The sequence below is a fragment of the Anser brachyrhynchus genome (genome assembly GCF_964034855.1).
Source record: "Anser brachyrhynchus genome assembly, contig: SCAFFOLD_62, whole genome shotgun sequence".
Taxonomy (NCBI): Eukaryota; Metazoa; Chordata; class Aves; order Anseriformes; family Anatidae; genus Anser; species Anser brachyrhynchus.
This window is the reverse complement of record NW_027663681.1, coordinates 27,514-315,871: the sequence shown is the minus strand read 5'-3', so window position 1 is coordinate 315,871 and position 288,358 is coordinate 27,514.

Genomic DNA, 288,358 nt, shown 5'->3' with positions numbered 1-288,358 from the left:
GACTGCATCCCCAGTGGTGCCACTGCACTCTCTGGACTCACTGCACTGCATCCCCAGTGTTGCCAGTGCACTCTCTGCACTCACGGCAGTGCATCCCCAGTGCTGACAGTGCACTCTCTGGACTCACTGCACTGCATCCCCAGTGGTGCCAGTGAACACTCTGGACTCACTGCAGTGCATCCCCAGTGGTGCCAGTGCACTCTCTGGACTCACTGCACTGCATCCCCAGTGGTGCCACTGCACTCTCTGGACTCACGGCAGTGCATCCCCAGTGGTCCAGTGCACTCTCTGGACTCACTGCAGTGCATCCCCAGTGGTGCCAGTGCAATCTCAGGACTCACAGCAGTGCAGCTCCAGTTGGTGCCAGTGCACTCTCTGGACTCACTGCACTGCATCCCCAGTGCTAACAGTGCACTCTCTGGACTCACTGCACTGCATCCCCAGTGGTGCCAGTGTACTCTCTGGACTCAGTGGACTGCATCCCCAGTGGTGCCACTGCACTCTCTGGACTCACTGCAGTGCATCGCCAGTGGTGCCAGTGCACTCTCTTTACTCACTGCACTGCATCCCCAGTGTTGCCAGTGCACTCTCTGCACTCACTGCACTGCATCCCCAGTGCTGACAGTGCACTCTCTGGACTCACTGCACTGCATCCCCAGTGGTGCCAGTGCACACTCTGGACTCACTGCACTGCATCCCCAGTGGTGCCAGTGCACTCTCTGGACTCACTGCAGTGCATCCCCAGTGGTGTCAGTGCACTCTCTGGACTCACGGCAGTGCATCCCCAGTGGTGCCAGTGCACTCTCTGGACTCACTGCAGTGCATCCCCAGTGCTGCCAGTGCACACTCTGGACTCACTGCAGTGCATCCCCACTGGTGCCAGTGCACTCTCTGGACTCACTGCAGTGCATCCCCAGTGGTGCCAGTGCACTCTCTGGACTCACTGCACTGCATCCCCAGTGGTGCCAGTGCACTCTCTGGACTCACTGCACTGCATCCCCAGTGGTGCCAGTGCACTCTCTGGACTCACTGCACTGCATTTCCAGTGGTGCCAGTGCACTCTCTGGACTCACTGCAGTGCATCCCCAGTGGTGCCAGTGCACTCTCTGGACTCACTGCAGTTCATCCCCAGTGGTGCCAGTGCACTCTCTGGACTCACGGCAGTGCATCCCCAGTGGTGCCAGTGCACTCTCTGGACTCACTGCACTGCATCCCCAGTGGTGCCAGTGCACTCTCTGGACTCACTGCACTGCATCCCCAGTGGTGCCAGTGCACTCTCTGGACTCACTGCAGTGCATCCCCAGTGGTGCCAGTGCACTCTCTGGACTCACGGCAGTGCATCCCCAGTGGTGCCAGTGCACTCTCTGGACTCACTGCACTGCATCCCCACTGGTGCCAGTGCACTCTCTGGACTCACTGCACTGCATCCCCAGTGGTGCCAGTGCACTCTCTGGACTCACTGCACTGCATCCCCAGTGGTGCCAGTGCACTCTCTGGACTCACTGCACTGCATCCCCATTGCTGACAGTGCACTCTCTGGACTTGCCGTGGTGCATCCCCTATGGTGCCAGTGCACTCTCTGGAGTCACCGGGGTGCATCCCCAGAGGTTCCAGTGCACTCTCTGGACTCACTGCACTACATCCCCTTTGGTGCCAGTTCACTCTCTGGACTCACTGAACTGAATCCCCAGTGGTGCCAGTGCACTCTCTGGACTCACTGCAGTGCATCCCCAGTGCTGACAGTGCACTCTCTGGACTCACTGCACTGCATCCCCAGTGGTGCCAGTGTACTCTCTGGACTCAGTGGACTGCATCTCCAGTGGTGCCACTGCACTCTCTGGACTCACTGCAGTGCATCCCCAGTGGTGCCAGTGCACTCTCTTTACTCACTGCACTGCATCCCCAGTGGTGCCAGTGCACTCTCTGCACTCACTGCACTGCATCAACAGTGGTGCCAGTGCACTCTCTGGACTCACTGCACTGCATCCCCAGTGGTGCCAGTGCACACTCTGGACTCACTGCACTGCATCCCCAGTGGTGCCAGTGCACTCTCTGGACTCACTGCAGTGCATCCCCAATGGTGCCAGTGCACTCTCTGGACTCACGGCAGTGCATCCCCAGTGGTGCCAGTGCACTCTCTGGACTCACTGCACTGCATCCCCAGTGGTGCCAGTGCACTCTCTGGACTCACTGCACTGCATCCCCAGTGGTGCCAGTGCACTCTCTGGACTTGCCGGGGTGCATCCCCAGTGGAGCCAGTGCAGTCTCTGTGTTAGTGTTGGGGAGAATCGAATGGATGTTTTACTAATGTCTCTTAGGTAATGGGACCTACAGTATAATTAAGTATTGCCAAATGTACTTACATTATCAATTAATCTATGTATACTGGATACTTAGGGAGTACATTGAACAATCAAAAGAATCATTGAAGGGGAACCTTGGGAGGGAACAGGTACAACCTGACCTTGGATAAGGGCCTGGAAATGATGAAATGAGTTGAAGCAGAACCAAGAAGCGGAGGGAGCATGTGTCGAGTAAGAAAGGTGAAAAGTTTAGCGGAGAGGAAGACTCCTTACTTCATCTGCACGACCACCTGGACGACCACCAGAGTGCGCCACGCATGTGCAAAGGGGAGGGGAGCTAATTAGAATGAAAAGCGAGGCTGCTGTTGCAACCTGTAATGAATATGTATACCTGACGCAATATTGTATGTATAAATAATGGCTGGGAAGTAACGGGACTTGAAGCCAGATTTGGGCACCTGCCCCGGCTTCCAGCGCTGAATAAAGCACCTTCATATAATCACTTGGTGATTATGTGGTTGCTAGGCTAACATCTGGACTCACTGCAGTGCATCCCCAGTGGTGCCAGTGCACTCTCTGGAGTCACTGCAGTGCATCCCCAGTGGTGCCAGTGCACTCTCTGGACTCACTGCATTGCATCCCCAGTGGTGCCAGTGCACTCTCTGGACTCACTGCAGTGCATACCCAGTGGTGCCAGTGCACTCTCTGGACTCACTGCAGTGCATCCCCAATCGTACCAGTGCACTCTCTGGACTCACTGCACTGCATCCCCAGTGGTACCAGTGCACTCTCTGGACTCACTGCACTTCATCCCCATTGGTGCCAGTGCACTCTCTGGACTCACTGCACTGCATCCCCAGTGGTGACAGTGCACTCTCTGGACTTGCCGTGGTGCATCCCCAGTGGTGCCAGTGCACTCTCTGGAGTCACCGGGGTGCATCCCCAGAGGTGCCAGTGCACTCTCTGGACTCACTGCACTACATCCCCAGTGGTGCCAGTTCACTCTCTGGACTCACTGAACTGAATCCCCAGTGGTGCCAGTGCACTCTCTGGACTAACTGTACTGCATCCCCAGTGGTGCCTGTGAAGTCTCTGGACTCACTGCAGTGCATCCCCAGTGGTGCCAGTGCAATCTCAGGACTCACAGCAGTGCAGCTCCAGTTGGTGCCAGTGCACTCTCTGGACTCACTGCACTGCATCCCCAGTGCTGACAGTGCACTCTCTGGACTCACTGCACTGCATCCCCAGTGGTGCCAGTGTACTCTCTGGACTCAGTGGACTGCATCCCCAGTGGTGCCACTGCACTCTCTGGACTCACTGCAGTGCATCCCCAGTGGTGCCAGTGCACTCTCTTTACTCACTGCACTGCATCCCCAGTGTTGCCAGTGCACTCTCTGCACTCACGGCAGTGCATCCCCAGTGGTGCCAGTGCACTCTCTGGACTCACTGCAGTGCATCCCCAGTGGTGCCAGTGAACACTCTGGACTCACTGCAGTGCATCCCCAGTGGTGCCAGTGCACTCTCTGGACTCACTGCACTGCATCCCCAGTGGTGCCACTGCACTCTCTGGACTCACGGCAGTGCATCCCCAGTGGTCCAGTGCACTCACTGCAGTGCATCCCCAGTGGTGCCAGTGCAATCTCAGGACTCACAGCAGTGCAGCTCCAGTTGGTGCCAGTGCACTCTCTGGACTCACTGCACTGCATCCCCAGTGCTAACAGTGCACTCTCTGGACTCACTGCACTGCATCCCCAGTGGTGCCAGTGTACTCTCTGGACTCAGTGGACTGCATCCCCAGTGGTGCCACTGCACTCTCTGGACTCACTGCAGTGCATCGCCAGTGGTGCCAGTGCACTCTCTTTGCTCACTGCACTGCATCCCCAGTGTTGCCAGTGCACTCTGTGCACTCACTGCACTGCATCCCCAGTGCTGACAGTGCACTCTCTGGACTCACTGCACTGCATCCCCAGTGGTGCCAGTGCACACTCTGGACTCACTGCACTGCATCCCCAGTGGTGCCAGTGCACTCTCTGGACTCACTGCCGTGCATCCCCAGTGGTGTCAGTGCACTCTCTGGACTCACGGCAGTGCATCCCCAGTGGTGCCAGTGCACTCTCTGGACTCACTGCAGTGCATCCCCAGTGGTGCCAGTGCACTCTCTGGACTCACTGCAGTGCATCCCCAGTGGTGCCAGTGCACTCTCTGGACTCACTGCACTGCATCCCCAGTGGTGCCAGTGCACTCTCTGGACTCACTGCACTGCATCCCCAGTGGTGCCAGTGCACTCTCTGGACTCACTGCACTGCATTTCCAGTGGTGCCAGTGCACTCTCTGGACTCACGGCAGTGCATCCCCAGTGGTGCCAGTGCACTCTCTGGACTCACGGCAGTGCATCCCCAGTGGTGCCAGTGCACTCTCTGGACTCACGGCACTGCATCCCCAGTGGTGCCAGTGCACTCTCTGGACTCACTGCACTGCATCCCCAGTGGTGCCAGTGCACTCTCTGGACTCACTGCAGTGCATCCCCAGTGGTGCCAGTGCACTCTCTGGACTCACGGCAGTGCATCCCCAGTGGTGCCAGTGCACTCTCTGGACTCACTGCACTGCATCCCCAGTGGTGCCAGTGCACTCTCTGGACTCACTGCACTGCATCCCCAGTGGTGCCAGTGCACTCTCTGGACTCACTGCAGTGCATCCCCAGTGGTGCCAGTGCACTCTCTGGACTCACTGCACTGCATCCCCATTGCTGACAGTGCACTCTCTGGACTTGCCGTGGTGCATCCCCTATGGTGCCAGTGCACTCTCTGGAGTCACCGGGGTGCATCCCCAGAGGTTCCAGTGCACTCTCTGGACTCACTGCACTACATCCCCAGTGGTGCCAGTTCACTCTCTGGACTCACTGAACTGAATCCCCAGTGGTGCCAGTGCACTCTCTGGACTCACTGTACTGCATCCCCAGTGCTGACAGTGCACTCTCTGGACTCACTGCACTGCATCCCCAGTGGTGCCAGTGCACTCTCTGGACTCAGTGGACTGCATCTCCAGTGGTGCCACTGCACTCTCTGGACTCACTGCAGTGCATCCCCAGTGGTGCCAGTGCACTCTCTTTACTCACTGCACTGCATCCCCAGTGGTGCCAGTGCACTCTCTGCACTCACTGCACTGCATCAACAGTGGTGCCAGTGCACTCTCTGGACTCACTGCACTGCATCCCCAGTGGTGCCAGTGCACACTCTGGACTCACTGCACTGCATCCCCAGTGGTGCCAGTGCACTCTCTGGACTCACTGCAGTGCATCCCCAATGGTGCCAGTGCACTCTCTGGACTCACGGCAGTGCATCCCCAGTGGTGCCAGTGCACTCTCTGGACTCACTGCACTGCATCCCCAGTGGTGCCAGTGCACTCTCTGGACTCACTGCACTGCATCCCCAGTGGTGCCAGTGCACTCTCTGGACTTGCCGGGGTGCATCCCCAGTGGAGCCAGTGCAGTCTCTGTGTTAGTGTTGGGGAGAATCGAATGGATGTTTTACTAATGTCTCTTAGGTAATGGGACCTACAGTATAATTAAGCATTGCCAAATGTACTTACATTATCAATTAATCTATGTATACTGGATACTTAGGGAGTACATTGAACAATCAAAAGAATCATTGAAGGGGAACCTTGGGAGGGAACAGGTACAACCTGACCTTGGATAAGGGCCTGGAAATGATGAAATGAGTTGAAGCAGAACCAAGAAGCGGAGGGAGCATGTGTCGAGTAAGAAAGGTGAAAAGTTTAGCGGAGAGGAAGACTCCTTACTTCATCTGCACGACCACCTGGACGACCACCAGAGTGCGCCACGCATGTGCAAAGGGGAGGGGAGCTAATTAGAATGAAAAGCGAGGCTGCTGTTGCAACCTGTAATGAATATGTATACCTGACGCAATATTGTATGTATAAATAATGGCTGGGAAGTAACGGGACTTGAAGCCAGATTTGGGCACCTGCCCCGGCTTCCAGCGCTGAATAAAGCACCTTCATATAATCACTTGGTGATTATGTGGTTGCTAGGCTAACATCTGGACTCACTGCAGTGCATCCCCAGTGGTGCCAGTGCACTCTCTGGAGTCACTGCAGTGCATCCCCAGTGGTGCCAGTGCACTCTCTGGACTCACTGCATTGCATCCCCAGTGGTGCCAGTGCACTCTCTGGACTCACTGCAGTGCATACCCAGTGGTGCCAGTGCACTCTCTGGACTCACTGCAGTGCATCCCCAATCGTACCAGTGCACTCTCTGGACTCACTGCACTGCATCCCCAGTGGTACCAGTGCACTCTCTGGACTCACTGCACTTCATCCCCATTGGTGCCAGTGCACTCTCTGGACTCACTGCACTGCATCCCCAGTGGTGACAGTGCACTCTCTGGACTTGCCGTGGTGCATCCGCAGTGGTGCCAGTGCACTCTCTGGAGTCACCGGGGTGCATCCCCAGAGGTGCCAGTGCACTCTCTGGACTCACTGCACTACATCCCCAGTGGTGCCAGTTCACTCTCTGGACTCACTGAACTGAATCCCCAGTGGTGCCAGTGCACTCTCTGGACTAACTGTACTGCATCCCCAGTGGTGCCTGTGAAGTCTCTGGACTCACTGCAGTGCATCTCCAGTGGTGCCAGTGCAATCTCAGGACTCACAGCAGTGCAGCTCCAGTTGGTGCCAGTGCACTCTCTGGACTCACTGCACTGCATCCCCAGTGCTGACAGTGCACTCTCTGGACTCACTGCACTGCATCCCCAGTGGTGCCAGTGTACTCTCTGGACTCAGTGGACTGCATCCCCAGTGGTGCCAGTGCACTCTCTGGACTCACTGCAGTGCATCCCCAGTGGTGCCAGTGCACTCTCTGGACTCACTGCAGTGCATCCCCAGTGGTGCCAGTGCACTCTCTGGACTCACTGCAGTGCATTCCCTTTTGTGCCAGTGCACTCTCTGCACTCACTGCACTGCATCCCCACTGGTGCCAGTGCACTCTCTGGACTCACTGCACTGCATCCCCAGTGGTGCCTGTGAAGTCTCTGGTCTCACTGCACTGCATCCCCAGTGGTGTCAGTGCACTCTCTGGACTCACTGCACTGCATCCCCATTGCTGACAGTGCCCTCTCTGGACTCAGTGCACTGCATCCCCAGTGGTGCCAGTGCACTCTCTGGACTCACTGCACTGCATCCCCAGTGGTGCCTGTGAAGTCTCTGGTCTCACTGCACTGCATCCCCAGTGGTGTCAGTGCACTCTCTGGACTCACTGCACTGCATCCCCATTGCTGACAGTGCCCTCTCTGGACTCAGTGCACAGCATCCCCAGTGGTGCCAGTGCACTCTCTGGACTCACTGTACTGCATCCCCAGTGGTGCCAGTTGACTCTCTGGACTCACTGCACTGCTCCAGCCGCGGCATCCGCTCCAGCCGCGGCAGCCGCTCCAGCCTCGGCAGCCGCGGCAGCCGCTCCAGCCGCGGCAGCCGCTAAAGCCGCTACCGAGTGGAGCGGCTGCCACGGCTGGAGCGGCTGCCGCGTCTGCCGTGGCTGGAGCGGCTGCCGCGGCTGGAGCGGCTGCCGCGGCTGGAGCGCCTGCCGCGGTTGGAGCGGCTGCCGCGGCTGGAGCGGCTACCGCGGCTGGAGCGGTTGCCGCGGCTCGAGCAGTACAGTGAGTCCAGAGAGTGCACTGTCACCTTTGGGGATGCACTGCATTTTCTGCAGAGAGTGCCCTGGCACCACTGGGGATGCACTGCAGTGAGCCCAGAGAGTGCAGTGGCACCACTGGGGATGGACTGCAGTGAGTCCAGAGAGTGCACTGGCACCTTGGGGATGCAGTGCAGTGAGTCCAGAGAGTGCACTGGCACCACTGGGGATGCAGTGCAGTGAGTCCAGAGAGTGCAGTGGCCCCACTGGGGATGGAGTGCAGTGAGTCCAGAGAGTGCACTGGCACCACTGGGATGCAGTGCAGTGAGTCCAGAGAGTGCAATGGCGCCACTGGGGATGCACTGCAGTGAGTCCAGAGAGTGCACTGGCACCACTGGGATGCAGTGCAGTTAGTCCAGAGAGTGCACTGGCACCACTGGGGATGCACTGCAGTGAGTCCAGAGAGTGCACTGGCACCACTGGGATGCAGTGCAGTGAGTCCAGAGAGTGCACTGGCGCCACTGGGGATGCACTGCAGTGAGTCCAGAGAGTGCACTGGCACCACTGGGGATGCACTGCAGTGAGTTCAGAGAGTGCACTGGCACCTTGGGGATGCAGTGCAGTGAGTCCAGAGAGTGCACTGGCACCACTGGGGATGCAGTGCAGTGAGTCCACAGAGAGCACTGGCTCCACTGGGGATGCACTTCAGTGAGTCCAGAGAGTGCACTGGCACCACTGGGGATGCAGTTCAGTGAGTCCAGAGAGTGCACTGGCACCATTGGGATGCACTGCAGTGAGTCCAGAGAGTGAGATGGCACCACTGGGGATGCAGTGCAGTGAGTGCAGAGAGTGCACTGGCACCACTGGGGATGCTGTGCACTGAGTCCAGAGAGGGCACTGTCAGCAATGGGGATGCAGTGCAGTGAGTCCAGAGAGTGCACTGGCACCAGTGGGGATGCACTGCAGTGAGTCCAGAGAGTGAACTGGCACCACTGGGGATGCAGTGCACTGAGTCCAGAGACGGCACTGTCAGCAATGGGGATGCAGTGCAGTGAGTCCAGAGAGTGCACTGGCACTACTGGGGATCTCACTGCAGTGAGAATGTATCTGAATCCCTGGTGGTGCCAGTGCACTCTGTGGACTCACTGCACTGCTCCAACCGCGGCATCCGCTCCAGCCGCCTCAGCCGCTCCAGCCGCGGTAGCCCCTCCAGCCGCGGCAGACGCTCTAGACGCTCCAGCCGCCGCAGCCGCTCCAGCCGCGGCAGCCGCTCCAGCCGCGGCAGCCGCGAAAGCCGCTACCGAGTGGAGCGGCTGCCGCGGCTGGAGCGGCTACCGCGGTTGGTGCGGCTCCGCGGCTGGAGCGGCTGACGCGTATGCCGCGGATGGAGCGGTTGCCGAGGCTGGAGGGGCTAACGCGGCTGGAGCGGCTGCCGCGGCTCGAACAGTACAGTGAAGCCAGAGAGTGCACTGTCACCTTTGGGGATGCACTGCATTGTCTGCAGAGAGTGCCCTGGCACCACTGGGGATGCACTGCAGTGAGTCCAGAGAGTGCACTGGCACCACTGGGGATGCAGTGCAGTGAGTCCAGAGAGTGCACTGGCACCACTGGGGATGCAGTTCAGTGAGTCCAGAGACTACACTGGCACCACTGGGGATGCAGTGCAGTGACACCAGAGACTGCACTGGCACCACAGGTGATGCAGTGCCGTGAGTCCAGAGAGTATACTGGCATCACTGGGGATGCACTGCAGTGTCTCCAGAGAGCGCACTGGCACCACTGGGGATGCACTGCAGTGAGTCCAGAGAGTGCACTGGCACCACTGGGGATGCACTGCCGTGAGTCCAGAGAGTGCACTGGCACCACTGGGGATGCAGTGCAGTGAGTCCAGAGAGTGCACTGGCACCACTGGGGATGCAGTGCAGTGAGTCCACAGAGAGCAATGGCTCCACTGGGGATGCACTTCAGTGAGTCCAGAGAGTGCACTGGCACCACTGGGGATGCAGTGCAGTGAGTCCAGAGAGTGCACTGGCACCACTGGGGATGCACTGCAGTGAGTCCAGAGAGTGAGATGGCACCACTGGGGATGCAGTGCAGTGAGTGCAGAGAGTGCACTGGCACCACTGGGGATGCTGTGCACTGAGTCCAGAGAGGGCACTGTCAGCAATGGGGATGCAGTGCAGTGAGTCCAGAGAGTGCACTGGCACCTTGGGGATGCAGTGCAGTGAGTTCAGAGAGTGCACTGGCACCACTGGGGATGCACTGCAGTGAGTCCAGAGAGTGCACTGGCACCTTGGGGATGCAGTTCAGTGAGTCCAGAGACTACACTGGCACCACTGGGGATGCAGTGCAGTGAGTCCACAGAGAGCACTGGCTCCACTGGGGATGCACTTCAGTGAGTCCAGAGAGTGCACTGGCACCACTGGGGATGCAGTTCAGTGAGTCCAGAGAGTGAGATGGCACCACTGGGGATGCAGTGCAGTGAGTGCAGAGAGTGCACTGGCACCACTGGGGATGCTGTGCACTGAGTCCAGAGAGGGCACTGTCAGCAATGGGGATGCAGTGCAGTGAGTCCAGAGAGTGCACTGGCACTTTTGGGGATGCACTGCAGTGAGTCCACAGAGTGAACTGGCACCACTGGGGATGCAGTGCACTGAGTCCAGAGACGGCACTGTCAGCAATGGGGATGCAGTGCAGTGAGTCCAGAGAGTGCACTGGCACTACTGGGGATCTCACTGCAGTGAGAATGTATCTGAATCCCTGGTGGTGCCAGTGCACTCTGTGGACTCACTGCACTGCTCCAACCGCGGCATCCGCTCCAGCCGCCTCAGCCGCTCCAGCCGCGGTAGCCCCTCCAGCCGCGGCAGACGCTCTAGACGCTCCATCCGCCGCAGCCGCTCCAGCCGAGGCAGCCGCTCCAGCCGCGGCAGCCGCGAAAGCCGCTACCGAGTGGAGCGGCTGCCGCGGCTGGAGCGGCTACCGCGGTTGGTGCGGCACCGCGGCTGGAGCGGCTGACGCGTATGCCGCGGATGGAGCGGTTGCCGAGGCTGGAGGGGCTAACGCGGCTGGAGCGGCTGCCGCGGCTCGAACAGTACAGTGAAGCCAGAGAGTGCATTGTCACCTTTGGGGATGCACTGCATTGTCTGCAGAGAGTGCCCTGGCACCACTGGGGATGCAGTGCAGTGAGTCCAGAGAGTGCACTGGCACCACTGGGGATGCAGTGCAGTGAGTCCAGAGAGTGCACTGGCACCACTGGGGATGCAGTTCAGTGAGTCCAGAGACTACACTGGCACCACTGGGGATGCAGTGCAGTGACACCAGAGACTGCACTGGCACCACAGGTGATGCAGTGCCGTGAGTCCAGAGAGTATACTGGCATCACTGGGGATGCACTGCAGTGTCTCCAGAGAGCGCACTGGCACCACTGGGGATGCAGTGCAGTGAGTGCAGAGAGTGCACTGGCACCACTGGGGATGCTGTGCACTGAGTCCAGAGAGGGCACTGTCAGCAATGGGGATGCAGTGCAGTGAGTCCAGAGAGTGCACTGGCACTTTTGGGGATGCACTGCAGTGAGTCCAGAGAGTGAACTGGCACCACTGGGGATGCAGTGCACTGAGTCCAGAGACGGCACTGTCAGCAATGGGGATGCAGTGCAGTGAGTCCAGAGAGTGCACTGGCACTACTGGGGATCTCACTGCAGTGAGAATGTATCTGAATCCCTGGTGGTGCCAGTGCACTCTGTGGACTCACTGCACTGCTCCAACCGCGGCATCCGCTCCAGCCGCCTCAGCCGCTCCAGCCGCGGTAGCCCCTCCAGCCGCGGCAGACGCTCTAGACGCTCCAGCCGCCGCAGCCGCTCCAGCCGCGGCAGCCGCTCCAGCCGCGGCAGCCGCGAAAGCCGCTACCGAGTGGAGCGGCTGCCGCGGCTGGAGCGGCTACCGCGGTTGGTGCGGCTCCGCGGCTGGAGCGGCTGACGCGTATGCCGCGGATGGAGCGGTTGCCGAGGCTGGAGGGGCTAACGCGGCTGGAGCGGCTGCCGCGGCTCGAACAGTACAGTGAAGCCAGAGAGTGCACTGTCACCTTTGGGGATGCACTGCATTGTCTGCAGAGAGTGCCCTGGCACCACTGGGGATGCACTGCAGTGAGTCCAGAGAGTGCACTGGCACCACTGGGGATGCAGTGCAGTGAGTCCAGAGAGTGCACTGGCACCACTGGGGATGCAGTTCAGTGAGTCCAGAGACTACACTGGCACCACTGGGGATGCAGTGCAGTGACACCAGAGACTGCACTGGCACCACAGGTGATGCAGTGCCGTGAGTCAGAGAGTATACTGGCATCACTGGGGATGCACTGCAGTGTCTCCAGAGAGCGCACTGGCACCACTGGGGATGCAGTGCAGTGAGTCCAGAGAGTGCACTGGCACCAATGTGGATGCATTGCAGTGAGTCCAGAGAGTGCACTGGCACCACTGGGGGTGTACTGCAGTGGGTCCAGAGAGTGCACTGGCACCACTGGAGATGCACTGCACTGAGTCCAGAGACTGCACAGGCACCACTGGGGTTGCAGTGCAGTGAGTCCAGAGAGTACACTGGCACCACTGGTGTTGCACTGCAGTGAGTCCTGATTGTGCACTGGCACTTCTGGGGATGCAGTGCAGTGACTCCAGAGAGTGCACTGGCACCACTGGGGATGCACTGCAGTGAGTCCAGAGAGTGCACTGGCACCAGTGGGGATGCACTGCAGTGGGTCCAGAGAGTGCACTGGCACCACTGGGGATGCAGTGCAGTGAGTCCAGAGAGCGCACTGGCACCACTGGCGATGCAGTGCAGTGAGTCCAGAGAGTGCACTGGCACCACTGGGGATGCAGTGCAGTGAGTCCAGAGAGTGCACTGGCACCACTGCGGATGCAGTGCAGTGAGTCCAGAGAGTGCACTGGCACCACTGGGGATGCAGTGCAGTGCGTCCAGAGAGTGCACTGGCACCACCTGTGATGCAGTACAGTGAGTCCAGTGAGTGCACTGGCACCACTGGGGATGCACTGCAGTGAGTCCAGGGAGTGCACTGGCACCACTGGGAATGCAGTGCAGTGAGTCCAGAGAGTGCAATGGCACCACTGGGGATGCACGTCAGTGAGTCCAGAGAGTGCACTGGCACCACTGGGGATGCAGTGCAGTGAGTCCAGAGAGTGCACTGGCACCTTGGGGATGCAGTGCAGTGAGTTCAGAGAGTGCACTGGCACCACTGGGGATGCACTGCAGTGAGTCCAGAGAGTGCACTGGCACCTTGGGGATGCAGTGCAGTGAGTCCAGAGAGTGCACTGGCACCACTGGGGATGCAGTGCAGTGAGTCCACAGAGAGCACTGGCTCCACTGGGGATGCACTTCAGTGAGTCCAGAGAGTGCACTGGCACCACTGGGGATGCAGTTCAGTGAGTCCAGAGAGTGCACTGGCACCATTGGGATGCACTGCAGTGAGTCCAGAGAGTGAGATGGCACCACTGGGGATGCAGTGCAGTGAGTGCAGAGAGTGCACTGGCACCACTGGGGATGCTGTGCACTGAGTCCAGAGAGGGCACTGTCAGCAATGGGGATGCAGTGCAGTGAGTCCAGAGAGTGCACTGGCACCTTGGGGATGCAGTGCAGTGAGTTCAGAGAGTGCACTGGCACCACTGGGGATGCACTGCAGTGAGTCCAGAGAGTGCACTGGCACCTTGGGGATGCAGTGCAGTGAGTCCAGAGAGTGCACTGGCACCACTGGGGATGCAGTGCAGTGAGTCCACAGAGAGCACTGGCTCCACTGGGGATGCACTTCAGTGAGTCCAGAGAGTGCACTGGCACCACTGGGGATGCAGTTCAGTGAGTCCAGAGAGTGAGATGGCACCACTGGGGATGCAGTGCAGTGAGTGCAGAGAGTGCACTGGCACCACTGGGGATGCTGTGCACTGAGTCCAGAGAGGTCACTGTCAGCAATGGGGATGCAGTGCAGTGAGTCCAGAGAGTGCACTGGCACCAGTGGGGATGCACTGCAGTGAGTCCAGAGAGTGAACTGGCACCACTGGGGATGCAGTGCACTGAGTCCAGAGACGGCACTGTCAGCAATGGGGATGCAGTGCAGTGAGTCCAGAGAGTGCACTGGCACTACTGGGGATCTCACTGCAGTGAGAATGTATCTGAATCCCTGGTGGTGCCAGTGCACTCTGTGGACTCACTGCACTGCTCCAACCGCGGCATCCGCTCCAGCCGCCTCAGCCGCTCCAGCCGCGGTAGCCCCTCCAGCCGCGGCAGACGCTCTAGACGCTCCAGCCGCCGCAGCCGCTCCAGCCGCGGCAGCCGCTCCAGCCGCGGCAGCCGCGAAAGCCGCTACCGAGTGGAGCGGCTGCCGCGGCTGGAGCGGCTACCGCGGTTGGTGCGGCACCGCGGCTGGAGCGGCTGACGCATATGCCGCGGATGGAGCGGTTGCCGAGGCTGGAGGGGCTAACGCGGCTGGAGCGGCTGCCGCGGCTCGAACAGTACAGTGAAGCCAGAGAGTGCACTGTCACCTTTGGGGATGCACTGCATTGTCTGCAGAGAGTGCCCTGGCACCACTGGGGATGCACTGCAGTGAGTCCAGAGAGTGCACTGGCACCACTGGGGATGCAGTGCAGTGAGTCCAGAGAGTGCACTGGCACCACTGGGGATGCAGTTCAGTGAGTCCAGAGACTACACTGGCACCACTGGGGATGCAGTGCAGTGACACCAGAGACTGCACTGGCACCACAGGTGATGCAGTGCCGTGAGTCCAGAGAGTATACTGGCATCACTGGGGATGCACTGCAGTGTCTCCAGAGAGCGCACTGGCACCACTGGGGATGCAGTGCAGTGAGTGCAGAGAGTGCACTGGCACCACTGGGGATGCTGTGCACTGAGTCCAGAGAGGGCACTGTCAGCAATGGGGATGCAGTGCAGTGAGTCCAGAGAGTGCACTGGCACTTTTGGGGATGCACTGCAGTGAGTCCAGAGAGTGAACTGGCACCACTGGGGATGCAGTGCACTGAGTCCAGAGACGGCACTGTCAGCAATGGGGATGCAGTGCAGTGAGTCCAGAGAGTGCACTGGCACTACTGGGGATCTCACTGCAGTGAGAATGTATCTGAATCCCTGGTGGTGCCAGTGCACTCTGTGGACTCACTGCACTGCTCCAACCGCGGCATCCGCTCCAGCCGCCTCAGCCGCTCCAGCCGCGGTAGCCCCTCCAGCCGCGGCAGACGCTCTAGACGCTCCAGCCGCCGCAGCCGCTCCAGCCGCGGCAGCCGCTCCAGCCGCGGCAGCCGCGAAAGCCGCTACCGAGTGGAGCGGCTGCCGCGGCTGGAGCGGCTACCGCGGTTGGTGCGGCTCCGCGGCTGGAGCGGCTGACGCGTATGCCGCGGATGGAGCGGTTGCCGAGGCTGGAGGGGCTAACGCGGCTGGAGCGGCTGCCGCGGCTCGAACAGTACAGTGAAGCCAGAGAGTGCACTGTCACCTTTGGGGATGCACTGCATTGTCTGCAGAGAGTGCCCTGGCACCACTGGGGATGCACTGCAGTGAGTCCAGAGAGTGCACTGGCACCACTGGGGATGCAGTGCAGTGAGTCCAGAGAGTGCACTGGCACCACTGGGGATGCAGTTCAGTGAGTCCAGAGACTACACTGGCACCACTGGGGATGCAGTGCAGTGACACCAGAGACTGCACTGGCACCACAGGTGATGCAGTGCCGTGAGTCAGAGAGTATACTGGCATCACTGGGGATGCACTGCAGTGTCTCCAGAGAGCGCACTGGCACCACTGGGGATGCAGTGCAGTGAGTCCAGAGAGTGCACTGGCACCAATGTGGATGCATTGCAGTGAGTCCAGAGAGTGCACTGGCACCACTGGGGGTGTACTGCAGTGGGTCCAGAGAGTGCACTGGCACCACTGGAGATGCACTGCACTGAGTCCAGAGACTGCACAGGCACCACTGGGGTTGCAGTGCAGTGAGTCCAGAGAGTACACTGGCACCACTGGTGTTGCACTGCAGTGAGTCCTGATTGTGCACTGGCACTTCTGGGGATGCAGTGCAGTGACTCCAGAGAGTGCACTGGCACCACTGGGGATGCACTGCAGTGAGTCCAGAGAGTGCACTGGCACCAGTGGGGATGCACTGCAGTGGGTCCAGAGAGTGCACTGGCACCACTGGGGATGCAGTGCAGTGAGTACAGAGAGCGCACTGGCACCACTGGCGATGCAGTGCAGTGAGTCCAGAGAGTGCACTGGCACCACTGGGGATGCAGTGCAGTGAGTCCAGAGAGTGCACTGGCACCACTGCGGATGCAGTGCAGTGAGTCCAGAGAGTGCACTGGCACCACTGGGGATGCAGTGCAGTGAGTCCAGAGAGTGCACTGGCACCACCTGTGATGCAGTACAGTGAGTCCAGTGAGTGCACTGGCACCACTGGGGATGCACTGCAGTGAGTCCAGGGAGTGCACTGGCACCACTGGGAATGCAGTGCAGTGAGTCCAGAGAGTGCAATGGCACCACTGGGGATGCACGTCAGTGAGTCCAGAGAGTGCACTGGCACCACTGGGGATGCAGTGCAGTGAGTCCAGAGAGTGCACTGGCACCTTGGGGATGCAGTGCAGTGAGTTCAGAGAGTGCACTGGCACCACTGGGGGATGCACTGCAGTGAGTCCAGAGAGTGCACTGGCACCTTGGGGATGCAGTGCAGTGAGTCCAGAGAGTGCACTGGCACCACTGGGGATGCAGTGCAGTGAGTCCACAGAGAGCACTGGCTCCACTGGGGATGCACTTCAGTGAGTCCAGAGAGTGCACTGGCACCACTGGGGATGCAGTTCAGTGAGTCCAGAGAGTGCACTGGCACCATTGGGATGCACTGCAGTGAGTCCAGAGAGTGAGATGGCACCACTGGGGATGCAGTGCAGTGAGTGCAGAGAGTGCACTGGCACCACTGGGGATGCTGTGCACTGAGTCCAGAGAGGGCACTGTCAGCAATGGGGATGCAGTGCAGTGAGTCCAGAGAGTGCACTGGCACCTTGGGGATGCAGTGCAGTGAGTTCAGAGAGTGCACTGGCACCACTGGGGATGCACTGCAGTGAGTCCAGAGAGTGCACTGGCACCTTGGGGATGCAGTGCAGTGAGTCCAGAGAGTGCACTGGCACCACTGGGGATGCAGTGCAGTGAGTCCACAGAGAGCACTGGCTCCACTGGGGATGCACTTCAGTGAGTCCAGAGAGTGCACTGGCACTACTGGGGATGCAGTTCAGTGAGTCCAGAGAGTGAGATGGCACCACTGGGGATGCAGTGCAGTGAGTGCAGAGAGTGCACTGGCACCACTGGGGATGCTGTGCACTGAGTCCAGAGAGGGCACTGTCAGCAATGGGGATGCAGTGCAGTGAGTCCAGAGAGTGCACTGGCACTTTTGGGGATGCACTGCAGTGAGTCCAGAGAGTGAACTGGCACCACTGGGGATGCAGTGCACTGAGTCCAGAGACGGCACTGTCAGCAATGGGGATGCAGTGCAGTGAGTCCAGAGAGTGCACTGGCACTACTGGGGATCTCACTGCAGTGAGAATGTATCTGAATCCCTGGTGGTGCCAGTGCACTCTGTGGACTCACTGCACTGCTCCAACCGCGGCATCCGCTCCAGCCGCCTCAGCCGCTCCAGCCGCGGTAGCCCCTCCAGCCGCGGCAGACGCTCTAGACGCTCCAGCCGCCGCAGCCGCTCCAGCCGAGGCAGCCGCTCCAGCCGCGGCAGCCGCGAAAGCCGCTACCGAGTGGAGCGGCTGCCGCGGCTGGAGCGGCTACCTCGGTTGGTGCGGCACCGCGGCTGGAGCGGCTGACGCGTATGCCGCGGATGGAGCGGTTGCCGAGGCTGGAGGGGCTAACGCGGCTGGAGCGGCTGCCGCGGCTCGAACAGTACAGTGAAGCCAGAGAGTGCACTGTCACCTTTGGGGATGCACTGCATTGTCTGCAGAGAGTGCCCTGGCACCACTGGGGATGCACTGCAGTGAGTCCAGAGAGTGCACTGGCACCACTGGGGATGCAGTGCAGTGAGTCCAGAGAGTGCACTGGCACCACTGGGGATGCAGTTCAGTGAGTCCAGAGACTACACTGGCACCACTGGGGATGCAGTGCAGTGACACCAGAGACTGCACTGGCACCACAGGTGATGCAGTGCCGTGAGTCCAGAGAGTATACTGGCATCACTGGGGATGCACTGCAGTGTCTCCAGAGAGCGCACTGGCACCACTGGGGATGCAGTGCAGTGAGTGCAGAGAGTGCACTGGCACCACTGGGGATGCTGTGCACTGAGTCCAGAGAGGGCACTGTCAGCAATGGGGATGCAGTGCACTGAGTCCAGAGACGGCACTGTCAGCAATGGGGATGCAGTGCAGTGAGTCCAGAGAGTGCACTGGCACTACTGGGGATCTCACTGCAGTGAGAATGTATCTGAATCCCTGGTGGTGCCAGTGCACTCTGTGGACTCACTGCACTGCTCCAACCGCGGCATCCGCTCCAGCCGCCTCAGCCGCTCCAGCCGCGGTAGCTCCTCCAGCCGCGGCAGACGCTCTAGACGCTCCAGCCGCCACAGCCGCTCCAGCCGCGGCAGCCGCTCCAGCCGCGGCAGCCGCGAAAGCCGCTACCGAGTGGAGCGGCTGCCGCGGCTGGAGCGGCTACCGCGGTTGGTGCGGCTCCGCGGCTGGAGCGGCTGACGCGTATGCCGCGGATGGAGCGGTTGCCGAGGCTGGAGGGGCTAACGCGGCTGGAGCGGTTGCCGCGGCTCGAACAGTACAGTGAAGCCAGAGAGTGCACTGTCACCTTTGGGGATGCACTGCATTGTCTGCAGAGAGTGCCCTGGCACCACTGGGGATGCAGTGCAGTGAGTCCACAGAGAGCACTGGCTCCACTGGGGATGCACTTCAGTGAGTCCAGAGAGTGCACTGGCACCACTGGGGATGCAGTTCAGTGAGTCCAGAGAGTGAGATGGCACCACTGGGGATGCAGTGCAGTGAGTGCAGAGAGTGCACTGGCACCACTGGGGATGCAGTTCAGTGAGTCCAGAGACTACACTGGCACCACTGGGGATGCAGTGCAGTGACACCAGAGACTGCACTGGCACCACAGGTGATGCAGTGCCGTGAGTCCAGAGAGTATACTGGCATCACTGGGGATGCACTGCAGTGTCTCCAGAGAGCGCACTGGCACCACTGGGGATGCAGTGCAGTGAGTGCAGAGAGTGCACTGGCACCACTGGGGATGCTGTGCACTGAGTCCAGAGAGGGCACTGTCAGCAATGGGGATGCAGTGCAGTGAGTCCAGAGAGTGCACTGGCACTTTTGGGGATGCACTGCAGTGAGTCCAGAGAGTGAACTGGCACCACTGGGGATGCAGTGCACTGAGTCCAGAGACGGCACTGTCAGCAATGGGGATGCAGTGCAGTGAGTCCAGAGAGTGCACTGGCACTACTGGGGATCTCACTGCAGTGAGAATGTATCTGAATCCCTGGTGGTGCCAGTGCACTCTGTGGACTCACTGCACTGCTCCAACCGCGGCATCCGCTCCAGCCCCCTCAGCCGCTCCAGCCGCGGTAGCCCCTCCAGCCGCGGCAGACGCTCTAGACGCTCCAGCCGCCGCAGCCGCTCCAGCCGCGGCAGCCGCTCCAGCCGCGGCAGCCGCGAAAGCCGCTACCGAGTGGAGCGGCTGCCGCGGCTGGAGCGGCTACCGCGGTTGGTGCGGCTCCGCGGCTGGAGCGGCTGACGCGTATGCCGCGGATGGAGCGGTTGCCGAGGCTGGAGGGGCTAACGCGGCTGGAGCGGCTGCCGCGGCTCGAACAGTACAGTGAAGCCAGAGAGTGCACTGTCACCTTTGGGGATGCACTGCATTGTCTGCAGAGAGTGCCCTGGCACCACTGGGGATGCACTGCAGTGAGTCCAGAGAGTGCACTGGCACCACTGGGGATGCAGTGCAGTGAGTCCAGAGAGTGCACTGGCACCACTGGGGATGCAGTTCAGTGAGTCCAGAGACTACACTGGCACCACTGGGGATGCAGTGCAGTGACACCAGAGACTGCACTGGCACCACAGGTGATGCAGTGCCGTGAGTCAGAGAGTATACTGGCATCACTGGGGATGCACTGCAGTGTCTCCAGAGAGCGCACTGGCACCACTGGGGATGCAGTGCAGTGAGTCCAGAGAGTGCACTGGCACCAATGTGGATGCATTGCAGTGAGTCCAGAGAGTGCACTGGCACCACTGGGGGTGTACTGCAGTGGGTCCAGAGAGTGCACTGGCACCACTGGAGATGCACTGCACTGAGTCCAGAGACTGCACAGGCACCACTGGGGTTGCAGTGCAGTGAGTCCAGAGAGTACACTGGCACCACTGGTGTTGCACTGCAGTGAGTCCTGATTGTGCACTGGCACTTCTGGGGATGCAGTGCAGTGACTCCAGAGAGTGCACTGGCACCACTGGGGATGCACTGCAGTGAGTCCAGAGAGTGCACTGGCACCAGTGGGGATGCACTGCAGTGGGTCCAGAGAGTGCACTGGCACCACTGGGGATGCAGTGCAGTGAGTCCAGAGAGCGCACTGGCACCACTGGCGATGCAGTGCAGTGAGTCCAGAGAGTGCACTGGCACCACTGGGGATGCAGTGCAGTGAGTCCAGAGAGTGCACTGGCACCACTGCGGATGCAGTGCAGTGAGTCCAGAGAGTGCACTGGCACCACTGGGGATGCAGTGCAGTGCGTCCAGAGAGTGCACTGGCACCACCTGTGATGCAGTACAGTGAGTCCAGTGAGTGCACTGGCACCACTGGGGATGCAGTGCAGTGAGTCCAGGGAGTGCACTGGCACCACTGGGAATGCAGTGCAGTGAGTCCAGAGAGTGCAATGGCACCACTGGGGATGCACGTCAGTGAGTCCAGAGAGTGCACTGGCACCACTGGGGATGCAGTGCAGTGAGTCCAGAGAGTGCACTGGCACCTTGGGGATGCAGTGCAGTGAGTTCAGAGAGTGCACTGGCACCACTGGGGATGCACTGCAGTGAGTCCAGAGAGTGCACTGGCACCTTGGGGATGCAGTGCAGTGAGTCCAGAGAGTGCACTGGCACCACTGGGGATGCAGTGCAGTGAGTCCACAGAGAGCACTGGCTCCACTGGGGATGCACTTCAGTGAGTCCAGAGAGTGCACTGGCACCACTGGGGATGCAGTTCAGTGAGTCCAGAGAGTGCACTGGCACCATTGGGATGCACTGCAGTGAGTCCAGAGAGTGAGATGGCACCACTGGGGATGCAGTGCAGTGAGTGCAGAGAGTGCACTGGCACCACTGGGGATGCTGTGCACTGAGTCCAGAGAGGGCACTGTCAGCAATGGGGATGCAGTGCAGTGAGTCCAGAGAGTGCACTGGCACCTTGGGGATGCAGTGCAGTGAGTTCAGAGAGTGCACTGGCACCACTGGGGATGCACTGCAGTGAGTCCAGAGAGTGCACTGGCACCTTGGGGATGCAGTGCAGTGAGTCCAGAGAGTGCACTGTCAGCACTGGGGATGCAGTGCAGTGAGTCCACAGAGAGCACTGGCTCCACTGGGGATGCACTTCAGTGAGTCCAGAGAGTGCACTGGCACCACTGGGGATGCAGTTCAGTGAGTCCAGAGAGTGAGATGGCACCACTGGGGATGCAGTGCAGTGAGTGCAGAGAGTGCACTGGCACCACTGGGGATGCTGTGCACTGAGTCCAGAGAGGGCACTGTCAGCAATGGGGATGCAGTGCAGTGAGTCCAGAGAGTGCACTGGCACCAGTGGGGATGCACTGCAGTGAGTCCAGAGAGTGAACTGGCACCACTGGGGATGCAGTGCACTGAGTCCAGAGACGGCACTGTCAGCAATGGGGATGCAGTGCAGTGAGTCCAGAGAGTGCACTGGCACTACTGGGGATCTCACTGCAGTGAGAATGTATCTGAATCCCTGGTGGTGCCAGTGCACTCTGTGGACTCACTGCACTGCTCCAACCGCGGCATCCGCTCCAGCCGCCTCAGCCGCTCCAGCCGCGGTAGCCCCTCCAGCCGCGGCAGACGCTCTAGACGCTCCAGCCGCCGCAGCCGCTCCAGCCGCGGCAGCCGCTCCAGCCGCGGCAGCCGCGAAAGCCGCTACCGAGTGGAGCGGCTGCCGCGGCTGGAGCGGCTACCGCGGTTGGTGCGGCACCGCGGCTGGAGCGGCTGACGCATATGCCGCGGATGGAGCGGTTGCCGAGGCTGGAGGGGCTAACGCGGCTGGAGCGGCTGCCGCGGCTCGAACAGTACAGTGAAGCCAGAGAGTGCACTGTCACCTTTGGGGATGCACTGCATTGTCTGCAGAGAGTGCCCTGGCACCACTGGGGATGCACTGCAGTGAGTCCAGAGAGTGCACTGGCACCACTGGGGATGCAGTGCAGTGAGTCCAGAGAGTGCACTGGCACCACTGGGGATGCAGTTCAGTGAGTCCAGAGACTACACTGGCACCACTGGGGATGCAGTGCAGTGACACCAGAGACTGCACTGGCACCACAGGTGATGCAGTGCCGTGAGTCCAGAGAGTATACTGGCATCACTGGGGATGCACTGCAGTGTCTCCAGAGAGCGCACTGGCACCACTGGGGATGCAGTGCAGTGAGTGCAGAGAGTGCACTGGCACCACTGGGGATGCTGTGCACTGAGTCCAGAGAGGGCACTGTCAGCAATGGGGATGCAGTGCAGTGAGTCCAGAGAGTGCACTGGCACTTTTGGGGATGCACTGCAGTGAGTCCAGAGAGTGAACTGGCACCACTGGGGATGCAGTGCACTGAGTCCAGAGACGGCACTGTCAGCAATGGGGATGCAGTGCAGTGAGTCCAGAGAGTGCACTGGCACTACTGGGGATCTCACTGCAGTGAGAATGTATCTGAATCCCTGGTGGTGCCAGTGCACTCTGTGGACTCACTGCACTGCTCCAACCGCGGCATCCGCTCCAGCCGCCTCAGCCGCTCCAGCCGCGGTAGCCCCTCCAGCCGCGGCAGACGCTCTAGACGCTCCAGCCGCCGCAGCCGCTCCAGCCGAGGCAGCCGCTCCAGCCGCGGCAGCCGCGAAAGCCGCTACCGAGTGGAGCGGCTGCCGCGGCTGGAGCGGCTACCGCGGTTGGTGCGGCACCGCGGCTGGAGCGGCTGACGCGTATGCCGCGGATGGAGCGGTTGCCGAGGCTGGAGGGGCTAACGCGGCTGGAGCGGCTGCCGCGGCTCGAACAGTACAGTGAAGCCAGAGAGTGCACTGTCACCTTTGGGGATGCACTGCATTGTCTGCAGAGAGTGCCCTGGCACCACTGGGGATGCACTGCAGTGAGTCCAGAGAGTGCACTGGCACCACTGGGGATGCAGTGCAGTGAGTCCAGAGAGTGCACTGGCACCACTGGGGATGCAGTTCAGTGAGTCCAGAGACTACACTGGCACCACTGGGGATGCAGTGCAGTGACACCAGAGACTGCACTGGCACCACAGGTGATGCAGTGCCGTGAGTCCAGAGAGTATACTGGCATCACTGGGGATGCACTGCAGTGTCTCCAGAGAGCGCACTGGCACCACTGGGGATGCAGTGCAGTGAGTCCAGAGAGTGCACTGGCACCAATGTGGATGCATTGCAGTGAGTCCAGAGAGTGCACTGGCACCAATGGGGGTGTTCTGCAGTGGGTCCAGAGAGTGCACTGGCACCACTGGTGTTGCACTGCAGTGAGTCCTGATTGTGCACTGGCACTTCTGGGGATGCAGTGCAGTGACTCCAGAGAGTGCACTGGCACCACTGGGGATGCAATGTACTGAGTCCATAGACTGCACAGGCACCACTGGGGTTGCAGTGCAGTGAGTCCAGAGAGTGCACTGGCACCACTGGGGGTGTACTGCAGTGGGTCCAGAGAGTGCACTGGCACCACTGGAGATGCACTGCACTGAGTGCAGAGACTGCACTTGCACCACTGGGGATGCAATGTACTGAGTCCAGAGACTGCACAGGCACCACTGGGGTTGCAGTGCAGTGAGTCCAGAGAGTACACTGGCACCACTGATGTTGCACTGCAGTGAGTCCTGATTGTGCACTGGCACCACTGGGGATGCAGTTCAGTGAGTCCAGAGACTACACTGGCACCACTGGGGATGCAGTGCAGAGAGTCCAAAGAGTGCCCTGGCACCACTGGGGATGCACTGCAGTGAGTCCAGAGACTACACTGGCACCACTGGGGATGCAGTGCAGTGAGTCCAAAGAGTGCCCTGGCACCACTGGGGATGCAGTGCAGTGAGTGCAGAGAGTGCACTGGCACCACTGGGGATGCACTGCAGTGAGTCCAGAGAGTGCACTGGCAGCACTGGGGCTGCACTGCAGTGAGTCCAGAGAGTGCACGGGCACCACTGGGATGCAATGCACTGAGTCCAGAGAGTGCACTGGCACCACTGGGGATACACTGCAGTGACTGCAGATTGTGCACTGGCACCACTGGGGATGCAGTGCAGTGAGTCCAGAGAGTGCACTGGCACCTTGGGGATGCACTGCAGTGAGTCCAGAAAGTGCACTAGCACCTTGGGGATGCAGTGCAGTGACTCGAAATAGTGCACTGGCATCACTGCTGATGCACTGCAGTGAGTCCGGAGAGTGCCCTAGCACCACTGGGTATGCACTGCAGTGAGCCCAGAGAGTGCACTGGCACCACTGGGGATGCAATGCAGTTAGTCCAGAGTGTGCACTGGCTTCAATGGGGATGCACTGCAGTGAGTGCAGAGAGTGCAATGGCACCACATGTGATGCACTGCAGTGATTCCAGAGAGTGCACTGGCACCACTGGGGATGCAGTGCAGTGTGTCCAGAGAGTGCACTGGCACAAGTGGGGATGCACTGCAGTGAGTCCAGAGAGTGCACTGGCACCACTGGAGATGCACTGCAGTGAGTCCAGGGAGTGCACTGTCACCACTGGGGATGCAGCGCAGTGACTACAGAGAGTGCACTGGCACCACTGGGGATGGACTGCAGTGAGTCCAGAGAGTGCACTGGCACACTGGGGATGCTCTGCAGTGAGTCCAGAGAGTGCACTGGCAACACTGGGGATGCAGTGCAGTGAGTCCAGAGAGTGCACTGGCACCTTGGGGATGCACCGCAGTGAGTCCAGAAAGTGCACTAGCACCTTGGGGATGCAGTGCAGTGACTCGAAATAGTGCACTGGCATCACTGCTGATGCACTGCAGTGAGTCCGGAGAGTGCCCTAGCCCCACTGGGTATGCACTGCAGTGAGCCCAGAGAGTGCACTGGCACCACTGGGGATGCAATGCAGTGAGTCCAGAGAGTGCACTGGCTCCACTGGGGATGCACTGCAGTGAGTCCAGAGAGTGCAATGGCACCACATGGGATGCACTGCAGTGATTCCAGAGAGTGCACTGGCACCACTGGGGATGCAGTGCAGTGTGTCCAGAGAGTGCACTGGCACCAGTGGGGATGCATGCAGTGAGTCCAGAGAGTGCACTGGCACCAGTGGGGATGCACTGCAGTGAGTCCAGAGAGTGCAATGGCACCACTAGGGATGCACTGCAGTGAGTCCAGAGAGTGCACTGGCACCAGTGGGGATGCAGTGCAGTGAGTCCAGAGAGTGCACTGGCACCACTGGGGATGCACTGCAGTGAGTCCTGAGAGTGCACTGGCACCATTGGGGATGCAGTGCACTGACTCCAGAGAGTGCACTGGCACCCTGGGTATGCAGTGCAGTGACTCGAAAGAGTGCAGTGGCACCACTGCGGATGCACTGCAGTGAGTCCGGAGAGTGCCCTGGCACCACTGGGGATGCAGTGCAATTAGTCCAGAGAGTGCTCTGGCACCACTGGGGCTTTAGTGCAGTGAGTCCAGAAAGTGCACTGGCACCACTGGGGATGCACTGCAGTGAGTCCAGAGAGTGCACTGGCACCTTGGGGATGCAGTGCAGTGACTCGAAAGAGTGCAGTGGCACCACTGCGGATGCACTGCAGTAGGTCCGGAGAGTGCCCTGGCACCACTGGGGATGCAGTGCAATTAGTCCAGAGAGTGCTCTGGCACCACTGGGGCTTTAGTGCAGTGAGTCCAGAGAGTGCACTGGCACCACTGGGGATGCACTGCAGTGAGTCCAGAGAGTGCACTGGCACCAGTGGGGATGCAATGCAGTTAGTCCAGAGAGTGCACTGGCACCACTGGTGATGCGATGCAGTTAGTCCAGAGAGTGCACTGGCTCCACTGGGGATGCAGTGCAGTGAGTCCAGAGAGTGCACTGGCACCACTGGGGATGCAGTTCAGTGAGTCCAGAGAGTGCACTGGCAACACTAGGGATGCACTGCAGTGAGTCCAGAGAGTGCACTGGCACCACTGGGGATGCACTGCAGTGAGTCCAGAGAGTGCACTGGCACCTCAGGAGCTGCACTGCAGTGACTCCAGAGACTGCACTGGCACCACTGGGGATGCAGTGCCGTGAGTCCAGAGAGTACACTGGCACCACTGGGGATGCACTGCAGTGAGTCCAGAGAGTGCACTGGCACCAGAGGAGATGCACTGCAGTGTCTCCAGAGAGCGCACTGGCACCACTGGTAATGCAGTGCAGTGAGTCCAGAGAGTGCACTGGCGCCACTGGTGATGCAGTGCAGTGTGTCCAGAGAGTGCACTGGCACCACTGGGGATGCACTGCAGTGAGTCCAGAGAGTGCAATGGCACCACAGGGGATGCACTGCAGTGATTCCAGAGAGTGCACTGGCACCACTGGGGATGCAATGCAGTTAGTCCAGAGAGTGCACTGGCTCCACTGGGGATGCAGTGCAGTGAGTCCAGAGAGTGCACTGGCACCACTGGGGATGCAGTGCAGTGAGTCCAGAGAGTGCACTGGCACCACTGGATATGCACTGCAGTGAGTACAAAGAGGGCACTGGCACCTCAGGGGCTGCACTGCAGTGAGTCCAGACAGTGCAGTGGCACCAGTGGGGATGCAGTGCAGTGAGTCCAGACAGTGCACTGGCACCTTGGGGATGCACTGCAGTGAGTCCAGAAAGTGCACTGGCACCTTGGGGATGCAGTGCAGTGACTCGAAAGAGTGCAGTGGCACCACTGCGGATGCACTGCAGTGAGTCCGGAGAGGGCCCTGGCACCACTGGGGATGCACTGCAGTGAGTCCAGAGAGTGCACTGGCACCACTGGGGATGCACTGCAGTGAGTCCAGAGAGTGCACTGGCACCACTGGGGATGCAGTGCAGTGAGTCCAGAGAGTGCACTGGCACCACCGGGGATTCACTGCAGTGAGTCCAGAGAGTGCACTGGCACCACTGGGGATGCAGTGCAGTGAGTCCAGAGAGTGCACTGGCAACACTGGGGATGCACTACAGTGACTCCCGAGACTGCACTGGCACCACTGGGGATGCAGTGCCGTGATTCCAGAGAGTACACTGGCACCACTGGGGATGCACTGCAGTGAGTCCAGAGAGTGCACTGGCACCAGAGGAGATGCACTGCAGTGTCTCCAGAGAGCGCACTGGCACCACTGGTAATGCAGTGCAGTGAGTCCAGAGAGTGCACTGGCACCACTGGGGATGCTGTGCACTGAGTCCAGAGAGGGCACTGTCAGCAATGGGGATGCAGTGCAGTGAGTCCAGAGAGTGCACTGGCACCTTGGGGATGCAGTGCCGTGAGTTCAGAGAGTGCACTGGCACCACTGGGGATGCACTGCAGTGAGTCCAGAGAGTGCACTGGCACCTTGGGGATGCAGTGCAGTGAGTCCAGAGAGTGCACTGGCACCACTGGGGATGCAGTGCAGTGAGTCCACAGAGAGCACTGGCTCCACTGGGGATGCACTTCAGTGAGTCCAGAGAGTGCACTGGCACCACTGGGGATGCAGTTCAGTGAGTCCAGAGAGTGAGATGGCACCACTGGGGATGCAGTGCAGTGAGTGCAGAGAGTGCACTGGCACCACTGGGGATGCTGTGCACTGAGTCCAGAGAGGGCACTGTCAGCAATGGGGATGCAGTGCAGTGAGTCCAGAGAGTGCACTGGCACCAGTGGGGATGCACTGCAGTGAGTCCAGAGAGTGAACTGGCACCACTGGGGATGCAGTGCACTGAGTCCAGAGACGGCACTGTCAGCAATGGGGATGCAGTGCAGTGAGTCCAGAGAGTGCACTGGCACTACTGGGGATCTCACTGCAGTGAGAATGTATCTGAATCCCTGGTGGTGCCAGTGCACTCTGTGGACTCACTGCACTGCTCCAACCGCGGCATCCGCTCCAGCCGCCTCAGCCGCTCCAGCCGCGGTAGCCCCTCCAGCCGCGGCAGACGCTCTAGACGCTCCAGCCGCCGCAGCCGCTCCAGCCGCGGCAGCCGCTCCAGCCGCGGCAGCCGCGAAAGCCGCTACCGAGTGGAGCGGCTGCCGCGGCTGGAGCGGCTACCGCGGTTGGTGCGGCACCGCGGCTGGAGCGGCTGACGCATATGCCGCGGATGGAGCGGTTGCCGAGGCTGGAGGGGCTAACGCGGCTGGAGCGGCTGCCGCGGCTCGAACAGTACAGTGAAGCCAGAGAGTGCACTGTCACCTTTGGGGATGCACTGCATTGTCTGCAGAGAGTGCCCTGGCACCACTGGGGATGCAGTGCCGTGAGTCAGAGAGTATACTGGCATCACTGGGGATGCACTGCAGTGTCTCCAGAGAGCGCACTGGCACCACTGGGGATGCAGTGCAGTGAGTCCAGAGAGTGCACTGGCACCAATGTGGATGCATTGCAGTGAGTCCAGAGAGTGCACTGGCACCACTGGGGGTGTACTGCAGTGGGTCCAGAGAGTGCACTGGCACCACTGGAGATGCACTGCACTGAGTCCAGAGACTGCACAGGCACCACTGGGGTTGCAGTGCAGTGAGTCCAGAGAGTACACTGGCACCACTGGTGTTGCACTGCAGTGAGTCCTGATTGTGCACTGGCACTTCTGGGGATGCAGTGCAGTGACTCCAGAGAGTGCACTGGCACCACTGGGGATGCAGTGCAGTGAGTCCAGAGAGTGCACTGGCACCAGTGGGGATGCACTGCAGTGGGTCCAGAGAGTGCACTGGCACCACTGGGGATGCAGTGCAGTGAGTACAGAGAGCGCACTGGCACCACTGGCGATGCAGTGCAGTGAGTCCAGAGAGTGCACTGGCACCACTGGGGATGCAGTGCAGTGAGTCCAGAGAGTGCACTGGCACCACTGCGGATGCAGTGCAGTGAGTCCAGAGAGTGCACTGGCACCACTGGGGATGCAGTGCAGTGAGTCCAGAGAGTGCACTGGCACCACCTGTGATGCAGTACAGTGAGTCCAGTGAGTGCACTGGCACCACTGGGGATGCACTGCAGTGAGTCCAGGGAGTGCACTGGCACCACTGGGAATGCAGTGCAGTGAGTCCAGAGAGTGCAATGGCACCACTGGGGATGCACGTCAGTGAGTCCAGAGAGTGCACTGGCACCACTGGGGATGCAGTGCAGTGAGTCCAGAGAGTGCACTGGCACCTTGGGGATGCAGTGCAGTGAGTTCAGAGAGTGCACTGGCACCACTGGGGGATGCACTGCAGTGAGTCCAGAGAGTGCACTGGCACCTTGGGGATGCAGTGCAGTGAGTCCAGAGAGTGCACTGGCACCACTGGGGATGCAGTGCAGTGAGTCCACAGAGAGCACTGGCTCCACTGGGGATGCACTTCAGTGAGTCCAGAGAGTGCACTGGCACCACTGGGGATGCAGTTCAGTGAGTCCAGAGAGTGCACTGGCACCATTGGGATGCACTGCAGTGAGTCCAGAGAGTGAGATGGCACCACTGGGGATGCAGTGCAGTGAGTGCAGAGAGTGCACTGGCACCACTGGGGATGCTGTGCACTGAGTCCAGAGAGGGCACTGTCAGCAATGGGGATGCAGTGCAGTGAGTCCAGAGAGTGCACTGGCACCTTGGGGATGCAGTGCAGTGAGTTCAGAGAGTGCACTGCCACCACTGGGGATGCAGTGCAGTGAGTCCAGAGAGTGCACTGGCACCTTGGGGATGCAGTGCAGTGAGTCCAGAGAGTGCACTGGCACCACTGGGGATGCAGTGCAGTGAGTCCACAGAGAGCACTGGCTCCACTGGGGATGCACTTCAGTGAGTCCAGAGAGTGCACTGGCACTACTGGGGATGCAGTTCAGTGAGTCCAGAGAGTGAGATGGCACCACTGGGGATGCAGTGCAGTGAGTGCAGAGAGTGCACTGGCACCACTGGGGATGCTGTGCACTGAGTCCAGAGAGGGCACTGTCAGCAATGGGGATGCAGTGCAGTGAGTCCAGAGAGTGCACTGGCACTTTTGGGGATGCACTGCAGTGAGTCCAGAGAGTGAACTGGCACCACTGGGGATGCAGTGCACTGAGTCCAGAGACGGCACTGTCAGCAATGGGGATGCAGTGCAGTGAGTCCAGAGAGTGCACTGGCACTACTGGGGATCTCACTGCAGTGAGAATGTATCTGAATCCCTGGTGGTGCCAGTGCACTCTGTGGACTCACTGCACTGCTCCAACCGCGGCATCCGCTCCAGCCGCCTCAGCCGCTCCAGCCGCGGTAGCCCCTCCAGCCGCGGCAGACGCTCTAGACGCTCCAGCCGCCGCAGCCGCTCCAGCCGAGGCAGCCGCTCCAGCCGCGGCAGCCGCGAAAGCCGCTACCGAGTGGAGCGGCTGCCGCGGCTGGAGCGGCTACCTCGGTTGGTGCGGCACCGCGGCTGGAGCGGCTGACGCGTATGCCGCGGATGGAGCGGTTGCCGAGGCTGGAGGGGCTAACGCGGCTGGAGCGGCTGCCGCGGCTCGAACAGTACAGTGAAGCCAGAGAGTGCACTGTCACCTTTGGGGATGCACTGCATTGTCTGCAGAGAGTGCCCTGGCACCACTGGGGATGCACTGCAGTGAGTCCAGAGAGTGCACTGGCACCACTGGGGATGCAGTGCAGTGAGTCCAGAGAGTGCACTGGCACCACTGGGGATGCAGTTCAGTGAGTCCAGAGACTACACTGGCACCACTGGGGATGCAGTGCAGTGACACCAGAGACTGCACTGGCACCACAGGTGATGCAGTGCCGTGAGTCCAGAGAGTATACTGGCATCACTGGGGATGCACTGCAGTGTCTCCAGAGAGCGCACTGGCACCACTGGGGATGCAGTGCAGTGAGTGCAGAGAGTGCACTGGCACCACTGGGGATGCTGTGCACTGAGTCCAGAGAGGGCACTGTCAGCAATGGGGATGCAGTGCAGTGAGTCCAGAGAGTGCACTGGCACTTTTGGGGATGCACTGCAGTGAGTCCAGAGAGTGAACTGGCACCACTGGGGATGCAGTGCACTGAGTCCAGAGACGGCACTGTCAGCAATGGGGATGCAGTGCAGTGAGTCCAGAGAGTGCACTGGCACTACTGGGGATCTCACTGCAGTGAGAATGTATCTGAATCCCTGGTGGTGCCAGTGCACTCTGTGGACTCACTGCACTGCTCCAACCGCGGCATCCGCTCCAGCCGCCTCAGCCGCTCCAGCCGCGGTAGCCCCTCCAGCCGCGGCAGACGCTCTAGACGCTCCAGCCGCCGCAGCCGCTCCAGCCGAGGCAGCCGCTCCAGCCGCGGCAGCCGCGAAAGCCGCTACCGAGTGGAGCGGCTGCCGCGGCTGGAGCGGCTACCTCGGTTGGTGCGGCACCGCGGCTGGAGCGGCTGACGCGTATGCCGCGGATGGAGCGGTTGCCGAGGCTGGAGGGGCTAACGCGGCTGGAGCGGCTGCCGCGGCTCGAACAGTACAGTGAAGCCAGAGAGTGCACTGTCACCTTTGGGGATGCACTGCATTGTCTGCAGAGAGTGCCCTGGCACCACTGGGGATGCACTGCAGTGAGTCCAGAGAGTGCACTGGCACCACTGGGGATGCAGTGCAGTGAGTCCAGAGAGTGCACTGGCACCACTGGGGATGCAGTTCAGTGAGTCCAGAGACTACACTGGCACCACTGGGGATGCAGTGCAGTGACACCAGAGACTGCACTGGCACCACAGGTGATGCAGTGCCGTGAGTCCAGAGAGTATACTGGCATCACTGGGGATGCACTGCAGTGTCTCCAGAGAGCGCACTGGCACCACTGGGGATGCAGTGCAGTGAGTGCAGAGAGTGCACTGGCACCACTGGGGATGCTGTGCACTGAGTCCAGAGAGGGCACTGTCAGCAATGGGGATGCAGTGCAGTGAGTCCAGAGAGTGCACTGGCACTTTTGGGGATGCACTGCAGTGAGTCCAGAGAGTGAACTGGCACCACTGGGGATGCAGTGCACTGAGTCCAGAGACGGCACTGTCAGCAATGGGGATGCAGTGCAGTGAGTCCAGAGAGTGCACTGGCACTACTGGGGATCTCACTGCAGTGAGAATGTATCTGAATCCCTGGTGGTGCCAGTGCACTCTGTGGACTCACTGCACTGCTCCAACCGCGGCATCCGCTCCAGCCGCCTCAGCCGCTCCAGCCGCGGTAGCTCCTCCAGCCGCGGCAGACGCTCTAGACGCTCCAGCCGCCGCAGCCGCTCCAGCCGCGGCAGCCGCTCCAGCCGCGGCAGCCGCGAAAGCCGCTACCGAGTGGAGCGGCTGCCGCGGCTGGAGCGGCTACCGCGGTTGGTGCGGCTCCGCGGCTGGAGCGGCTGACGCGTATGCCGCGGATGGAGCGGTTGCCGAGGCTGGAGGGGCTAACGCGGCTGGAGCGGCTGCCGCGGCTCGAACAGTACAGTGAAGCCAGAGAGTGCACTGTCACCTTTGGGGATGCACTGCATTGTCTGCAGAGAGTGCCCTGGCACCACTGGGGATGCACTGCAGTGAGTCCAGAGAGTGCACTGGCACCACTGGGGATGCAGTGCAGTGAGTCCAGAGAGTGCACTGGCACCACTGGGGATGCAGTTCAGTGAGTCCAGAGACTACACTGGCACCACTGGGGATGCAGTGCAGTGACACCAGAGACTGCACTGGCACCACAGGTGATGCAGTGCCGTGAGTCAGAGAGTATACTGGCATCACTGGGGATGCACTGCAGTGTCTCCAGAGAGCGCACTGGCACCACTGGGGATGCAGTGCAGTGAGTCCAGAGAGTGCACTGGCACCAATGTGGATGCATTGCAGTGAGTCCAGAGAGTGCACTGGCACCACTGGGGGTGTACTGCAGTGGGTCCAGAGAGTGCACTGGCACCACTGGAGATGCACTGCACTGAGTCCAGAGACTGCACAGGCACCACTGGGGTTGCAGTGCAGTGAGTCCAGAGAGTACACTGGCACCACTGGTGTTGCACTGCAGTGAGTCCTGATTGTGCACTGGCACTTCTGGTGATGCAGTGCTGTGACTCCAGAGAGTGCACTGGCACCACTGGGGATGCACTGCAGTGAGTCCAGAGAGTGCACTGGCACCAGTGGGGATGCACTGCAGTGGGTCCAGAGAGTGCACTGGCACCACTGGGGATGCAGTGCAGTGAGTCCAGAGAGCGCACTGGCACCACTGGCGATGCAGTGCAGTGAGTCCAGAGAGTGCACTGGCACCACTGGGGATGCAGTGCAGTGAGTCCAGAGAGTGCACTGGCAACACTGCGGATGCAGTGCAGTGAGTCCAGAGAGTGCACTGGCACCACTGGGGATGCAGTGCAGTGAGTCCAGAGAGTGCACTGGCACCACCTGTGATGCAGTGCAGTGAGTCCAGAGAGTGCACTGGCACCTTGGGGATGCAGTGCAGTGAGTTCAGAGAGTGCACTGGCACCACTGGGGATGCACTGCAGTGAGTCCAGAGAGTGCACTGGCACCTTGGGGATGCAGTGCAGTGAGTCCAGAGAGTGCACTGGCACCACTGGGGATGCAGTGCAGTGAGTCCACAGAGAGCACTGGCTCCACTGGGGATGCACTTCAGTGAGTCCAGAGAGTGCACTGGCACCACTGGGGATGCAGTTCAGTGAGTCCAGAGAGTGCACTGGCACCATTGGGATGCACTGCAGTGAGTCCAGAGAGTGCACTGCCACCACTGGGGATGCAGTGCAGTGAGTGCAGAGAGTGCACTGGCACCACTGGGGATGCTGTGCACTGAGTCCAGAGAGGGCACTGTCAGCAATGGGGATGCAGTGCAGTGAGTCCAGAGAGTGCACTGGCACCTTGGGGATGCAGTGCAGTGAGTTCAGAGAGTGCACTGGCACCACTGGGGATGCACTGCAGTGAGTCCAGAGAGTGCACTGGCACCTTGGGGATGCAGTGCAGTGAGTCCAGAGAGTGCACTGGCACCACTGGGGATGCAGTGCAGTGAGTCCACAGAGAGCACTGGCTCCACTGGGGATGCACTTCAGTGAGTCCAGAGAGTGCACTGGCACCACTGGGGATGCAGTTCAGTGAGTCCAGAGAGTGAGATGGCACCACTGGGGATGCAGTGCAGTGAGTGCAGAGAGTGCACTGGCACCACTGGGGATGCTGTGCACTGAGTCCAGAGAGGGCACTGTCAGCAATGGGGATGCAGTGCAGTGAGTCCAGAGAGTGCACTGGCACTTTTGGGGATGCACTGCAGTGAGTCCAGAGAGTGAACTGGCACCACTGGGAATGCAGTGCACTGAGTCCAGAGACGGCACTGTCAGCAATGGGGATGCAGTGCAGTGAGTCCAGAGAGTGCACTGGCACTACTGGGGATCTCACTGCAGTGAGAATGTATCTGAATCCCTGGTGGTGCCAGTGCACTCTGTGGACTCACTGCACTGCTCCAACCGCGGCATCCGCTCCAGCCGCCTCAGCCGCTCCAGCCGCGGTAGCTCCTCCAGCCGCGGCAGACGCTCTAGACGCTCCAGCCGCCGCAGCCGCTCCAGCCGCGGCAGCCGCTCCAGCCGCGGCAGCCGCGAAAGCCGCTACCGAGTGGAGCGGCTGCCGCGGCTGGAGCGGCTACCGCGGTTGGTGCGGCTCCGCGGCTGGAGCGGCTGACGCGTATGCCGCGGATGGAGCGGTTGCCGAGGCTGGAGGGGCTAACGCGGCTGGAGCGGCTGCCGCGGCTCGAACAGTACAGTGAAGCCAGAGAGTGCACTGTCACCTTTGGGGATGCACTGCATTGTCTGCAGAGAGTGCCCTGGCACCACTGGGGATGCAGTGCAGTGAGTCCACAGAGAGCACTGGCTCCACTGGGGATGCACTTCAGTGAGTCCAGAGAGTGCACTGGCACCACTGGGGATGCAGTTCAGTGAGTCCAGAGAGTGAGATGGCACCACTGGGGATGCAGTGCAGTGAGTGCAGAGAGTGCACTGGCACCACTGGGGATGCTGTGCACTGAGTCCAGAGAGGGCACTGTCAGCAATGGGGATGCAGTGCAGTGAGTCCAGAGAGTGCACTGGCACTTTTGGGGATGCACTGCAGTGAGTCCACAGAGTGAACTGGCACCACTGGGGATGCAGTGCACTGAGTCCAGAGACGGCACTGTCAGCAATGGGGATGCAGTGCAGTGAGTCCAGAGAGTGCACTGGCACTACTGGGGATCTCACTGCAGTGAGAATGTATCTGAATCCCTGGTGGTGCCAGTGCACTCTGTGGACTCACTGCACTGCTCCAACCGCGGCATCCGCTCCAGCCGCCTCAGCCGCTCCAGCCGCGGTAGCCCCTCCAGCCGCGGCAGACGCTCTAGACGCTCCAGCCGCCGCAGCCGCTCCAGCCGAGGCAGCCGCTCCAGCCGCGGCAGCCGCGAAAGCCGCTACCGAGTGGAGCGGCTGCCGCGGCTGGAGCGGCTACCGCGGTTGGTGCGGCACCGCAGCTGGAGCGGCTGACGCGTATGCCGCGGATGGAGCGGTTGCCGAGGCTGGAGGGGCTAACGCGGCTGGAGCGGCTGCCGCGGCTCGAACAGTACAGTGAAGCCAGAGAGTGCACTGTCACCTTTGGGGATGCACTGCATTGTCTGCAGAGAGTGCCCTGGCACCACTGGGGATGCAGTGCAGTGAGTCCAGAGAGTGCACTGGCACCACTGGGGATGCAGTGCAGTGAGTCCAGAGAGTGCACTGGCACCACTGGGGATGCAGTTCAGTGAGTCCAGAGACTACACTGGCACCACTGGGGATGCAGTGCAGTGACACCAGAGACTGCACTGGCACCACAGGTGATGCAGTGCCGTGAGTCCAGAGAGTATACTGGCATCACTGGGGATGCACTGCAGTGTCTCCAGAGAGCGCACTGGCACCACTGGGGATGCAGTGCAGTGAGTGCAGAGAGTGCACTGGCACCACTGGGGATGCTGTGCACTGAGTCCAGAGAGGGCACTGTCAGCAATGGGGATGCAGTGCAGTGAGTCCAGAGAGTGCACTGGCACTTTTGGGGATGCACTGCAGTGAGTCCAGAGAGTGAACTGGCACCACTGGGGATGCAGTGCACTGAGTCCAGAGACGGCACTGTCAGCAATGGGGATGCAGTGCAGTGAGTCCAGAGAGTGCACTGGCACTACTGGGGATCTCACTGCAGTGAGAATGTATCTGAATCCCTGGTGGTGCCAGTGCACTCTGTGGACTCACTGCACTGCTCCAACCGCGGCATCCGCTCCAGCCGCCTCAGCCGCTCCAGCCGCGGTAGCCCCTCCAGCCGCGGCAGACGCTCTAGACGCTCCAGCCGCCGCAGCCGCTCCAGCCGCGGCAGCCGCTCCAGCCGCGGCAGCCGCGAAAGCCGCTACCGAGTGGAGCGGCTGCCGCGGCTGGAGCGGCTACCGCGGTTGGTGCGGCTCCGCGGCTGGAGCGGCTGACGCGTATGCCGCGGATGGAGCGGTTGCCGAGGCTGGAGGGGCTAACGCGGCTGGAGCGGCTGCCGCGGCTCGAACAGTACAGTGAAGCCAGAGAGTGCACTGTCACCTTTGGGGATGCACTGCATTGTCTGCAGAGAGTGCCCTGGCACCACTGGGGATGCACTGCAGTGAGTCCAGAGAGTGCACTGGCACCACTGGGGATGCAGTGCAGTGAGTCCAGAGAGTGCACTGGCACCACTGGGGATGCAGTTCAGTGAGTCCAGAGACTACACTGGCACCACTGGGGATGCAGTGCAGTGACACCAGAGACTGCACTGGCACCACAGGTGATGCAGTGCCGTGAGTCAGAGAGTATACTGGCATCACTGGGGATGCACTGCAGTGTCTCCAGAGAGCGCACTGGCACCACTGGGGATGCAGTGCAGTGAGTCCAGAGAGTGCACTGGCACCAATGTGGATGCATTGCAGTGAGTCCAGAGAGTGCACTGGCACCACTGGGGGTGTACTGCAGTGGGTCCAGAGAGTGCACTGGCACCACTGGAGATGCACTGCACTGAGTCCAGAGACTGCACAGGCACCACTGGGGTTGCAGTGCAGTGAGTCCAGAGAGTACACTGGCACCACTGGTGTTGCACTGCAGTGAGTCCTGATTGTGCACTGGCACTTCTGGGGATGCAGTGCAGTGACTCCAGAGAGTGCACTGGCACCACTGGGGATGCACTGCAGTGAGTCCAGAGAGTGCACTGGCACCAGTGGGGATGCACTGCAGTGGGTCCAGAGAGTGCACTGGCACCACTGGGGATGCAGTGAAGTGAGTCCAGAGAGCGCACTGGCACCACTGGCGATGCAGTGCAGTGAGTCCAGAGAGTGCACTGGCACCACTGGGGATGCAGTGCAGTGAGTCCAGAGAGTGCACTGGCACCACTGCGGATGCAGTGCAGTGAGTCCAGAGAGTGCACTGGCAACACTGGGGATGCACTACAGTGACTCCCGAGACTGCACTGGCACCACTGGGGATGCAGTGCCGTGATTCCAGAGAGTACACTGGCACCACTGGGGATGCACTGCAGTGAGTCCAGAGAGTGCACTGGCACCAGAGGAGATGCACTGCAGTGTCTCCAGAGAGCGCACTGGCACCACTGGTAATGCAGTGCAGTGAGTCCAGAGAGTGCACTGGCACCACTGGGGATGCTGTGCACTGAGTCCAGAGAGGGCACTGTCAGCAATGGGGATGCAGTGCAGTGAGTCCAGAGAGTGCACTGGCACCTTGGGGATGCAGTGCAGTGAGTTCAGAGAGTGCACTGGCACCACTGGGGATGCACTGCAGTGAGTCCAGAGAGTGCACTGGCACCTTGGGGATGCAGTGCAGTGAGTCCAGAGAGTGCACTGGCACCACTGGGGATGCAGTGCAGTGAGTCCACAGAGAGCACTGGCTCCACTGGGGATGCACTTCAGTGAGTCCAGAGAGTGCACTGGCACCACTGGGGATGCAGTTCAGTGAGTCCAGAGAGTGAGATGGCACCACTGGGGATGCAGTGCAGTGAGTGCAGAGAGTGCACTGGCACCACTGGGGATGCTGTGCACTGAGTCCAGAGAGGGCACTGTCAGCAATGGGGATGCAGTGCAGTGAGTCCAGAGAGTGCACTGGCACCAGTGGGGATGCACTGCAGTGAGTCCAGAGAGTGAACTGGCACCACTGGGGATGCAGTGCACTGAGTCCAGAGACGGCACTGTCAGCAATGGGGATGCAGTGCAGTGAGTCCAGAGAGTGCACTGGCACTACTGGGGATCTCACTGCAGTGAGAATGTATCTGAATCCCTGGTGGTGCCAGTGCACTCTGTGGACTCACTGCACTGCTCCAACCGCGGCATCCGCTCCAGCCGCCTCAGCCGCTCCAGCCGCGGTAGCCCCTCCAGCCGCGGCAGACGCTCTAGACGCTCCAGCCGCCGCAGCCGCTCCAGCCGCGGCAGCCGCTCCAGCCGCGGCAGCCGCGAAAGCCGCTACCGAGTGGAGCGGCTGCCGCGGCTGGAGCGGCTACCGCGGTTGGTGCGGCACCGCGGCTGGAGCGGCTGACGCATATGCCGCGGATGGAGCGGTTGCCGAGGCTGGAGGGGCTAACGCGGCTGGAGCGGCTGCCGCGGCTCGAACAGTACAGTGAAGCCAGAGAGTGCACTGTCACCTTTGGGGATGCACTGCATTGTCTGCAGAGAGTGCCCTGGCACCACTGGGGATGCAGTGCCGTGAGTCAGAGAGTATACTGGCATCACTGGGGATGCACTGCAGTGTCTCCAGAGAGCGCACTGGCACCACTGGGGATGCAGTGCAGTGAGTCCAGAGAGTGCACTGGCACCAATGTGGATGCATTGCAGTGAGTCCAGAGAGTGCACTGGCACCACTGGGGGTGTACTGCAGTGGGTCCAGAGAGTGCACTGGCACCACTGGAGATGCACTGCACTGAGTCCAGAGACTGCACAGGCACCACTGGGGTTGCAGTGCACTGAGTCCAGAGAGTACACTGGCACCACTGGTGTTGCACTGCAGTGAGTCCTGATTGTGCACTGGCACTTCTGGGGATGCAGTGCAGTGACTCCAGAGAGTGCACTGGCACCACTGGGGATGCAGTGCAGTGAGTCCAGAGAGTGCACTGGCACCAGTGGGGATGCACTGCAGTGGGTCCAGAGAGTGCACTGGCACCACTGGGGATGCAGTGCAGTGAGTACAGAGAGCGCACTGGCACCACTGGCGATGCAGTGCAGTGAGTCCAGAGAGTGCACTGGCACCACTGGGGATGCAGTGCAGTGAGTCCAGAGAGTGCACTGGCACCACTGCGGATGCAGTGCAGTGAGTCCAGAGAGTGCACTGGCACCACTGGGGATGCAGTGCAGTGAGTCCAGAGAGTGCACTGGCACCACCTGTGATGCAGTACAGTGAGTCCAGTGAGTGCACTGGCACCACTGGGGATGCACTGCAGTGAGTCCAGGGAGTGCACTGGCACCACTGGGAATGCAGTGCAGTGAGTCCAGAGAGTGCAATGGCACCACTGGGGATGCACGTCAGTGAGTCCAGAGAGTGCACTGGCACCACTGGGGATGCAGTGCAGTGAGTCCAGAGAGTGCACTGGCACCTTGGGGATGCAGTGCAGTGAGTTCAGAGAGTGCACTGGCACCACTGGGGGATGCACTGCAGTGAGTCCAGAGAGTGCACTGGCACCTTGGGGATGCAGTGCAGTGAGTCCAGAGAGTGCACTGGCACCACTGGGGATGCAGTGCAGTGAGTCCACAGAGAGCACTGGCTCCACTGGGGATGCACTTCAGTGAGTCCAGAGAGTGCACTGGCACCACTGGGGATGCAGTTCAGTGAGTCCAGAGAGTGCACTGGCACCATTGGGATGCACTGCAGTGAGTCCAGAGAGTGAGATGGCACCACTGGGGATGCAGTGCAGTGAGTGCAGAGAGTGCACTGGCACCACTGGGGATGCTGTGCACTGAGTCCAGAGAGGGCACTGTCAGCAATGGGGATGCAGTGCAGTGAGTCCAGAGAGTGCACTGGCACCTTGGGGATGCAGTGCAGTGAGTTCAGAGAGTGCACTGCCACCACTGGGGATGCAGTGCAGTGAGTCCAGAGAGTGCACTGGCACCTTGGGGATGCAGTGCAGTGAGTCCAGAGAGTGCACTGGCACCACTGGGGATGCAGTGCAGTGAGTCCACAGAGAGCACTGGCTCCACTGGGGATGCACTTCAGTGAGTCCAGAGAGTGCACTGGCACTACTGGGGATGCAGTTCAGTGAGTCCAGAGAGTGAGATGGCACCACTGGGGATGCAGTGCAGTGAGTGCAGAGAGTGCACTGGCACCACTGGGGATGCTGTGCACTGAGTCCAGAGAGGGCACTGTCAGCAATGGGGATGCAGTGCAGTGAGTCCAGAGAGTGCACTGGCACTTTTGGGGATGCACTGCAGTGAGTCCAGAGAGTGAACTGGCACCACTGGGGATGCAGTGCACTGAGTCCAGAGACGGCACTGTCAGCAATGGGGATGCAGTGCAGTGAGTCCAGAGAGTGCACTGGCACTACTGGGGATCTCACTGCAGTGAGAATGTATCTGAATCCCTGGTGGTGCCAGTGCACTCTGTGGACTCACTGCACTGCTCCAACCGCGGCATCCGCTCCAGCCGCCTCAGCCGCTCCAGCCGCGGTAGCCCCTCCAGCCGCGGCAGACGCTCTAGACGCTCCAGCCGCCGCAGCCGCTCCAGCCGAGGCAGCCGCTCCAGCCGCGGCAGCCGCGAAAGCCGCTACCGAGTGGAGCGGCTGCCGAGGCTGGAGCGGCTACCTCGGTTGGTGCGGCACCGCGGCTGGAGCGGCTGACGCGTATGCCGCGGATGGAGCGGTTGCCGAGGCTGGAGGGGCTAACGCGGCTGGAGCGGCTGCCGCGGCTCGAACAGTACAGTGAAGCCAGAGAGTGCACTGTCACCTTTGGGGATGCACTGCATTGTCTGCAGAGAGTGCCCTGGCACCACTGGGGATGCACTGCAGTGAGTCCAGAGAGTGCACTGGCACCACTGGGGATGCAGTGCAGTGAGTCCAGAGAGTGCACTGGCACCACTGGGGATGCAGTTCAGTGAGTCCAGAGACTACACTGGCACCACTGGGGATGCAGTGCAGTGACACCAGAGACTGCACTGGCACCACAGGTGATGCAGTGCCGTGAGTCCAGAGAGTATACTGGCATCACTGGGGATGCACTGCAGTGTCTCCAGAGAGCGCACTGGCACCACTGGGGATGCAGTGCAGTGAGTGCAGAGAGTGCACTGGCACCACTGGGGATGCTGTGCACTGAGTCCAGAGAGGGCACTGTCAGCAATGGGGATGCAGTGCAGTGAGTCCAGAGAGTGCACTGGCACTTTTGGGGATGCACTGCAGTGAGTCCAGAGAGTGAACTGGCACCACTGGGGATGCAGTGCACTGAGTCCAGAGACGGCACTGTCAGCAATGGGGATGCAGTGCAGTGAGTCCAGAGAGTGCACTGGCACTACTGGGGATCTCACTGCAGTGAGAATGTATCTGAATCCCTGGTGGTGCCAGTGCACTCTGTGGACTCACTGCACTGCTCCAACCGCGGCATCCGCTCCAGCCGCCTCAGCCGCTCCAGCCGCGGTAGCCCCTCCAGCCGCGGCAGACGCTCTAGACGCTCCAGCCGCCGCAGCCGCTCCAGCCGAGGCAGCCGCTCCAGCCGCGGCAGCCGCGAAAGCCGCTACCGAGTGGAGCGGCTGCCGCGGCTGGAGCGGCTACCTCGGTTGGTGCGGCACCGCGGCTGGAGCGGCTGACGCGTATGCCGCGGATGGAGCGGTTGCCGAGGCTGGAGGGGCTAACGCGGCTGGAGCGGCTGCCGCGGCTCGAACAGTACAGTGAAGCCAGAGAGTGCACTGTCACCTTTGGGGATGCACTGCATTGTCTGCAGAGAGTGCCCTGGCACCACTGGGGATGCACTGCAGTGAGTCCAGAGAGTGCACTGGCACCACTGGGGATGCAGTGCAGTGAGTCCAGAGAGTGCACTGGCACCACTGGGGATGCAGTTCAGTGAGTCCAGAGACTACACTGGCACCACTGGGGATGCAGTGCAGTGACACCAGAGACTGCACTGGCACCACAGGTGATGCAGTGCCGTGAGTCCAGAGAGTATACTGGCATCACTGGGGATGCACTGCAGTGTCTCCAGAGAGCGCACTGGCACCACTGGGGATGCAGTGCAGTGAGTGCAGAGAGTGCACTGGCACCACTGGGGATGCTGTGCACTGAGTCCAGAGAGGGCACTGTCAGCAATGGGGATGCAGTGCAGTGAGTCCAGAGAGTGCACTGGCACTTTTGGGGATGCACTGCAGTGAGTCCAGAGAGTGAACTGGCACCACTGGGGATGCAGTGCACTGAGTCCAGAGACGGCACTGTCAGCAATGGGGATGCAGTGCAGTGAGTCCAGAGAGTGCACTGGCACTACTGGGGATCTCACTGCAGTGAGAATGTATCTGAATCCCTGGTGGTGCCAGTGCACTCTGTGGACTCACTGCACTGCTCCAACCGCGGCATCCGCTCCAGCCGCCTCAGCCGCTCCAGCCGCGGTAGCTCCTCCAGCCGCGGCAGACGCTCTAGACGCTCCAGCCGCCGCAGCCGCTCCAGCCGCGGCAGCCGCTCCAGCCGCGGCAGCCGCGAAAGCCGCTACCGAGTGGAGCGGCTGCCGCGGCTGGAGCGGCTACCGCGGTTGGTGCGGCTCCGCGGCTGGAGCGGCTGACGCGTATGCCGCGGATGGAGCGGTTGCCGAGGCTGGAGGGGCTAACGCGGCTGGAGCGGCTGCCGCGGCTCGAACAGTACACTGAAGCCAGAGAGTGCACTGTCACCTTTGGGGATGCACTGCATTGTCTGCAGAGAGTGCCCTGGCACCACTGGGGATGCACTGCAGTGAGTCCAGAGAGTGCACTGGCACCACTGGGGATGCAGTGCAGTGAGTCCAGAGAGTGCACTGGCACCACTGGGGATGCAGTTCAGTGAGTCCAGAGACTACACTGGCACCACTGGGGATGCAGTGCAGTGACACCAGAGACTGCACTGGCACCACAGGTGATGCAGTGCCGTGAGTCAGAGAGTATACTGGCATCACTGGGGATGCACTGCAGTGTCTCCAGAGAGCGCACTGGCACCACTGGGGATGCAGTGCAGTGAGTCCAGAGAGTGCACTGGCACCAATGTGGATGCATTGCAGTGAGTCCAGAGAGTGCACTGGCACCACTGGGGGTGTACTGCAGTGGGTCCAGAGAGTGCACTGGCACCACTGGAGATGCACTGCACTGAGTCCAGAGACTGCACAGGCACCACTGGGGTTGCAGTGCAGTGAGTCCAGAGAGTACACTGGCACCACTGGTGTTGCACTGCAGTGAGTCCTGATTGTGCACTGGCACTTCTGGTGATGCAGTGCTGTGACTCCAGAGAGTGCACTGGCACCACTGGGGATGCACTGCAGTGAGTCCAGAGAGTGCACTGGCACCAGTGGGGATGCACTGCAGTGGGTCCAGAGAGTGCACTGGCACCACTGGGGATGCAGTGCAGTGAGTCCAGAGAGCGCACTGGCACCACTGGCGATGCAGTGCAGTGAGTCCAGAGAGTGCACTGGCACCACTGGGGATGCAGTGCAGTGAGTCCAGAGAGTGCACTGGCAACACTGCGGATGCAGTGCAGTGAGTCCAGAGAGTGCACTGGCACCACTGGGGATGCAGTGCAGTGAGTCCAGAGAGTGCACTGGCACCACCTGTGATGCAGTACAGTGAGTCCAGTGAGTGCACTGGCACCACTGGGGATGCACTGCAGTGAGTCCAGGGAGTGCACTGGCACCACTGGGAATGCAGTGCAGTGAGTCCAGAGAGTGCAATGGCACCACTGGGGATGCACGTCAGTGAGTCCAGAGAGTGCACTGGCACCACTGGGGATGCAGTGCAGTGAGTCCAGAGAGTGCACTGGCACCTTGGGGATGCAGTGCAGTGAGTTCAGAGAGTGCACTGGCACCACTGGGGATGCACTGCAGTGAGTCCAGAGAGTGCACTGGCACCTTGGGGATGCAGTGCAGTGAGTCCAGAGAGTGCACTGGCACCACTGGGGATGCAGTGCAGTGAGTCCACAGAGAGCACTGGCTCCACTGGGGATGCACTTCAGTGAGTCCAGAGAGTGCACTGGCACCACTGGGGATGCAGTTCAGTGAGTCCAGAGAGTGCACTGGCACCATTGGGATGCACTGCAGTGAGTCCAGAGAGTGCACTGCCACCACTGGGGATGCAGTGCAGTGAGTGCAGAGAGTGCACTGGCACCACTGGGGATGCTGTGCACTGAGTCCAGAGAGGGCACTGTCAGCAATGGGGATGCAGTGCAGTGAGTCCAGAGAGTGCACTGGCACCTTGGGGATGCAGTGCAGTGAGTTCAGAGAGTGCACTGGCACCACTGGGGATGCACTGCAGTGAGTCCAGAGAGTGCACTGGCACCTTGGGGATGCAGTGCAGTGAGTCCAGAGAGTGCACTGGCACCACTGGGGATGCAGTGCAGTGAGTCCACAGAGAGCACTGGCTCCACTGGGGATGCACTTCAGTGAGTCCAGAGAGTGCACTGGCACCACTGGGGATGCAGTTCAGTGAGTCCAGAGAGTGAGATGGCACCACTGGGGATGCAGTGCAGTGAGTGCAGAGAGTGCACTGGCACCACTGGGGATGCTGTGCACTGAGTCCAGAGAGGGCACTGTCAGCAATGGGGATGCAGTGCAGTGAGTCCAGAGAGTGCACTGGCACTTTTGGGGATGCACTGCAGTGAGTCCAGAGAGTGAACTGGCACCACTGGGGATGCAGTGCACTGAGTCCAGAGACGGCACTGTCAGCAATGGGGATGCAGTGCAGTGAGTCCAGAGAGTGCACTGGCACTACTGGGGATCTCACTGCAGTGAGAATGTATCTGAATCCCTGGTGGTGCCAGTGCACTCTGTGGACTCACTGCACTGCTCCAACCGCGGCATCCGCTCCAGCCGCCTCAGCCGCTCCAGCCGCGGTAGCTCCTCCAGCCGCGGCAGACGCTCTAGACGCTCCAGCCGCCGCAGCCGCTCCAGCCGCGGCAGCCGCTCCAGCCGCGGCAGCCGCGAAAGCCGCTACCGAGTGGAGCGGCTGCCGCGGCTGGAGCGGCTACCGCGGTTGGTGCGGCTCCGCGGCTGGAGCGGCTGACGCGTATGCCGCGGATGGAGCGGTTGCCGAGGCTGGAGGGGCTAACGCGGCTGGAGCGGCTGCCGCGGCTCGAACAGTACAGTGAAGCCAGAGAGTGCACTGTCACCTTTGGGGATGCACTGCATTGTCTGCAGAGAGTGCCCTGGCACCACTGGGGATGCAGTGCAGTGAGTCCACAGAGAGCACTGGCTCCACTGGGGATGCACTTCAGTGAGTCCAGAGAGTGCACTGGCACCACTGGGGATGCAGTTCAGTGAGTCCAGAGAGTGAGATGGCACCACTGGGGATGCAGTGCAGTGAGTGCAGAGAGTGCACTGGCACCACTGGGGATGCTGTGCACTGAGTCCAGAGAGGGCACTGTCAGCAATGGGGATGCAGTGCAGTGAGTCCAGAGAGTGCACTGGCACTTTTGGGGATGCACTGCAGTGAGTCCACAGAGTGAACTGGCACCACTGGGGATGCAGTGCACTGAGTCCAGAGACGGCACTGTCAGCAATGGGGATGCAGTGCAGTGAGTCCAGAGAGTGCACTGGCACTACTGGGGATCTCACTGCAGTGAGAATGTATCTGAATCCCTGGTGGTGCCAGTGCACTCTGTGGACTCACTGCACTGCTCCAACCGCGGCATCCGCTCCAGCCGCCTCAGCCGCTCCAGCCGCGGTAGCCCCTCCAGCCGCGGCAGACGCTCTAGACGCTCCAGCCGCCGCAGCCGCTCCAGCCGAGGCAGCCGCTCCAGCCGCGGCAGCCGCGAAAGCCGCTACCGAGTGGAGCGGCTGCCGCGGCTGGAGCGGCTACCGCGGTTGGTGCGGCACCGCGGCTGGAGCGGCTGACGCGTATGCCGCGGATGGAGCGGTTGCCGAGGCTGGAGGGGCTAACGCGGCTGGAGCGGCTGCCGCGGCTCGAACAGTACAGTGAAGCCAGAGAGTGCACTGTCACCTTTGGGGATGCACTGCATTGTCTGCAGAGAGTGCCCTGGCACCACTGGGGATGCAGTGCAGTGAGTCCAGAGAGTGCACTGGCACCACTGGGGATGCAGTGCAGTGAGTCCAGAGAGTGCACTGGCACCACTGGGGATGCAGTTCAGTGAGTCCAGAGACTACACTGGCACCACTGGGGATGCAGTGCAGTGACACCAGAGACTGCACTGGCACCACAGGTGATGCAGTGCCGTGAGTCCAGAGAGTATACTGGCATCACTGGGGATGCACTGCAGTGTCTCCAGAGAGCGCACTGGCACCACTGGGGATGCAGTGCAGTGAGTGCAGAGAGTGCACTGGCACCACTGGGGATGCTGTGCACTGAGTCCAGAGAGGGCACTGTCAGCAATGGGGATGCAGTGCAGTGAGTCCAGAGAGTGCACTGGCACTTTTGGGGATGCACTGCAGTGAGTCCAGAGAGTGAACTGGCACCACTGGGGATGCAGTGCACTGAGTCCAGAGACGGCACTGTCAGCAATGGGGATGCAGTGCAGTGAGTCCAGAGAGTGCACTGGCACTACTGGGGATCTCACTGCAGTGAGAATGTATCTGAATCCCTGGTGGTGCCAGTGCACTCTGTGGACTCACTGCACTGCTCCAACCGCGGCATCCGCTCCAGCCCCCTCAGCCGCTCCAGCCGCGGTAGCCCCTCCAGCCGCGGCAGACGCTCTAGACGCTCCAGCCGCCGCAGCCGCTCCAGCCGCGGCAGCCGCTCCAGCCGCGGCAGCCGCGAAAGCCGCTACCGAGTGGAGCGGCTGCCGCGGCTGGAGCGGCTACCGCGGTTGGTGCGGCTCCGCGGCTGGAGCGGCTGACGCGTATGCCGCGGATGGAGCGGTTGCCGAGGCTGGAGGGGCTAACGCGGCTGGAGCGGCTGCCGCGGCTCGAACAGTACAGTGAAGCCAGAGAGTGCACTGTCACCTTTGGGGATGCACTGCATTGTCTGCAGAGAGTGCCCTGGCACCACTGGGGATGCACTGCAGTGAGTCCAGAGAGTGCACTGGCACCACTGGGGATGCAGTGCAGTGAGTCCAGAGAGTGCACTGGCACCACTGGGGATGCAGTTCAGTGAGTCCAGAGACTACACTGGCACCACTGGGGATGCAGTGCAGTGACACCAGAGACTGCACTGGCACCACAGGTGATGCAGTGCCGTGAGTCAGAGAGTATACTGGCATCACTGGGGATGCACTGCAGTGTCTCCAGAGAGCGCACTGGCACCACTGGGGATGCAGTGCAGTGAGTCCAGAGAGTGCACTGGCACCAATGTGGATGCATTGCAGTGAGTCCAGAGAGTGCACTGGCACCACTGGGGGTGTACTGCAGTGGGTCCAGAGAGTGCACTGGCACCACTGGAGATGCACTGCACTGAGTCCAGAGACTGCACAGGCACCACTGGGGTTGCAGTGCAGTGAGTCCAGAGAGTACACTGGCACCACTGGTGTTGCACTGCAGTGAGTCCTGATTGTGCACTGGCACTTCTGGGGATGCAGTGCAGTGACTCCAGAGAGTGCACTGGCACCACTGGGGATGCACTGCAGTGAGTCCAGAGAGTGCACTGGCACCAGTGGGGATGCACTGCAGTGGGTCCAGAGAGTGCACTGGCACCACTGGGGATGCAGTGCAGTGAGTCCAGAGAGCGCACTGGCACCACTGGCGATGCAGTGCAGTGAGTCCAGAGAGTGCACTGGCACCACTGGGGATGCAGTGCAGTGAGTCCAGAGAGTGCACTGGCACCACTGCGGATGCAGTGCAGTGAGTCCAGAGAGTGCACTGGCACCACTGGGGATGCAGTGCAGTGCGTCCAGAGAGTGCACTGGCACCACTGGGGATGCAGTACAGTGAGTCCAGTGAGTGCACTGGCACCACTGGGGATGCACTGCAGTGAGTCCAGGGAGTGCACTGGCACCACTGGGAATGCAGTGCAGTGAGTCCAGAGAGTGCAATGGCACCACTGGGGATGCACGTCAGTGAGTCCAGAGAGTGCACTGGCACCACTGGGGATGCAGTGCAGTGAGTCCAGAGAGTGCACTGGCACCTTGGGGATGCAGTGCAGTGAGTTCAGAGAGTGCACTGGCACCACTGGGGATGCACTGCAGTGAGTCCAGAGAGTGCACTGGCACCTTGGGGATGCAGTGCAGTGAGTCCAGAGAGTGCACTGGCACCACTGGGGATGCAGTGCAGTGAGTCCACAGAGAGCACTGGCTCCACTGGGGATGCACTTCAGTGAGTCCAGAGAGTGCACTGGCACCACTGGGGATGCAGTTCAGTGAGTCCAGAGAGTGCACTGGCACCATTGGGATGCACTGCAGTGAGTCCAGAGAGTGAGATGGCACCACTGGGGATGCAGTGCAGTGAGTGCAGAGAGTGCACTGGCACCACTGGGGATGCTGTGCACTGAGTCCAGAGAGGGCACTGTCAGCAATGGGGATGCAGTGCAGTGAGTCCAGAGAGTGCACTGGCACCTTGGGGATGCAGTGCAGTGAGTTCAGAGAGTGCACTGGCACCACTGGGGATGCACTGCAGTGAGTCCAGAGAGTGCACTGGCACCTTGGGGATGCAGTGCAGTGAGTCCAGAGAGTGCACTGGCACCACTGGGGATGCAGTGCAGTGAGTCCACAGAGAGCACTGGCTCCACTGGGGATGCACTTCAGTGAGTCCAGAGAGTGCACTGGCACCACTGGGGATGCAGTTCAGTGAGTCCAGAGAGTGAGATGGCACCACTGGGGATGCAGTGCAGTGAGTGCAGAGAGTGCACTGGCACCACTGCGGATGCTGTGCACTGAGTCCAGAGAGGGCACTGTCAGCAATGGGGATGCAGTGCAGTGAGTCCAGAGAGTGCACTGGCACCAGTGGGGATGCACTGCAGTGAGTCCAGAGAGTGAACTGGCACCACTGGGGATGCAGTGCACTGAGTCCAGAGACGGCACTGTCAGCAATGGGGATGCAGTGCAGTGAGTCCAGAGAGTGCACTGGCACTACTGGGGATCTCACTGCAGTGAGAATGTATCTGAATCCCTGGTGGTGCCAGTGCACTCTGTGGACTCACTGCACTGCTCCAACCGCGGCATCCGCTCCAGCCGCCTCAGCCGCTCCAGCCGCGGTAGCCCCTCCAGCCGCGGCAGACGCTCTAGACGCTCCAGCCGCCGCAGCCGCTCCAGCCGCGGCAGCCGCTCCAGCCGCGGCAGCCGCGAAAGCCGCTACCGAGTGGAGCGGCTGCCGCGGCTGGAGCGGCTACCGCGGTTGGTGCGGCACCGCGGCTGGAGCGGCTGACGCATATGCCGCGGATGGAGCGGTTGCCGAGGCTGGAGGGGCTAACGCGGCTGGAGCGGCTGCCGCGGCTCGAACAGTACAGTGAAGCCAGAGAGTGCACTGTCACCTTTGGGGATGCACTGCATTGTCTGCAGAGAGTGCCCTGGCACCACTGGGGATGCACTGCAGTGAGTCCAGAGAGTGCACTGGCACCACTGGGGATGCAGTGCAGTGAGTCCAGAGAGTGCACTGGCACCACTGGGGATGCAGTTCAGTGAGTCCAGAGACTACACTGGCACCACTGGGGATGCAGTGCAGTGACACCAGGGACTGCACTGGCACCACAGGTGATGCAGTGCCGTGAGTCCAGAGAGTATACTGGCATCACTGGGGATGCACTGCAGTGTCTCCAGAGAGCGCACTGGCACCACTGGGGATGCAGTGCAGTGAGTGCAGAGAGTGCACTGGCACCACTGGGGATGCTGTGCACTGAGTCCAGAGAGGGCACTGTCAGCAATGGGGATGCAGTGCAGTGAGTCCAGAGAGTGCACTGGCACTTTTGGGGATGCACTGCAGTGAGTCCAGAGAGTGAACTGGCACCACTGGGGATGCAGTGCACTGAGTCCAGAGACGGCACTGTCAGCAATGGGGATGCAGTGCAGTGAGTCCAGAGAGTGCACTGGCACTACTGGGGATCTCACTGCAGTGAGAATGTATCTGAATCCCTGGTGGTGCCAGTGCACTCTGTGGACTCACTGCACTGCTCCAACCGCGGCATCCGCTCCAGCCGCCTCAGCCGCTCCAGCCGCGGTAGCCCCTCCAGCCGCGGCAGACGCTCTAGACGCTCCAGCCGCCGCAGCCGCTCCAGCCGCGGCAGCCGCTCCAGCCGCGGCAGCCGCGAAAGCCGCTACCGAGTGGAGCGGCTGCCGCGGCTGGAGCGGCTACCGCGGTTGGTGCGGCTCCGCGGCTGGAGCGGCTGACGCGTATGCCGCGGATGGAGCGGTTGCCGAGGCTGGAGGGGCTAACGCGGCTGGAGCGGCTGCCGCGGCTCGAACAGTACAGTGAAGCCAGAGAGTGCACTGTCACCTTTGGGGATGCACTGCATTGTCTGCAGAGAGTGCCCTGGCACCACTGGGGATGCACTGCAGTGAGTCCAGAGAGTGCACTGGCACCACTGGGGATGCAGTGCAGTGAGTCCAGAGAGTGCACTGGCACCACTGGGGATGCAGTTCAGTGAGTCCAGAGACTACACTGGCACCACTGGGGATGCAGTGCAGTGACACCAGAGACTGCACTGGCACCACAGGTGATGCAGTGCCGTGAGTCAGAGAGTATACTGGCATCACTGGGGATGCACTGCAGTGTCTCCAGAGAGCGCACTGGCACCACTGGGGATGCAGTGCAGTGAGTCCAGAGAGTGCACTGGCACCAATGTGGATGCATTGCAGTGAGTCCAGAGAGTGCACTGGCACCACTGGGGGTGTACTGCAGTGGGTCCAGAGAGTGCACTGGCACCACTGGAGATGCACTGCACTGAGTCCAGAGACTGCACAGGCACCACTGGGGTTGCAGTGCAGTGAGTCCAGAGAGTACACTGGCACCACTGGTGTTGCACTGCAGTGAGTCCTGATTGTGCACTGGCACTTCTGGTGATGCAGTGCTGTGACTCCAGAGAGTGCACTGGCACCACTGGGGATGCACTGCAGTGAGTCCAGAGAGTGCACTGGCACCAGTGGGGATGCACTGCAGTGGGTCCAGAGAGTGCACTGGCACCACTGGGGATGCAGTGCAGTGAGTCCAGAGAGCGCACTGGCACCACTGGCGATGCAGTGCAGTGAGTCCAGAGAGTGCACTGGCACCACTGGGGATGCAGTGCAGTGAGTCCAGAGAGTGCACTGGCAACACTGCGGATGCAGTGCAGTGAGTCCAGAGAGTGCACTGGCACCACTGGGGATGCAGTGCAGTGAGTCCAGAGAGTGCACTGGCACCACTGGGGATGCACTGCAGTGAGTCCAGGGAGTGCACTGGCACCACTGGGAATGCAGTGCAGTGAGTCCAGAGAGTGCAATGGCACCACTGGGGATGCACGTCAGTGAGTCCAGAGAGTGCACTGGCACCACTGGGGATGCAGTGCAGTGAGTCCAGAGAGTGCACTGGCACCTTGGGGATGCAGTGCAGTGAGTTCAGAGAGTGCACTGGCACCACTGGGGGATGCACTGCAGTGAGTCCAGAGAGTGCACTGGCACCTTGGGGATGCAGTGCAGTGAGTCCAGAGAGTGCACTGGCACCACTGGGGATGCAGTGCAGTGAGTCCACAGAGAGCACTGGCTCCACTGGGGATGCACTTCAGTGAGTCCAGAGAGTGCACTGGCACCACTGGGGATGCAGTTCAGTGAGTCCAGAGAGTGCACTGGCACCATTGGGATGCACTGCAGTGAGTCCAGAGAGTGAGATGGCACCACTGGGGATGCAGTGCAGTGAGTGCAGAGAGTGCACTGGCACCACTGGGGATGCTGTGCACTGAGTCCAGAGAGGGCACTGTCAGCACTGGGGATGCAGTGCAGTGAGTCCAGAGAGTGCACTGGCACCTTGGGGATGCAGTGCAGTGAGTTCAGAGAGTGCACTGGCACCACTGGGGATGCACTGCAGTGAGTCCAGAGAGTGCACTGGCACCTTGGGGATGCAGTGCAGTGAGTCCAGAGAGTGCACTGGCACCACTGGGGATGCAGTGCAGTGAGTCCACAGAGAGCACTGGCTCCACTGGGGATGCACTTCAGTGAGTCCAGAGAGTGCACTGGCACTACTGGGGATGCAGTTCAGTGAGTCCAGAGAGTGAGATGGCACCACTGGGGATGCAGTGCAGTGAGTGCAGAGAGTGCACTGGCACCACTGGGGATGCTGTGCACTGAGTCCAGAGAGGGCACTGTCAGCAATGGGGATGCAGTGCAGTGAGTCCAGAGAGTGCACTGGCACTTTTGGGGATGCACTGCAGTGAGTCCAGAGAGTGAACTGGCACCACTGGGGATGCAGTGCACTGAGTCCAGAGACGGCACTGTCAGCAATGGGGATGCAGTGCAGTGAGTCCAGAGAGTGCACTGGCACTACTGGGGATCTCACTGCAGTGAGAATGTATCTGAATCCCTGGTGGTGCCAGTGCACTCTGTGGACTCACTGCACTGCTCCAACCGCGGCATCCGCTCCAGCCGCCTCAGCCGCTCCAGCCGCGGTAGCCCCTCCAGCCGCGGCAGACGCTCTAGACGCTCCAGCCGCCGCAGCCGCTCCAGCCGAGGCAGCCGCTCCAGCCGCGGCAGCCGCGAAAGCCGCTACCGAGTGGAGCGGCTGCCGCGGCTGGAGCGGCTACCGCGGTTGGTGCGGCACCGCGGCTGGAGCGGCTGACGCGTATGCCGCGGATGGAGCGGTTGCCGAGGCTGGAGGGGCTAACGCGGCTGGAGCGGCTGCCGCGGCTCGAACAGTACAGTGAAGCCAGAGAGTGCACTGTCACCTTTGGGGATGCACTGCATTGTCTGCAGAGAGTGCCCTGGCACCACTGGGGATGCAGTGCAGTGAGTCCAGAGAGTGCACTGGCACCACTGGGGATGCAGTGCAGTGAGTCCAGAGAGTGCACTGGCACCACTGGGGATGCAGTTCAGTGAGTCCAGAGACTACACTGGCACCACTGGGGATGCAGTGCAGTGACACCAGAGACTGCACTGGCACCACAGGTGATGCAGTGCCGTGAGTCCAGAGAGTATACTGGCATCACTGGGGATGCACTGCAGTGTCTCCAGAGAGCGCACTGGCACCACTGGGGATGCAGTGCAGTGAGTCCAGAGAGTGCACTGGCACCAATGTGGATGCATTGCAGTGAGTCCAGAGAGTGCACTGGCACCAATGGGGGTGTTCTGCAGTGGGTCCAGAGAGTGCACTGGCACCACTGGTGTTGCACTGCAGTGAGTCCTGATTGTGCACTGGCACTTCTGGGGATGCAGTGCAGTGACTCCAGAGAGTGCACTGGCACCACTGGGGATGCAATGTACTGAGTCCATAGACTGCACAGGCACCACTGGGGTTGCAGTGCAGTGAGTCCAGAGAGTGCACTGGCACCACTGGGGGTGTACTGCAGTGGGTCCAGAGAGTGCACTGGCACCACTGGAGATGCACTGCACTGAGTGCAGAGACTGCACTTGCACCACTGGGGATGCAATGTACTGAGTCCAGAGACTGCACAGGCACCACTGGGGTTGCAGTGCAGTGAGTCCAGAGAGTACACTGGCACCACTGATGTTGCACTGCAGTGAGTCCTGATTGTGCACTGGCACCACTGGGGATGCAGTTCAGTGAGTCCAGAGACTACACTGGCACCACTGGGGATGCAGTGCAGAGAGTCCAAAGAGTGCCCTGGCACCACTGGGGATGCACTGCAGTGAGTCCAGAGACTACACTGGCACCACTGGGGATGCAGTGCAGTGAGTCCAAAGAGTGCCCTGGCACCACTGGGGATGCAGTGCAGTGAGTGCAGAGAGTGCACTGGCACCACTGGGGATGCACTGCAGTGAGTCCAGAGAGTGCACTGGCAGCACTGGGGCTGCACTGCAGTGAGTCCAGAGAGTGCACGGGCACCACTGGGATGCAATGCACTGAGTCCAGAGAGTGCACTGGCACCACTGGGGATACACTGCAGTGACTGCAGATTGTGCACTGGCACCACTGGGGATGCAGTGCAGTGAGTCCAGAGAGTGCACTGGCACCTTGGGGATGCACTGCAGTGAGTCCAGAAAGTGCACTAGCACCTTGGGGATGCAGTGCAGTGACTCGAAATAGTGCACTGGCATCACTGCTGATGCACTGCAGTGAGTCCGGAGAGTGCCCTAGCACCACTGGGTATGCACTGCAGTGAGCCCAGAGAGTGCACTGGCACCACTGGGGATGCAATGCAGTTAGTCCAGAGTGTGCACTGGCTTCAATGGGGATGCACTGCAGTGAGTGCAGAGAGTGCAATGGCACCACATGTGATGCACTGCAGTGATTCCAGAGAGTGCACTGGCACCACTGGGGATGCAGTGCAGTGTGTCCAGAGAGTGCACTGGCACAAGTGGGGATGCACTGCAGTGAGTCCAGAGAGTGCACTGGCACCACTGGAGATGCACTGCAGTGAGTCCAGGGAGTGCACTGTCACCACTGGGGATGCAGCGCAGTGACTACAGAGAGTGCACTGGCACCACTGGGGATGGACTGCAGTGAGTCCAGAGAGTGCACTGGCACACTGGGGATGCTCTGCAGTGAGTCCAGAGAGTGCACTGGCAACACTGGGGATGCAGTGCAGTGAGTCCAGAGAGTGCACTGGCACCTTGGGGATGCACCGCAGTGAGTCCAGAAAGTGCACTAGCACCTTGGGGATGCAGTGCAGTGACTCGAAATAGTGCACTGGCATCACTGCTGATGCACTGCAGTGAGTCCGGAGAGTGCCCTAGCCCCACTGGGTATGCACTGCAGTGAGCCCAGAGAGTGCACTGGCACCACTGGGGATGCAATGCAGTGAGTCCAGAGAGTGCACTGGCTCCACTGGGGATGCACTGCAGTGAGTCCAGAGAGTGCAATGGCACCACATGGGATGCACTGCAGTGATTCCAGAGAGTGCACTGGCACCACTGGGGATGCAGTGCAGTGTGTCCAGAGAGTGCACTGGCACCAGTGGGGATGCATGCAGTGAGTCCAGAGAGTGCACTGGCACCAGTGGGGATGCACTGCAGTGAGTCCAGAGAGTGCAATGGCACCACTAGGGATGCACTGCAGTGAGTCCAGAGAGTGCACTGGCACCAGTGGGGATGCAGTGCAGTGAGTCCAGAGAGTGCACTGGCACCACTGGGGATGCACTGCAGTGAGTCCTGAGAGTGCACTGGCACCATTGGGGATGCAGTGCACTGACTCCAGAGAGTGCACTGGCACCCTGGGTATGCAGTGCAGTGACTCGAAAGAGTGCAGTGGCACCACTGCGGATGCACTGCAGTGAGTCCGGAGAGTGCCCTGGCACCACTGGGGATGCAGTGCAATTAGTCCAGAGAGTGCTCTGGCACCACTGGGGCTTTAGTGCAGTGAGTCCAGAAAGTGCACTGGCACCACTGGGGATGCACTGCAGTGAGTCCAGAGAGTGCACTGGCACCTTGGGGATGCAGTGCAGTGACTCGAAAGAGTGCAGTGGCACCACTGCGGATGCACTGCAGTAGGTCCGGAGAGTGCCCTGGCACCACTGGGGATGCAGTGCAATTAGTCCAGAGAGTGCTCTGGCACCACTGGGGCTTTAGTGCAGTGAGTCCAGAGAGTGCACTGGCACCACTGGGGATGCACTGCAGTGAGTCCAGAGAGTGCACTGGCACCAGTGGGGATGCAATGCAGTTAGTCCAGAGAGTGCACTGGCACCACTGGTGATGCGATGCAGTTAGTCCAGAGAGTGCACTGGCTCCACTGGGGATGCAGTGCAGTGAGTCCAGAGAGTGCACTGGCACCACTGGGGATGCAGTTCAGTGAGTCCAGAGAGTGCACTGGCAACACTAGGGATGCACTGCAGTGAGTCCAGAGAGTGCACTGGCACCACTGGGGATGCACTGCAGTGAGTCCAGAGAGTGCACTGGCACCTCAGGAGCTGCACTGCAGTGACTCCAGAGACTGCACTGGCACCACTGGGGATGCAGTGCCGTGAGTCCAGAGAGTACACTGGCACCACTGGGGATGCACTGCAGTGAGTCCAGAGAGTGCACTGGCACCAGAGGAGATGCACTGCAGTGTCTCCAGAGAGCGCACTGGCACCACTGGTAATGCAGTGCAGTGAGTCCAGAGAGTGCACTGGCGCCACTGGTGATGCAGTGCAGTGTGTCCAGAGAGTGCACTGGCACCACTGGGGATGCACTGCAGTGAGTCCAGAGAGTGCAATGGCACCACAGGGGATGCACTGCAGTGATTCCAGAGAGTGCACTGGCACCACTGGGGATGCAATGCAGTTAGTCCAGAGAGTGCACTGGCTCCACTGGGGATGCAGTGCAGTGAGTCCAGAGAGTGCACTGGCACCACTGGGGATGCAGTGCAGTGAGTCCAGAGAGTGCACTGGCACCACTGGATATGCACTGCAGTGAGTACAAAGAGGGCACTGGCACCTCAGGGGCTGCACTGCAGTGAGTCCAGACAGTGCAGTGGCACCAGTGGGGATGCAGTGCAGTGAGTCCAGACAGTGCACTGGCACCTTGGGGATGCACTGCAGTGAGTCCAGAAAGTGCACTAGCACCTTGGGGATGCAGTGCAGTGACTCGAAAGAGTGCAGTGGCACCACTGCGGATGCACTGCAGTGAGTCCGGAGAGGGCCCTGGCACCACTGGGGATGCACTGCAGTGAGTCCAGAGAGTGCACTGGCACCACTGGGGATGCACTGCAGTGAGTCCAGAGAGTGCACTGGCACCACTGGGGATGCAGTGCAGTGAGTCCAGAGAGTGCACTGGCACCACCGGGGATTCACTGCAGTGAGTCCAGAGAGTGCACTGGCACCACTGGGGATGCAGTGCAGTGAGTCCAGAGAGTGCACTGGCAACACTGGGGATGCACTACAGTGACTCCCGAGACTGCACTGGCACCACTGGGGATGCAGTGCCGTGATTCCAGAGAGTACACTGGCACCACTGGGGATGCACTGCAGTGAGTCCAGAGAGTGCACTGGCACCAGAGGAGATGCACTGCAGTGTCTCCAGAGAGCGCACTGGCACCACTGGTAATGCAGTGCAGTGAGTCCAGAGAGTGCACTGGCACCACTGGGGATGCTGTGCACTGAGTCCAGAGAGGGCACTGTCAGCAATGGGGATGCAGTGCAGTGAGTCCAGAGAGTGCACTGGCACCTTGGGGATGCAGTGCAGTGAGTTCAGAGAGTGCACTGGCACCACTGGGGATGCACTGCAGTGAGTCCAGAGAGTGCACTGGCACCTTGGGGATGCAGTGCAGTGAGTCCAGAGAGTGCACTGGCACCACTGGGGATGCAGTGCAGTGAGTCCACAGAGAGCACTGGCTCCACTGGGGATGCACTTCAGTGAGTCCAGAGAGTGCACTGGCACCACTGGGGATGCAGTTCAGTGAGTCCAGAGAGTGAGATGGCACCACTGGGGATGCAGTGCAGTGAGTGCAGAGAGTGCACTGGCACCACTGGGGATGCTGTGCACTGAGTCCAGAGACGGCACTGTCAGCAATGGGGATGCAGTGCAGTGAGTCCAGAGAGTGCACTGGCACTACTGGGGATCTCACTGCAGTGAGAATGTATCTGAATCCCTGGTGGTGCCAGTGCACTCTGTGGACTCACTGCACTGCTCCAACCGCGGCATCCGCTCCAGCCGCCTCAGCCGCTCCAGCCGCGGTAGCCCCTCCAGCCGCGGCAGACGCTCTAGACGCTCCAGCCGCCGCAGCCGCTCCAGCCGCGGCAGCCGCTCCAGCCGCGGCAGCCGCGAAAGCCGCTACCGAGTGGAGCGGCTGCCGCGGCTGGAGCGGCTACCGCGGTTGGTGCGGCACCGCGGCTGGAGCGGCTGACGCATATGCCGCGGATGGAGCGGTTGCCGAGGCTGGAGGGGCTAACGCGGCTGGAGCGGCTGCCGCGGCTCGAACAGTACAGTGAAGCCAGAGAGTGCACTGTCACCTTTGGGGATGCACTGCATTGTCTGCAGAGAGTGCCCTGGCACCACTGGGGATGCAGTGCCGTGAGTCAGAGAGTATACTGGCATCACTGGGGATGCACTGCAGTGTCTCCAGAGAGCGCACTGGCACCACTGGGGATGCAGTGCAGTGAGTCCAGAGAGTGCACTGGCACCAATGTGGATGCATTGCAGTGAGTCCAGAGAGTGCACTGGCACCACTGGGGGTGTACTGCAGTGGGTCCAGAGAGTGCACTGGCACCACTGGAGATGCACTGCACTGAGTCCAGAGACTGCACAGGCACCACTGGGGTTGCAGTGCAGTGAGTCCAGAGAGTACACTGGCACCACTGGTGTTGCACTGCAGTGAGTCCTGATTGTGCACTGGCACTTCTGGGGATGCAGTGCAGTGACTCCAGAGAGTGCACTGGCACCACTGGGGATGCAGTGCAGTGAGTCCAGAGAGTGCACTGGCACCAGTGGGGATGCACTGCAGTGGGTCCAGAGAGTGCACTGGCACCACTGGGGATGCAGTGCAGTGAGTACAGAGAGCGCACTGGCACCACTGGCGATGCAGTGCAGTGAGTCCAGAGAGTGCACTGGCACCACTGGGGATGCAGTGCAGTGAGTCCAGAGAGTGCACTGGCACCACTGCGGATGCAGTGCAGTGAGTCCAGAGAGTGCACTGGCACCACTGGGGATGCAGTGCAGTGAGTCCAGAGAGTGCACTGGCACCACCTGTGATGCAGTACAGTGAGTCCAGTGAGTGCACTGGCACCACTGGGGATGCACTGCAGTGAGTCCAGGGAGTGCACTGGCACCACTGGGAATGCAGTGCAGTGAGTCCAGAGAGTGCAATGGCACCACTGGGGATGCACGTCAGTGAGTCCAGAGAGTGCACTGGCACCACTGGGGATGCAGTGCAGTGAGTCCAGAGAGTGCACTGGCACCTTGGGGATGCAGTGCAGTGAGTTCAGAGAGTGCACTGGCACCACTGGGGGATGCACTGCAGTGAGTCCAGAGAGTGCACTGGCACCTTGGGGATGCAGTGCAGTGAGTCCAGAGAGTGCACTGGCACCACTGGGGATGCAGTGCAGTGAGTCCACAGAGAGCACTGGCTCCACTGGGGATGCACTTCAGTGAGTCCAGAGAGTGCACTGGCACCACTGGGGATGCAGTTCAGTGAGTCCAGAGAGTGCACTGGCACCATTGGGATGCACTGCAGTGAGTCCAGAGAGTGAGATGGCACCACTGGGGATGCAGTGCAGTGAGTGCAGAGAGTGCACTGGCACCACTGGGGATGCTGTGCACTGAGTCCAGAGAGGGCACTGTCAGCAATGGGGATGCAGCGCAGTGAGTCCAGAGAGTGCACTGGCACCTTGGGGATGCAGTGCAGTGAGTTCAGAGAGTGCACTGCCACCACTGGGGATGCAGTGCAGTGAGTCCAGAGAGTGCACTGGCACCTTGGGGATGCAGTGCAGTGAGTCCAGAGAGTGCACTGGCACCACTGGGGATGCAGTGCAGTGAGTCCACAGAGAGCACTGGCTCCACTGGGGATGCACTTCAGTGAGTCCAGAGAGTGCACTGGCACTACTGGGGATGCAGTTCAGTGAGTCCAGAGAGTGAGATGGCACCACTGGGGATGCAGTGCAGTGAGTGCAGAGAGTGCACTGGCACCACTGGGGATGCTGTGCACTGAGTCCAGAGAGGGCACTGTCAGCAATGGGGATGCAGTGCAGTGAGTCCAGAGAGTGCACTGGCACTTTTGGGGATGCACTGCAGTGAGTCCAGAGAGTGAACTGGCACCACTGGGGATGCAGTGCACTGAGTCCAGAGACGGCACTGTCAGCAATGGGGATGCAGTGCAGTGAGTCCAGAGAGTGCACTGGCACTACTGGGGATCTCACTGCAGTGAGAATGTATCTGAATCCCTGGTGGTGCCAGTGCACTCTGTGGACTCACTGCACTGCTCCAACCGCGGCATCCGCTCCAGCCGCCTCAGCCGCTCCAGCCGCGGTAGCCCCTCCAGCCGCGGCAGACGCTCTAGACGCTCCAGCCGCCGCAGCCGCTCCAGCCGAGGCAGCCGCTCCAGCCGCGGCAGCCGCGAAAGCCGCTACCGAGTGGAGCGGCTGCCGCGGCTGGAGCGGCTACCTCGGTTGGTGCGGCACCGCGGCTGGAGCGGCTGACGCGTATGCCGCGGATGGAGCGGTTGCCGAGGCTGGAGGGGCTAACGCGGCTGGAGCGGCTGCCGCGGCTCGAACAGTACAGTGAAGCCAGAGAGTGCACTGTCACCTTTGGGGATGCACTGCATTGTCTGCAGAGAGTGCCCTGGCACCACTGGGGATGCACTGCAGTGAGTCCAGAGAGTGCACTGGCACCACTGGGGATGCAGTGCAGTGAGTCCAGAGAGTGCACTGGCACCACTGGGGATGCAGTTCAGTGAGTCCAGAGACTACACTGGCACCACTGGGGATGCAGTGCAGTGACACCAGAGACTGCACTGGCACCACAGGTGATGCAGTGCCGTGAGTCCAGAGAGTATACTGGCATCACTGGGGATGCACTGCAGTGTCTCCAGAGAGCGCACTGGCACCACTGGGGATGCAGTGCAGTGAGTGCAGAGAGTGCACTGGCACCACTGGGGATGCTGTGCACTGAGTCCAGAGAGGGCACTGTCAGCAATGGGGATGCAGTGCAGTGAGTCCAGAGAGTGCACTGGCACTTTTGGGGATGCACTGCAGTGAGTCCAGAGAGTGAACTGGCACCACTGGGGATGCAGTGCACTGAGTCCAGAGACGGCACTGTCAGCAATGGGGATGCAGTGCAGTGAGTCCAGAGAGTGCACTGGCACTACTGGGGATCTCACTGCAGTGAGAATGTATCTGAATCCCTGGTGGTGCCAGTGCACTCTGTGGACTCACTGCACTGCTCCAACCGCGGCATCCGCTCCAGCCGCCTCAGCCGCTCCAGCCGCGGTAGCCCCTCCAGCCGCGGCAGACGCTCTAGACGCTCCAGCCGCCGCAGCCGCTCCAGCCGCGGCAGCCGCTCCAGCCGCGGCAGCCGCGAAAGCCGCTACCGAGTGGAGCGGCTGCCGCGGCTGGAGCGGCTACCGCGGTTGGTGCGGCTCCGCGGCTGGAGCGGCTGACGCGTATGCCGCGGATGGAGCGGTTGCCGAGGCTGGAGGGGCTAACGCGGCTGGAGCGGCTGCCGCGGCTCGAACAGTACAGTGAAGCCAGAGAGTGCACTGTCACCTTTGGGGATGCACTGCATTGTCTGCAGAGAGTGCCCTGGCACCACTGGGGATGCACTGCAGTGAGTCCAGAGAGTGCACTGGCACCACTGGGGATGCAGTGCAGTGAGTCCAGAGAGTGCACTGGCACCACTGGGGATGCAGTTCAGTGAGTCCAGAGACTACACTGGCACCACTGGGGATGCAGTGCAGTGACACCAGAGACTGCACTGGCACCACAGGTGATGCAGTGCCGTGAGTCAGAGAGTATACTGGCATCACTGGGGATGCACTGCAGTGTCTCCAGAGAGCGCACTGGCACCACTGGGGATGCAGTGCAGTGAGTCCAGAGAGTGCACTGGCACCAATGTGGATGCATTGCAGTGAGTCCAGAGAGTGCACTGGCACCACTGGGGGTGTACTGCAGTGGGTCCAGAGAGTGCACTGGCACCACTGGAGATGCACTGCACTGAGTCCAGAGACTGCACAGGCACCACTGGGGTTGCAGTGCAGTGAGTCCAGAGAGTACACTGGCACCACTGGTGTTGCACTGCAGTGAGTCCTGATTGTGCACTGGCACTTCTGGTGATGCAGTGCTGTGACTCCAGAGAGTGCACTGGCACCACTGGGGATGCACTGCAGTGAGTCCAGAGAGTGCACTGGCACCAGTGGGGATGCACTGCAGTGGGTCCAGAGAGTGCACTGGCACCACTGGGGATGCAGTGCAGTGAGTCCAGAGAGCGCACTGGCACCACTGGCGATGCAGTGCAGTGAGTCCAGAGAGTGCACTGGCACCACTGGGGATGCAGTGCAGTGAGTCCAGAGAGTGCACTGGCAACACTGCGGATGCAGTGCAGTGAGTCCAGAGAGTGCACTGGCTCCACTGGGGATGCAGTGCAGTGAGTCCAGAGAGTGCACTGGCACCACCTGTGATGCAGTACAGTGAGTCCAGTGAGTGCACTGGCACCACTGGGGATGCACTGCAGTGAGTCCAGGGAGTGCACTGGCACCACTGGGAATGCAGTGCAGTGAGTCCAGAGAGTGCAATGGCACCACTGGGGATGCACGTCAGTGAGTCCAGAGAGTGCACTGGCACCACTGGGGATGCAGTGCAGTGAGTCCAGAGAGTGCACTGGCACCTTGGGGATGCAGTGCAGTGAGTTCAGAGAGTGCACTGGCACCACTGGGGATGCACTGCAGTGAGTCCAGAGAGTGCACTGGCACCTTGGGGATGCAGTGCAGTGAGTCCAGAGAGTGCACTGGCACCACTGGGGATGCAGTGCAGTGAGTCCACAGAGAGCACTGGCTCCACTGGGGATGCACTTCAGTGAGTCCAGAGAGTGCACTGGCACCACTGGGGATGCAGTTCAGTGAGTCCAGAGAGTGCACTGGCACCATTGGGATGCACTGCAGTGAGTCCAGAGAGTGCACTGCCACCACTGGGGATGCAGTGCAGTGAGTGCAGAGAGTGCACTGGCACCACTGGGGATGCTGTGCACTGAGTCCAGAGAGGGCACTGTCAGCAATGGGGATGCAGTGCAGTGAGTCCAGAGAGTGCACTGGCACCTTGGGGATGCAGTGCAGTGAGTTCAGAGAGTGCACTGGCACCACTGGGGATGCACTGCAGTGAGTCCAGAGAGTGCACTGGCACCTTGGGGATGCAGTGCAGTGAGTCCAGAGAGTGCACTGGCACCACTGGGGATGCAGTGCAGTGAGTCCACAGAGAGCACTGGCTCCACTGGGGATGCACTTCAGTGAGTCCAGAGAGTGCACTGGCACCACTGGGGATGCAGTTCAGTGAGTCCAGAGAGTGAGATGGCACCACTGGGGATGCAGTGCAGTGAGTGCAGAGAGTGCACTGGCACCACTGGGGATGCTGTGCACTGAGTCCAGAGAGGGCACTGTCAGCAATGGGGATGCAGTGCAGTGAGTCCAGAGAGTGCACTGGCACTTTTGGGGATGCACTGCAGTGAGTCCAGAGAGTGAACTGGCACCACTGGGGATGCAGTGCACTGAGTCCAGAGACGGCACTGTCAGCAATGGGGATGCAGTGCAGTGAGTCCAGAGAGTGCACTGGCACTACTGGGGATCTCACTGCAGTGAGAATGTATCTGAATCCCTGGTGGTGCCAGTGCACTCTGTGGACTCACTGCACTGCTCCAACCGCGGCATCCGCTCCAGCCGCCTCAGCCGCTCCAGCCGCGGTAGCCCCTCCAGCCGCGGCAGACGCTCTAGACGCTCCAGCCGCCGCAGCCGCTCCAGCCGACGCAGCCGCTCCAGCCGCGGCAGCCGCGAAAGCCGCTACCGAGTGGAGCGGCTGCCGCGGCTGGAGCGGCTACCGCGGTTGGTGCGGCACCGCGGCTGGAGCGGCTGACGCGTATGCCGCGGATGGAGCGGTTGCCGAGGCTGGAGGGGCTAACGCGGCTGGAGCGGCTGCCGCGGCTCGAACAGTACAGTGAAGCCAGAGAGTGCACTGTCACCTTTGGGGATGCACTGCATTGTCTGCAGAGAGTGCCCTGGCACCACTGGGGATGCACTGCAGTGAGTCCAGAGAGTGCACTGGCACCACTGGGGATGCAGTGCAGTGAGTCCAGAGAGTGCACTGGCACCACTGGGGATGCAGTTCAGTGAGTCCAGAGACTACACTGGCACCACTGGGGATGCAGTGCAGTGACACCAGAGACTGCACTGGCACCACAGGTGATGCAGTGCCGTGAGTCCAGAGAGTATACTGGCATCACTGGGGATGCACTGCAGTGTCTCCAGAGAGCGCACTGGCACCACTGGGGATGCAGTGCAGTGAGTCCAGAGAGTGCACTGGCACCAATGTGGATGCATTGCAGTGAGTCCAGAGAGTGCACTGGCACCAATGGGGGTGTTCTGCAGTGGGTCCAGAGAGTGCACTGGCACCACTGGTGTTGCACTGCAGTGAGTCCTGATTGTGCACTGGCACTTCTGGGGATGCAGTGCAGTGACTCCAGAGAGTGCACTGGCACCACTGGGGATGCAATGTACTGAGTCCATAGACTGCACAGGCACCACTGGGGTTGCAGTGCAGTGAGTCCAGAGAGTGCACTGGCACCACTGGGGGTGTACTGCAGTGGGTCCAGAGAGTGCACTGGCACCACTGGAGATGCACTGCACTGAGTGCAGAGACTGCACTTGCACCACTGGGGATGCAATGTACTGAGTCCAGAGACTGCACAGGCACCACTGGGGTTGCAGTGCAGTGAGTCCAGAGAGTACACTGGCACCACTGATGTTGCACTGCAGTGAGTCCTGATTGTGCACTGGCACCACTGGGGATGCAGTTCAGTGAGTCCAGAGACTACACTGGCACCACTGGGGATGCAGTGCAGAGAGTCCAAAGAGTGCCCTGGCACCACTGGGGATGCACTGCAGTGAGTCCAGAGACTACACTGGCACCACTGGGGATGCAGTGCAGTGAGTCCAAAGAGTGCCCTGGCACCACTGGGGATGCAGTGCAGTGAGTGCAGAGAGTGCACTGGCACCACTGGGGATGCACTGCAGTGAGTCCAGAGAGTGCACTGGCAGCACTGGGGCTGCACTGCAGTGAGTCCAGAGAGTGCACGGGCACCACTGGGATGCAATGCACTGAGTCCAGAGAGTGCACTGGCACCACTGGGGATACACTGCAGTGACTGCAGATTGTGCACTGGCACCACTGGGGATGCAGTGCAGTGAGTCCAGAGAGTGCACTGGCACCTTGGGGATGCACTGCAGTGAGTCCAGAAAGTGCACTAGCACCTTGGGGATGCAGTGCAGTGACTCGAAATAGTGCACTGGCATCACTGCTGATGCACTGCAGTGAGTCCGGAGAGTGCCCTAGCACCACTGGGTATGCACTGCAGTGAGCCCAGAGAGTGCACTGGCACCACTGGGGATGCAATGCAGTTAGTCCAGAGTGTGCACTGGCTTCAATGGGGATGCACTGCAGTGAGTGCAGAGAGTGCAATGGCACCACATGTGATGCACTGCAGTGATTCCAGAGAGTGCACTGGCACCACTGGGGATGCAGTGCAGTGTGTCCAGAGAGTGCACTGGCACAAGTGGGGATGCACTGCAGTGAGTCCAGAGAGTGCACTGGCACCACTGGAGATGCACTGCAGTGAGTCCAGGGAGTGCACTGTCACCACTGGGGATGCAGCGCAGTGACTACAGAGAGTGCACTGGCACCACTGGGGATGGACTGCAGTGAGTCCAGAGAGTGCACTGGCACACTGGGGATGCTCTGCAGTGAGTCCAGAGAGTGCACTGGCAACACTGGGGATGCAGTGCAGTGAGTCCAGAGAGTGCACTGGCACCTTGGGGATGCACCGCAGTGAGTCCAGAAAGTGCACTAGCACCTTGGGGATGCAGTGCAGTGACTCGAAATAGTGCACTGGCATCACTGCTGATGCACTGCAGTGAGTCCGGAGAGTGCCCTAGCCCCACTGGGTATGCACTGCAGTGAGCCCAGAGAGTGCACTGGCACCACTGGGGATGCAATGCAGTGAGTCCAGAGAGTGCACTGGCTCCACTGGGGATGCACTGCAGTGAGTCCAGAGAGTGCAATGGCACCACATGGGATGCACTGCAGTGATTCCAGAGAGTGCACTGGCACCACTGGGGATGCAGTGCAGTGTGTCCAGAGAGTGCACTGGCACCAGTGGGGATGCATGCAGTGAGTCCAGAGAGTGCACTGGCACCAGTGGGGATGCACTGCAGTGAGTCCAGAGAGTGCAATGGCACCACTAGGGATGCACTGCAGTGAGTCCAGAGAGTGCACTGGCACCAGTGGGGATGCAGTGCAGTGAGTCCAGAGAGTGCACTGGCACCACTGGGGATGCACTGCAGTGAGTCCTGAGAGTGCACTGGCACCATTGGGGATGCAGTGCACTGACTCCAGAGAGTGCACTGGCACCCTGGGTATGCAGTGCAGTGACTCGAAAGAGTGCAGTGGCACCACTGCGGATGCACTGCAGTGAGTCCGGAGAGTGCCCTGGCACCACTGGGGATGCAGTGCAATTAGTCCAGAGAGTGCTCTGGCACCACTGGGGCTTTAGTGCAGTGAGTCCAGAAAGTGCACTGGCACCACTGGGGACGCACTGCAGTGAGTCCAGAGAGTGCACTGGCACCTTGGGAATGCAGTGCAGTGACTCGAAAGAGTGCAGTGGCACCACTGCGGATGCACTGCAGTAGGTCCGGAGAGTGCCCTGGCACCACTGGGGATGCAGTGCAATTAGTCCAGAGAGTGCTCTGGCACCACTGGGGCTTTAGTGCAGTGAGTCCAGAGAGTGCACTGGCACCACTGGGGATGCACTGCAGTGAGTCCAGAGAGTGCACTGGCACCAGTGGGGATGCAATGCAGTTAGTCCAGAGAGTGCACTGGCACCACTGGTGATGCGATGCAGTTAGTCCAGAGAGTGCACTGGCTCCACTGGGGATGCAGTGCAGTGAGTCCAGAGAGTGCACTGGCACCACTGGGGATGCAGTTCAGTGAGTCCAGAGAGTGCACTGGCAACACTAGGGATGCACTGCAGTGAGTCCAGAGAGTGCACTGGCACCACTGGGGATGCACTGCAGTGAGTCCAGAGAGTGCACTGGCACCTCAGGAGCTGCACTGCAGTGACTCCAGAGACTGCACTGGCACCACTGGGGATGCAGTGCCGTGAGTCCAGAGAGTACACTGGCACCACTGGGGATGCACTGCAGTGAGTCCAGAGAGTGCACTGGCACCAGAGGAGATGCACTGCAGTGTCTCCAGAGAGCGCACTGGCACCACTGGTAATGCAGTGCAGTGAGTCCAGAGAGTGCACTGGCGCCACTGGTGATGCAGTGCAGTGTGTCCAGAGAGTGCACTGGCACCACTGGGGATGCACTGCAGTGAGTCCAGAGAGTGCAATGGCACCACAGGGGATGCACTGCAGTGATTCCAGAGAGTGCACTGGCACCACTGGGGATGCAATGCAGTTAGTCCAGAGAGTGCACTGGCTCCACTGGGGATGCAGTGCAGTGAGTCCAGAGAGTGCACTGGCACCACTGGGGATGCAGTGCAGTGAGTTCAGAGAGTGCACTGGCACCACTGGATATGCACTGCAGTGAGTACAAAGAGGGCACTGGCACCTCAGGGGCTGCACTGCAGTGAGTCCAGACAGTGCAGTGGCACCAGTGGGGATGCAGTGCAGTGAGTCCAGACAGTGCACTGGCACCTTGGGGATGCACTGCAGTGAGTCCAGAAAGTGCACTGGCACCTTGGGGATGCAGTGCAGTGACTCGAAAGAGTGCAGTGGCACCACTGCGGATGCACTGCAGTGAGTCCGGAGAGGGCCCTGGCACCACTGGGGATGCACTGCAGTGAGTCCAGAGAGTGCACTGGCACCACTGGGGATGCACTGCAGTGAGTCCAGAGAGTGCACTGGCACCACTGGGGATGCAGTGCAGTGAGTCCAGAGAGTGCACTGGCACCACCGGGGATTCACTGCAGTGAGTCCAGAGAGTGCACTGGCACCACTGGGGATGCAGTGCAGTGAGTCCAGAGAGTGCACTGGCAACACTGGGGATGCACTACAGTGACTCCCGAGACTGCACTGGCACCACTGGGGATGCAGTGCCGTGATTCCAGAGAGTACACTGGCACCACTGGGGATGCACTGCAGTGAGTCCAGAGAGTGCACTGGCACCAGAGGAGATGCACTGCAGTGTCTCCAGAGAGCGCACTGGCACCACTGGTAATGCAGTGCAGTGAGTCCAGAGAGTGCACTGGCACCACTGGGGATGCAGTGCAGTGAGTCCAGAGAGTGCACTGGCACCACTGGGGATGCACTGCAGTGAGTCCAGAGAGTGCACTGGCACCACTGGGAATGCAGTGCAGTGAGTCCAGAGAGTGCAATGGCACCACAGGGGATGCAATGCAGTGATTCGAGAGAGTTCACTGGCACCACTGGGGATGCAGTGCAGTGAGTCCAGAGAGTGCACTGGCACCACTGGGGATGCAGTGCAGTGAGTCCAGAGAGTGCACTGGCACCACTGGATATGCACTGCAGTGAGTACAAAGAGGGCACTGGCACCTCAGGGGCTGCACTGCAGTGAGTCCAGACAGTGCAGTGGCACCAGTGGGGATGCAGTGCAGTGAGTCCAGAGAGTGCACTGACACCACTGGGGATGCACTTCAGTGAGTCCAGAGAGTGCACTGGCACCACTAGGGATGCACTGCAGTGAGTCCAGAGAGTGCACTGGCACCACTGGGGATGCACTGCAGTGAGTCCAGAGAGTGCACTGGCTCCTCAGGGGCTGCAGTGCAGTGAGTCCAGAGAGTGCACTGGCACCACTGGGGATGCAGTGCAGTGAGTCCAGAGAGTGCACTGGCACCACTGGGGATGCAGTGCAGTGAGTCCAGAGAGTGCACTGGCACCACTGGGGATGCACTGCAGTGAGTACAGAGAGTGCCCTGGCAACACTGGGGATGCACTACAGTGACTCCAGAGACTGCACTGGCACCACTGGGGATGCAGTGCCGTGAGTCCAGAGAGTACACTGGCACCACTGGGGATGCACTGCAGTGAGTCCAGAGAGTGCACTGGCACCAGAGGAGATGCACTGCAGTGTCTCCAGAGAGCGCACTGGCACCACTGGTAATGCAGTGCAGTGAGTCCAGAGAGTGCACTGGCACCACTGGTGATGCAGTGCAGTGTGTCCAGAGAGTGCACTGGCACCACTGGCGATGCACTGCAGTGAGTCCAGAGAGTGCACTGGCAGCACTGGGGATGCAGTGCAGTGACTCCAGAGAGAGCAGAGGCACCACTGTTGATGCAGTGCTGCGACTCCAGAGAGTGCACTGGCACCACTGGGGATGCAGTGCAGTGAGTCCAGAGAGTGCATTGGCACCACTGGGGATGCACTGCAGTGAGTCCAGAGAGTGCACTGGCACCACTGGGGATGCACTGCAGTGAGTCCAGAGAGTGCACTGGCACCACTGGGGATGCACTGCAGTGAGTCCAGAGAGTGCACTGGCACCACTGGGGATGCACTGCAGTGACTCAAAAGAGTGCACTGGCACCACTGGGGATGCACTGCAGTGAGTCCGGAGAGTGCACTGGCACCAATGGTGATGCAGTGCAGTGAGTCCAGAGAGTGCTCTGGCACCACTGGGGATGCAGTGCAATGAGTCCAGAGAGTGCACTGGCACCACTGGGGATGCACTGCAGTGATTCCAGAGAGTGCACTGGCACCACTGGGGATGCAGTGCAGTGAGTCCAGAGAGTGCACTGGCACCACTGGGGATGCACTGCAGTGACTCGAAAGAGTGCACTGGCACCACTGGGGATGCAGTGCAGTGAGTCCGGAGAGTGCACTGGCAGCAATGGTGATGCAGTGCAGTGAGTCCAGAGAGTGCAGTGACACCACTGGGGATGCAGTGCAGTGAGTCCAGAGAGTGCACTGGCACCACTGGGGATGCACTGCAGTGAGTCCAGAGAGTGCACTGGCACCACTGGGGATGAAGTGCAGTGAGTCCAGAGAGTGCACTGGCACCACTTAGGATGGAGTGCAGTGAGTCCAGAGAGTGCACTGGCACCACTTGGGATGCAGTTCAGTGAGTGCAGAGAGTGCACTGGCAGCACTGGGGATGCAGTGCAGTTGAGTCCAGAGAGTGCACTGGCACCTTGGGGATGCAGTGCAGTGAGTCCAGAGAGTGCCCTGGCACCACTGGGGATGCAGTGCAGTGAGTCCAGAGAGTGCACTGGCACCAGTGGGGGAGCACTTCAGTGATTCCAGAGAGTGCACTGACACCACTGGGGATGCAGTGCAGTGAGTCCAGAGAGTGCACTGGCACCACTGGGGATGCACTGCAGTGAGTCCAGAGAGTGCACTGGCACCACTGGGGATGAAGTGCAGTGAGTCCAGAGAGTGCACTGGCACCACTTGGGATGCAGTGCAGTGAGTCCAGAGAGTGCACTGGCACCACTTGGGATGCAGTTCAGTGAGTGCAGAGAGTGCACTGGCAGCACTGGGGATGCAGTGCAGTTGAGTCCAGAGAGTGCACTGGCACCTTGGGGATGCAGTGCAGTGAGTCCAGAGAGTGCCCTGGCACCACTGGGGATGCAGTGCAGTGAGTCCAGAGAGTGCACTGGCACCAGTGGGGGTGCACTGCAGTGATTCCAGAGAGTGCACTGGCACCACTGGGGATGCACTGCAGTGACTCGAAAGAGTGCACTGGCACCACTGGGGATGCACTGCAGTGATTCCGGAGAGTGCACTGGCACCACTGGGGATTAAGTGCAGTGAGTCCAGAGAGTGCACTGGCACCACTGGGGATGCACTGCAGTGAGTCCAGAGAGTGCACTGGCACCACTGGGGATGGAGTTCAGTGAGTGCAGAGAGTGCACTGGCAGCACTGGGGATGCAGTGCAGTTGAGTCCAGAGAGTGCACTGGCACCTTGGGGATGCAGTGCGGTGAGTCCAGAGAGTGCACTGGCACCAGTGGGGATGCAGTGCAGTGAGTCCAGAGAGTGCACTGGCACCAGTGGGGGTGCACTGCAGTGAGCCCAGAGATTACACTGGCACCACTGGGGATGCACTGCAGTGAGTGCAGAGAGTGCACTGGCACCACTGGGGATGCACTGTCGTGAGTCCAGAGAGTGCACTGGCACCACTGGGGATGCACTGCAGTGAGTCCAGAGAGTGCACTGGCACCACTGGGGATGCACTGCAGTGATTCCGGAGAGTGCTCTGGCACCACTGGGGATGCAGTGCAGTGAGTCCAGAGAGTGCACTGGCACCACTTGGGACGCACTGCAGTGAGTCCAGAGAGTGCACTGGCACCACTGGGGATGCACTGCAGTGAGTCCAGAGAGTGCACTGGCACCACTGGGGATGCAGTGCACTGAGTCCAGAGAGTGCACTGGCACCACTGGTGATGCAGTGCAGTGAGTCCAGAGAGGGCACTGGCACCACTGGCGATGCAGTGCAGTGAGTCCAGAGAGTGCACTGGCAGCACTGGAGATGCAATGCAGTGAGTCCAGAGAGTGCTCTGGCACCACTGGGGATGCAGTTCAGTGAGTCCAGAGAGTGCACTGGCACCACTGGGGATACACTGCAGTGACTCCAGAGAGTGCACTGGCACCACTGGGGATGCACTGCAGTGAGTCCAGAGAGTGCACTGGCACCACTGGGGATGCAGTGCAGTGAGTCCAGAGAGTGCACTGGCACCACTGGGGATGCACTGCAGTGAGTCCAGAGAGTGCAGTGGCACCACTGGGGATGCAGTGCAGTGAGTCCAGAGAGTGCACTGGCACCACTGGGGATGCAGTGCAATGAGTCCAGAGAGTGCACTGGCACCACTGGGGATGCACTGCAGTGAGTCCGGAGAGTGCACTGGCACCAATGGTGATGCAGTGCAGTGAGTCCAGAGAGTGCAGTGGCACCACTGGGGATGCAGTGCAGTGAGTCCAGAGAGTGCTCTGGCACCACTGGGGATGCAGTGCAATGAGTCCAGAGAGTGCACTGGCACCACTGGGGATGCACTGCAGTGATTCCAGAGAGTGCACTGGCACCACTGGGGATGCAGTGCAGTGAGTCCAGAGAGTGCACTGGCACCACTGGGGATGCACTGCAGTGACTCGAAAGAGTGCACTGGCACCACTGGGGATGCAGTGCAGTGAGTCCGGAGAGTGCACTGGCACCAATGGTGATGCAGTGCAGTGAGTCCAGAGAGTGCAGTGACACCACTGGGGATGCAGTGCAGTGAGTCCAGAGAGTGCACTGGCACCACTGGGGATGCAATGCAGTGAGTCCAGAGAGTGCACTGGCACCACTGGGGATGAAGTGCAGTGAGTCCAGAGAGTGCACTGGCACCACTTGGGATGCAGTGCAGTGAGTCCAGAGAGTGCACTGGCACCACTTGGGATGCAGTTCAGTGAGTGCAGAGAGTGCACTGGCAGCACTGGGGATGCAGTGCAGTTGAGTCCAGAGAGTGCACTGGCACCTTGGGGATGCAGTGCAGTGAGTCCAGAGAGTGCCCTGGCACCACTGGGGATGCAGTGCAGTGAGTCCAGAGAGTGCACTGGCACCAGTGGGGGTGCACTGCAGTGATTCCAGAGAGTGCACTGACACCACTGGGGATGCAGTGCAGTGAGTCCAGAGAGTGCACTGGCACCACTGGGGATGCACTGCAGTGACTCGAAAGAGTGCACTGGCACCACTGGGGATGCACTGCAGTGATTCCGGAGAGTGCACTGGCACCACTGGGGATTAAGTGCAGTGAGTCCAGAGAGTGCACTGGCACCACTGGGGATGCACTGCAGTGAGTCCAGAGAGTGCACTGGCACCACTGGGGATGGAGTTCAGTGAGTGCAGAGAGTGCACTGGCAGCACTGGGGATGCAGTGCAGTTGAGTCCAGAGAGTGCACTGGCACCTTGGGGATGCAGAGCGGTGAGTCCAGAGAGTGCACTGGCACCAGTGGGGATGCAGTGCAGTGAGTCCAGAGAGTGCACTGGCACCAGTGGGGGTGCACTGCAGTGAGCCCAGAGATTACACTGGCACCACTGGGGATGCACTGCAGTGAGTGCAGAGAGTGCACTGGCACCACTGGGGATGCACTGCAGTGAGTCCAGAGAGTGCACTGGCACCACTGGGGATGCACTGCAGTGATTCCGGAGAGTGCTATGGCACCACTTTGGATGCAGTGCAGTTAGTCCAGAGAGTGCACTGGCACCACTTGGGACGCACTGCAGTGAGTCCAGAGAGTGCACTGGCACCACTGGGGATGCACTGCAGTGAGTCCAGAGAGTGCACTGGCACCACTGGGGATGCAGTGCAGTGAGTCCAGAGAGTGCACTGGCACCACTGGTGATGCAGTGCAGTGAGTCCAGAGAGGGCACTGGCACCACTGGCGATGCAGTGCAGTGAGTCCAGAGAGTGCACTGGCAGCACTGGGGATGCAATGCAGTGAGTCCAGAGAGTGCTCTGGCACCACTGGGGATGCAGTTCAGTGAGTCCAGAGAGTGCACTGGCACCACTGGGGATACACTGCAGTGACTCCAGAGAGTGCACTGGCACCACTGGGGATGCACTGCAGTGAGTCCAGAGAGTGCACTGGCACCACTGGGGATGCACTGCAGTGAGTCCAGAGAGTGCACTGGCACCACTGGGGATGCACTGCAGTGAGTCCAGAGAGTGCAGTGGCACCACTGGGGATGCAGTGCAGTGAGTCCAGAGAGTGCACTGGCACCACTGGGGATGCAGTGCAATGAGTCCAGAGAGTGCACTGGCACCACTGGGGATGCAGTGCAGTGATTCCAGAGAGTGCACTGGCACCACTGGGGATGCAGTGCAGTGAGTCCAGAGAGTGCACTGGCACCACTGGGGATGCACTGCAGTGACTCGAAAGAGTGCACTGGCACCACTGCGGATGCACTGCAGTGAGTCCGGAGAGTGCCCTGGCACCAATGGTGATGCGGTGCAGTGAGTCCAGAGAGTGCAGTGACACCACTGGGGATGCAGTGCAGTGAGTCCAGAGAGTGCACTGGCACCACTGGGGATGCAATGCAGTGAGTCCAGAGAGTGCACTGGCACCACTGGGGATGAAGTGCAGTGAGTCCAGGGAGTGCACTGGCACCACTGGGGATGCAGTGCAGTGAGTCCAGAGAGTGCACTGGCACCACTGGGGATGCAGTTCAGTGAGTGCAGAGAGTGCACTGGCAGCACTGGGGATGCAGTGCAGTTGAGTCCAGAGAGTGCACTGGCACCTTGGGGATGCAGTGCGGTGAGTCCAGAGAGTGCACTGGCACCACTGGGGATGCAGTGCAGTGAGTCCAGAGAGTGCACTGGCACCAGTGGGGGTGCACTGCAGTGAGTCCAGAGAGTGCACTGGCACCACTGGGGATGCAGTGCAGTGAGTCCAGAGAGTGCACTGGCACCAGTGGGGATGCAGTGCAGTGAGTGCAGAGAGTGCCCTGGCACCACTGGGGATGCACTGCAGTGAGTCCAGAGAGTGCACTGGCACCAGTGGGGGTGCACTGCAGTGATTCCAGAGAGTGCACTGACACCACTGGGGATGCAGTGCAGTGAGTCCAGAGAGTGCACTGGCACCACTGGGGATGCACTGCAGTGACTCGAAAGAGTGCACTGGCACCACTGGGGATGCACTGCAGTGATTCCGGAGAGTGCACTGGCACCACTGGGGATTAAGTGCAGTGAGTCCAGAGAGTGCACTGGCACCACTTGGGATGCACTGCAGTGAGTCCAGAGAGTGCACTGGCACCACTGGGGATGGAGTTCAGTGAGTGCAGAGAGTGCACTGGCAGCACTGGGGATGCAGTGCAGTTGAGTCCAGAGAGTGCACTGGCACCTTGGGGATGCAGTGCGGTGAGTCCAGAGAGTGCACTGGCACCAGTGGGGATGCAGTGCAGTGAGTCCAGAGAGTGCACTGGCACCAGTGGGGGTGCACTGCAGTGAGCCCAGAGATTACACTGGCACCACTGGGGATGCACTGCAGTGAGTGCAGAGAGTGCACTGGCACCACTGGGGATGCACTGCAGTGAGTCCAGAGAGTGCACTGGCACCACTGGGGATGCACTGCAGTGATTCCGGAGAGTGCTCTGGCACCACTTTGGATGCAGTGCAGTGAGTCCAGAGAGTGCACTGGCACCACTTGGGACGCACTGCAGTGAGTCCAGAGAGTGCACTGGCACCACTGGGGATGCACTGCAGTGAGTCCAGAGAGTGCACTGGCACCACTGGGGATGCAGTGCAGTGAGTCCAGAGAGTGCACTGGCACCACTGGTGATGCAGTGCAGTGAGTCCAGAGAGGGCACTGGCACCACTGGCGATGCAGTGCAGTGAGTCCAGAGAGTGCACTGGCAGCACTGGGGATGCAATGCAGTGAGTCCAGAGAGTGCTCTGGCACCACTGGGGATGCAGTTCAGTGAGTCCAGAGAGTGCACTGGCACCACTGGGGATACACTGCAGTGACTCCAGAGAGTGCACTGGCACCACTGGGGATGCACTGCAGTGAGTCCAGAGAGTGCACTGGCACCACTGGGGATGCACTGCAGTGAGTCCAGAGAGTGCACTGGCACCACTGGGGATGCACTGCAGTGAGTCCAGAGAGTGCAGTGGCACCACTGGGGATGCAGTGCAGTGAGTCCAGAGAGTGCACTGGCACCACTGGGGATGCAGTGCAATGAGTCCAGAGAGTGCACTGGCACCACTGGGGATGCAGTGCAGTGATTCCAGAGAGTGCACTGGCACCACTGGGGATGCAGTGCAGTGAGTCCAGAGAGTGCACTGGCACCACTGGGGATGCACTGCAGTGACTCGAAAGAGTGCACTGGCACCACTGCGGATGCACTGCAGTGAGTCCGGAGAGTGCCCTGGCACCAATGGTGATGCGGTGCAGTGAGTCCAGAGAGTGCAGTGACACCACTGGGGATGCAGTGCAGTGAGTCCAGAGAGTGCACTGGCACCACTGGGGATGCAATGCAGTGAGTCCAGAGAGTGCACTGGCACCACTGGGGATGAAGTGCAGTGAGTCCAGGGAGTGCACTGGCACCACTGGGGATGCAGTGCAGTGAGTCCAGAGAGTGCACTGGCACCACTGGGGATGCAGTTCAGTGAGTGCAGAGAGTGCACTGGCAGCACTGGGGATGCAGTGCAGTTGAGTCCAGAGAGTGCACTGGCACCTTGGGGATGCAGTGCGGTGAGTCCAGAGAGTGCACTGGCACCACTGGGGATGCAGTGCAGTGAGTCCAGAGAGTGCACTGGCACCAGTGGGGGTGCACTGCAGTGAGTCCAGAGAGTGCACTGGCACCACTGGGGATGCAGTGCAGTGAGTCCAGAGAGTGCACTGGCACCAGTGGGGATGCAGTGCAGTGAGTGCAGAGAGTGCCCTGGCACCACTGGGGATGCACTGCAGTGAGTCCAGAGAGTGCACTGGCACCACTGGGGATGCAGTGCAGTGAGTCCAGAGAGTGCACTGGCACCACTGGGGATGCAATGCAGTGAGTCCAGAGAGTGCACTGGCACCACTGTGGATGCAGTGCAGTGAGTCCAGAGAGTGCACTGGCACCACTGGGGATGCACTGCAGTGATTCCGGAGAGTGCACTGGCACCACTGGGGATTAAGTGCAGTGAGTCCAGAGAGTGCACTGGCACCACTTGGGATGCACTGCAGTGAGTCCAGAGAGTGCACTGGCACCACTGGGGATGCAGTTCAGTGAGTGCAGAGAGTGCACTGGCAGCACTGGGGATGAAGTGCAGTTGAGTCCAGAGAGTGCACTGGCACCTTGGGGATGCAGTGCGGTGAGTCCAGAGAGTGCACTGGCACCACTGGGGATGCAGTGCAGTGAGTCCAGGGAGTGCACTGGCACCAGTGGGGGTGCACTGCAGTGAGCCCAGAGATTACACTGGCACCACTGGGGATGCACTGCAGTGAGTGCAGAGAGTGCACTGGCACCACTGGGGATGCAGTGCAGTGAGTCCAGAGAGTGCACTGGCACAACTGGGGATGCAGTGCAGTGAGTCCAGAGAGTGCACTGGCACCACTGGGGATGCAGTGCACTGAGTCCAGAGAGTGCACTGGCACCACTGGGGATGCAGTGCAGTGAGTCCAGAGAGTGCACTGGCACCACTGGGGATGCAGTGCAGTGAGTCCAGAGAGTGCACTGGCACCACTGGCGATGCAGTGCAGTGAGTCCAGAGAGTGCACTGGCAGCACTGGGGATGCAATGCAGTGAGTCCAGAGAGTGCTCTGGCACCACTGGCGATGCAGTGCAGTGAGTCCAGAGAGTGCACTGGCAGCACTGGGGATGCAATGCAGTGAGTCCAGAGAGTGCTCTGGCACCACTGGGGATGCGGTTCAGTGAGTCCAGAGAGTGCACTGGCACCACTGGGGATGCACTGCAGTGAGTCCAGAGAGTGCACTGGCAGCACTGGGGATGCAGTGCAGTGAGTCCTGAGATTGCACTGGCACCACTGGGGATGCAGTGCAGTGAGTCCAGAGACTACACTGGCACCAGTGGGGATGCAGTGCAGTGAGTCCAAAGAGTGCACTGGCACCACTGGGGATGCAGTGCAGTGAGTCCTGAGATTGCACTGGCACCACTGGGGATGCAGTTCAGTGAGTGCAGAGAGTGCACTGGCAGCACTGGGGATGCAGTGCAGTTGAGTCCAGAGAGTGCACTGGCACCTTGGGGATGCAGTGCGGTGAGTCCAGAGAGTGCACTGGCACCACTGGGGATGCAGTGCAGTGAGTCCAGAGAGTGCACTGGCACCAGTGGGGGTGCACTGCAGTGAGTCCAGAGAGTGCACTGGCACCACTGGGGATGCAGTGCAGTGAGTCCAGAGAGTGCACTGGCACCAGTGGGGATGCAGTGCAGTGAGTGCAGAGAGTGCCCTGGCACCACTGGGGATGCACTGCAGTGAGTCCAGAGAGTGCACTGGCACCACTGGGGATGCAGTGCAGTGAGTCCAGAGAGTGCACTGGCACCACTGGGGATGCAATGCAGTGAGTCCAGAGAGTGCACTGGCACCACTGTGGATGCAGTGCAGTGAGTCCAGAGAGTGCACTGGCACCACTGGGGATGCACTGCAGTGATTCCGGAGAGTGCACTGGCACCACTGGGGATTAAGTGCAGTGAGTCCAGAGAGTGCACTGGCACCACTTGGGATGCACTGCAGTGAGTCCAGAGAGTGCACTGGCACCACTGGGGATGCAGTTCAGTGAGTGCAGAGAGTGCACTGGCAGCACTGGGGATGAAGTGCAGTTGAGTCCAGAGAGTGCACTGGCACCTTGGGGATGCAGTGCGGTGAGTCCAGAGAGTGCACTGGCACCACTGGGGATGCAGTGCAGTGAGTCCAGGGAGTGCACTGGCACCAGTGGGGGTGCACTGCAGTGAGCCCAGAGATTACACTGGCACCACTGGGGATGCACTGCAGTGAGTGCAGAGAGTGCACTGGCACCACTGGGGATGCAGTGCAGTGAGTCCAGAGAGTGCACTGGCACAACTGGGGATGCAGTGCAGTGAGTCCAGAGAGTGCACTGGCACCACTGGGGATGCAGTGCACTGAGTCCAGAGAGTGCACTGGCACCACTGGGGATGCAGTGCAGTGAGTCCAGAGAGTGCACTGGCACCACTGGGGATGCAGTGCAGTGAGTCCAGAGAGTGCACTGGCACCACTGGCGATGCAGTGCAGTGAGTCCAGAGAGTGCACTGGCAGCACTGGGGATGCAATGCAGTGAGTCCAGAGAGTGCTCTGGCACCACTGGCGATGCAGTGCAGTGAGTCCAGAGAGTGCACTGGCAGCACTGGGGATGCAATGCAGTGAGTCCAGAGAGTGCTCTGGCACCACTGGGGATGCGGTTCAGTGAGTCCAGAGAGTGCACTGGCACCACTGGGGATGCACTGCAGTGAGTCCAGAGAGTGCACTGGCAGCACTGGGGATGCAGTGCAGTGAGTCCTGAGATTGCACTGGCACCACTGGGGATGCAGTGCAGTGAGTCCAGAGACTACACTGGCACCAGTGGGGATGCAGTGCAGTGAGTCCAAAGAGTGCACTGGCACCACTGGGGATGCAGTGCAGTGAGTCCAGAGAGTGCACGGGCACCAGTGGGGATGGAGTGCACTGAGTCCAGAGAGTGCACTGGCACCACTGGGGATGCAGTGCAGTGAGTCCAGAGAGTGCACTGGCTCCACTGGGGATGAAGTGTAGTGAGTCCAGAGACTGCACAGGCACCAATGGGGATGCAGTGCAGTGACTCCAGAGAGTGCACTGGCACCACTGGGGATGCAGTGCAGTGAGTCCAGAGAGTGCTCTGGCACCACTGGGATGCAGTGCAGTGAGTCCAGAGAGTGCACTGGCGCCACTGGGGATGCACTGCAGTGAGTCCAGAGAGTGCACTGGCACCACTGGGGATGCAGTGCAGTGAGTTCAGAGAGTGCACTGGCACCACTGGGGATGCAGTGCAGTGAGTCCAGAGAGTGCACTGGCACCTTGGGGATGCAGTGCAGTGAGTCCAGAGAGTGCACTGGCACCACTGGGGATGCAGTGCAGTGAGTCCACAGAGAGCACTGGCTCCACTGGGGATGCACTTCAGTGAGTCCAGAGAGTGCACTGGCACCACTGGGGATGCAGTTCAGTGAGTCCAGAGAGTGCACTGGCACCATTGGGATGCACTGCAGTGAGTCCAGAGAGTGAGATGGCACCACTGGGGATGCAGTGCAGTGAGTGCAGAGAGTGCACTGGCACCACTGGGGATGCACTGCAGTGATTCCGGAGAGTGCACTGGCACCACTGGGGATTAAGTGCAGTGAGTCCAGAGAGTGCACTGGCACCACTTGGGACGCACTGCAGTGAGTCCAGAGAGTGCACTGGCACCACTGGGGATGCACTGCAGTGAGTCCAGAGAGTGCACTGGCACCAGTGGGAATGCAGTGCACTGAGTCCAGAGAGTGCACTGGCACCACTGGTGATGCAGTGCAGTGAGTCCAGAGAGTGCACTGGCACCACTGGCGATGCAGTGCAGTGAGTCCAGAGAGTGCACTGGCAGCACTGGGGATGCAATGCAGTGAGTCCAGAGAGTGCTCTGGCACCACTGGGGATGCAGTTCAGTGAGTCCAGAGAGTGCACTGGCACCACTGGGGATACACTGCAGTGACTCCAGAGAGTGCACTGGCACCAGTGGGGATGCAGTGCAGTGAGTCCAGAGAGTGCACTGGCACCACTGGGGATGCACTGCAGTGAGTCCAGAGAGTGCACTGGCAGCACTGGGGATGCAGTGCAGTGAGTCCTGAGATTGCACTGGCACCACTGGGGATGCAGTGCAGTGAGTCCAGAGACTACACTGGCACCAGTGGGGATGCAGTGCAGTGAGTCCAAAGAGTGCACTGGCACCACTGGGGATGCAGTGCAGTGAGTCCAGAGAGTGCACTGGCACCAGTGGGGATGGAGTGCACTGAGTCCGGAGAGTGCACTGGCACCACTGGGGATGCAGTGCAGTGAGTCCAGAGAGTGCACTGGCACCACTGGGGATGAAGTGTAGTGAGTCCAGAGACTGCACAGGCACCACTGGGGATGCAGTGCAGTGAGTCCAGAGAGTGCACTGGCACCACTGGGGATGCAGTGCAGTGACTGCAGAGAGTGCACTGGCACCACTGGGGATGCAATGCAGTGAGTCCAGAGACTGCACTGGCACTAATGGGGATGCAGTGCAGTGACTCGAAAGAGTGCACTGGCACCACTGGGGATGCACTGCAGTGAGTCCAGATAGTGCACTGACACCACTGGGGATGCAGTGCAGTGATTCCGGAGAGTGCACTGGCACCACTGGGGATGCAGTGCAGTGAGTCCAGAGAGTGCACTGGCACCACTGTTCATGCAGTGCAGTGAGTCCAAAGAGTGCACTGGCACCACTGGGTATGCAGTGCATGAGTGTAGAGAGTCCACTGACACCACTGGGGATGCAGTGCAGTGAGTCCAGAGAGTTGACTGGCACCAGTGGGGATGGAGTGCACTGAGTCCAGAGAGTGCACTGGCTCCACTGGGGATGAACTGTAGTGAGTCCAGAGACTGCACAGGCACCAGTGGGGATGCAGTGCAGTGACTCCAGAGAGTGCACTGGCACCACTGGGGATGCAGTGCAGTGACTGCAGAGAGTGCACTGGCACCACTGGGGATGCAATGCAGTGAGTCCAGAGAGTGCACTGGCACCACTGGGGATTTACTGCAGTGAGTCCAGAGAGTGCACGGGCACCACTGGGGATGCACTGCAGTGAGTCCAGAGAGTGCACTGACACCACTGGGGATGCAGTGCAGTGATTCCGGAGAGTGCACTGGCACCACTGGGGATGCACTGCAGTGAGTCCAGAGAGTGCACTGGCACCACTGGGGATGCACTGCAGTGAGTCCAGAGAGTGCACTGGCAGCACTGGGGATGCACTGCAATGAGTCCAGAGAGTGCACTGGCACCACTGGGGATGCACTGCAGTGACTCGAAAGAGTGCACTGGCACCACTGCGGATGCACTGCAGTGAGTCCGGAGAGTGCAGTGGCACCACTGGGGATGCAGTGCAGTGAGTGCAGAGAGTGCACTGGCACCACTGGGGATGCAGTGCAGTGAGTCCAGAGAGTGCACTGGCACCACTGGGGATGCAGCGCAGTGAGTCCAGAGAGTGCACTGGCAATACTGGGGATGCACTGCAGTGAGTCCAGAGAGTGCACTGGCACCACTGCGGATGCACTGCAGTGAGTCCAGAGAGTGCACTGGCACCACTGGGGATGCAGTTCAGTGAGTCCAGAGAGTGCACTGGCACCACTGGGGATGCAGTGCAGTGAGTGCAGAGAGTGCACTGGCACCACTGGGGATGCAGTGCAGTGAGTCCAGAGAGTGCACTGTCACCACTGGGGATGCAGTGCAGTGAGTCCAGAGAGTGCACTGGCACCACTGGGGATGCACTGCAGTGAGTGCAGAGAGTGCACTGGCACCACTGGGGATGCACTGCAGTGAGGGCAGAGAGTGCCCTGGCACCACTGGGGATGCTGTGCAGTGAGTCCAGAGAGTGCCCTGGCACCACTGGGGATGCAGTGCAGTGAGTCCAGAGGGTGGACTGGCACCACTGAGGATGCAGTGCAGTGACTCCAGAGAGTGCACTGGCACCACTGGGGATGCAGTGCAGTGAGTCCAGAGAGTGCACTGGCACCACTGGGGATGCAATGCGGTGAGTCCAGAGAGTGCACTGGCACCACTGGGGATGCAGTGCAGTGAGTCCAGAGAGTGCACTGACACCAATGGGGATGCAGTGCGGTGAGTTCAGAGAGTGCACTGGCAACACTGGGGATGCAGTGCAGTGAGTCCAGAGAGTGCACTGGCACCACAGGTGATGCAGTGCAGTGAGTCCAGAGAGTGCACTGGCACCACAGGGGATGCACTGCAGTGAGTCCAGAGAGTGCACTGGCACCACTGGGGATGCAGTGCAGTGAGTCCAGAGAGTGCACTGACACCACGGGGGATGCACTGCAGTGAGTCCAGAGAGTACACTACCACCACTGGGGATGCAGTAGAGTGAGTCCAGAGAGTGCACTGGCACCACTGGGGATGCAGTGCAGTGACTCCAGAGAGTGCACTGGCACTTCTGGGGATGCAGTGCAGTGACTCCAGAGAGTGCACTGGCACCACTGGGGATGCACTGCACTGAGTCCAGAGAGTGCACTGGCACCACTGGGGATGCAGTGCAGTGAGTCCAGAGAGCGCACTTTCACCACTGGCGATGCAGTGCAGTGAGTCCAGAGAGTGCACTGGCACCACTGGGGATGCAGTGCAGTGAGTCCAGAGAGTGCACTGGCACCACAGGGATGCAGTGCAGTGAGTCCAGAGAGTGCACTGGCACCACTGGGGATGCACTGCAGTGAGTCCAGGGAGTGCACTGGCACCACTGGGAATGCAGTGCAGTGAGTCCAGAGAGTGCAATGGCACCACTGGGGATGCACGTCAGTGAGTCCAGAGAGTGCACTCTCTGGACTTGCCGGGGTGCATCCCCAGTGGTGCCAGTGCACTCTCTGGACTCACGGGGTTGCATTCCCAGTGGTGCCAGTGCACTCTCTGGACTCACTGCACTGCATCCCCAGTGGTGCGAATGCACTCTCTGGACTCACCCGAGTGCATCCCCAGTGGTACCAGTGCACTCTCTGGACTCACCCGAGTGCATCCCCAGTGGTGCCAGTGCACTCTCTGGACTCACTGCACTCCATTCCCAGTGGTGCCACTGCAATCTGTGGTCTCACTGCACTGCATCCCCAGTGGTGCCAGTGAACTCTCTGGACTCACTGCACTGCATCCCCAGTAGTGCCAGTGCACTCTCTGGACTCACTGCACTGCATCCCCAGTGGTGCCAGTGCACTTTCTGGACTCACTGCACTGCATCCCCAGTGGTGCCAGTGCACTCTGGACTCACCGCACTGCATCCCCAGTGATGCCAGTGCACTCTCTGGACTCACTGCACTGCATCCCCAGTGGTGCCAGTGACCTCTCTGGACTCACTGCACTACATCCCCAGTGGTGCCAGTACACTCTCTGGACTCACTGCAGTGCATCCCCAGTGGTGCCAGTGCACTCTCTGGACTCACTGCACTGCATCCCCAGTTGTGCCACTGTACTCTCTGGACTCACTGCACTGCATCCCCAGTGGTGCCAGTGCACTCTCTGGACTCACTGCAGTGCATCCCCAATGGTGCCAGTGCACTCTCTGCACTCACTGCACTGCATCAACAGTGGTGCCAGTGCACTCTCTGGACTCACTGCACTGCATCCCCAGTTGTGCCACTGTACTCTCTGGACTCACCGCACTGCATCCCCAGTGATGCCAGTGCACTCTCTGGACTCACTGCACTGCATCCCCAGTGGTGCCAGTGACCTCTCTGGACTCACTGCACTACATCCCCAGTGGTGCCAGTACACTCTCTGGACTCACTGCACTGCATCCCCAGTGGTGCCAGTGCACTCTCTGGATTCACTGCACTGCATCCCCAGTGGTGCCACTGCACTCTCTGGACTCACTGCACTGCATCCCCAGTGGTGCCAGTGCACTCTCTTTACTCACTGCACTGCATCCCCAGTGTTGCCAGTGCACTCTCTGCACTCACTGCACTGCATCAACAGTGGTGCCAGTGCACTCTCTGGACTCACTGCACTGCATCCCCAGTGGTGCCAGTGCACTCTCTGGACTCACTGCAGTGCATCCCCAATTGTGCCAGTGCACTCTCTGGACTCACGGCAGTGCATCCCCAGTGGTGCCAGTGCACTCTCTGGACTCACTGCACTGCATCACCAGTGGTGCCAGTGCACACTCTGGACTCACTGCACTGCATCCCCAGTGGTGCCAGTGCACTCTCTGGACTCACTGCAGTGCATCCCCAGTGGTGCCAGTGCACTCTCTGGACTCACGGCAGTGCATCCCCAGTGGTGCCAGTGCACTCTCTGGACTCACTGCACTGCATCCCCAGTGGTGCCAGTGCACTCTCTGGACTCACTGCACTGCATCCCCAGTGGTGCCAGTGCACTCTCTGGACTCACTGCACTGCATCCCCAGTGGTGCCAGTGCACTCTCTGGACTCACGGCAGTGCATCCCCAGTGGTGCCAGTGCACTCTCTGGACTCACTGCACTGCATCCCCAGTGGTGCCAGTGCACTCTCTGGACTCACTGCACTGCATCCCCAGTTGTGCCAGTGCACTCTCTGGACTCACTGCAGTGCATCCCCAGTGGTGCCAGTGCACTCTCTGGACTCACTGCAGTGCATCCCCAGTGGTGCCAGTGCAATCTCAGGACTCACAGCAGTGCAGCTCCAGTTGGTGCCAGTGCACTCTCTGGACTCACTGCACTGCATCCCCAGTGTTGCCAGTGCACTCTCTGGACTCACGGCAGTGCATCCCCAGTGGTGCCAGTGCACTCTCTGGACTCACTGCACTGCATCCCCAGTGGTGCCAGTGCACTCTCTGGACTCACTGCAGTGCATCCCCAGTGGTGCCAGTGCAATCTCAGGAGTCACAGCAGTGCAGCTCCAGTTGGTGCCAGTGCACTCTCTGGACTCACTGCACTGCATCCCCAGTGCTGACAGTGCACTCTCTGGACTCACTGCACTGCATCCCCAGTGGTGCCAGTGTACTCTCTGGACTCAGTGGACTGCATCCACAGTGGTGCCACTGCACTCTCTGGACTCACTGCCGTGCATCCCCAGTGGTGCCAGTGCACTCTCTTTACTCACTGCACTGCATCCCCAGTGTTGCCAGTGCACTCTCTGCACTCACTGCACTGCATCCCCAGTGCTGACAGTGCACTCTCTGGACTCACGGCAGTGCATCCCCAGTGGTGCCAGTGCACTCTCTGGACTCACTGCAGTGCATCCCCAGTGGTGCCAGTGCACACTCTGGACTCACTGCAGTGCATCCCCAGTGGTGCCAGTGCACTCTCTGGACTCACTGCAGTGCATCCCCTGTGGTGCCAGTGCACTCTCTGGACTCACTGCACTGCATCCCCACTGGTGCCAGTGCACTCTCTGGACTCACGGCAGTGCATCCCCAGTGGTGCCAGTGCACTCTCTGGACTCACTGCACTGCATCCCCAGTGGTGCCAGTGCACTCTCTGGACTCACTGCACTGCATCCCCAGTGGTGCCAGTGCACTCTCTGGACTCACTGCAGTGCATCCCCAGTGGTGCCAGTGCACTCTCTGGACTCACGGCAGTGCATCCCCAGTGGTGCCAGTGCACTCTCTGGACTCACTGCACTGCATCCCCAGTGGTGCCAGTGCACTCTCTGGACTCACTGCACTGCATCCCCAGTGGTGCCAGTGCACTCTCTGGACTCACTGCAGTGCATCCCCAGTGGTGCCAGTGCACTCTCTGGACTCACTGCACTGCATCCCCAGTGGTGACAGTGCACTCTCTGGACTTGCCGTGGTGCATCCCCAGTGGTGCCAGTGCACTCTCTGGAGTCACCGGGGTGCATCCCCAGAGGTGCCAGTGCACTCTCTGGACTCACTGCACTACATCCCCAGTGGTGCCAGTTCACTCTCTGGACTCACTGCACTGCATCCCCAGTGGTGCCAGTGCACTCTCTGGACTCACTGTACTGCATCCCCAGTGGTGCCTGTGAAGTCTCTGGACTCACTGCAGTGCATCCCCAGTGGTGCCAGTGTAATCTCAGGACTCACAGCAGTGCAGCTCCAGTTGGTGCCAGTGCACTCTCTGGACTCACTGCACTGCATCCCCAGTGCTGACAGTGCACTCTCTGGACTCACTGCACTGCATCCCCAGTGGTGCCAGTGTACTCTCTGGACTCAGTGGACTGCATCTCCAGTGGTGCCACTGCACTCTCTGGACTCACTGCAGTGCATCCCCAGTGGTGCCAGTGCACTCTCTTTACTCACTGCACTGCATCCCCAGTGGTGCCAGTGCACTCTCTGCACTCACTGCACTGCATCCCCACTGGTGCCAGTGCACTCTCTGGACTCACTGCACTGCATCCCCAGTGGTGCCAGTGCACACTCTGGACTCACTGCACTGCATCCCCAGTGGTGCCAGTGCACTCTCTGGACTCACTGCAGTGCATCCCCAGTGGTGCCAGTGCACTCTCTGGACTCACGGCACTGCATCCCCAGTGGTGCCAGTGCACTCTCTGGACTCACTGCACTGCATCCCCAGTGGTGCCAGTGCACTCTCTGGACTTGCCGGGGTGCATCCCCAGTGGAGCCAGTGCAGTCTCTGTGTTAGTGTTGGGGAGAATCGAATGGATGTTTTACTAATGTCTCTTAGGTAATGGGACCTACAGTATAATTAAGCATTGCCAAATGTACTTACATTATCAATTAATCTATGTATACTGGATACTTAGGGAGTACATTGAACAATCAAAAGAATCATTGAAGGGGAACCTTGGGAGGGAACAGGTACAACCTGACCTTGGATAAGGGCCTGGAAATGATGAAATGAGTTGAAGCAGAACCAAGAAGCGGAGGGAGCATGTGTCGAGTAAGAAAGGTGAAAAGTTTAGCGGAGAGGAAGACTCCTTACTTCATCTGCACGACCACCTGGACGACCACCAGAGTGCGCCACGCATGTGCAAAGGGGAGGGGAGCTAATTAGAATGAAAAGCGAGGCTGCTGTTGCAACCTGTAATGAATATGTATACCTGACGCAATATTGTATGTATAAATAATGGCTGGGAAGTAACGGGACTTGAAGCCAGATTTGGGCACCTGCCCCGGCTTCCAGCGCTGAATAAAGCACCTTCATATAATCACTTGGTGATTATGTGGTTGCTAGGCTAACATCTGGACTCACGGCAGTGCATCCCCAGTGGTGCCAGTGCACTCCCTGGACTCACTGCAGTGCATCCCCAGTGGTGCCAGTGCACTCTCTGGACTCACTGCATTGCATCCCCAGTGGTGCCAGTGCACTCTCTGGACTCACTGCAGTGCATCCCCAGTGGTGCCAGTGCACTCTCTGGACTCACTGCAGTGCATCCCCAGTGGTGCCAGTGCACTCTCTGGACTCACTGCACTTCATCCCCATTGGTGCCAGTGCACTCTCTGGACTCACTGCACTGCATCCCCAGTGGTGACAGTGCACTCTCTGGACTCACTGCAGTGCATCCCCAGTGGTGCCAGTGCACTCTCTGGAGTCACCGGGGTGCATCCCCAGTGGTGCCAGTTCACTCTCTGGACTCACTGAACTGAATCCCCAGTGGTGCCAGTGCACTCTCTGGACTCACTGTACTGCATCCCCAGTGGTGCCTGTGAAGTCTCTGGACTCACTGCAGTGCATCCCCAGTGGTGCCAGTGCAATCTCAGGACTCACAGCAGTGCAGCTCCAGTTGGTGCCAGTGCACTCTCTGGACTCACTGCACTGCATCCCCAGTGCTGACAGTGCACTCTCTGGACTCACTGCACTGCATCCCCAGTGGTGCCAGTGTACTCTCTGGACTCAGTGGACTGCATCCCCAGTGGTGCCAGTGCACTCTCTGGACTCACTGCAGTGCATACCCAGAAGTGCCAGTGCACTCTCTGGAGTCACTGCACTGCATCCCCAGTGGTGCCAGTGCACTCTCTGGACTCACTGCAGTGCATTCCCTTTTGTGCCAGTGCACTCTCTGCACTCACTGCACTGCATCCCCAGTGGTGCCAGTGCACTCTCTGGACTCACTGCACTGCATCCCCAGTGGTGCCTGTGAAGTCTCTGGTCTCACTGCACTGCATCCCCAGTGGTGTCAGTGCACTCTCTGGACTCACTGCACTGCATCCCCATTGCTGACAGTGCCCTCTCTGGACTCACTGCACTGCATCCCCACTGGTGCCAGTGCACTCTCTGGAGTCACTGCACTGCATCCCCAGTGGTGCCTGTGAAGTCTCTGGTCTCACTGCACTGCATCCCCAGTGGTGTCAGTGCACTCTCTGGACTCACTGCACTGCATCCCCATTGCTGACAGTGCCCTCTCTGGACTCACTGCACTGCATCCCCAGTGGTGCCAGTGCACTCTCTGGACTCACTGTACTGCATCCCCAGTGGTGCCAGTTGACTCTCTGGACTCACTGCACTGCTCCAGCCGCGGCATCCGCTCCAGCCGCCGCAGTCGCTCCAGCCGCGGCAGCCGCTCCAGCCTCGGCAGCCGCGGCAGCCGCTCCATCCGCGCCAGCCGCTAAAGCCGCTACCGAGTGGAGCGGCTGCCACGGCTGGAGCGGCTGCCGCGTCTGCCGTGGCTGGAGCGGCTGCCGCGGCTGGAGCGGCTGCCGCGGCTGGAGCGCCTGCCGCGGTTGGAGCGGCTGCCGCGGCTGGAGCGGCTGGAGCGTCTGCCGCGTATGCCGCGGATGGAGCGGCTGCCGCGGCTGGACCGGCTGCCGCGGCTGCCGTGGCTGGAGCGGCTGGAGCGGCTGCCGAGGCTGGAGTGGCTACCGCGGCTGGAGCGGTTGCCGCGGCTCGAGCAGTACAGTGAGTCCAGAGAGTGCACTGTCACCTTTGGGGATGCACTGCATTGTCTGCAGAGAGTGCCCTGGCACCACTGGGGATGCACTGCAGTGAGTCCAGAGAGTGCAGTGGCACCACTGGGGATGGACTGCAGTGAGTCCAGAGAGTGCACTGGCACCTTGGGGATGCAGTGCAGTGAGTCCAGAGAGTGCACTGGCACCACTGGGGATGCAGTGCAGTGAGTCCAGAGAGTGCAGTGGCCCCACTGGGGATGGAGTGCAGTGAGTCCAGAGAGTGCACTGGCACCAGTGGGGATGCAGTGCAGTGAGTCCAGAGAGTGCACTGGCTCCTTGGGGATGCAGTGCAGTGAGTCCAGAGAGTGCACTGGCACCACTGGGATGCAGTGCAGTGAGTCCAGAGAGTGCAATGGCGCCACTGGGGATGCACTGCAGTGAGTCCAGAGAGTGCACTGGCACCACTGGGATGCAGTGCAGTTAGTCCAGAGAGTGCACTGGCACCACTGGGGATGCACTGCAGTGAGTCCAGAGAGTGCACTGGCACCACTGGGATGCAGTGCAGTGAGTCCAGAGAGTGCACTGGCACCACTGGGGATGCACTGCAGTGAGTCCAGAGAGTGCACTGGCGCCACTGGGATGCAGTGCAGTGAGTCCACAGAGAGCACTGGCTCCACTGGGGATGCACTTCAGTGAGTCCAGAGAGTGCACTGGCACCACTGGGGATGCAGTGCAGTGAGTCCAGAGAGTGCACTGGCACCATTGGGATGCACTGCAGTGAGTCCAGAGAGTGAGATGGCACCACTGGGGATGCAGTGCAGTGAGTGCAGAGAGTGCACTGGCACTACTGGGGATGCTGTGCACTGAGTCCAGAGAGGGCACTGTCAGCAATGGGGATGCAGTGCAGTGAGTCCAGAGAGTGCACTGGCACTTTTGGGGATGCACTGCAGTGAGTCCAGAGAGTGAACTGGCACCACTGGGGATGCAGTGCACTGAGTCCAGAGACGGCACTGTCAGCAATGGGGATGCAGTGCAGTGAGTCCAGAGAGTGCACTGGCACTACTGGGGATCTCACTGCAGTGAGAATGTATCTGAATCCCTGGTGGTGCCAGTGCACTCTGTGGACTCACTGCACTGCTCCAACCGCGGCATCCGCTCCAGCCGCCTCAGCCGCTCCAGCCGCGGTAGCCCCTCCAGCCGCGGCAGACGCTCTAGACGCTCCAGCCGCCGCAGCCGCTCCAGCCGCGGCAGCCGCGAAAGCCGCTACCGAGTGGAGCGGCTGCCGCGGCTGGAGCGGCTACCGCGGTTGGTGCGGCTCCGCGGCTGGAGCGGCTGACGCGTATGCCGCGGATGGAGCGGTTGCCGAGGCTGGAGGGGCTAACGCGGCTGGAGCGGCTGCCGCGGCTCGAACAGTACAGTGAAGCCAGAGAGTGCACTGTCACCTTTGGGGATGCACTGCATTGTCTGCAGAGAGTGCCCTGGCACCACTGGGGATGCACTGCAGTGAGTCCAGAGAGTGCACTGGCACCACTGGGGATGCAGTGCAGTGAGTCCAGAGAGTGCACTGGCACCACTGGGGATGCAGTTCAGTGAGTCCAGAGACTACACTGGCACCACTGGGGATGCAGTGCAGTGACACCAGAGACTGCACTGGCACCACAGGTGATGCAGTGCCGTGAGTCCAGAGAGTATACTGGCATCACTGGGGATGCACTGCAGTGTCTCCAGAGAGCGCACTGGCACCACTGGGGATGCAGTGCAGTGAGTCCAGAGAGTGCATTGGCACCAATGTGGATGCATTGCAGTGAGTCCAGAGAGTGCACTGGCACCACTGGGGGTGTACTGCAGTGGGTCCAGAGAGTGCACTGGCACCACTGGAGATGCACTGCACTGAGTGCAGAGACTGCACTTGCACCACTGGGGATGCAATGTACTGAGTCCAGAGACTGCACAGGCACCACTGGGGTTGCAGTGCAGTGAGTCCAGAGAGTACACTGGCACCACTGGTGTTGCACTGCAGTGAGTCCTGATTGTGCACTGGCACTTCTGGGGATGCAGTGCAGTGACTCCAGAGAGTGCACTGGCACCACTGGGGATGCACTGCAGTGAGTCCAGAGAGTGCACTGGCACCAGTGGGGATGCACTGCAGTGGGTCCAGAGAGTGCACTGGCACCACTGGGGATGCACTGCACTGAGTCCAGAGAGTGCACTGGCACCACTTGGGATGCAGTGCAGTGAGTCCAGAGAGCGCACTGGCACCACTGGCGATGCAGTGCAGTGAGTCCAGAGAGTGCACTGGCACCACTGGGGATGCAGTGCAGTGAGTCCAGAGAGTGCACTGGCACCACAGGGATGCAGTGCAGTGAGTCCAGAGAGTGCACTGGCACCACTGGGGATGCACTGCAGTGACTCCAGAGACTGCACTGGCACCACCTGTGATGCAGTACAGTGAGTCCAGTGAGTGCACTGGCACCACTGGGGATGCACTGCAGTGAGTCCAGGGAGTGCACTGGCACCACTGGGAATGCAGTGCAGTGAGTCCAGAGAGTGCAATGGCACCACTGGGGATGCACGTCAGTGAGTCCAGAGAGTGCACTGGCACCACTGGGGATGCAGTGCAGTGAGTCCAGAGAGTGCACTGGCACCTTGGGGATGCAGTGCAGTGAGTTCAGAGAGTGCACTGGCACCACTGGGGATGCACTGCAGTGAGTCCAGAGAGTGCACTGGCACCTTGGGGATGCAGTGCAGTGAGTCCAGAGAGTGCACTGGCACCACTGGGGATGCAGTGCAGTGAGTCCACAGAGAGCACTGGCTCCACTGGGGATGCACTTCAGTGAGTCCAGAGAGTGCACTGGCACCACTGGGGATGCAGTTCAGTGAGTCCAGAGAGTGCACTGGCACCATTGGGATGCACTGCAGTGAGTCCAGAGAGTGAGATGGCACCACTGGGGATGCAGTGCAGTGAGTGCAGAGAGTGCACTGGCACCACTGGGGATGCTGTGCACTGAGTCCAGAGAGGGCACTGTCAGCAATGGGGATGCAGTGCAGTGAGTCCAGAGAGTGCACTGGCACTTTTGGGGATGCACTGCAGTGAGTCCAGAGAGTGAACTGGCACCACTGGGGATGCAGTGCACTGAGTCCAGAGACGGCACTGTCAGCAATGGGGATGCAGTGCAGTGAGTCCAGAGAGTGCACTGGCACTACTGGGGATCTCACTGCAGTGAGAATGTATCTGAATCCCTGGTGGTGCCAGTGCACTCTGTGGACTCACTGCACTGCTCCAACCGCGGCATCCGCTCCAGCCGCCTCAGCCGCTCCAGCCGCGGTAGCCCCTCCAGCCGCGGCAGACGCTCTAGACGCTCCAGCCGCCGCAGCCGCTCCAGCCGCGGCAGCCGCTCCAGCCGCGGCAGCCGCGAAAGCCGCTACCGAGTGGAGCGGCTGCCGCGGCTGGAGCAGCTACCGCGGTTGGTGCGGCTCCGCGGCTGGAGCGGCTGACGCGTATGCCGCGGATGGAGCGGTTGCCGAGGCTGGAGGGGCTAACGCGGCTGGAGCGGCTGCCGCGGCTCGAACAGTACAGTGAAGCCAGAGAGTGCACTGTCACCTTTGGGGATGCACTGCATTGTCTGCAGAGAGTGCACTGGCACCACTGGGGATGCACTGCAGTGAGTCCAGAGAGTGCACTGGCACCACTGGGGATGCAGTGCAGTGAGTCCAGAGAGTGCACTGGCACCACTGGGGATGCAGTTCAGTGAGTCCAGAGACTACACTGGCACCACTGGGGATGCAGTGCAGTGACACCAGAGACTGCACTGGCACCACAGGTGATGCAGTGCCGTGAGTCCAGAGAGTATACTGGCATCACTGGGGATGCACTGCAGTGTCTCCAGAGAGCGCACTGGCACCACTGGGGATGCAGTGCAGTGAGTCCAGAGAGTGCACTGGCACCAATGTGGATGCATTGCAGTGAGTCCAGAGAGTGCACTGGCACCACTGGGGGTGTACTGCAGTGGGTCCAGAGAGTGCACTGGCACCACTGGAGATGCACTGCACTGAGTGCAGAGACTGCACTTGCACCACTGGGGATGCAATGTACTGAGTCCAGAGACTGCACAGGCACCACTGGGGTTGCAGTGCAGTGAGTCCACAGAGTACACTGGCACCACTGATGTTGCACTGCAGTGAGTCCTGATTGTGCACTGGCACCACTGGGGATGCAGTTCAGTGAGTCCAGAGATTACACTGGCACCACTGGGGATGCAGTGCAGAGAGTCCAAAGGGTGCCCTGGCACCACTGGGGATGCACTACAGTGAGTGCAGAGAGTGCACTGGCACCACTGGGGATGCACTGCAGTGAGTCCAGAGAGTGCACTGGCAGCACTGGGGCTGCACTGCAGTGAGTCCAGAGAGTGCACGGGCACCACTGGGATGCAATGCACTGAGTCCAGAGAGTGCACTGGCACCACTGGGGATACACTGCAGTGACTGCAGATTGTGCACTGGCACCACTGGGGATGCAGTGCAGTGAGTCCAGAGAGTGCACTGGCACCTTGGGGATGCACTGCAGTGAGTCCAGAAAGTGCACTAGCACCTTGGGGATGCAGTGCAGTGACTCGAAATAGTGCACTGGCATCACTGCTGATGCACTGCAGTGAGTCCGGAGAGTGCCCTAGCACCACTGGGTATGCACTGCAGTGAGCCCAGAGAGTGCACTGGCACCACTGGGGATGCAATGCAGTTAGTCCAGAGAGTGCACTGGCTCCACTGGGGATGCACTGCAGTGAGTGCAGAGAGTGCACTGGCACCACTGGGGATGCAGTGCAGTGATTCCAGAGAGTGCACTGGCACCAGTGGGGATGCACTGCAGTGAGTCCAGAGAGTGCACTGGCACCACTGGAGATGCACTTCAGTGAGTCCAGGGATTGCACTGTCACCACTGGGGATGCAGCGCAGTGACTACAGAGAGTGCACTGGCACCACTGGGGATGGACTGCAGTGAGTCCAGAGAGTGCACTGGCACACTGGGGATGCTCTGCAGTGAGTCCAGAGAGTGCACTGGCAACACTGGGGATGCAGTGCAGTGAGTCCAGAGAGTGCACTGGCACCTTGGGGATGCACTGCAGTGAGTCCAGAAAGTGCAGTAGCACCTTGGGGATGCAGTGCAGTGACTCGAAATAGTGCACTGGCATCACTGCTGATGCACTGCCGTGAGTCCGGAGAGTGCCCTGGCACCACTGGGTATGCACTGCAGTGAGCCCAGAGAGTGCACTGGCACCACTGGGGATGCAATGCAGTTAGTCCAGAGAGTGCACTGGCTCCACTGGGGATGCACTGCAGTGAGTCCAGAGAGTGCAATGGCACCACATGGGATGCACTGCAGTGATTCCAGAGAGTGCACTGGCACCACTGGTGATGCAGTGCAGTGTGTCCAGAGAGTGCACTGGCACCAGTGGGGATGCACTGCAGTGAGTCCAGAGAGTGCACTGGCACCTTGGGTATGCAGTGCAGTGACTCGAAAGAGTGCAGTGGCACCACTGCGGATGCACTGCAGTGAGTCCGGAGAGCGCCCTGGCACCACTGGGGATGCAGTGCAATTAGTCCAGAGAGTGCTCTGGCACCACTGGGGCTTTAGTGCAGTGAGTCCAGAGAGTGCACTGGCACCACTGGGGATGCACTGCAGTGAGTCCAGAGAGTGCACTGGCACCTTGGGGATGCAGTGCAGTGACTCGAAAGAGTGCAGTGGCACCACTGCGGATGCACTGCAGTAGGTCCGGAGAGTGCCCTGGCACCACTGGGGATGCAGTGCAATTAGTCCAGAGAGTGCTCTGGCACCACTGGGGCTTTAGTGCAGTGAGTCCAGAGAGTGCACTGGCACCACTGGGGATGCACTGCAGTGAGTCCAGAGAGTGCACTGGCACCAGTGGGGATGCAATGCAGTTAGTCCAGAGAGTGCACTGGCACCACTGGTGATGCGATGCAGTTAGTCCAGAGAGTGCACTGGCTCCACTGGGGATGCACTGCAGTGAGTCCAGAGAGTGCACTGGCACCACTGGGGATGCAGTTCAGTGAGTCCAGAGAGTGCACTGGCAACACTAGGGATGCACTGCAGTGAGTCCAGAGAGTGCACTGGCACCACTGGGGATGCACTGCAGTGAGTCCAGAGAGTGCACTGGCACCTCAGGGGCTGCACTGCAGTGACTCCAGAGACTGCACTGGCACCACTGGGGATGCAGTGCCGTGAGTCCAGAGAGTACACTGGCACCACTGGGGATGCACTGCAGTGAGTCCAGAGAGTGCACTGGCACCAGAGGAGATGCACTGCAGTGTCTCCAGAGAGTGCACTGGCACCACTGGTAATGCAGTGCAGTGAGTCCAGAGAGTGCACTGGCGCCACTGGTGATGCAGTGCAGTGTGTCCAGAGAGTGCACTGGCACCACTGGGGATGCACTGCAGTGAGTCCAGAGAGTGCACTGGCTCCACTGGGGATGCAGTGCAGTGAGTCCAGAGAGTGCACTGGCACCACTGGGGATGCAGTGCAGTGAGTCCAGAGAGTGCACTGGCACCACTGGAGATGCACTGCAGTGAGTACAAAGAGGGCACTGGCACCTCAGGGGCTGCACTGCAGTGAGTCCAGACAGTGCAGTGGCACCAGTGGGTATGCAGTGCAGTGAGTCCAGAGAGTGCACTGGCACCTTGGGGATGCACTGCAGTGAGTCCAGAAAGTGCACTGGCACCTTGGGGATGCAGTGCAGTGACTCGAAAGAGTGCAGTGGCACCACTGCGGATGCACTGCAGTGAGTCCGGAGAGTGCCCTGGCACCACTGGGGATGCAGTGCAATTAGTCCAGAGAGTGCTCTGGCACCACTGGGCCTTTAGTGCAGTGAGTCCAGAGAGTGCACTGGCACCACTGGGGATGCACTGCAGTGAGTCCAGAGAGTGCACTGGCACCACTGGGGATGCACTGCAGTGAGTCCAGAGAGTGCACTGGCACCTCAGGGGCTGCACTGCAGTGAGTCCAGAGAGTGCACTGGCACCACTGGGGATGCAGTGCAGTGAGTCCAGAGAGTGCACTGGCACCACCGGGGATTCACTGCAGTGAGTCCAGAGAGTGCACTGGCACCACTGGGGATGCAGTGCAGTGAGTCCAGAGAGTGCACTGGCAACACTGGGGATGCACTACAGTGACTCCAGAGACTGCACTGGCACCACTGGGGATGCAGTGCCGTGATTCCAGAGAGTACACTGGCACCACTGGGGATGCACTGCAGTGAGTCCAGAGAGTGCACTGGCACCAGAGGAGATGCACTGCAGTGTCTCCAGAGAGCGCACTGGCACCACTGGTAATGCAGTGCAGTGAGTCCAGAGAGTGCACTGGCACCACTGGTGATGCAGTGCAGTGAGTCCAGAGAGTGCACTGGCACCACTGGGGATGCACTGCAGTGAGTCCAGAGAGTGCACTGGCACCACTGGGAATGCAGTGCAGTGAGTCCAGAGAGTGCAATGGCACCACAGGGGATGCACTTCAGTGAGTCCAGAGAGTGCACTGGCACCACTGGGGATGCAGTGCAGTGATTCGAGGGAGTGCACTGGCACCACTGGGGATGCAATGCAGTTAGTCCAGAGAGTGCACTGGCTCCACTGGAGATGCAGTGCAGTGAGTCCAGAGAGTGCACTGGCACCACTGGGGATGCACTTCAGTGAGTCCAGAGAGTGCACTGGCACCACTGGGGATGCACTGCAGTGAGTCCAGAGAGTGCACTGGCTCCTCAGGGGCTGCAGTGCAGTGAGTCCAGAGAGTGCACTGGCACCACTGGGGATGCAGTGCAGTGAGTCCAGAGAGTGCACTGGCACCACTGGGGATGCAGTGCAGTGAGTCCAGAGAGTGCACTGGCACCACTGGGGATGCACTGCAGTGAGTACACAGAGTGCCCTGGCAACACTGGGGCTGCACTACAGTGACTCCAGAGACTGCACTGGCACCACTGGGGATGCAGTGCCGTGAGTCCAGAGAGTACACTGGCACCACTGGGGATGCACTGCAGTGAGTCCAGAGAGTGCACTGGCACCAGAGGAGATGCACTTCAGTGTCTCCAGAGAGCGCACTGGCACCACTGGTAATGCAGTGCAGTGAGTCCAGAGAGTGCACTGGCACCACTGGTGATGCAGTGCAGTGTGTCCAGAGAGTGCACTGGCACCACTGGCGATGCACTGCAGTGAGTCCAGAGAGTGCACTGGCAGCACTGGGGATGCAGTGCAGTGACTCCAGAGAGTGCAGAGGCACCACTGTTGATGCAGTGCTGCGACTCCAGAGAGTGCACTGGCACCTCTGGGGATGCAGTGCAGTGAGTCCAGAGAGTGCACTGGCACCACTGGGGATGCAGTGCAGTGAGTCCAGAGAGTGCACTGGCACCACTGGGGATGCAGTGCAGTGAGTCCAGAGAGTGCACTGGCACCACTGGGGATGCACTGCAGTGAGTCCAGAGGGTGCACTGGCACCACTGGGGATGCACTGCAGTGACTCAAAAGAGTGCACTGGCACCACTGGGGATGCACTGCAGTGAGTCCAGAGAGTGCAGTGGCACCACTGGGGATGCAGTGCAGTGAGTCCAGAGAGTGCTCTGGCACCACTGGGGATGCAGTGCAATGAGTCCAGAGAGTGCACTGGCACCACTGGGGATGCACTGCAGTGATTCCAGAGAGTGCACTGGCACCACTGGGGATGCAGTGCAGTGAGTCCAGAGAGTGCACTGGCACCACTGGTGATGCAGTGCAGTGTGTCCAGAGAGTGCACTGGCACCACTGGCGATGCACTGCAGTGAGTCCAGAGAGTGCACTGGCAGCACTGGGGATGCAGTGCAGTGACTCCAGAGAGTGCAGAGGCACCACTGTTGATGCAGTGCTGCGACTCCAGAGAGTGCACTGGCACCACTGGGGATGCAATGCAGTGAGTCCAGAGAGTGCACTGGCACCACTGGGGATGAAGTGCAGTGAGTCCAGAGAGTGCACTGGCACCACTTGGGATGCAGTGCAGTGAGTCCAGAGAGTGCACTGGCACCACTTGGGATGCAGTTCAGTGAGTGCAGAGAGTGCACTGGCAGCACTGGGGATGCAGTGCAGTTGAGTCCAGAGAGTGCACTGGCACCTTGGGGATGCAGTGCAGTGAGTCCAGAGAGTGCCCTGGCACCACTGGGGATGCAGTGCAGTGAGTCCAGAGAGTGCACTGGCACCAGAGGAGATGCACTGCAGTGTCTCCAGAGAGCGCACTGGCACCACTGGTAATGCAGTGCAGTGAGTCCAGAGAGTGCACTGGCACCACTGGTGATGCAGTGCAGTGTGTCCAGAGAGTGCACTGGCACCACTGGCGATGCACTGCAGTGAGTCCAGAGAGTGCACTGGCAGCACTGGGGATGCAGTGCAGTGACTCCAGAGAGTGCAGAGGCACCACTGTTGATGCAGTGCTGCGACTCCAGAGAGTGCACTGGCACCTCTGGGGATGCAGTGCAGTGAGTCCAGAGAGTGCACTGGCACCACTGGGGATGCAGTGCAGTGAGTCCAGAGAGTGCACTGGCACCACTGGGGATGCAGTGCAGTGAGTCCAGAGAGTGCACTGGCACCACTGGGGATGCACTGCAGTGAGTCCAGAGGGTGCACTGGCACCACTGGGGATGCACTGCAGTGACTCAAAAGAGTGCACTGGCACCACTGGGGATGCACTGCAGTGAGTCCAGAGAGTGCAGTGGCACCACTGGGGATGCAGTGCAGTGAGTCCAGAGAGTGCTCTGGCACCACTGGGGATGCAGTGCAATGAGTCCAGAGAGTGCACTGGCACCACTGGGGATGCACTGCAGTGATTCCAGAGAGTGCACTGGCACCACTGGGGATGCAGTGCAGTGAGTCCAGAGAGTGCACTGGCACCACTGGTGATGCAGTGCAGTGTGTCCAGAGAGTGCACTGGCACCACTGGCGATGCACTGCAGTGAGTCCAGAGAGTGCACTGGCAGCACTGGGGATGCAGTGCAGTGACTCCAGAGAGTGCAGAGGCACCACTGTTGATGCAGTGCTGCGACTCCAGAGAGTGCACTGGCACCACTGGGGATGCAATGCAGTGAGTCCAGAGAGTGCACTGGCACCACTGGGGATGAAGTGCAGTGAGTCCAGAGAGTGCACTGGCACCACTTGGGATGCAGTGCAGTGAGTCCAGAGAGTGCACTGGCACCACTTGGGATGCAGTTCAGTGAGTGCAGAGAGTGCACTGGCAGCACTGGGGATGCAGTGCAGTTGAGTCCAGAGAGTGCACTGGCACCTTGGGGATGCAGTGCAGTGAGTCCAGAGAGTGCCCTGGCACCACTGGGGATGCAGTGCAGTGAGTCCAGAGAGTGCACTGGCACCAGTGGGGGTGCACTGCAGTGATTCCAGAGAGTGCACTGGCACCACTGGGGATGCAGTGCAGTGAGTCCAGAGAGTGCACTGGCACCACTGGGGATGCACTGCAGTGACTCGAAAGAGTGCACTGGCACCACTGGGGATGCACTGCAGTGATTCCGGAGAGTGCACTGGCACCACTGGGGATTAAGTGCAGTGAGTCCAGAGAGTGCACTGGCACCACTTGGGATGCACTGCAGTGAGTCCAGAGAGTGCACTGGCACCACTGGGGATGGAGTTCAGTGAGTGCAGAGAGTGCACTGGCAGCACTGGGGATGCAGTGCAGTTGAGTCCAGAGAGTGCACTGGCACCTTGGGGATGCAGTGCGGTGAGTCCAGAGAGTGCACTGGCACCAGTGGGGATGCAGTGCAGTGATTCCAGAGAGTGCACTGGCACCAGTGGGGGTGCACTGCAGTGAGCCCAGAGATTACACTGGCACCACTGGGGATGCACTGCAGTGAGTGCAGAGAGTGCACTGGCACTACTGGGGATGCACTGTCGTGAGTCCAGAGAGTGCACTGGCACCACTGGGGATGCACTGCAGTGAGTCCAGAGAGTGCACTGGCACCACTGGGGATGCACTGCAGTGATTCCGGAGAGTGCTCTGGCACCACTGGGGATGCAGTGCAGTGAGTCCAGAGAGTGCACTGGCACCACTTGGGACGCACTGCAGTGAGTCCAGAGAGTGCACTGGCACCACTGGGGATGCACTGCAGTGAGTCCAGAGAGTGCACTGGCACCACTGGGGATGCAGTGCACTGAGTCCAGAGAGTGCACTGGCACCACTGGTGATGCAGTGCAGTGAGTCCAGAGAGGGCACTGGCACCACTGGCGATGCAGTGCAGTGAGTCCAGAGAGTGCACTGGCAGCACTGGGGATGCAATGCAGTGAGTCCAGAGAGTGCTCTGGCACCACTGGGGATGCAGTTCAGTGAGTCCAGAGAGTGCACTGGCACCACTGGGGATACACTGCAGTGACTCCAGAGAGTGCACTGGCACCACTGGGGATGCACTGCAGTGAGTCCAGAGAGTGCACTGGCACCACTGGGGATGCAGTGCAGTGAGTCCAGAGAGTGCACTGGCACCACTGGGGATGCACTGCAGTGAGTCCAGAGAGTGCAGTGGCACCACTGGGGATGCAGTGCAGTGAGTCCAGAGAGTGCACTGGCACCACTGGGGATGCAGTGCAATGAGTCCAGAGAGTGCACTGGCACCACTGGGGATGCAGTGCAGTGATTCCAGAGAGTGCACTGGCACCACTGGGGATGCAGTGCAGTGAGTCCAGAGAGTGCACTGGCACCACTGGGGATGCACTGCAGTGAGTCCGGAGAGTGCCCTGGCACCAATGGTGATGCGGTGCAGTGAGTCCAGAGAGGGCAGTGACACCACTGGGGATGCAGTGCAGTGAGTCCAGAGAGTGCACTGGCACCACTGGGGATGCAATGCAGTGAGTCCAGAGAGTGCACTGGCACCACTGGGGATGAAGTGCAGTGAGTCCAGGGAGTGCACTGGCACCACTGGGGATGCAGTGCAGTGAGTCCAGAGAGTGCACTGGCACCACTGGGGATGCAGTTCAGTGAGTGCAGAGAGTGCACTGGCAGCACTGGGGATGCAGTGCAGTTGAGTCCAGAGAGTGCACTGGCACCTTGGGGATGCAGTGCGGTGAGTCCAGAGAGTGCACTGGCACCACTGGGGATGCAGTGCACTGAGTCCAGAGAGTGCACTGGCACCACTGGTGATGCAGTGCAGTGAGTCCAGAGAGGGCACTGGCACCACTGGCGATGCAGTGCAGTGAGTCCAGAGAGGGCACTGTCACCACTGGCGATGCAGTGCAGTGAGTCCAGAGAGTGCACTGGCAGCACTGGGGATGCAATGCAGTGAGTCCAGAGAGTGCTCTGGCACCACTGGGGATGCAGTTCAGTGAGTCCAGAGAGTGCACTGGCACCACTGGGGATACACTGCAGTGACTCCGGAGAGTGCACTGGCACCACTGGGGATGCAGCGCAGTGACTACAGAGAGTGCACTGGCACCACTGGCGATGCAGTGCAGTGAGTCCAGAGAGTGCACTGGCACCACTGGGGATGCACTGCAGTGAGTCCAGAGAGTGCAGTGGCACCACTGGGGATGCAGTGCAGTGAGTCCAGAGAGTGCACGGGCACCACTGGGGATGCAGTGCAATGAGTCCAGAGAGTGCACTGGCACCACTGGGGATGCAGTGCAGTGATTCCAGAGAGTGCACTGGCACCACTGGGGATGCAGTGCAGTGAGTCCAGAGAGTGCACTGGCACCACTGGGGATGCACTGCAGTGACTCGAAAGAGTGCACTGGCACCACTGCGGATTCACTGCAGTGAGTCCGGAGAGTGCCCTGGCACCAATGGTGATTCGGTGCAGTGAGTCCAGAGAGTGCAGTGACACCACTGGGGATGCAGTGCAGTGAGTCCAGAGAGTGCACTGGCACCACTGGGGATGCAATGCAGTGAGTCCAGAGAGTGCACTGGCACCACTGGGGATGAAGTGCAGTGAGTCCAGGGAGTGCACTGGCACCACTGGGGATGCAGTGCAGTGAGTCCAGAGAGTGCACTGGCACCACTGGGGATGCAGTTCAGTGAGTGCAGAGAGTGCACTGGCAGCACTGGGGATGCAGTGCAGTTGAGTCCAGAGAGTGCACTGGCACCTTGGGGATGCAGTGCGGTGAGTCCAGAGAGTGCACTGGCACCACTGGGGATGCAGTGCAGTGAGTCCAGAGAGTGCACTGGCACCAGTGGGGGTGCACTGCAGTGAGTCCAGAGAGTGCACTGGCACCACTGGGGATGCAGTGCAGTGAGTCCAGAGAGTGCACTGGCACCAGTGGGGATGCAGTGCAGTGAGTGCAGAGAGTGCCCTGGCACCACTGGGGATGCACTGCAGTGAGTCCAGAGAGTGCACTGGCACCACTGGGGATGCAGTGCAGTGAGTCCAGAGAGTGCACTGGCACCACTGGGGATGCAATGCAGTGAGTCCAGAGAGTGCACTGGCACCACTGTGGATGCAGTGCAGTGAGTCCAGAGAGTGCACTGGCACCACTGGGGATGTACTGCAGTGATTCCGGAGAGTGCACTGGCACCACTGGGGATGCACTGCAGTGAGTCCAGAGAGTGCACTGGCACCACTGGGGATGCAGTTCAGTGAGTGCAGAGAGTGCACTGGCACCAGTGGGGGTGCACTGCAGTGAGCCCAGAGATTACACTGGCACCACTGGGGATGCACTGCAGTGAGTGCAGAGAGTGCACTGGCACCACTTGGGATGCACTGCCGTGAGTCCAGAGAGTGCACTGGCACAACTGGGGATGCAGTGCAGTGAGTCCAGAGAGTGCACTGGCACCACTTGGGACGCACTGCAGTGAGTCCAGAGAGTGCACTGGCACCACTGGGGATGCACTGCAGTGAGTCCAGAGAGTGCACTGGCACCAGTGGAAATGCAGTGCACTGAGTCCAGAGAGTGCACTGGCACCACTGGTGATGCAGTGCAGTGAGTCCAGAGAGTGCACTGGCACCACTGGCGATGCAGTGCAGTGAGTCCAGAGAGTGCACTGACACCACTGGGGATGCAGTGCGGTGAGTTCAGAGAGTGCACTGGCACCACTGGGGATGCAGTGCAGTGAGTCCAGAGAGTGCACTGGCACCACAGGTGATGCAGTGCAGTGAGTCCAGAGAGTGCACTGGCACCACAGGGGATGCACTGCAGTGAGTCCAGAGAGTGCACTGGCACCACTGGGGATGCAGTGCAGTGAGTCCAGAGAGTGCACTGACACCACAGGGGATGCACTGCAGTGAGTCCAGAGAGTACACTACCACCACTGGGGATGCAGTAGAGTGAGTCCAGAGAGTGCACTGGCACTTCTGGGGATGCAGTGCAGTGACTCCAGAGAGTGCACTGGCACCACTGGGGATGCACTGCACTGAGTCCAGAGAGTGCACTGGCACCACTGGGGATGCAGTGCAGTGAGTCCAGAGAGCGCACTGGCACCACTGGGGATGCAGTGCAGTGAGTCCAGAGAGTGCACTGGCACCACTGGGAATGCAGTGCAGTGAGTCCAGAGAGTGCACTGGCACCACAGGGATGCAGTGCAGTGAGTCCAGAGAGTGCACTGGCACCACTGGGGATGCACTGCAGTGAGTCCAGGGAGTGCACTGGCACCACTGGGAATGCAGTGCAGTGAGTCCAGAGAGTGCAATGGCACCACTGGGGATGCACGTCAGTGAGTCCAGAGAGTGCACTCTCTGGACTTGCCGGGGTGCATCCCCAGTGGTGCCAGTGCACTCTCTGGACTCACGGGGTTGCATTCCCAGTGGTGCCAGTGCACTCTCTGGACTCACTGCACTGCATCCCCAGTGGTGCGAATGCACTCTCTGGACTCACCCGAGTGCATCCCCAGTGGTACCAGTGCACTCTCTGGACTCACCCGAGTGCATCCCCAGTGGTGCCAGTGCACTCTCTGGACTCACTGCACTCCATTCCCAGTGGTGCCACTGCAATCTGTGCTCTCACTGCACTGCATCCCCAGTGGTGCCAGTGAACTCTCTGGACTCATTGCACTGCATCCCCACTAGTGCCAGTGCACTCTCTGGACTCACTGCAGTGCATCCCCAGTGGTGCCAGTGCACTCTCTGGACTCACCGAGGTGCATCCCCAGTGGTACCAGTGCACTCTCTGGACTCACTGCACTGCATCCCCACTGGTGCCAGTGCACTCTCTGGACTCACTGCACTGCATCCCCAGTGGTACCATTGCACTCTCTGGACTCACTGCACTGCATCCCCACTGGTGCCAGTGCACTCTCTGGACTCACTGCACTGCATCCCCAGTGGTGACAGTGCACTCTCTGGACTTGCCAGGGTGCATCCCCAGTGGTGCCAGTGACCTCTCTTGACTCACTGCACTGCATCCCCAGTGGTGCCAGTGCACTCTGGACTCACCGCACTGCATCCCCTGTGATGCCAGTGCACTTTCTGGACTCACTGCACTGCATCCCCAGTGGTGCCAGTGACCTCTCTGGACTCACTGCACTACATCCCCAGTGGTGCCAGTACACTCTCTGGACTCACTGCAGTGCATCCCCAGTGGTGCCAGTGCACTCTCTGGACTCACTGCACTGCATCCCCAGTTGTGCCACTGTACTCTCTGGACTCACTGCACTGCATCCCCAGTGGTGCCAGTGCACTCTCTGGACTCACTGCAGTGCATCCCCAGTGGTGCCAGTGCACTCTCTGCACTCACTGCACTGCATCAACAGTGGTGCCAGTGCACTCTCTGGACTCACTGCACTGCATCCCCAGTTGTGCCACTGTACTCTCTGGACTCACCGCACTGCATCCCCAGTGATGCCAGTGCACTCTCTGGACTCACTGCACTGCATCCCCAGTGGTGCCAGTGACCTCTCTGGACTCACTGCACTACATCCCCAGTGGTGCCAGTACACTCTCTGGACTCACTGCACTGCATCCCCAGTGGTGCCAGTGCACTCTCTGGATTCACTGCACTGCATCCCCAGTGGTGCCACTGCACTCTCTGGACTCACTGCACTGCATCCCCAGTGGTGCCAGTGCACTCTCTGGACTCACTGCACTGCATCCCCAGTGTTGCAAGTGCACTCTCTGCACTCACTGCACTGCATCAACAGTGGTGCCAGTGCACTCTCTGGACTCACTGCAGTGCATCCCCAGTGGTGCCAGTGCACTCTCTGGACTCACTGCAGTGCATCCCCAATTGTGCCAGTGCACTCTCTGGACTCACGGCAGTGCATCCCCAGTGGTGCCAGTGCACTCTCTGGACTCACTGCACTGCATCCCCAGTGGTGCCAGTGCACACTCTGGACTCACTGCACTGCATCCCCAGTGGTGCCAGTGCACTCTCTGGACTCACTGCAGTGCATCCCCAGTGGTGCCAGTGCACTCTCTGGACTCACGGCAGTGCATCCCCAGTGGTGCCAGTGCACTCTCTGGACTCACTGCACTGCATCCCCAGTGGTGCCAGTGCACTCTCTGGACTCACTGCACTGCATCCCCAGTGGTGCCAGTGCACTCTCTGGACTCACTGCACTGCATCCCCAGTGGTGCCAGTGCACTCTCTGGACTCACGGCAGTGCATCCCCAGTGGTGCCAGTGCACTCTCTGGACTCACTGCACTGCATCCCCAGTGGTGCCAGTGCACTCTCTGGACTCACTGCACTGCATCCCCACTTGTGCCAGTGCACTCTCTGGACTCACTGCAGTGCATCCCCAGTGGTGCCAGTGCACTCTCTGGACTCACTGCAGTGCATCCCCAGTGGTGCCAGTGCAATCTCAGGACTCACAGCAGTGCAGCTCCAGTTGGTGCCAGTGCACTCTCTGGACTCACTGCACTGCATCCCCAGTGTTGCCAGTGCACTCTCTGGACTCACGGCAGTGCATCCCCAGTGGTGCCAGTGCACTCTCTGGACTCACTGCACTGCATCCCCAGTGGTGCCAGTGCACTCTCTGGACTCACTGCAGTGCATCCCCAGTGGTGCCAGTGCAATCTCAGGAGTCACAGCAGTGCAGCTCCAGTTGGTGCCAGTGCACTCTCTGGACTCACTGCACTGCATCCCCAGTGCTGACAGTGCACTCTCTGGACTCACTGCACTGCATCCCCAGTGGTGCCAGTGTACTCTCTGGACTCAGTGGACTGCATCCACAGTGGTGCCACTGCACTCTCTGGACTCACTGCCGTGCATCCCCAGTGGTGCCAGTGCACTCTCTTTACTCACTGCACTGCATCCCCAGTGTTGCCAGTGCACTCTCTGCACTCACTGCACTGCATCCCCAGTGCTGACAGTGCACTCTCTGGACTCACTGCACTGCATCCCCAGTGGTGCCAGTGCACACTCTGGACTCACTGCACTGCATCCCCAGTGGTGCCAGTGCACTCTCTGGACTCACTGCAGTGCATCCCCAGTGGTGTCAGTGCACTCTCTGGACTCACGGCAGTGCATCCCCAGTGGTGCCAGTGCACTCTCTGGACTCACTGCAGTGCATCCCCAGTGGTGCCAGTGCACACTCTGGACTCACTGCAGTGCATCCCCAGTGGTGCCAGTGCACTCTCTGGACTCACTGCAGTGCATCCCCAGTGGTGCCAGTGCACTCTCTGGACTCACTGCACTGCATCCCCAGTGGTGCCAGTGCACTCTCTGGACTCACTGCACTGCATCCCCAGTGGTGCCAGTGCACTCTCTGGACTCACTGCACTGCATTTCCAGTGGTGCCAGTGCACTCTCTGGACTCACTGCAGTGCATCCCCAGTGGTGCCAGTGCACTCTCTGGACTCACGGCAGTGCATCCCCAGTGGTGCCAGTGCACTCTCTGGACTCACTGCACTGCATCCCCAGTGGTGCCAGTGCACTCTCTGGACTCACTGCACTGCATCCCCAGTGGTGCCAGTGCACTCTCTGGACTCACTGCACTGCATCCCCAGTGGTGCCAGTGCACTCTCTGGACTCACGGCAGTGCATCCCCAGTGGTGCCAGTGCACTCTCTGGACTCACTGCACTGCATCCCCAGTGGTGCCAGTGCACTCTCTGGACTCACTGCACTGCATCCCCAGTGGTGCCAGTGCACTCTCTGGACTCACTGCAGTGCATCCCCAGTGGTGCCAGTGCACTCTCTGGACTCACTGCACTGCATCCCCAGTGGTGACAGTGCACTCTCTGGACTTGCCGTGGTGCATCCCCAGTGGTGCCAGTGCACTCTCTGGAGTCACCGGGGTGCATCCCCAGATGTGCCAGTGCACTCTCTGGACTCACTGCACTACATCCCCAGTGGTGCCAGTTCACTCTCTGGACTCACTGCACTGCATCCCCAGTGGTGCCAGTGCACTCTCTGGACTCACTGTACTGCATCCCCAGTGGTGCCTGTGAAGTCTCTGGACTCACTGCAGTGCATCCCCAGTGGTGCCAGTGCAATCTCAGGACTCACAGCAGTGCAGCTCCAGTTGGTGCCAGTGCACTCTCTGGACTCACTGCACTGCATCCCCAGTGCTGACAGTGCACTCTCTGGACTCACTGCACTGCATCCCCAGTGGTGCCAGTGTACTCTCTGGACTCAGTGGACTGCATCTCCAGTGGTGCCACTGCACTCTCTGGACTCACTGCAGTGCATCCCCAGTGGTGCCAGTGCACTCTCTTTACTCACTGCACTGCATCCCCAGTGGTGCCAGTGCACTCTCTGCACTCACTGCACTGCATCCCCACTGGTGCCAGTGCACACTCTGGACTCACTGCACTGCATCCCCAGTGGTGCCAGTGCACACTCTGGACTCACTGCACTGCATCCCCAGTGGTGCCAGTGCACTCTCTGGACTCACTGCAGTGCATCCCCAGTGGTGCCAGTGCACTCTCTGGACTCACGGCACTGCATCCCCAGTGGTGCCAGTGCACTCTCTGGACTCACTGCACTGCATCCCCAGTGGTGCCAGTGCACTCTCTGGACTTGCCGGGGTGCATCCCCAGTGGAGCCAGTGCAGTCTCTGTGTTAGTGTTGGGGAGAATCGAATGGATGTTTTACTAATGTCTCTTAGGTAATGGGACCTACAGTATAATTAAGCATTGCCAAATGTACTTACATTATCAATTAATCTATGTATACTGGATACTTAGGGAGTACATTGAACAATCAAAAGAATCGTTGAAGGGGAACCTTGGGAGGGAACAGGTACAACCTGACCTTGGATAAGGGCCTGGAAATGATGAAATGAGTTGAAGCAGAACCAAGAAGCGGAGGGAGCATGTGTCGAGTAAGAAAGGTGAAAAGTTTAGCGGAGAGGAAGACTCCTTACTTCATCTGCACGACCACCTGGACGACCACCAGAGTGCGCCACGCATGTGCAAAGGGGAGGGGAGCTAATTAGAATGAAAAGCGAGGCTGCTGTTGCAACCTGTAATGAATATGTATACCTGACGCAATATTGTATGTATAAATAATGGCTGGGAAGTAACGGGACTTGAAGCCAGATTTGGGCACCTGCCCCGGCTTCCAGCGCTGAATAAAGCACCTTCATATAATCACTTGGTGATTATGTGGTTGCTAGGCTAACATCTGGACTCACGGCAGTGCATCCCCAGTGGTGCCAGTGCACTCTCTGGAGTCACTGCAGTGCATCCCCAGTGGTGCCAGTGCACTCCCTGGACTCACTGCAGTGCATCCCCAGTGGTGCCAGTGCACTCTCTGGACTCACTGCATTGCATCCCCAGTGGTGCCAGTGCACTCTCTGGACTCACTGCAGTGCATCCCCAGTGGTGCCAGTGCACTCTCTGGACTCACTGCAGTGCATCCCCAATCGTACCAGTGCACTCTCTGGACTCACTGCACTGCATCCCCAGTGGTACCAGTGCACTCTCTGGACTCACTGCACTGCATCCCCAGTGGTGCCAGTGCACTCTCTGGACTCACTGCACTTCATCCCCATTGGTGCCAGTGCACTCTCTGGACTCACTGCACTGCATCCCCAGTGGTGACAGTGCACTCTCTGGACTTGCCGTGGTGCATCCCCAGTGGTGCCAGTGCACTCTCTGGAGTCACCGGGGTGCATCCCCAGTGGTGCCAGTTCACTCTCTGGACTCACTGAACTGAATCCCCAGTGGTGCCAGTGCACTCTCTGGACTCACTGTACTGCATCCCCAGTGGTGCCTGTGAAGTCTCTGGACTCACTGCAGTGCATCCCCAGTGGTGCCAGTGCAATCTCAGGACTCACAGCAGTGCAGCTCCAGTTGGTGCCAGTGCACTCTCTGGACTCACTGCACTGCATCCCCAGTGCTGACAGTGCACTCTCTGGACTCACTGCACTGCATCCCCAGTGGTGCCAGTGTACTCTCTGGACTCAGTGGACTGCATCCCCAGTGGTGCCAGTGCACTCTCTGGACTCACTGCAGTGCATACCCAGAAGTGCCAGTGCACTCTCTGGAGTCACTGCACTGCATCCCCAGTGGTGCCAGTGCACTCTCTGGACTCACTGCAGTGCATTCCCTTTTGTGCCAGTGCACTCTCTGCACTCACTGCACTGCATCCCCAGTGGTGCCAGTGCACTCTCTGGACTCACTGCACTGCATCCCCAGTGGTGCCTGTGAAGTCTCTGGTCTCACTGCACTGCATCCCCAGTGGTGTCAGTGCACTCTCTGGACACACTGCACTGCATCCCCATTGCTGACAGTGCCCTCTCTGGACTCACTGCACTGCATCCCCACTGGTGCCAGTGCACTCTCTGGAGTCACTGCACTGCATCCCCAGTGGTGCCTGTGAAGTCTCTGGTCTCACTGCACTGCATCCCCAGTGGTGTCAGTGCACTCTCTGGACTCACTGCACTGCATCCCCATTGCTGACAGTGCCCTCTCTGGACTCACTGCACTGCATCCCCAGTGGTGCCAGTGCACTCTCTGGACTCACTGTACTGCATCCCCAGTGGTGCCAGTTGACTCTCTGGACTCACTGCACTGCTCCAGCCGCGGCATCCGCTCCAGCCGCCGCAGTCGCTCCAGCCGCGGCAGCCGCTCCAGCCTCGGCAGCCGCGGCAGCCGCTCCAGCCGCGCCAGCCGCTAAAGCCGCTACCGAGTGGAGCGGCTGCCACGGCTGGAGCGGCTGCCGCGTCTGCCGTGGCTGGAGCGGCTGCCGCGGCTGGAGCGGCTGCCGCGGCTGGAGCGCCTGCCGCGGTTGGAGCGGCTGCCGCGGCTGGAGCGGCTGGAGCGTCTGCCGCGTATGCCGCGGATGGAGCGGCTGCCGCGGCTGGACCGGCTGCCGCGGCTGCCGTGGCTGGAGCGGCTGGAGCGGCTGCCGAGGCTGGAGTGGCTACCGCGGCTGGAGCGGTTGCCGCGGCTCGAGCAGTACAGTGAGTCCAGAGAGTGCACTGTCACCTTTGGGGATGCACTGCATTGTCTGCAGAGAGTGCCCTGGCACCACTGGGGATGCACTGCAGTGAGTCCAGAGAGTGCAGTGGCACCACTGGGGATGGACTGCAGTGAGTCCAGAGAGTGCACTGGCACCTTGGGGATGCAGTGCAGTGAGTCCAGAGAGTGCACTGGCACCACTGGGGATGCAGTGCAGTGAGTCCAGAGAGTGCAGTGGCCCCACTGGGGATGGAGTGCAGTGAGTCCAGAGAGTGCACTGGCACCACTGGGGATGCACTGCAGTGAGTCCAGAGAGTGCACTGGCTCCTTGGGGATGCAGTGCAGTGAGTCCAGAGAGTGCACTGGCACCACTGGGATGCAGTGCAGTGAGTCCAGAGAGTGCAATGGCGCCACTGGGGATGCACTGCAGTGAGTCCAGAGAGTGCACTGGCACCACTGGGATGCAGTGCAGTTAGTCCAGAGAGTGCAGAGGCACCACTGGGGATGCACTGCAGTGAGTCCAGAGAGTGCACTGGCACCACTGGGATGCAGTGCAGTGAGTCCAGAGAGTGCACTGGCACCACTGGAGATGCACTGCAGTGAGTCCAGAGAGTGCACTGGCACCATTGGGATGCACTGCAGTGAGTCCAGAGAGTGCACTGGCACCATAGGGATGCACTGCAGTGAGTCCAGAGAGTGAGATGGCACCACTGGGGATGCAGTGCAGTGAGTGCAGAGAGTGCACTGGCACCACTGGGGATGCTGTGCACTGAGTCCAGAGAGGGCACTGTCAGCAATGGGGATGCAGTGCAGTGAGTCCAGAGAGTGAACTGGCACCATTGGGGATGCAGTGCACTGAGTCCAGAGACGGCACTGTCAGCAATGGGGATGCAGTGCAGTGAGTCCAGAGAGTGCACTGGCACTACTGGGGATCTCACTGCAGTGAGAATGTATCTGAATCCCTGGTGGTGCCAGTGCACTCTGTGGACTCACTGCACTGCTCCAACCGCGGCATCCGCTCCAGCCGCCTCAGCCGCGCCAGCCGCGGTAGCCCCTCCAGCCGCGGCAGACGCTCTAGACGCTCCAGCCGCCGCAGCCGCTCCAGCCGCGGCAGCCGCTCCAGCCGCGGCAGCCGCGAAAGCCGCTACCGAGTGGAGCGGCTGCCGCGGCTGGAGCGGCTACCGCGGTTGGTGCGGCTCCGCGGCTGGAGCGGCTGACGCGTATGCCGCGGATGGAGCGGTTGCCGAGGCTGGAGGGGCTAACGCGGCTGGAGCGGCTGCCGCGGCTCGAACAGTACAGTGAAGCCAGAGAGTGCACTGTCACCTTTGGGGATGCACTGCATTGTCTGCAGAGAGTGCCCTGGCACCAATGGGGATGCACTGCAGTGAGTCCAGAGAGTGCACTGGCACCACTGGGGATGCAGTGCAGTGAGTACAGAGAGTGCACTGTCAGCAATGGGGATGCAGTGCAGTGAGACCAGAGAGTGCACTGGCAGCACTGGGGATGCAGTGCAATGAGTCCAGAGACTTCTCTGGCACCACTGGGGATGCACTGCAGTGAGTCAAGAGACTTCAAAGGCACCACTGGGGATTCAGTTCAGTGAGTCCAGAGAGTGAACTGGCACCACTGGGGATTTAGTGCAGTGAGTCCAGAGAGTGCACTGGCACCACAGGGAATGCACTGCAGTGAGTACAGAGAGTGCACTGGCACAACTTGGACTGCACTGCGGTGAGTACAGAGAGAGCACTGGCACCACTGGGGATGCAGTGCAGTGAGAGCACACAGTGCACTGGCTCCACTGGGGATGCAGCACAGTGAGTCCAGAGAGTGCACTGTCACCACTGGGGATGCAGCGCAGTAACTACAGAGAGTGCACTGGCACCAGTGGGGATGCACTTCAGTGAGTCCAGAGAGTGCACTGGCTCCACTGGGGATGCACTGCACTGAGTCCAGAGAGTGCACTGGCACCAGTGGGGATGCAGTGCAGTGAGTCCTGAGAGTGCACTGGCACCACAGGTGATGCACTTCAGTGAGTCCAGAGAGTGCACTGGCACCACTGGGGATGCACTGCAGTGAGTCCAGAGAGTGCACTGGCACCTCTGGGGATGCAGTGCAGTGAGTCCAGAGAGTGCACTGGCTCCACTGGGGATGCACTGCAGTGAGTCCAGAGAATGCACTGGCACTGATGGGGATGCAGTGCAGTGAGTCCAGAGAGTGCACTGGCACCAACAGGAGCTGCACTGCTGTGAGTCCTGAGATTGCACTGGCACCACTGGGGATGCACTGCAGTGAGTCCAGAGAGTGTACTGGCACCACAGGGGATGCACTGCAGTGAGTCCAGAGAGTGCACTGGCACCACTGGGGATACACTGCAGTGAGTGCTGAGAGTTCTCCGGCACCACTGGGGATGCAGTTTAGTGAGTTCAGAGAGTGCACCGGCTCCAATGGGGATACACTGCAGTGAGTCCAGAGAGTGCAGTGGCCCCACTGGGGATGGAGTGCAGTGAATCCAGAGAGTGCACTGGCAGCACTGGGGATGCAGTGCAGTGAGTCCAGAGATTGCTCTGGCACCACTGGGGATGCAGTGCAGTAAGTCCAGAGATTGCACTGGCACCACTGGGGTGCAGTGCAGTGCGTCCAGAGAGTGCACTGGCACTACGGGGATGCACTGCAGTGAGTCCAGAGAGTGCACTGGCTCCAATGGGGATGCAGTGCAGTGAGTCCAGAGATTGCACTGGCACCACTGGGTTGCAGTGCAGTGAGTCCAGAGAGTGCAGTTGCACCAAAATGGATGCAGTGCAGTGAGTCCAGAGAGTGCACTGGCACCACTGGGGATGCACTGCAGTGAGTCCAGAGAATGCACTGGCACTAATGGGCATGCAGTGCAGTGAGTCCAGAGAGTGCACTGGCACCACTGGGGATGCATTGCAGTGAGTCCAGAGAGTGCACTGGCACCACTGGGTATGCAGTGCAGTGAGTCCAGAGAGTGCACTGGCACCACTGGGGATGCACTGCAGTGAGTCCAGAGAGTGCCCTTGCACCACTGGGGATAAACTGCAGTGAGTCCAGACAGTGCAGTGGCACCAACTGGAGCTGCACTGCTGTGAGTCCCGAGATTGCACTGGCACCACAGGGGTTACAGTGCAGTGAGTCCAGAGAGTAGTCTGGCACCACTGGGGTTGCACTGCAGTGAGTCCAGACACTTCACAGGCACCACTGGGGATGCACTGCAGTGAGTCCAGAGAGTGCACTGGCACCACCGGGGATTCACTGCAGTGAGTCCAGATAGTGCACTGACACCACTGGGAATGCACTGCAGTGAGTACAGAGAGTGCACTGGCACCTCAGGGGCTGCACTGTAGTGAGTCCAGAGAGTTCACTGGCACCACTTGAGATGCAGTGCAGTGGATCCAGAGAGTGCACTGGCACCACTGGGATGCAGTGCAGTGAGTCCACAGAGTGCACTGGCACCACAGGGGATACACTACAGTGAGTCCAGAGAGTGCACTGGCACCACTGGGGATGCAGCGCAGTGAGTCCAGAGAGTGAACTGTCACCACTGGGGACGCAGCGCAGTGAGTGCAGAGAGTGCACTGGCACCACTGGGATGCAGTGCAGTGAGTCCACAGAGTGCACTGGCACCACAGGGGGTACACTGCAGTGACTACAGAGAGTGCACTGGCACCACGGGGGATGCACTTCAGTGAGTCCAGAGAGTGCACTGGCACCACTGGGGATGCAGTGCAGTGAGTCCAGAGAGTGCACTGGCACCAACTGGAGCTGCACTGCTGTGAGTCCCGAGATTGCAATAGCACCACAGGGGTTACAGTGCAGTGAGTCCAGAGAGTGCACTGTCACCACTGGGGATACCCTGCACTGTGTCCAGAGACTGCACTGGCACCACTGGGGATGCACTGCAGTGAGTCCATAGAGTGCACTGGCACCACTGGTGATGCAGTGCAGTGAGTCCAGAGAGTGCACTGGCACCACTGGGGATGCACTGCAGTGAGTCCAGAGAGTGCACTGGCACCACTGGGGATGCACTGCAGTGAGTCCAGAGAGTGCACTGGCACCACTGGGGATGCACTGCAGTGAGTCCAGAGAGTGCACTGGCACCACTGGGATGCAGTGCAGTGAGTCCACAGAGTGCACTGGCACCACAGGGGGTACACTGCAGTGAGTCCAGAGAGTGCACTGGCACCACTGGGGATGCAGCACAGTGAGTCCAGAGAGTGAACAGTCACCACTGGGGACGCAGCACAGTAACTACAGAGAGTGCACTGGCACCAAGGGGGATGCACTGCAGTGAGTCCAGAGAGTGCACTGGCACCAGTGGGGATGCACTGCAGTGGGTCCAGAGCGTGCACTGGCACCAGTGGGAATGCAGTGCAGTGAGTCCAGAGCGTGCACTGGCACCACTGGAGATGCAGTGCAGTGAGTCCAGAGAGTGTACTGGCACCACAGGGGATGCAGTGCAGTGAGACCAGAGAGTGCACTGGCACCACTGGTGATGCAGTGCAGTGAGTCCAGAGAGTGCACTGGCACCACTGGGGATGCAGTGCAGTGAGTCCAGAGAGTGCACTGGCACCACTGGGGATGCAGTGCAGTGAGTCCAGAGCGTGCACTGGCACCACTGGGGATGCACTGCAGTGAGTCCAGAGAGTGCACTGGCACCACTGGGGATGCACCCGGGTGAGTCCAGAGAGTGTACTGGCACCACTGGGGATGCAGTGCAGTGAGTCCAGAGAGTTCTCTGGCACCACTGGGGATGCATTTTAGTGAGTCCAGAGAGTGCACCGGCTCCAATGGGGATACACTGCAGTGAGTCCAGAGAGTGCAGTAGCACCACTGGGGATGGAGTGCAGTGAATCCACAGAGTGCACTGGCACCACTGGGGATGCAGTGCAGTGAGTCCAGAGAGTGCTCTGGCACCACTGATCTGCACTGCTGTGAGTCCAGTAATTGCACTGGCACCATTGGGGATGCACTGCTGTGAGTCCAGAGAGTGCACTGGCACCAATGGGGATGCAGTGCAGTGAGTCCAGAGAGTGCACTGGCACTACTGGGGATGCAGTGCAGTGAGCTCAGAGAGTGCACTGGCACCACTGGGGATGCAGTGCAGTGAGTCCAGAGAGTGCACTGGCACCACTAGGGATGCAGCACAATGAGTCCAGAGAGTGAACTGTCACCACTGGGGACGCAGCGCAGTGACTCCAGAGAGTGCACTGCCACCACTGGGGATGCACTGCAGTGAGTCCAAAGAGTGCACTTGCACCACTGAGGATGCAGTGCAGTGAGTGCAGAGAGTGCACTGGCACCACTGGGGATGCACTGCAGTGAGTCCAGAGAGTGCACTGGCACCACTGCGGATGCACTGCAGTGAGTCCAGAGAGTGCACTGGCACCACTGGAGATGCACTGCAGTGAGTCCAGAGAGTGCACTGGCTCCACTGGGGATGCACTGCACTGAGTCCAGAGAGTTCACAGGCACCACTGGGGATGCAATGCAGTGAGTCCAGAGAGTGCAATGGAACCACTGGGGATGCAGTGCAGTGAGTCCAGAGAGTGCACTGGCACCACTGGGGATGCACCCGGGTGAGTCCAGAGAGTGCACTGGCACCACTGGGGATGCAGTGCAGTGAGTCCAGAGAGTACACTGGCACCACTGGGGATGCACTGCAGTGAGTCCAGAGAATGCACTGGCACTAATGGGGGTGCAGTGCAGTGACTCGAAAGAGTGCACTGGCACCACTTCGGATGCACTGCAGTGAGTCTGGAGAGTGCCCTGGCACCAATGGTGATGCAGTGCAGTGAGTCCAGAGAGTGCACTGGCACCACTGGGGATGCACTGCAGTGAGTCCAGAGAGTGCACTGGCACCACTGGGGATGCACTGCAGTGAGTCCAGAGAGTGCACTGGCACCACTGGGGATGCACTGCAGTGAGTCCAGAGAGTGTACTGGCACTTTGGGGATGCACTGCAGTGAGTCCAGAGAGTGCACTGGCACCACTGGGGATGCAGTTTAGTGAATCCAGAGAGTGCACCGGCTCCAATGGGGATACACTGCAGTGAGTCCAGAGAGTGCAGTGGCACCACTGGGGATGCAGTGCAGTGAGTCCAGAGAGTGCTCTGGCACCACTGATCTGCACTGCTGTGAGTCCAGAGACTACACTGGCACCACTGGGGATGCAGTGCAGTGAGTCCAGAGAGTGCACTGGCACCACTGGGGATGCAGTGCAGTGAGTCCAGAGAGTGCACTGGCACCACTGGTGATGCAGTGCAGTGAGTCCAGAGAGTGCACTGGCACCACTGGGGATGCAGTGCAGTGAGCTCAGAGAGTGCACTGGCACCACTGGGGATGCAGTGCAGTGAGTCGAGAGAGTGCACTGGCACCACTGGGGATGCACTGCACTGAGTCCAGAGAGTGCACTGGCACCACTGGGGATGCAGTGCACTGAGTCCAGAGAGTGCACTGTCAGCACTGGGGATGCACTGCAGTGAGTCCAGAGAGTGCACTGGCACCAGTGGGGATGCACTGCAGTGAGTCCAGACAGTGCACTGGCACCACTGGGGATGCAATGCAGTGAGTCCAGAGAGTGCACTGGCTCCAATAGGGATGCAGCACAGTGAGTCCAGAGAGTTCTCTGGCACCACTGGGGATGCACTGCAGTGAGTCCAGAGACTTCAAAGGCACCACTGGGGATTCAGTTCAGTGAGTCCAGAGAGTGAACTGGCACCACTGGGGATTTAGTGCAGTGAGTCCAGAGAGTGCACTGGCACCACTGGGGATTCACTGCAAGGCGTCCAGAGAGTGCACTGGCACCACAGGGAATGCACTGCAGTGAGTACAGAGAGTGCACTGGCACAACTTGGACTGCACTGCGGTGAGTACAGAGAGAGCACTGGCACCACTGGGGATGCAGTGCAGTGAGAGCACACAGTGCACTGGCTCCACTGGGGATGCAGCACAGTGAGTCCAGAGAGTGCACTGTCACCACTGGGGATGCAGCGCAGTAACTACAGAGAGTGCACTGGCACCAGTGGGGATGCACTGCAGTGGGTCCAGAGAGTGCACTGGCACCACTGGTGATGCACTTCAGTGAGTCCAGAGAGTGCACTGGCACCAGTGGGGATGCAGTGCAGTGAGTCCTGAGAGTGCACTGGCACCACAGGTGATGCACTTCAGTGAGTCCAGAGAGTGCACTGGCACCACTGGGGATGCACTGCAGTGAGTCCAGAGAGTGCACTGTCACCTCTGGGGATGCAGTGCAGTGAGTCCAGAGAGTGCACTGGCACCACTGGGGATGCACTGCAGTGAGTCCAGAGAATGCACTGGCACTGATGGGGATGCAGTGCAGTGAGTCCAGAGAGTGCACTGGCACCAACTGGAGCTGCACTGCTGTGAGTCCTGAGATTGCACTGGCACCACTGGGGATGCACTGCAGTGAGTCCAGAGAGTGTACTGGCACCACAGGGGATGCACTGCAGTGAGTCCAGAGAGTGCACTGGCACCACTGGGGATACACTGCAGTGAGTGCTGAGAGTTCTCCGGCACCACTGGGGATGCAGTTTAGTGAGTTCAGAGAGTGCACCGGCTCCAATGGGGATACACTGCAGGGAGTCCAGAGAGTGCAGTGGCCCCACTGGGGATGGAGTGCAGTGAGTCCAGAGAGTGCACTGGCAGCACTGGGGATGCAGTGCAGTGAGTCCAGAGATTGCTCTGGCACCACTGGGGATGCAGTGCAGTAAGTCCAGAGATTGCACTGGCACCACTGGGGTGCAGTGCAGTGCGTCCAGAGAGTGCACTGGCACTACGGGGATGCACTGCAGTGAGTCCAGAGAGTGCCCTGTCTCCAATGGGGATGCAGTGCAGTGAGTCCAGAGATTGCACTGGCACCACTGGGTTGCAGTGCAGTGAGTCCAGAGAGTGCACTGGCACCACTGGGGATGCACTGCAGTGAGTCCAGAAAATGCACTGGCACTAATGGGCATGCAGTGCAGTGAGTCCAGAGAGTGCACTGGCACCACTGGGGATGCATTGCAGTGAGTCCAGAGAGTGCACTGGCACCACTGGGTATGCAGTGCAGTGAGTCCAGAGAGTGCACTGGCACCACTGGGGATGCACTGCAGTGAGTCCAGAGAGTGCCCTTGCACCACTGGGGATAAACTGCAGTGAGTCCAGACAGTGCACTGGCACCAACTGGAGCTGCACTGCTGTGAGTCCCGAGATTGCACTGGCACCACAGGGGTTACAGTGCAGTGAGTCCAGAGAGTAGTCTGGCACCACTGGGGTTGCACTGCAGTGAGTCCAGACACTTCACAGGCACCACTGGGGATGCACTGCAGTGAGTCCAGAGAGTGCACTGGCACCACCGGGGATTCACTGCAGTGAGTCCAGATCGTGCACTGACACCACTGGGAATGCACTGCAGTGAGTACAGAGAGTGCACTGGCACCTCAGGGGCTGCACTGTAGTGAGTCCAGAGAGTTCACTGGCACCACTTGAGATGCAGTGCAGTGGATCCAGAGAGTGCACTGGCACCACTGGGATGCAGTGCAGTGAGTCCACAGAGTGCACTGGCACCACAGGGGATACACTACAGTGAGTCCAGAGAGTGCACTGGCACCACTGGGGATGCAGCGCAGTGAGTCCAGAGAGTGAACTGTCACCACTGGGGACGCAGCGCAGTGAGTGCAGAGAGTGCACTGGCACCACTGGGGATGCAGTGCAGTGAGTCCAGAGAGTGCACTGGCACCAACTGGAGCTGCACTGCTGTGAGTCCCGAGATTGCAATGGCACCACAGGGGTTACAGTGCAGTGAGTCCAGAGAGTGCACTGTCACCACTGGGGATACCCTGCACTGTGTCCAGAGAGTGCACTGGCACCACTGGGGATGCAGCACAGTAAGTCCAGAGAGTGAAATGTCACCACTGGGGACGCAGCGCAGTGAATACAGAGAGTGCACTGGCACCACTGGGGATGCAGTGCAGTGAGTCCAGAGAGTGCACTGGCACCACTGGGGATGCAGTGCAGTGAGTCCAGAGAGTGCACTGGCACCACCGGGGATTCACTGCAGTGAGTCCAGATAGTGCACTGACACCACTGGGAATGCACTGCAGTGAGTACAGAGAGTGCACTGGCACCTCAGGGGCTGCACTGCAGTGAGTCCAGAGAGTGCACTGACACCACTGGGGATGCAGTGCAGTGAGTCCAGAGAGTGCACTGGCACCACTGGGATGCAGTGCAGTGAGTCCAGAGAGTGCACTGGCACCACTGGGATGCAGTGCAGTGAGTCCACAGAGTGCACTGGCACCACAGGGGGTACAGTGCAGTGAGTCCAGAGAGTGCACTGGCACCACTGGGGATGCAGCACAGTGAGTCCAGAGAGTGAACAGTCACCACTGGGGACGCAGCACAGTAACTACAGAGAGTGCACTGGCACCACGGGGGATGCACTGCAGTGAGTCCAGAGAGTGCACTGGCACCAGTGGGGATGCACTGCAGTGGGTCCAGAGCTTGCACTGGCACCACTGGGGATGCAGTGCACTGAGTCCACAGAGTGCAATAGCACCACTGGGGATGCACTGCAGTGAGTCCAGAGAGTGCACTGGCACCACTGGGGATGCAGTGCAGTGAGTCCAGAGAGTGCACTGGCACCACTGGTGATGCACTGCAGTGAGTCCAGAGAGTGCACTGGCACCACTGGGGATGCAGCACAGTGAGTCCAGAGAGTGAACAGTCACCACTGGGGACGCAGCACAGTAACTACAGAGAGTGCACTGGCACCACGGGGGATGCACTGCAGTGAGTCCAGAGAGTGCACTGGCACCACTGGGGATGCACTGCAGTGGGTCCAGAGCGTGCACTGGCACCACTGGGGATGCAGTGCAGTGAGTCCACAGAGTGCACTGGCACCACTGGGGATGCACTGCAGTGAGTCCAGAGAGTGCACTGGCACCACTGGGGATGCAGTGCAGTGAGTCCAGAGAGTGCACTGGCACCACTGGTGATGCACTGCAGTGAGTCCAGAGAGTGCACTGGCACCACTGGGGATGCAGTGCAGTGAGGCCAAAGAGTGCACTGGCACCACTGGAGATGCACTGCAGTGAGTCCAGAGAGTGCACTGGCACCACTGGTGATGCAGTGCAGTGAGTCCAGAGAGTACACTGGCACCACTGGGGATGCAGTGCAGTGAGTGCAGAGAGTGCACTGGCACCACTGGGGATGCAGTTTAGTGAGTCCAGAGAGTGCACTGGCACCACTGGGGATGCAGTGCAGTGAGTCCAGAGAGTGCACTGGCACCACTGGGGATGCACTGCAGTGACTCCAGAGACTGCACTGGCACTAATGGGGATGCAGTGCAGTGACTCGAAAGAGTGCACTGGCACCACTGCGGATGCACTGCAGTGAGTCCAGAGAGTGCACTGGCACCACTGGGGATGCACTGCAGTGAGTCCAGAGAGTGCACTGGCACCACTGGGGATGCAGTGCAGTGAGTCCAGAGAGTGCACTGGCACCAGTGGGAATGCAGTGCAGTGAGTCCAGAGAGTGCACTGGCACCACTGGGGATGCAGTGCAGTGATTCCAGAGCGTGCACTGGCACCACTGGTGATGCACTGCAGTGAGTCCAGAGAGTGCACTGGCACCACTGGGGATGCACCCGGGTGAGTCCAGAGAGTGCACTGGCACCACTGGGGATGCAGTGCAGTGAGTCCAGAGAGTTCTCTGGCACCACTGGGGATGCAGTTTAGTGAGTCCAGAGAGTGCACCGGCTCCAATGGGGATACACTGCAGTGAGTCCAGAGAGTGCAGTAGCACCACTGGGGATGGAGTGCAGTGAATCCACAGAGTGCACTGGCACCACTGGGGATGCAGTGCAGTGAGTCCAGAGAGTGCTCTGGCACCACTGATCTGCACTGCTGTGAGTCCAGTAATTGCACTGGCACCATTGGGGATGCACTGCTGTGAGTCCAGAGAGTGCACTGGCAGCAATGGGGATGCAGTGCAGTGAGTCCAGAGAGTGCACTGGCACTACTGGGGATGCAGTGCAGTGAGCTCAGAGAGTGCACTGGCACCACTGGGGATGCAGTGCAGTGAGTCCAGAGAGTGCACTGGCACCACTGGAGATGCACTGCAGTGAGTCCAGAGAGTGCACTGGCTCCACTGGGGATGCACTGCACTGAGTCCAGAGAGTGCACTGGCACCAGTGGGGATGCACTGCAGTGGGTCCAGGGCGTGCACTGGCACCACTGGGGATGCAGTGCAGTGAGTGCAGAGAGTGCACTGGCACCACTGGGGATGCACTGCAGTGAGTCCAGAGAGTGCACTGGCACCACTGCGGATGCACTGCAGTGAGTCCAGAGAGTGCACTGGCACCACTGGAGATGCACTGCAGTGAGTCCAGAGAGTGCACTGGCTCCACTGGGGATGCACTGCACTGAGTCCAGAGAGTTCACAGGCACCACTGGGGATGCAATGCAGTGAGTCCAGAGAGTGCAATGGAACCACTGGGGATGCAGTGCAGTGAGTCCAGAGAGTGCACTGGCACCAGTGGGGATGCACCCGGGTGAGTCCAGAGAGTGCACTGGCACCACTGGGGATGCAGTGCAGTGAGTCCAGAGAGTACACTGGCACCACTGGGGATGCACTGCAGTGAGTCCAGAGAATGCACTGGCACTAATGGGGGTGCAGTGCAGTGACTCGAAAGAGTGCACTGGCACCACTTCGGATGCACTGCAGTGAGTCTGGAGAGTGCCCTGGCACCAATGGTGATGCAGTGCAGTGAGTCCAGAGAGTGCACTGGCACCACTGGGGATGCACTGCAGTGAGTCCAGAGAGTGCACTGGCACCACTGGGGATGCACTGCAGTGAGTCCAGAGAGTGCACTGGCACCACTGGGGATGCACTGCAGTGAGTCCAGAGAGTGTACTGGCACTTTGGGGATGCACTGCAGTGAGTCCAGAGAGTGCACTGGCACCACTGGGGATGCAGTGCAGTGAGTCCATAGAGTGCACTGGCACCACTGGGGATGCACTGCAGTGAGTCCAGAGAGTGCACTGGCACCACAGGGGATGCAGTTTAGTGAATCCAGAGAGTGCACCGGCCCCAATGGGGATACACTGCAGTGAGTCCAGAGAGTGCAGTGGCACCACTGGGGATGCAGTGCAGTGAGTCCAGAGAGTGCTCTGGCACCACTGATCTGCACTGCTGTGAGTCCAGAGACTACACTGGCACCACTGGGGATGCAGTGCAGTGAGTCCAGAGAGTGCACTGGCACCACTGGGGATGCAGTGCAGTGAGTCCAGAGAGTGCACTGGCACCACTGGTGATGCAGTGCAGTGAGTCCAGAGAGTGCACTGGCACCACTGGGGATGCAGTGCAGTGAGCTCAGAGAGTGCACTGGCACCACTGGGGATGCAGTGCAGTGAGTCCAGAGAGTGCACTGGCACCACTGGGGATGCACTGCACTGAGTCCAGAGAGTGCACTGGCACCACTGGGGATGCAGTGCACTGAGTCCAGAGAGTGCACTGTCAGCACTGGGGATGCACTGCAGTGAGTCCAGAGAGTGCACTGGCACTAGTGGGGATGCACTGCAGTGAGTCCAGACAGTGCACTGGCACCACTGGGGATGCAATGCAGTGAGTCCAGAGAGTGCACTGGCTCCAATAGGGATGCAGCACAGTGAGTCCAGAGAGTGCACTGGCACCACTGGGGATGCAGTGCAGTGAGTCCTGAGAGTGCAATGGCACCACAATGGATGCACTGCAGTGAGTCCAGAGAGTGCACTGGCACTTCTGGGGATGCAGTGCAGTGAATGCAGAGAGTGCACTAGCTCAACAGGGGATGCACTGCAGTGACTCCAGAAAGTGCACTGGCACCACTGGGGATGCACTGCAGTGAGTCCAGAGAGTGCACTGGCACCACTGGGGATGAACTGCAGTTAGTCCAGAGAGTGCACTGGCACCACTGGGGATGCAGTGCAGTGAGTCCAGAGAGTGCACTGGCACCACTGGGGATGGACTGCAGTGACTCCAGAGACTTCACAGGCACCACTGGGGATGCAGTACAGTGAGTCCAGAGAGTGCACTGGCAACACTGGGGATTCAGTTCAGTGAGTCCAGAGAGTGAACTGGCACAACCGGGGATTCACTGCAGTGAGTCCAGAGAGTGCACTGGCACCACCGGTGATTCACTGCAAGGAGTCCAGAGAGTGCACTGGCACCTAAGGGGCTGCACTGCAGTGAGTCCAGAGAGTGCACTGGCACCACTTGGGCTGCACTGCAGTGAGTCCAGAGAGTGCACTGGCACCAGTGGGGATGCAGTGCAGTGAGAGCACAGAGTGCACTGGCACCACAGGGGATACACTGCAGTGAGTCCAGAGAGTGCACTGGCACCACTGAGGATGCAGCGCAGTGAGTCCAGAGAGTGCACTGGCACCACTGGGGATGCAGCGCAGTGAGTCCAGAGAGTGCACTGGCACCACTGGGGATGCAGTTCAGTGAGTCCAGAGAGTGTACTGGCACCACTGGTGATGCAGTGCAGTGAGTCCAGAGAGTACACTGGCACCACTGGGGATTCAGTGCAGTGAGTCCAGAGAGTGCACTGGCACCACTGGGGATGCACTGCACTGAGTCCAGAGAGTGCACTGACACCACTAGGGATGCAGTGCAGTGACTCCAGAGAGTGCACTGGCACCACTGGGGATGCACCCCGGTGAGTCCAGAGAGTGCACTGGCACCACTGGGGATGCAGTGCAGTGAGTCCAGAGAGTGCACTGGCACCACTGGGGTATTAGTGCAGTGAGTCCAGAGAGTGCACTGGCACCAAAGGGGATGCAGTGCTGTGAGTCCAGAGAGTGCCCTGGCACCACTGGGGATGCAGTGAGTCCAGAGAGTGCACTGGCACCAGAGGGGATGCACTGCAGTGAGTCCAGAGAGTTCTCTGGCACCACTGGGGATGCAGTTTAGTGAGTCCAGAGAGTGCACTGGCACCACTGGGGATGCAGTGCAGTGAGTCCAGAGAGTGCTCTGGCACCACTGAGCTACACTACAGTGAGTCCAGTAATTGCACTGGCACCACTGGTGATGCAGTGCAGTGAGTCCTGAGAGTGCAAAGGCACCACTGGGGATGCAGTGCAGTGAGTCCAGAGAGTGCACTGGCACCACTGGGGATGCAGTGCAGTGAGTCCAGAGAGTGCACTGGCACCACTGGGGCTGCACTGCAGTGAGTCCAAAGAGTGCACTGGCACCACTGGGGATGCAGTGCAGGTAGTCCAGAGAGTGCACTGGAACACTGGGGATGCAGTGCAGTGAGTCCAGAGAGTGCACTGGCACCAGTGCAGAAGCACTGCAGTGAGTCCAGAGAGTGCACTGGCACCACTGGGGATGCACTGCAGTGAGTCCAGAGAGTGCAGTGGCACCACTGGGGATGCACTGCAGTGAGTCCAGAGAGTGCACTGGCACCAGTGGGGAAGCACTGCAGTGAGTCCAGAGAGTGCACTGGCACCACTGGGGATGCACTGCACTGAGTCCAGAGAGTGCACTGACACCACTGGGGATGCAATGCAGTGAGTCCAGAGAGTGCAATGGAACCACTGGGATGCAGTGCAGTGAGTCCAGAGAGTGCACTGGCACTTCTGGGGATGCAGTGCAGTGAGTGCAGAGAGTGCACTGGCACAACAGGGGATGCACTGCAGTGACTCCAGAAAGTGCACTGGCACCACTGGGGATGCACTGCAGTGAGTCCAGAGAGTGCACTGGCACCGCTGGTGATGCAGTGCAGTGAGTCCAGAGAGTACACTGGCACCACTGGGGATGCACTGCAGTGAGTCCAGAGAGTGTACTGGCACCACAGGGGATGCACTGCAGTGAGTCCAGAGAGTGCACTGGCACCACTGGGGATCCACTGCAGTGAGTCCAGAGAGTGCACTGGCACCACTAGGGATGCACCCCGGTGAGTCAAGAGAGTGCACTGGCACCACTGGGGATGCACCCCGGTGAGTCCAGAGAGTGCACTCGCACCACTGGGGATGCACTGCAGTGAGTCCAGAGAGTGCACTGGCCCCACTGGGGATGTAGTGCAGTGAGTCCACAGAGGGCACTGGCACCACTGGGGATGCAGCGCAGTGACTCCAGAGAGTGCACTGGCACCACTGGAGTTGCAGTGCAGTGAGTCGAGAGAGTGCACTGGCTCTACTGGGGATGCAGTGCAGTGACTGAAGAGAGTGCACAGGCACCACTGGGGATGCGGTGCAGTGAGTCCAGAGAGTGCAATGGCACCACAGGGGATGCACTGCAGTGATTCCAGAGAGTGCACTGTCACCACTGGGGATGCAGTGCAGTGAGTCCAGAGAGTACACTGGCACCTCAGGGGCTGCACTGCAGTGAGTCCAGAGAGTGCACTGGCACCACTGGGGATGCAGTGCAGTGACTCCAGAGAGTGCACTGGCATTTCTGGGTATGCAGTGCAGTGACTCCAGAGAGTGCACTGGCACCAGTGGGGATGCACTGCCGTGAGTCCACAGAGTGCAGTGGCACCACTGGGGATGCAGTCCACTGAGTCCAGAGAGTACACTGGCACCACTGGGGATGCAGTGCAGTGAGTCCAGAGAGTGCACTGTCAGCACTGGGGATGCAGTGCAGTGAGTCCAGAGAGTGCACTGGCACCAACTGGAGCTGCACTGCTGTGAGTCCTGAGATTGCACTGGCACCACTGGGGATGCACTGCAGTGAGTCCAGAGACTTCACAGGCACCACTGGGGATGCAGTACAGTGAGTCCAGAGAGTGCACTGGCACCACTGGGGATTCAGTTCAGTGAGTCCAGAGAGTGAACTGGCACCACTGGGGATGTAGTGCAGTGAGTCCAGAGAGTGCACTGGCACCTCTGGGGATGCACCCCGGTGACTCCAGAGAGTGCACTGGCACCACTGGGGATGCACCACGGCAAGTCCAGAGAGTGCACTGTCACCACTGGGGATGCAGTGCAGTGAGTCCAGAGAGTGCACTGGCACCAATGGGGATGAAGTGCAGTGAGTCCAGAGAGTGCACTGGCACCACTGGGGATGCAGTGCAGTGAGTCCAGAGAGTGCACTGGTACCACTGGGGATGCAGTGCAGTGAGTCCAGAGAGTGCACTGGTACGATTGGGGATGCACTGCAGTGAGTCCAGAGAGTGCACTGGCACCACTGGGTATGCACTGCAGTGAGTCCAGAGAGTGCACTGGCACCACTGGGGATGCAATGCAGTGAGTCCAGAGAGTGCACTGGCACCACTGGGGATGCACTGCAGTGAGTCCAGGGAGTGCACTGGCACCACTGGGGATGCACTGCAGTGACTCCAGAGAGTGCACTGGCACCACTGGGGATGCACTGCAGTGAGTCCAGATGTTAGCCTAGCAACCACATAATAACCAAGTGATTATATGAAGGTGCTTTATTCAGCGCTGGAAGCCGGGGCAGGTGCCCAAATCTGGCTTCAAGTCCCGTTACTTCCCAGCCATTATTTATACATACAATATTGCGTCAGGTATACATATTCATTACAGGTTGCAACAGCAGCCTCGCTTTTCATTCTAATTAGCTCCCCTCCCCTTTGCACATGCGTGGCGCACTCTGGTGGTCGTCCAGGTGGTCGTGCAGATGAAGTAAGGAGTCTTCCTCTCCGCTAAACTTTTCACCTTTCTTACTCGACACATGCTCCCTCCGCTTCTTGGTTCTGCTTCAACTCATTTCATCATTTCCAGGCCCTTATCCAAGGTCAGGTTGTACCTGTTCCCTCCCAAGGTTCCCCTTCAATGATTCTTTTGATTGTTCAATGTACTCCCTAAGTATCCAGTATACATAGATTAATTGATAATGTAAGTACATTTGGCAATGCTTAATTATACTGTAGGTCCCATTACCTAAGAGACATTAGTAAAACATCCATTCGATTCTCCCCAACACTAACACAGAGACTGCACTGGCTCCACTGGGGATGCACCCCGGCAAGTCCAGAGAGTGCACTGGCACCACTGGGGATGCAGTGCAGTGAGTCCAGAGAGTGCACTGGCACCACTGGGGATGCAGTGCAGTGAGTCCAGAGAGTGCACTGGCACCACTGGGGATGCACTGCCGTGAGTCCAGAGAGTGCACTGGCACCACTGGGGATGCACTGCAGTGAGTCCAGAGAGTGCACTGGCACCACTGGGGATGCAGTGCAGTGAGTCCAGAGTGTGCACTGGCACCACTGGGGATGCAGTGCAGTGAGTCCAGAGAGTGCACTGGCACCACTGTTGATGCAGTGCAGTGAGTGCAGAGAGTGCACTGGCAACACTGGGGATGCAGTGCAGTGAGTAAAGAGAGTGCACTGGCACCACTGGGGATGCACTGCAGTGAGTCCAGAGAGTGCAGTGGCACCACTGGAGATGCAGTCCACTGAGTCCAGAGAGTACACTGGCACCACTGGGGATGCAGTGCAGTGAGTCCAGAGAGTGCACTGTCAGCACTGGGGATGCAGTGCACTGAGTCCAGAGAGTGCACTGGCACCAACTGGAGCTGCACTGCAGTGAGTCCTGAGATTGCACTGGCACCACTGGGGATGCACTGCAGTGAGTCCAGAGACTTCACAGGCACCACTGGGGATGCAGTACAGTGAGTCCAGAAGTGCACTGGCACAACTGGGGATTCAGTTCAGTGAGTCCAGAGAGTGAACTGGCACCACTGGGGATGTAGTGCAGTGAGTCCAGAGAGTGCACTGGCACCACTGGGGATGCACCACGGCAAGTCCAGAGAGTGCACTGTCACCACTGGGGATGCAGTGCAGTGAGTCCAGAGAGTGCACTGGCACCACCGGTGATTCACTGCAAGGAGTCCAGAGAGTGCACTGGCACCTAAGGGGCTGCACTGCAGTGAGTCCAGAGAGTGCACTGGCACCACTTGGGCTGCACTGCAGTGAGTCCAGAGAGTGCACTGGCACCACTGGGATGCAGTGCAGTGAGAGCACAGAGTGCACTGGCACCACAGGGGATACACTGCAGTGAGTCCAGAGAGTGCACTGGCACCACTGAGGATGCAGCGCAGTGAGTCCAGAGAGTGCACTGGCACCACTGGGGATGCAGCGCAGTGACTACAGAGAGTGCACTGGCACCACTGGGGATGCAGTTCAGTGAGTCCAGAGAGCGAACTGGCACCACTGGAGATGCACTGCAGTGAGTCCAGAGAGTGCACTGGCACCACAGGGGATACACTGCAGTGAGTCCAGAGAGTGCACTGGCACCACTAGGGATGCAGCACAGTGAGTCCAGAGAGTGAACTGTCACCACTGGGGACGCAGCGCAGTGACTCCAGAGAGTGCGCTGGCACCACTGTGGATGCACTGCAGTGACTCCAGAAAGTGCACTGGCACCACTGGGGATGCAGTGCAGTGAGTCCAGAGAGTGTACTGGCACCACTGGTGATGCAGTGCAGTGAGTCCAGAGAGTACACTGGCACCACTGGGGATGCAGTGCAGTGAGTCCAGAGAATGCACTGGCACCACTGGGGATGCACTGCACTGAGTCCAGAGAGTGCACTGACACCACTGGGGATGCAGTGCAGTGACTCCAGAGAGTGCACTGGCACCACTGGTGATGCCGTGCAGTGAGTCCAGAGACTGCACTGGCACCACTGGGGTATTAGTGCAGTGAGTCCAGAGAGTGCACTGGCACCAATGGTGATGCAGTGCTGTGAGTCCAGAGAGTGCCCTGGCACCACTGGGGATGCAGTGAGTCCAGAGAGTGCACTGGCACCACTGGGGATGCACTGCAGTGAGTCCAGAGAGTGCACTGGCACCACTAGGGATGCAGCACAGTGAGTCCAGAGAGTGAACTGTCACCACTGGGGACGCAGCGCAGTGACTCCAGAGAGTGCGCTGGCACCACTGTGGATGCACTGCAGTGACTCCAGAGAGTGCACTGGCACCACTGGGGATGCAGTGCAGTGAGTCCAGAGAGTGTACTGGCACCACTGGTGATGCAGTGCAGTGAGTCCAGAGAGTACACTGGCACCACTGGGGATGCAGTGCAGTGAGTCCAGAGAGTGCACTGGCACCACTGGGGATGCACTGCACTGAGTCCAGAGAGTGCACTGACACCACTAGGGATGCAGTGCAGTGACTCCAGAGAGTGCACTGGCACCACTGGGGATGCAGTGCAGTGAGTCCAGAGAGTGCACTGGCACCACTGGGGTATTAGTGCAGTGAGTCCAGAGAGTGCACTGGCACCAAAGGGGATGCAGTGCTGTGAGTCCAGAGAGTGCCCTGGCACCACTGGGGATGCAGTGATTCCAGAGAGTGCACTGGCACCACTGGGGATGCACTGCAGTGAGTCCAGAGAGTTCTCTGGCACCACTGGGGATGCAGTTTAGTGAGTCCAGAGAGTGCACTGGCACCACTGGGGATGCAGTGCAGTGAGTCCAGAGAGTGCTCTGGCACCACTGAGCTACACTACAGTGAGTCCAGTAATTGCACTGGCACCACTGGTGATGCAGTGCAGTGAGTCCTGAGAGTGCAAAGGCACCACTGGGGATGCAGTGCAGTGAGTCCAGAGAGTGCACTGGCACCACTGGGGATGCAGTGCAGTGAGTCCAGAGAGTGCACTGGCACCACTGGGGCTGCACTGCAGTGAGTCCAGAGAGTGCACTGGCACCACTGGGGCTGCACTGCAGTGAGTCCAGAGAGTGCACTGGCACCACTGGGGATGCAGTGCAAGTAGTCCAGAGAGTGCACTGGCACCACTGGGGATGCAGTGCAGGTAGTCCAGAGAGTGCACTGGCACCACTGGGGATGCACTGCAGTGAGTCCAGAGAGTGCAGTGGCACCACTGGGGATGCACTGCAGTGAGTCCAGAGAGTGCACTGGCACCAGTGGGAAAGCACTGCAGTGAGTCCAGAGAGTGCACTGGCACCACTGGGGATGCACTGCAGTGAGTCCAGAGAGTGCAGTGGCACCACTGGAGATGCAGTCCACTGAGTCCAGAGAGTACACTGGCACCACTGGGGATGCAGTGCAGTGAGTCCAGAGAGTGCACTGTCAGCACTGGGGATGCAGTGCACTGAGTCCAGAGAGTGCACTGGCACCAACTGGAGCTGCACTGCAGTGAGTCCTGAGATTGCACTGGCACCACTGGGGATGCACTGCAGTGAGTCCAGAGACTTCAGAGGCACCACTGGGGATGCAGTACAGTGAGTCCAGAAAGTGCACTGGCACAACTGGGGATTCAGTTCAGTGAGTCCAGAGAGTGAACTGGCACCACTGGGGATGTAGTGCAGTGAGTCCAGAGAGTGCACTGGCACCACTGGGGATGCACCACGGCAAGTCCAGAGAGTGCACTGTCACCACTGGGGATGCAGTGCAGTGAGTCCAGAGAGTGCACTGGCACCACCGGTGATTCACTGCAAGGAGTCCAGAGAGTGCACTGGCACCTAAGGGGCTGCACTGCAGTGAGTCCAGAGAGTGCACTGGCACCACTTGGGCTGCACTGCAGTGAGTCCAGAGAGTGCACTGGCACCACTGGGATGCAGTGCAGTGAGAGCACAGAGTGCACTGGCACCACAGGGGATACACTGCAGTGAGTCCAGAGAGTGCACTGGCACCACTGAGGATGCAGCGCAGTGAGTCCAGAGAGTGCACTGGCACCACTGGGGATGCAGCGCAGTGACTACAGAGAGTGCACTGGCACCACTGGGGATGCAGTTCAGTGAGTCCAGAGAGCGAACTGGCACCACTGGAGATGCACTGCAGTGAGTCCAGAGAGTGCACTGGCACCACAGGGGATACACTGCAGTGAGTCCAGAGAGTGCACTGGTACCACTAGGGATGCAGCACAGTGAGTCCAGAGAGTGAACTGTCACCACTGGGGACGCAGCGCAATGACTCCAGAGAGTGCGCTGGCACCACTGTGGATGCACTGCAGTGACTCCAGAAAGTGCACTGGCACCACTGGGGATGCAGTGCAGTGAGTCCAGAGAGTGTACTGGCATCACTGGTGATGCAGTGCAGTGAGTCCAGAGAGTACACTGGCACCACTGGGGATGCAGTGCAGTGAGTCCAGAGAATGCACTGGCACCACTGGGGATGCACTGCACTGAGTCCAGAGAGTGCACTGACACCACTGGGGATGCAGTGCAGTGACTCCAGAGAGTGCACTGGCACCACTGGTGATGCCGTGCAGTGAGTCCAGAGACTGCACTGGCACCACTGGGGTATTAGTGCAGTGAGTCCAGAGAGTGCACTGGCACCAAAGGGGATGCAGTGCTGTGAGTCCAGAGAGTGCCCTGGCACCACTGGGGATGCAGTGAGTCCAGAGAGTGCACTGGCACCACTGGGGATGCACTGCAGTGAGTCCAGAGAGTGCACTGGCACCACTGGGGATGCAGTGCAGTGAGTCCAGAGAGTGAACTGTCACCACTGGGGACGCAGCGCAGTGACTCCAGAGAGTGCGCTGGCACCACTGTGGATGCACTGCAGTGACTCCAGAAAGTGCACTGGCACCACTGGGGATGCAGTGCAGTGAGTCCAGAGAGTGTACTGGCACCACTGGTGATGCAGTGCAGTGAGTCCAGAGAGTACACTGGCACCACTGGGGATGCAGTGCAGTGAGTCCAGAGAGTGCACTGGCACCACTGGGGATGCACTGCACTGAGTCCAGAGAGTGCACTGACACCACTAGGGATGCAGTGCAGTGACTCCAGAGAGTGCACTGGCACCACTGGGGATGCAGTGCAGTGAGTCCAGAGAGTGCACTGGCACCACTGGGGTATTAGTGCAGTGAGTCCAGAGAGTGCACTGGCACCAAAGGGGATGCAGTGCTGTGAGTCCAGAGAGTGCCCTGGCACCACTGGGGATGCAGTGAGTCCAGAGAGTGCACTGGCACCACTGGGGATGCACTGCAGTGAGTCCAGAGAGTTCTCTGGCACCACTGGGGATGCAGTTTAGTGAGTCCAGAGAGTTCACTGGCACCACTGGGGATGCAGTGCAGTGAGTCCAGAGAGTGCTCTGGCACCACTGAGCTACACTACAGTGAGTCCAGTAATTGCACTGGCACCACTGGTGATGCAGTGCAGTGAGTCCTGAGAGTGCAAAGGCACCACTGGGGATGCAGTGCAGTGAGTCCAGAGAGTGCACTGGCACCACTGGGGATGCAGTGCAGTGAGTCCAGAGAGTGCACTGGCACCACTGGGGCTGCACTGCAGTGAGTCCAGAGAGTGCACTGGCACCACTGGGGCTGCACTGCAGTGAGTCCAGAGAGTGCACTGGCACCACTGGGGATGCAGTGCAAGTAGTCCAGAGAGTGCACTGGCACCACTGGGGATGCAGTGCAGGTAGTCCAGAGAGTGCACTGGCACCACTGGGGATGCACTGCAGTGAGTCCAGAGAGTGCAGTGGCACCACTGGGGATGCACTGCAGTGAGTCCAGAGAGTGCACTGGCACCAGTGGGGAAGCACTGCAGTGAGTCCAGAGAGTGCACTGGCACCACTGGGGATGCACTGCACTGAGTCCAGAGAGTGCACTGACACCACTGGGGATGCAATGCAGTGAGTCCAGAGAGTGCAATGGAACCACTGGGATGCAGTGCAGTGAGTCCAGAGAGTGCACTGGCACTTCTGGGGATGCAGTGCAGTGAGTGCAGATAGTGCACTGGCACAACAGGGGATGCACTGCAGTGACTCCAGAAAGTGCACTGGCACCACTGGGGATGCACTGCAGTGAGTCCAGAGAGTGCACTGGCACCGCTGGTGATGCAGTGTAGTGAGTCCAGAGAGTGTACTGGAACCACAGGGGATGCACTGCAGTGAGTCCAGAGAGTGCACTGGCACCACTGGGGATGCACCCCGGTGAGTCCAGAGAGTGCACTGGCACCACTGGGGATGCAGTGCAGTGAGTCCAGAGACTGCACTGGCACCACTGGGGTATTAGTGCAGTGACTCCAGAGAGTGCACTGGCAACACTGGGGATGCAGTGCAGTGAGTCCAGAGAGTGCACTGGCGCCACTGGGGATGCACTGCAGTGAGTCCAGAGAGTGCACTGGCACCACTAGGGATGCACCCCGGTGAGTCCAGAGAGTGCACTGGCACCACTGGGGATGCACCCCGGTGAGTACAGAGAGTGCACTCGCACCACTGGGGATGCACTGCAGTGAGTCCAGAGAGTGCACTGGCCCCACTGGGGATGTAGTGCAGTGAGTCCACAGAGGGCACTGGCACCACTGGGGATGCAGCGCAGTGACTCCAGAGAGTGCACTGGCACCACTGGGGATGCAGTGCAGTGATTCCAGAGAGTGCACTGGCACCACTGGAGTTGCAGTGCAGTGAGTCGAGAGAGTGCACTGGCTCTACTGGGGATGCAGTGCAGTGACTCAAGAGAGTGCACAGGCACCACTGGGGATGCGGTGCAGTGAGTCCAGAGAGTGCAATGGCACCACAGGGGATGCACTGCAGTGAGTCCAGAGAGTGCACTGTCACCACTGGGGATGCAGTGCAGTGAGTCCAGAGAGTACACTGGCACCTCAGGGGCTGCACTGCAGTGAGTCCAGAGAGTGCACTGGCACCACTGGGGATGCAGTGCAGTGAGTCCAGAGAGTGCACTGGCACTTCTGGGTATGCAGTGCAGTGACTCCAGAGAGTGCACTGGCACCAGTGGGGATGCACTGCCGTGAGTCCAGAGAGTGCAGTGGCACCACTGGGGATGCAGTCCACTGAGTCCAGAGAGTACACTGGCACCACTGGGGATGCAGTGCAGTGAGTCCAGAGAGTGCACTGTCAGCACTGGGGATGCAGTGCAGTGAGTCCAGAGAGTGCACTGGCACCAACTGGAGCTGCACTGCTGTGAGTCCTGAGATTGCACTGGCACCACTGGGGATGCACTGCAGTGAGTCCAGAGACTTCACAGGCACCACTGGGGATGCAGTACAGTGAGTCCAGAGAGTGCACTGGCACCACTGGGGATTCAGTTCAGTGAGTCCAGAGAGTGAACTGGCACCACTGGGGATGTAGTGCAGTGAGTCCAGAGAGTGCACTGGCACCTCTGGGGATGCACCCCGGTGACTCCAGAGAGTGCACTGGCACCACTGGGGATGCACCACGGCAAGTCCAGAGAGTGCACTGTCACCACTGGGGATGCAGTGCAGTGAGTCCAGAGAGTGCACTGGCAACAATGGGGATGAAGTGCAGTGAGTCCAGAGAGTGCACTGGCACCACTGGGGATGCAGTGCAGTGAGTCCAGAGAGTGCACTGGTACCACTGGGGATGCAGTGCAGTGAGTCCAGAGAGTGCACTGGTACGATTGGGGATGCACTGCAGTGAGTCCAGAGAGTGCACTGGCACCACTGGGGTATTAGTGCAGTGAGTCCAGAGAGTGCACTGGCACTAAAGGGGATGCAGTGCTGTGAGTCCAGAGAGTGCCCTGGCACCACTGGGGATGCAGTGAGTCCAGAGAGTGCACTGGCACCACTGGGGATGCACTGCAGTGAGTCCAGAGAGTTCTCTGGCACCACTGGGGATGCAGTTTAGTGAGTCCAGAGAGTGCACTGGCACCACTGGGGATGCAGTGCAGTGACTCCAGAGAGTGCTCTGGCACCACTGAGCTACACTACAGTGAGTCCAGTAATTGCACTGGCACCACTGGTGATGCAGTGCAGTGAGTCCTGAGAGTGCAAAGGCACCACTGGGGATGCAGTGCAGTGAGTCCAGAGAGTGCACTGGCACCACTGGGGATGCAGTGCAGTGAGTCCAGAGAGTGCACTGGCACCACTGGGGCTGCACTGCAGTGAGTCCAGAGAGTGCACTGGCACCACTGGGGATGCAGTGCAAGTAGTCCAGAGAGTGCACTGGCACCACTGGGGATGCAGTGCAGGTAGTCCAGAGAGTGCACTGGCACCACTGGGGATGCACTGCAGTGAGTCCAGAGAGTGCAGTGGCACCACTGGGGATGCACTGCAGTGAGTCCAGAGAGTGCACTGGCACCAGTGGGGAAGCACTGCAGTGAGTCCAGAGAGTGCACTGGAACCACTGGGGATGCACTGCACTGAGTCCAGAGAGTGCACTGACACCACTGGGGATGCAATGCAGTGAGTCCAGAGAGTGCAATGGAACCACTGGGATGCAGTGCAGTGAGTCCAGAGAGTGCACTGGCACTTCTGGGGATGCAGTGCAGTGAGTGCAGAGAGTGCACTGGCACAACAGGGGATGCACTGCAGTGACTCCAGAAAGTGCACTGGCACCACTGGGGATGCACTGCAGTGAGTCCAGAGAGTGCACTGGCACCGCTGGTGATGCAGTGCAGTGAGTCCAGAGAGTACACTGGCACCGCTGGTGATGCAGTGTAGTGAGTCCAGAGAGTGTACTGGCACCACAGGGGATGCACTGCAGTGAGTCCAGAGAGTGCACTGGCACCACTGGGGATGCACCCCGGTGAGTCCAGAGAGTGCACTGGCACCACTGGGGATGCAGTGCAGTGAGTCCAGAGATTGCACTGGCACCACTGGGGTATTAGTGCAGTGACTCCAGAGAGTGCACTGGCAACACTGGGGATGCAGTGCAGTGAGTCCAGAGAGTGCACTGGCGCCACTGGGGATGCACTGCAGTGAGTCCAGAGAGTGCACTGGCACCACTAGGGATGCACCCCGGTGAGTCCAGAGAGTGCACTGGCACCACTGGGGATGCACCCCGGTGAGTACAGAGAGTGCACTCGCACCACTGGGGATGCACTGCAGTGAGTCCAGAGAGTGCACTGGCCCCACTGGGGATGTAGTGCAGTGAGTCCACAGAGGGCACTGGCACCACTGGGGATGCAGCGCAGTGACTCCAGAGAGTGCACTGGCACCACTGGGGATGCAGTGCAGTGATTCCAGAGAGTGCACTGGCACCACTGGAGTTGCAGTGCAGTGAGTCGAGAGAGTGCACTGGCTCTACTGGGGATGCAGTGCAGTGACTCAAGAGAGTGCACAGGCACCACTGGGGATGCGGTGCAGTGAGTCCAGAGAGTGCAATGGCACCACAGGGGATGCACTGCAGTGAGTCCAGAGAGTGCACTGTCACCACTGGGGATGCAGTGCAGTGACTCTAGAGAGTACACTGGCACCTCAGGGGCTGCACTGCAGTGAGTCCAGAGAGTGCACTGGCACCACTGGGGATGCAGTGCAGTGAGTCCAGAGAGTGCACTGGCACTTCTGGGTATGCAATGCAGTGACTCCAGAGAGTGCACTGGCACCAGTGGGAATGCACTGCCGTGAGTCCAGAGAGTGCAGTGGCACCACTGGGGATGCAGTCCACTGAGTCCAGAGAGTACACTGGCACCACTGGGGATGCAGTGCAGTGAGTCCAGAGAGTGCACTGTCAGCACTGGGGATGCAGTGCAGTGAGTCCAGAGAGTGCACTGGCACCAACTGGAGCTGCACTGCTGTGAGTCCTGAGATTGCACTGGCACCACTGGGGATGCACTGCAGTGAGTCCAGAGACTTCACAGGCACCACTGGGGATGCAGTACAGTGAGTCCAGAGAGTGCACTGGCACCACTGGGGATTCAGTTCAGTGAGTCCAGAGAGTGAACTGGCACCACTGGGGATGTAGTGCAGTGAGTCCAGAGAGTGCACTGGCACCTCTGGGGATGCACCCCGGTGACTCCAGAGAGTGCACTGGCACCACTGGGGATGCACCACGGCAAGTCCAGAGAGTGCACTGTCACCACTGGGGATGCAGTGCAGTGAGTCCAGAGAGTGCACTGGCACCAATGGGGATGAAGTGCAGTGAGTCCAGAGAGTGCACTGGCACCACTGGGGATGCAGTGCAGTGAGTCCAGAGAGTGCACTGGTACCACTGGGGATGCAGTGCAGTGAGTCCAGAGAGTGCACTGGTACGATTGGGGATGCACTGCAGTGAGTCCAGAGAGTGCACTGGCACCACTGGGGTATTAGTGCAGTGAGTCCAGAGAGTGCACTGGCACCAAAGGGGATGCAGTGCTGTGAGTCCAGAGAGTGCCCTGGCACCACTGGGGATGCAGTGAGTCCAGAGAGTGCAGTGGCACCACTGGGGATGCAGTGCAGTGAGTCCAGAGAGTTCTCTGGCACCACTGGGGATGCAGTTTAGTGAGTCCAGAGAGTGCACTGGCACCACTGGGGATGCAGTGCAGTGACTCCAGAGAGTGCTCTGGCACCACTGAGCTACACTACAGTGAGTCCAGTAATTGCACTGGCACCACTGGTGATGCAGTGCAGTGAGTCCTGAGAGTGCAAAGGCACCACTGGGGATGCAGTGCAGTGAGTCCAGAGAGTGCACTGGCACCACTGGGGATGCAGTGCAGTGAGTCCAGAGAGTGCACTGGCACCACTGGGGCTGCACTGCAGTGAGTCCAGAGAGTGCACTGGCACCACTGGGGCTGCACTGCAGTGAGTCCAGAGAGTGCACTGGCACCACTGGGGATGCAGTGCAAGTAGTCCAGAGAGTGCACTGGCACCACTGGGGATGCAGTGCAGGTAGTCCAGAGAGTGCACTGGCACCACTGGGGATGCACTGCAGTGAGTCCAGAGAGTGCAGTGGCACCACTGGGGATGCACTGCAGTGAGTCCAGAGAGTGCACTGGCACCAGTGGGGAAGCACTGCAGTGAGTCCAGAAAGTGCACTGGCACCACTGGGGATGCACTGCACTGAGTCCAGAGAGTGCACTGACACCACTGGGGATGCAATGCAGTGAGTCCAGAGAGTGCAATGGAACCACTGGGATGCAGTGCAGTGAGTCCAGAGAGTGCACTGGCACTTCTGGGGATGCAGTGCAGTGAGTGCAGAGAGTGCACTGGCACAACAGGGGATGCACTGCAGTGCCTCCAGAAAGTGCACTGGCACCACTGGGGATGCACTGCAGTGAGTCCAGAGAGTGCACTGGCACCGCTGGTGATGCAGTGCAGTGAGTCCAGAGAGTACACTGGCACCACTGGGGATGCACTGCAGTGAGTCCAGAGAGTGTACTGGCACCACAGGGGATGCACTGCAGTGAGTCCAGAGAGTGCACTGGCACCACTGGGGATGCACCCCGGTGAGTCCAGAGAGTGCACTGGCACCACTGGGGATGCAGTGCAGTGAGTCCAGAGACTGCACTGGCACCACTGGGGTATTAGTGCAGTGACTCCAGAGAGTGCACTGGCAACACTGGGGATGCAGTGCAGTGAGTCCAGAGAGTGCACTGGCACCACTGGGGATGCACTGCAGTGAGTCCAGAGAGTGCACTGGCAACACTAGGGATGCACCACGGTGAGTCCAGAGAGTGCACTGGCACCACTGGGGATGCACCCCGGTGAGTCCAGAGAGTGCACTGGCACCAGTGGGCATGCACTGCAGTGAGTCCAGAGAGTGCACTTGCCCCACTGGGGATGTAGTGCAGTGAGTCCACAGAGGGCACTGGCACCACTGGGGATGCCGCGCAGTGACTCCAGAGAGTGCACTGGCACCACTGGGGATGCAGTGCAGTGATTCCAGAGAGTGCACTGGCACCACTGGAGTTGCAGTGCAGTGAGTCGAGAGAGTGCACTGGCTCTACTGGGGATGCAGTGCAGTGACTCAAGAGAGTGCACAGGCACCACTGGGGATGCGGTGCAGTGAGTCCAGAGAGTGCAATGGCACCACAGGGGATGCACTGCAGTGATTCCAGAGAGTGCACTGTCACCACTGGGGATGCAGTGCAGTGAGTCCAGAGAGTACACTGGCACCTCAGGGGCTGCACTGCAGTGAGTCCAGAGAGTGCACTGGCACCACTGGGGATGCAGTGCAGTGACTCCAGAGAGTGCACTGGCACTTCTGGGTATGCAGTGCAGTGACTCCAGAGAGTGCACTGGCACCAGTGGGGATGCACTGCCGTGAGTCCAGAGAGTGCAGTGGCACCACTGGGGATGCAGTCCACTGAGTCCAGAGAGTACACTGGCACCACTGGGGATGCAGTGCAGTGAGTCCAGAGAGTGCACTGTCAGCACTGGGGATGCAGTGCAGTGAGTCCAGAGAGTGCACTGGCACCAACTGGAGCTGCACTGCTGTGAGTCCTGAGATTGCACTGGCACCACTGGGGATGCACTGCAGTGAGTCCAGAGACTTCACAGGCACCACTGGGGATGCAGTACAGTGAGTCCAGAGAGTGCACTGGCACCACTGGGGATTCAGTTCAGTGAGTCCAGAGAGTGAACTGGCACCACTGGGGATGTAGTGCAGTGAGTCCAGAGAGTGCACTGGCACCTCTGGGGATGCACCCCGGTGACTCCAGAGAGTGCACTGGCACCACTGGGGATGCACCACGGCAAGTCCAGAGAGTGCACTGTCACCACTGGGGATGCAGTGCAGTGAGTCCAGAGAGTGCACTGTCACCAATGGGGATGAAGTGCAGTGAGTCCAGAGAGTGCACTGGCACCACTGGGGATGCAGTGCAGTGAGTCCAGAGAGTGCACTGGTACCACTGGGGATGCAGTGCAGTGAGTCCAGAGAGTGCACTGGTACGATTGGGGATGCAGTGCAGTGACTCCAGAGAGTGCACTGGCACCACTGGGTATGCACTGCAGTGAGTCCAGAGAGTGCACTGGCACCACTGGGGATGCAATGCAGTGAGTCCAGAGAGTGCACTGGCACCACTGGGGATGCACTGCAGTGAGTCCAGGGAGTGCACTGGCACCACTGGGGATGCACTGCAGTGACTCCAGAGAGTGCACTGGCACCACTGGGGATGCACTGCAGTGAGTCCAGATGTTAGCCTAGCAACCACATAGTAACCAAGTGATTATATGAAGGTGCTTTATTCAGCGCTGGAAGCCGGGGCAGGTGCCCAAATCTGGCTTCAAGTCCCGTTACTTCCCAGCCATTATTTATACATACAATATTGCGTCAGGTATACATATTCATTACAGGTTGCAACAGCAGCCTCGCTTTTCATTCTAATTAGCTCCCCTCCCCTTTGCACATGCGTGGCGCACTCTGGTGGTCGTCCAGGTGGTCGTGCAGATGAAGTAAGGAGTCTTCCTCTCCGCTAAACTTTTCACCTTTCTTACTCGACACATGCTCCCTCCGCTTCTTGGTTCTGCTTCAACTCATTTCATCATTTCCAGGCCCTTATCCAAGGTCAGGTTGTACCTGTTCCCTCCCAAGGTTCCCCTTCAATGATTCTTTTGATTGTTCAATGTACTCCCTAAGTATCCAGTATACATAGATTAATTGATAATGTAAGTACATTTGGCAATGCTTAATTATACTGTAGGTCCCATTACCTAAGAGACATTAGTAAAACATCCATTCGATTCTCCCCAACACTAACACAGAGACTGCACTGGCTCCACTGGGGATGCACCCCGGCAAGTCCAGAGAGTGCACTGGCACCACTGGGGATGCAGTGCAGTGAGTCCAGAGAGTGCACTGGCACCACTGGGGATGCAGTGCAGTGAGTCCAGAGAGTGCACTGGCACCACTGGGGATGCACTGCCGTGAGTCCAGAGAGTGCACTGGCACCACTGGGGATGCACTGCAGTGAGTCCAGAGAGTGCACTGGCACCACTGGGGATGCAGTGCAGTGAGTCCAGAGTGTGCACTGGCACCACTGGGGATGCAGTGCAGTGAGTCCAGAGAGTGCACTGGCACCACTGTTGATGCAGTGCAGTGAGTGCAGAGAGTGCACTGGCACCACTAGGGATGCAGTGCAGTGAGTAAAGAGAGTGCACTGGCACCACTGGGGATGCACTGCAGTGAGTCCAGAGAGTGCAGTGGCACCACTGGAGATGCAGTCCACTGAGTCCAGAGAGTACACTGGCACCACTGGGGATGCAGTGCAGTGAGTCCAGAGAGTGCACTGTCAGCACTGGGGATGCACTGCAGTGAGTCCAGAGAGTGCAGTGGCACCACTGGAGATGCAGTCCACTGAGTCCAGAGAGTACACTGGCACCAACTGGAGCTGCACTGCTGTGAGTCCTGAGATTGCACTGGCACCACTGGGGATGCACTGCAGTAAGGCCAGAGACTTCACAGGCACCACTGGGGATGCAGTACAGTGAGTCCAGAGAGTGCACTGGCACAACTGGGGATTCAGTTCAGTGAGTCCAGAGAGTGAACTGGCACCACTGGGGATGTAGTGCAGTGAGTCCAGAGAGTGCACTGGCACCACTGGGGATGCACCACGGCAAGTCCAGAGAGTGCACTGTCACCACTGGGGATGCAGTGCAGTGAGTCCAGAGAGTGCACTGGCACCAATGGGGATGAAGTGCAGTGAGTCCAGAGAGTGCACTGGCACCACTGGGGATGCAGTGCAGTGAGTCCAGAGAGTGCACTGGTACGATTGGGGATGCACTGCAGTGAGTCCAGAGAGTGCACTGGCACCACTGGGTATGCACTGCAGTGAGTCCAGAGAGTGCACTGGCACCACTGGGGATGCAATGCAGTGAGTCCAGAGAGTGCACTGGCACCACTGGGGATGCACTGCAGTGAGTCCAGGGAGTGCACTGGCACCACTGGGGATGCACTGCAGTGACTCCAGAGAGTGCACTGGCACCACTGGGGATGCACTGCAGTGAGTCCAGATGTTAGCCTAGCAACCACATAATAACCAAGTGATTATATGAAGGTGCTTTATTCAGCGCTGGAAGCCGGGGCAGGTGCCCAAATCTGGCTTCAAGTCCCGTTACTTCCCAGCCATTATTTATACATACAATATTGCGTCAGGTATACATATTCATTACAGGTTGCAACAGCAGCCTCGCTTTTCATTCTAATTAGCTCCCCTCCCCTTTGCACATGCGTGGCGCACTCTGGTGGTCGTCCAGGTGGTCGTGCAGATGAAGTAAGGAGTCTTCCTCTCCGCTAAACTTTTCACCTTTCTTACTCGACACATGCTCCCTCCGCTTCTTGGTTCTGCTTCAACTCATTTCATCATTTCCAGGCCCTTATCCAAGGTCAGGTTGTACCTGTTCCCTCCCAAGGTTCCCCTTCAATGATTCTTTTGATTGTTCAATGTACTCCCTAAGTATCCAGTATACATAGATTAATTGATAATGTAAGTACATTTGGCAATGCTTAATTATACTGTAGGTCCCATTACCTAAGAGACATTAGTAAAACATCCATTCGATTCTCCCCAACACTAACACAGAGACTGCACTGGCTCCACTGGGGATGCACCCCGGCAAGTCCAGAGAGTGCACTGGCACCACTGGGGATGCAGTGCAGTGAGTCCAGAGAGTGCACTGGCACCACTGGGGATGCACTGCAGTGAGTCCAGAGAGTGCATTGGCACCAGTGGGGATGCAGTGCAGTGAGTCCAGAGAGTGCACTGGCACCACTGGGGATGCAGTGCAGTGAGTCCACAGAGAGCACTGGCTCCACTGGGGATGCACTTCAGTGAGTCCAGAGAGTGCACTGGCACCACTGGGGATGCAGTTCAGTGAGTCCAGAGAGTGCACTGGCACCATTGGGATGCACTGCAGTGAGTCCAGAGAGTGAGATGGCACCACTGGGGATGCAGTGCAGTGAGTGCAGAGAGTGCACTGGCACCACTGGGGATGCTGTGCACTGAGTCCAGAGAGGGCACTGTCAGCAATGGGGATGCAGTGCAGTGAGTCCAGAGAGTGCACTGGCACTTTTGGGGATGCACTGCAGTGAGTCCAGAGAGTGAACTGGCACCACTGGGGATGCAGTGCACTGAGTCCAGAGACGGCACTGTCAGCAATGGGGATGCAGTGCAGTGAGTCCAGAGAGTGCACTGGCACTACTGGGGATCTCACTGCAGTGAGAATGTATCTGAATCCCTGGTGGTGCCAGTGCACTCTGTGGACTCACTGCACTGCTCCAACCGCGGCATCCGCTCCAGCCGCCTCAGCCGCTCCAGCCGCGGTAGCCCCTCCAGCCGCGGCAGACGCTCTAGACGCTCCAGCCGCCGCAGCCGCTCCAGCCGCGGCAGCCGCTCCAGCCGCGGCAGCCGCGAAAGCCGCTACCGAGTGGAGCGGCTGCCGCGGCTGGAGCAGCTACCGCGGTTGGTGCGGCTCCGCGGCTGGAGCGGCTGACGCGTATGCCGCGGATGGAGCGGTTGCCGAGGCTGGAGGGGCTAACGCGGCTGGAGCGGCTGCCGCGGCTCGAACAGTACAGTGAAGCCAGAGAGTGCACTGTCACCTTTGGGGATGCACTGCATTGTCTGCAGAGAGTGCACTGGCACCACTGGGGATGCACTGCAGTGAGTCCAGAGAGTGCACTGGCACCACTGGGGATGCAGTGCAGTGAGTCCAGAGAGTGCACTGGCACCACTGGGGATGCAGTTCAGTGAGTCCAGAGACTACACTGGCACCACTGGGGATGCAGTGCAGTGACACCAGAGACTGCACTGGCACCACAGGTGATGCAGTGCCGTGAGTCCAGAGAGTATACTGGCATCACTGGGGATGCACTGCAGTGTCTCCAGAGAGCGCACTGGCACCACTGGGGATGCAGTGCAGTGAGTCCAGAGAGTGCACTGGCACCAATGTGGATGCATTGCAGTGAGTCCAGAGAGTGCACTGGCACCACTGGGGGTGTACTGCAGTGGGTCCAGAGAGTGCACTGGCACCACTGGAGATGCACTGCACTGAGTGCAGAGACTGCACTTGCACCACTGGGGATGCAATGTACTGAGTCCAGAGACTGCACAGGCACCACTGGGGTTGCAGTGCAGTGAGTCCACAGAGTACACTGGCACCACTGATGTTGCACTGCAGTGAGTCCTGATTGTGCACTGGCACCACTGGGGATGCAGTTCAGTGAGTCCAGAGATTACACTGGCACCACTGGGGATGCAGTGCAGAGAGTCCAAAGGGTGCCCTGGCACCACTGGGGATGCACTACAGTGAGTGCAGAGAGTGCACTGGCACCACTGGGGATGCACTGCAGTGAGTCCAGAGAGTGCACTGGCAGCACTGGGGCTGCACTGCAGTGAGTCCAGAGAGTGCACGGGCACCACTGGGATGCAATGCACTGAGTCCAGAGAGTGCACTGGCACCACTGGGGATACACTGCAGTGACTGCAGATTGTGCACTGGCACCACTGGGGATGCAGTGCAGTGAGTCCAGAGAGTGCACTGGCACCTTGGGGATGCACTGCAGTGAGTCCAGAAAGTGCACTAGCACCTTGGGGATGCAGTGCAGTGACTCGAAATAGTGCACTGGCATCACTGCTGATGCACTGCAGTGAGTCCGGAGAGTGCCCTAGCACCACTGGGTATGCACTGCAGTGAGCCCAGAGAGTGCACTGGCACCACTGGGGATGCAATGCAGTTAGTCCAGAGAGTGCACTGGCTCCACTGGGGATGCACTGCAGTGAGTGCAGAGAGTGCACTGGCACCACTGGGGATGCAGTGCAGTGACTCCAGAGAGTGCACTGGCACCAGTGGGGATGCACTGCAGTGAGTCCAGAGAGTGCACTGGCACCACTGGAGATGCACTTCAGTGAGTCCAGGGATTGCACTGTCACCACTGGGGATGCAGCGCAGTGACTACAGAGAGTGCACTGGCACCACTGGGGATGGACTGCAGTGAGTCCAGAGAGTGCACTGGCACACTGGGGATGCTCTGCAGTGAGTCCAGAGAGTGCACTGGCAACACTGGGGATGCAGTGCAGTGAGTCCAGAGAGTGCACTGGCACCTTGGGGATGCACTGCAGTGAGTCCAGAAAGTGCACTAGCACCTTGGGGATGCAGTGCAGTGACTCGAAATAGTGCACTGGCATCACTGCTGATGCACTGCCGTGAGTCCGGAGAGTGCCCTGGCACCACTGGGTATGCACTGCAGTGAGCCCAGAGAGTGCACTGGCACCACTGGGGATGCAATGCAGTTAGTCCAGAGAGTGCACTGGCTCCACTGGGGATGCACTGCAGTGAGTCCAGAGAGTGCAATGGCACCACATGGGATGCACTGCAGTGATTCCAGAGAGTGCACTGGCACCACTGGTGATGCAGTGCAGTGTGTCCAGAGAGTGCACTGGCACCAGTGGGGATGCACTGCAGTGAGTCCAGAGAGTGCACTGGCACCTTGGGTATGCAGTGCAGTGACTCGAAAGAGTGCAGTGGCACCACTGCGGATGCACTGCAGTGAGTCCGGAGAGCGCCCTGGCACCACTGGGGATGCAGTGCAATTAGTCCAGAGAGTGCTCTGGCACCACTGGGGCTTTAGTGCAGTGAGTCCAGAGAGTGCACTGGCACCACTGGGGATGCACTGCAGTGAGTCCAGAGAGTGCACTGGCACCTTGGGGATGCAGTGCAGTGACTCGAAAGAGTGCAGTGGCACCACTGCGGATGCACTGCAGTAGGTCCGGAGAGTGCCCTGGCACCACTGGGGATGCAGTGCAATTAGTCCAGAGAGTGCTCTGGCACCACTGGGGCTTTAGTGCAGTGAGTCCAGAGAGTGCACTGGCACCACTGGGGATGCACTGCAGTGAGTCCAGAGAGTGCACTGGCACCAGTGGGGATGCAATGCAGTTAGTCCAGAGAGTGCACTGGCACCACTGGTGATGCGATGCAGTTAGTCCAGAGAGTGCACTGGCTCCACTGGGGATGCAGTGCAGTGAGTCCAGAGAGTGCACTGGCACCACTGGGGATGCAGTTCAGTGAGTCCAGAGAGTGCACTGGCAACACTAGGGATGCACTGCAGTGAGTCCAGAGAGTGCACTGGCACCACTGGGGATGCACTGCAGTGAGTCCAGAGAGTGCACTGGCACCTAAGGGGCTGCACTGCAGTGACTCCAGAGACTGCACTGGCACCACTGGGGATGCAGTGCCGTGAGTCCAGAGAGTACACTGGCACCACTGGGGATGCACTGCAGTGAGTCCAGAGAGTGCACTGGCACCAGAGGAGATGCACTGCAGTGTCTCCAGAGAGTGCACTGGCACCACTGGTAATGCAGTGCAGTGAGTCCAGAGAGTGCACTGGCGCCACTGGTGATGCAGTGCAGTGTGTCCAGAGAGTGCACTGGCACCACTGGGGATGCACTGCAGTGAGTCCAGAGAGTGCACTGGCTCCACTGGGGATGCAGTGCAGTGAGTCCAGAGAGTGCACTGGCACCACTGGGGATGCAGTGCAGTGAGTCCAGAGAGTGCACTGGCACCACTGGAGATGCACTGCAGTGAGTACAAAGAGGGCACTGGCACCTCAGGGGCTGCACTGCAGTGAGTCCAGACAGTGCAGTGGCACCAGTGGGTATGCAGTGCAGTGAGTCCAGAGAGTGCACTGGCACCTTGGGGATGCACTGCAGTGAGTCCAGAAAGTGCACTGGCACCTTGGGGATGCAGTGCAGTGACTCGAAAGAGTGCAGTGGCACCACTGCGGATGCACTGCAGTGAGTCCGGAGAGTGCCCTGGCACCACTGGGGATGCAGTGCAATTAGTCCAGAGAGTGCTCTGGCACCACTGGGCCTTTAGTGCAGTGAGTCCAGAGAGTGCACTGGCACCACTGGGGATGCACTGCAGTGAGTCCAGAGAGTGCACTGGCACCACTGGGGATGCACTGCAGTGAGTCCAGAGAGTGCACTGGCACCTCAGGGGCTGCACTGCAGTGAGTCCAGAGAGTGCACTGGCACCACTGGGGATGCAGTGCAGTGAGTCCAGAGAGTGCACTGGCACCACCGGGGATTCACTGCAGTGAGTCCAGAGAGTGCACTGGCACCACTGGGGATGCAGTGCAGTGAGTCCAGAGAGTGCACTGGCAACACTGGGGATGCACTACAGTGACTCCAGAGACTGCACTGGCACCACTGGGGATGCAGTGCCGTGATTCCAGAGAGTACACTGGCACCACTGGGGATGCACTGCAGTGAGTCCAGAGAGTGCACTGGCACCAGAGGAGATGCACTGCAGTGTCTCCAGAGAGCGCACTGGCACCACTGGTAATGCAGTGCAGTGAGTCCAGAGAGTGCACTGGCACCACTGGTGATGCAGTGCAGTGAGTCCAGAGAGTGCACTGGCACCACTGGGGATGCACTGCAGTGAGTCCAGAGAGTGCACTGGCACCACTGGGAATGCAGTGCAGTGAGTCCAGAGAGTGCAATGGCACCACAGGGGATGCACTTCAGTGAGTCCAGAGAGTGCACTGGCACCACTGGGGATGCAGTGCAGTGATTCGAGGGAGTGCACTGGCACCACTGGGGATGCAATGCAGTTAGTCCAGAGAGTGCACTGGCTCCACTGGAGATGCAGTGCAGTGAGTCCAGAGAGTGCACTGGCACCACTGGGGATGCACTTCAGTGAGTCCAGAGAGTGCACTGGCACCACTGGGGATGCACTGCAGTGAGTCCAGAGAGTGCACTGGCTCCTCAGGGGCTGCAGTGCAGTGAGTCCAGAGAGTGCACTGGCACCACTGGGGATGCAGTGCAGTGAGTCCAGAGAGTGCACTGGCACCACTGGGGATGCAGTGCAGTGAGTCCAGAGAGTGCACTGGCACCACTGGGGATGCACTGCAGTGAGTACACAGAGTGCCCTGGCAACACTGGGGATGCACTACAGAGACTCCAGAAACTGCACTGGCACCACTGGGGATGCAGTGCCGTGAGTCCAGAGAGTACACTGGCACCACTGGGGATGCACTGCAGTGAGTCCAGAGAGTGCACTGGCACCAGAGGAGATGCACTGCAGTGTCTCCAGAGAGCGCACTGGCACCACTGGTAATGCAGTGCAGTGAGTCCAGAGAGTGCACTGGCACCACTGGTGATGCAGTGCAGTGTGTCCAGAGAGTGCACTGGCACCACTGGCGATGCACTGCAGTGAGTCCAGAGAGTGCACTGGCAGCACTGGGGATGCAGTGCAGTGACTCCAGAGAGTGCAGAGGCACCACTGTTGATGCAATGCTGCGACTCCAGAGAGTGCACTGGCACCTCTGGGGATGCAGTGCAGTGAGTCCAGAGAGTGCACTGGCACCACTGGGGATGCAGTGCAGTGAGTCCAGAGAGTGCACTGGCACCACTGGGGATGCAGTGCAGTGAGTCCAGAGAGTGCACTGGCACCACTGGGGATGCACTGCAGTGAGTCCAGAGGGTGCACTGGCACCACTGGGGATGCACTGCAGTGACTCAAAAGAGTGCACTGGCACCACTGGGGATGCACTGCAGTGAGTCCGGAGAGTGCACTGGCACCAATGGTGATGCAGTGCAGTGAGTCCAGAGAGTGCAGTGGCACCACTGGGGATGCAGTGCAGTGAGTCCAGAGAGTGCTCTGGCACCACTGGGGATGCAGTGCAATGAGTCCAGAGAGTGCACTGGCACCACTGGGGATGCACTGCAGTGATTCCAGAGAGTGCACTGGCACCACTGGGGATGCAGTGCAGTGAGTCCAGAGAGTGCACTGGCACCACTGGGGATGCACTGCAGTGACTCGAAAGAGTGCACTGGCACCACTGGGGATGCAGTGCAGTGAGTCCGGAGAGTGCCCTGGCACCAATGGTGATGCAGTGCAGTGAGTCCAGAGAGTGCAGTGACACCACTGGGGATGCAGTGCAGTGAGTCCAGAGAGTGCACTGGCACCACTGGGGATGCAATGCAGTGAGTCCAGAGAGTGCACTGGCACCACTGGGGATGAAGTGCAGTGAGTCCAGAGAGTGCACTGGCACCACTTGGGATGCAGTGCAGTGAGTCCAGAGAGTGCACTGGCACCACTTGGGATGCAGTTCAGTGAGTGCAGAGAGTGCACTGGCAGCACTGGGGATGCAGTGCAGTTGAGTCCAGAGAGTGCACTGGCACCTTGGGGATGCAGTGCAGTGAGTCCAGAGAGTGCCCTGGCACCACTGGGGATGCAGTGCAGTGAGTCCAGAGAGTGCACTGGCACCAGTGGGGGTGCACTGCAGTGATTCCAGAGAGTGCACTGGCACCACTGGGGATGCAGTGCAGTGAGTCCAGAGAGTGCACTGGCACCACTGGGGATGCACTGCAGTGACTCGAAAGAGTGCACTGGCACCACTGGGGATGCACTGCAGTGATTCCGGAGAGTGCACTGGCACCACTGGGGATTAAGTGCAGTGAGTCCAGAGAGTGCACTGGCACCACTTGGGATGCACTGCAGTGAGTCCAGAGAGTGCACTGGCACCACTGGGGATGGAGTTCAGTGAGTGCAGAGAGTGCACTGGCAGCACTGGGGATGCAGTGCAGTTGAGTCCAGAGAGTGCACTGGCACCTTGGGGATGCAGTGCGGTGAGTCCAGAGAGTGCACTGGCACCAGTGGGGATGCAGTGCAGTGATTCCAGAGAGTGCACTGGCACCAGTGGGGGTGCACTGCAGTGAGCCCAGAGATTACACTGGCACCACTGGGGATGCACTGCAGTGAGTGCAGAGAGTGCACTGGCACCACTGGGGATGCACTGTCGTGAGTCCAGAGAGTGCACTGGCACCACTGGGGATGCACTGCAGTGAGTCCAGAGAGTGCACTGGCACCACTGGGGATGCACTGCAGTGATTCCGGAGAGTGCTCTGGCACCACTGGAAATGCAGTGCAGTGAGTCCAGAGAGTGCACTGGCACCACTTGGGACGCACTGCAGTGAGTCCAGAGAGTGCACTGGCACCACTGGGGATGCACTGCAGTGAGTCCAGAGAGTGCACTGGCACCACTGGGGATGCAGTGCACTGAGTCCAGAGAGTGCACTGGCACCACTGGTGATGCAGTGCAGTGAGTCCAGAGAGGGCACTGGCACCACTGGCGATGCAGTGCAGTGAGTCCAGAGAGTGCACTGGCAGCACTGGGGATACAATGCAGTGAGTCCAGAGAGTGCTCTGGCACCACTGGGGATGCAGTTCAGTGAGTCCAGAGAGTGCACTGGCACCACTCGGGATACACTGCAGTGACTCCAGAGAGTGCACTGGCACCACTGGGGATGCACTGCAGTGAGTCCAGAGAGTGCACTGGCACCACTGGGGATGCAGTGCAGTGAGTCCAGAGAGTGCACTGGCACCACTGGGGATGCACTGCAGTGAGTCCAGAGAGTGCAGTGGCACCACTGGGGATGCAGTGCAGTGAGTCCAGAGAGTGCACTGGCACCACTGGGGATGCAGTGCAATGAGTCCAGAGAGTGCACTGGCACCACTGGGGATGCAGTGCAGTGATTCCAGAGAGTGCACTGGCACCACTGGGGATGCAGTGCAGTGAGTCCAGAGAGTGCACTGGCACCACTGGGGATGCACTGCAGTGAGTCCGGAGAGTGCCCTGGCACCAATGGTGATGCGGTGCAGTGAGTCCAGAGAGGGCAGTGACACCACTGGGGATGCAGTGCAGTGAGTCCAGAGAGTGCACTGGCACCACTGGGGATGCAATGCAGTGAGTCCAGAGAGTGCACTGGCACCACTGGGGATGAAGTGCAGTGAGTCCAGGGAGTGCACTGGCACCACTGGGGATGCAGTGCAGTGAGTCCAGAGAGTGCACTGGCACCACTGGGGATGCAGTTCAGTGAGTGCAGAGAGTGCACTGGCAGCACTGGGGATGCAGTGCAGTTGAGTCCAGAGAGTGCACTGGCACCTTGGGGATGCAGTGCGGTGAGTCCAGAGAGTGCACTGGCACCACTGGGGATGCAGTGCACTGAGTCCAGAGAGTGCACTGGCACCACTGGTGATGCAGTGCAGTGAGTCCAGAGAGGGCACTGGCACCACTGGCGATGCAGTGCAGTGAGTCCAGAGAGGGCACTGGCACCACTGGCGATGCAGTGCAGTGAGTCCAGAGAGTGCACTGGCAGCACTGGGGATGCAATGCAGTGAGTCCAGAGAGTGCTCTGGCACCACTGGGGATGCAGTTCAGTGAGTCCAGAGAGTGCACTGGCACCACTGGGGATACACTGCAGTGACTCCGGAGAGTGCACTGGCACCACTGGGGATGCAGCGCAGTGACTACAGAGAGTGCACTGGCACCACTGGCGATGCAGTGCAGTGAGTCCAGAGAGTGCACTGGCACCACTGGGGATGCACTGCAGTGAGTCCAGAGAGTGCAGTGGCACCACTGGGGATGCAGTGCAGTGAGTCCAGAGAGTGCACGGGCACCACTGGGGATGCAGTGCAATGAGTCCAGAGAGTGCACTGGCACCACTGGGGATGCAGTGCAGTGATTCCAGAGAGTGCACTGGCACCACTGGGGATGCAGTGCAGTGAGTCCAGAGAGTGCACTGGCACCACTGGGGATGCACTGCAGTGACTCGAAAGAGTGCACTGGCACCACTGCGGATTCACTGCAGTGAGTCCGGAGAGTGCCCTGGCACCAATGGTGATTCGGTGCAGTGAGTCCAGAGAGTGCAGTGACACCACTGGGGATGCAGTGCAGTGAGTCCAGAGAGTGCACTGGCACCACTGGGGATGCAATGCAGTGAGTCCAGAGAGTGCACTGGCACCACTGGGGATGAAGTGCATAGAGTCCAGGGAGTGCACTGGCACCACTGGGTATGCAGTGCAGTGAGTCCAGAGAGTGCACTGGCACCACTGGGGATGCAGTTCAGTGAGTGCAGAGAGTGCACTGGCAGCACTGGGGATGCAGTGCAGTTGAGTCCAGAGAGTGCACTGGCACCTTGGGGATGCAGTGCGGTGAGTCCAGAGAGTGCACTGGCACCACTGGGGATGCAGTGCAGTGAGTCCAGAGAGTGCACTGGCACCAGTGGGGGTGCACTGCAGTGAGTCCAGAGAGTGCACTGGCACCACTGGGGATGCAGTGCAGTGAGTCCAGAGAGTGCACTGGCACCAGTGGGGATGCAGTGCAGTGAGTGCAGAGAGTGCCCTGGCACCACTGGGGATGCACTGCAGTGAGTCCAGAGAGTGCACTGGCACCACTGGGGATGCAGTGCAGTGAGTCCAGAGAGTGCACTGGCACCACTGGGGATGCAATGCAGTGAGTCCAGAGAGTGCACTGGCACCACTGTGGATGCAGTGCAGTGAGTCCAGAGAGTGCACTGGCACCACTGGGGATGTACTGCAGTGATTCCGGAGAGTGCACTGGCACCACTGGGGATGCACTGCAGTGAGTCCAGAGAGTGCACTGGCACCACTGGGGATGCAGTTCAGTGAGTGCAGAGAGTGCACTGGCACCAGTGGGGGTGCACTGCAGTGAGCCCAGAGATTACACTGGCACCACTGGGGATGCACTGCAGTGAGTGCAGAGAGTGCACTGGCACCACTTGGGATGCACTGCCGTGAGTCCAGAGAGTGCACTGGCACAACTGGGGATGCAGTGCAGTGAGTCCAGAGAGTGCACTGGCACCACTTGGGACGCACTGCAGTGAGTCCAGAGAGTGCACTGGCACCACTGGGGATGCACTGCAGTGAGTCCAGAGAGTGCACTGGCACCAGTGGAAATGCAGTGCACTGAGTCCAGAGAGTGCACTGGCACCACTGGTGATGCAGTGCAGTGAGTCCAGAGAGTGCACTGGCACCACTGGCGATGCAGTTCAGTGAGTCCAGAGAGTGCACTGGCAGCACTGGGGATGCAATGCAGTGAGTCCAGAGAGTGCTCTGGCACCACTGGGGATGCAGTTCAGTGAGTCCAGAGAGTGCACTGGCACCACTGGGGATACACTGCAGTGACTCCAGAGAGTGCACTGGCACCAGTGGGGATGCAGTGCAGTGAGTCCAGAGAGTGCACTGGCACCACTGGGGATGCAGTGCAGTGAGTCCAGAGAGTGCACTGGCACCACTGGGGATGCAGTGCAGTGAGTCCTGAGATTGCACTGGCACCACTGGGGATGCAGTGCAGTGAGTCCAGAGACTACACTGGCACCAGTGGGGATGCAGTGCAGTGAGTCCAAAGAGTGCACTGGCACCACTGGGGATGCAGTGCAGTGAGTCCAGAGAGTGCACTGGCACCAGTGGGGATGGAGTGCACTGAGTCCAGAGAGTGCACTGGCACCACTGGGGATGCAGTGCAGTGAGTCCAGAGAGTGCACTGGCTCCACTGGGGATGAAGTGTAGTGAGTCCAGAGACTGCACAGGCACCACTGGGGATGCAGTGCAGTGAGTCCAGAGAGTGCACTGGCACCACTGGGGATGCAGTGCAGTGACTGCAGAGAGTGCACTGGCACCACTGGGGATGCAATGCAGTGAGTCCAGAGACTGCACTGGCACTAATGGGGATGCAGTGCAGTGACTCGAAAGAGTGCACTGGCACCACTGGGGATGCACTGCAGTGAGTCCAGATAGTGCACTGACACCACTGGGGATGCAGTGCAGTGATTCCGGAGAGTGCACTGGCACCACTGGGGATGCAGTGCAGTGAGTCCAGAGAGTGCACTGGCACCACTGTTCATGCAGTGCAGTGAGTCCAAAGAGTGCACTGGCACCACTGGGTATGCAGTGCATGAGTGTAGAGAGTCCACTGACACCACTGGGGATGCAGTGCAGTGAGTCCAGAGAGTGGACTGGCACCAGTGGGGATGGAGTGCACTGAGTCCAGAGAGTGCACTGGCACCACTGGGGATGCAGTGCAGTGAGTCCAGAGAGTGCACTGGCTCCACTGGGGATGAACTGTAGTGAGTCCAGAGACTGCACAGGCACCAGTGGGGATGCAGTGCAGTGACTCCAGAGAGTGCACTGGCACCACTGGGGATGCAGTGCAGTGACTGCAGAGAGTGCACTGGCACCACTGGGGATGCAATGCAGTGAGTCCAGAGAGTGCACTGGCACCACTGGGGATGCACTGCAGTGAGTCCAGAGAGTGCACGGGCACCACTGGGGATGCACTGCAGTGAGTCCAGAGAGTGCACTGACACCACTCGGGATGCAGTGCAGTGATTCCGGAGAGTGCACTGGCACCACTGGGGATGCACTGCAGTGAGTCCAGAGAGTGCACTGGCACCACTGGGGATGCACTGCAGTGAGTCCAGAGAGTGCACTGGCAGCACTGGGGATGCACTGCAATGAGTCCAGAGAGTGCACTGGCACCACTGGGGATGCACTGCAGTGACTCGAAAGAGTGCACTGGCACCACTGCGGATGCACTGCAGTGAGTCCGGAGAGTGCCCTGGCACCACTGGGGATGCAGTGCAGTGAGTGCAGAGAGTGCACTGGCACCACTGGGGATGCAGTGCAGTGAGTCCAGAGAGTGCACTGGCACCACTGGGGATGCAGCGCAGTGAGTCCAGAGAGTGCACTGGCACTACTGGGGATGCAGTGCAGTGAGTCCAGAGAGTGCACTGGCACCACTGCGGATGCACTGCAGTGAGTCCAGAGAGTGCACTGGCACCACTGGGGATGCAATGCGGTGAGTCCAGAGAGTGCACTGGCACCACTGGGGATGCAGTGCAGTGAGTCCAGAGAGTGCACTGACACCACTGGGGATGCAGTGCGGTGAGTTCAGAGAGTGCACTGGCACCACTGGGGATGCAGTGCAGTGAGTCCAGAGAGTGCACTGGCACCACAGGTGATGCAGTGCAGTGAGTCCAGAGAGTGCACTGGCACCACAGGGGATGCACTGCAGTGAGTCCAGAGAGTGCACTGGCACCACTGGGGATGCAGTGCAGTGAGTCCAGAGAGTGCACTGACACCACAGGGGATGCACTGCAGTGAGTCCAGAGAGTACACTACCACCACTGGGGATGCAGTAGAGTGAGTCCAGAGAGTGCACTGGCACTTCTGGGGATGCAGTGCAGTGACTCCAGAGAGTGCACTGGCACCACTGGGGATGCACTGCACTGAGTCCAGAGAGTGCACTGGCACCACTGGGGATGCAGTGCAGTGAGTCCAGAGAGCGCACTGGCACCACTGGGGATGCAGTGCAGTGAGTCCAGAGAGTGCACTGGCACCACTGGGAATGCAGTGCAGTGAGTCCAGAGAGTGCACTGGCACCACAGGGATGCAGTGCAGTGAGTCCAGAGAGTGCACTGGCACCACTGGGGATGCACTGCAGTGAGTCCAGGGAGTGCACTGGCACCACTGGGAATGCAGTGCAGTGAGTCCAGAGAGTGCAATGGCACCACTGGGGATGCACGTCAGTGAGTCCAGAGAGTGCACTCTCTGGACTTGCCGGGGTGCATCCCCAGTGGTGCCAGTGCACTCTCTGGACTCACGGGGTTGCATTCCCAGTGGTGCCAGTGCACTCTCTGGACTCACTGCACTGCATCCCCAGTGGTGCGAATGCACTCTCTGGACTCACCCGAGTGCATCCCCAGTGGTACCAGTGCACTCTCTGGACTCACCCGAGTGCATCCCCAGTGGTGCCAGTGCACTCTCTGGACTCACTGCACTCCATTCCCAGTGGTGCCACTGCAATCTGTGCTCTCACTGCACTGCATCCCCAGTGGTGCCAGTGAACTCTCTGGACTCATTGCACTGCATCCCCACTAGTGCCAGTGCACTCTCTGGACTCACTGCAGTGCATCCCCAGTGGTGCCAGTGCACTCTCTGGACTCACCGAGGTGCATCCCCAGTGGTACCAGTGCACTCTCTGGACTCACTGCACTGCATCCCCACTGGTGCCAGTGCACTCTCTGGACTCACTGCACTGCATCCCCAGTGGTGACACTGCACTCTCTGGACTTGCCAGGGTGCATCCCCAGTGGTGCCAGTGACCTCTCTTGACTCACTGCACTGCATCCCCAGTTGTGCCAGTGCACTCTGGACTCACCGCACTGCATCCCCAGTGATGCCAGTGCACTTTCTGGACTCACTGCACTGCATCCCCAGTGGTGCCAGTGACCTCTCTGGACTCACTGCACTACATCCCCAGTGGTGCCAGTACACTCTCTGGACTCACTGCAGTGCATCCCCAGTGGTGCCAGTGCACTCTCTGGACTCACTGCACTGCATCCCCAGTTGTGCCACTGTACTCTCTGGACTCACTGCACTGCATCCCCAGTGGTGCCAGTGCACTCTCTGGACTAACTGCAGTGCATCCCCAGTGGTGCCAGTGCACTCTCTGCACTCACTGCACTGCATCAACAGTGGTGCCAGTGCACTCTCTGGACTCACTGCACTGCATCCCCAGTTGTGCCACTGTACTCTCTGGACTCACCGCACTGCATCCCCAGTGATGCCAGTGCACTCTCTGGACTCACTGCACTGCATCCCCAGTGGTGCCAGTGACCTCTCTGGACTCACTGCACTACATCCCCAGTGGTGCCAGTACACTCTCTGGACTCACTGCACTGCATCCCCAGTGGTGCCAGTGCACTCTCTGGATTCACTGCACTGCATCCCCAGTGGTGCCACTGCACTCTCTGGACTCACTGCACTGCATCCCCAGTGGTGCCAGTGCACTCTCTGGACTCACTGCACTGCATCCCCAGTGTTGCAAGTGCACTCTCTGCACTCACTGCACTGCATCAACAGTGGTGCCAGTGCACTCTCTGGACTCACTGCAGTGCATCCCCAGTGGTGCCAGTGCACTCTCTGGACTCACTGCAGTGCATCCCCAATTGTGCCAGTGCACTCTCTGGACTCACGGCAGTGCATCCCCAGTGGTGCCAGTGCACTCTCTGGACTCACTGCACTGCATCCCCAGTGGTGCCAGTGCACACTCTGGACTCACTGCACTGCATCCCCAGTGGTGCCAGTGCACTCTCTGGACTCACTGCAGTGCATCCCCAGTGGTGCCAGTGCACTCTCTGGACTCACGGCAGTGCATCCCCAGTGGTGCCAGTGCACTCTCTGGACTCACTGCACTGCATCCCCAGTGGTGCCAGTGCACTCTCTGGACTCACTGCACTGCATCCCCAGTGGTGCCAGTGCACTCTCTGGACTCACTGCACTGCATCCCCAGTGGTGCCAGTGCACTCTCTGGACTCACGGCAGTGCATCCCCAGTGGTGCCAGTGCACTCTCTGGACTCACTGCACTGCATCCCCAGTGGTGCCAGTGCACTCTCTGGACTCACTGCACTGCATCCCCACTTGTGCCAGTGCACTCTCTGGACTCACTGCAGTGCATCCCCAGTGGTGCCAGTGCAATCTCAGGACTCACAGCAGTGCAGCTCCAGTTGGTGCCAGTGCACTCTCTGGACTCACTGCACTGCATCCCCAGTGTTGCCAGTGCACTCTCTGGACTCACGGCAGTGCATCCCCAGTGGTGCCAGTGCACTCTCTGGACTCACTGCACTGCATCCCCAGTGGTGCCAGTGCACTCTCTGGACTCACTGCAGTGCATCCCCAGTGGTGCCAGTGCAATCTCAGGAGTCACAGCAGTGCAGCTCCAGTTGGTGCCAGTGCACTCTCTGGACTCACTGCACTGCATCCCCAGTGCTGACAGTGCACTCTCTGGACTCACTGCACTGCATCCCCAGTGGTGCCAGTGTACTCTCTGGACTCAGTGGACTGCATCCACAGTGGTGCCACTGCACTCTCTGGACTCACTGCCGTGCATCCCCAGTGGTGCCAGTGCACTCTCTTTACTCACTGCACTGCATCCCCAGTGTTGCCAGTGCACTCTCTGCACTCACTGCACTGCATCCCCAGTGCTGACAGTGCACTCTCTGGACTCACTGCACTGCATCCCCAGTGGTGCCAGTGCACACTCTGGACTCACTGCACTGCATCCCCAGTGGTGCCAGTGCACTCTCTGGACTCACTGCAGTGCATCCCCAGTGGTGTCAGTGCACTCTCTGGACTCACGGCAGTGCATCCCCAGTGGTGCCAGTGCACTCTCTGGACTCACTGCAGTGCATCCCCAGTGGTGCCAGTGCACACTCTGGACTCACTGCAGTGCATCCCCAGTGGTGCCAGTGCACTCTCTGGACTCACTGCAGTGCATCCCCAGTGGTGCCAGTGCACTCTCTGGACTCACTGCACTGCATCCCCAGTGGTGCCAGTGCACTCTCTGGACTCACTGCACTGCATCCCCAGTGGTGCCAGTGCACTCTCTGGACTCACTGCACTGCATTTCCAGTGGTGCCAGTGCACTCTCTGGACTCACTGCAGTGCATCCCCAGTGGTGCCAGTGCACTCTCTGGACTCACGGCAGTGCATCCCCAGTGGTGCCAGTGCACTCTCTGGACTCACTGCACTGCATCCCCAGTGGTGCCAGTGCACTCTCTGGACTCACTGCACTGCATCCCCAGTGGTGCCAGTGCACTCTCTGGACTCACTGCACTGCATCCCCAGTGGTGCCAGTGCACTCTCTGGACTCACGGCAGTGCATCCCCAGTGGTGCCAGTGCACTCTCTGGACTCACTGCACTGCATCCCCAGTGGTGCCAGTGCACTCTCTGGACTCACTGCACTGCATCCCCAGTGGTGCCAGTGCACTCTCTGGACTCACTGCAGTGCATCCCCAGTGGTGCCAGTGCACTCTCTGGACTCACTGCACTGCATCCCCAGTGGTGACAGTGCACTCTCTGGACTTGCCGTGGTGCATCCCCAGTGGTGCCAGTGCACTCTCTGGAGTCACCGGGGTGCATCCCCAGAGGTGCCAGTGCACTCTCTGGACTCACTGCACTACATCCCCAGTGGTGCCAGTTCACTCTCTGGACTCACTGCACTGCATCCCCAGTGGTGCCAGTGCACTCTCTGGACTCACTGTACTGCATCCCCAGTGGTGCCTGTGAAGTCTCTGGACTCACTGCAGTGCATCCCCAGTGGTGCCAGTGCAATCTCAGGACTCACAGCAGTGCAGCTCCAGTTGGTGCCAGTGCACTCTCTGGACTCACTGCACTGCATCCCCAGTGCTGACAGTGCACTCTCTGGACTCACTGCACTGCATCCCCAGTGGTGCCAGTGTACTCTCTGGACTCAGTGGACTGCATCTCCAGTGGTGCCACTGCACTCTCTGGACTCACTGCAGTGCATCCCCAGTGGTGCCAGTGCACTCTCTTTACTCACTGCACTGCATCCCCAGTGGTGCCAGTGCACTCTCTGCACTCACTGCACTGCATCCCCACTGGTGCCAGTGCACACTCTGGACTCACTGCACTGCATCCCCAGTGGTGCCAGTGCACACTCTGGACTCACTGCACTGCATCCCCAGTGGTGCCAGTGCACTCTCTGGACTCACTGCAGTGCATCCCCAGTGGTGCCAGTGCACTCTCTGGACTCACGGCACTGCATCCCCAGTGGTGCCAGTGCACTCTCTGGACTCACTGCACTGCATCCCCAGTGGTGCCAGTGCACTCTCTGGACTTGCCGGGGTGCATCCCCAGTGGAGCCAGTGCAGTCTCTGTGTTAGTGTTGGGGAGAATCGAATGGATGTTTTACTAATGTCTCTTAGGTAATGGGACCTACAGTATAATTAAGCATTGCCAAATGTACTTACATTATCAATTAATCTATGTATACTGGATACTTAGGGAGTACATTGAACAATCAAAAGAATCATTGAAGGGGAACCTTGGGAGGGAACAGGTACAACCTGACCTTGGATAAGGGCCTGGAAATGATGAAATGAGTTGAAGCAGAACCAAGAAGCGGAGGGAGCATGTGTCGAGTAAGAAAGGTGAAAAGTTTAGCGGAGAGGAAGACTCCTTACTTCATCTGCACGACCACCTGGACGACCACCAGAGTGCGCCACGCATGTGCAAAGGGGAGGGGAGCTAATTAGAATGAAAAGCGAGGCTGCTGTTGCAACCTGTAATGAATATGTATACCTGACGCAATATTGTATGTATAAATAATGGCTGGGAAGTAACGGGACTTGAAGCCAGATTTGGGCACCTGCCCCGGCTTCCAGCGCTGAATAAAGCACCTTCATATAATCACTTGGTGATTATGTGGTTGCTAGGCTAACATCTGGACTCACGGCAGTGCATCCCCAGTGGTGCCAGTGCACTCTCTGGAGTCACTGCAGTGCATCCCCAGTGGTGCCAGTGCACTCCCTGGACTCACTGCAGTGCATCCCCAGTGGTGCCAGTGCACTCTCTGGACTCACTGCATTGCATCCCCAGTGGTGCCAGTGCACTCTCTGGACTCACTGCAGTGCATCCCCAGTGGTGCCAGTGCACTCTCTGGACTCACTGCAGTGCATCCCCAATCGTACCAGTGCACTCTCTGGACTCACTGCACTGCATCCCCAGTGGTACCAGTGCACTCTCTGGACTCACTGCACTGCATCCCCAGTGGTGCCAGTGCACTCTCTGGACTCACTGCACTTCATCCCCATTGGTGCCAGTGCACTCTCTGGACTCACTGCACTGCATCCCCAGTGGTGACAGTGCACTCTCTGGACTTGCCGTGGTGCATCCCCAGTGGTGCCAGTGCACTCTCTGGAGTCACCGGGGTGCATCCCCAGTGGTGCCAGTTCACTCTCTGGACTCACTGAACTGAATCCCCAGTGGTGCCAGTGCACTCTCTGGACTCACTGTACTGCATCCCCAGTGGTGCCTGTGAAGTCTCTGGACTCACTGCAGTGCATCCCCAGTGGTGCCAGTGCAATCTCAGGACTCACAGCAGTGCAGCTCCAGTTGGTGCCAGTGCACTCTCTGGACTCACTGCACTGCATCCCCAGTGCTGACAGTGCACTCTCTGGACTCACTGCACTGCATCCCCAGTGGTGCCAGTGTACTCTCTGGACTCAGTGGACTGCATCCCCAGTGGTGCCAGTGCACTCTCTGGACTCACTGCAGTGCATACCCAGAAGTGCCAGTGCACTCTCTGGAGTCACTGCACTGCATCCCCAGTGGTGCCAGTGCACTCTCTGGACTCACTGCAGTGCATTCCCTTTTGTGCCAGTGCACTCTCTGCACTCACTGCACTGCATCCCCAGTGGTGCCAGTGCACTCTCTGGACTCACTGCACTGCATCCCCAGTGGTGCCTGTGAAGTCTCTGGTCTCACTGCACTGCATCCCCAGTGGTGTCAGTGCACTCTCTGGACACACTGCACTGCATCCCCATTGCTGACAGTGCCCTCTCTGGACTCACTGCACTGCATCCCCACTGGTGCCAGTGCACTCTCTGGAGTCACTGCACTGCATCCCCAGTGGTGCCTGTGAAGTCTCTGGTCTCACTGCACTGCATCCCCAGTGGTGTCAGTGCACTCTCTGGACTCACTGCACTGCATCCCCATTGCTGACAGTGCCCTCTCTGGACTCACTGCACTGCATCCCCAGTGGTGCCAGTGCACTCTCTGGACTCACTGTACTGCATCCCCAGTGGTGCCAGTTGACTCTCTGGACTCACTGCACTGCTCCAGCCGCGGCATCCGCTCCAGCCGCCGCAGTCGCTCCAGCCGCGGCAGCCGCTCCAGCCTCGGCAGCCGCGGCAGCCGCTCCAGCCGCGCCAGCCGCTAAAGCCGCTACCGAGTGGAGCGGCTGCCACGGCTGGAGCGGCTGCCGCGTCTGCCGTGGCTGGAGCGGCTGCCGCGGCTGGAGCGGCTGCCGCGGCTGGAGCGCCTGCCGCGGTTGGAGCGGCTGCCGCGGCTGGAGCGGCTGGAGCGTCTGCCGCGTATGCCGCGGATGGAGCGGCTGCCGCGGCTGGACCGGCTGCCGCGGCTGCCGTGGCTGGAGCGGCTGGAGCGGCTGCCGAGGCTGGAGTGGCTACCGCGGCTGGAGCGGTTGCCGCGGCTCGAGCAGTACAGTGAGTCCAGAGAGTGCACTGTCACCTTTGGGGATGCACTGCATTGTCTGCAGAGAGTGCCCTGGCACCACTGGGGATGCACTGCAGTGAGTCCAGAGAGTGCAGTGGCACCACTGGGGATGGACTGCAGTGAGTCCAGAGAGTGCACTGGCACCTTGGGGATGCAGTGCAGTGAGTCCAGAGAGTGCACTGGCACCACTGGGGATGCAGTGCAGTGAGTCCAGAGAGTGCAGTGGCCCCACTGGGGATGGAGTGCAGTGAGTCCAGAGAGTGCACTGGCACCACTGGGGATGCAGTGCAGTGAGTCCAGAGAGTGCACTGGCTCCTTGGGGATGCAGTGCAGTGAGTCCAGAGAGTGCACTGGCACCACTGGGATGCAGTGCAGTGAGTCCAGAGAGTGCAATGGCGCCACTGGGGATGCACTGCAGTGAGTCCAGAGAGTGCACTGGCACCACTGGGATGCAGTGCAGTTAGTCCAGAGAGTGCAGAGGCACCACTGGGGATGCAGTGCAGTGAGTCCAGAGAGTGCACTGGCACCACTGGGATGCAGTGCAGTGAGTCCAGAGAGTGCACTGGCACCACTGGGGATGCACTGCAGTGAGTCCAGAGAGTGCACTGGCACCATTGGGATGCACTGCAGTGAGTCCAGAGAGTGCACTGGCACCATAGGGATGCACTGCAGTGAGTCCAGAGAGTGAGATGGCACCACTGGGGATGCAGTGCAGTGAGTGCAGAGAGTGCACTGGCACCACTGGGGATGCTGTGCACTGAGTCCAGAGAGGGCACTGTCAGCAATGGGGATGCAGTGCAGTGAGTCCAGAGAGTGAACTGGCACCATTGGGGATGCAGTGCACTGAGTCCAGAGACGGCACTGTCAGCAATGGGGATGCAGTGCAGTGAGTCCAGAGAGTGCACTGGCACTACTGGGGATCTCACTGCAGTGAGAATGTATCTGAATCCCTGGTGGTGCCAGTGCACTCTGTGGACTCACTGCACTGCTCCAACCGCGGCATCCGCTCCAGCCGCCTCAGCCGCGCCAGCCGCGGTAGCCCCTCCAGCCGCGGCAGACGCTCTAGACGCTCCAGCCGCCGCAGCCGCTCCAGCCGCGGCAGCCGCTCCAGCCGCGGCAGCCGCGAAAGCCGCTACCGAGTGGAGCGGCTGCCGCGGCTGGAGCGGCTACCGCGGTTGGTGCGGCACCGCGGCTGGAGCGGCTGACGCGTATGCCGCGGATGGAGCGGTTGCCGAGGCTGGAGGGGCTAACGCGGCTGGAGCGGCTGCCGCGGCTCGAACAGTACAGTGAAGCCAGAGAGTGCACTGTCACCTTTGGGGATGCACTGCATTGTCTGCAGAGAGTGCCCTGGCACCACTGGGGATGCACTGCAGTGAGTCCAGAGAGTGCACTGGCACCACTGGGGATGCAGTGCAGTGAGTACAGAGAGTGCACTGTCAGCAATGGGGATGCAGTGCAGTGAGACCAGAGAGTGCACTGGCAGCACTGGGGATGCAGTGCAATGAGTCCAGAGAGTTCTCTGGCACCACTGGGGATGCACTGCAGTGAGTCAAGAGACTTCAAAGGCACCACTGGGGATTCAGTTCAGTGAGTCCAGAGAGTGAACTGGCACCACTGGGGATTTAGTGCAGTGAGTCCAGAGAGTGCACTGGCACCACAGGGAATGCACTGCAGTGAGTACAGAGAGTGCACTGGCACAACTTGGACTGCACTGCGGTGAGTACAGAGAGAGCACTGGCACCACTGGGGATGCAGTGCAGTGAGAGCACACAGTGCACTGGCTCCACTGGGGATGCAGCACAGTGAGTCCAGAGAGTGCACTGTCACCACTGGGGATGCAGCGCAGTAACTACAGAGAGTGCACTGGCACCAGTGGGGATGCACTTCAGTGAGTCCAGAGAGTGCACTGGCTCCACTGGGGATGCACTGCACTGAGTCCAGAGAGTGCACTGGCACCAGTGGGGATGCAGTGCAGTGAGTCCTGAGAGTGCACTGGCACCACAGGTGATGCACTTCAGTGAGTCCAGAGAGTGCACTGGCACCACTGGGGATGCACTGCAGTGAGTCCAGAGAGTGCACTGGCACCTCTGGGGATGCAGTGCAGTGAGTCCAGAGAGTGCACTGGCACCACTGGGGATGCACTGCAGTGAGTCCAGAGAATGCACTGGCACTGATGGGGATGCAGTGCAGTGAGTCCAGAGAGTGCACTGGCACCAACAGGAGCTGCACTGCTGTGAGTCCTGAGATTGCACTGGCACCACTGGGGATGCACTGCAGTGAGTCCAGAGAGTGTACTGGCACCACAGGGGATGCACTGCAGTGAGTCCAGAGAGTGCACTGGCACCACTGGGGATACACTGCAGTGAGTGCTGAGAGTTCTCCGGCACCACTGGGGATGCAGTTTAGTGAGTTCAGAGAGTGCACCGGCTCCAATGGGGATACACTGCAGTGAGTCCAGAGAGTGCAGTGGCCCCACTGGGGATGGAGTGCAGTGAATCCAGAGAGTGCACTGGCAGCACTGGGGATGCAGTGCAGTGAGTCCAGAGATTGCTCTGGCACCACTGGGGATGCAGTGCAGTAAGTCCAGAGATTGCACTGGCACCACTGGGGTGCAGTGCAGTGCGTCCAGAGAGTGCACTGGCACTACGGGGATGCACTGCAGTGAGTCCAGAGAGTGCACTGGCTCCAATGGGGATGCAGTGCAGTGAGTCCAGAGATTGCACTGGCACCACTGGGTTGCAGTGCAGTGAGTCCAGAGAGTGCAGTTGCACCAAAATGGATGCAGTGCAGTGAGTCCAGAGAGTGCACTGGCACCACTGGGGATGCACTGCAGTGAGTCCAGAGAATGCACTGGCACTAATGGGCATGCAGTGCAGTGAGTCCAGAGAGTGCACTGGCACCACTGGGGATGCATTGCAGTGAGTCCAGAGAGTGCACTGGCACCACTGGGTATGCAGTGCAGTGAGTCCAGAGAGTGCACTGGCACCACTGGGGATGCACTGCAGTGAGTCCAGAGAGTGCCCTTGCACCACTGGGGATAAACTGCAGTGAGTCCAGACAGTGCAGTGGCACCAACTGGAGCTGCACTGCTGTGAGTCCCGAGATTGCACTGGCACCACAGGGGTTACAGTGCAGTGAGTCCAGAGAGTAGTCTGGCACCACTGGGGTTGCACTGCAGTGAGTCCAGACACTTCACAGGCACCACTGGGGATGCACTGCAGTGAGTCCAGAGAGTGCACTGGCACCACCGGGGATTCACTGCAGTGAGTCCAGATAGTGCACTGACACCACTGGGAATGCACTGCAGTGAGTACAGAGAGTGCACTGGCACCTCAGGGGCTGCACTGTAGTGAGTCCAGAGAGTTCACTGGCACCACTTGAGATGCAGTGCAGTGGATCCAGAGAGTGCACTGGCACCACTGGGATGCAGTGCAGTGAGTCCACAGAGTGCACTGGCACCACAGGGGATACACTACAGTGAGTCCAGAGAGTGCACTGGCACCACTGGGGATGCAGCGCAGTGAGTCCAGAGAGTGAACTGTCACCACTGGGGACGCAGCGCAGTGAGTGCAGAGAGTGCACTGGCACCACTGGGATGCAGTGCAGTGAGTCCACAGAGTGCACTGGCACCACAGGGGGTACACTGCAGTGACTACAGAGAGTGCACTGGCACCACGGGGGATGCACTTCAGTGAGTCCAGAGAGTGCACTGGCACCACTGGGGATGCAGTGCAGTGAGTCCAGAGAGTGCACTGGCACCAACTGGAGCTGCACTGCTGTGAGTCCCGAGATTGCAATAGCACCACAGGGGTTACAGTGCAGTGAGTCCAGAGAGTGCACTGTCACCACTGGGGATACCCTGCACTGTGTCCAGAGACTGCACTGGCACCACTGGTGATGCACTGCAGTGAGTCCATAGAGTGCACTGGCACCACTGGTGATGCAGTGCAGTGAGTCCAGAGAGTGCACTGGCACCACTGGGGATGCACTGCAGTGAGTCCAGAGAGTGCACTGGCACCACTGGTGATGCACTGCAGTGAGTCCAGAGAGTGCACTGGCACCACTGGGGATGCACTGCAGTGAGTCCAGAGAGTGCACTGGCACCACTGGGATGCAGTGCAGTGAGTCCACAGAGTGCACTGGCACCACAGGGGGTACACTGCAGTGAGTCCAGAGAGTGCACTGGCACCACTGGGGATGCAGCACAGTGAGTCCAGAGAGTGAACAGTCACCACTGGGGACGCAGCACAGTAACTACAGAGAGTGCACTGGCACCAAGGGGGATGCACTGCAGTGAGTCCAGAGAGTGCACTGGCACCAGTGGGGATGCACTGCAGTGGGTCCAGAGCGTGCACTGGCACCAGTGGGAATGCAGTGCAGTGAGTCCAGAGCGTGCACTGGCACCACTGGAGATGCAGTGCAGTGAGTCCAGAGAGTGTACTGGCACCACAGGGGATGCAGTGCAGTGAGACCAGAGAGTGCACTGGCACCACTGGTGATGCAGTGCAGTGAGTCCAGAGAGTGCACTGGCACCACTGGGGATGCAGTGCAGTGAGTCCAGAGAGTGCACTGGCACCACTGGGGATGCAGTGCAGTGAGTCCAGAGCGTGCACTGGCACCACTGGGGATGCACTGCAGTGAGTCCAGAGAGTGCACTGGCACCACTGGGGATGCACCCGGGTGAGTCCAGAGAGTGTACTGGCACCACTGGGGATGCAGTGCAGTGAGTCCAGAGAGTTCTCTGGCACCACTGGGGATGCATTTTAGTGAGTCCAGAGAGTGCACCGGCTCCAATGGGGATACACTGCAGTGAGTCCAGAGAGTGCAGTAGCACCACTGGGGATGGAGTGCAGTGAATCCACAGAGTGCACTGGCACCACTGGGGATGCAGTGCAGTGAGTCCAGAGAGTGCTCTGGCACCACTGATCTGCACTGCTGTGAGTCCAGTAATTGCACTGGCACCATTGGGGATGCACTGCTGTGAGTCCAGAGAGTGCACTGGCACCAATGGGGATGCAGTGCAGTGAGTCCAGAGAGTGCACTGGCACTACTGGGGATGCAGTGCAGTGAGCTCAGAGAGTGCACTGGCACCACTGGGGATGCAGTGCAGTGAGTCCAGAGAGTGCACTGGCACCACTAGGGATGCAGCACAATGAGTCCAGAGAGTGAACTGTCACCACTGGGGACGCAGCGCAGTGACTCCAGAGAGTGCACTGCCACCACTGGGGATGCACTGCAGTGAGTCCAAAGAGTGCACTTGCACCACTGAGGATGCAGTGCAGTGAGTGCAGAGAGTGCACTGGCACCACTGGGGATGCACTGCAGTGAGTCCAGAGAGTGCACTGGCACCACTGGGGATGCACTGCAGTGAGTCCAGAGAGTGCACTGGCACCACTGGAGATGCACTGCAGTGAGTCCAGAGAGTGCACTGGCTCCACTGGGGATGCACTGCACTGAGTCCAGAGAGTTCACAGGCACCACTGGGGATGCAATGCAGTGAGTCCAGAGAGTGCAATGGAACCACAGGGGATGCAGTGCAGTGAGTCCAGAGAGTGCACTGGCACCACTGGGGATGCACCCGGGTGAGTCCAGAGAGTGCACTGGCACCACTGGGGATGCAGTGCAGTGAGTCCAGAGAGTACACTGGCACCACTGGGGATGCACTGCAGTGAGTCCAGAGAATGCACTGGCACTAATGGGGGTGCAGTGCAGTGACTCGAAAGAGTGCACTGGCACCACTTCGGATGCACTGCAGTGAGTCTGGAGAGTGCCCTGGCACCAATGGTGATGCAGTGCAGTGAGTCCAGAGAGTGCACTGGCACCACTGGGGATGCACTGCAGTGAGTCCAGAGAGTGCACTGGCACCACTGGGGATGCACTGCAGTGAGTCCAGAGAGTGCACTGGCACCACTGGGGATGCACTGCAGTGAGTCCAGAGAGTGTACTGGCACTTTGGGGATGCACTGCAGTGAGTCCAGAGAGTGCACTGGCACCACTGGGGATGCAGTTTAGTGAATCCAGAGAGTGCACCGGCTCCAATGGGGATACACTGCAGTGAGTCCAGAGAGTGCAGTGGCACCACTGGGGATGCAGTGCAGTGAGTCCAGAGAGTGCTCTGGCACCACTGATCTGCACTGCTGTGAGTCCAGAGACTACACTGGCACCACTGGGGATGCAGTGCAGTGAGTCCAGAGAGTGCACTGGCACCACTGGGGATGCAGTGCAGTGAGTCCAGAGAGTGCACTGGCACCACTGGGGATGCACTGCAGTGAGTCCAGAGAGTGCACTGGCACCACTGGTGATGCAGTGCAGTGAGTCCAGAGAGTGCACTGGCACCACTGGGGATGCAGTGCAGTGAGCTCAGAGAGTGCACTGGCACCACTGGGGATGCAGTGCAGTGAGTCGAGAGAGTGCACTGGCACCACTGGGGATGCACTGCACTGAGTCCAGAGAGTGCACTGGCACCACTGGGGATGCAGTGCACTGAGTCCAGAGAGTGCACTGTCAGCACTGGGGATGCACTGCAGTGAGTCCAGAGAGTGCACTGGCACCAGTGGGGATGCACTGCAGTGAGTCCAGACAGTGCACTGGCACCACTGGGGATGCAATGCAGTGAGTCCAGAGAGTGCACTGGCTCCAATAGGGATGCAGCACAGTGAGTCCAGAGAGTTCTCTGGCACCACTGGGGATGCACTGCAGTGAGTCCAGAGACTTCAAAGGCACCACTGGGGATTCAGTTCAGTGAGTCCAGAGAGTGAACTGGCACCACTGGGGATTTAGTGCAGTGAGTCCAGAGAGTGCACTGGCACCACTGGGGATTCACTGCAAGGCGTCCAGAGAGTGCACTGGCACCACAGGGAATGCACTGCAGTGAGTACAGAGAGTGCACTGGCACAACTTGGACTGCACTGCGGTGAGTACAGAGAGAGCACTGGCACCACTGGGGATGCAGTGCAGTGAGAGCACACAGTGCACTGGCTCCACTGGCGATGCAGCACAGTGAGTCCAGAGAGTGCACTGTCACCACTGGGGATGCAGCGCAGTAACTACAGAGAGTGCACTGGCACCAGTGGGGATGCACTGCAGTGGGTCCAGAGAGTGCACTGGCACCACTGGTGATGCACTTCAGTGAGTCCAGAGAGTGCACTGGCACCAGTGGGGATGCAGTGCAGTGAGTCCTGAGAGTGCACTGGCACCACAGGTGATGCACTTCAGTGAGTCCAGAGAGTGCACTGGCACCACTGGGGATGCACTGCAGTGAGTCCAGAGAGTGCACTGTCACCTCTGGGGATGCAGTGCAGTGAGTCCAGAGAGTGCACTGGCACCACTGGGGATGCACTGCAGTGAGTCCAGAGAATGCACTGGCACTGATGGGGATGCAGTGCAGTGAGTCCAGAGAGTGCACTGGCACCAACTGGAGCTGCACTGCTGTGAGTCCTGAGATTGCACTGGCACCACTGGGGATGCACTGCAGTGAGTCCAGAGAGTGTACTGGCACCACAGGGGATGCACTGCAGTGAGTCCAGAGAGTGCACTGGCACCACTGGGGATACACTGCAGTGAGTGCTGAGAGTTCTCCGGCACCACTGGGGATGCAGTTTAGTGAGTTCAGAGAGTGCACCGGCTCCAATGGGGATACACTGCAGGGAGTCCAGAGAGTGCAGTGGCCCCACTGGGGATGGAGTGCAGTGAGTCCAGAGAGTGCACTGGCAGCACTGGGGATGCAGTGCAGTGAGTCCAGAGATTGCTCTGGCACCACTGGGGATGCAGTGCAGTAAGTCCAGAGATTGCACTGGCACCACTGGGGTGCAGTGCAGTGCGTCCAGAGAGTGCACTGGCACTACGGGGATGCACTGCAGTGAGTCCAGAGAGTGCCCTGTCTCCAATGGGGATGCAGTGCAGTGAGTCCAGAGATTGCACTGGCACCACTGGGTTGCAGTGCAGTGAGTCCAGAGAGTGCACTGGCACCACTGGGGATGCACTGCAGTGAGTCCAGAAAATGCACTGGCACTAATGGGCATGCAGTGCAGTGAGTCCAGAGAGTGCACTGGCACCACTGGGGATGCATTGCAGTGAGTCCAGAGAGTGCACTGGCACCACTGGGTATGCAGTGCAGTGAGTCCAGAGAGTGCACTGGCACCACTGGGGATGCACTGCAGTGAGTCCAGAGAGTGCCCTTGCACCACTGGGGATAAACTGCAGTGAGTCCAGACAGTGCACTGGCACCAACTGGAGCTGCACTGCTGTGAGTCCCGAGATTGCACTGGCACCACAGGGGTTACAGTGCAGTGAGTCCAGAGAGTAGTCTGGCACCACTGGGGTTGCACTGCAGTGAGTCCAGACACTTCACAGGCACCACTGGGGATGCACTGCAGTGAGTCCAGAGAGTGCACTGGCACCACCGGGGATTCACTGCAGTGAGTCCAGATCGTGCACTGACACCACTGGGAATGCACTGCAGTGAGTACAGAGAGTGCACTGGCACCTCAGGGGCTGCACTGTAGTGAGTCCAGAGAGTTCACTGGCACCACTTGAGATGCAGTGCAGTGGATCCAGAGAGTGCACTGGCACCACTGGGATGCAGTGCAGTGAGTCCACAGAGTGCACTGGCACCACAGGGGATACACTACAGTGAGTCCAGAGAGTGCACTGGCACCACTGGGGATGCAGCGCAGTGAGTCCAGAGAGTGAACTGTCACCACTGGGGACGCAGCGCAGTGAGTGCAGAGAGTGCACTGGCACCACTGGGATGCAGTGCAGTGAGTCCACAGAGTGCACTGGCACCACAGGGTTACACTGCAGTGACTACAGAGAGTGCACTGGCACCACGGGGGATGCACTTCAGTGAGTCCAGAGAGTGCACTGGCACCACTGGGGATGCAGTGCAGTGCGTCCAGAGAGTGCACTGGCACCAACTGGAGCTGCACTGCTGTGAGTCCCGAGATTGCAATGGCACCACAGGGGTTACAGTGCAGTGAGTCCAGAGAGTGCACTGTCACCACTGGGGATACCCTGCACTGTGTCCAGAGAGTGCACTGGCACCACTGGGGATGCAGCACAGTAAGTCCAGAGAGTGAAATGTCACCACTGGGGACGCAGCGCAGTGAATACAGAGAGTGCACTGGCACCACTGGGGATGCAGTGCAGTGAGTCCAGAGAGTGCACTGGCACCACTGGGGATGCAGTGCAGTGAGTCCAGAGAGTGCACTGGCACCACCGGGGATTCACTGCAGTGAGTCCAGATAGTGCACTGACACCACTGGGAATGCACTGCAGTGAGTACAGAGAGTGCACTGGCACCTCAGGGGCTGCACTGCAGTGAGTCCAGAGAGTGCACTGACACCACTGGGGATGCAGTGCAGTGAGTCCAGAGAGTGCACTGGCACCACTGGGATGCAGTGCAGTGAGTCCAGAGAGTGCACTGGCACCACTGGGATGCAGTGCAGTGAGTCCACAGAGTGCACTGGCACCACAGGGGGTACAGTGCAGTGAGTCCAGAGAGTGCACTGGCACCACTGGGGATGCAGCACAGTGAGTCCAGAGAGTGAACAGTCACCACTGGGGACGCAGCACAGTAACTACAGAGAGTGCACTGGCACCACGGGGGATGCACTGCAGTGAGTCCAGAGAGTGCACTGGCACCAGTGGGGATGCACTGCAGTGGGTCCAGAGCTTGCACTGGCACCACTGGGGATGCAGTGCACTGAGTCCACAGAGTGCAATAGCACCACTGGGGATGCACTGCAGTGAGTCCAGAGAGTGCACTGGCACCACTGGGGATGCAGTGCAGTGAGTCCAGAGAGTGCACTGGCACCACTGGTGATGCACTGCAGTGAGTCCAGAGAGTGCACTGGCACCACTGGGGATGCAGCAGAGTGAGTCCAGAGAGTGAACAGTCACCACTGGGGACGCAGCACAGTAACTACAGAGAGTGCACTGGCACCACGGGGGATGCACTGCAGTGAGTCCAGAGAGTGCACTGGCACCAGTAGGGATGCACTGCAGTGGGTCCAGAGCGTGCACTGGCACCACTGGGGATGCAGTGCAGTGAGTCCACAGAGTGCACTGGCACCACTGGGGATGCACTGCAGTGAGTCCAGAGAGTGCACTGGCACCACTGGGGATGCAGTGCAGTGAGTCCAGAGAGTGCACTGGCACCACTGGTGATGCACTGCAGTGAGTCCAGAGAGTGCACTGGCACCACTGGGGATGCAGTGCAGTGAGTCCAAAGAGTGCACTGGCACCACTGGAGATGCACTGCAGTGAGTCCAGAGAGTGCACTGGCACCACTGGTGATGCAGTGCAGTGAGTCCAGAGAGTACACTGGCACCACTGGGGATGCAGTGCAGTGAGTGCAGAGAGTGCACTGGCACCACTGGGGATGCAGTTTAGTGAGTCCAGAGAGTGCACTGGCACCACTGGGGATGCAGTGCAGTGAGTCCAGAGAGTGCACTGGCACCACTGGGGATGCACTGCAGTGACTCCAGAGACTGCACTGGCACTAATGGGGATGCAGTGCAGTGACTCGAAAGAGTGCACTGGCACCACTGCGGATGCACTGCAGTGAGTCCAGAGAGTGCACTGGCACCACTGGGGATGCACTGCAGTGAGTCCAGAGAGTGCACTGGCACCACTGGGGATGCAGTGCAGTGAGTCCAGAGAGTGCACTGGCACCAGTGGGAATGCAGTGCAGTGAGTCCAGAGAGTGCACTGGCACCACTGGGGATGCAGTGCAGTGATTCCAGAGCGTGCACTGGCACCACTGGTGATGCACTGCAGTGAGTCCAGAGAGTGCACTGGCACCACTGGGGATGCACCCGGGTGAGTCCAGAGAGTGCACTGGCACCACTGGGGATGCAGTGCAGTGAGTCCAGAGAGTTCTCTGGCACCACTGGGGATGCAGTTTAGTGAGTCCAGAGAGTGCACCGGCTCCAATGGGGATACACTTCAGTGAGTCCAGAGAGTGCAGTAGCACCACTGGGGATGGAGTGCAGTGAATCCACAGAGTGCACTGGCACCACTGGGGATGCAGTGCAGTGAGTCCAGAGAGTGCTCTGGCACCACTGATCTGCACTGCTGTGAGTCCAGTAATTGCACTGGCACCATTGGGGATGCACTGCTGTGAGTCCAGAGAGTGCACTGGCAGCAATGGGGATGCAGTGCAGTGAGTCCAGAGAGTGCACTGGCACTACTGGGGATGCAGTGCAGTGAGCTCAGAGAGTGCACTGGCACCACTGGGGATGCAGTGCAGTGAGTCCAGAGAGTGCACTGGCACCACTGGAGATGCACTGCAGTGAGTCCAGAGAGTGCACTGGCTCCACTGGGGATGCACTGCACTGAGTCCAGAGAGTGCACTGGCACCAGTGGGGATGCACTGCAGTGGGTCCAGGGCGTGCACTGGCACCACTGGGGATGCAGTGCAGTGAGTGCAGAGAGTGCACTGGCACCACTGGGGATGCAGTGCAGTGAGTCCAGAGAGTGCACTGGCACCACTGCGGATGCACTGCAGTGAGTCCAGAGAGTGCACTGGCACCACTGGAGATGCACTGCAGTGAGTCCAGAGAGTGCACTGGCTCCACTGGGGATGCACTGCACTGAGTCCAGAGAGTTCACAGGCACCACTGGGGATGCAATGCAGTGAGTCCAGAGAGTGCAATGGAACCACTGGGGATGCAGTGCAGTGAGTCCAGAGAGTGCACTGGCACCAGTGGGGATGCACCCGGGTGAGTCCAGAGAGTGCACTGGCACCACTGGGGATGCAGTGCAGTGAGTCCAGAGAGTACACTGGCACCACTGGGGATGCACTGCAGTGAGTCCAGAGAATGCACTGGCACTAATGGGGGTGCAGTGCAGTGACTCGAAAGAGTGCACTGGCACCACTTCGGATGCACTGCAGTGAGTCTGGAGAGTGCCCTGGCACCAATGGTGATGCAGTGCAGTGAGTCCAGAGAGTGCACTGGCACCACTGGGGATGCACTGCAGTGAGTCCAGAGAGTGCACTGGCACCACTGGGGATGCACTGCAGTGAGTCCAGAGAGTGCACTGGCACCACTGGGGATGCACTGCAGTGAGTCCAGAGAGTGTACTGGCACTTTGGGGATGCACTGCAGTGAGTCCAGAGAGTGCACTGGCACCACTGGGGATGCACCCCGGTGAGTCCATAGAGTGCACTGGCACCACTGGGGATGCACTGCAGTGAGTCCAGAGAGTTCTCTGGCACCACTGGGGATGCAGTTTAGTGAATCCAGAGAGTGCACCGGCCCCAATGGGGATACACTGCAGTGAGTCCAGAGAGTGCAGTGGCACCACTGGGGATGCAGTGCAGTGAGTCCAGAGAGTGCTCTGGCACCACTGATCTGCACTGCTGTGAGTCCAGAGACTACACTGGCACCACTGGGGATGCAGTGCAGTGAGTCCAGAGAGTGCACTGGCACCACTGGGGATGCAGTGCAGTGAGTCCAGAGAGTGCACTGGCACCACTGGTGATGCAGTGCAGTGAGTCCAGAGAGTGCACTGGCACCACTGGGGATGCAGTGCAGTGAGCTCAGAGAGTGCACTGGCACCACTGGGGATGCAGTGCAGTGAGTCCAGAGAGTGCACTGGCACCACTGGGGATGCACTGCACTGAGTCCAGAGAGTGCACTGGCACCACTGGGGATGCAGTGCACTGAGTCCAGAGAGTGCACTGTCAGCACTGGGGATGCACTGCAGTGAGTCCAGAGAGTGCACTGGCACTAGTGGGGATGCACTGCAGTGAGTCCAGACAGTGCACTGGCACCACTGGGGATGCAATGCAGTGAGTCCAGAGAGTGCACTGGCTCCAATAGGGATGCAGCACAGTGAGTCCAGAGAGTGCACTGGCACCACTGGGGATGCAGTGCAGTGAGTCCTGAGAGTGCAATGGCACCACAATGGATGCACTGCAGTGAGTCCAGAGAGTGCACTGGCACTTCTGGGGATGCAGTGCAGTGAATGCAGAGAGTGCACTAGCTCAACAGGGGATGCACTGCAGTGACTCCAGAAAGTGCACTGGCACCACTGGGGATGCACTGCAGTGAGTCCAGAGAGTGCACTGGCACCACTGGGGATGAACTGCAGTTAGTCCAGAGAGTGCACTGGCACCACTGGGGATGCAGTGCAGTGAGTCCAGAGAGTGCACTGGCACCACTGGGGCTGCACTGCAGTGAGTCCAGAGAGTGCACTGGCACTTCTGGGGATGCAGTGCAGTGAATGCAGAGAGTGCACTAGCACAACAGGGGATGCACTGCAGTGACTCCAGAAAGTGCACTGGCACCACTGGGGATGCACTGCATTGACTCCAGAGAGTGCACTGGGACCACTGGTGATGCAGTGCAGTGAGTCCAGAGAGTGCAGTGGCACCACTGGGGATGCAGTGCAGTGAGTCCAGAGAGTGCACTTGCACCACTGGGGATGGACTGCAGTGACTCCAGAGACTTCACAGGCACCACTGGGGATGCAGTACAGTGAGTCCAGAGAGTGCACTGGCAACACTGGGGATTCAGTTCAGTGAGTCCAGAGAGTGAACTGGCACAACCGGGGATTCACTGCAGTGAGTCCAGAGAGTGCACTGGCACCACCGGTGATTCACTGCAAGGAGTCCAGAGAGTGCACTGGCACCTAAGGGGCTGCACTGCAGTGAGTCCAGAGAGTGCACTGGCACCACTTGGGCTGCACTGCAGTGAGTCCAGAGAGTGCACTGGCACCACTGGGATGCAGTGCAGTGAGAGCACAGAGTGCACTGGCACCACAGGGGATACACTGCAGTGAGTCCAGAGAGTGCACTGGCACCACTGAGGATGCAGCGCAGTGAGTCCAGAGAGTGCACTGGCACCACTGGGGATGCAGCGCAGTGACTACAGAGAGTGCACTGGCACCACTGGGGATGCAGTTCAGTGAGTCCAGAGAGTGAACTGGCACCACTGGAGATGCACTGCAGTGAGTCCAGAGAGTGCACTGGCACCACTGGGGATACACTGCATGAGTCCAGAGAGTGCACTGGCACCACTAGGGATGCAGCACAGTGAGTCCAGAGAGTGAACTGTCACCACTGGGGACGCAGCGCAGTGACTCCAGAGAGTGCGCTGGCACCACTGTGGATGCACTGCAGTGACTCCAGAAAGTGCACTGGCACCACTGGGGATGCAGTGCAGTGAGTCCAGAGAGTGTACTGGCACCACTGGTGATGCAGTGCAGTGAGTCCAGAGAGTACACTGGCACCACTGGGGATGCACTGCAGTGAGTCCAGAGAATGCACAGGCACGACTGGGGATGCACTGCACTGAGTCCAGAGAGTGCACTGACACCACTGGGGATGCAGTGCAGTGACTCCAGAGAGTGCACTGGCACCACTGGGGATGCACCCCGGTGAGTCCAGAGAGTGCACTGGCACCACTGGTGATGCAGTGCAGTGAGTCCAGAGAGTGCACTGGCACCACTGGGGTATTAGTGCAGTGAGTCCAGAGAGTGCACTGGCACCAATGGGGATGCAGTGCTGTGAGTCCAGAGAGTGCCCTGGCACCACTGGGGATGCAGTGAGTCCAGAGAGTGCACTGGCACCAGTGGGGATGCACTGCAGTGAGTCCAGAGAGTGCACTGGCACCACTAGGGATGCAGCACAGTGAGTCCAGAGAGTGAACTGTCACCACTGGGGACGCAGCGCAGTGACTCCAGAGAGTGCGCTGGCACCACTGTGGATGCACTGCAGTGACTCCAGAAAGTGCACTGGCACCACTGGGGATGCAGTGCAGTGAGTCCTGAGAGTGCAAAGGCACCAGAGGGGATGCACTGCAGTGAGTCCAGAGAGTTCTCTGGCACCACTGGGGATGCAGTTTAGTGAGTCCAGAGAGTGCACTGGCACCACTGGGGATGCAGTGCAGTGAGTCCAGAGAGTGCTCTGGCACCACTGAGCTACACTACAGTGAGTCCAGTAATTGCACTGGCACCACTGGTGATGCAGTGCAGTGAGTCCTGAGAGTGCAAAGGCACCACTGGGGATGCAGTGCAGTGAGTCCAGAGAGTGCACTGGCACCACTGGGGATGCAGTGCAGTGAGTCCAGAGAGTGCACTGGCACCACTGGGGCTGCACTGCAGTGAGTCCAAAGAGTGCACTGGCACCACTGGGGATGCAGTGCAGGTAGTCCAGAGAGTGCACTGGAACACTGGGGATGCAGTGCAGTGAGTGCAGAGAGTGCACTGGCACCAGTGCAGAAGCACTGCAGTGAGTCCAGAGAGTGCACTGGCACCACTGGGGATGCACTGCAGTGAGTCCAGAGAGTGCAGTGGCACCACTGGGGATGCACTGCAGTGAGTCCAGAGAGTGCACTGGCACCAGTGGGGAAGCACTGCAGTGAGTCCAGAGAGTGCACTGGCACCACTGGGGATGCACTGCACTGAGTCCAGAGAGTGCACTGACACCACTGGGGATGCAATGCAGTGAGTCCAGAGAGTGCAATGGAACCACTGGGATGCAGTGCAGTGAGTCCAGAGAGTGCACTGGCACTTCTGGGGATGCAGTGCAGTGAGTGCAGAGAGTGCACTGGCACAACAGGGGATGCACTGCAGTGACTCCAGAAAGTGCACTGGCACCACTGGGGATGCACTGCAGTGAGTCCAGAGAGTGCACTGGCACCGCTGGTGATGCAGTGCAGTGAGTCCAGAGAGTACACTGGCACCACTGGGGATGCACTGCAGTGAGTCCAGAGAGTGTACTGGCACCACAGGGGATGCACTGCAGTGAGTCCAGAGAGTGCACTGGCACCACTGGGGATCCACTGCAGTGAGTCCAGAGAGTGCACTGGCACCACTAGGGATGCACCCCGGTGAGTCAAGAGAGTGCACTGGCACCACTGGGGATGCACCCCGGTGAGTCCAGAGAGTGCACTCGCACCACTGGGGATGCACTGCAGTGAGTCCAGAGAGTGCACTGGCCCCACTGGGGATGTAGTGCAGTGAGTCCACAGAGGGCACTGGCACCACTGGGGATGCAGCGCAGTGACTCCAGAGAGTGCACTGGCACCACTGGAGTTGCAGTGCAGTGAGTCGAGAGAGTGCACTGGCTCTACTGGGGATGCAGTGCAGTGACTCAAGAGAGTGCACAGGCACCACTGGGGATGCGGTGCAGTGAGTCCAGAGAGTGCAATGGCACCACAGGGGATGCACTGCAGTGATTCCAGAGAGTGCACTGTCACCACTGGGGATGCAGTGCAGTGAGTCCAGAGAGTACACTGGCACCTCAGGGGCTGCACTGCAGTGAGTCCAGAGAGTGCACTGGCACCACGGGGGATGCAGTGCAGTGACTCCAGAGAGTGCACTGGCATTTCTGGGTATGCAGTGCAGTGACTCCAGAGAGTGCACTGGCACCAGTGGGGATGCACTGCCGTGAGTCCAGAGAGTGCAGTGGCACCACTGGGGATGCAGTCCACTGAGTCCAGAGAGTACACTGGCACCACTGGGGATGCAGTGCAGTGAGTCCAGAGAGTGCACTGTCAGCACTGGGGATGCAGTGCAGTGAGTCCAGAGAGTGCACTGGCACCAACTGGAGCTGCACTGCTGTGAGTCCTGAGATTGCACTGGCACCACTGGGGATGCACTGCAGTGAGTCCAGAGACTTCACAGGCACCACTGGGGATGCAGTACAGTGAGTCCAGAGAGTGCACTGGCACCACTGGGGATTCAGTTCAGTGAGTCCAGAGAGTGAACTGGCACCACTGGGGATGTAGTGCAGTGAGTCCAGAGAGTGCACTGGCACCTCTGGGGATGCACCCCGGTGACTCCAGAGAGTGCACTGGCACCACTGGGGATGCACCACGGCAAGTCCAGAGAGTGCACTGTCACCACTGGGGATGCAGTGCAGTGAGTCCAGAGAGTGCACTGGCACCAATGGGGATGAAGTGCAGTGAGTCCAGAGAGTGCACTGGCACCACTGGGGATGCAGTGCAGTGAGTCCAGAGAGTGCACTGGTACCACTGGGGATGCAGTGCAGTGAGTCCAGAGAGTGCACTGGTACGATTGGGGATGCACTGCAGTGAGTCCAGAGAGTGCACTGGCACCACTGGGTATGCACTGCAGTGAGTCCAGAGAGTGCACTGGCACCACTGGGGATGCAATGCAGTGAGTCCAGAGAGTGCACTGGCACCACTGGGGATGCACTGCAGTGAGTCCAGGGAGTGCACTGGCACCACTGGGGATGCACTGCAGTGACTCCAGAGAGTGCACTGGCACCACTGGGGATGCACTGCAGTGAGTCCAGATGTTAGCCTAGCAACCACATAATAACCAAGTGATTATATGAAGGTGCTTTATTCAGCGCTGGAAGCCGGGGCAGGTGCCCAAATCTGGCTTCAAGTCCCGTTACTTCCCAGCCATTATTTATACATACAATATTGCGTCAGGTATACATATTCATTACAGGTTGCAACAGCAGCCTCGCTTTTCATTCTAATTAGCTCCCCTCCCCTTTGCACATGCGTGGCGCACTCTGGTGGTCGTCCAGGTGGTCGTGCAGATGAAGTAAGGAGTCTTCCTCTCCGCTAAACTTTTCACCTTTCTTACTCGACACATGCTCCCTCCGCTTCTTGGTTCTGCTTCAACTCATTTCATCATTTCCAGGCCCTTATCCAAGGTCAGGTTGTACCTGTTCCCTCCCAAGGTTCCCCTTCAATGATTCTTTTGATTGTTCAATGTACTCCCTAAGTATCCAGTATACATAGATTAATTGATAATGTAAGTACATTTGGCAATGCTTAATTATACTGTAGGTCCCATTACCTAAGAGACATTAGTAAAACATCCATTCGATTCTCCCCAACACTAACACAGATACTGCACTGGCTCCACTGGGGATGCACCCCGGCAAGTCCAGAGAGTGCACTGGCACCACTGGGGATGCAGTGCAGTGAGTCCAGAGAGTGCACTGGCACCACTGGGGATGCAGTGCAGTGAGTCCAGAGAGTGCACTGGCACCACTGGGGATGCACTGCCGTGAGTCCAGAGAGTGCACTGGCACCACTGGGGATGCACTGCAGTGAGTCCAGAGAGTGCACTGGCACCACTGGGGATGCAGTGCAGTGAGTCCAGAGTGTGCACTGGCACCACTGGGGATGCAGTGCAGTGAGTCCAGAGAGTGCACTGGCACCACTGTTGATGCAGTGCAGTGAGTGCAGAGAGTGCACTGGCAACACTGGGGATGCAGTGCAGTGAGTAAAGAGAGTGCACTGGCACCACTGGGGATGCACTGCAGTGAGTCCAGAGAGTGCAGTGGCACCACTGGAGATGCAGTCCACTGAGTCCAGAGAGTACACTGGCACCACTGGGGATGCAGTGCAGTGAGTCCAGAGAGTGCACTGTCAGCACTGGGGATGCAGTGCACTGAGTCCAGAGAGTGCACTGGCACCAACTGGAGCTGCACTGCAGTGAGTCCTGAGATTGCACTGGCACCACTGGGGATGCACTGCAGTGAGTCCAGAGACTTCACAGGCACCACTGGGGATGCAGTACAGTGAGTCCAGAAAGTGCACTGGCACAACTGGGGATTCAGTTCAGTGAGTCCAGAGAGTGAACTGGCACCACTGGGGATGTAGTGCAGTGAGTCCAGAGAGTGCACTGGCACCACTGGGGATGCACCACGGCAAGTCCAGAGAGTGCACTGTCACCACTGGGGATGCAGTGCAGTGAGTCCAGAGAGTGCACTGGCACCACCGGTGATTCACTGCAAGGAGTCCAGAGAGTGCACTGGCACCTAAGGGGCTGCACTGCAGTGAGTCCAGAGAGTGCACTGGCACCACTTGGGCTGCACTGCAGTGAGTCCAGAGAGTGCACTGGCACCACTGGGATGCAGTGCAGTGAGAGCACAGAGTGCACTGGCACCACAGGGGATACACTGCAGTGAGTCCAGAGAGTGCACTGGCACCACTGAGGATGCAGCGCAGTGAGTCCAGAGAGTGCACTGGCACCACTGGGGATGCAGCGCAGTGACTACAGAGAGTGCACTGGCACCACTGGGGATGCAGTTCAGTGAGTCCAGAGAGCGAACTGGCACCACTGGAGATGCACTGCAGTGAGTCCAGAGAGTGCACTGGCACCACAGGGGATACACTGCAGTGAGTCCAGAGAGTGCACTGGCACCACTAGGGATGCAGCACAGTGAGTCCAGAGAGTGAACTGTCACCACTGGGGACGCAGCGCAGTGACTCCAGAGAGTGCGCTGGCACCACTGTGGATGCACTGCAGTGACTCCAGAAAGTGCACTGGCACCACTGGGGATGCAGTGCAGTGAGTCCAGAGAGTGTACTGGCACCACTGGTGATGCAGTGCAGTGAGTCCAGAGAGTACACTGGCACCACTGGGGATGCAGTGCAGTGAGTCCAGAGAATGCACTGGCACCACTGGGGATGCACTGCACTGAGTCCAGAGAGTGCACTGACACCACTGGGGATGCAGTGCAGTGACTCCAGAGAGTGCACTGGCACCACTGGTGATGCCGTGCAGTGAGTCCAGAGACTGCACTGGCACCACTGGGGTATTAGTGCAGTGAGTCCAGAGAGTGCACTGGCACCAATGGGGATGCAGTGCTGTGAGTCCAGAGAGTGCCCTGGCACCACTGGGGATGCAGTGAGTCCAGAGAGTGCACTGGCACCACTGGGGATGCACTGCAGTGAGTCCAGAGAGTGCACTGGCACCACTAGGGATGCAGCACAGTGAGTCCAGAGAGTGAACTGTCACCACTGGGGACGCAGCGCAGTGACTCCAGAGAGTGCGCTGGCACCACTGTGGATGCACTGCAGTGACTCCAGAGAGTGCACTGGCACCACTGGGGATGCAGTGCAGTGAGTCCAGAGAGTGTACTGGCACCACTGGTGATGCAGTGCAGTGAGTCCAGAGAGTACACTGGCACCACTGGGGATGCAGTGCAGTGAGTCCAGAGAGTGCACTGGCACCACTGGGGATGCACTGCACTGAGTCCAGAGAGTGCACTGACACCACTAGGGATGCAGTGCAGTGACTCCAGAGAGTGCACTGGCACCACTGGGGATGCAGTGCAGTGAGTCCAGAGAGTGCACTGGCACCACTGGGGTATTAGTGCAGTGAGTCCAGAGAGTGCACTGGCACCAAAGGGGATGCAGTGCTGTGAGTCCAGAGAGTGCCCTGGCACCACTGGGGATGCAGTGATTCCAGAGAGTGCACTGGCACCACTGGGGATGCACTGCAGTGAGTCCAGAGAGTTCTCTGGCACCACTGGGGATGCAGTTTAGTGAGTCCAGAGAGTGCACTGGCACCACTGGGGATGCAGTGCAGTGAGTCCAGAGAGTGCTCTGGCACCACTGAGCTACACTACAGTGAGTCCAGTAATTGCACTGGCACCACTGGTGATGCAGTGCAGTGAGTCCTGAGAGTGCAAAGGCACCACTGGGGATGCAGTGCAGTGAGTCCAGAGAGTGCACTGGCACCACTGGGGATGCAGTGCAGTGAGTCCAGAGAGTGCACTGGCACCACTGGGGCTGCACTGCAGTGAGTCCAGAGAGTGCACTGGCACCACTGGGGCTGCACTGCAGTGAGTCCAGAGAGTGCACTGGCACCACTGGGGATGCAGTGCAAGTAGTCCAGAGAGTGCACTGGCACCACTGGGGATGCAGTGCAGGTAGTCCAGAGAGTGCACTGGCACCACTGGGGATGCACTGCAGTGAGTCCAGAGAGTGCAGTGGCACCACTGGGGATGCACTGCAGTGAGTCCAGAGAGTGCACTGGCACCAGTGGGAAAGCACTGCAGTGAGTCCAGAGAGTGCACTGGCACCACTGGGGATGCACTGCAGTGAGTCCAGAGAGTGCAGTGGCACCACTGGAGATGCAGTCCACTGAGTCCAGAGAGTACACTGGCACCACTGGGGATGCAGTGCAGTGAGTCCAGAGAGTGCACTGTCAGCACTGGGGATGCAGTGCACTGAGTCCAGAGAGTGCACTGGCACCAACTGGAGCTGCACTGCAGTGAGTCCTGAGATTGCACTGGCACCACTGGGGATGCACTGCAGTGAGTCCAGAGACTTCAGAGGCACCACTGGGGATGCAGTACAGTGAGTCCAGAAAGTGCACTGGCACAACTGGGGATTCAGTTCAGTGAGTCCAGAGAGTGAACTGGCACCACTGGGGATGTAGTGCAGTGAGTCCAGAGAGTGCACTGGCACCACTGGGGATGCACCACGGCAAGTCCAGAGAGTGCACTGTCACCACTGGGGATGCAGTGCAGTGAGTCCAGAGAGTGCACTGGCACCACCGGTGATTCACTGCAAGGAGTCCAGAGAGTGCACTGGCACCTAAGGGGCTGCACTGCAGTGAGTCCAGAGAGTGCACTGGCACCACTTGGGCTGCACTGCAGTGAGTCCAGAGAGTGCACTGGCACCACTGGGATGCAGTGCAGTGAGAGCACAGAGTGCACTGGCACCACAGGGGATACACTGCAGTGAGTCCAGAGAGTGCACTGGCACCACTGAGGATGCAGCGCAGTGAGTCCAGAGAGTGCACTGGCACCACTGGGGATGCAGCGCAGTGACTACAGAGAGTGCACTGGCACCACTGGGGATGCAGTTCAGTGAGTCCAGAGAGCGAACTGGCACCACTGGAGATGCACTGCAGTGAGTCCAGAGAGTGCACTGGCACCACAGGGGATACACTGCAGTGAGTCCAGAGAGTGCACTGGTACCACTAGGGATGCAGCACAGTGAGTCCAGAGAGTGAACTGTCACCACTGGGGACGCAGCGCAGTGACTCCAGAGAGTGCGCTGGCACCACTGTGGATGCACTGCAGTGACTCCAGAAAGTGCACTGGCACCACTGGGGATGCAGTGCAGTGAGTCCAGAGAGTGTACTGGCACCACTGGTGATGCAGTGCAGTGAGTCCAGAGAGTACACTGGCACCACTGGGGATGCAGTGCAGTGAGTCCAGAGAATGCACTGGCACCACTGGGGATGCACTGCACTGAGTCCAGAGAGTGCACTGACACCACTGGGGATGCAGTGCAGTGACTCCAGAGAGTGCACTGGCACCACTGGTGATGCCGTGCAGTGAGTCCAGAGACTGCACTGGCACCACTGGGGTATTAGTGCAGTGAGTCCAGAGAGTGCACTGGCACCAAAGGGGATGCAGTGCTGTGAGTCCAGAGAGTGCCCTGGCACCACTGGGGATGCAGTGAGTCCAGAGAGTGCACTGGCACCACTGGGGATGCAGTGCAGTGAGTCCAGAGAGTGCACTGGCACCACTGGGGATGCAGTGCAGTGAGTCCAGAGAGTGAACTGTCACCACTGGGGACGCAGCGCAGTGACTCCAGAGAGTGCGCTGGCACCACTGTGGATGCACTGCAGTGACTCCAGAAAGTGCACTGGCACCACTGGGGATGCAGTGCAGTGAGTCCAGAGAGTGTACTGGCACCACTGGTGATGCAGTGCAGTGAGTCCAGAGAGTACACTGGCACCACTGGGGATGCAGTGCAGTGAGTCCAGAGAGTGCACTGGCACCACTGGGGATGCACTGCACTGAGTCCAGAGAGTGCACTGACACCACTAGGGATGCAGTGCAGTGACTCCAGAGAGTGCACTGGCACCACTGGGGATGCAGTGCAGTGAGTCCAGAGAGTGCACTGGCACCACTGGGGTATTAGTGCAGTGAGTCCAGAGAGTGCACTGGCACCAAAGGGGATGCAGTGCTGTGAGTCCAGAGAGTGCCCTGGCACCACTGGGGATGCAGTGAGTCCAGAGAGTGCACTGGCACCACTGGGGATGCACTGCAGTGAGTCCAGAGAGTTCTCTGGCACCACTGGGGATGCAGTTTAGTGAGTCCAGAGAGTTCACTGGCACCACTGGGGATGCAGTGCAGTGAGTCCAGAGAGTGCTCTGGCACCACTGAGCTACACTACAGTGAGTCCAGTAATTGCACTGGCACCACTGGTGATGCAGTGCAGTGAGTCCTGAGAGTGCAAAGGCACCACTGGGGATGCAGTGCAGTGAGTCCAGAGAGTGCACTGGCACCACTGGGGATGCAGTGCAGTGAGTCCAGAGAGTGCACTGGCACCACTGGGGCTGCACTGCAGTGAGTCCAGAGAGTGCACTGGCACCACTGGGGCTGCACTGCAGTGAGTCCAGAGAGTGCACTGGCACCACTGGGGATGCAGTGCAAGTAGTCCAGAGAGTGCACTGGCACCACTGGGGATGCAGTGCAGGTAGTCCAGAGAGTGCACTGGCACCACTGGGGATGCACTGCAGTGAGTCCAGAGAGTGCAGTGGCACCACTGGGGATGCACTGCAGTGAGTCCAGAGAGTGCACTGGCACCAGTGGGGAAGCACTGCAGTGAGTCCAGAGAGTGCACTGGCACCACTGGGGATGCACTGCACTGAGTCCAGAGAGTGCACTGACACCACTGGGGATGCAATGCAGTGAGTCCAGAGAGTGCAATGGAACCACTGGGATGCAGTGCAGTGAGTCCAGAGAGTGCACTGGCACTTCTGGGGATGCAGTGCAGTGAGTGCAGATAGTGCACTGGCACAACAGGGGATGCACTGCAGTGACTCCAGAAAGTGCACTGGCACCACTGGGGATGCACTGCAGTGAGTCCAGAGAGTGCACTGGCACCGCTGGTGATGCAGTGTAGTGAGTCCAGAGAGTGTACTGGAACCACAGGGGATGCACTGCAGTGAGTCCAGAGAGTGCACTGGCACCACTGGGGATGCACCCCGGTGAGTCCAGAGAGTGCACTGGCACCACTGGGGATGCAGTGCAGTGAGTCCAGAGACTGCACTGGCACCACTGGGGTATTAGTGCAGTGAGTCCAGAGAGTGCACTGGCAACACTGGGGATGCAGTGCAGTGAGTCCAGAGAGTGCACTGGCGCCACTGGGGATGCACTGCAGTGAGTCCAGAGAGTGCACTGGCACCACTAGGGATGCACCCCGGTGAGTCCAGAGAGTGCACTGGCACCACTGGGGATGCACCCCGGTGAGTACAGAGAGTGCACTCGCACCACTGGGGATGCACTGCAGTGAGTCCAGAGAGTGCACTGGCCCCACTGGGGATGTAGTGCAGTGAGTCCACAGAGGGCACTGGCACCACTGGGGATGCAGCGCAGTGACTCCAGAGAGTGCACTGGCACCACTGGGGATGCAGTGCAGTGATTCCAGAGAGTGCACTGGCACCACTGGAGTTGCAGTGCAGTGAGTCGAGAGAGTGCACTGGCTCTACTGGGGATGCAGTGCAGTGACTCAAGAGAGTGCACAGGCACCACTGGGGATGCGGTGCAGTGAGTCCAGAGAGTGCAATGGCACCACAGGGGATGCACTGCAGTGAGTCCAGAGAGTGCACTGTCACCACTGGGGATGCAGTGCAGTGAGTCCAGAGAGTACACTGGCACCTCAGGGGCTGCACTGCAGTGAGTCCAGAGAGTGCACTGGCACCACTGGGGATGCAGTGCAGTGAGTCCAGAGAGTGCACTGGCACTTCTGGGTATGCAGTGCAGTGACTCCAGAGAGTGCACTGGCACCAGTGGGGATGCACTGCCGTGAGTCCAGAGAGTGCAGTGGCACCACTGGGGATGCAGTCCACTGAGTCCAGAGAGTACACTGGCACCACTGGGGATGCAGTGCAGTGAGTCCAGAGAGTGCACTGTCAGCACTGGGGATGCAGTGCAGTGAGTCCAGAGAGTGCACTGGCACCAACTGGAGCTGCACTGCTGTGAGTCCTGAGATTGCACTGGCACCACTGGGGATGCACTGCAGTGAGTCCAGAGACTTCACAGGCACCACTGGGGATGCAGTACAGTGAGTCCAGAGAGTGCACTGGCACCACTGGGGATTCAGTTCAGTGAGTCCAGAGAGTGAACTGGCACCACTGGGGATGTAGTGCAGTGAGTCCAGAGAGTGCACTGGCACCTCTGGGGATGCACCCCGGTGACTCCAGAGAGTGCACTGGCACCACTGGGGATGCACCACGGCAAGTCCAGAGAGTGCACTGTCACCACTGGGGATGCAGTGCAGTGAGTCCAGAGAGTGCACTGGCAACAATGGGGATGAAGTGCAGTGAGTCCAGAGAGTGCACTGGCACCACTGGGGATGCAGTGCAGTGAGTCCAGAGAGTGCACTGGTACCACTGGGGATGCAGTGCAGTGAGTCCAGAGAGTGCACTGGTACGATTGGGGATGCACTGCAGTGAGTCCAGAGAGTGCACTGGCACCACTGGGGTATTAGTGCAGTGAGTCCAGAGAGTGCACTGGCACTAAAGGGGATGCAGTGCTGTGAGTCCAGAGAGTGCCCTGGCACCACTGGGGATGCAGTGAGTCCAGAGAGTGCACTGGCACCACTGGGGATGCACTGCAGTGAGTCCAGAGAGTTCTCTGGCACCACTGGGGATGCAGTTTAGTGAGTCCAGAGAGTGCACTGGCACCACTGGGGATGCAGTGCAGTGACTCCAGAGAGTGCTCTGGCACCACTGAGCTACACTACAGTGAGTCCAGTAATTGCACTGGCACCACTGGTGATGCAGTGCAGTGAGTCCTGAGAGTGCAAAGGCACCACTGGGGATGCAGTGCAGTGAGTCCAGAGAGTGCACTGGCACCACTGGGGATGCAGTGCAGTGAGTCCAGAGAGTGCACTGGCACCACTGGGGCTGCACTGCAGTGAGTCCAGAGAGTGCACTGGCACCACTGGGGATGCAGTGCAAGTAGTCCAGAGAGTGCACTGGCACCACTGGGGATGCAGTGCAGGTAGTCTTGAGAGTGCACTGGCACCACTGGGGATGCACTGCAGTGAGTCCAGAGAGTGCAGTGGCACCACTGGGGATGCACTGCAGTGAGTCCAGAGAGTGCACTGGCACCAGTGGGGAAGCACTGCAGTGAGTCCAGAGAGTGCACTGGAACCACTGGGGATGCACTGCACTGAGTCCAGAGAGTGCACTGACACCACTGGGGATGCAATGCAGTGAGTCCAGAGAGTGCAATGGAACCACTGGGATGCAGTGCAGTGAGTCCAGAGAGTGCACTGGCACTTCTGGGGATGCAGTGCAGTGAGTGCAGAGAGTGCACTGGCACAACAGGGGATGCACTGCAGTGACTCCAGAAAGTGCACTGGCACCACTGGGGATGCACTGCAGTGAGTCCAGAGAGTGCACTGGCACCGCTGGTGATGCAGTGCAGTGAGTCCAGAGAGTACACTGGCACCGCTGGTGATGCAGTGTAGTGAGTCCAGAGAGTGTACTGGCACCACAGGGGATGCACTGCAGTGAGTCCAGAGAGTGCACTGGCACCACTGGGGATGCACCCCGGTGAGTCCAGAGAGTGCACTGGCACCACTGGGGATGCAGTGCAGTGAGTCCAGAGATTGCACTGGCACCACTGGGGTATTAGTGCAGTGACTCCAGAGAGTGCACTGGCAACACTGGGGATGCAGTGCAGTGAGTCCAGAGAGTGCACTGGCGCCACTGGGGATGCACTGCAGTGAGTCCAGAGAGTGCACTGGCACCACTAGGGATGCACCCCGGTGAGTCCAGAGAGTGCACTGGCACCACTGGGGATGCACCCCGGTGAGTACAGAGAGTGCACTCGCACCACTGGGGATGCACTGCAGTGAGTCCAGAGAGTGCACTGGCCCCACTGGGGATGTAGTGCAGTGAGTCCACAGAGGGCACTGGCACCACTGGGGATGCAGCGCAGTCACTCCAGAGAGTGCACTGGCACCACTGGGGATGCAGTGCAGTGATTCCAGAGAGTGCACTGGCACCACTGGAGTTGCAGTGCAGTGAGTCGAGAGAGTGCACTGGCTCTACTGGGGATGCAGTGCAGTGACTCAAGAGAGTGCACAGGCACCACTGGGGATGCGGTGCAGTGAGTCCAGAGAGTGCAATGGCACCACAGGGGATGCACTGCAGTGAGTCCAGAGAGTGCACTGTCACCACTGGGGATGCAGTGCAGTGACTCTAGAGAGTACACTGGCACCTCAGGGGCTGCACTGCAGTGAGTCCAGAGAGTGCACTGGCACCACTGGGGATGCAGTGCAGTGAGTCCAGAGAGTGCACTGGCACTTCTGGGTATGCAATGCAGTGACTCCAGAGAGTGCACTGGCACCAGTGGGAATGCACTGCCGTGAGTCCAGAGAGTGCAGTGGCACCACTGGGGATGCAGTCCACTGAGTCCAGAGAGTACACTGGCACCACTGGGGATGCAGTGCAGTGAGTCCAGAGAGTGCACTGTCAGCACTGGGGATGCAGTGCAGTGAGTCCAGAGAGTGCACTGGCACCAACTGGAGCTGCACTGCTGTGAGTCCTGAGATTGCACTGGCACCACTGGGGATGCACTGCAGTGAGTCCAGAGACTTCACAGGCACCACTGGGGATGCAGTACAGTGAGTCCAGAGAGTGCACTGGCACCACTGGGGATTCAGTTCAGTGAGTCCAGAGAGTGAACTGGCACCACTGGGGATGTAGTGCAGTGAGTCCAGAGAGTGCACTGGCACCTCTGGGGATGCACCCCGGTGACTCCAGAGAGTGCACTGGCACCACTGGGGATGCACCACGGCAAGTCCAGAGAGTGCACTGTCACCACTGGGGATGCAGTGCAGTGAGTCCAGAGAGTGCACTGGCACCAATGGGGATGAAGTGCAGTGAGTCCAGAGAGTGCACTGGCACCACTGGGGATGCAGTGCAGTGAGTCCAGAGAGTGCACTGGTACCACTGGGGATGCAGTGCAGTGAGTCCAGAGAGTGCACTGGTACGATTGGGGATGCACTGCAGTGAGTCCAGAGAGTGCACTGGCACCACTGGGGTATTAGTGCAGTGAGTCCAGAGAGTGCACTGGCACCAAAGGGGATGCAGTGCTGTGAGTCCAGAGAGTGCCCTGGCACCACTGGGGATGCAGTGAGTCCAGAGAGTGCAGTGGCACCACTGGGGATGCACTGCAGTGAGTCCAGAGAGTTCTCTGGCACCACTGGGGATGCAGTTTAGTGAGTCCAGAGAGTGCACTGGCACCACTGGGGATGCAGTGCAGTGACTCCAGAGAGTGCTCTGGCACCACTGAGCTACACTACAGTGAGTCCAGTAATTGCACTGGCACCACTGGTGATGCAGTGCAGTGAGTCCTGAGAGTGCAAAGGCACCACTGGGGATGCAGTGCAGTGAGTCCAGAGAGTGCACTGGCACCACTGGGGATGCAGTGCAGTGAGTCCAGAGAGTGCACTGGCACCACTGGGGCTGCACTGCAGTGAGTCCAGAGAGTGCACTGGCACCACTGGGGCTGCACTGCAGTGAGTCCAGAGAGTGCACTGGCACCACTGGGGATGCAGTGCAAGTAGTCCAGAGAGTGCACTGGCACCACTGGGGATGCAGTGCAGGTAGTCCAGAGAGTGCACTGGCACCACTGGGGATGCAGTGCACTGAGTCCAGAGAGTGCACTGTCAGCACTGGGGATGCACTGCAGTGAGTCCAGAGAGTGCACTGGCACCAGTGGGGAAGCACTGCAGTGAGTCCAGAAAGTGCACTGGCACCACTGGGGATGCACTGCACTGAGTCCAGAGAGTGCACTGACACCACTGGGGATGCAATGCAGTGAGTCCAGAGAGTGCAATGGAACCACTGGGATGCAGTGCAGTGAGTCCAGAGAGTGCACTGGCACCACTGGGGATGCACTGCAGTGAGTCCAGAGAGTGCACTGGCACAACAGGGGATGCACTGCAGTGCCTCCAGAAAGTGCACTGGCACCACTGGGGATGCACTGCAGTGAGTCCAGAGAGTGCACTGGCACCGCTGGTGATGCAGTGCAGTGAGTCCAGAGAGTACACTGGCACCACTGGGGATGCACTGCAGTGAGTCCAGAGAGTGTACTGGCACCACAGGGGATGCACTGCAGTGAGTCCAGAGAGTGCACTGGCACCACTGGGGATGCACCCCGGTGAGTCCAGAGAGTGCACTGGCACCACTGGGGATGCAGTGCAGTGAGTCCAGAGACTGCACTGGCACCACTGGGGTATTAGTGCAGTGACTCCAGAGAGTGCACTGGCAACACTGGGGATGCAGTGCAGTGAGTCCAGAGAGTGCACTGGCACCACTGGGGATGCACTGCAGTGAGTCCAGAGAGTGCACTGGCAACACTAGGGATGCACCACGGTGAGTCCAGAGAGTGCACTGGCACCACTGGGGATGCACCCCGGTGAGTCCAGAGAGTGCACTGGCACCAGTGGGCATGCACTGCAGTGAGTCCAGAGAGTGCACTTGCCCCACTGGGGATGTAGTGCAGTGAGTCCACAGAGGGCACTGGCACCACTGGGGATGCAGCGCAGTGACTCCAGAGAGTGCACTGGCACCACTGGGGATGCAGTGCAGTGATTCCAGAGAGTGCACTGGCACCACTGGAGTTGCAGTGCAGTGAGTCGAGAGAGTGCACTGGCTCTACTGGGGATGCAGTGCAGTGACTCAAGAGAGTGCACAGGCACCACTGGGGATGCGGTGCAGTGAGTCCAGAGAGTGCAATGGCACCACAGGGGATGCACTGCAGTGATTCCAGAGAGTGCACTGTCACCACTGGGGATGCAGTGCAGTGAGTCCAGAGAGTACACTGGCACCTCACGGGCTGCACTGCAGTGAGTCCAGAGAGTGCACTGGCACCACTGGGGATGCAGTGCAGTGACTCCAGAGAGTGCACTGGCACTTCTGGGTATGCAGTGCAGTGACTCCAGAGAGTGCACTGGCACCAGTGGGGATGCACTGCCGTGAGTCCAGAGAGTGCAGTGGCACCACTGGGGATGCAGTCCACTGAGTCCAGAGAGTACACTGGCACCACTGGGGATGCAGTGCAGTGAGTCCAGAGAGTGCACTGGCACCAACTGGAGCTGCACTGCTGTGAGTCCTGAGATTGCACTGGCACCACTGGGGATGCACTGCAGTGAGTCCAGAGACTTCACAGGCACCACTGGGGATGCAGTACAGTGAGTCCAGAGAGTGCACTGGCACCACTGGGGATTCAGTTCAGTGAGTCCAGAGAGTGAACTGGCACCACTGGGGATGTAGTGCAGTGAGTCCAGAGAGTGCACTGGCACCTCTGGGGATGCACCCCGGTGACTCCAGAGAGTGCACTGGCACCACTGGGGATGCACCACGGCAAGTCCAGAGAGTGCACTGTCACCACTGGGGATGCAGTGCAGTGAGTCCAGAGAGTGCACTGTCACCAATGGGGATGAAGTGCAGTGAGTCCAGAGAGTGCACTGGCACCACTGGGGATGCAGTGCAGTGAGTCCAGAGAGTGCACTGGTACCACTGGGGATGCAGTGCAGTGAGTCCAGAGAGTGCACTGGTACGATTGGGGATGCAGTGCAGTGACTCCAGAGAGTGCACTGGCACCACTGGGTATGCACTGCAGTGAGTCCAGAGAGTGCACTGGCACCACTGGGGATGCAATGCAGTGAGTCCAGAGAGTGCACTGGCACCACTGGGGATGCACTGCAGTGAGTCCAGGGAGTGCACTGGCACCACTGGGGATGCACTGCAGTGACTCCAGAGAGTGCACTGGCACCACTGGGGATGCACTGCAGTGAGTCCAGATGTTAGCCTAGCAACCACATAGTAACCAAGTGATTATATGAAGGTGCTTTATTCAGCGCTGGAAGCCGGGGCAGGTGCCCAAATCTGGCTTCAAGTCCCGTTACTTCCCAGCCATTATTTATACATACAATATTGCGTCAGGTATACATATTCATTACAGGTTGCAACAGCAGCCTCGCTTTTCATTCTAATTAGCTCCCCTCCCCTTTGCACATGCGTGGCGCACTCTGGTGGTCGTCCAGGTGGTCGTGCAGATGAAGTAAGGAGTCTTCCTCTCCGCTAAACTTTTCACCTTTCTTACTCGACACATGCTCCCTCCGCTTCTTGGTTCTGCTTCAACTCATTTCATCATTTCCAGGCCCTTATCCAAGGTCAGGTTGTACCTGTTCCCTCCCAAGGTTCCCCTTCAATGATTCTTTTGATTGTTCAATGTACTCCCTAAGTATCCAGTATACATAGATTAATTGATAATGTAAGTACATTTGGCAATGCTTAATTATACTGTAGGTCCCATTACCTAAGAGACATTAGTAAAACATCCATTCGATTCTCCCCAACACTAACACAGAGACTGCACTGGCTCCACTGGGGATGCACCCCGGCAAGTCCAGAGAGTGCACTGGCACCACTGGGGATGCAGTGCAGTGAGTCCAGAGAGTGCACTGGCACCACTGGGGATGCAGTGCAGTGAGTCCAGAGAGTGCACTGGCACCACTGGGGATGCACTGCCGTGAGTCCAGAGAGTGCACTGGCACCACTGGGGATGCACTGCAGTGAGTCCAGAGTGTGCACTGGCACCACTGGGGATGCAGTGCAGTGAGTCCAGAGTGTGCACTGGCACCACTGGGGATGCAGTGCAGTGAGTCCAGAGAGTGCACTGGCACCACTGTTGATGCAGTGCAGTGAGTGCAGAGAGTGCACTGGCACCACTAGGGATGCAGTGCAGTGAGTAAAGAGAGTGCACTGGCACCACTGGGGATGCACTGCAGTGAGTCCAGAGAGTGCAGTGGCACCACTGGAGATGCAGTCCACTGAGTCCAGAGAGTACACTGGCACCACTGGGGATGCAGTGCAGTGAGTCCAGAGAGTGCACTGTCAGCACTGGGGATGCACTGCAGTGAGTCCAGAGAGTGCACTGGCACCACTGGAGATGCAGTCCACTGAGTCCAGAGAGTACACTGGCACCAACTGGAGCTGCACTGCTGTGAGTCCTGAGATTGCACTGGCACCACTGGGGATGCACTGCAGTAAGTCCAGAGACTTCACAGGCACCACTGGGGATGCAGTACAGTGAGTCCAGAGAGTGCACTGGCACAACTGGGGATTCAGTTCAGTGAGTCCAGAGAGTGAACTGGCACCACTGGGGATGTAGTGCAGTGAGTCCAGAGAGTGCACTGGCACCACTGGGGATGCACCACGGCAAGTCCAGAGAGTGCACTGTCACCACTGGGGATGCAGTGCAGTGAGTCCAGAGAGTGCACTGGCACCAATGTGGATGAAGTGCAGTGAGTCCAGAGAGTGCACTGGCACCACTGGGGATGCAGTGCAGTGAGTCCAGAGAGTGCACTGGTACGATTGGGGATGCACTGCAGTGAGTCCAGAGAGTGCACTGGCTCCACTGGGTATGCACTGCAGTGAGTCCAGAGAGTGCACTGGCACCACTGGGGATGCAATGCAGTGAGTCCAGAGAGTGCACTGGCACCACTGGGGATGCACTGCAGTGAGTCCAGGGAGTGCACTGGCACCACTGGGGATGCACTGCAGTGACTCCAGAGAGTGCACTGGCACCACTGGGGATGCACTGCAGTGAGTCCAGATGTTAGCCTAGCAACCACATAATAACCAAGTGATTATATGAAGGTGCTTTATTCAGCGCTGGAAGCCGGGGCAGGTGCCCAAATCTGGCTTCAAGTCCCGTTACTTCCCAGCCATTATTTATACATACAATATTGCGTCAGGTATACATATTCATTACAGGTTGCAACAGCAGCCTCGCTTTTCATTCTAATTAGCTCCCCTCCCCTTTGCACATGCGTGGCGCACTCTGGTGGTCGTCCAGGTGGTCGTGCAGATGAAGTAAGGAGTCTTCCTCTCCGCTAAACTTTTCACCTTTCTTACTCGACACATGCTCCCTCCGCTTCTTGGTTCTGCTTCAACTCATTTCATCATTTCCAGGCCCTTATCCAAGGTCAGGTTGTACCTGTTCCCTCCCAAGGTTCCCCTTCAATGATTCTTTTGATTGTTCAATGTACTCCCTAAGTATCCAGTATACATAGATTAATTGATAATGTAAGTACATTTGGCAATGCTTAATTATACTGTAGGTCCCATTACCTAAGAGACATTAGTAAAACATCCATTCGATTCTCCCCAACACTAACACAGAGACTGCACTGGCTCCACTGGGGATGCACCCCGGCAAGTCCAGAGAGTGCACTGGCACCACTGGGGATGCAGTGCAGTGAGTCCAGAGAGTGCACTGGCACCACTGGGGATGCAGTGCAGTGAGTCCAGAGACTGCACTGGCACCACTGGGGTATTAGTGCAGTGACTCCAGAGAGTGCACTGGCAACACTGGGGATGCAGTGCAGTGAGTCCAGAGAATGCACTGGCACCACTGGGGATGCAGTGCAGTGAGTCCAGAGTGTGCACTGGCACCACTGGGGATGCAGTGCAGTGAGTCCAGAGAGTGCACTGGCACCACTGGGGATGCACTGCCGTGAGTCCAGAGAGTGCACTGGCACCACTGGGGATGCACTGCAGTGAGTCCAGAGAGTGCACTGGCACCACTTGGGATGCAGTGCAGTGAGTCCAGAGTGTGCACTGGCACCACTGGGGATGCAGTGCAGTGAGTCCAGAGAGTGCACTGGCACCACTGTTGATGCAGTGCAGTGAGTGCAGAGAGTGCACTGGCACCACTGGGGATGCACTGCAGTGAGTAAAGAGAGTGCACTGGCACCACTGGGGATGCACTGCAGTGAGTCCAGAGAGTGCAGTGGCACCACTGGGGATGCAGTCCACTGAGTCCAGAGAGTACACTGGCACCACTGGGGATGCAGTGCAGTGAGTCCAGAGAGTGCACTGTCAGCACTGGGGATGCAGTGCAGTGAGTCCAGAGAGTGCACTGGCACCAACTGGAGCTGCACTGCTGTGAGTCCTGAGATTGCACTGGCACCACTGGGGATGCACTGCAGTGAGTCCAGAGAGTGCACTGGCACCACTGGGGATGCACTGCAGTGAGTCCAGAGAGTGCACTGGCACCACTGGGGATGCAGTGCAGTGAGTCCAGAGAGTGCACTGGCACCACTGGGGATGCAGTGCAGTGAGTCCAGAGAGTGCACTGGCACCACTGGGGATGCACTGCCGTGAGTCCAGAGAGTGCACTGGCACCACTGGGGATGCACTGCAGTGAGTCCAGAGAGTGCACTGGCACCACTGGGGATGCAGTGCAGTGAGTCCAGAGAGTGAACTGGCACCACAGGGGATGCACTGCCGTGAGTCCAGAGAGTGCACTGGCACCACTGGGGATGCACTGCAGTGAGTCCAGAGAGTGCACTGGCACCACTGGGGATGCAGTGCAGTGAGTCCAGAGTGTGCACTGGCACCACTGGGGATGCAGTGCAGTGAGTGCAGAGAGTGCACTGGCAACACTGGGGATGCACTGCAGTGAGTCCAGAGAGTGCAGTGGCACCACTGGGGATGCAGTCCACTGAGTCCAGAGAGTACACTGGAACCACTGGGGATGCAGTGCAGTGAGTCCAGAGAGTGCACTGTCAGCACTGGGGATGCAGTGCAGTGAGTCCAGAGAGTGCACTGTCACCAACTGGAGCTGCACTGCTGTGAGTCCTGAGATTGCACTGGCACCACTGGGGATGCACTGCAGTGAGTCCAGAGAGTGCACTGGCACCACTGGGGATGCACTGCAGTGAGTCCAGAGAGTGCACTGGCACCAGTGGGGATGCACTGCAGTGAGTCCAGAGAGTGCAGTGGCACCACTGGGGATGGACTGCAGTGAGTCCAGAGAGTGCACTGGCACCTTGGGGATGCAGTGCAGTGACTCCAGAGAGTGCACTGGCACCACTGGGGATGCAGTGCAGTGAGTCCAGAGAGTGCAGTGGCCCCACTGGGGATGGAGTGCAGTGAGTCCAGAGAGTGCACTGGCACCACTGGGGATGCAGTGCAGTGAGTCCAGAGAGTGCACTGGCTCCTTGGGGATGCAGTGCAGTGAGTCCAGAGAGTGAACTGGCACCACTGGGATGCAGTGCAGTGAGTCCAGAGAGTGCAATGGCGCCACTGGGGATGCACTGCAGTGAGTCCAGAGAGTGCACTGGCACCACTGGGATGCAGTGCAGTTAGTCCAGAGAGTGCACTGGCACCACTGGAGATGCACTGCAGTGAGTCCAGAGAGTGCACTGGCACCAATGGGATGCAGTGCACTGAGTCCACAGAGTGCAATGGCGCCACTGGGGATGCACTGCAGTGAGTCCAGAGAGTGCACTGGCACCACTGGGGATGCACTGCAGTGAGTCCAGAGAGTGCCGTGGCACCACTGGGGATGCAGTGCAGTGAGTCCAGAGAGTGCACTGGCACCTTGGGGATGCAGTGCAGTGAGTCCAGAGAGTGCACTGGCACCACTGGGGATGCACTTCAGTGAGTCCAGAGAGTGCACTGGCACCACTGGGGATGCAGTGCAGTGAGTACAGAGAGTGCACTGGCACCATTGGCATGCACTGCAGTGAGTCCAGAGAGTGAGATGGCACCACTGGGGATGCAGTGCAGTGAGTGCAGAGAGTGCAGTGGCACCATTGGGGATGCAGTGCAGTGAGTCCAGAGAGCCACTGGCACTTTTGGGGATGCACTGCAGTGAGTCCAGAGAGTGAACTGGCACCACTGGGGATGCAGTGCACTGAGTCCAGAGACGGCACTGTCAGCAATGGGGATGCAGTGCAGTGAGTCCAGAGTGTGCACTGGCACCACTGGGGATGCAGTGCAGTGAGTCCAGAGAGTGCACTGGCACCACTGGGGATGCAGTGCAGTGACTCCAGAGAGTGCACTGGCACCACTGGGGATGCAGTGCAGTGAGTCCAGAGAGTGCAGTGGCCCCACTGGGGATGGAGTGCAGTGAGTCCAGAGAGTGCACTGGCACCACTGGGGGTGCAGTGCAGTGAGTCCAGAGAGTGCACTGTCAGCACTGGGAATGCAGTGCAGTGAGTCCAGAGAGTGCACTGGCACCAACTGGAGCTGCACTGCTGTGAGTCCTGAGATTGCACTGGCACCACTGGGGATGCACTGCAGTGAGTCCAGAGAGTGCACTGGCACCACTGGGGATGCACTGCAGTGAGTCCAGAGAGTGCACTGGCACCACTGGGGATGCAGTGCAGTGACTCCAGAGAGTGCATTGACACCAGTGGGTATGCAGTGCAGTGAGTCCAGAGAGTGCACTGGCACCACTGGGGATGCACTGCAGTGACTCCAGAGAGTGCACTGACACCAGTGGGGATGCAGTGCAGTGACTGCAGAGAGTGCACGGGCACCAGTGGGGATGCACTGCAGTGACTCCAGAGAGTGCATTGGGACCAGTGGGGACGCAGTGCAGTGACTCCAGAGACTGCACTGGCACCAGTGGGGATGCAGTGCAGTGACTCCAGAGAGTGCACTGGCAGCAGTGGGGATGCAGTGCAGTGAGTCCAGAGAGTGCACTGGCACCAGTGGGGATGCAGTGCAGTGAGTCTAGAGAGTTCACTGGCACCACTTGGGATGCAGTGCAGTGACTCCAGAGAGTGCACTGGCACTTCTGGGGATGCAGTGCAGTGAGTCCAGAGAGTGCACTGGCACCAGTGGGGATGCAGTGCAGTGAGTCCAGAGAGTGCACTGGCACCAGTGGAGATGCAGTGCAGTGAGTCCAGAGAGTGCACTGGCACCAGTGGGGATGCAGTGTAGTGAGTCCAGAGAATGCACGGGAACCAGTGGGGATGCAGTGCAGTGAGTCCAGAGAGTGCATTGGCAGCAGTGGGGATGCAGTGCAGTGAGTCCAGAGAGTGCACTGGCACCAGTGGGGATGCAGTGCAGTGACTCCAGAGAGTGCACTGGCACCACTGCGGATGCAGTGCAGTGAGTCCAGAGAGTGCACTGGTACCAGTGGGGATGCAGTGTAGTGACTCTAGAGAGTGCACTGGCACCAGTGGGGTTGGAGTGCAGTGACTCTAGAGAGTGCACTGGCACCACTGGGGATGCAGTGCAGTGAGTCCAGAGAGTGTACTGGCACCAGAGGTGATGCAGTGCAGTGAGTCCAGAGAGTGCACTGGCACCAGTGGGCATGCAGTGCAGTGAGTCCAGAGAGTGCACTGGCACCAGTGGGGATGCAGTGCAGTGACTCCAGAGAGTGCACTGGCACCAGTGGGGATGCACTGCAGTGAGTCCAGAGAGTGCACTGGCACCAGTGGGCATGCAGTGCAGTGAGTCCTTAGCGTGCACTGGCACCAGTGGGGATGCAGTGCAGTGAGTCCAGAGAGTGCACTGGCACCACTGGGGATGCAGTGCAGTGACTCCAGAGAGTGCACTGGCACTAGTGGGAATGCAGTGCAGTGAGTCCAGAGAGTGCAGTGGCACCAGTGGGGATGCAGTGCAGTGAGTCCAGAGAGTGCACTGGCACCAGTGGGGATGCAGTGCAGTGAGTCCTTAGAGTGCACTGGGACCAGTGGGGATGCAGTGCAGTGACTCTAGAGAGTGCAGTGGCACCACTGGGGATGCAGTGCAGTGAGTCCAGAGAGTGCACTGGCACCACTGGGGATGCAGTGCAGTGAGTCCAGAGAGTTCACTGGCACCACTAGGGATGCAGTGCAGTGAATCCAGAAAGTGCACTGGCACTAGTGGGGATGCAGTGCAGTGAGTCCAGAGAGTGCACTGGCACCACTGGGGATGCAGTGCAGTGAGTCCAGAGAGTGCATTGGCACCACTGGGGATGCAGTGCAGTGTAGTGAGTCCTTAGAGTGCACTGGCACCAGTGGGGATGCAGTGCAGTGACTCCAGAGAGTGCACTGGCACCACTGGGGATGCGGTGCAGTGACTCCAGAAAGTGCACTGGCACTACTGGGGATGCAGTGCAGTGAGTCCACAGAGTGCATTGGCACCAGTGGAGATGCAGTGCAGTGAGTCCAGAGAGTGCACTGGAACCAGTGGGGATGCAGTGTAGTGAGTCCAGAGAGTGCACTGGCATCACTGGGGATGCAGTGCAGTGAGTCCAGAGAGTGCACTGGCACCAGTTGGGTTGCAGTGCAGTGACTCCAGAGAGTGCACTGGCACCACTGGGGATGCAGTGCAGTGAGTCCAGAGAGTGCACTGGCACCAGTGGGGATGCAGTGCAGTGAGTCCAGAGAGTGCACTGGCACCAGTGGGCATGCAGTGCAGTGAGTCCAGAGAGTGCACTGGCACCAGTGGGGATGCAGTGCAGTGAGTCCAGAGAGTGCACTGGCACTACTGGGGATGCAGTGCAGTGACTCCAGAGAGTGCATTGGCACCAGTGGGGATGCAGTGCAGTGAGTCCAGAGAGTACACTGGCACCACTGGTGATGCAGTGCAGTGACTCCAGAGAGTGCACTGCCACCAGTGGGGATGCCGTGCAGTGAGTCCAGAGAGTGCACTGGCACCACTGGGGATGCAGTGCAGTGACTCCAGAGAGTGCACTGGCACCAGTGGGGATGCCGTGCAGTGAGTCCAGAGAGTGCACTGGCACCACTGGGGATGCAGTGCAGTGAGTCCAGAGAGTGCACTGGGACCACTGCGGATCAGTGCAGTGACTCTAGAGAGTGCACTGGCACCACTGGGGATGCAGTGCAGTGACTCTAGAGAGTGCAATGGCACCAGTGGGGATGCAGTGCAGTGAGTCCAGAGAGTGCACTGGCACCACTAGGGAGGTAGTGCAGTGACTCCAGAAAGTGCACTGGCACTACTGGGGATGCAGTGCAGTGAGTCCAGAGAGTGCACGGGCACCAGTGGGGATGCAGTGCAGTGAGTCCAGAGAGTGCACTGGCACCATTGGGGATGCAGTGCAGTGAGTCCTTATAGTGCACTGGCACCAGTGGGGATGCAGTGCAGTGTCTCCATAGAGTGCACTGGCACCACTGGGGATGCACTGCAGTGAGTCCAGGGAGTGCACTGGCACCACTGGGGATGCACTGCAGTGAGTCCAGAGAGTGCACTGGCACCAGTGGGGATGCACTGCAGGGAGTCCAGAGAGTGCACTGTCACCAATGGGGATGCACTGCAGTGAGTCCAGAGAGTGCACTGGCACCACTGATGATGCACCCTGGTGAGTCCAGAGAGTGCACTGGCACCACTGGGGCTGCACTGCAGTGAGTCCAGAGAGTGCACTGGCACCACTGGGGATGCACCCCGGTGAGTCCAGAGAGTGCACTGGCAACACTGGGGATGCAGTGCAGGGAGTCCGGAGAGTGCACAGGCACACTGGGGATGCAGTGCAGTGAGTCCAGAGAGTGCACTGGCACCACTGGGGATGCAGTGCAGTGAGTCCAGAGAGTGCACTGGCACCATTGGGGATGCAGTGCAGTGAGTCCACAGAGTGTACTGGCACCACTGGGGATGCACTGCAGTGGGTCCAGAGAGTGCACTGGCACCACTGGATATGCACTGCAGTGGGTCCAGAGAGTGCAATGGCACCACTTGGGATGCAGTGCAGTGAGTCCAGAGAGTGCACTGGCACGTCAGGGGCTACATTGCAGTGAGTCCAGAGAGTGCACTGGCACCACTGGGGATGCACTGCAGTGAGTCCAAAGAGGGCACTGGCACCACTGGGGATGCAGCGCAGTGAGTCCAGAGAATGCACTGGCAACACTGGGGATGCAGCGCAGTGACTATAGAGAGTGCACTGGCACCACTGGGGATACACTGCAGTGACTCCAGATTGTGCACTGGCACCACTGGGGATGCAGCGCAGTGAGTCCAGAGAGTGCACTGCCACCACTGGGGACGCAGTGCAGTGAGTCCAGAGAGTGCACTGGCACCACTGGGGATGCACTGCAGTGGGTCCAGAGAGTGCACTGGCACCACTTGGGATGCAGTGCAGTGAGTCCAGAGAGGGCACTGGCACCAGTGGGGATGCAATGCAGAGGGTCCAGAGAGTGCACTGGCACCACTGGAGATGCGCTGCAGTGAGTCCAGAGAGTGCACTGGCTCCACTGGGGATGCAGTTCAGTGAGTCCAGAGAGTGCACTGGCAACACTGGGGATGCAGTGCAGTGAGTCCAGAGAGTGCACTGGCACCACTGGGGATTCACTGCACTGAGTCCAGAGAGTGCACTGGCACCACTGGGGATGCAGTGCAGTGAGTCCAGAGAGTGCACTGGCACCTCAGGGGCTACATTGCAGTGAGTCCAGAGAGTGCACTGGCACCACTGGAGATGCAGTGCAGTGACTCCAGATTGTGCACTGGCACCACTGGGGATGCAGCGCAGTGAGTCCAGAGTGCACTGTCACCACAGGGGATGCAGCGCAGTGACTACAGAGAGTGCACTGGCACCACTGGGGATGCACTGCAGTGAGTCCAGAGAGTTCACTGGCACCACTAGGGATGCACTGCAGTGAGTCCAGAGAGTGCACTGGCACCACTGGGGATGCAGTTCAGTTAGTCCAGAGAGTGCACTGGCACCAGTGGGGATGCACTGCAGTGAGTCCAGAGAGTGCACTGGCACCACTGGGGATGCACTGCAGTGAGTCCAGAGAGTGCACTGGCACCAGTGGGGATGCACTGCAGTGATTCCAGAGAGTGCACTGGCACCACTGGGGATTCACTGCAGTGAGTCCAGAGAGTGCACTGGCACCCCTGGGGATGCAGCGCAGTGACTCCAGAGAGTGCACTGGCACCACTGGGGATGCAGTTCAGTGAGTCCAGAGAGTGCACTGGCAACACTGGTGATGCACTGCAGGGAGTCCAGAGAGTGCACTGGCACCACCGGGGATTCACTGCAGTGAGTCCAGAGAGTGCACTGGCATCACTGGGGATGCAGTGCAGTTAGTCCAGAGAGTGCACTGTCACCAATGGGGATGCACTGCAGTGAGTCCAGAGAGTGCACTGGCACCACTGATGATGCACCCTGGTGAGTCCAGAGAGTGCACTGGCACCACTGGGGATGCACTGCAGTGACTCCAGAGAGTGCACTGGCACCACTGGGGATGCACCCCGGTGAGTCCAGAGAGTGCACTGGCAACACTGGGGATGCAGTGCAGGGAGTCCGGAGAGTGCACAGGCACACTGGGGATGCAGTGCAGTGAGTCCAGAGAGTGCACTGGCACCACTGGGGATGCAGTGCAGTGAGTCCAGAGAGTGCACTGGCACCATTGGGGATGCAGTGCAGTGAGTCCACAGAGTGCACTGGCACCACTGGGGATGCACTGCAGTGGGTCCAGAGAGTGCACTGGCACCACTGGATATGCACTGCAGTGGGTCCAGAGAGTGCACTGGCGTCACTTGGTATGCAGTGCAGTGAGTCCAGAGAGTGCACTGACACGTCAGGGGCTACATTGCAGTGAGTCCAGAGAGTGCACTGGCACCACTGGGGATGCACTGCAGTGAGTCCAGAGAGGGCACTGGCAACACTGGGGATGCAGCGCAGTGACTATAGAGAGTGCACTGGCACCACTGGGGATACACTGCAGTGACTCCAGATTGTGCACTGGCACCACTGGGGATGCAGCGCAGTGAGTCCAGAGAGTGCACTGCCACCACTGGGGATGCAGTGCAGTGAGTCCACAGAGTGCACTGGCACCACTGGGGATGAACTGCAGTGGGTCCAGAGAGTGCACTGGCACCACTTGGGATGCAGCGCAGTGACTACAGAGAGGGCACTGGCACCACTGGATATGCACTGCAGTGGGTCCAGAGAGTGCACTGGCACCACTTGGGATGCAGTGCAGTGAGTCCAGAGAGGGCACTGGCACCAGTGGGGATGCAGTTCAGTGAGTCCAGAGAGTGCACTGGCAACACTGGGGATGCAGTGCAGTGAGTCCAGAGAGTGCACTGGCACCACTGGGGATTCACTGCACTGAGTGCAGAGAGTGCACTGGCACCACTGGGGATGCAGTGCAGTGAGTCCAGAGAGTGCACTGGCACCTCAGGGGCTACATTGCAGTGAGTCCAGAGAGTGCACTGGCACCACTGGGCATGCAGTGCAGTGAGTCCAGAGAGTGCCCTGGCACCACTGGGGATGCAGTGCAGTGAGTGCAGAGAGTGCACTGGCACCACTGGGGATGCAGTGCAGTGAGTCCAGAGAGTGCACTGGCACCACTGGGTATGCCCTGCAGTGAGTCCAGAGAGTGCACGGTCAGCACTGGGGATGCAGTGCAGTGAGTCCAGAAAGTGCACTGGCACCACTGGGGATGCAGTGCAGTGAGTCCAGAGAGTGCACTGGCACCACTGGGGATGCACTGCAGTGAGTCCAGAGAGTGCACTGGCACCACTGGGGATGCATCGCAGTGAGTCCAGAGAATGCACTGGCAACACTGGGGATGCAGCGCAGTGACTATAGAGAGTGCACTGGCACCACTGGGGATGCACTGCAGTGAGTCCAGAGAGTGCACTGGCACCAGTTGGGATGCACTGCAGTGGGTGCAGAGAGTGCCCTGGCACCACTGGAGATGCATTGCAGTGAGTCCAGAGAGTTCACTGGCACCACTGGGGATGCACTGCAGTGAGTCTAGAGAGTGCACTGGCACCACTGGGGATGCAGTTCAGTTAGTCCAGAGAGTGCACTGGCACCAGTGGGGATGCACTGCAGTGAGTCCAGAGAGTGCACTGGCACCACTGGGGATGCACTGCAGTGATTCCAGAGAGTGCACTGGCACCACTGGGGATTCACTGCAGTGACTCCAGAGAGTGCACTGGCACCACAGGGGATGCAGTGCTCTGAGTGCAGAGAGTGCACTAGCACAACAGGGGATGCACTGCAGTGAGTCCAGAGAGTGCAGTGGCACCACTGGGGATGCAGTGCAGTGAGTCCAGAGAGTGCCCTGGCACCACTGGGGATGCAGTGCAGTGAGTCCAGAGAGTGCACTGGCACCACAGGGAATGCAGCGCCGTGACTCTAGAGAGTGCACTGGCACCACAGGGGATGCAGTGCTGTGAGTGCAGAGAGTGCACTAGCACAACAGTTGATGCACTGCAGTGACTCCAGAGAGTGCACTGGCACCACTGGGCATGCAGTGCAGTGAGTCCAGAGAGTGCACTGGCACCAGTGGGCATGCAGTGCAGTGAGTGCAGAGAGTGCACTGGCACCACTGGGGATGAAGTGCAGTGAGTCCAGAGAGTGCACTGGCACCACTGGGGATGCACTGCAGTGAGTCCAGAGAGTGCACGGTCAGCACTGGGGATGCAGTGCAGTGAGTCCAGAAAGTGCACTGGCAGCACTGGGTATGCAGTGCAGTGAGTCCAGAGAGTGCACTGGCACCACTGGGGATGCACTGCAGTGAGTCCAGAGAGTGCACTGGCACCACTGGTGATGCAGTGCAGTGAGTCCAGAGAGTGCACTGGCACCACTGGGGATGCACCTCGGTGAGTCCAGAGAGTGCACTGGAATCACTGGGGATGCAGTGCAGTGAGTGCAGAGAGTGCACTGGCACCATTGGGGATGCAGTGCAGTGAGTCCAGAGAGCGCACTGGCACCACTGGGGATGCACTGCAGTGAGTCCAGAGACTGCACAGGCACCACTGGGGATGCAGTGCAGTGACTCCAGAGAGTGCACTGGCACCACTGGGGATGCAGTGCAGTGAGTCCAGAGAGTGCACTGGCACCACTGGGGATGCAGTGCAGTGACTCCAGAGAGTGCACTGGAGCCACTGGGGATGCAGTGCAGTGAGTCCAGAGAGTGCACTGGCACCACTGGGGATGCAGTGCAGTGACTCCAGAGAGTGCCCTGGCACCACTGGGGATGCAGTGCAGTGAGTCCAGAGAGTGCACTGGCACCAATGGGGATGCAGTGCAGTGACTCCAGAGAGTGCACTGGTACCACTGGGGATGCAGTGCAGTGAGTCCAGAGAGTGCACTGGCACTACTGGGGATGCAGTGCAGTGAGTCCAGAGAGTGCACTGGCACCACTGGGGGTGCAGTGCAGTGAGTCCAGAGAGTGCATTGGCACCACTGGGGATGCAGTGCAGTGAGTCCAGAGAGTGCACTGGCACCACTGGGGATGCACTGAAGTGAGTCCAGAGAGTGCACTGGAACCTTGGGGATGCAGTGTAGTGAGTCCAGAGAGTGCACTGGCACCACTGGGGATGTACTGCAGTGACTCCAGAGAGTGCAGTGGCACCACTAGGGATGCACTGCAGTGAGTCCAGAGATTGCACTGGCACTAATGGGGATGAAGTGCAGTGACTCGAAAAAGTGCCCTGGCACCACTGCGGATGCAGTGCAATGAGTCCAGAGAGTGCACTGGCACCACTGGGGATGAAATGCAGTGAGTCCAGAGAGTGCACTGTCACCAATGGGGATGCACTGCAGTGAGTCCAGAGAGTGCACTGGCACCACTGATAATGCACCCTGGTGAGTCCAGAGAGTGCACTGGCACCACTGGGGATGCACTGCAGTGACTCCAGAGAGTGCACTGGCACCACTGGGGATGCAGTGCAGGGAGTCCGGAGAGTGCACAGGCACACTGGGGATGCAGTGCAGTGAGTCCAGAGAGTGCACTGGCACCACTGGGGATGCAGTGCAGTGAGTCCAGAGAGTGCACTGGCACCATTGGGGATGCAGTGCAGTGAGTCCACAGAGTGCACTGGCACCACTGGGGATGCACTGCAGTGGGTCCAGAGAGTGCACTGGCACCACTGGATATGCACTGCAGTGGGTCCAGAGAGTGCACTGGCACCACTTGGGATGCAGTGCAGTGAGTCCAGAGAGTGCACTGGCACGTCAGGGGCTACATTGCAGTGAGTCCAGAGAGTGCACTGGCACCACTGGGGATGCACTGCAGTGAGTCCAGAGAGGGCACTGGCACCACTGGGGATGCAGCGCAGTGAGTCCAGAGAATGCACTGGCAACACTGGGGATGCAGCGCAGTGACTATAGAGAGTGCACTGGCACCACTGGGGATACACTGCAGTGACTCCAGATTGTGCACTGGCACCACTGGGGATGCAGCGCAGTGAGTCCAGAGAGTGCACTGGCACCACTGGGGATGCAGTGCAGTGAGTCCACAGAGTGCACTGGCACCACTGGGGATGCACTGCAGTGGGTCCAGAGAGTGCACTGGCACCACTTGGGATGCAGCGCAGTGACTACAGAGAGGGCACTGGCACCACTGGATATGCACTGCAGTGGGTCCAGAGAGTGCACTGGCACCACTTGTGATGCAGTGCAGTGAGTCCAGAGAGGGCACTGGCACCAGTGGGGATGCAGTTCAGTGAGTCCAGAGAGTGCACTGGCAACACTGGGGATGCAGTGCAGTGAGTCCAGAGAGTGCACTGGCACCACTGGGGATACACTGCACTGAGTCCAGAGAGTGCACTGGCACCACTGGGGATGCAGCGCAGTGAGTCCAGATAATGCACTGGCAACACTGGGGATGCAGCGCAGTGACTATAGAGAGTGCACTGGCACCACTGGGGATACACTGCAGTGACTCCAGATTGTGCACTGGCACCACTGGGGATGCAGCGCAGTGAGTCCAGAGAGTGCACTGCCACCACTGGGGATGCACTGCAGTGAGTCCACAGAGTGCACTGGCACCACTGGGGATGCACTGCAGTGGGTCCAGAGAGTGCACTGGCACCACTTGGGATGCAGTGCAGTGAGTCCAGAGAGGGCACTGGCACCAGTGGGGATGCAATGCAGAGGGTCCAGAGAGTGCACTGGCACCACTGGGGATTCACTGCACTGAGTCCAGAGAGTGCACTGGCACCACTGGGGATGCAGTGCAGTGAGTCCAGAGAGTGCACTGGCACCTCAGGGGCTACACTGCAGTGAGTCCAGAGAGTGCACTGGCACCACTACGCATGCAGTGCAGTGAGTTCAGAGAGTGCCCTGGCACCACTGGGGATGCAGTGCAGTGAGTGCAGAGAGTGCACTGGCACCACTGGGGATACACTGCAGTGAGTCCAGAGAGTGCACTGGCACCAGTGGGGATGCACTGCAGTGAGTCCAGAGAGTGCACGGTCAGCACTGGGGATGCAGTGCAGTGAGTCCAGAAAGTGCACTGGCACCACTGGGGATGCAGTGCAGTGAGTCCAGAGAGTGCACTGGCACCACTGGGGATGCACTGCAGTGAGTCCAGAGAGTGCACTGGCACCACTGGGGATGCATCGCAGTGAGTCCAGAGAATGCACTGGCAACACTGGGGATGCAGCGCAGTGACTATAGAGAGTGCACTGGCACCACTGGGGATGCAGTGCAGTGAGTCCAGAGAGTGCACTGGCACCAGTTGGGATGCACTGCAGTGGGTGCAGAGAGTGCCCTGGCACCACTGGAGATGCACTGCAGTGACTCCAGAGAGTGCACTGGCACCACTGGAGATGCAGTGCAGTGACTCCAGATTGTGCACTGGCACCACTGGGGATGCAGCGCAGTGAGTCCAGAGTGCACTGTCACCACAGGGGATGCAGCGCAGTGACTACAGAGAGTGCACTGGCACCACTGGGGATGCACTGCAGTGAGTCCAGAGAGTTCACTGGCACCACTGGGGATGCACTGCAGTGAGTCCAGAGAGTGCACTGGCACCACTGGGGATGCAGTTCAGTTAGTCCAGAGAGTGCACTGGCACCACTGGGGATGCACTGCAGTGAGTCCAGAGAGTGCACTGGCACCACTGGGGATGCACTGCAGTGATTCCAGAGAGTGCACTGGCAGCACTGGGGATTCACTGCAGTGAGTCCAGAGAGTGCACTGGCACCCCTGGGGATGCAGCGCAGTGTCTCCAGAGAGTGCACTGGCACCACTGGGGATGCAGTTCAGTGAGTCCAGAGAGTGTACTGGCAACACTGGTGATGCACTGCAGGGAGTCCAGAGAGTGCACTGGCACCACCGGGGATTCACTGCAGTGAGTCCAGAGAGTGCACTGGCACCACTGATGATGCATCCTGGTGAGTCCAGAGAGTGCACTGGCACCACTGGGGATGCACTGCAGTGACTCCAGAGAGTGCACTGGCACCACTGGGGATGCACCCCGGTGAGTCCACAGAGTGCACTGGCACCACTGGGGATGCACTGCAGTGGGTCCAGAGAGTGCACTGGCACCACTGGATATGCACTGCAGTGGGTCCAGAGAGTGCACTGGCACCACTGGGGATGCAGTGCAGTGAGTCCAGAGAGTGCACTGGCACGTCAGGGGCTACATTGCAGTGAGTCCAGAGAGTGCACTGGCACCACTGGGGATGCACTGCAGTGAGTCCAGAGAGGGCACTGGCACCACTGGGGATGCAGCGCCGTGAGTCCAGAGAATGCACTCGCAACACTGGGGATGCAGCGCAGTGACTATAGAGAGTGCACTGGCACCACTGGGGATACACTGCAGTGACTCCAGATTGTGCACTGGCACCACTGGGGATGCAGCGCAGTGTGTCCAGAGAGTGCACTGCCACCACTGGGGATGCAGTGCAGTGAGTCCACAGAGTGCACTGGCACCACTGGGGATGCACTGCAGTGGGTCCAGAGAGTGCACTGGCACCACTTGGGATGCAGCGCAGTGACTACAGAGAGGGCACTGGCACCACTGGATATGCACTGCAGTGGGTCCAGAGAGTGCACTGGCACCACTTGGGATGCAGTGCAGTGAGTCCAGAGAGGGCACTGGCACCAGTGGGGATGCAGTTCAGTGAGTCCAGAGAGTGCACTGGCAACACTGGGGATGCAGTGCAGTGAGTCCAGAGAGTGCACTGGCACCACTGGGGATTCACTGCACTGAGTCCAGAGAGTGCACTGGCACCACTGGGGATGCAGTGCAGTGAGTCCAGAGAGTGCACTGGCACCTCAGGGGCTACATTGCAGTGAGTCCAGAGAGTGCACTGGCACCACTGGGCATGCAGTGCAGTGAGTCCAGAGAGTGCCCTGGCACCACTGGGGATGCAGTGCAGTGAGTGCAGAGAGTGCACTGGCACCACTGGGGATGCAGTGCAGTGAGTCCAGAGAGTGCACTGGCACCACTGGGTATGCACTGCAGGGAGTCCAGAGAGTGCACGGTCAGCACTGGGGATGCAGTGCAGTGAGTCCAGAAAGTGCACTGGCACCACTGGGGATGCAGTGCAGTGAGTCCAGAGAGTGCACTGGCACCACTGGGGATGCACTGCAGTGAGTCCAGAGAGTGCACTGGCACCACTGGGGATGCATCGCAGTGAGTCCAGAGAATGCACTGGCACCACTGGGGATGCAGCGCAGTGACTATAGAGAGTGCACTGGCACCACTGGGGATGCAGTGCAGTGAGTCCAGAGAGTGCACTGGCACCACTGGGGATGCACTGCAGTGATTCCAGAGAGTGCACTGGCACCACTGGGGATGCAGTTCAGTTAGTCCAGAGAGTGCACTGGCACCAGTGGGGATGCACTGCAGTGAGTCCAGAGAGTGCCCTGGCACCACTGGGGATGCAGTGCAGTGAGTCCAGAGAGTGCACTGGCACCACAGGGAATGCAGCGCCGTGACTCCAGAGAGTGCACTGGCACCACAAGGGATGCAGTGCTGTGAGTGCAGAGAGTGCACTAGCACAACAGTTGATGCACTACAGTGACTCCAGAGAGTGCACTGGCACCACTGGGCATGCAGTGCAGTGAGTCCAGAGAGTGCACTGGCACCAGTGGGCATGCAGTGCAGTGAGTGCAGAGAGTGCACTGGCACCACTGGGGATGAAGTGCAGTGAGTCCAGAGAGTGCACTGGCACCACTGGGGATGCACTGCAGTGAGTCCAGAGAGTGCACGGTCAGCACTGGGGATGCAGTGCAGTGAGTCCAGAAAGTGCACTGGCAGCACTGGGGATGCAGTGCAGTGAGTCCAGAGAGTGCACTGGCACCACTGGGGATGCAGTTCAGTGAGTCCAGAGAGTGCACTGGCACCACTGGTGATGCAGTGCAGTGAGTCCAGAGAGTGCAGTGGCACCACTGGGGACGCAGTGCAGTGAGTCCAGAGAGTGCACTGGCACCACTGGCGATGCAGTGCAGTGAGTCCAGAGAGTCCACTGGCACCACTGGGGATCCACTGCAGTGAGTCCAGAGAGTTCACTGGCACCACTGGGGATGCAGTGCAGTGAGTCCAGAGAGTGCACTGTCACCACTGGGGATGCAGCGCAGTGACTACAGAGAGTGCTCTGGCACCACTGGGGATGCAGTGTAGTGAGTCCAGAGAGTGCACTGGCACACTGGGGATGCACTGCAGTGAGTCCAGAGAGAGCACTGGCACCACTGGATATGCACTGCAGTGGGTCCAGGGAGTGCACTGGCACCACTTGGGATGCAGTGCAGTGACTCCAGAGAGTGCACTGGCACCACTGGGGATGCACTGCAGTGGGTCCAGAGAGTGCACTGGCACCACTGGATATGCACTGCAGTGGGTCCAGAGAGTGCACTGGCACCACTTGGTATGCAGTGCAGTGAGTCCAGAGAGTGCACTGACACGTCAGGGGCTACATTGCAGTGAGTCCAGAGAGTGCACTGGCACCACTGGGGATGCACTGCAGTGAGTCCAGAGAGGGCACTGGCAACACTGGGGATGCAGCGCAGTGACTATAGAGAGTGCACTGGCACCACTGGGGATACACTGCAGTGACTCCAGATTGTGCACTGGCACCACTGGGGATGCAGCGCAGTGAGTCCAGAGAGTGCACTGGCACCTCTGGGGATGCAGTGCAGTGAGTCCACAGAGTGCACTGGCACCACTGGGGATGAACTGCATTGGGTCCAGAGAGTGCACTGGCACCACTTGGGATGCAGCGCAGTGACTACAGAGAGGGCACTGGCACCACTGGATATGCACTGCAGTGGGTCCAGAGAGTGCACTGGCACCACTTGGGATGCAGTGCAGTGAGTCCAGAGAGGGCACTGGCACCAGTGGGGATGCAGTTCAGTGAGTCCAGAGAGTGCACTGGCAACACTGGGGATGCAGTGCAGTGAGTCCAGAGAGTGCACTGGCACCACTGGGGATTCACTGCACTGAGTCCAGAGAGTGCACTGGCACCACTGGGGATGCAGTGCAGTGAGTCCAGAGAGTGCACTGGCACCTCAGGGGCTACATTGCAGTGAGTCCAGAGAGTGCACTGGCACCACTGGGCATGCAGTGCAGTGAGTCCAGAGAGTGCCCTGGCACCACTGGGGATGCAGTGCAGTGAGTGCAGAGAGTGCACTGGCACCACTGGGGATGCAGTGCAGTGAGTCCAGAGAGTGCACTGGCACCACTGGGTATGCACTGCAGTGAGTCCAGAGAGTGCACGGTCAGCACTGGGGATGCAGTGCAGTGAGTCCAGAAAGTGCACTGGCACCACTGGGGATGCAGTGCAGTGAGTCCAGAGAGTGCACTGGCACCACTGGGGATGCACTGCAGTGAGTCCAGAGAGTGCACTGGCACCACTGGGGATGCATCGCAGTGAGTCCAGAGAATGCACTGGCAACACTGGGGATGCAGCGCAGTGACTATAGAGAGTGCACTGGCACCACTGGGGATGCACTGCAGTGAGTCCAGAGAGTGCACTGGCACCAGTTGGGATGCACTGCAGTGCGTGCAGAGAGTGCCCTGGCACCACTGGAGATGCACTGCAGTGAGTCCAGAGAGTTCACTGGCACCACTGGGGATGCACTGCAGTGAGTCTAGAGAGTGCACTGGCACCACTGGGGATGCAGTTCAGTTAGTCCAGAGAGTGCACTGGCACCAGTGGGGATGCACTGCAGTGAGTCCAGAGAGTGCACTGGCACCACTGGGGATGCACTGCAGTGATTCCAGAGAGTGCACTGGCACCACTGGGGATTCACTGCAGTGAGTCCAGAGAGTGCACTGGCACCCCTGGGGATGCAGCGCAGTGACTCCAGAGAGTGCACTGGCACCACAGGGGATGCAGTGCTCTGAGTGCAGAGAGTTCACTAGCACAACAGGGGATGCACTGCAGTGAGTCCAGAGAGTGCAGTGGCACCACTGGGGATGCAGTGCAGTGAGTCCAGAGAGTGCCCTGGCACTACTGGGGATGCAGTGCAGTGAGTCCAGAGAGTGCACTGGCACCACAGGGAATGCAGCGCCGTGACTCCAGAGAGTGCACTGGCACCACAGGGGATGCAGTGCTGTGAGTGCAGAGAGTGCACTAGCACAACAGTTGATGCACTGCAGTGACTCCAGAGAGTGCACTGGCACCACTGGGCATGAAGTGCAGTGAGTCCAGAGAGTGCACTGGCACCAGTGGGCATGCAGTGCAGTGAGTGCAGAGAGTGCACTGGCACCACTGGGGATGAAGTGCAGTGAGTCCAGAGAGTGCACTGGCACCACTGGGGATGCACTGCAGTGAGTCCAGAGAGTGCACGGTCAGCACTGGGGATGCAGTGCAGTGAGTCCAGAAAGTGCACTGGCAGCACTGGGTATGCAGTGCAGTGAGTCCAGAGAGTGCACTGGCACCACTGGGGATGCACTGCAGTGAGTCCAGAGAGTGCACTGGCACCACTGGTGATGCAGTGCAGTGAGTCCAGAGAGTGCACTGGCACCACTGGGGATGCAGTGCAGTGACTCCAGAGAGTGCCCTGGCACCACTGGGGATGCAGTGCAGTGAGTCCAGAGAGTGCACTGGCACCAATGGGGATGCAGTGCAGTGACTCCAGAGAGTGCACTGGTACCACTGGGGATGCAGTGCAGTGAGTCCAGAGAGTGCACTGGCACTACTGGGGATGCAGTGCAGTGAGTCCAGAGAGTGCACTGGCACCACTGGGGGTGCAGTGCAGTGAGTCCAGAGAGTGCATTGGCACCACTGGGGATGCAGTGCAGTGAGTCCAGAGAGTGCACTGGCACCACTGGGGATGCACTGAAGTGAGTCCAGAGAGTGCACTGGAACCTTGGGGATGCAGTGTAGTGAGTCCAGAGAGTGCACTGGCACCACTGGGGATGTACTGCAGTGACTCCAGAGCGTGCAGTGGCACCACTAGGGATGCACTGCAGTGAGTCCAGAGATTGCACTGGCACTAATGGGGATGAAGTGCAGTGACTCGAAAAAGTGCCCTGGCACCACTGCGGATGCAGTGCAATGAGTCCAGAGAGTGCACTGGCACCACTGGGGATGAAATGCAGTGAGTCCAGAGAGTGCACTGTCACCAATGGGGATGCACTGCAGTGAGTCCAGAGAGTGCACTGGCACCACTGATGATGCACCCTGGTGAGTCCAGAGAGTGCACTGGCACCACTGGGGATGCACTGCAGTGACTCCAGAGAGTGCACTGGCACCACTGGGGCTGCACCCCGGTGAGTCCAGAGAGTGCACTGGCAACACTGGGGATGCAGTGCAGGGAGTCCGGAGAGTGCACAGGCACACTGGGGATGCAGTGCAGTGAGTCCAGAGAGTGCACTGGCACCACTGGGGATGCAGTGCAGTGAGTCCAGAGAGTGCACTGGCACCATTGGGGATGCAGTGCAGTGAGTCCACAGAGTGCACTGGCACCACTGGGGATGCACTGCAGTGGGTCCAGAGAGTGCACTGGCACCACTGGATATGCACTGCAGTGGGTCCAGAGAGTGCACTGGCACCACTTGGGATGCAGTGCAGTGAGTCCAGAGAGTGCACTGGCACGTCAGGGGCTACATTGCAGTGAGTCCAGAGAGTGCACTGGCACCACTGGGGATGCACTGCAGTGAGTCCAGAGAGGGCACTGGCACCACTGGGGATGCAGCGCAGTGAGTCCAGAGAATGCACTGGCAACACTGGGGATGCAGCGCAGTGACTATAGAGAGTGCACTGGCACCACTGGGGATACACTGCAGTGACTCCAGATTGTGCACTGGCACCACTGGGGATGCAGCGCAGTGAGTCCAGAGAGTGCACTGGCACCACTGGGGATGCAGTGCAGTGAGTCCACAGAGTGCACTGGCACCACTGGGGATGCACTGCAGTGGGTCCAGAGAGTGCACTGGCACCACTTGGGATGCAGCGCAGTGACTACAGAGAGGGCACTGGCACCACTGGATATGCACTGCAGTGGGTCCAGAGAGTGCACTGGCACCACTTGTGATGCAGTGCAGTGAGTCCAGAGAGGGCACTGGCACCAGTGGGGATGCAGTTCAGTGAGTCCAGAGAGTGCACTGGCAACACTGGGGATGCAGTGCAGTGAGTCCAGAGAGTGCACTGGCACCACTGGGGATTCACTGCACTGAGTCCAGAGAGTGCACTGGCACCACTGGGGATGCAGCGCAGTGAGTCCAGATAATGCACTGGCAACACTGGGGATGCAGCGCAGTGACTATAGAGAGTGCACTGGCACCACTGGGGATACACTGCAGTGACTCCAGATTGTGCACTGGCACCACTGGGGATGCAGCGCAGTGAGTCCAGAGAGTGCACTGCCACCACTGGGGATGCAGTGCAGTGAGTCCACAGAGTGCACTGGCACCACTGGGGATGCACTGCAGTGGGTCCAGAGAGTGCACTGGCACCACTTGGGATGCAGTGCAGTGAGTCCAGAGAGGGCACTGGCACCAGTGGGGATGCAATGCAGAGGGTCCAGAGAGTGCACTGGCACCACTGGGGATTCACTGCACTGAGTCCAGAGAGTGCACTGGCACCACTGGGGATGCAGTGCAGTGACTCCAGAGAGTGCACTGGCACCTCAGGGGCTACATTGCAGTGAGTCCAGAGAGTGCACTGGCACCACTGGGCATGCAGTGCAGTGAGTTCAGAGAGTGCCCTGGCACCACTGGGGATGCAGTGCAGTGAGTGCAGAGAGTGCACTGGCACCACTGGGGATACACTGCAGTGAGTCCAGAGAGTGCACTGGCACCACTGGGGATGCACTGCAGTGAGTCCAGAGAGTGCACGGTCAGCACTGGGGATGCAATTCAGTGAGTCCAGAAAGTGCACTGGCACCACTGGGGATGCAGTGCAGTGAGTCCAGAGAGTGCACTGGCACCACTGGGGATGCACTGCAGTGAGTCCAGAGAGTGCACTGGCACCACTGGGGATGCATCGCAGTGAGTCCAGAGAATGCACTGGCAACACTGGGGATGCAGCGCAGTGACTATAGAGAGTGCACTGGCACCATTGGGGATGCAGTGCAGTGAGTCCAGAGAGTGCACTGGCACCAGTTGGGATGCACTGCAGTGGGTGCAGAGAGTGCCCTGGCACCACTGGAGATGCACTGCAGTGACTCCAGAGAGTGCACTGGCACCACTGGAGATGCAGTGCAGTGACTCCAGATTGTGCACTGGCACCACTGGGGATGCAGCGCAGTGAGTCCAGAGTGCACTGTCACCACAGGGGATGCAGCGCAGTGACTACAGAGAGTGCACTGGCACCACTGGGGATGCACTGCAGTGAGTCCAGAGAGTTCACTGGCACCACTGGGGATGCACTGCAGTGAGTCCAGAGAGTGCACTGGCACCACTGGGGATGCAGTTCAGTTAGTGCAGAGAGTGCACTGGCACCACTGGGGATGCACTGCAGTGAGTCCAGAGAGTGCACTGGCACCACTGGGGATGCACTGCAGTGATTCCAGAGAGTGCACTGGCACCACTGGGGATTCACTGCAGTGAGTCCAGAGAGTGCACTGGCACCCCTGGGGATGCAGCGCAGTGACTCCAGAGAGTGCACTGGCACCACTGGGGATGCAGTTCAGTGAGTCCAGAGAGTGTACTGGCAACACTGGTGATGCACTGCAGGGAGTCCAGAGAGTGCACTGGCACCACCGGGGATTCACTTCAGTGAGTCCAGAGAGTGCACTGGCACCACTGATGATGCATCCTGGTGAGTCCAGAGAGGGCTCTGGCACCACTGGGGATGCACTGCAGTGACTCCAGAGAGTGCACTGGCACCACTGGGGATGCACCCCGGTGAGTCCACAGAGTGCACTGGCACCAGTGGGGATGCAGTGCAGTGAGTCCACAGAGTGCACTGGCACCACTGGGGATGCACTGCAGTGGGTCCAGAGAGTGCACTGGCACCACTTGGGATGCAGCGCAGTGACTACAGAGAGGTCACTGGCACCACTGGATATGCACTGCAGTGGGTCCAGAGAGTGCACTGGCACCACTTGTGATGCAGTGCAGTGAGTCCAGAGAGGGCACTGGCACCAGTGGGGATGCAGTTCAGTGAGTCCAGAGAGTGCACTGGCAACACTGGGGATGCAGTGCAGTGAGTCCAGAGAGTGCACTGGCACCACTGGGGATTCACTGCACTGAGTCCAGAGAGTGCACTGGCACCACTGGGGATGCAGCGCAGTGAGTCCAGATAATGCACTGGCAACACTGGGGATGCAGCGCAGTGACTATAGAGAGTGCACTGGCACCACTGGGGATACACTGCAGTGACTCCAGATTGTGCACTGGCACCACTGGGGATGCAGCGCAGTGAGTCCAGAGAGTGCACTGCCACCACTGGTGATGCACTGCAGTGAGTCCACAGAGTGCACTGGCACCACTGGGGATGCACTGCAGTGGGTCCAGAGAGTGCACTGGCACCACTTGGGATGCAGTGCAGTGAGTCCAGAGAGGGCACTGGCACCAGTGGGGATGCAATGCAGAGGGTCCAGAGAGTGCACTGGCACCTCTGGGGATTCACTGCACTGAGTCCAGAGAGTGCACTGGCACCACTGGGGATGCAGTGCAGTGAGTCCAGAGAGTGCACTGGCACCTCAGGGGCTACATTGCAGTGAGTCCAGAGAGTGCACTGGCACCACTGGGCATGCAGTGCAGTGAGTTCAGAGAGTGAACTGGCACCACTGGGGATGCAGTGCAGTGAGTGCAGAGAGTGCACTGGCACCACTGGGGATACACTGCAGTGAGTCCAGAGAGTGCACTGGCACCACTGGGGATGCACTGCAGTGAGTCCAGAGAGTGCACGGTCAGCACTGGGGATGCAGTGCAGTGAGTCCAGAAAGTGCACTGGCACCACTGGGGATGCAGTGCAGTGAGTCCAGAGAGTGCACTGGCACCACTGGGGATGCACTGCAGTGAGTCCAGAGAGTGCACTGGCACCACTGGGGATGCATCGCAGTGAGTCCAGAGAATGCACTGGCAACACTGGGGATGCAGCGCAGTGACTATAGAGAGTGCACTGGCACCACTGGGGATGCAGTGCAGTGAGTCCAGAGAGTGCACTGGCACCAGTTGGGATGCACTGCAGTGGGTGCAGAGAGTGCCCTGGCACCACTGGAGATGCACTGCAGTGACTCCAGAGAGTGCACTGGCACCACTGGAGATGCAGTGCAGTGACTCCAGATTGTGCACTGGCACCACTGGGGATGCAGCGCAGTGAGTCCAGAGTGCACTGTCACCACAGGGGATGCAGCGCAGTGACTACAGAGAGTGCACTGGCACCACTGGGGATGCACTGCAGTGAGTCCAGAGAGTTCACTGGCACCACTGGGGATGCACTGCAGTGAGTCCAGAGAGTGCACTGGCACCACTGGGGATGCAGTTCAGTTAGTCCAGAGAGTGCACTGGCACCACTGGGGATGCACTGCAGTGAGTCCAGAGAGTGCACTGGCACCACTGGGGATGCACTGCAGTGATTCCAGAGAGTGCACTGGCACCACTGGGGATTCACTGCAGTGAGTCCAGAGAGTGCACTGGCACCCCTGGGGATGCAGCGCAGTGACTCCAGAGAGTGCACTGGCACCACTGGGGATGCAGTTCAGTGAGTCCAGAGAGTGTACTGGCAACACTGGTGATGCACTGCAGGGAGTCCAGAGAGTGCACTGGCACCACCGGGGATTCACTGCAGTGAGTCCAGAGAGTGCACTGGCACCACTGATGATGCATCCTGGTGAGTCCAGAGAGTGCACTGGCACCACTGGGGATGCACTGCAGTGACTCCAGAGAGTGCACTGGCACCACTGGGGATGCACCCCGGTGAGTCCACAGAGTGCACTGGCACCACTGGGGATGCACTGCAGTGGGTCCAGAGAGTGCACTGGCACCACTGGATATGCACTGCAGTGGGTCCAGAGAGTGCACTGGCACCACTGGGGATGCAGTGCAGTGAGTCCAGAGAGTGCACTGGCACGTCAGGGGCTACATTGCAGTGAGTAAAGAGAGTGCACTGGCACCACTGGGGATGCACTGCAGTGAGTCCAGAGAGGGCACTGGCACCACTGGGGATGCAGCGCCGTGAGTCCAGAGAATGCACTCGCAACACTGGGGATGCAGCGCAGTGACTATAGAGAGTGCACTGGCACCACTGGGGATACACTGCAGTGACTCCAGATTGTGCACTGGCACCACTGGGGATGCAGCGCAGTGTGTCCAGAGAGTGCACTGCCACCACTGGGGATGCAGTGCAGTGAGTCCACAGAGTGCACTGGCACCACTGGGGATGCACTGCAGTGGGTCCAGAGAGTGCACTGGCACCACTTGGGATGCAGCGCAGTGACTACAGAGAGGGCACTGGCACCACTGGATATGCACTGCAGTGGGTCCAGAGAGTGCACTGGCACCACTTGGGATGCAGTGCAGTGAGTCCAGAGAGGGCACTGGCACCAGTGGGGATGCAGTTCAGTGAGTCCAGAGAGTGCACTGGCAACACTGGAGATGCAGTGCAGTGAGTCCAGAGAGTGCACTGGCACCACTGGGGATTCACTGCACTGAGTCCAGAGAGTGCACTGGCACCACTGGGGATGCAGTGCAGTGAGTCCAGAGAGTGCACTGGCACCTCAGGGGCTACATTGCAGTGAGTCCAGAGAGTGCACTGGCACCACTGGGCATGCAGTGCAGTGAGTCCAGAGAGTGCCCTGGCACCACTGGGGATGCAGTGCAGTGAGTGCAGAGAGTGCACTGGCACCACTGGGGATGCAGTGCAGTGAGTCCAGAGAGTGCACTGGCACCACTGGGTATGCACTGCAGGGAGTCCAGAGAGTGCACGGTCAGCACTGGGGATGCAGTGCAGTGAGTCCAGAAAGTGCACTGGCACCACTGGGGATGCAGTGCAGTGAGTCCAGAGAGTGCACTGGCACCACTGGGGATGCACTGCAGTGAGTCCAGAGAGTGCACTGGCACCACTGGGGATGCATCGCAGTGAGTCCAGAGAATGCACTGGCACCACTGGGGATGCAGGGCAGTGACTATAGAGAGTGCACTGGCACCACTGGGGATGCAGTGCAGTGAGTCCAGAGAGTGCACTGGCACCACTGGGGATGCACTGCAGTGATTCCAGAGAGTGCACTGGCACCACTGGGGATGCAGTTCAGTTAGTCCAGAGAGTGCACTGGCACCAGTGGGGATGCACTGCAGTGAGTCCAGAGAGTGCACTGGCACCACTGGGGATGCACTGCAGTGATTCCAGAGAGTGCACTGGCACCACTGGGGATTCACTGCAGTGAATCCAGAGAGTGCACTGGCACCCCTGGGGATGCAGCGCAGTGACTCCAGAGAGTGCACTGGCACCACAGGGGATGCAGTGCTCTGTGTGCAGAGAGTGCACTAGCACAACAGGGGATGCGCAGCAGTGAGTCCAGAGAGTGCAGTGGCACCACTGGGGATGCAGTGCAGTGAGTCCAGAGAGTGCCCTGGCACCACTGGGGATGCAGTGCAGTGAGTCCAGAGAGTGCACTGGCACCACAGGGAATGCAGCGCCGTGACTCCAGAGAGTGCACTGGCACCACAAGGGATGCAGTGCTGTGAGTGCAGAGAGTGCACTAGCACAACAGTTGATGCACTACAGTGACTCCAGAGAGTGCACTGGCACCACTGGGCATGCAGTGCAGTGAGTCCAGAGAGTGCACTGGCACCAGTGGGCATGCAGTGCAGTGAGTGCAGAGAGTGCACTGGCACCACTGGGGATGAAGTGCAGTGAGTCCAGAGAGTGCACTGGCACCACTGGGGATGCACTGCAGTGAGTCCAGAGAGTGCACGGTCAGCACTGGGGATGCAGTGCAGTGAGTCCAGAGAGTGCAGTGGCACCACTGGGGATGCAGTGCAGTGAGTCCAGAGAGTGCACTGGCACCACTGGCGATGCAGTGCAGTGAGTCCAGAGAGTCCACTGGCACCACTGGGGATCCACTGCAGTGAGTCCAGAAAGTTCACTGGCACCACTGGGGATGCAGTGCAGTGAGTCCAGAGAGTGCACTGTCACCACTGGGGATGCAGCGCAGTGACTACAGAGAGTGCTCTGGCACCACTGGGGATGCAGTGTAGTGAGTCCAGAGAGTGCACTGGCACACTGGGGATGCACTGCAGTGAGTCCAGAGAGAGCACTGGCACCACTGGATATGCACTGCAGTGGGTCCAGGGAGTGCACTGGCACCACTTGGGATGCAGTGCAGTGACTCCAGAGAGTGCACTGGCACCACTGGGGATGCAGTGCAGTGAGTCCAGAGAGTGCACTGGCACCTCAGGGGCTACATTGCAGTGAGTCCAGAGAGTGCACTGGCACCACTGGGCATGCAGTGCAGTGAGTCCAGAGAGTGCCCTGGCACCACTGGGGATGCAGTGCAGTGAGTGCAGAGAGTGCACTGGCACCACTGGGGATGCAGTGCAGTGAGTCCAGAGAGTGCACTGGCACCACTGGGTATGCACTGCAGGGAGTCCAGAGAGTGCACGGTCAGCACTGGGGATGCAGTGCAGTGAGTCCAGAAAGTGCACTGGCACCACTGGGGATGCAGTGCAGTGAGTCCAGAGAGTGCACTGGCACCACTGGGGATGCACTGCAGTGAGTCCAGAGAGTGCACTGGCACCACTGGGGATGCATCGCAGTGAGTCCAGAGAATGCACTGGCACCACTGGGGATGCAGGGCAGTGACTATAGAGAGTGCACTGGCACCACTGGGGATGCAGTGCAGTGAGTCCAGAGAGTGCACTGGCACCACTGGGGATGCACTGCAGTGATTCCAGAGAGTGCACTGGCACCACTGGGGATGCAGTTCAGTTAGTCCAGAGAGTGCACTGGCACCAGTGGGGATGCACTGCAGTGAGTCCAGAGAGTGCACTGGCACCACTGGGGATGCACTGCAGTGATTCCAGAGAGTGCACTGGCACCACTGGGGATTCACTGCAGTGAATCCAGAGAGTGCACTGGCACCCCTGGGGATGCAGCGCAATGACTCCAGAGAGTGCACTGGCACCACAGGGGATGCAGTGCTCTGTGTGCAGAGAGTGCACTAGCACAACAGGGGATGCGCAGCAGTGAGTCCAGAGAGTGCAGTGGCACCACTGGGGATGCAGTGCAGTGAGTCCAGAGAGTGCCCTGGCACCACTGGGGATGCAGTGCAGTGAGTCCAGAGAGTGCACTGGCACCACAGGGAATGCAGCGCCGTGACTCCAGAGAGTGCACTGGCACCACAAGGGATGCAGTGCTGTGAGTGCAGAGAGTGCACTAGCACAACAGTTGATGCACTACAGTGACTCCAGAGAGTGCACTGGCACCACTGGGCATGCAGTGCAGTGAGTCCAGAGAGTGCACTGGCACCAGTGGGCATGCAGTGCAGTGAGTGCAGAGAGTGCACTGGCACCACTGGGGATGAAGTGCAGTGAGTCCAGAGAGTGCACTGGCACCACTGGGGATGCACTGCAGTGAGTCCAGAGAGTGCACGGTCAGCACTGGGGATGCAGTGCAGTGAGTCCAGAGAGTGCAGTGGCACCACTGGGGATGCAGTGCAGTGAGTCCAGAGAGTGCACTGGCACCACTGGCGATGCAGTGCAGTGAGTCCAGAGAGTCCACTGGCACCACTGGGGATCCACTGCAGTGAGTCCAGAAAGTTCACTGGCACCACTGGGGATGCAGTGCAGTGAGTCCAGAGAGTGCACTGTCACCACTGGGGATGCAGCGCAGTGACTACAGAGAGTGCTCTGGCACCACTGGGGATGCAGTGTAGTGAGTCCAGAGAGTGCACTGGCACACTGGGGATGCACTGCAGTGAGTCCAGAGAGAGCACTGGCACCACTGGATATGCACTGCAGTGGGTCCAGGGAGTGCACTGGCACCACTTGGGATGCAGTGCAGTGACTCCAGAGAGTGCACTGGCACCACTGGGGATGCACTGCAGTGGGTCCAGAGAGTGCACTGGCACCACTGGATATGCACTGCAGTGGGTCCAGAGAGTGCACTGGCACCACTTGGTATGCAGTGCAGTGAGTCCAGAGAGGGCACTGGCAACACTGGGGATGCAGCGCAGTGACTATAGAGAGTGCACTGGCACCACTGGGGATGCACTGCGGTGAGTCCAGAGAGGGCACTGGCAACACTGGGGATGCAGCGCAGTGACTATAGAGAGTGCACTGGCACCACTGGGGATACACTGCAGTGACTCCAGATTGTGCACTGGCACCACTGGGGATGCAGCGCAGTGAGTCCAGAGAGTGCACTGGCACCACTGGGGATGCAGTGCAGTGAGTCCACAGAGTGCACTGGCACCACTGGGGATGAACTGCAGTGGGTCCAGAGAGTGCACTGGCACCACTTGGGATGCAGCGCAGTGACTACAGAGAGGGCACTGGCACCACTGGATATGCACTGCAGTGGGTCCAGAGAGTGCACTGGCACCACTTGGGATGCAGTGCAGTGAGTCCAGAGAGGGCACTGGCACCAGTGGGGATGCAGTTCAGTGAGTCCAGAGAGTGCACTGGCACCACTGGGGATTCACTGCACTGAGTCCAGAGAGTGCACTGGCACCACTGGGGATGCAGTGCAGTGAGTCCAGAGAGTGCACTGGCACCTCAGGGGCTACATTGCAGTGAGTCCAGAGAGTGCACTGGCACCACTGGGCATGCAGTGCAGTGAGTCCAGAGAGTGCCCTGGCACCACTGGGGATGCAGTGCAGTGAGTGCAGAGAGTGCACTGGCACCACTGGGGATGCAGTGCAGTGAGTCCAGAGAGTGCACTGGCACCACTGGGTATGCACTGCAGTGAGTCCAGAGAGTGCACGGTCAGCACTGGGGATGCAGTGCAGTGAGTCCAGAAAGTGCACTGGCACCACTGGGGATGCAGTGCAGTGAGTCCAGAGAGTGCACTGGCACCACTGGGGATGCACTGCAGTGAGTCCAGAGAGTGCACTGGCACCACTGGGGATGCATCGCAGTGAGTCCAGAGAATGCACTGGCAACACTGGGGATGCAGCGCAGTGACTATAGAGAGTGCACAGGCACCACTGGGGATGCACTGCAGTGAGTCCAGAGAGTGCACTGGCACCAGTTGGGATGCACTGCAGTGGGTGCAGAGAGTGCCCTGGCACCACTGGAGATGCACTGCAGTGAGTCCAGAGAGTTCACTGGCACCACTGGGGATGCACTGCAGTGAGTCTAGAGAGTGCACTGGCACCACTGGGGATGCAGTTCAGTTAGTCCAGAGAGTGCACTGGCACCAGTGGGGATGCACTGCAGTGAGTCCAGAGAGTGCACTGGCACCACTGGGGATGCACTGCAGTGATTCCAGAGAGTGCACTGGCACCACTGGGGATTCACTGCAGTGAGTCCAGAGAGTGCACTGGCACCCCTGGGGATGCAGCGCAGTGACTCCAGAGAGTGCACTGGCACCACAGGGGATGCAGTGCTCTGAGTGCAGAGAGTGCACTAGCACAACAGGGGATGCACTGCAGTGAGTCCAGAGAGTGCAGTGGCACCACTGGGGATGCAGTGCAGTGAGTCCAGAGAGTGCCCTGGCACCACTGGGGATGCAGTGCAGTGAGTCCAGAGAGTGCACTGGCACCACAGGGAATGCAGCGCCGTGACTCCAGAGAGTGCACTGGCACCACAGGGGATGCAGTGCTGTGAGTGCAGAGAGTGCACTAGCACAACAGTTGATGCACTGCAGTGACTCCAGAGAGTGCACTGGCACCACTGGGCATGCAGTGCAGTGAGTCCAGAGAGTGCACTGGCACCAGTGGGCATGCAGTGCAGTGAGTGCAGAGAGTGCACTGGCACCACTGGGGATGAAGTGCAGTGAGTCCAGAGAGTGCACTGGCACCACTGGGGATGCACTGCAGTGAGTCCAGAGAGTGCACGGTCAGCACTGGGGATGCAGTGCAGTGAGTCCAGAAAGTGCACTGGCAGCACTGGGTATGCAGTGCAGTGAGTCCAGAGAGTGCACTGGCACCACTGGGGATGCACTGCAGTGAGTCCAGAGAGTGCACTGGCACCACTGGTGATGCAGTGCAGTGAGTCCAGAGAGTGCACTGGCACCACTGGGGATGCACCTCGGTGAGTCCAGAGAGTGCACTGGAATCACTGGGGATGCAGTGCAGTGAGTGCAGAGAGTGCACTGGCACCATTGGGGATGCAGTGCAGTGAGTCCAGAGAGCGCACTGGCACCACTGGGGATGCACTGCAGTGAGTCCAGAGACTGCACAGGCACCACTGGGGATGCAGTGCAGTGACTCCAGAGAGTGCACTGGCACCACTGGGGATGCAGTGCAGTGAGTCCAGAGAGTGCACTGGCACCACTGGGGATGCAGTGCAGTGACTCCAGAGAGTGCACTGGAGCCACTGGGGATGCAGTGCAGTGAGTCCAGAGAGTGCACTGGCACCACTGGGGATGCAGTGCAGTGACTCCAGAGAGTGCCCTGGCACCACTGGGGATGCAGTGCAGTGAGTCCAGAGAGTGCACTGGCACCAATGGGGATGCAGTGCAGTGACTCCAGAGAGTGCACTGGTACCACTGGGGATGCAGTGCAGTGAGTCCAGAGAGTGCACTGGCACTACTGGGGATGCAGTGCAGTGAGTCCAGAGAGTGCACTGGCACCACTGGGGGTGCAGTGCAGTGAGTCCAGAGAGTGCACTGGCACCACTGGGGATGCAGTGCAGTGAGTCCAGAGAGTGCACTGGCACCACTGGGGATGCACTGAAGTGAGTCCAGAGAGTGCACTGGAACCTTGGGGATGCAGTGTAGTGAGTCCAGAGAGTGCACTGGCACCAGTGGGGATGTACTGCAGTGACTCCAGAGAGTGCAGTGGCACCACTAGGGATGCACTGCAGTGAGTCCAGAGATTGCACTGGCACTAATGGGGATGAAGTGCAGTGACTCGAAAAAGTGCCCTGGCACCACTGCGGATGCAGTGCAATGAGTCCAGAGAGTGCACTGGCACCACTGGGGATGAAATGCAGTGAGTCCAGAGAGTGCACTGTCACCAATGGGGATGCACTGCAGTGAGTCCAGAGAGTGCACTGGCACCACTGATGATGCACCCTGGTGAGTCCAGAGAGTGCACTGGCACCACTGGGGATGCACTGCAGTGACTCCAGAGAGTGCACTGGCACCACTGGGGATGCACCCCGGTGAGTCCAGAGAGTGCACTGGCAACACTGGGGATGCAGTGCAGGGAGTCCGGAGAGTGCACAGGCACACTGGGGATGAAGTGCAGTGAGTCCAGAGAGTGCACTGGCACGACTGGGGATGCAGTGCAGTGAGTCCAGAGAGTGCACTGGCACTATTGGGGATGCAGTGCAGTGAGTCCACAGAGTGCACTGGCACCACTGGGGATGCACTGCAGTGGGTCCAGAGAGTGCACTGGCACCACTGGATATGCACTGCAGTGGGTCCAGAGAGTGCACTGGCACCACTTGGGATGCAGTGCAGTGAGTCCAGAGAGTGCACTGGCACCACTGGGGATGCACTGCAGTGAGTCCAGAGAGGGCACTGGCACCACTGGGGATGCAGCGCAGTGAGTCCAGAGAATGCACTGGCAACACTGGGGATGCAGCGCAGTGACTATAGAGAGTGCACTGGCACCACTGGGGATACACTGCAGTGACTCCAGATTGTGCACTGGCACCACTGGGGATGCAGCGCAGTGAGTCCAGAGAGTGCACTGGCACCACTGGGGATGCAGTGCAGTGAGTCCACAGAGTGCACTGGCACCACTGGGGATGCACTGCAGTGGGTCCAGAGAGTGCACTGGCACCACTTGGGATGCAGCGCAGTGACTACAGAGAGGGCACTGGCACCACTGGATATGCACTGCAGTGGGTCCAGAGAGTGCACTGGCACCACTTGTGATGCAGTGCAGTGAGTCCAGAGAGGGCACTGGCACCAGTGGGGATGCAGTTCAGTGAGTCCAGAGAGTGCACTGGCAACACTGGGGATGCAGTGCAGTGAGTCCAGAGAGTGCACTGGCACCACTGGGGATTCACTGCACTGAGTCCAGAGAGTGCACTGGCACCACTGGGGATGCAGCGCAGTGAGTCCAGATAATGCACTGGCAACACTGGGGATGCAGCGCAGTGACTATAGAGAGTGCACTGGCACCACTGGGGATACACTGCAGTGACTCCAGATTGTGCACTGGCACCACTGGGGATGCAGCGCAGTGAGTCCAGAGAGTGCACTGCCACCACTGGGGATGCACTGCAGTGAGTCCACAGAGTGCACTGGCACCACTGGGGATGCACTGCAGTGGGTCCAGAGAGTGCACTGGCACCACTTGGGATGCAGTGCAGTGAGTCCAGAGAGGGCACTGGCACCAGTGGGGATGCAATGCAGAGGGTCCAGAGAGTGCACTGGCACCACTGGGGATTCACTGCACTGAGTCCAGAGAGTGCACTGGCACCACTGGGGATGCAGTGCAGTGACTCCAGAGAGTGCACTGGCACCTCAGGGGCTACATTGCAGTGAGTCCAGAGAGTGCACTGGCACCACTGGGCATGCAGTGCAGTGAGTTCAGAGAGTGCCCTGGCACCACTGGGGATGCAGTGCAGTGAGTGCAGAGAGTGCACTGGCACCACTGGGGATACACTGCAGTGAGTCCAGAGAGTGCACTGGCACCACTGGGGATGCACTGCAGTGAGTCCAGAGAGTGCACGGTCAGCACTGGGGATGCAGTGCAGTGAGTCCAGAAAGTGCACTGGCACCACTGGGGATGCAGTGCAGTGAGTCCAGAGAGTGCACTGGCACCACTGGGGATGCACTGCAGTGAGTCCAGAGAGTGCACTGGCACCACTGGGGATGCATCGCAGTGAGTCCAGAGAATGCACTGGCAACACTGGGGATGCAGCGCAGTGACTATAGAGAGTGCACTGGCACCACTGGGGATGCAGTGCAGTGAGTCCAGAGAGTGCACTGGCACCAGTTGGGATGCACTGCAGTGGGTGCATAGAGTGCCCTGGCACCACTGGAGATGCACTGCAGTGACTCCAGAGAGTGCACTGGCACCACTGGAGATGCAGTGCAGTGAGTCCAGATTGTGCACTGGCACCACTGGGGATGCAGCGCAGTGAGTCCAGAGTGCACTGTCACCACAGGGGATGCAGCGCAGTGACTACAGAGAGTGCACTGGCACCACTGGGGATGCACTGCAGTGAGTCCAGAGAGTTCACTGGCACCACTGGGGATGCACTGCAGTGAGTCCAGAGAGTGCACTGGCACCACTGGGGATGCAGTTCAGTTAGTCCAGAGAGTGCACTGGCACCACTGGGGATGCACTGCAGTGAGTCCAGAGAGTGCACTGGCACCACTGGGGATGCACTGCAGTGAGTCCAGAGAGAGCGCTGGCACCCCTGGGGATGCAGCGCAGTGACTCCAGAGAGTGCACTGGCACCACTGGGGATGCAGTTCAGTGAGTCCAGAGAGTGTACTGGCAACACTGGTGATGCACTGCAGGGAGTCCAGAGAGTGCACTGGCACCACCGGGGATTCACTGCAGTGAGTCCAGAGAGTGCACTGGCACCACTGATGATGCATCCTGGTGAGTCCAGAGAGTGCACTGGCACCACTGGGGATGCACTGCAGTGACTCCAGAGAGTGCACTGGCACCACTGGGGATGCACCCCGGTGAGTCCACAGAGTGCACTGGCACCACTGGGGATGCACTGCAGTGGGTCCAGAGAGTGCACTGGCACCACTGGATATGCACTGCAGTGGGTCCAGAGAGTGCACTGGCACCACTGGGGATGCAGTGCAGTGAGTCCAGAGAGTGCACTGGCACGTCAGGGGCTACATAGCAGTGAGTCCAGAGAGTGCACTGGCACCACTGGGGATGCACTGCAGTGAGTCCAGAGAGGGCACTGGCACCACTGGGGATGCAGCGCAGTGAGTCCAGAGAATGCACTCGCAACACTGGGGATGCAGCGCAGTGACTATAGAGAGTGCACTGGCACCACTGGGGATACACTGCAGTGACTCCAGATTGTGCACTGGCACCACTGGGGATGCAGCGCAGTGTGTCCAGAGAGTGCACTGCCACCACTGGGGATGCAGTGCAGTGAGTCCACAGAGTGCACTGGCACCACTGGGGATGCACTGCAGTGGGTCCAGAGAGTGCACTGGCACCACTTGGGATGCAGCGCAGTGACTACAGAGAGGGCACTGGCACCACTGGATATGCACTGCAGTGGGTCCAGAGAGTGCACTGGCACCACTTGGGATGCAGTGCAGTGAGTCCAGAGAGGGCACTGGCACCAGTGGGGATGCAGTTCAGTGAGTCCAGAGAGTGCACTGGCAACACTGGGGATGCAGTGCAGTGAGTCCAGAGAGTGCACTGGCACCACTGGGGATTCACTGCACTGAGTCCAGAGAGTGCACTGGCACCACTGGGGATGCAGTGCAGTGAGTCCAGAGAGTGCACTGGCACCTCAGGGGCTACATTGCAGTGAGTCCAGAGAGTGCACTGGCACCACTGGGCATGCAGTGCAGTGAGTCCAGAGAGTGCCCTGGCACCACTGGGGATGCAGTGCAGTGAGTGCAGAGAGTGCACTGGCACCACTGGGGATGCAGTGCAGTGAGTACAGAGAGTGCACTGGCACCACTGGGTATGCACTGCAGGGAGTCCAGAGAGTGCACGGTCAGCACTGGGGATGCAGTGCAGTGAGTCCAGAAAGTGCACTGGCACCACTGGGGATGCATTGCAGTGAGTCCAGAGAGTGCACTGGCACCACTGGGGATGCACTGCAGTGAGTCCAGAGAGTGCACTGGCACCACTGGGGATGCATCGCAGTGAGTCCAGAGAATGCACTGGCACCACTGGGGATGCAGCGCAGTGACTATAGAGAGTGCACTGGCACCACTGGGGATGCAGTGCAGTGAGTCCAGAGAGTGCACTGGCACCACTGGGGATGCACTGCAGTGATTCCAGAGAGTGCACTGGCACCACTGGGGATGCAGTTCAGTTAGTCCAGAGAGTGCACTGGCACCAGTGGGGATGCACTGCAGTGAGTCCAGAGAGTGCACTGGCACCACTGGGGATGCACTGCAGTGATTCCAGAGAGTGCACTGGCACCACTGGGGATTCACTGCAGTGAGTCCAGAGAGTGCACTGGCACCCCTGGGGATGCAGCGCAGTGACTCCAGAGAGTGCACTGGCACCACAGGGGATGCAGTGCTCTGTGTGCAGAGAGTGCACTAGCACAACAGGGGATGCGCAGCAGTGAGTCCAGAGAGTGCAGTGGCACCACTGGGGATGCAGTGCAGTGAGTCCAGAGAGTGCCCTGGCACCACTGGGGATGCAGTGCAGTGAGTCCAGAGAGTGCACTGGCACCACAGGGAATGCAGCGCCGTGACTCCAGAGAGTGCACTGGCACCACAAGGGATGCAGTGCTGTGAGTGCAGAGAGTGCACTAGCACAACAGTTGATGCACTACAGTGACTCCAGAGAGTGCACTGGCACCACTGGGCATGCAGTGCAGTGAGTCCAGAGAGTGCACTGGCACCAGTGGGCATGCAGTGCAGTGAGTGCAGAGAGTGCACTGGCACCACTGGGGATGAAGTGCAGTGAGTCCAGAGAGTGCACTGGCACCACTGGGGATGCACTGCAGTGAGTCCAGAGAGTGCACGGTCAGCACTGGGGATGCAGTGCAGTGAGTCCAGAAAGTGCACTGGCAGCACTGGGGATGCAGTGCAGTGAGTCCAGAGAGTGCACTGGCACCACTGGGGATGCACTGCAGTGAGTCCAGAGAGTGCACTGGCACCACTGGTGATGCAGTGCAGTGAGTCCAGAGAGTGCAGTGGCACCACTGGGGACGCAGTGCAGTGAGTCCAGAGAGTGCACTGGCACCACTGGCGATGCAGTGCCTTGAGTCCAGAGAGTCCACTGGCACCACTGGGGATCCACTGCAGTGAGTCCAGAGAGTTCACTGGCACCACTGGGGATGCAGTGCAGTGAGTCCAGAGAGTGCACTGTCACCACTGGGGATGCAGCGCAGTGACTACAGAGAGTGCTCTGGCACCACTGGGGATGCAGTGTAGTGAGTCCAGAGAGTGCACTGGCACACTGGGGATGCACTGCAGTGAGTCCAGAGAGTGCACTGGCACCACTGGGGATGCAGTGCAGTGAGTGCAGAGAGTGCACAGGCACCACTGGGGATGCAGTGCAGTGAGTCCAGAGAGTGCACTGTCACCACTGGGGATGCACTGCAGTGAGTCCAGAGAGTGCACTGGCACCACTGGGGATGCACTGCAGTGAGTCTGGAGAGTGCACTGGCACCACTGAGGATGCAATGCAGTGAGTCCAGAGAGTGCACTGGCACCACTGGGGGTGTATTGCAGTGGGTCCAGAGAGTCCACTGACACCACTGGGGTTTTAATGCAGTGAGTCCAGAGAGTGCACTGGCACCACTGGGGATGCACTGCAGTGAGTCCAGAGAGTGCAGTGGCCCCATTGGGGATGCAGTGCTGTGAGTCCAGAGAGTGTACTGGCACCACTGGGGATGCAGTGCAGTGACTCCAGAGAGTGCACTGGCACCACTGGGGATGCAATGCAGTTAGTCCAGAGAGTGCACTGGCTCCACTGGGGGATGCAGTTCAGTGACTCCAGAGAGTGCACTGGCACCACTGGGGATGCACTGCAGTGAGTCCAGAGAGTGCAATGGCACCACAGGGGATGCACTGCAGTGATTCCAGAGGGTGCACTGGCACCACTGGGGATGCACTGCAGTGATTCCAGAGAGTGCACTGGCACCACTGGGGATTCATTGCAGTGAGTCCAGAGAGTGCACTGGCACCCCTGGGGATGCAGCGCAGTGACTCCAGAGAGTGCACTGGCACCACAGGGGATGCAGTGCTCTGTGTGCAGAGAGTGCACTAGCACAACAGGGGATGCGCAGCAGTGAGTCCAGAGAGTGCAGTGGCACCACTGGGGATGCAGTGCAGTGAGTCCAGAGAGTGCCCTGGCACCACTGGGGATGCAGTGCAGTGAGTCCAGAGAGTGCACTGGCACCACAGGGAATGCAGCGCCGTGACTCCAGAGAGTGCACTGGCACCACAAGGGATGCAGTGCTGTGAGTGCAGAGAGTGCACTAGCACAACAGTTGATGCACTACAGTGACTCCAGAGAGTGCACTGGCACCACTGGGCATGCAGTGCAGTGAGTCCAGAGAGTGCACTGGCACCAGTGGGCATGCAGTGCAGTGAGTGCAGAGAGTGCACTGGCACCACTGGGGATGAAGTGCAGTGAGTCCAGAGAGTGCACTGGCACCACTGGGGATGCACTGCAGTGAGTCCAGAGAGTGCACGGTCAGCACTGGGGATGCAGTGCAGTGAGTCCAGAAAGTGCACTGGCAGCACTGGGGATGCAGTGCAGTGAGTCCAGAGAGTGCACTGGCACCACTGGGGATGAACTGCAGTGAGTCCAGAGAGTGCACTGGCACCACTGGGGATGCAGTGCAGTGAGTCCAGAGAGTGCAGTGGCACCACTGGGGACGCAGTGCAGTGAGTCCAGAGAGTGCACTGGCACCACTGGCGATGCAGTGCAGTGAGTCCAGAGAGTGCACTGGCACCACTGGGGATGCAGTGCAGTCAGTCCAGAGAGTGCACTGGCACCACTGGGGATCCACTGCAGTGAGTCCAGAGAGTTCACTGGCACCACTGGGGATGCAGTGCAGTGAGTCCAGAGAGTGCACTGTCACCACTGGGGATGCAGCGCAGTGACTACAGAGAGTGCTCTGGCACCACTGGGGATGCAGTGTAGTGACTCCAGAGAGTGCACTGGCACACTGGGGATGCACTGCAGTGAGTCCAGAGAGTGCACTGGCACCACTGGGGATGCAGTGCAGTGAGTGCAGAGAGTGCACAGGCACCACTGGGGATGCAGTGCAGTGAGTCCAGAGAGTGCACTGTCACCACTGGGGATGCACTGCAGTGAGTCCAGAGAGTGCACTGGCACCACTGGGGATGCACTGCAGTGAGTCTGGAGAGTGCACTGGCACCACTGAGGATGCAATGCAGTGAGTCCAGAGAGTGCACTGGCACCACTGGGGTTTTAATGCAGTGAGTCCAGAGAGTGCACTGGCCCCATTGGGGATGCAGTGCTGTGAGTCCAGAGAGTGTACTGGCACCAGTGGGGATGCAGTGCAGTGACTCCAGAGAGTGCACTGGCACCACTGGGGATGCAATGCAGTTAGTCCAGAGAGTGCACTGGCTCCACTGGGGGATGCAGTTCAGTGACTCCAGAGAGTGCACTGGCACCACTGGGGATGCACTGCAGTGAGTCCAGAGAGTGCAATGGCACCACAGGGGATGCACTGCAGTGATTCCAGAGGGTGCACTGGCACCACTGGGGATGCAGTGCAGTGAGTCCAGAGAGTGCACTGGCACCACTGGGGTTGCAAAGCAGTGAGTCCAGAGAGTGCTCTGGCACCACTGGGGATGCAGCTCAGTGAGTCCAGAGAGTGCACTGGCACCACTGGTGATGCAGCTCAGTGAGTCCAGAGAGTGCACTGGCACCACTGGGGATGCAGTGCAGTGAGTCCAGAGAGTGCACTGGCACCACTGGGGATGCAGTGCAGTGAGTCCAGAGAGTGCACTGGCACCACTGGGGATGCAGCGCAGTGACTCCAGAGAGTGCACTGGCACCACTGGGGCTGCACTGCAGTGAGTCCAGAGAGTGCACTGGACCACTGGGGATGCACTGCAGTGAGTGCAGAGAGTGCACTGTCACCACTGGGGATGCACATCGGTGAGTCCAGAGAGTGCACTGGCACCACTGGGGATGCAGTGCACTGACATCAGAGAGTGCACTGGCACCACTGGGGATGCAGTGCAGTGAGTCCAGAGAGTGCACAGGCACCACTGGGGATGCAGTGCAGTGAGTCCAGAGAGTGCACTGGCACCACTGGGGATGCAGTGCAGTGAGTCCAGAGAGTGTACTGGCACCAGTGGGGATGCAGTACAGTGAGTGCTTTTGCACCACTGGGGCTTTAGTGCAGTGAGTCCAGAGAGTGCACTGGCACCACTGGGGATAAACTGCAGTGAGTCCAGAGAGTGCACTGGCATCACTGGGGATGCAGTGTAGTGAGTCCAGAGACTACACTGGCACCACTGGGGATGCAGTGCAGTGAGTCCAGAGAGTGCACTGGCACCACTGTTCATTCAGTGATGTGAGTCCAGAGAGTGCACTGGCACCACTGGGGATGTAGTGCAGTGAGTGCAGAGAGTGCACTGGCACCACTGGGGATGCACTGCAGTGAGTCCAGGGAGTGCACTGGCACCACTGGGGATGCAGTGCAGTGAGTCCAGAGAGGGCACTGGCACCTCAGGGGCTGCACTGCAGTGAGTCCAGAGAATGCACTGGCACCGCTGGAGATGCAGTGTAGTGAGTCCAGAGAGTGCACTGGCACCACTGGGAATGCACCTCGGTGAGTCCAGAGAGTGCACTGGAATCACTGGGGATGCAGTGCAGTGAGTGCAGAGAGTGCACTGGCACCATTGGGGATGCAGTGCAGTGAGTCCAGAGAGTGCACTGGCACCACTGGGGATGCACTGCAGTGAGTCCAGAGACTGCACAGGCACCACTGGGGATGCAGTGCAGTGAGTGCAGAGAGTGCACTGGCACCACTGGGGATGCAGTGCAGTGAGTCCAGAGAGTGCACTGGCACCACTGGGGATGCAGTGCAGTGACTCCAGAGAGTGCACTGGCGCCACTGGGGATGCAGTGCAGTGAGTCCAGAGAGTGCACTGGCACCACTGGGGATGCAGTGCAGTGACTCCAGAGAGTTCCCTGGCACCATTGGGGATGCAGTGCAGTGAGTCCAGAGTTTGCACTGGCACCAATGGGGATGCAGTGCAGTGACTCCAGAGAGTGCACTGGTACCACTGGGGATGCAGTGCAGTGAGTCCAGAGAGTGCACTGGCACTACTGGGGATGCAGTGCAGTGAGTCCACAGAGTGCACTGGCACCACTGGGGGTGCAGTGCAGTGAGTCCAGAGAGTGCATTGGCACCACTGGGGATGCAGTGCAGTGAGTCCAGAGAGTGCACTGGCACCACTGGGGATGCACTGAAGTGAGTCCAGAGAGTGCACTGGAACCTTGGGGATGCAGTGTAGTGAGTCCAGAGAGTGCACTGGCACCACTGGGGATGCACTGCAGTGACTCCAGAGAGTGCAGTGGCACCACTAGGGATGCACTGCAGTGAGTCCAGAGATTGCACTGGCACTAATGGGGATGAAGTGCAGTGACTCGAAAAAGTACCCTCGCACCACTGCGGATGCAGTGCAATGAGTCCAGAGAGTGCACTGGCACCACTGGGGATGAAATGCAGTGAGTCCAGAGAGTGCACTGTCACCAATGGGGATGCACTGCAGTGAGTCCAGAGAGTGCACTGGCACCACTGATGATGCAGCCTGGTGAGTCCAGAGAGTGCACTGGCACCACTGGGGATGCACTGCAGTGACTCCAGAGAGTGCACTGGCACCACTGGGGATGCACCCCGGTGAGTCCAGAGAGTGCACTGGCAACACTGGGGATGCAGTGCAGGGAGTCCGGAGAGTGCACAGGCACACTGGGGATGCAGTGCAATGATTCCAGAGAGTGCACTGGCACCACTGGGGATGCAGTGCAGTGAGTCCAGAGAGTGCACTGGCACCATTGGGGATGCAGTGCAGTGAGTCCACAGAGTGCACTGGCACCACCGGGGATGCACTGCAGTGGGTCCAGAGAGTGCACTGGCACCAGTGGATATGCACTGCAGTGGGTCCAGAGAGTGCACTGGCACCACTTGGGATGCAGCGCAGTGACTACAGAGAGGGCACTGGCACCACTGGATATGCACTGCAGTGGGTCCAGAGAGTGCACTGGCACCACTTTTGATGCTGTGCAGTGAGTCCAGAGAGTGCACTGTCACTACGGGGGTTGCAGTGCAGTGAGTCCACAGAGTGCACTGGCACCACTGGGGATGCAGTGCAGTGGCGCCAGAGAGTGCACTGGCACCACTGGATATGCACTGCAGTGAGTCCAGAGAGTGCACTGGCACCACTTGGGATGCAGTGCAGTGAGTCCAGAGAGTGCACTGGCACGTCAGGGGCTACATTGCAGTGAGTCCAGAGAGTGCACTGGCACCACTTGGGATGCAGCGCAGTGACTACAGAGAGGGCACTGGCACCACTGGATATGCACTGCAGTGGGTCCAGAGAGTGCACTGGCACCACTTGGGATGCAGTGCAGTGTGTCCAGAGAGGGCACTGGCACCAGTGGGGATGCAATGCAGAGGGTCCAGAGAGTGCACTGGCACCACTGGGGATGAAGTGCAGTGAGTCCTTAGAGTGCACTGGCACCACTGGGGATGCAGTGCAGTGAGTCCAGAGAGTGCACTGGCACCACTGGGGATGCACTGCAGTGAGTCCAGAGAGTGCACTGGCAGCAGTGGGGATGCAGTGCAGTGAGTCCAGAAAGTGCACTGGCAGCACTGGGGATGCAGTGCAGTGAGTCCAGAGATTGCACTGGCACCACTGGGGATGCAGTGCAGTGAGTCCAGAGAGTGCACTGGCACCACTGGTGATGCAGTGCAGTGAGTCCAGAGAGTGCCCTGGCACCACTGGGGACGCAGTGCAGTGAGTCCAGAGAGTGCACTGGCACCACTGGCGATGCAGTGCCTTGAGTCCAGAGAGTGCACTGGCACCACTGGGGATCCACTGCAGTGAGTCCAGAGAGTTCACTGGCACCACTGGGGATGCAGTGCAGTGAGTCCAGAGAGTGCACTGTCACCACTGGGGATGCAGCGCAGTGACTACAGAGAGTGCTCTGGCACCACTGGGGATGCACTGCAGTGAGTCCAGAGAGTGCACTGGCACACTGGGGATGCACTGCAGTGAGTCCAGAAAGTGCACTGGTACCAGTGGGGATGCAGTGCAGTGAGTCCAGAGAGTGCACTGGCACCACTGGGGATGCAGTGCAGTGAGTCCAGAGAGTGCACTGGCACCACTGGGGATGCACTGCAGTGAGTCCAGAGAGTGCACTGGCACCGCTGGGGATGCACTGCAGTGAGTCCAGAGAGTGCACTGGCACCCCTGGGGATGCAATGCAGTGAGTCCAGAGAGTGCACTGGCACCACTCGGGGTGTATTGCAGTGGGTCCAGAGAGTCCACTGACACCACTGGGGTTTTAATGCAGTGAGTCCAGAGAGTGCAGTGGCACCACTGGGGATGCACTGCAGTGAGTCCAGAGAGTGCAGTGGCCCCATTGGGGATGCAGTGCTGTGAGTCCAGAGAGTGTACTGGCACCACTGGGGATGCAGTGCAGTGAGTCCAGAGAGTGCACTGGCACCACTGGGGATGCAATGCAGTTAGTCCAGAGAGTGCACTGGCTCCACTGGGGGATGCAGTTCAGTGACTCCAGAGAGTGCACTGGCACCACTGGGGATGCAGTGCAGTGAGTCCAGAGAGTGCAATGGCACCACTGGGGATGCACTGCAGTGAGTCTAGAGAGTGCACTGGCACCACTGGGGATGCAGTTCAGTTAGTCCAGAGAGTGCACTGGCACCAGTGGGGATGCACTGCAGTGAGTCCAGAGAGTGCACTGGCACCACTGGGGATGCACTGCAGTGATTCCAGAGAGTGCACTGGCACCACTGGGGATTCACTGCAGTGAGTCCAGAGAGTGCACTGGCACCCCTGGGGATGCAGCGCAGTGACTCCAGAGAGTGCACTGGCACCACAGGGGATGCAGTGCTCTGAGTGCAGAGAGTGCACTAGCACAACAGGGGATGCACTGCAGTGAGTCCAGAGAGTGCAGTGGCACCACTGGGGATGCAGTGCAGTGAGTCCAGAGAGTGCCCTGGCACCACTGGGGATGCAGTGCAGTGAGTCCAGAGAGTGCACTGGCACCACAGGGAATGCAGCGCCGTGACTCCAGAGAGTGCACTGGCACCACAGGGGATGCAGTGCTGTGAGTGCAGAGAGTGCACTAGCACAACAGTTGATGCACTGCAGTGACTCCAGAGAGTGCACTGGCACCACTGGGCATGCAGTGCAGTGAGTCCAGAGAGTGAACTGGCACCAGTGAGCATGCAGTGCAGTGAGTGCAGAGAGTGCACTGGCACCACTGGTGATGAAGTGCAGTGAGTCCAGAGAGTGCACTGGCACCACTGGGGATGCACTGCAGTGAGTCCAGAGAGTGCACGGTCAGCACTGGGGATGCAGTGCAGTGTGTCCAGAAAGTGCACTGGCAGCACTGGGTATGCAGTGCAGTGAGTCCAGAGAGTGCACTGGCACCACTGGGGATGCACTGCAGTGAGTCCAGAGAGTGCACTGGCACCACTGGTGATGCAGTGCAGTGAGTCCAGAGAGTGCACTGGCACCACTGGGGATGCACCTCGGTGAGTCCAGAGAGTGCACTGTCACCACTGGGGATGCAGTGCAGTGAGTGCAGAGAGTGCACTGGCACCATTGGGGATGCAGTGCAGTGAGTCCAGAGAGCGCACTGGCACCACTGGGGATGCACTGCAGTGAGTCCAGAGACTGCACAGGCACCACTGGGGATGCAGTGCAGTGACTCCAGAGAGTGCACTGGCACCACTGGGGATGCAGTGCAGTGAGTCCAGAGAGTGCACTGGCACCACTGGGGATGCAGTGCAGTGACTCCAGAGAGTGCACTGGCGCCACTGGGGATGCAGTGCAGTGAGTCCAGAGAGTGCACTGGCACCACTGGGGATGCAGTGCAGTGACTCCAGAGAGTGCCCTGGCACCACTGGGGATGCAGTGCAGTGAGTCCAGAGAGTGCACTGGCACTACTGGGGATGCAGTGCAGTGAGTCCACAGAGTGCACTGGCACCACTGGGGGTGCAGTGCAGTGAGTCCAGAGAGTGCATTGGCACCACTGGGGATGCAGTGCAGTGAGTCCAGAGAGTGCACTGGCACCAGTGGGGATGACCTGAAGTGAGTCCAGAGAGTGCACTGAAACCTTGGGGATGCAGTGCAGTGAGTCCAGAGAGTGCACTGGCACCACTGGGGATGTACTGCAGTGACTCCAGAGAGTGCAGTGGCACCACTAGGGATGCACTGCAGTGAGTCCAGAGATTGCACTGGCACTAATGGGGATGAAGTGCAGTGACTCGAAAAAGTGCCCTGGCACCACTGCGGATGCAGTGCAATGAGTCCAGAGAGTGCACTGGCACCACTGGGGATGAAATGCAGTGAGTCCAGAGAGTGCACTGGCACCACTGGGGATGCACTGCAGTGACTCCAGAGAGTGCACTGGCACCACTGGGGATGCACCCCGGTGAGTCCAGAGAGTGCACTGGCAACACTGGGGATGCAGTGCAGGGAGTCCGGAGAGTGCACAGGCACTCTGGGGATGCAGTGCAGTGAGTCCAGAGAGTGCACTGGCACCACTGGGGATGCAGTGCAGTGAGTCCAGAGAGTGCACTGGCACCATTGGGGATGCAGTGCAGTGAGTCCACAGAGTGCACTGGCACCACTGGGGATGCACTGCAGTGGGTCCAGAGAGTGCACTGGCACCACTGGATATGCACTGCAGTGGGTCCAGAGAGTGCACTGGCACCACTTGGGATGCAGTGCAGTGAGTCCAGAGAGTGCACTGGCACGTCAGGGGCTACATTGCAGTGAGTCCAGAGAGTGCACTGGCACCACTGGGGATGCACTGCAGTGAGTCCAGAGAGGGCACTGGCACCACTGGGGATGCAGCGCAGTGAGTCCAGAGAATGCACTGGCAACACTGGGGATGCAGCGCAGTGACTATAGAGAGTGCACTGGCACCACTGGGGATACACTGCAGTGACTCCAGATTGTGCACTGGCACCACTGGGGATGCAGCGCAGTGAGTCCAGAGAGTGCACTGCCACCACTGGGGATGCAGTGCAGTGAGTCCACAGAGTGCACTGGCACCACTGGGGATGCACTGCAGTGGGTCCAGAGATTGCACTGGCACCACTTGGGATGCAGCGCAGTGACTACAGAGAGGGCACTGGCACCACTGGATATGCACTGCAGTGGGTCCAGAGAGTGCACTGGCACCACTTGTGATGCAGTGCAGTGAGTCCAGAGAGGGCACTGGCACCAGTGGGGATGCAGTTCAGTGAGTCCAGAGAGTGCACTGGCAACACTGGGGATGCAGTGCAGTGAGTCCAGAGAGTGCACTGGCACCACTGGGGATTCACTGCACTGAGTCCAGAGAGTGCACTGGCACCACTGGGGATGCAGCGCAGTGAGTCCAGATAATGCACTGGCAACACTGGGGATGCAGCGCAGTGACTATAGAGAGTGCACTGGCACCACTGGGGATACACTGCAGTGACTCCAGATTGTGCACTGGCACCACTGGGGATGCAGCGCAGTGAGTCCAGAGAGTGCACTGCCACCACTGGGGATGCACTGCAGTGAGTCCACAGAGTGCACTGGCACCACTGGGGATGCACTGCAGTGGGTCCAGAGAGTGCACTGGCACCACTGGGGATGCAGTGCAGTGAGTCCAGAGAGGGCACTGGCACCAGTGGGGATGCAATGCAGAGGGTCCAGAGAGTGCACTGGCACCACTGGAGATGCACTGCAGTGAGTCCAGAGAGTGCACTGGCACCACTGGGGATGCAGTTCAGTGAGTCCAGAGAGTGCACTGGCAACACTGGGGATGCACTGCAGTGAGTCCAGAGAGTGCACTGGCACCACTGGGGATTCACTGCACTGAGTCCTGAGAGTGCACTGGCACCACTGGGGATGCAGTGCAGTGAGTCCATAGAGTGCACTGGCACCTCAGGGGCTACATTGCAGTGAGTCCAGAGAGTGCACTGGCACCACTGGGCATGCAGTGCAGTGAGTTCAGAGAGTGCCCTGGCACCACTGGGGATGCAGTGCAGTGAGTGTAGAGAGTGCACTGGCACCACTGGGGATGCATCGCAGTGAGTCCAGAGAATGCACTGGCAACACTGGGGATGCAGCGCAGTGACTCCAGAGAGTGCACTGGCACCACTGGGGATGCAGTGCAGTGAGTCCAGAGAGTGCATTGGCACCAATTGGGATGCACTGCAGTGGGTGCAGAGAGTGCCCTGGCACCACTGGAGATGCACTGCAGTGACTCCAGAGAGTGCACTGGCACCACTGGAGATGCAGTGCAGTGACTCCAGATTGTGCACTGGCACCACTGGGGATGCAGCGCAGTGACTACAGAGAGTGCACTGGCACCACTGGGGATGCACTGCAGTGAGTCCAGAGAGTGCACTGGCACCACTGGGGATGCAGTTCAGTTAGTCCAGAGAGTGCACTGGCACCACTGGGGATGCAATGCAGTGAGTCCAGAGAGTGCACTGGCACCACCGGGGATGCAGTGCAGTGATTCCAGAGAGTGCACTGGCACCACTGGGGATTCACTGCAGTGAGTCCAGAGAGTGCACTGGCACCCCTGGGGATGCAGCGCAGTGAGTCCAGAGAGTGCACTGGCAACACTGGTGATGCACTGCAGGGAGTCCAGAGAGTGCACTGGCACCACCGGGGATTCACTGCAGTGAGTCCAGAGAGTGCACTGGCATCACTGGGGATGCAGTGCAGTGAGTCCAGAGAGTGCCCTGGCACCAATGGTGATGCACTGCAGTGAGTCCAGAGAGTGCACTGGCACCACTGATGATGCATCCTGGTGAGTCCAGAGAGTGCACTGGCACCACTGGGGATGCACTGCAGTGACTCCAGAGAGTGCACTGGCACCACTGGGGATGCACCCCGGTGAGTCCACAGAGTGCACTGGCACCACTGGGGATGCACTGCAGTGGGTCCAGAGAGTGCACTGGCACCACTGGATATGCACTGCAGTGGGTCCAGAGAGTGCACAGGCACCACTGGGGATGCAGTGCAGTGAGTCCAGAGAGTGCACTGGCACGTCAGGGGCTAGATTGCAGTGAGTCCAGAGAGTGCACTGGCAGCACTGGGGATGCACTGCAGTGAGTCCAGAGAGGGCACTGGCACCACTGGGGATGCAGCGCAGTGAGTCCAGAGAATGCACTGGCAACACTGGGGATGCAGCGCCGTGACTATAGAGAGTGCACTGGCACCACTGGGGATACACTGCAGTGACTCCAGATTGTGCACTGGCACCACTGGGGATGCAGCGCAGTGAGTCCAGAGAGTGCACTGCCACCACTGGGGTTGCAGTGCAGTGAGTCCAGAGAGTGCACTGGCACCACTGGGGATGCAGTGCAGTGGCTCCAGAGAGTGCACTGGCACCACTTCGGATGCACCCAGGTGAGTCAAAAGAGTGCACTGGCACCACTGGGGATGCAGTGCAGTGAGTCCAGAGAGTGCAGTGGCACCACTGGGGATGCAGTGCAGTGAGAACAGAGAGTGCACTGGCACCACTGGGGATGCACTGCAGTGAGTCCAGAGAGTGCACTGGCACCACTGGGGATGCAGTGCAGTGAGTCCAGAGAGTGCACTGGCAGCACTGGTGATGCACTGCAGTGAGTCCAGAGAGTGCAGTGGCACCACTGGGGACGCACTGCAGTGACTCCAGAGAGTGCACTGGCACCACTGGGGATGCAGCCCGGTGAGTCCAAAGAGTGCAGTGGCACCACTGGGGATGCAGTGCAGTGAGTCCAGAGAGTGCAGTGGCACCACTGGGGATGCAGTGCCGTGAGTCCAGAGAGTGCACTGGCACCACTGGGGATGCACTGCAGTGAGTCCAGAGAGTGCACTGGCACCACTGGGGATGCAGTGCAGTGAGTCCAGAGAGTGCAGTGGCACCACTGGGTATGCAGTGCAGTGACTCCAGAGAGTGCACTGGCACCACTGGGGATGCACTGCAGTGAGTCCAGAGAGTGCAGTGGCACCACTGGGGACGCACTGCAGTGACTCCAGAGAGTGCACTGGCACCACTGGGGATGCACTGCAGTGAGTCTAAAGAGTGCACTGGCACCACTGGGGATGCACTGCAGTGAGTCCAGAGAGTGCACTGTCACCACTGGTGATGCACTGCAGTGAGTCCAGAGAGTGCACTGGCAGCACTGGGGCTGCACTGCAGTGAGTCCAGAGAGTGTACTGGCACCACTGGGATGCAGTCCAGTGAGTCCAGAGAGTGCACTGGCACCACTGGGGATACACTGCAGTGACTCCAGATTGTGCACTGGCACCACTGGGAATGCAGCGCAGTGAGTCCAGAGAGTGCACTGGAACCACTGGGGATGCAGCGCAGTGAGTCCACAGAGTGCACTGGCACCACTGGGGATGCACTGCAGTGAGTCCAGAGAGTGCACTGGCACCACTGGGGATGCAGTGCCGTGAGTACAGAGAGTGCACTGGCACCAACGGGCCTTCACTGCAGTGAGTCCAGAGAGTGCACTGGCACCTCAGGGGCTGCATTGCAGTGAATCCAGAGAGTGCACTGGCACCACTGGGGATGCACTGCAGTGAGTCCAGAGAATGCACTGGCAACACTGGGGATGCAGAGCATGTGACTACAGAGAGTGCACTGGCAATACTGGGAATGCAGTGCAGTGAGTCCACAGAGTGCACTGGCACCACTGGGGATGCAGCGCAGTGAGTCCAGAGAGTGCACTGGCACCAGTGGGGATGCACTGCAGTGAGTCCAGAGACTGCACTGGCACCAGTGGGGATGCACTGCAGTGAGTCCAGAGAGTGCACTGGCACCACTGGGGATGCAGTGCAGTGAATCCATAGAGTGCACTGGCACCACTGGGGATGCACTGCAGTGAGTCCAGGGAGTGCACTGGCACCACTGGGGATGCAGTGCAGTGAGTCCAGAGAGTGCACTGGCACCACTGGGGATGCACTGCAGTGAGTCCAGAGAGTGCACTGGCACCACTGGGGATGAAATGCAGAGGGTCCAGAGAGTGCACTGGCACCTCAGGGGCTGCACTGCAGTGAGTCCAGAGAGTCCACTGGCACCACTGAGGATGCAGCGCAGTGAGTCCAGAGAGTGCACTGTCACCACTGGGGATGCAGCGCAGTGACTCCAGAGAGTGCACTGGCTCCACTGGGGATGCAGTGCAGTGAGTCCAGAGAGTGCAATGGCATAAGTGGGGATGCAGTGCAGTGACTCCAGAGAGTGCACTGGCACCACAGGGGATGCAGTGCAGTGAGTCCAGAGAGTGCACTGGCACCAGTGGGGATGCACTGCAGTGAGTCCAGACAGTGCACTGGCACCACTGGTGATGCAGTGCAGTGAGTGCAGAGAGTGCACTGGCACCACTGGGGATGCACTGCAGTGAGTCCAGAAAGTGCACTGGCACTACTGGGGATGCACTGCAGTGAGTCCAGAGAGTGCACTGGCACCACTGGGGATGCAGTGCAGTGACTCCAGAGAGTGCACTGGTACAACTGGGGATGCAGTGCAGTGAGTCCAGAGAGTGCACTGGCACCACTGGGGATGCACTGCAGTGAGTCTAGACAGTGCACTGGCACCACTGGGGATGCACTGCAGTGAGTCCAGAGAGTGCAGTGGCACCACTGGGGATGCAGTGCAGTGAGTCCAGAGAGTGCACTGGCAACACTGGGGATGCAGCGCAGTGACTAGAGAGAGTGCACTGGCAACACAGGGGATGCAGTGCAGTGAGTCCAGAGAGTGCACTGGCACCACTGGGGATGCAGTGCAGTGAGTCCAGAGAGTGCACTGGCACCACTGGGGATGCACTGCAGTGAGTCCAGAGAGTGCACTGGCACCATTGGGGATGCAGCGCAGTGACTACAGAGAGTGCACTGGCACCACTGGGGATGCAGTTCAGTGAGTCCAGAGAGTGCACTGGCACACTGTGTATGCAGTGCAGTGAGTCCAGAGAGTGCAGTGGCACCACTGGGGATGCACTGTAGTGAGTACAGAGAGTGCACTGGCACCACAGGGGATTCACTGCAGTGAGTCCAGAGAGTGCACTGGCACCACAGGGGATGCAGTGCAGTGAGTGCAGAGAGTGCACTGGCAACACTGTGGATGCAGTGCAGTGAGTCCAGAGAGTGCACTGGCACCACTGGGAATGCAGTGCAGTGAGTCCAGAAAGTGCACTGGCACCACTGGGGATGCAGTGCAGTGACTCCATAGAGTGCACTGGCACCACTGGGGATGCACTGCAGTGAGTCCAGGGAGTGCACTGGCACCACTGGGGATGCAATTCAGTGAGTCCAGAGAGTGCACTGGCACACTGTGGATGCAGTGCAGTGAGTCCAGAGAGTGCACTGGCACCACTGGGGATGCACTGCAGTGAGTACAGAGAGTGGACTGGCACCATAGGGTATTCACTGCAGTGAGTCCAGAGAGTGCACTGGCAGCACAGGGGATGCAGTGCAGTGAGTGCAGAGAGTGCACTGGCACCACTGTGGATGCAGTGCAGTGAGTCCAGAGAGTGCACTGGCACCACTGGGAATGCAGTGCAGTGAGTCCAGAAAGTGCACTGGCACCACTGGGGATGCAGTGCAGTGACTCCATAGAGTGCACTGGCACCACTGGGGATGTACTGCAGTGAGTCCAGGGAGTGCACTGGCACCACTGGGGATGCAGTGCAGTGAGTCCAAAGAGTGCACTGGCACCACTGGGGATGCACTGCAGTGAGTACAGAGAGTGCACTGGCACCATCGGGTATTCACTGCAGTGAGTCCAGAGAGTGCACTGGCACCACTGGGGATGCAGTGCAGTGAGTCCAGAGACTGCACTGGCACCACAGGAGATGCAGTGCAGTGAGTGCAGAGAGTGCACTGGCAACACTGGGGATGCAGTGCAGTGAGTCCAGAGAGTGTACTGGCACCACTGGGGATGCAGTGCAGTGAGTCCAGAAAGTGCACTGGCATTACTGGGGATGCACTGCAGTGAGTCCAGAGAGTGCACTGGCACCACTGGGGATGCAGTGCAGTGAGTCCAGAGAGGGCACTGGCACCACTGGGTATGCAGCGCAGTGACTATAGAGAGTGCACTGGCAACACAGGGGATGCAGTGCAGTGAGTCCAGAGAGTGCACTGGCACCACTGGGGATGCAGCGCAGTGACTACAGAGAGTGCACTGGCACCACTGGGGATGCAGTGCAGTGAGTCCAGAGAGTGCACTGGCACAACTGGGGATTCAGTGCAGTGAGTCCAGAGAGTGCACTGGCACCACTGGGGATGCACTGCAGTGAGTCCAGAGAGTGCACTGGCACCTCAGGGGCTGCACTGCAGTGAGTCCAGAGAGTGCACTGGCACCTCAGGGGCTGCACTGAATTGAGTCCAGAGAGTGCACTGGCACCACTGGGGATGCAGTGCAGTGAGTCCAGAGACTACACTGGCACCACTGGGGATGCAGTGCAGTGACACCAGAGACTGCACTGGCACCACAGGGGATGCAGTGCCGTGAGTCCAGAGAGTATACTGGCATCACTGGGGATGCACTGCAGTGTCTCCAGAGAGCGCACTGGCACCACTGGAAATGCTGTGCAGTGAGTCCAGAGAGTGCACTGGCACCAATGTGGATGCATTGCAGTGAGTCCAGAGAGTGCACTGGCACCACTGGGGGTGTACTGCAGTGGGTCCAGAGAGTGCACTGGCACCACTGGAGATGCACTGCAGTGAGTGCAGAGACTGCACTTGCACCACTGGGGATGCAATGCACTGAGTCCAGAGACTGCACAGGCACCACTGGGGTTGCAGTGCAGTGAGTCCAGAGAGTACACTGGCACCACTGGGGTTGCACTGCAGTGAGTCCTGATTGTGCACTGGCACCACTGGGGATGCAGTTCAGTGAGTCCAGAGACTACACTGGCACCACTGGGGATGCAGTGCAGTGAGTCCAAAGAGTGCACTGGCACCACTGGGGATGCACTGCAGTGAGTCCAGAGAGTGCACTGGCACCAGTGGGGATGCACTGCAGTGAGTCCAGAGAGTGCACTGGCAGCACTGGGGCTGCACTGCAGTGAGTCCAGAGAGTGCACTGACACCACTGGGATGCAATGCACTGAGTCCAGAGAGTGCACTGGCACCACTGGGGATACACTGCAGTGACTGCAGATTGTGCACTGGCACCACTGGGGATGCAGCGCAGTGAGTACAGAGAGTGCACTGGCACCACTGGGGATGCAGTGCAGTGAGTCCAGAGAGTGCCCTGGCACCACTGGGGATGCACTGCAGTGAGTCCAGGGAGTGTACTGGCACCACTGGGGATGCACTGCAGTGAGTCCAGGGAGTGCACTGTCACCACTGGGGATGCAGCGCAGTGACTACAGAGAGTGCACTGGCACCACTGGGGATGGACTGCAGTGAGTCCAGAGAGTGCACTGGCACACTGGGGATGCTCTGCAGTGAGTCCAGAGAGTGCACTGGCACACTGGGGATGCTCTGCAGTGAGTCCAGAGAGTGCACTGGCAACACTGGGGATGCAGTGCAGTGAGTCCAGAGAGTGCACTGGCTCAACAGGGGATGCACTGCAGTGACTCCAGAGAGTGCACTGGCACCACTGGGGATGCACTGCAGTGAGTCCAGAGAGTGCACTGGCACCACTGGGGTTTTAGTGCAGTGAGTCCAGAGAGTGCAGTGGCACCATTGGGGATGCAGTGCAGTGACTCCAGAGAGTGCACTGGCAACACTGGGGTTTTAGTGCAGTGAGTCCAGAGAGTGCCCTTGCACCACTGGGGCTACACTGCAGTGAGTCCAGAGAGTGCACTGGCACCACTGGGGATGCACTGCATTGAGTCCAGAGAGTGCAGTGGCACCATTGGGGATGCAGTGCAGTGAGTCCAGAGAGTGCACTGGCACCTTGGGGATGCACTGCAGTGAGTCCAGAAAGTGCACTAGCACCTTGGGGATGCAGTGCAGTGACTCGAAATAGTGCACTGGCATCACTGCGGATGCACTGCAGTGAGTCCGGAGAGTGCCCTAGCACCACTGGGTATGCACTGCAGTGAGCCCAGAGAGTGCACTGGCACCACTGGGGATGCAATGCAGTTAGTCCAGAGAGTGCACTGGCTCCACTGGGGATGCACTGCAGTGAGTCCAGAGAGTGCAATGGCACCACATGGGATGCACTGCAGTGATTCCAGAGAGTGCACTGGCACCACTGGGGATGCAGTGCAGTGTGTCCAGAGAGTGCACTGGCACCACTGGGGATGCACTGCAGTGAGTCCAGAGAGTGCACTGGCACCACTGGAGATGCACTGCAGTGAGTACAAAGAGGGCACTGGCACCTCAGGGGCTGCACTGCAGTGAGTCCAGACAGTGCAGTGGCACCAGTGGGGATGCAGTGCAGTGAGTCCAGAGAGTGCACTGGCACCTTGGGTATGCAGTGCAGTGACTCGAAAGAGTGCAGTGGCACCACTGCGGATGCACTGCATTGAGTCCGGAGAGTGCACTGGCACCACTGGGGATGCACTGCAATTAGTCCAGAGAGTGCTCTGGCACCACTGGGGCTTTAGTGCAGTGAGTCCAGAGAGTGCACTGGCACCACTGGGGATGCACTGCAGTGAGTCCAGAGAGTGCACTGGCACCTTGGGGATGCAGTGCAGTGACTCGAAAGAGTGCAGTGGCACCACTGCGGATGCACTGCAGTGAGTCCGGAGAGTGCCCTGGCACCACTGGGGATGCAGTGCAATTAGTCCAGAGAGTGCTCTGGCACCACTGGCGATGCAGTGCAGTGAGTCCAGAGAGTGCACTGGCACCACTGGGGATGCACTGCAGTGAGTCCAGAGAGTGCACTGGCACCAGTGGGGATGCAATGCAGTTAGTCCAGAGAGTGCACTGGCACCACTGGGGATGCGATGCAGTGAGTCCAGAGTGCACTGACACCTCAGGGGCTGCACTGCAGTGACTCCAGAGACTGCACTGGCACCACTGGGGATGCAGTGCCGTGAGTCCAGAGAGTACACTGGCACCACTGGGGATGCACTGCAATGAGTCCAGAGAGTGCACTGGCACCAGAGGAGATGCACTGCAGTGTCTCCAGAGAGCGCACTGGAACCACTGGTAATGCAGTGCAGTGAGTCCAGAGAGTGCACTGGCGCCACTGGTGATGCAGTGCAGTGTGTCCAGAGAGTGCACTGGCACCACTGGGGATGCACTGCAGTGAGTCCAGAGAGTGCAATGGCACCACAGGGGATGCACTGCAGTGATTCCAGAGAGTGCACTGGCACCACTGGGGATGCAATGCAGTTAGTCCAGAGAGTGCACTGGCTCCACTGGGGAGGCAGTGCAGTGAGTCCAGAGAGTGCACTGGCACCACTGGGGATGCAGTGCAGTGAGTCCAGAGAGTGCACTGGCACCACTGGAGATGCACTGCAGTGAGTACAAAGAGGGCACTGGCACCTCAGGGGCTCCACTGCAGTGAGTCCAGACAGTGCAGTGGCACCAGTGGGGATGCAGTGCAGTGAGTCCAGAGAGTGCACTGGCACCTTGGGGATGCACTGCAGTGAGTCCAGAGAATGCACTGGCAACACTGGGGATGCAGAGCATGTGACTACAGAGAGTGCACTGGCAATACTGGGAATGCAGTGCAGTGAGTCCACAGAGTGCACTGGCACCACTGGGGATGCAGCGCAGTGAGTCCAGAGAGTGCACTGGCACCAGTGGGAATGCACTGCAGTGAGTCCAGAGAGTGCACTGGCACCACTGGGGATGCACTGCAGTGAGTCCAGAGAATGCACTGGCAACACTGGGGATGCAGAGCATGTGACTACAGAGAGTGCACTGGCAATACTGGGAATGCAGTGCAGTGAGTCCACAGAGTGCACTGGCACCACTGGGGATGCAGCGCAGTGAGTCCAGAGAGTGCACTGGCACCAGTGGGGATGCACTGCAGTGAGTCCAGAGAGTGCACTGGCACCAGTGGGGATGCAGTGCAGTGAGTCCAGAGAGTGCACTGGCACCACTGGGGATGCAGTTCAGTGAATCCATAGAGTGCACTGGCACCACTGGGGATGCACTGCAGTGAGTCCAGGGAGTGCACTGGCACCACTGGGGATGCAGTGCAGTGAGTCCAGAGAGTGCACTGGCACCACTGGGGATGCACTGCAGTGAGTCCAGAGAGTGCACTGGCACCACTGGGGATGAAATGCAGAGGGTCCAGAGAGTGCACTGGCACCTCAGGGGCTGCACTGCAGTGAGTCCAGAGAGTCCAATGGCACCACTGAGGATGCAGCGCAGTGAGTCCAGAGAGTGCACTGTCACCACTGGGGATGCAGCGCAGTGACTCCAGAGAGTGCACTGGCTCCACTGGGGATGCAGTGCAGTGAGTCCAGAGAGTGCAATGGCATAAGTGGGGATGCAGTGCAGTGACTCCAGAGAGTGCACTGGCACCACAGGGGATGCAGTGCATTGAGTCCAGAGAGTGCACTGGCACCAGTGGGGATGCACTGCAGTGAGTCCAGACAGTGCACTGGCACCACTGGTGATGCAGTGCAGTGAGTGCAGAGAGTGCACTGGCACCACTGGGGATGCACTGCAGTGAGTCCAGAAAGTGCACTGGCACTACTGGGGATGCACTGCAGTGAGTCCAGAGAGTGCACTGGCACCACTGGGGATGCAGTGCAGTGACTCCAGAGAGTGCACTGGTACAACTGGGGATGCAGTGCAGTGAGTCCAGAGAGTGCACTGGCACCACTGGGGATGCACTGCAGTGAGTCTAGACAGTGCACTGGCACCACTGGGGATGCACTGCAGTGAGTCCAGAGAGTGCAGTGGCACCACTGGGGATGCAGTGCAGTGAGTCCAGAGAGTGCACTGGCAACACTGGGGATGCAGCGCAGTGACTAGAGAGAGTGCACTGGCAACACAGGGGATGCAGTGCAGTGAGTCCAGAGAGTGCACTGGCACCACTGGGGATGCAGCACAGTGAGTGCAGAGAGTGCACTGGCACCACTGGGGATGCACTGCAGTGAGTCCAGAGAGTGCACTGGCACCAGTGGGGATGCAGCGCAGTGACTACAGAGAGTGCACTGGCACCACTGGGGATGCAGTTCAGTGAGTCCAGAGAGTGCACTGGCACACTGTGTATGCAGTGCAGTGAGTCCAGAGAGTGCAGTGGCACCACGGGGGATGCACTGTAGTGAGTACAGAGAGTGCACTGGCACCATCGTGTATTCACTGCAGTGAGTCCAGAGAGTGCACTGGCACCACAGGGGATGCAGTGCAGTGAGTGCAGAGAGTGCACTGGCAACACTGTGGATGCAGTGCAGTGAGTCCAGAGAGTGCACTGGCACCACTGGGAATGCAGTGCAGTGAGTCCAGAAAGTGCACTGGCACCACTGGGGATGCAGTGCAGTGACTCCATAGAGTGCACTGGCACCACTGGGGATGCACTGCAGTGAGTCCAGGGAGTGCACTGGCACCACTGGGGATGCAATTCAGTGAGTCCAGAGAGTGCACTGGCACACTGTGGATGCAGTGCAGTGAGTCCAGAGAGTGCACTGGCACCACTGGGGATGCACTGCAGTGAGTACAGAGAGTGGACTGGCACCATAGGGTATTCACTGCAGTGAGTCCAGAGAGTGCACTGGCAGCACAGGGGATGCAGTGCAGTGAGTGCAGGGAGTGCACTGGCACCACTGTGGATGCAGTGCAGTGAGTCCAGAGAGTGCACTGGCACCACTGGGAATGCAGTGCAGTGAGTCCAGAAAGTGCACTGGCACCACTGGGGATGCAGTGCAGTGACTCCATAGAGTGCACTGGCACCACTGGGGATGTACTGCAGTGAGTCCAGGGAGTGCACTGGCACCACTGGGGATGCAGTGCAGTGAGTCCAAAGAGTGCACTGGCACCACTGGGGATGCACTGCAGTGAGTACAGAGAGTGCACTGGCACCATCGGGTATTCACTGCAGTGAGTCCAGAGAGTGCACTGGCACCACTGGGGATGCAGTGCAGTGAGTCCAGAGACTGCACTGGCACCACGGGAGATGCAGTGCAGTGAGTGCAGAGAGTGCACTGGCACCACAGGGGATGCAGTGCAGTGAGTCCAGAGAGTGTACTGGCACCACTGGGGATGCAGTGCAGTGAGTCCAGAAAGTGCACTGGCACCACTGGGGATGCACTGCAGTGAGTCCAGAGAGTGCACTGGCACCTCAGGGGCTGCACTGAAGTGAGTCCAGAGAGTGCACTGGCACCACTGGGGATGCAGTTCAGTGAGTCCAGAGACTACACTGGCACCACTGGGGATGCAGTGCAGTGACACCAGAGACTGCACTGGCACCACAGGGGATGCAGTGCCGTGAGTCCAGAGAGTATACTGGCATCACTGGGGATGCACTGCAGTGTCTCCAGAGAGCGCACTGGCACCACTGGGGATGCTGTGCAGTGAGTCCAGAGAGTGCACTGGCACCAATGTGGATGCATTGCAGTGAGTCCAGAGAGTGCACTGGCACCACTGGGGGTGTACTGCAGTGGGTCCAGAGAGTGCACTGGCACCACTGGAGATGCACTGCAGTGAGTGCAGAGACTGCACTTGCACCACTGGGGATGCAATGCACTGAGTCCAGAGACTGCACAGGCACCACTGGGGTTGCAGTGCAGTGAGTCCAGAGAGTACACTGGCACCACTGGGGTTGCACTGCAGTGAGTCCTGATTGTGCACTGGCACCACTGGGGATGCACTGCAGTGAGTCCAGAGAGTGCACTGGCACCACTGGAGATGCACTGCAGTGAGTACAAAGAGGGCACTGGCACCTCAGGGGCTGCACTGCAGTGAGTCCAGACAGTGCAGTGGCACCAGTGGGGATGCAGTGCAGTGAGTCCAGAGAGTGCACTGGCACCTTGGGTATGCAGTGCAGTGACTCGAAAGAGTGCAGTGGCACCACTGCGGATGCACTGCATTGAGTCCGGAGAGTGCACTGGCACCACTGGGGATGCACTGCAATTAGTCCAGAGAGTGCTCTGGCACCACTGGGGCTTTAGTGCAGTGAGTCCAGAGAGTGCACTGGCACCACTGGGGATGCACTGCAGTGAGTCCAGAGAGTGCACTGGCACCTTGGGGATGCAGTGCAGTGACTCGAAAGAGTGCAGTGGCACCACTGCGGATGCACTGCAGTGAGTCCGGAGAGTGCCCTGGCACCACTGGGGATGCAGTGCAATTAGTCCAGAGAGTGCTCTGGCACCACTGGCGATGCAGTGCAGTGAGTCCAGAGAGTGCACTGGCACCACTGGGGATGCACTGCAGTGAGTCCAGAGAGTGCACTGGCACCAGTGGGGATGCAATGCAGTTAGTCCAGAGAGTGCACTGGCACCACTGGGGATGCGATGCAGTGAGTCCAGAGAGTGCACTGACACCTCAGGGGCTGCACTGCAGTGACTCCAGAGACTGCACTGGCACCACTGGGGATGCAGTGCCGTGAGTCCAGAGAGTACACTGGCACCACTGGGGATGCACTGCAATGAGTCCAGAGAGTGCACTGGCACCAGAGGAGATGCACTGCAGTGTCTCCAGAGAGCGCACTGGAACCACTGGTAATGCAGTGCAGTGAGTCCAGAGAGTGCACTGGCGCCACTGGTGATGCAGTGCAGTGTGTCCAGAGAGTGCACTGGCACCACTGGGGATGCACTGCAGTGAGTCCAGAGAGTGCAATGGCACCACAGGGGATGCACTGCAGTGATTCCAGAGAGTGCACTGGCACCACTGGGGATGCAATGCAGTTAGTCCAGAGAGTGCACTGGCTCCACTGGGGAGGCAGTGCAGTGAGTCCAGAGAGTGCACTGGCACCACTGGGGATGCAGTGCAGTGAGTCCAGAGAGTGCACTGGCACCACTGGAGATGCACTGCAGTGAGTACAAAGAGGGCACTGGCACCTCAGGGGCTCCACTGCAGTGAGTCCAGACAGTGCAGTGGCACCAGTGGGGATGCAGTGCAGTGAGTCCAGAGAGTGCACTGGCACCTTGGGGATGCACTGCAGTGAGTCCAGAGAATGCACTGGCAACACTGGGGATGCAGAGCATGTGACTACAGAGAGTGCACTGGCAATACTGGGAATGCAGTGCAGTGAGTCCACAGAGTGCACTGGCACCACTGGGGATGCAGCGCAGTGAGTCCAGAGAGTGCACTGGCACCAGTGGGAATGCACTGCAGTGAGTCCAGAGAGTGCACTGGCACCACTGGGGATGCACTGCAGTGAGTCCAGAGAATGCACTGGCAACACTGGGGATGCAGAGCATGTGACTACAGAGAGTGCACTGGCAATACTGGGAATGCAGTGCAGTGAGTCCACAGAGTGCACTGGCACCACTGGGGATGCAGCGCAGTGAGTCCAGAGAGTGCACTGGCACCAGTGGGGATGCACTGCAGTGAGTCCAGAGAGTGCACTGGCACCAGTGGGGATGCAGTGCAGTGAGTCCAGAGAGTGCACTGGCACCACTGGGGATGCAGTTCAGTGAATCCATAGAGTGCACTGGCACCACTGGGGATGCACTGCAGTGAGTCCAGGGAGTGCACTGGCACCACTGGGGATGCAGTGCAGTGAGTCCAGAGAGTGCACTGGCACCACTGGGGATGCACTGCAGTGAGTCCAGAGAGTGCACTGGCACCACTGGGGATGAAATGCAGAGGGTCCAGAGAGTGCACTGGCACCTCAGGGGCTGCACTGCAGTGAGTCCAGAGAGTCCAATGGCACCACTGAGGATGCAGCGCAGTGAGTCCAGAGAGTGCACTGTCACCACTGGGGATGCAGCGCAGTGACTCCAGAGAGTGCACTGGCTCCACTGGGGATGCAGTGCAGTGAGTCCAGAGAGTGCAATGGCATAAGTGGGGATGCAGTGCAGTGACTCCAGAGAGTGCACTGGCACCACAGGGGATGCAGTGCATTGAGTCCAGAGAGTGCACTGGCACCAGTGGGGATGCACTGCAGTGAGTCCAGACAGTGCACTGGCACCACTGGTGATGCAGTGCAGTGAGTGCAGAGAGTGCACTGGCACCACTGGGGATGCACTGCAGTGAGTCCAGAAAGTGCACTGGCACTACTGGGGATGCACTGCAGTGAGTCCAGAGAGTGCACTGGCACCACTGGGGATGCAGTGCAGTGACTCCAGAGAGTGCACTGGTACAACTGGGGATGCAGTGCAGTGAGTCCAGAGAGTGCACTGGCACCACTGGGGATGCACTGCAGTGAGTCTAGACAGTGCACTGGCACCACTGGGGATGCACTGCAGTGAGTCCAGAGAGTGCAGTGGCACCACTGGGGATGCAGTGCAGTGAGTCCAGAGAGTGCACTGGCAACACTGGGGATGCAGCGCAGTGACTAGAGAGAGTGCACTGGCAACACAGGGGATGCAGTGCAGTGAGTCCAGAGAGTGCACTGGCACCACTGGGGATGCAGCACAGTGAGTGCAGAGAGTGCACTGGCACCACTGGGGATGCACTGCAGTGAGTCCAGAGAGTGCACTGGCACCAGTGGGGATGCAGCGCAGTGACTACAGAGAGTGCACTGGCACCACTGGGGATGCAGTTCAGTGAGTCCAGAGAGTGCACTGGCACACTGTGTATGCAGTGCAGTGAGTCCAGAGAGTGCAGTGGCACCACTGGGGATGCACTGTAGTGAGTACAGAGAGTGCACTGGCACCATCGTGTATTCACTGCAGTGAGTCCAGAGAGTGCACTGGCACCACAGGGGATGCAGTGCAGTGAGTGCAGAGAGTGCACTGGCAACACTGTGGATGCAGTGCAGTGAGTCCAGAGAGTGCACTGGCACCACTGGGAATGCAGTGCAGTGAGTCCAGAAAGTGCACTGGCACCACTGGGGATGCAGTGCAGTGACTCCATAGAGTGCACTGGCACCACTGGGGATGCACTGCAGTGAGTCCAGGGAGTGCACTGGCACCACTGGGGATGCAATTCAGTGAGTCCAGAGAGTGCACTGGCACACTGTGGATGCAGTGCAGTGAGTCCAGAGAGTGCACTGGCACCACTGGGGATGCACTGCAGTGAGTACAGAGAGTGGACTGGCACCATAGGGTATTCACTGCAGTGAGTCCAGAGAGTGCACTGGCAGCACAGGGGATGCAGTGCAGTGAGTGCAGGGAGTGCACTGGCACCACTGTGGATGCAGTGCAGTGAGTCCAGAGAGTGCACTGTCAGCACTGGGGATGCAGTGCAGTGAGTCCAGAGAGTGCACTGGCACCACTGGGGATGCAGTGCAGTGACTCCATAGAGTGCACTGGCACCACTGGGGATGTACTGCAGTGAGTCCAGGGAGTGCACTGGCACCACTGGGGATGCAGTGCAGTGAGTCCAAAGAGTGCACTGGCACCACTGGGGATGCACTGCAGTGAGTACAGAGAGTGCACTGGCACCATCGGGTATTCACTGCAGTGAGTCCAGAGAGTGCACTGGCACCACTGGGGATGCAGTGCAGTGAGTCCAGAGACTGCACTGGCACCACAGGAGATGCAGTGCAGTGAGTGCAGAGAGTGCACTGGCACCACAGGGGATGCAGTGCAGTGAGTCCAGAGAGTGTACTGGCACCACTGGGGATGCAGTGCAGTGAGTCCAGAAAGTGCACTGGCACCACTGGGGATGCACTGCAGTGAGTCCAGAGAGTGCACTGGCACCTCAGGGGCTGCACTGAAGTGAGTCCAGAGAGTGCACTGGCACCACTGGGGATGCAGTTCAGTGAGTCCAGAGACTACACTGGCACCACTGGGGATGCAGTGCAGTGACACCAGAGACTGCACTGGCACCACAGGGGATGCAGTGCCGTGAGTCCAGAGAGTATACTGGCATCACTGGGGATGCACTGCAGTGTCTCCAGAGAGCGCACTGGCACCACTGGGGATGCTGTGCAGTGAGTCCAGAGAGTGCACTGGCACCAATGTGGATGCATTGCAGTGAGTCCAGAGAGTGCACTGGCACCACTGGGGGTGTACTGCAGTGGGTCCAGAGAGTGCACTGGCACCACTGGAGATGCACTACAGTGAGTGCAGAGACTGCACTTGCACCACTGGGGATGCAATGCACTGAGTCCAGAGACTGCACAGGCACCACTGGGGTTGCAGTGCAGTGAGTCCAGAGAGTACACTGGCACCACTGGGGTTGCACTGCAGTGAGTCCTGATTGTGCACTGGCACCACTGGGGATGCAGTTCAGTGAGTCCAGAGACTACACTGGCACCACTGGGGATGCAGTGCAGTGAGTCCAAAGAGTGCACTGGCACCACTGGGGATGCACTGCAGTGAGTCCAGAGACTACACTGGCACCACTGGGTATGCAGTGCAGTGAGTCCAAAGAGTGCACTGGCACCACTGGGGATGCACTGCAGTGAGTCCAGAGAGTGCACTGGCACCACTGGGGATGCACTGCAGTGAGTCCAGAGAGTGCACTGGCAGCACTGGGGCTGCACTGCAGTGAGTCCAGAGAGTGCACTGACACCACTGGTATGCAATGCACTGAGTCCAGAGAGTGCACTGGCACCACTGGGGATACACTGCAGTGACTGCAGATTGTGCACTGGCACCACTGGGGATGCAGCGCAGTGAGTACAGAGAGTGCACTGGCACCACTGGGGATGCAGTGCAGTGAGTCCAGAGAGTGCACTGGCACCACTGGGGATGCAGTGCAGTGAGTCCAGAGAGCCACTGTCACCACTGGGGATGCAGTGCAGTGAGTCCAGAGAGTGCCCTGGCACCACTGGGGATGCACTGCAGTGAGTCCAGAGAGTGCACTGGCACACTGGGGATGCTCTGCAGTGAGTCCAGAGAGTGCACTGGCAACACTGGGGATGCACTGCAGTGAGTCCAGAGAGTGCACTGGCACACTGGGGATGCTCTGCAGTGAGTCCAGAGAGTGCACTGGCACCACTGGGGATGCACTGCAGTGAGTCCAGAGAGTGCACTGGCACCACTGGGGTTTTAGTGCAGTGAGTCCAGAGAGTGCAGTGGCACCGTTGGGGATGCAGTGCAGTGACTCCAGAGAGTGCACTGGCAACACTGGGGTTTTAGTGCAGTGAGTCCAGAGAGTGCCCTTGCACCACTGGGGCTACACTGCAGTGAGTCCAGAGAGTGCACTGGCACCACTGGGGATGCACTGCATTGAGTCCAGAGAGTGCAGTGGCACCATTGGGGATGCAGTGCAGTGAGTCCAGAGAGTGCACTGGCACCTTGGGGATGCACTGCAGTGAGTCCAGAAAGTGCACTAGCACCTTGGGGATGCAGTGCAGTGACTCGAAATAGTGCACTGGCATCACTGCGGATGCACTGCAGTGAGTCCGGAGAGTGCCCTAGCACCACTGGGTATGCACTGCAGTGAGCCCAGAGAGTGCACTGGCACCACTGGGGATGCAATGCAGTTAGTCCAGAGAGTGCACTGGCTCCACTGGGGATGCACTGCAGTGAGTCCAGAGAGTGCAATGGCACCACATGGGATGCACTGCAGTGATTCCAGAGAGTGCACTGGCACCACTGGGGATGCAGTGCAGTGTGTCCAGAGAGTGCACTGGCACCACTGGGGATGCACTGCAGTGAGTCCAGAGAGTGCACTGGCACCACTGGAGATGCACTGCAGTGAGTACAAAGAGGGCACTGGCACCTCAGGGGCTGCACTGCAGTGAGTCCAGACAGTGCAGTGGCACCAGTGGGGATGCAGTGCAGTGAGTCCAGAGAGTGCACTGGCACCTTGGGTATGCAGTGCAGTGACTCGAAAGAGTGCAGTGGCACCACTGCGGATGCACTGCATTGAGTCCGGAGAGTGCACTGGCACCACTGGGGATGCACTGCAATTAGTCCAGAGAGTGCTCTGGCACCACTGGGGCTTTAGTGCAGTGAGTCCAGAGAGTGCACTGGCACCACTGGGGATGCACTGCAGTGAGTCCAGAGAGTGCACTGGCACCTTGGGGATGCAGTGCAGTGACTCGAAAGAGTGCAGTGGCACCACTGCGGATTCACTGCAGTGAGTCCGGAGAGTGCCCTGGCACCACTGGGGATGCAGTGCAATTAGTCCAGAGAGTGCTCTGGCACCACTGGCGATGCAGTGCAGTGAGTCCAGAGAGTGCACTGGCACCACTGGGGATGCACTGCAGTGAGTCCAGAGAGTGCACTGGCACCAGTGGGGATGCAATGCAGTTAGTCCAGAGAGTGCACTGGCACCACTGGGGATGCGATGCAGTGAGTCCAGAGAGTGCACTGACACCTCAGGGGCTGCACTGCAGTGACTCCAGAGACTGCACTGGCACCACTGGGGATGCAGTGCCGTGAGTCCAGAGAGTACACTGGCACCACTGGTAATGCAGTGCAGTGAGTCCAGAGAGTGCACTGGCGCCACTGGTGATGCAGTGCAGTGTGTCCAGAGAGTGCACTGGCACCACTGGGGATGCACTGCAGTGAGTCCAGAGAGTGCAATGGCACCACAGGGGATGCACTGCAGTGATTCCAGAGAGTGCACTGGCACCACTGGGGATGCAATGCAGTTAGTCCAGAGAGTGCACTGGCTCCACTGGGGAGGCAGTGCAGTGAGTCCAGAGAGTGCACTGGCACCACTGGGGATGCAGTGCAGTGAGTCCAGAGAGTGCACTGGCACCACTGGAGATGCACTGCAGTGAGTACAAAGAGGGCACTGGCACCTCAGGGGCTGCACTGCAGTGAGTCCAGACAGTGCAGTGGCACCAGTGGGGATGCAGTGCAGTGAGTCCAGAGAGTGCACTGGCACCTTGGGGATGCACTGCAGTGAGTCCAGAGAATGCACTGGCAACACTGGGGATGCAGAGCATGTGACTACAGAGAGTGCACTGGCAATACTGGGAATGCAGTGCAGTGAGTCCACAGAGTGCACTGGCACCACTGGGGATGCAGCGCAGTGAGTCCAGAGAGTGCACTGGCACCAGTGGGAATGCACTGCAGTGAGTCCAGAGAGTGCACTGGCACCACTGGGGATGCACTGCAGTGAGTCCAGAGAATGCACTGGCAACACTGGGGATGCAGAGCATGTGACTACAGAGAGTGCACTGGCAATACTGGGAATGCAGTGCAGTGAGTCCACAGAGTGCACTGGCACCACTGGGGATGCAGCGCAGTGAGTCCAGAGAGTGCACTGGCACCAGTGGGGATGCACTGCAGTGAGTCCAGAGAGTGCACTGGCACCAGTGGGGATGCACTGCAGTGAGTCCAGAGAGTGCACTGGCACCACTGGGGATGCAGTGCAGTGAATCCATAGAGTGCACTGGCACCACTGGGGATGCACTGCAGTGAGTCCAGGGAGTGCACTGGCACCACTGGGGATGCAGTGCAGTGAGTCCAGAGAGTGCACTGGCACCACTGGGGATGCACTGCAGTGAGTCCAGAGAGTGCACTGGCACCACTGGGGATGAAATGCAGAGGGTCCAGAGAGTGCACTGGCACCTCAGGGGCTGCACTGCAGTGAGTCCAGAGAGTGCACTGGCACCAGTGGGGATGCACTGCAGTGAGTCCAGAGAGTGCACTGGCACCACTGGGGATGCAGTGCAGTGAATCCATAGAGTGCACTGGCACCACTGGGGATGCACTGCAGTGAGTCCAGGGAGTGCACTGGCACCACTGGGGATGCAGCGCAGTGAGTCCAGAGAGTGCACTGGCACCAGTGGGGATGCACTGCAGTGAGTCCAGAGAGTGCACTGGCACCAGTGGGGATGCACTGCAGTGAGTCCAGAGAGTGCACTGGCACCACTGGGGATGCAGTGCAGTGAATCCATAGAGTGCACTGGCACCACTGGGGATGCAGTGCAGTGAGTCCAGAGAGTGCACTGGCACCACTGAGGATGCAGCGCAGTGAGTCCAGAGAGTGCACTGTCACCACTGGGGATGCAGCGCAGTGACTCCAGAGAGTGCACTGGCTCCACTGGGGATGCAGTGCAGTGAGTCCAGAGAGTGCAATGGCATAAGTGGGGATGCAGTGCAGTGACTCCAGAGAGTGCACTGGCACCACAGGGGATGCAGTGCAGTGAGTCCAGAGAGTGCACTGGCACCAGTGGGGATGCACTGCAGTGAGTCCAGACAGTGCACTGGCACCACTGGTGATGCAGTGCAGTGAGTGCAGAGAGTGCACTGGCACCACTGGGGATGCACTGCAGTGAGTCCAGAAAGTGCACTGGCACTACTGGGGATGCACTGCAGTGAGTCCAGAGAGTGCACTGGCACCACTGGGGATGCAGTGCAGTGACTCCAGAGAGTGCACTGGTACAACTGGGGATGCAGTGCAGTGAGTCCAGAGAGTGCACTGGCACCACTGGGGATGCACTGCAGTGAGTCTAGACAGTGCACTGGCACCACTGGGGATGCACTGCAGTGAGTCCAGAGAGTGCAGTGGCACCACTGGGGATGCAGTGCAGTGAGTCCAGAGAGTGCACTGGCAAGACTGGGGATGCAGCGCAGTGACTAGAGAGAGTGCACTGGCAACACAGGGGATGCAGTGCAGTGAGTCCAGAGAGTGCACTGGCACCACTGGGGATGCAGCGCAGTGAGTGCAGAGAGTGCACTGGCACCACTGGGGATGCACTGCAGTGAGTCCAGAGAGTGCACTGGCACCATTGGGGATGCAGCGCAGTGACTACAGAGAGTGCACTGGCACCACTGGGGATGCAGTTCAGTGAGTCCAGAGAGTGCACTGGCACACTGTGTATGCAGTGCAGTGAGTCCAGAGAGTGCAGTGGCACCACTGGGGATGCACTGTAGTGAGTACAGAGAGTGCACTGGCACCATCGGGTATTCACTGCAGTGAGTCCAGAGAGTGCACTGGCACCACAGGGGATGCAGTGCAGTGAGTGCAGAGAGTGCACTGGCAACACTGTGGATGCAGTGCAGTGAGTCCAGAGAGTGCACTGGCACCACTGGGAATGCAGTGCAGTGAGTCCAGAAAGTGCACTGGCACCACTGGGGATGCAGTGCAGTGACTCCATAGAGTGCACTGGCACCACTGGGGATGCACTGCAGTGAGTCCAGGGAGTGCACTGGCACCACTGGGGATGCAATTCAGTGAGTCCAGAGAGTGCACTGGCACACTGTGGATGCAGTGCAGTGAGTCCAGAGAGTGCACTGGCACCACTGGGGATGCACTGCAGTGAGTACAGAGAGTGGACTGGCACCATAGGGTATTCACTGCAGTGAGTCCAGAGAGCGCACTGGCAGCACAGGGGATGCAGTGCAGTGAGTGCAGAGAGTGCACTGGCACCACTGTGGATGCAGTGCAGTGAGTCCAGAGAGTGCACTGGCACCACTGGGAATGCAGTGCAGTGAGTCCAGAAAGTGCACTGGCACCACTGGGGATGCAGTGCAGTGACTCCATAGAGTGCACTGGCACCACTGGGGATGTACTGCAGTGAGTCCAGGGAGTGCACTGGCACCACTGGGGATGCAGTGCAGTGAGTACAAAGAGTGCACTGGCACCACTGGGGATGCACTGCAGTGAGTACAGAGAGTGCACTGGCACCATCGGGTATTCACTGCAGTGAGTCCAGAGAGTGCACTGGCACCACTGGGGATGCAGTGCAGTGAGTCCAGAGACTGCACTGGCACCACAGGAGATGCAGTGCAGTGAGTGCAGAGAGTGCACTGGCAACACTGGGGATGCAGTGCAGTGAGTCCAGAGAGTGTACTGGCACCACTGGGGATGCAGTGCAGTGAGTCCAGAAAGTGCACTGGCACCACTGGGGATGCACTGCAGTGAGTCCAGAGAGTGCACTGGCACCACTGGGGATGCAGTGCAGTGAGTCCAGAGAGGGCACTGGCACCACTGGGTATGCAGCGCAGTAACTATAGAGAGTGCACTGGCAACACAGGGGATGCAGTGCAGTGAGTCCAGAGAGTGCACTGGCACCACTGGGGATGCAGCGCAGTGACTACAGAGAGTGCACTGGCACCACTGGGGATGCAGTGCAGTGAGTCCAGAGAGTGCACTGGCACAACTGGGGATTCAGTGCAGTGAGTCCAGAGAGTGCACTGGCACCAGTGGGGATGCACTGCAGTGACTCCAAAGAGTGCACTGGCACCTCAGGGGCTGCACTGCAGTGAGTCCAGAGAGTGCACTGGCACCTCAGGGGCTGCACTGCAGTGAGTCCAGAGAGTGCACTGGCACCACTGGGGATGCAGTTCAGTGAGTCCAGAGACTACACTGGCACCACTGGGGATGCAGTGCAGTGACACCAGAGACTGCACTGGCACCACAGGGGATGCAGTGCCGTGAGTCCAGAGAGTATACTGGCATCACTGGGGATGCACTGCAGTGTCTCCAGAGAGCGCACTGGCACCACTGGGGATGCTGTGCAGTGAGTCGAGAGAGTGCACTGGCACCAATGTGGATGCATTGCAGTGAGTCCAGAGAGTGCACTGGCACCACTGGGGGTGTACTGCAGTGGGTCCAGAGAGTGCACTGGCACCACTGGAGATGCACTGCAGTGAGTGCAGAGACTGCACTTGCACCACTGGGGATGCAATGCACTGAGTCCAGAGACTGCACAGGCACCACTGGGGTTGCAGTGCAGTGAGTCCAGAGAGTACACTGGCACCACTGGGGTTGCACTGCAGTGAGTCCTGATTGTGCACTGGCACCACTGGGGATGCATTTCAGTGAGTCCAGAGACTACACTGGCACCACTGGGGATGCAGTGCAGTGAGTCCAAAGAGTGCACTGGCACCACTGGGGATGCACTGCAGTGAGTCCAGAGACTACACTGGCACCACTGGGTATGCAGTGCAGTGAGTCCAAAGAGTGCACTGGCACCACTGGGAATGCACTGCAGTGAGTCCAGAGAGTGCACTGGCACCACTGGGGATGCACTGCAGTGAGTCCAGAGAGTGCACTGGCAGCACTGGGGCTGCACTGCAGTGAGTCCAGAGAGTGCACTGGCACCACTGGGATGCAATGCACTGAGTCCAGAGAGTGCACTGGCACCACTGGGGATACACTGCAGTGACTGCAGATTGTGCACTGGCACCACTGGGGATGCAGCGCAGTGAGTACAGAGAGTGCACTGGCACCACTGGGGATGCAGTGCAGTGAGTCCAGAGAGTGCACTGGCACCACTGGGGATGCAGTGCAGTGAGTCCAGAGAGCCACTGTCACCACTGGGGATGCAGTGCAGTGAGTCCAGAGAGTGCCCTGGCACCACTGGGGATGCACTGCAGTGAGTCCAGGGAGTGTACTGGCACCACTGGGGATGCACTGCAGTGAGTCCAGGGAGTGCACTGTCACCACTGGGGATGCAGCGCAGTGACTACAGAGAGTGCACTGGCACCACTGGGGATGGACTGCAGTGAGTCCAGAGAGTGCACTGGCACACTGGGGATGCTCTGCAGTGAGTCCAGAGAGTGCACTGGCAACACTGGGGATGCAGTGCAGTGAGTCCAGAGAGTGCACTGGCTCAACAGGGGATGCACTGCAGTGACTCCAGAGAGTGCACTGGCACCACTGGGGATGCACTGCAGTGAGTCCAGAGATTACACTGGCACCACTGGGGTTTTAGTGCAGTGAGTCCAGAGAGTGCAGTGGCACCATTGGGGATGCAGTGCAGTGACTCCAGAGAGTGCACTGGCAACACTGGGGTTTTAGTGCAGTGAGTCCAGAGAGTGCCCTTGCACCACTTGGGCTACACTGCAGTGAGTCCAGAGAGTGCAGTGGCACCATTGGGGATGCAGTGCAGTGAGTCCAGAGAGTGCACTGGCACCTTGGGGATGCACTGCAGTGAGTCCAGAAAGTGCACTAGCACCTTGGGGATGCAGTGCAGTGACTCGAAATAGTGCACTGGCATCACTGCGGATGCACTGCAGTGAGTCCGGAGAGTGCCCTAGCACCACTGGGTATGCACTGCAGTGAGCCCAGAGAGTGCACTGGCACCACTGGGGATGCAATGCAGTTAGTCCAGAGAGTGCACTGGCTCCACTGGGGATGCACTGCAGTGAGTCCAGAGAGTGCAATGGCACCACATGGGATGCACTGCAGTGATTCCAGAGAGTGCACTGGCACCACTGGGGATGCAGTGCAGTGTGTCCAGAGAGTGCACTGGCACCACTGGGGATGCACTGCAGTGAGTCCAGAGAGTGCACTGGCACCACTGGAGATGCACTGCAGTGAGTACAAAGAGGGCACTGGCACCTCAGGGGCTGCACTGCAGTGAGTCCAGACAGTGCAGTGGCACCAGTGGGGATGCAGTGCAGTGAGTCCAGAGAGTGCACTGGCACCTTGGGTATGCAGTGCAGTGACTCGAAAGAGTGCAGTGGCACCACTGCGGATGCACTGCATTGAGTCCGGAGAGTGCACTGGCACCAGAGGAGATGCACTGCAGTGTCTCCAGAGAGCGCACTGGCACCACTGGTAATGCAGTGCAGTGAGTCCAGAGAGTGCACTGGCGCCACTGGTGATGCACTGCAGTGAGTCCAGAGAGTGCACTGACACCTTGGGGATGCAGTGCAGTGACTCGAAAGAGTGCAGTGGCACCACTGCGGATGCACTGCAGTGAGTCCGGAGAGTGCCCTGGCACCACTGGGGATGCAGTGCAATTAGTCCAGAGAGTGCTCTGGCACCACTGGCGATGCAGTGCAGTGAGTCCAGAGAGTGCACTGGCACCACTGGGGATGCACTGCAGTGAGTCCAGAGAGTGCACTGGCACCAGTGGGGATGCAATGCAGTTAGTCCAGAGAGTGCACTTCCACCACTGGGGATGCGATGCAGTGAGTCCAGAGAGTGCACTGGCACCTCAGGGGCTGCACTGCAGTGACTCCAGAGACTGCACTGGCACCACTGGGGATGCAGTGCCGTGAGTCCAGAGAGTACACTGGCACCACTGGGGATGCACTGCAGTGAGTCCAGAGAGTGCACTGGCACCAGAGGAGATGCACTGCAGTGTCTCCAGAGAGCGCACTGGCACCACTGGTAATGCAGTGCAGTGAGTCCAGAGAGTGCACTGGCGCCACTGGTGATGCAGTGCAGTGTGTCCAGAGAGTGCACTGGCACCACTGGGGATGCACTGCAGTGAGTCCAGAGAGTGCAATGGCACCACAGGGGATGCACTGCAGTGATTCCAGAGAGTGCACTGGCACCACTGGGGATGCAATGCAGTTAGTCCAGAGAGTGCACTGGCTCCACTGGGGAGGCAGTGCAGTGAGTCCAGAGAGTGCACTGGCACCACTGGGGATGCAGTGCAGTGAGTCCAGAGAGTGCACTGGCACCACTGGAGATGCACTGCAGTGAGTACAAAGAGGGCACTGGCACCTCAGGGGCTGCACTGCAGTGAGTCCAGACAGTGCAGTGGCACCAGTGGGGATGCAGTGCAGTGAGTCCAGAGAGTGCACTGGCACCTTGGGGATGCACTGCAGTGAGCCCAGAAAGTGCACTGGCACCTTGGGGATGCAGTGCAGTGACTCGAAAGAGTGCAGTGGCACCACTGCGGATGCACTGCAGTGAGTCCGGAGAGTGCCCTGGCACCACTGGGGATGCAGTGCAATTAGTCCAGAGAGTGCTCTGGCACCACTGGGCCTTTAGTGCAGTGAGTCCAGAGAGTGCACTGGCACCACTGGGGATGCACTGCAGTGAGTCCAGAGAGTGCACTGGCACCACTGGGGATGCACTGCAGTGAGTCCAGAGAGTGCACTGGCACCTCAGGGGCTGCACTGCAGTGAGTCCAGAGAGTGCACTGGCACCACTGGGGATGCAGTGCAGTGAGTCCAGAGAGTGCACTGGCACCACCGGGGATTCACTGCAGTGAGTCCAGAGAGTGCACTGGCACCACTGGGGATGCACTGCAGTGAGTACAGAGAGTGCACTGGCAACACTGGGGATGCACTACAGTGACTCCAGAGACTGCACTGGCACCACTGGGGATGCAGTGCCGTGATTCCAGAGAGTACACTGGCACCACTGGGGATGCACTGCAGTGAGTCCAGAGAGTGCACTGGCACGAGAGGAGATGCACTGCAGTGTCTCCAGAGAGCGCACTGGCACCACTGGTAATGCAGTGCAGTGAGTCCAGAGAGTGCACTGGCACCACTGGTGATGCAGTGCAGTGAGTCCAGAGAGTGCACTGGCACCACTGGGGATGCACTGCAGTGAGTCCAGAGAGTGCACTGGCACCACTGGGAATGCAGTGCAGTGAGTCCAGAGCGTGCAATGGCACCACAGGGGATGCACTGCAGTGATTCGAGAGAGTGCACTGGCACCACTGGGGATGCAATGCAGTTAGTCCAGAGAGTGCACTGGCTCCACTGGAGATGCAGTGCAGTGAGTCCAGAGAGTGCACTGGCACCACTGGGGATGCAGTTCAGTGAGTCCAGAGAGTGCACTGGCAACACTAGGGATGCACTGCAGTGAGTCCAGAGAGTGCACTGGCACCACTGGGGATGCACTGCAGTGAGTCCAGAGAGTGCACTGGCACCTCAGGGGCTGCAGTGCAGTGAGTCCACAGAGTGCACTGGCACCACTGGGGATGCAGTGCAGTGAGTCCAGAGAGTGCACTGGCACCAGTGGGGATGCAGTGCAGTGAGTCCAGAGAGTGCACTGGCACCACTGGGGATGCACTGCAGTGAGTACAGAGAGTGCCCTGGCAACACTGGGGATGCACTACAGTGACTCCAGAGACTGCACTGGCACCACTGGGGATGCAGTGCCGTGAGTCCAGAGAGTACACTGGCACCACTGGGGATGCACTGCAGTGAGTCCAGAGAGTGCACTGGCACCAGAGGAGATGCACTGCAGTGTCTCCAGAGAGCGCACTGGCACCACTGGTAATGCAGTGCAGTGAGTCCAGAGAGTGCACTGGCACCACTGGTGATGCAGTGCAGTGTGTCCAGAGAGTGCACTGGCACCACTGGCGATGCACTGCAGTGAGTCCAGAGAGTGCACTGGCAGCACTGGGGATGCAGTGCAGTGACTCCAGAGAGTGCAGAGGCACCACTGTTGATGCAGTGCTGCGACTCCAGAGAGTGCACTGGCACCACTGGGGATGCAGTGCAGTGAGTCCAGAGAGTGCACTGGCACCACTGGGGATGCACTGCAGTGAGTCCAGAGAGTGCACTGGCACCACTGGGGATGCAGTGCAGTGAGTCCAGAGAGTGCACTGGCACCACTGGGGATGCACTGCAGTGAGTCCAGAGAGTGCAGTGGCACCACTGGGGATGCAGTGCAGTGAGAACAGAGAGTGCACTGGCACCTCAGGGGCTGCACTGCAGTGAGTCCAGAGAGTGCACTGGCACCACTGGGGATGCAGTGCAGTGAGTCCAGAGAGTGCACTGGCAGCACTGGTGATGCACTGCAGTGAGTCCAGAGAGTGCAGTGGCACCACTGGGGACGCACTGCAGTGACTCCAGAGAGTGCACTGGCACCACTGGGGATGCAGCCCGCTGAGTCCAAAGAGTGCAGTGGCACCACTGGGGATGCAGTGCAGTGAGTCCAGAGAGTGCAGTGGCACCACTGGGGATGCAGTGCCGTGAGTCCAGAGAGTGCACTGGCACCACTGGGGATGCACTGCAGTGAGTCCAGAGAGTGCACTGGCACCACTGGGGATGCACTGCAGTGAGTCCAGAGAGTGCAGTGGCACCACTGGGTATGCAGTGCAGTGACTCCAGAGAGTGCACTGGCACCACTGGGGATGCACTGCAGTGAGTCCAGAGAGTGCAGTGGCACCACTGGGGACGCACTGCAGTGACTCCAGAGAGTGCACTGGCACCACTGGGGATGCACCCCGGTAAGTCCAAAGAGTGCAGTGGCACCACTGGGGATGCAGTGCAGTGAGTCCAGAGAGTGCAGTGGCACCACTGGGAATGCAGTGCAGTGAGTCCAGAGACTACACTGGCACCACTGGGGATGCACTGCAGTGAGTCCAAAGAGTGCACTGGCACCACTGGGGATGCACTGCAGTGAGTCCAGAGAGTGCACTGTCACCACTGGTGATGCACTGCAGTGAGTCCAGAGAGTGCACTGGCAGCACTGGGGCTGCACTGCAGTGAGTCCAGAGAGTGTACTGGCACCACTGGGATGCAGTCCAGTGAGTCCAGAGAGTGCACTGGCACCACTGGGGATACACTGCAGTGACTCCAGATTGTGCACTGGCACCACTGGGAATGCAGCGCAGTGAGTCCAGAGAGTGCACTGGAACCACTGGGGATGCAGCGCAGTGAGTCCAGAGAGTGCACTGGCACCACTGGGGATGCACTGCAGTGAGTCCAGAGAGTGCACTGGCACCACTGGGGATGCAGTGCCGTGAGTACAGAGAGTGCACTGGCACCAACGGGGCTTCACTGCAGTGAGTCCAGAGAGTGCACTGGCACCTCAGGGGCTGCATTGCAGTGAATCCAGAGAGTGCACTGGCACCACTGGGGATGCACTGCAGTGAGTCCAGAGAATGCACTGGCAACACTGGGGATGCAGAGCATGTGACTACAGAGAGTGCACTGACAATACTGGGAATGCAGTGCAGTGAGTCCACAGAGTGCACTGGCACCACTGGGGATGCAGCGCAGTGAGTCCAGAGAGTGCACTGGCACCAGTGGGGATGCACTGCAGTGAGTCCAGAGAGTGCACTGGCACCAGTGGGGATGCACTGCAGTGAGTCCAGAGAGTGCACTGGCACCACTGGGGATGCAGTGCAGTGAATCCATAGAGTGCACTGGCACCACTGGGGATGCACTGCAGTGAGTCCAGGGAGTGCACTGGCACCACTGGGGATGCAGTGCAGTGAGTCCAGAGAGTGCACTGGCACCACTGGGGATGCACTGCAGTGAGTCCAGAGAGTGCACTGGCACCACTGGGGATGAAATGCAGAGGGTCCAGAGAGTGCACTTGCACCTCAGGGGCTGCACTGCAGTGAGTCCAGAGAGTCCACTGGCACCACTGAGGATGCAGCGCAGTGAGTCCAGAGAGTGCACTGTCACCACTGGGGATGCAGCGCAGTGACTCCAGAGAGTGCACTGGCTCCACTGGGGATGCAGTGCAGTGAGTCCAGAGAGTGCAATGGGATAAGTGGGGATGCAGTGCAGTGACTCCAGAGAGTGCACTGGCACCACAGGGGATGCAGTGCAGTGAGTCCAGAGAGTGCACTGGCACCAGTGGGGATGCACTCCAGTGAGTCCAGACAGTGCAATGGCACCACTGGTGATGCAGTGCAGTGAGTGCAGAGAGTGCACTGGCACCACTGGGGATGCACTGCAGTGAGTCCATAAAGTGCACTGGCACTACTGGGGATGCACTGCAGTGAGTCCAGAGAGTGCACTGGCACCACTGGGGATGCAGTGCAGTGACTCCAGAGAGTGCACTGGTACAACTGGGGATGCAGTGCAGTGAGTCCAGAGAGTGCACTGGCACCACTGGGGATGCACTGCAGTGAGTCTAGACAGTGCACTGGCACCACTGGGGATGCACTGCAGTGAGTCCAGAGAGTGCAGTGGCACCACTGGGGATGCAGTGCAGTGAGTCCAGAGAGTGCACTGGCAACACTGGGGATGCAGCGCAGTGACTAGAGAGAGTGCACTGGCAACACAGGGGATGCAGTGCAGTGAGTCCAGAGAGTGCACTGGCACCACTGGGGATGCAGCGCAGTCAGTGCAGAGAGTGCACTGGCACCACTGGGGATGCACTGCAGTGAGTCCAGAGATTGCACTGGCACCATTGGGGATGCAGCGCAGTGACTACAGAGAGTGCACTGGCACCACTGGGGATGCATTTCACTGAGTCCAGAGAGTGCACTGGCACACTGTGTATGCAGTGCAGTGAGTCCAGAGAGTGCAGTGGCACCACTGGGGATGCACTGTAGTGAGTACAGAGAGTGCACTGGCACCATCGGGTATTCACTGCAGTGAGTCCAGAGAGTGCACTGGCACCACAGGGGATGCAGTGCAGTGAGTGCAGAGAGTGCACTGGCAACACTGTGGATGCAGTGCAGTGAGTCCAGAGAGTGCACTGGCACCACTGGGAATGCAGTGCAGTGAGTCCAGAAAGTGCACTGGCACCACTGGGGATGCAGTGCAGTGACTCCATAGAGTGCACTGGCACCACTGGGGATGCACTGCAGTGAGTCCAGGGAGTGCACTGGCACCACTGGGGATGCAATTCAGTGAGTCCAGAGAGTGCACTGGCACAATGTGGATGCAGTGCAGTGAGTCCAGAGAGTGCACTGGCACCACTGGGTATGCACTGCAGTGAGTACAGAGAGTGGACTGGCACCATAGGGTATTCACTGCAGTGAGTCCAGAGAGTGCACTGGCAGCACAGGGGATGCAGTGCAGTGAGTGCAGAGAGTGCACTGGCACCACTGTGGATGCAGTGCAGTGAGTCCAGAGAGTGCACTGGCACCACTGGGAATGCAGTGCTGTGAGTCCAGAAAGTGCACTGGCACCACTGGGGATGCAGTGCAGTGACTCCATAGAGTGCACTGGCACCACTGGGGATGTACTGCAGTGAGTCCAGGGAGTGCACTGGCACCACTGGGGATGCAGTGCAGTGAGTCCAAAGAGTGCACTGGCACCACTGGGGATGCACTGCAGTGAGTACAGAGAGTGCACTGGCACCATCGGGTATTCACTGCAGTGAGTCCAGAGAGTGCACTGGCACCACTGGGGATGCAGTGCAGTGAGTCCAGAGACTGCACTGGCACCACAGGAGATGCAGTGCAGTGAGTGCAGAGAGTGCACTGGCAACACTGGGTATGCAGTGCAGTGAGTCCAGAGAGTGTACTGGCACCACTGGGGATGCAGTGCAGTGAGTCCAGAAAGTGCACTGGCACCACTGGGGATGCACTGCAGTGAGTCCAGAGAGTGCACTGGCACCACTGGGGATGCAGTGCAGTGAGTCCAGAGAGGGCACTGGCACCACTGGGTATGCAGCGCAGTGACTATAGAGAGTGCACTGGCAACACAGGGGATGCAGTGCAGTGAGTCCAGAGAGTGCACTGGCACCACTGGGGATGCAGCGCAGTGACTACAGAGAGTGCACTGGCACCACTGGGGATGCAGTGCAGTGAGTCCAGAGAGTGCACTGGCACAACTGGGGATTCAGTGCAGTGAGTCCAGAGAGTGCACTGGCACCACTGGGGATGCACTGCAGTGAGTCCAGAGAGTGCACTGGCACCTCAGGGGCTGCACTGAAGTGAGTCCAGAGAGTGCACAGGCACCACTGGGGATGCAGTTCAGTGAGTCCAGAGACTACACTGGCACCACTGGGGATGCAGTGCAGTGACCCCAGAGACTGCACTGGCACCACAGGGGATGCAGTGCCGTGAGTCCAGAGAGTATACTGGCATCACTGGGGTTGCACTGCAGTGAGTCCAGAGAGTGCACTGGCACCACTGGGGTTTTAGTGCAGTGAGTCCAGAGAGTGCAGTGGCACCATTGGGGATGCAGTGCAGTGACTCCAGAGAGTGCACTGGCAACACTGGGGTTTTAGTGCAGTGAGTCCAGAGAGTGCCCTTGCACCACTGGGGCTACACTGCAGTGAGTCCAGAGAGTGCACTGGCACCACTGGGGATGCACTGCATTGAGTCCAGAGAGTGCAGTGGCACCATTGGGGATGCAGTGCAGTGAGTCCAGAGAGTGCACTGGCACCTTGGGGATGCACTGCAGTGAGTCCAGAAAGTGCACTAGCACCTTGGGGATGCAGTGCAGTGACTCGAAATAGTACACTGGCATCACTGCGGATGCACTGCAGTGAGTCCGGAGAGTGCCCTAGCACCACTGGGTATGCACTGCAGTGAGCCCAGAGAGTGCACTGGCACCACTGGGGATGCAATGCAGTTAGTCCAGAGAGTGCACTGGCACCACTGGGGATGCACTGCAGTGAGTCCAGAGAGTGCAATGGCACCACATGGGATGCACTGCAGTGATTCCAGAGAGTGCACTGGCACCACTGGGGATGCAGTGCAGTGTGTCCAGAGAGTGCACTGGCACCACTGGGGATGCACTGCAGTGAGTCCAGAGAGTGCACTGGCACCACTGGAGATGCACTGCAGTGAGTACAAAGAGGGCACTGGCACCTCAGGGGCTGCACTGCAGTGAGTCCAGACAGTGCAGTGGCACCAGTGGGGATGCAGTGCAGTGAGTCCAGAGAGTGCACTGGCACCTTGGGTATGCAGTGCAGTGACTCGAAAGAGTGCAGTGGCACCACTGCGGATGCACTGCATTGAGTCCGGAGAGTGCACTGGCACCACTGGGGATGCACTGCAATTAGTCCAGAGAGTGCTCTGGCACCACTGGGGCTTTAGTGCAGTGAGTCCAGAGAGTGCACTGGCACCACTGGGGATGCACTGCAGTGAGTCCAGAGAGTGCACTGGCACCTTGGGGATGCAGTGCAGTGACTCGAAAGAGTGCAGTGGCACCACTGCGGATGCACTGCTGTGAGTCCGGAGAGTGCCCTGGCACCACTGGGGATGCAGTGCAATTAGTCCAGAGAGTGCTCTGGCACCACTGGCGATGCAGTGCAGTGAGTCCAGAGAGTGCACTGGCACCACTGGGGATGCACTGCAGTGAGTCCAGAGAGTGCACTGGCACCAGTGGGGATGCAATGCAGTTAGTCCAGAGAGTGCACTGGCACCACTGGGGATGCGATGCAGTGAGTCCAGAGAGTGCACTGACACCTCAGGGGCTGCACTGCAGTGACTCCAGAGACTGCACTGGCACCACTGGGGATGCAGTGCCGTGAGTCCAGAGAGTACACTGGCACCACTGGGGATGCACTGCAATGAGTCCAGAGAGTGCACTGGCACCAGAGGAGATGCACTGCAGTGTCTCCAGAGAGCGCACTGGCACCACTGGTAATGCAGTGCAGTGAGTCCAGAGAGTGCACTGGCGCCACTGGTGATGCAGTGCAGTGTGTCCAGAGAGTGCACTGGCACCACTGGGGATGCACTGCAGTGAGTCCAGAGAGTGCAATGGCACCACAGGGGATGCACTGCAGTGATTCCAGAGAGTGCACTGGCACCACTGGGGATACAATGCAGTTAGTCCAGAGAGTGCACTGGCTCCACTGGGGAGGCAGTGCAGTGAGTCCAGAGAGTGCACTGGCACCACTGGGGATGCAGTGCAGTGAGTCCAGAGAGTGCACTGGCACCACTGGAGATGCACTGCAGTGAGTACAAAGAGGGCACTGGCACCTCAGGGGCTGCACTGCAGTGAGTCCAGACAGTGCAGTGGCACCAGTGGGGATGCAGTGCAGTGAGTCCAGAGAGTGCACTGGCACCTTGGGGATGCACTGCAGTGAGTCCAGAGAATGCACTGGCAACACTGGGGATGCAGAGCATGTGACTACAGAGAGTGCACTGGCAATACTGGGAATGCAGTGCAGTGAGTCCACAGAGTGCACTGGCACCACTGGGGATGCAGCGCAGTGAGTCCAGAGAGTGCACTGGCACCAGTGGGGATGCACTGCAGTGAGTCCAGAGAGTGCACTGGCACCACTGGGGATGCACTGCAGTGAGTCCAGAGAATGCACTGGCAACACTGGGGATGCAGAGCATGTGACTACAGAGAGTGCACTGGCAATACTGGGAATGCAGTGCAGTGAGTCCACAGAGTGCACTGGCACCACTGGGGATGCAGCGCAGTGAGTCCAGAGAGTGCACTGGCACCAGTGGGGATGCACTGCAGTGAGTCCAGAGAGTGCACTGGCACCAGTGGGGATGCACTGCAGTGAGTCCAGAGAGTGCACTGGCACCACTGGGGATGCAGTGCAGTGAATCCATAGAGTGCACTGGCACCACTGGGGATGCACTGCAGTGAGTCCAGGGAGTGCACTGGCACCACTGGGGATGCAGTGCAGTGAGTCCAGAGAGTGCACTGGCACCACTGGGGATGCACTGCAGTGAGTCCAGAGAGTGCACTGGCACCACTGGGGATGAAATGCAGAGGGTCCAGAGAGTGCACTGGCACCTCAGGGGCTGCACTGCAGTGAGTCCAGAGAGTCCAATGGCACCACTGAGGATGCAGCGCAGTGAGTCCAGAGAGTGCACTGTCACCACTGGGGATGCAGCGCAGTGACTCCAGAGAGTGCACTGGCTCCACTGGGGATGCAGTGCAGTGAGTCCAGAGAGTGCAATGGCATAAGTGGGGATGCAGTGCAGTGACTCCAGAGAGTGCACTGGCACCACAGGGGATGCAGTGCAGTGAGTCCAGAGAGTGCACTGGCACCAGTGGGGATGCACTGCAGTGAGTCCAGAGAGTGCACTGGCACCACTGGTGATGCAGTGCAGTGAGTGCAGAGAGTGCACTGGCACCACTGGGGATGCACTGCAGTGAGTCCAGAAAGTGCACTGGCACTACTGGGGATGCACTGCAGTGAGTCCAGAGAGTGCACTGGCACCACTGGGGATGCAGTGCAGTGACTCCAGAGAGTGCACTGGTACAACTGGGGATGCAGTGCAGTGAGTCCAGAGAGTGCACTGGCACCACTGGGGATGCACTGCAGTGAGTCTAGACAGTGCACTGGCACCACTGGGGATGCACTGCAGTGAGTCCAGAGAGTGCAGTGGCACCACTGGGGATGCAGTGCAGTGAGTCCAGAGAGTGCACTGGCAACACTGGGGATGCAGCGCAGTGACTAGAGAGAGTGCACTGGCAACACAGGGGATGCAGTGCAGTGAGTCCAGAGAGTGCACTGGCACCACTGGGGATGCAGCGCAGTGAGTGCAGAGAGTGCACTGGCACCACTGGGGATGCACTGCAGTGAGTCCAGAGAGTGCACTGGCACCATTGGGGATGCAGCGCAGTGACTACAGAGAGTGCACTGGCACCACTGGGGATGCAGTTCAGTGAGTCCAGAGAGTGCACTGGCACACTGTGTATGCAGTGCAGTGAGTCCAGAGAGTGCACTGGCACCACTGGGGATGCACTGTAGTGAGTACAGAGAGTGCACTGGCACCATCGGGTATTCACTGCAGTGAGTCCAGAGAGTGCACTGGCACCACAGGGGATGCAGTGCAGTGAGTGCAGAGAGTGCACTGGCAACACTGTGGATGCAGTGCAGTGAGTCCAGAGAGTGCACTGGCACCACTGGGAATGCAGTGCAGTGAGTCCAGAAAGTGCACTGGCACCACTGGGGATGCAGTGCAGTGACTCCATAGAGTGCACTGGCACCACTGGGGATGCACTGCAGTGAGTCCAGGGAGTGCACTGGCACCACTGGGGATGCAATTCAGTGAGTCCAGAGAGTGCACTGGCACACTGTGGATGCAGTGCAGTGAGTCCAGAGAGTGCACTGGCACCACTGGGGATGCACTGCAGTGAGTACAGAGAGTGGACTGGCACCATAGGGTATTCACTGCAGTGAGTCCAGAGAGTGCACTGGCAGCACAGGGGATGCAGTGCAGTGAGTGCAGAGAGTGCACTGGCACCACTGTGGATGCAGTGCAGTGAGTCCAGAGAGTGCACTGGCACCACTGGGAATGCAGTGCAGTGAGTCCAGAAAGTGCACTGGCACCACTGGGGATGCAGTGCAGTGACTCCATAGAGTGCACTGGCACCACTGGGGATGTACTGCAGTGAGTCCAGGGAGTGCACTGGCACCACTGGGGATGCAGTGCAGTGAGTCCAAAGAGTGCACTGGCACCACTGGGGATGCACTGCAGTGAGTACAGAGAGTGCACTGGCACCATCGGGTATTCACTGCAGTGAGTCCAGAGAGTGCACTGGCACCACTGGGGATGCAGTGCAGTGAGTCCAGAGACTGCACTGGCACCACAGGAGATGCAGTGCAGTGAGTGCAGAGAGTGCACTGGCAACACTGGGGATGCAGTGCAGTGAGTCCAGAGAGTGTACTGGCACCACTGGGGATGCAGTGCAGTGAGTCCAGAAAGTGCACTGGCACCACTGGGGATGCACTGCAGTGAGTCCAGAGAGTGCACTGGCACCACTGGGGATGCAGTGCAGTGAGTCCAGAGAGGGCACTGGCACCACTGGGTATGCAGCGCAGTGACTATAGAGAGTGCACTGGCAACACAGGGGATGCAGTGCAGTGAGTCCAGAGAGTGCACTGGCACCACTAGGGATGCAGCGCAGTGACTACAGAGAGTGCACTGGCACCACTGGGGATGCAGTGCAGTGAGTCCAGAGAGTGCACTGGCACAACTGGGGATTCAGTGCAGTGAGTCCAGAGAGTGCACTGGCACCACTGGGGATGCACTGCAGTGACTCCAGAGAGTGCACTGGCACCTCAGGGGCTGCACTGCAGTGAGTCCAGAGAGTGCACTGGCACCTCAGGGGCTGCACTGCAGTGAGTCCAGAGAGTGCACTGGCACCACTGGGGATGCAGTTCAGTGAGTCCAGAGACTACACTGGCACCACTGGGGATGCAGTGCAGTGACAGCAGAGACTGCACTGGCACCACAGGGGATGCAGTGCCGTGAGTCCAGAGAGTATACTGGCATCACTGGGGATGCACTGCAGTGTCTCCAGAGAGCGCACTGGCACCACTGGGGATGCTGTGCAGTGAGTCGAGAGAGTGCACTGGCACCAATGTGGATGCATTGCAGTGAGTCCAGAGAGTGCACTGGCACCACTGGGGGTGTACTGCAGTGGGTCCAGAGAGTGCACTGGCACCACTGGAGATGCACTGCAGTGAGTGCAGAGACTGCACTTGCACCACTGGGGATGCAATGCACTGAGTCCAGAGACTGCACAGGCACCACTGGGGTTGCAGTGCAGTGAGTCCAGAGAGTACACTGGCACCACTGGGGTTGCACTGCAGTGAGTCCTGATTGTGCACTGGCACCACTGGGGATGCAGTTCAGTGAGTCCAGAGACTACACTGGCACCACTGGGGATGCAGTGCAGTGAGTCCAAAGAGTGCACTGGCACCACTGGGGATGCACTGCAGTGAGTCCAGAGACTACACTGGCACCACTGGGTATGCAGTGCAGTGAGTCCAAAGAGTGCACTGGCACCACTGGGGATGCACTGCAGTGAGTCCAGAGAGTGCACTGGCACCACTGGGGATGCAGTGCAGTGAGTCCAGAGAGTGCACTGGCAGCACTGGGGCTGCACTGCAGTGAGTCCAGAGAGTGCACTGGCACCACTGGGGATGCACTGCAGTGAGTCCAGAGAGTGCACTGGCAGCACTGGGGCTGCACTGCAGTGAGTCCAGAGCGTGCACTGGCACCACTGGTGATGCACTGCAGTGAGTCCAGAGAGTGCACTGGCACCACTGGGGATGCACCCGGGTGAGTCCAGAGAGTGCACTGGCACCACTGGGGATGCAGTGCAGTGAGTCCAGAGAGTTCTCTGGCACCACTGGGGATGCAGTTTAGTGAGTCCAGAGAGTGCACTGGCACCACTGGGGATGCAGTGCAGTGAGTCCAGAGAGTGCAGTAGCACCACTGGGGATGGAGTGCAGTGAATCCACAGAGTGCACTGGCACCACTGGGGATGCAGTGCAGTGAGTCCAGAGAGTGCTCTGGCACCACTGATCTGCACTGCTGTGAGTCCAGTAATTGCACTGGCACCATTGGGGATGCACTGCTGTGAGTCCAGAGAGTGCACTGGCACCAATGGGGATGCAGTGCAGTGAGTCCAGAGAGTGCACTGGCACTACTGGGGATGCAGTGCAGTGAGCTCAGAGAGTGCACTGGCACCACTGGGGATGCAGTGCAGTGAGTCCAGAGAGTGAACTGTCACCACTGGGGACGCAGCGCAGTGACTCCAGAGAGTGCACTGCCACCACTGGGGATGCACTGCAGTGAGTCCAGAGAGTGCACTGGCACCAGTGGGGATGCACTGCAGTGGGTCCAGGGCGTGCACTGGCACCACTGGGGATGCAGTGCAGTGAGTGCAGAGAGTGCACTGGCACCAGTGGGGATGCACTGCAGTGAGTCCAGAGAGTGCACTGGCACCACTGCGGATGCACTGCAGTGAGTCCAGAGAGTGCACTGGCACCACTGGAGATGCACTGCAGTGAGTCCAGAGAGTGCACTGGCTCCACTGGGGATGCACTGCACTGAGTCCAGAGAGTTCACAGGCACCACTGGGGATGCAATGCAGTGAGTCCAGAGAGTGCAATGGAACCACTGGGGATGCAGTGCAGTGAGTCCAGAGAGTGCACTGTCACCACTGGGGATGCACCCGGGTGAGTCCAGAGAGTGCACTGGCACCACTGGGGATGCAGTGCAGTGAGTCCAGAGAGTACACTGGCACCACTGGGGATGCACTGCAGTGAGTCCAGAGAATGCACGGGCACTAATGGGGGTGCAGTGCAGTAACTCGAAAGAGTGCACTGGCACCACTTCGGATGCACTGCAGTGAGTCTGGAGAGTGCCCTGGCACCAATGGTGATGCAGTGCAGTGAGTCCAGAGAGTGCACTGGCACCACTGGGGATGCACTGCAGTGAGTCCAGAGAGTGCACTGGCACCACTGGGGATGCACTGCAGTGAGTCCAGAGAGTGCACTGGCACCACTGGGGATGCACTGCAGTGAGTCCAGAGAGTGTACTGGCACTTTGGGGATGCACTGCAGTGAGTCCAGAGAGTGCACTGGCACCACTGGGGATGCACCCCGGTGAGTCCATAGAGTGCACTGGCACCACTGGGGATGCACTGCAGTGAGTCTAGAGAGTTCTCTGGCACCACTGGGGATGCAGTTTAGTGAATCCAGAGAGTGCACCGGCTCCAATGGGGATACACTGCAGTGAGTCCTGAGAGTGCAGTGGCACCACTGGGGATGCAGTGCAGTGAGTCCAGAGAGTGCTCTGGCACCACTGATCTGCACTGCTGTGAGTCCAGAGACTACACTGGCACCACTGGGGATGCAGTGCAGTGAGTCCAGAGAGTGCACTGGCACCACTGGGGATGCAGTGCAGTGAGTCCAGAGAGTGCACTGGCACCATTGGGGATGCAGTGCAGTGAGCTCAGAGAGTGCACTGGCACCACTGGGGATGCAGTGCAGTGAGTCCAGAGAGTGCACTGGCACCACTGGGGATGCACTGCACTGAGTCCAGAGAGTGCACTGGCACCTCTGGGGATGCACTGCACTGAGTCCAGAGAGTGCACTGTCAGCACTGGGGATGCACTGCAGTGAGTCCAGAGAGTGCACTGGCACCAGTGGGGATGCACTGCAGTGAGTCCAGACAGTGCACTGGCTCCAATAGGGATGCAGCACAGTGAGTCCAGAGAGTTCTCTGGCACCACTGGGGATGCACTGCAGTGAGTCCAGAGACTTCAAAGGCACCACTGGGGATTCAGTTCAGTGAGTCCAGAGAGTGAACTGGCACCACTGGGGATTTAGTGCAGTGAGTCCAGAGAGTGCACTGGCACCACTGGGGATTCACTGCAAGGCGTCCAGAGAGTGCACTGGCACCACAGGGAATGCACTGCAGTGAGTACAGAGAGAGCACTGGCACCACTGGGGATGCAGTGCAGTGAGAGCACACAGTGCACTGGCTCCACTGGGGATGCAGCACAGTGAGTCCAGAGAGTGCACTGTCACCACTGGGGATGCAGCGCAGTAACTACAGAGAGTGCACTGGCACCAGTGGGGATGCACTGCAGTGGGTCCAGAGAGTGCACTGGCACCACTGGTGATGCACTTCAGTGAGTCCAGAGAGTGCACTGGCTCCACTGGGGATGCACTGCACTGAGTCCAGAGAGTGCACTGGCACCAGTGGGGATGCAGTGCAGTGAGTCCAGAGAATGCACTGGCACTGATGGGGATGCAGTGCAGTGAGTAAAGAGAGTGCACTGGCACCAACTGGAGCTGCACTGCTGTGAGTCCTGAGATTGCACTGGCACCACTGGGGATGCACTGCAGTGAGTCCAGAGAGTGTACTGGCACCACAGGGGATGCACTGCAGTGAGTCCAGAGAGTGCACTGGCACCACTGGGGATACACTGCAGTGAGTGCTGAGAGTTCTCCGGCACCACTGGGGATGCAGTTTAGTGAGTTCAGAGAGTGCACCGGCTCCAATGGGGATACACTGCAGTGAGTCCAGAGAGTGCAGTGGCCCCACTGGGGATGGAGTGCAGTGAGTCCAGAGAGTGCACTTGCAGCACTGGGGATGCAGTGCAGTGAGTCCAGAGATTGCTCTGGCACCACTGGGGATGCAGTGCAGTAAGTCCAGAGATTGCACTGGCACTACTGGGGTGCAGTGCAGTGCGTCCAGAGAGTGCACTGGCACTACGGGGATGCACTGCAGTGAGTCCAGAGAGTGCACTGGCTCCAATGGGGATGCAGTGCAGTGAGTCCAGAGATTGCACTGGCACCACTGGGTTGCAGTGCAGTGAGTCCAGAGAGTGCAGTTGCACCAAAATGGATGCAGTGCAGTGAGTCCAGAGAGTGCACTGGCACCACTGGGGATGCACTGCAGTGAGTCCAGAGAATGCACTGGCACTAATGGGCATGCAGTGCAGTGAGTCCAGAGAGTGCACTGGCACCACTGGGGATGCATTGCAGTGAGTCCAGAGAGTGCACTGGCACCACTGGGTATGCAGTGCAGTGAGTCCAGAGAGTGCACTGGCACCACTGGGGATGCAGTGCAGTGAGCTCAGAGAGTGCACTGGCACCACTGGGGTTTTAGTGCAGTGAGTCCAGAGAGTGCACTGTCACCACTGGGGATGCAGTGCAGTGAGTCCAGAGAGTGCCCTTGCACCACTGGGGATAAACTGCAGTGAGTCCAGACAGTGCACTGGCACCAACTGGAGCTGCACTGCTGTGAGTCCCGAGATTGCACTGGCACCACAGGGGTTACAGTGCAGTGAGTCCAGAGAGTAGTCTGGCACCACTGGGGTTGCACTGCAGTGAGTCCAGACACTTCACAGGCACCACTGGGGATGCACTGCAGTGAGTCCAGAGAGTGCACTGGCACCACCGGGGATTCACTGCAGTGAGTCCAGATAGTGCACTGACACCACTGGGAATGCACTGCAGTGAGTACAGAGAGTGCACTGGCACCTCAGGGGCTGCACTGTAGTGAGTCCAGAGAGTGCACTGGCACCACTGGGATGCAGTGCAGTGAGTCCACAGAGTGCACTGGCACCACAGGGGATACACTACAGTGAGTCCACAGAGGGCACTGGCACCACTGGGGATGCAGCGCAGTGAGTCCAGAGAGTGAACTGTCACCACTGGGGACGCAGCGCAGTGAGTGCAGAGAGTGCACTGGCACCACTGGGATGCAGTGCAGTGAGTCCACAGAGTGCACTGGCACCACAGGGGGTACACTGCAGTGACTACAGAGAGTGCACTGGCACCACGGGGGATGCACTTCAGTGAGTCCAGAGAGTGCACTGGCACCACTGGGGATGCAGTGCAGTGAGTCCAGAGAGTGCACTGGCACCAACTGGAGCTGCACTGCTGTGAGTCCCGAGATTGCAATGGCACCACAGGGGTTACAGTGCAGTGAGTCCAGAGAGTGCACTGTCACCACTGGGGATACCCTGCACTGTGTCCAGAGCGTGCACTGGCACCACTGGGGATGCAGCACAGTAAGTCCAGAGAGTGAACTGTCACCACTGGGGACGCAGCGCAGTGAATACAGAGAGTGCACTGGCACCACTGGGGATGCAATTCAGTGAGTCCAGAGAGTGCACTGGCACCACTGGGGATGCAGTGCAGTGAGTCCAGAGAGTGCACTGGCACCACCGGGGATTCACTGCAGTGAGTCCAGATAGTGCACTGACACCACTGGGAATGCACTGCAGTGAGTACAGAGAGTGCACTGGCACCTCAGGGGCTGCACTGCAGTGAGTCCAGAGAGTGCACTGACACCACTGGGGATGCAGTGCAGTGAGTCCAGAGAGTGCACTGGCACCACTGGGATGCAGTGCAGTGAGTCCAGAGAGTGCACTGGCACCACTGGGATGCAGTGCAGTGAGTCCACAGAGTGCACTGGCACCACAGGGGGTACACTGCAATGAGTCCAGAGAGTGCACTGGCACCACTGGGGATGCAGCACAGTGAGTCCAGAGAGTGAACAGTCACCACTGGGGACGCAGCACAGTAACTACAGAGAGTGCACTGGCACCACGGGAGATGCAGTGCAGTGAGTCCAGAGAGTGCACTGGCACCAGTGGGGATGCACTGCAGTGGGTCCAGAGCGTGCACTGGCACCACTGGGGATGCAGTGCAGTGAGTCCACAGAGTGCACTGGCACCACTGGTGATGCAGTGCAGTGAGTGCAGAGAGTACACTGGCACCACTGGGGATGCAGTGCAGTGAGTCCAGAGAGTGCACTGGCACCACTGGGGATGCACTGCAGTGAGTCCAGAGAGTGCACTGGCACCACTGGGGATGCACTGCAGTGAGTCCAGAGAGTGCACTGGCACCACTGGGGATGCACTGCAGTGAGTCCAGAGAGTGCACTGGCACAACTGGGATGCAGTGCAGTGAGTCCACAGAGTGCACTGGCACCACAGGGGGTACACTGCAGTGAGTCCAGAGAGTGCACTGGCACCACTGGGGATGCAGCACAGTGAGTCCAGAGAGTGAACAGTCACCACTGGGGACGCAGCACAGTAACTACAGAGAGTGCACTGGCACCACGGGGGATGCACTGCAGTGAGTCCAGAGAGTGCACTGGCACCAGTGGGGATGCACTGCAGTGGGTCCAGAGCGTGCACTGGCACCACTGGGGATGCAGTGCAGTGAGTCCACAGAGTGCACTGGCACCACTGGGGATGCACTGCAGTGAGTCCAGAGAGTGCACTGGCACCACTGGGGATGCAGTGCAGTGAGTCCAGAGAGTGCACTGGCACCACTGGTGATGCACTGCAGTGAGTCCAGAGAGTACACTGGCACCACTGGGGATGCAGTGCAGTGAGTGCAGAGAGTGCACTGGCACCACTCGGGATGCACTGCAGTGAGTCCAGAGAGTGCACTGGCACCACTGGGGATGCAGTGCAGTGAGTCCAGAGAGTGCACTGGCACCACTGGGGATGCACTGCAGTGAGTCCAGAGACTGCACTGGCACTAATGGGGATACAGTGCAGTGAGTCCAGAGAGTACAGTGGCACCACTGGGGATGCAGTGCAGTGAGTGCAGAGAGTGCACTGGCACCACTCGGGATGCACTGCAGTGAGTCCAGAGAGTGCACTGGCACCACTGGGGATGCAGTGCAGTGAGTCCAAAGAGTGCACTGGCACCACTGGAGATGCACTGCAGTGAGTCCAGAGAGTGCACTGGCACCACTGGTGATGCAGTGCAGTGAGTCCAGAGAGTACACTGGCACCACTGGGGATGCAGTGCAGTGAGTGCAGAGAGTGCACTGGCACCACTCGGGATGCACTGCAGTGAGTCCAGAGAGTGCACTGGCACCACTGGGGATGCAGTGCAGTGAGTCCAGAGAGTGCGCTGGCACCACTGGGGATGCACTGCAGTGAGTCCAGAGACTGCACTGGCACTAATGGGGATGCAGTGCAGTGACTCGAAAGAGTGCACTGGCACCACAGCGGATGCACTGCAGTGAGTCCAGAGAGTGCACTGGCACCAATAGTGATGCAGTGCAGTGAGTCCAGAGAGTGCACTGGCACCACTGGGGATGCACTGCAGTGAGTCCAGAGAGTGCACTGGCACCACTGGGGATGCAGTGCAGTGAGTCCAGAGAGTGCACTGGCACCAGTGGGAATGCAGTGCAGTGAGTCCAGAGAGTGCACTGGCACCACTGGTGATGCACTGCAGTGAGTCCAGAGAGTGTACTGGCACCACAGGGGATGCAGTGCAGTGAGTCCAGAGAGTGCACTGGCACCACTGGTGATGCAGTGCAGTGAGTAAAGAGAGTGCACTGGCACCACTGGGGATGCAGTGCAGTGAGTCCAGAGAGTGCACTGGCACCACTGGGGATGCAGTGCAGTGAGTCCAGAGCGTGCACTGGCACCACTGGGGATGCACTGCAGTGAGTCCAGAGAGTGCACTGGCACCACTGGGGATGCACCCGGGTGAGTCCAGAGAGTGCACTGGCACCACTGGGGATGCAGTGCAGTGAGTCCAGAGAGTTCTCTGGCACCACTGGGGATGCAGTTTAGTGAGTCCAGAGAGTGCACCGGCTCCAATGGGGATACACTGCAGTGAGTCCAGAGAGTGCAGTAGCACCACTGGGGATGGAGTGCAGTGAATCCACAGAGTGCACTGGCACCACTGGGGATGCAGTGCAGTGAGTCCAGAGAGTGCTCTGGCACCACTGATCTGCACTGCTGTGAGTCCAGTAATTGCACTGGCACCACTGGGGATGCACTGCTGTGAGTCCAGAGAGTGCACTGGCACCAATGGGGATGCAGTGCAGTGAGTCCAGAGAGTGCACTGGCACTACTGGGGATGCAGTGCAGTGAGCTCAGAGAGTGCACTGGCACCACTGGGGATGCAGTGCAGTGAGTCCAGAGAGTGCACTGGCACCACTAGGGATATAGCACAATGAGTCCAGAGAGTGAACTGTCACCACTGGGGACGCAGCGCAGTGACTCCAGAGAGTGCACTGCCACCACTGGGGATGCACTGCAGTGAGTCCAGAGAGTGCACTGGCACCAGTGGGGATGCACTGCAGTGGGTCCAGGGCGTGCACTGGCACCACTGGGGATGCAGTGCAGTGAGTCCAGAGAGTGCACTGGCACCATTTGGGATGCAGTGCAGTGAGTCCAGAGAGTGCACTGGCACCACTGCGGATGCACTGCAGTGAGTCCAGAGAGTGCACTGGCACCACTGGAGATGCACTGCAGTGAGTCCAGAGAGTGCACTGGTTCCACTGGGGATGCACTGCACTGAGTCCAGAGAGTTCACAGGCACCACTGGGGATGCAATGCAGTGAGTCCAGAGAGTGCAATGGAACCACTGGGGATGCAGTGCAGTGAGTCCAGAGAGTGCACTGGCACCACTGGGGATGCACCCGGGTGAGTCCAGAGAGTGCACTGGCACCACTGGGGATGCACTGCAGTGAGTCCAGAGAGTGTACTGGCACTTTGGGGATGCACTGCAGTGAGTCCAGAGAGTGCACTGGCACCACTGGGGATGCACCCCGGTGAGTCCATAGAGTGCACTGGCACCACTGGGGATGCACTGCAGTGAGTCCAGAGAGTTCTATGGCACCACTGGGGATGCAGTTTAGTGAATCCAGAGACTGCACCGGCTCCAATGGGGATACACTGCAGTGAGTCCAGAGAGTGCAGTGGCACCACTGGGGATGCAGTGCAGTGAGTCCAGAGAGTGCTCTGGCACCACTGATCTGCACTGCTGTGAGTCCAGAGACTACACTGGCACCACTGGGGATGCAGTGCAGTGAGTCCAGAGAGTGCACTGGCACCACTGGGGATGCAGTGCAGTGAGTCCAGAGAGTGCACTGGCACCACTGGTGATGCAGTGCAGTGAGTCCAGAGAGTGCACTGGCACCACTGGGGATGCAGTGCAGTGAGCTCAGAGAGTGCACTGGCACCACTGGGGATGCAGTGCAGTGAGTCCAGAGAGTGCACTGGCACCACTGGGGATGCACTGCACTGAGTCCAGAGAGTGCACTGGCACCACTGGGGATGCACTGCAGTGAGTCCAGAGAGTGCACTGTCAGCACTGGGGATGCACTGCAGTGAGTCCAGAGAGTGCACTGGCACCAGTGGGGTTGCACTGCAGTGAGTCCAGACAGTGCACTGGCACCACTGGGGATGCAATGCAGTGAGTCCAGAGAGTGCACTGGCTCCAATAGGGATGCAGCACAGTGAGTCCAGAGAGTGCACTGGCACCACTGGGGATGCAGTGCAGTGAGTCCTGAGAGTGCAATGGCACCACAAGGGATGCACTGCAGTGAGTCCAGAGAGTGCACTGGCACCAGAGGGGATGCAGTGCAGTGAATGCAGAGAGTGCACTAGCACAACAGGGGATGCACTGCAGTGACTCCAGAAAGTGCACTGGCACCACTGGGGATGCACTGCAGTGAGTCCAGAGAGTCCACTGGCACCACTGGGGATGAACTGCAGTTAGTCCAGAGAGTGCACTGGCACCACTGGGGATGCAGTGCAGTGAGTCCAGAGAGTGCACTGGCACCACTGGGGATGCACTGCAGTGAGTCCAGAGAGTGCACTGGCACTTCTGGGGATGCAGTGCAGTGAATGCAGAGAGTGCACTAGCACAACAGGGGATGCACTGCAGTGACTCCAGAAAGTGCACTGGCACCACTGGGGATGCACTGCATTGACTCCAGAGAGTGCACTGGCACCACTGGTGATGCAGTGCAGTGAGTCCAGAGAGTGCAGTGGCACCACTGGGGATGCAGTGCAGTGAGTCCAGAGAGTGCACTTGCACCACTGGGGATGGACTGCAGTGACTCCAGAGACTTCACAGGCACCACTGGGGATGCAGTACAGTGAGTCCAGAGAGTGCACTGGCAACACTGGGGATTCAGTTCAGTGAGTCCAGAGAGTGAACTGGAACAACCGGGGATTCACTGCAGTGAGTCCAGAGAGTGCACTGGCACCACCGGTGATTCACTGCAAGGAGTCCAGAGAGTGCACTGGCACCTAAGGGGCTGCACTGCAGTGAGTCCAGAGAGTGCACTGGCACCACTTGGGCTGCACTGCAGTGAGTCCAGAGAGTGCACTGGCACCACTGGGATGCAGTGCAGTGAGAGCACAGAGTGCACTGGCACCATAGGGGATACACTGCAGTGAGTCCAGAGAGTGCACTGGCACCACTGAGGACGCAGCGCAGTGACTCCAGAGAGTGCGCTGGCACCACTGTGGATGCACTGCAGTGACTCCAGAAAGTGCACTGGCACCACTGGGGATGCAGTGCAGTGAGTCCAGAGAGTGTACTGGCACCACTGGTGATGCAGTGCAGTGAGTCCAGAGAGTACACTGGCACCACTGGGTATGCACTGCAGTGAGTCCAGAGAATGCACTGGCACCACCGGGGATGCACTGCACTGAGTCCAGAGAGTGCACTGACACCACTGGGGATGCAGTGCAGTGACTCCAGAGAGTGCACTGGCACCACTGGGGATGCACCCCGGTGAGTCCAGATAGTGCACTGGCACCACTGGTGATGCAGTGCAGTGAGTCCAGAGACTGCACTGGCACCACTGGGGTATTAGTGCAGTGAGTCCAGAGAGTGCACTGGCACCAATGGGGATGCAGTGCTGTGAGTCCAGAGAGTGCCCTGGCACCACTGGGGATGCAGTGAGTCCAGAGAGTGCACTGGCACCACTGGGGATGCACTGCAGTGAGTCCAGAGAGTGCACTGGCACCACTAGGGATGCAGCACAGTGAGTCCAGAGAGTGAACTGTCACCACTGGGGACGCAGCGCAGTGACTCCAGAGAGTGCGCTGGCACCACTGTGGATGCACTGCAGTGACTCCAGAAAGTGCACTGGCACCACTGGGGATGCAGTGCAGTGAGTCCAGAGAGTGCACTGGCACCACTGGTGATGCAGTGCAGTGAGTCCAGAGAGTACACTGGCACCACTGGGGATGCAGTGCAGTGAGTGCAGAGAGTGCACTGGCACCACTGGGGATGCACTGCACTGAGTCCAGAGAGTACACTGACACCACTAGGGATGCAGTGCAGTGACTCCAGAGAGTGCACTGGCACCACTGGGGATGCACCCCGGTGAGTCCAGAGAGTGCACTGGCACCACTGGGGATGCAGTTCAGTGAGTCCAGAGAGTGCACTGGCACCACTGGGGTATTAGTGCAGTGAGTCCAGAGAGTGCACTGGCACCAAAGGGGATGCAGTGCTGTGAGTCCAGAGAATGCCCTGGCACCACTGGGGATGCAGTGAGTCCAGAGAGTGCACTGGCACCACTGGGGATGCTCTGCAGTGAGTCCAGAGAGTTCTCTGGCACCACTGGGGATGCAGTTTAGTGAGTCCAGAGAGTGCACTGGCACCACTGGGGATGCAGTGCAGTGAGTCCAGAGAGTGCTCTGGCACCACTGAGCTACACTACAGTGAGTCCAGTAATTGCACTGGCACCACTGGTGATGCAGTGCAGTGAGTCCTGAGAGTGCAAAGGCACCACTGGGGATGCAGTGCAGTGAGTCCAGAGAGTGCACTGGC